This window comes from Rhinoderma darwinii, chromosome 12 (genome assembly GCF_050947455.1).
Source record: "Rhinoderma darwinii isolate aRhiDar2 chromosome 12, aRhiDar2.hap1, whole genome shotgun sequence".
Taxonomy (NCBI): Eukaryota; Metazoa; Chordata; class Amphibia; order Anura; family Rhinodermatidae; genus Rhinoderma; species Rhinoderma darwinii.
Window position 1 is genome coordinate 70,571,954 of NC_134698.1, and position 288,358 is coordinate 70,860,311.

At 42.3% G+C, this 288,358-nt stretch overlaps 3 protein-coding genes and 2 long non-coding RNA genes across 10 annotated transcripts in view; 1 reads left to right on the forward strand and 4 right to left on the reverse strand.

Moving 5' to 3' along the window:
- Window positions 1–23,784: 23,784 nt before the first annotated feature.
- Window positions 23,785–145,915, reverse strand: KIF26A (kinesin family member 26A). Of its 3 annotated transcripts, none has more exons than XM_075843862.1 (16): window positions 145,153–145,915; window positions 133,320–133,553; window positions 99,597–99,881; window positions 77,864–78,009; window positions 56,376–56,559; window positions 40,505–40,714; window positions 38,336–38,429; window positions 37,636–37,898; window positions 37,211–37,394; window positions 35,891–36,053; window positions 34,074–34,236; window positions 29,964–33,192; window positions 29,587–29,777; window positions 27,777–27,797; window positions 26,847–26,997; window positions 23,785–25,331 (listed from the first exon to the last, which is right to left on the reverse strand). In XM_075843862.1, exons 1-16 carry the CDS (start codon window positions 145,285–145,287, stop codon window positions 25,153–25,155), a joined length of 5,832 nt encoding a protein of 1,943 aa, XP_075699977.1. In that variant the 5' UTR covers window positions 145,288–145,915; the 3' UTR covers window positions 23,785–25,152. The 3 variants fall into 3 exon arrangements, with proteins under 3 accessions (XP_075699977.1, XP_075699975.1, XP_075699976.1); XM_075843860.1 differs by having other exon boundaries at window positions 99,366–99,881; XM_075843861.1 differs by lacking the exon at window positions 145,153–145,915 and adding an exon at window positions 134,790–135,051 and having other exon boundaries at window positions 99,366–99,881.
- An 8,142-nt stretch (window positions 145,916–154,057) lies between these two features.
- On the forward strand, window positions 154,058–256,508 carry LOC142664658 (uncharacterized). 2 transcript variants are annotated; one of them, XR_012851350.1, is made up of 3 exons: window positions 154,058–154,271; window positions 220,903–221,008; window positions 255,686–256,508. It is a non-coding gene; the product is annotated as an uncharacterized LOC142664658 (long non-coding RNA). The 2 variants fall into 2 exon arrangements; XR_012851351.1 differs by lacking the exon at window positions 255,686–256,508 and adding an exon at window positions 227,358–227,399.
- Window positions 210,664–257,251, reverse strand: ASPG (asparaginase). Of its 2 annotated transcripts, none has more exons than XM_075843864.1 (16): window positions 256,876–257,251; window positions 247,512–247,641; window positions 242,335–242,446; window positions 239,890–240,015; window positions 239,224–239,307; window positions 234,116–234,242; window positions 229,103–229,215; window positions 228,756–228,941; window positions 228,010–228,123; window positions 223,969–224,136; window positions 223,269–223,364; window positions 221,722–221,885; window positions 217,306–217,392; window positions 213,677–213,776; window positions 213,412–213,468; window positions 210,664–211,814 (listed from the first exon to the last, which is right to left on the reverse strand). In XM_075843864.1, exons 1-16 carry the CDS (start codon window positions 257,174–257,176, stop codon window positions 211,764–211,766), a joined length of 2,016 nt encoding a protein of 671 aa, XP_075699979.1. In that variant the 5' UTR covers window positions 257,177–257,251; the 3' UTR covers window positions 210,664–211,763. The 2 variants fall into 2 exon arrangements, with proteins under 2 accessions (XP_075699979.1, XP_075699980.1); XM_075843865.1 differs by having other exon boundaries at window positions 224,017–224,136; window positions 256,876–257,249.
- Window positions 257,252–259,825: 2,574 nt separating this feature from the next.
- Window positions 259,826–261,244, reverse strand: LOC142664640 (uncharacterized). The gene is made up of 3 exons (XR_012851349.1): window positions 260,883–261,244; window positions 260,688–260,793; window positions 259,826–260,605 (listed from the first exon to the last, which is right to left on the reverse strand). It is a non-coding gene; the product is annotated as an uncharacterized LOC142664640 (long non-coding RNA).
- Window positions 261,245–273,933: 12,689 nt separating this feature from the next.
- TDRD9 (tudor domain containing 9) overlaps window positions 273,934–288,358 on the reverse strand; it is a 113,709-nt gene continuing 99,284 nt past the window's right edge. Inside the window, exons 29-36 of one of the 2 annotated variants that reach the window (XM_075843871.1) lie at window positions 287,223–287,375; window positions 286,828–286,898; window positions 286,307–286,416; window positions 281,935–282,031; window positions 281,011–281,146; window positions 280,447–280,562; window positions 279,055–279,127; window positions 273,934–274,297 (exon numbers count right to left, since the gene is read on the reverse strand). In XM_075843871.1, the coding sequence (XP_075699986.1) occupies window positions 274,196–274,297; window positions 279,055–279,127; window positions 280,447–280,562; window positions 281,011–281,146; window positions 281,935–282,031; window positions 286,307–286,416; window positions 286,828–286,898; window positions 287,223–287,375 (858 nt within the window). In that variant the 3' untranslated portion in view covers window positions 273,934–274,195. The remainder of the gene's footprint in view (window positions 274,298–279,054; window positions 279,128–280,446; window positions 280,563–281,010; window positions 281,147–281,934; window positions 282,032–286,306; window positions 286,417–286,827; window positions 286,899–287,222; window positions 287,376–288,358) is intronic. The other variant, XM_075843872.1, reaches the window with a different exon arrangement.

The following is a 288,358-nucleotide window of genomic DNA, read 5'->3' on the forward strand; positions in this document are numbered from 1 at the left end:
TCACTATGTGGTTATGGTGTGGCTGTATTTTTCAGTAACAGTCTGGGGGTATTATTCAGTCACTATGTGGTTATGGTGTGGTGGTATTATTCAGTAACAGTATGGGGGTATTAGTCAGTCACTATGTGGTTATGGTGTAGCGGTATTATTCAGTAACAGTGTGGGGGTATTATTCATTCACTATGTGGTTATGGTGTGGCGGTATTATTCAGTAACACTATGGGGGTATTATTCAGTAACAGTATGGGGGTATTATTCAGTAACAGTATGGGGGTATTATTCAGTCACTATGTGGTTATGGTATGGTGGTATTATTCAGTGACTGTATGGGGGTATTATTCAGTCACCATGTGGTTATGGTGCAGAGGCATTATTCAGTAACAATATGGGAGTATTATTCAGTCACTATGTGGTTATGGTGTGGTGGTATTATTCAGTAACAGTATGGGAGTATTATTCAGTCACTATGTGGTGATGGTGTGAAGGTTTTATTTAGTAACAGTATGGAATATTATTCAGTCACTATGTGGTTATGGTGTGGAGGTATTATTCAGTAACAGTACGGGGTATTATTTAGTCACTATGTGGTTATGGTGTGGTGGTATTATTCAGTAACAGTATGGGGGTATTATTCAGTCACTATGTGGTTATGGTGTGGCGGTATTATTCAGTAACAGTATGGGGGTATTATTCAGTCACTATGTGGTTATGGTGTGGAGGTATTATTCAGTAACAGTATGAGGGTATTATTCAGTCACTATGTGGTTATGGTGTGGCGCTATAATTCAGTAACAGTATGGGGGTATTATTCAGTCACTATGTGGTTATGGTGTGGCGCTATAATTCAGTAACTGTATGGGGGTATTATTCAGTCACTATGTGGTTATGGTGTGGAGGTATTATTCAGTAACAGTATGGGGGTATTATTCAGTCATTATGTGGTTATGGTGTGAAGGTATTATTCAGTGACAGTATGGGGGTATTATTCAGTCATTATGTTGTTATGGTGTGGTGGTATTATTCAGTAACTGTATGGGGGTATTATTCAGTCATTATGTAGTTATGGTGTGGAGGTATTATTCAGTGACAGTATGGGCGTATTATTCAGTCATTGTGTAGTTATGGTGTGGTGGTATTATTCAGTGACTGTATGGGGGTATTATTCAGTCACCATGTGGTTATGGTGCAGAGGCATTATTCAGTAACAATATGGGAGTATTATTCAGTCACTATGTGGTTATGGTGTGGCGGTATTATTCAGTAACAGTATGGGAGTATTATTCAGTCACTATGTGGTGATGGTGTGAAGGTTTTATTTAGTAACAGTATGGAATATTATTCAGTCACTATGTGGTTATGGTGTGGAGGTATTATTCAGTAACAGTACGGGGGTATTATTTAGTCACTATGTGGTTATGGTGTGGTGGTATTATTCAGTAACAGTATAGGGGTATTATTCAGTCACTATTTGGTTATAGTGTGGCGATATTTTTCAGTAACAGTATGGGGGTATTATTCAGTCCCTATGGGGTTATGCTGTGGCGGTATTATTCAGTAACAGTATGGGGGTATTATTCAGTCACTATGTGGTTATGGTGTGGCTGTATTTTTCAGTAACAGTCTGGGGGTATTATTCAGTCACTATGTGGTTATGGTGTGGTGGTATTATTCAGTAACAGTATGGGGGTATTAGTCAGTCACTATGTGGTTATGGTGTAGCGGTATTATTCAGTAACAGTGTGGGGGTATTATTCATTCACTATGTGGTTATGGTGTGGCGGTATTATTCAGTAACACTATGGGGGTATTATTCAGTAACAGTATGGGGGTATTATTCAGTAACAGTATGGGGGTATTATTCAGTCACTATGTGGTTATGGTATGGTGGTATTATTCAGTGACTGTATGGGGGTATTATTCAGTCACCATGTGGTTATGGTGCAGAGGCATTATTCAGTAACAATATGGGAGTATTATTCAGTCACTATGTGGTTATGGTGTGGTGGTATTATTCAGTAACAGTATGGGAGTATTATTCAGTCACTATGTGGTGATGGTGTGAAGGTTTTATTTAGTAACAGTATGGAATATTATTCAGTCACTATGTGGTTATGGTGTGGAGGTATTATTCAGTAACAGTACGGGGTATTATTTAGTCACTATGTGGTTATGGTGTGGTGGTATTATTCAGTAACAGTATGGGGGTATTATTCAGTCACTATTTGGTTATAGTGTGGCGATATTTTTCAGTAACAGTATGGGGGTATTATTCAGTCCCTATGGGGTTATGGTGTGGCGGTATTATTCAGTAACAGTATGGGGGTATTATTCAGTCACTATGTGGTTATGGTGTGGCTGTATTTTTCAGTAACAGTCTGGGGGTATTATTCAGTCACTATGTGGTTATTGTGTGGTGGTATTATTCTGTAACTGTATGGGGGTATTAGTCAGTCACTATGTGGTTATGGTGTAGCGGTATTATTCAGTAACAGTGTGGGGGTACTATTCAGTCACTATGTGGTTATGGTGTGGCAGTATTATTCAGTAACACTATGGGGGTATTATTCAGTAACAGTATGGGGGTATTATTCAGTAACAATATGGGGGTATTATTCAGTCACTATGTGGTTATGGTGTGGCTGTATTATTCAGTAACAGTATGGGGGTATTATTCAGTCACTATTTGGTTATAGTGTGGCGATATTTTTCAGTAACAGTATGGGGGTATTATTCAGTCCCTATGGGGTTATGGTGTGGCGGTATTATTCAGTAACAGTATGGGGGTATTATTCAGTCACTATGTGGTTATGGTGTGGCTGTATTTTTCAGTAACAGTCTGGGGGTATTATTCAGTCACTATGTGGTTATTGTGTGGTGGTATTATTCTGTAACTGTATGGGGGTATTAGTCAGTCACTATGTGGTTATGGTGTAGCGGTATTATTCAGTAACAGTGTGGGGGTACTATTCAGTCACTATGTGGTTATGGTGTGGCGGTATTATTCAGTAACACTATGGGGGTATTATTCAGTAACAGTATGGGGGTATTATTCAGTAACAATATGGGGGTATTATTCAGTCACTATGTGGTTATGGTGTGGCTGTATTATTCAGTAACAGTATGGGGGTATTATTCAGTCACTATTTGGTTATAGTGTGGTGATATTTTTCAGCAACAGTATGGGGGTATTATTCAGTCTTTATGGGGTTATGGTGTGGCGGTATTATTCAGTAACAGTGTGGTGGTATTATTCAGTCACTATGTGGTTATGGTATGGAGATATTATTCAGTGACAGTACAAGGGTATTCAGTCACTATGTGGTTATGGTGTGGAGGTATTTTTACCTTATATTGTGTTATTATTGGTAATATTGGTCTTATAATAGTGAGTTGTGTTCAGTAACAGCATGAGGTAATATTTCATCTTGTATAGTGGTATGATATAATAACTGTATATGTTTTTTAGATAATTTTTGGGTGTGAGAGGGGGGACATATGCTTTGGGTCTTGCAACTTTCCTCGACGTATTTGAAATCAGCGATGCAGTTCTCTACACATCGCCTTCTGAATTGACTGCATTATTGATACAGTAATTCAGCATTTGGGGCCCCACTTTTAACTTTGCCCAGTGCCACACTTTGTATTAAACAAGCCCTGACTGTCGGACGTGGTGGCCGGGTTTTCCAGAAACAACTGAGCACGTTTTGCTACCCTGTTTCCGCAACTCCCATAGAAGTAAATGGGAGTTCGGGAAACAGCTCAATTTTGGTTGACTTGATGGGGTTATCAACCTTTGGCATTCCAGCTGTTGTGAAACTACAATTCCCAGCGTGAAACTACAATTCCCAGCATGCCCTGCCAGTCAAAGGCTTTATTATTCCAGCCAAAGGCTGTCAGGACTTGCTGGGTATTACAGTTTCACAACAGCTGGAGTGCCGAAGGTTGCTGACCCCTGATCTACATGGTCACCCATTTTTTTATGCCATTTTTCAGTTTTTCTCTTTTTGTTTTTTCCTCCCGCCTTCCAGAAGTTATAACTTTTTTTCTACAGTCTTGTGTTATTGCATTTAGTCCTTTTGTTTCAAACTTTCTTTCCAATTTAGACTTCAATACATGGAATAATCTGTTATAATTCAAGATTTATTACCGTAACATTTTACCCATGGCTCCGTGCTTTAGAAAGGATGGAAAAAAAGCAAACAGTAAAAAAAATTAACATGCAGCTCATTACAACACAGTGAAAAGAATTAATGAGCCGGTGTTACAAAACACTTGTATATTACCTAGTAACTTCTGTTTGTTGACTCAAGAAAACAATGGCGCGGCCGCTAAGCAGCCGTATATAGACAGCTGCTGTATATTGATTTCCTGCGGAAAAACAATTCCTTTTTCTCTTTGCAAATATACTGAAATATATGAAAGAAAATACAAACCATTACCGTCTCCAGCAGCTCCATTGTACAACAAGTTCCCGGTAATGAAAGAATTAACAGTGGTGGCCGATTGCCTCATGAAATCCCCATTAACTTGAATTCTCTGGATAATAACATGGGTTTGGTGAACTGTGCACCTTCACTCACACATTTGTATGGAAGAAAATAGCTCGCAGCCACTGTGAATTGCATGTCTAGCCGCATAAACACAATCTGATTTAAAGGAGAGCTCTTACCCAAATAGGTAGAATTCAATATCATTTCTTTGGTGTGGGCATTAATTTATGGAGCTACTGATTGTAATGCATTAGGGAGTCCCGAAAGGGGTTTTATGATGAGGACAACCCCTTTTCTAAAGACAACCACTTGTCGATCAACAGATCCAGCGATCAGAATTCCTTTTTTAGGCTATACATTTCCCCTACAGCGGCCACTGCAGGAAAAATGTAGTATTACATGACAGCAATTAAAACAAATTGCTGACCATGTAGTGCATGGATAGCTGTCCACCAGAGCGGAGACACTATAACTTAGCAGCTCTCCACTATGTGGACCCACCTCTATGACATTCATATGCCTGAATAGGTGTTATAGACAGGGGTTGTCTCATATAATGACACTCTACCAGGAGCCTCAGTTATGGAAGCAGTGAACTATGTGCCGTAGAAATTTTCATAGGGTATGTTCTACCCTAATACCTCAATGTACCAAACAGTAGTGCTAAAAGCAGACTGTTCCCACACTAGAGCGACATATCGTGTATACCCATGGAGAAGTGTAGGCCAAATTGTTATGCCAGTACAGTAATAACATTAATAAAGAATTGTCTATACCGTTGTGCCCACTACACAGAACAATCCATGTTGACTTTCCTTCCCTGCATTTAAAATGACCTTTGCAAATAGTCTTGATTAAAAATATCCTACCATTTTGGGTGCACAGCTCCTATCCAGACCTAGGTGTCTCCATGGTTACAGACTGCATACAAATCCTGTGAGTGGTCTGATTCTGCAGTCAAACTCCCATCCATCTGCCCTACTTCTTTCTAACCCTCTAACCTACAGACAGTAGAAAAGGGGGGCAGAGATGGAAAAGAGAGTAACACATGAATGTAGGATCAGACTACACAAGGTTTGTTTGTAGTCTGTAACCATGGACACACATAGGTCTGCATGGGATTTGTAGACACAGCTAAGGTGCTTAGTTTATCAAAGCTACATCTTGTAACGAGCCGTGTATTTATGTGTGTATTACATGTCCAGGGCAGATCTGTATCTGCTGAACGCAAACAATGAGATTGCCTCATAAATGACTGCAAACAGAGATCTTGAAAACTGATAATTTATACCGAAAGTATATCGAAAAATTTCAGAAACCATAATACCTCTTTAACTTGTAATAGGGACAATTGCTTGTTACCACTTCCCCGTTTTCAGAGGCCCACCACCCAGGGGCAAATGATAAGAAATTCTGTTAATCACTGAATATTCTGATATCTGTTAAAGGAAATTATTTTCTCTGCAGAAAGACAAGAGTCCCTTTAAATTTCCCAGCATTTTCACTGATAACCTTTATCGCCTCTCCCAAATAAATAGTTTTCCCAACATTCAATCTGAGACACACTGAGCCATCTGGAGATGCCCCCAGGCAGGTTCCATGGTATGATCACCAGCTGGGCAAGCAGTTGTTGGAATTCATGGGGTGATGGAGCTTGCAGGCTGCACTCTCACATACCATTACATTAAAATTCAAAAATGTTGTAATCTTTCCAAGATCAGGGAAAAAATATCTTAATCCTTGAATTGCAAATTACTTTATTTGTTTAATTCTATGCATATTGGGAATTTATAAACACTGGGATTTCCGGTAGAAAATAACAGTGTTCTGTTATTGACAATAGATTTAAAGGGATAATTTCATATTTTTTCACGATTTCAACCCAAAATATAAAATTGTCCATATATAAGTTAATCAGAAGTAGGAGCGGCAGCTAAAGTTTGGTTATTATGTTTTATAATTTTTCTGTTTTGTTGTGGTGGCCATTTTTACATAAGTGCAGCCATATTAGTACATTTTTAATTATTTCTTCAGAAACTGATGGTAAAAAATGTTACTTTACTATTAAACCTGATGGGAAAATTATATTTGATTGTTAGATTCAGAGAGGCTAATTCAAAGTAGACAACCGATATATCCTGTTATCAAAAATGTGTGTTGCAAAATAAAAACAAAAAAAACCCATAAATGACAAGGAAGGGACAGGTAGGTCGATAGACATAAGAGAGATAGATATATAAATAGATAGATAGTAATATGGACAAAAGTATTGGGACACCTGCACATTACACCTACAAGAGCTTTTATGACATCCCATTCCAAATCCATAGGCATTCATATGGAGTTAGTCCCCCATTTTGCAAATAAAACAGCTTCCACTCTTCTGGGAAGACTTTCTACAAAATGTTGAAAAGTCGGTGGGAATTTTTGTCTATTCAGCCAGAAGAGCATTTGTGAGGTTAGACACTGATGTTGGAGGAGGGGGCCGGGCTCACAATCTCTGTTCTAGTTCATTCCAAAAGTTTTGAATGGGCTGAAGTCAGGGCTCTGTCCGGCCAGTCAAGTTCTTCCACATCAAACTCACCCAACCAACCAAACCAACCAACCAAACCAACCAACCAACCATGTCTTTATGGACCTTGTGCACTGGGGCGCAGTCATGCTGGAACAGAAGAGAGCCAAACTGTAAAGGATCTGCCAGACACAGCTTCTGTGTCGACGCCCGTGGGTAATCAGTCCGCACCTGCTCCTAGGTCTGATAGAGTGACTCGATCTGCTACCAATCAGGCTGGTAGGCTCAGGAGTGGGAGAACCTATCACAGCCTGGCCAGACGGTTCTAGATCCCGCCCTCTGTCTATTTATACCCTCATCTCCTGCTTGTCTGTGCCTGTGATTCTTTCCTGTTTCCTGGCTCTGCTGCTCCTGCTATTATTTTTGACCTTGCTTCATTTTGACCCTGGCTTTACTGATTACGCTCCTGCTCTGCGTTTGTTACCTCGTACACTCCTGGTTTGACTCGGCTGGTTCACTACTCCTGTTGCTCACGTTGTTGCCGTGGGCAACTGCCCCATTTCCCTTAGCTTCTGTGAACCCTTGTTTGTTTGTCTGTCGTACACATATTGAGCCATCGCCCAGTTGTACGCCGTCGCCTAGGATGGGCCGTGCAAGTAGGCAGGAACTGAGTGGCGGGTAGATTAGGGCTCACCTGTCTGTCTCCCTACCCCGTCATTACACAAACCCTAAATTATTGACACAAAGTTGGAACCTACAATTGTCCAAAATGTCTTGGTATGTTGAAGAATTAAGATTTTCCTTCACTGGAACTAAGGGGATAGGCCGATCCTCAAAAACACCCCATAACATTATCACTCCGCCACCAAACTTTACAGCTGGCACAACGCAGTCAGGCAGGTAACGTTCTCCTGGCATTCACCAAACCCAGACTTGTCCCTCATCCATCAGACCGCCAGATAGAGAAGCGTCAATGCACAGAACACGTTTCCACTGCTTCATAGTCCAGTGGCGGTGTGATTTACATCACTCCACCCGACCATTGGCATTGAGTTTGGTGATGTAAGGCTGGCATGCAGCTGCTCGGTGATGGAAACCCATGCCTTTAAGCTCCCAGCGCACAGTTTTCATGCATATATTAATACCAGAGGAGGTTTGTACTCTGCAGTTATTGAGTCAGCAGAGCGTTGGTGACTTTTATGCACTATGCGGCTCAGCTCTTGGCGACCACGCTCCGTAGCCTTACGTGGTCTGCTACTTCGTGACTAAGTTGCTGTGGTTTCTAAATGCTTCCACTTTACAATAATATCACTCACAGTTGATCGGGAATATCTAGGAGGGAAGAAATTTCAGGAACTAACTTGCTACAACGGTGGCGTCCTATTACAGGACCACGCTGGAATTCAGTGATCTCTTTGCAATGACCCATTCTATCACAAAATGTTTGTAAAGGCGACTGCAGGAAACACCTGAATTCAATGATTTCGAAGTGTGTCCCAATACTTATATCCATACAGTGTAGATATGATCCATAGTTATATTTAGACCCATGCCTCTAGGTCTAGTTTATTCACTGTGGCTATAGAGGACATTTCTGCCACTTTGAATGCTGTAGACTGGCTGGAATCACACTGGAAATGCTACTTATATCCTTTAACCGCAATCCCTTATGTGAAAGAACAGAGGTAATTAAACTCCACTATGACCGCTCTACCAAATGTCAGACCAATAGATTTAATTAGTACAAGCGTATAAATGTAATACATTTCTTTGCAGGTACATGGTTTAGCTGCTCACATATTACCACCACATAATTGATCCAACATATAGTAGTGGATATATTGTAATTAAGATTGCTCAGATCTATTTAATGAAATGTCAGTTTTATAAAAAGCAGAAATGGGTAATTTCATCTTTAGATATAGAACAGAAATTTCTATGGATTTAGTATTGCAGGATGAATTCACAGAATATGTAAAGATAGATAGATAGATAGATAGATAGATAGATAGATAGATAGATAGATAGATAGATAGATAGATAGATAGATAGATAGATAGATAGATAGATAGATATGAGCCCCACAACATAAAATAATGTTACTATATACCACAAGTACATTGGAAAGTGCTTGAAAATCTCTTCATGAAATCTCGAATAGTTTAGTTTTACAGCCTCTTAAAAATCCCGCAATAACCGAGTACTGCCCTAATATTATTCACACATCCATTTATCCCTTATGCAGACTGAAATCAATTTTCATGTTTTTACTCTAGAATATTAGGGCCTGTTCACATCACCGTTCGCTTTCCGTTCCGGGGTTCCATCGGAGGTTTCCGTCGGGTGAACCCCGGAACGGAAAGCGAACGGTGATGTGAACAGGCCCTTACACAATGGAATAAAGAAGACTGTAAAAAAAATATCAATAACATGTAATTGTGATGGCAGGAAGGAGGTGAAGGGAAAGTGAGCCCTAATCTACCCACCGCCCTGTCCCTGCCTACTTGCAACGACCCGCCCTAGGCGACGAGGTACAACTGGGCGGCGGTCCCTACGCTGTCTAAGTGCACAGGAAAACAAACAGGGAACACGCAAGGGAAGGGGCAGTAGCCACGGAACGCCACGAGGAAACGGAGCGGCGAACGAACAGTCAGGACCAGGACGAAGTGAGTAACCCGAGCGGGCACGGAGACAGAAGCAAGCCAGGGGCAAAGCAAAGCAAAGCAAGTCAAGTCAAGGAGAACTGCAGCAAGGCAGAAGCACGGCAGAAGCAGGCTGGAGCAAGCAGCAGTGGGGCCAGGAATCCAAAAGAATAACAAGCAATGAGGAAGAGAAAACTGCAGGTATAAATGGACAGGGGGCGGAGCTAACTCTGACTGACCAGGCCGCGATAGGCTCTCCCACTCCTGAGCCTGCCACCCTGATTGGTGGGAGCCGGTGTCAGTCTAAGAGGTCTGGCCTCAGGTGTCGACTTATTAACCCTGGGAGTCTCCACAGACGTAGTGCCTGGCAGATCCTTTACAGTACTCCCCCTTTTATGAGGGGCCACCGGACCCTTACTAAGAGGACCCGGTTTAGTGGGGAAGAGAAGGTGGAACCTCCTGACCAATACCCCAGCGTGAACATCTCGAGCAGGTACCCAAGTCCTCTCCTCCGGCCCGTATCCTCTCCAATGGACCAGGTACTGGAGGGAGCCCTGGATCATCCTACTGTCCACAATCTTGGCCACCTCGAATTCCACCCCCTCAGGGGTGAGAACGGGAACAGGAGGTTTCCTAGAGGGGGACCAGGACGGGGAGCAGCGTTTAAGGAGGGAAGCATGAAAGACGTCGTGTATGCGGAAGGATGGGGGCAGCTCCAGACGGAAGGATACAGGGTTGAGGACTTCAATGACCTTATAAGGCCCAATAAATCGGGGAGCAAACTTCCTGGACGGGACCTTAAGGCGCAAGTTCCTGGACGACAACCAGACCAAATCCCCGACGACAAACCGGGGCTTAGCAGAACGTCTACTATCCGCCTGAATCTTTTGTGCGCTCTGGGACGCCTCTAGGTTCTTCTGAACCTGGGCCCAGACAGTGCACAGTTCCCGATGAACATCCTCTTCCTCAGGATTATTGGAACAACCAGGGGAGACGGAGGAGAACCTTGGGTTAAACCCGAAATTACAGAAAAACGGGGAGACCCCTGACGAGTTACTGACCCGGTTATTCAGGGAAAATTCAGCAAGGGGAAGGAATGAGACCCAATCGAATTGACAGTCAGAGATGAAACACCTTAAATATTGTTCCAGGGATTGGTTGGTCCTTTCCGTTTGGCCGTTAGTTTCGGGATGGAAGGCGGAGGAGAAGGACAGATCAATCTCCAACTTTTTACAAAAGGCTCTCCAAAATAAGGAAACAAATTGTACCCCTCTGTCCGAAACGATATTGACTGGGGCCCCATGGAGACGCAGGATGTGTTTCACAAACAAAGAAGCTAACGTCTTGGCGTTAGGTAGCTTCTTAAGGGGCACAAAGTGGCACATCTTGCTGAAGCGGTCGACTACCACCCACACCACCGACTTGCCCTGAGATGGAGGCAAATCGGTGATAAAATCCATGGAGATATGGGTCCAAGGTCTCTGGGGAATGGGCAAGGGACGTAGTAGGCCCGCAGGTCGGGACCTAGGGGTTTTGGACCTAGCGCAAACCTCACAAGCGGCGACGTAAGCCCTAACATCTTTAGGCAACCCAGGCCACCAATAGTTTCTCGTAATGAGGTGTTTGGTGCCCAAGATGCCAGGATGACCAGATAGAGCGGAGTCATGGTTTTCCCTGAGTACCCTCAGCCGGTATTGCAGGGGAACAAACAGTTTGTCCCCAGGGACGTTCCCGGGAGCTGCACCCTGATCAGCCGCGATATCAGAAGCTAAATCAGAATCCGTGGCAGAGACGATTATACCAGGGGGTAAAATACAAGCGGGATCCTTCTCGGAAGGAGGATTGGCCATGAAACTACGTGACAGAGCATCAGCCTTAATATTCTTGGACCCAGCCCTATAGGTAACCAAGAAATTAAATCTGGTAAAGAATAGTGCCCACCGAGCTTGTCTAGGATTAAGCCTCCGGGCCGATTCTAGGAAAACCAGATTCTTGTGATCCGTAAGGACCGTTACCTGGTGTCTGGCCCCCTCCAGGAAGTGCCGCCACTCCTCAAAAGCCCATTTAATGGCTAGAAGTTCGCGGTTGCCAATATCATAGTTACTCTCCGTGGGCGAAAACTTCCTAGAGAAGTAAGCACAGGGGCGGAGATGGGTGAGGGAGCTGGTACCCTGGGACAAGACGGCCCCCACTCCCACCTCGGAAGCGTCAACCTCCACAATAAATGACTCCTCTTGGTTGGGCTGAATCAGCACGGGGGCCGAGATAAAGCACTTCTTGAGAGTCTCAAAGGCCTGGACGGCCTCAGGGGGCCAATGGAGGACATCAGCACCCTTGCGGGTAAGGTCCGTAAGAGGCTTAGCGACGACCGAGAAGTTGGCAATAAATCTCCTGTAATAGTTGGCGAACCCTAAAAAACACTGTAACGCTTTAAGGGAGGCAGGTTGGACCCATTCCGCCACAGCTTGAACCTTGGCAGGGTCCATGCGGAATTCATGAGGAGTGAGGATTTGCCCTAAAAATGGTATCTCCTGTACCCCAAAGACACATTTTTCAGTCTTAGCAAACAGATTATTCTCCCGAAGGACCTGGAGCACCTTCCTGACATGCTCCACGTGAGAGGACCAGTCCTTGGAAAACACCAGTATGTCATCAAGGTACACAACAAGAAAATTACCCAGGTACTCTCTCAGGATTTCATTAATAAAATTCTGGAAGACAGCAGGGGCGTTACACAACCCAAAGGGCATGACCAGGTATTCGAAATGACCCTCGGGTGTGTTGAACGCAGTTTTCCACTCATCCCCCTCTTTGATGCGGATAAGGTTATATGCCCCCCGTAGATCGAACTTAGAAAACCATTGGGCTCCCTGAACCTGATTAAAAAGATCCGGAATCAAAGGAAGTGGGTACTGGTTCCTTACAGTGACCTTATTCAGGTTACGATAATCAATGCACGGCCTAAGACCACCATCCTTCTTCCCCACGAAGAAGCAGCCAGCACCTACAGGAGAAGTCGAGGGGCGAATGAAACCCTTGGCCAGGCATTCCTGGATATACACCCTCATGGCTTCACGTTCAGGACATGAAAGATTAAATATCCTACCTTTAGGAAGCTTGGCACCAGGCACCAAATCGATAGCGCAATCGTAATCTCTATGGGGGGGCAACACCTCGGAGGCCTCCTTAGAAAACACATCGGCGAAGTCCTGAACGAACTCAGGAAGCGTGTTTACCTCCTCCCGGGGAGAAATAGAGTTAACAGAAAGACATGACATAAGACATTCATTACCCCATTTGGTGAGATCCCCAGTATTCCAATCAAACGTGGGATTATGCAACTGCAACCAGGGAAGGCCTAAAACCAGATCAGACGATAATCCCTGCATTACCAGTACAGAGCACTGCTCCAAATGCATGGAGCCAACCAGGAGTTCAAAAACAGGAGTATGCTGAGTAAAATAACCATTAGCAAGGGGAGTAGAGTCGATTCCTACTACAGGGATAGGATAAGGTAAATCAATACAAGGCATCTTTAGAGACATAGCAAATTCCACAGACATGATATTAGCAGATGAGCCAGAATCCACGAAAGCACTGCCCGTGGCAGACCGGCCAGCAAACGAGACCTGAAAGGGAAGCAAAATTTTATTGCGTTTCACATTAACGGGAAATACCTGTGCGCCCAAGTGACCTCCCCGATGATCACTTAGGCGCGGAAGTTTTCCAGCTTCTTATTCTTGCGCCTGGGACAGGTGTTCAGTAGATGCTTGTCGTCCCCACAGTAGAAGCAGAGACCGTTCATTCTGCGAAACTCCCTACGTTGTCGAGGGGACATGGAGGCCCCGAGTTGCATAGGTACCTCCGAGTCCTCCGTGGAGGGGCGAGGAGGCGGGACCTCGGGGGGGATCGCAGAAAAGTCAGAGGGGAGCACACTGAAGCGTTCTAGCTGACGTTCCCTGAGACGTCGGTCAAGTCGTACTGCTAGGGCCATAACCTGGTCAAGAGAGTCAGACGAGGGGTAGCTAACCAGCAGATCCTTCAGGGCGTCAGATAATCCTAACCTAAACTGGCACCTTAGGGCCGGATCGTTCCACTGAGAAGCTACGCACCACTTCCTAAAATCAGAACAGTATTCCTCAACCGGTCTCCTACCCTGACGTAAGGTCACCAACTGACTCTCGGCTAAAGCAGTCCTGTCAGTCTCGTCGTAAATGAGTCCGAGGGCAGAGAAAAAACGATCAACAGAGGAAAGTTCAGGGGCGTCAGGAGCCAAGGAGAAGGCCCACTCTTGGGGCCCTTCCTGGAGTCGGGATATGATGATACCCACCCGCTGGTTCTCGGAACCTGAGGAGTGGGGCTTAAGGCGGAAATATAGTCTGCAACTCTCCCGGAAGGAGAGAAACGTCTTACGGTCCCCTGAAAACCGGTCAGGTAACTTGAGGTCGGGTTCTAGAGGTGAGATGGTGCGCCCAACCCTTTGGGCCAGGGCCTGGACCTGTAGGGAGAGGCCCTGCATCTGCTGGGTCAGGGTCTCAAGGGGGTCCATGATAGCGACAGCGTAGGAGAAATGGTAGACTAGGTAAGGGCTTGTTATTCTGTGATGGCAGGAAGGAGGTGAAGGGAAAGTGAGCCCTAATCTACCCACCGCCCTGTCCCTGCCTACTTGCAACGACCCGCCCTAGGCGACGAGGTACAACTGGGCGGCGGTCCCTACGCTGTCTAAGTGCACAGGAAAACAAACAGGGAACACGCAAGGGAAGGGGCAGTAGCCACGGAACGCCACGAGGAAACGGAGCGGCGAACGAACAGTCAGGACCAGGACGAAGTGAGTAACCCGAGCGGGCACGGAGATAGAAGCAAGCCAGGGGCAAAGCAAAGCAAAGCAAGTCAAGTCAAGGAGATCTGCAGCAAGGCAGAAGCACGGCAGAAGCAGGCTGGAGCAAGCAGCAGTGGGGCCAGGAATCCAAAAGAATAACAAGCAATGAGGAAGAGAAAACTGCAGGTATAAATGGACAGGGGGCGGAGCTAACTCTGACTGACCAGGCCGCGATAGGCTCTCCCACTCCTGAGCCTGCCACCCTGATTGGTGGGAGCCGGTGTCAGTCTAAGAGGTCTGGCCTCAGGTGTCGACTGATTAACCCTGGGAGTCTCCACAGACGTAGTGCCTGGCAGATCCTTTACAGTAATTTATTAAGATGCAGATATCTAAGTGTTCAATTTCCCTGCAGCGCCACCACAGGTGGAATTAAGAATTAAAATCAATGGGCTGTCTGTATAATTCATGGATGTGTTGGGTCCCCCAGAGCTTAAAGAGGCTCTGTCACCAGATTTTGCAACCCCTATCTGCTATTGCAGCAGATAGGCGCTGCAATGTAGATTACAGTAACGTTTTTATTTTTAAAAAACGAGCATTTTTGGCCAAGTTATGACCATTTTTGTAGTTATGCAAATGAGGCTTGCAAAAGTCCAAGTGGGCGTGTTTAAAGTAAAAGTCCAACTGGGCGTGTATTATGTGCGTACATCGGGGCGTTTTTACTACTTTTACTAGCTGGGCGCTCTGAAGAGAAGTATCATCCACTTCTCTTCAGAACGCCCAGCTTCTGCCAGATCACGCTGTGACGTCACTCACAGGTCCTGCATCGTGTCAGACGAGCGAGGACACATCGGCACCAGAGGCTTCAGTTGATTCTGCAGCAGCATCGGCGTTAGCAGGTAAGTCGATGTAGCTACTTACCTACAAATGCTGATGCTGCTGCAGAATCAACTGTAGCCTCTGGTGCCGATGTGTCCTCGCTCGTCTGACACGATGCAGGACCTGTGAGTGACGTCACAGCGTGATCTGCCAGAAGCTGGGCGTTCTGAAGAGAAGTGGATGATACTTCTCATCAGAACGCCCAGATAGTAAAAGTATTAAAAACGCCCCGATGTACGCACATAATACACGCCCACTTGGACTTTTACTTTAAACACGCCCACTTGGACTTTTGCAAGCCTTATTTGCATAACTACAAAAATGGTCATAACTTGGCCAAAAATGCTCGTTTTTTAAAAATAAAAACGTTACTGTAATCTACATAGCAGCGCCGATCTGCTGCAATAGCAGATAGGGGTTGCAAAATCTGGTGACAGAGCCTCTTTAATATGCTCTTTAAAGACACCCTCCACTCTGGCTAATAGATGAGGGTCCTGATTCAGAGACCCCTCCCTCTATTAATTCTCTAATAGGGTATTCTAGATCAATAACAATATTAGGGAATTGAATTCCAGTGAAGTATAATTCACCTTTGTGTAGCTGAACACCTGTCTGGTGCCCATAGTGCACTGGTAACAACTTGATGGTCTTCAAGGCCAAGATTCTGATGCAAACAATTTTTTTACAAGGTCCGCCATATTTCTTGAACACTTCATATTTGGTTTGGTTAGCATCCTTCTCTTAGGACTCATGCACACAGATCCGTAATACGGTGCCCATATTCAGAGACACACACCTTTTTGCCGGTGCACAGGATCCATCATGTACACGGCTTTACTATGTGCCTGAGCCCTAATGTCCCAGGCCCGATAGCTGTTGCTCTCACAATACATCTCTCTCGATGGAATAGTGATGGATATCCCTTGGAAATCAGAGTATAAAGGTTTAAGCTACGAAGTCCTAGGCACTTTGTGTGTGTTCATAAGGCGTAAGAGGGGCCTGGGTGTGATTGCTACCTCTGTTGAAAAATGGTGGGACCAGATGGCGTTTATTATGGAGATATTCTCTTCTAGATTCAATAAAGAATATATAATCTGACAGAAGAAATCTCCCAATTGAGTAGTGCCCCATAGACTTCTGAGGGTGCCATATTACGACTCCACACAACTCAGATATTGTACAGAGCCGTAATACGCCTATTTATTGGATACAAATGAACATAGACAAAAAATGATGTTGGCTGCACACCATGGCGGCATAAGGATTAAAAAAAAAAGATGGAACAGACCATCATATATCAGATGAATCGGTTCCTGCTGGAAGTGAGGGATTAATCCTATTTCATGAATCTTGTGGATTATACCTCACTCAGCAGGAAAATATGAGATTTAGATTAGATGAGATGTATATAAGACGAATACTTATAAAAATTCAATAGAAAAATTACTTGAAAATTTCATTTTAGCTGATTAAATACATTTTGACTTTCTGCTTTAATAAAATTAGTAGCCCTTTCTTTTTACAATATCAAATTATTTTTTTGCAACTAGGAGGTTTTAATAAATGATGCGGTGTGTAGATCCGTGTGCTTTTCATGCTTATTTTATTCTGCATGCATACAATTCTGATTCTCCTTTGGGTACAGGCAAGAACAGAGCCCTCCAATACTTCCACCATCTACTATGATTACTTATTTTATATGCAAAAATGACAATACATACTCTATATGGACAAAAGTATTGGGACACACCTCTTAGTCATTGAGTTCAGGTGTTTTATTCAGTCCCATTGCCACATGTGTATAAAATCCAGCACCTAGACATGCAATCTGCCTTTACATATATTTGTGATAAAATGGGTCGTTCTGAAGAGGCAAACCAAGTAAAGTTACAGAGTGGGGTCGCCGAGTGCTGAGGCGCATGGTCTACAAAACTTGCCCACGCCCTGCTGACTCGATAACTGCAGCGCTCCAAACCTCCTCTGGTATTAACATTTGCACAAAAACTGTGCGCCGGGAGCTTCATGACACGGCCGAGCAGCTGCATCTTGGTTCTCTATCTGATGGATGTGTCTGGGTTTGGTGAATGCCAGGAGAACATTACCAGCCTGACTGCGTTGTGCCAGCTGTAAAGTTTGGTGGAGGAGGGATAATGCTATGGGGTTGTTTTTCAGGGATTGGCCTAGGGTCTTAAAATCCTAAAGGGTAACTAAACGTTCAACAAACTTCTGACATGTCATAGTGACATACCAGAAGTTTTTATTAGTGGGGTCCAAGCACTGAGACCCCCACCAATCGCTAAAACGAAGCGGCTCGTGTGAGCGCTCAGCCGCTTAGTTTCTGTTCGGCTTTTTACGGAAAACCGATGTATCAGAGTGCGGGCTCATAGACTTTCTATTGAGCCACTACTTCGATACATTGATTTACGGAAAGAGCCGAGCAGAAACGAAGCAGCTGAGCGCTCTGCCGCTTCATTTTAGCGATTGGTGGGGTTCTCAGTGCTCGGACCCCCACCAATCAAAGCTTCTGACAAGTTTGTTAAACGTCTAGTTACACTATAATGCTTCAGCATACTAAGACATTTTGGACAATTGTAGCTTCGAACTTTGTAACAGAACTGGGCAAAAATAAAGTTTTTGTAATACCCCACCACTGGTATTACATACCTCTTCCTGCAGCGCTACTTTCTTCCAGCATTATATACTCCTCTTATTCAGCGGCAATAGAGATTGATAAAGGCTGTATGTATAGGCCAAAACGTTACAAACCTTATTTTTGCCCACTTCCGAATAAGCCTTAGGCTCTGTTCACATTTGCGTTGGGGTCCCATTCTGACGTTCCATCTGAGCTTTCTGTCAGAACGGGACCCTAAACAGACACAAACGGAAACCAGAGGTTTCCGTTTCCATCACCATTGATTTCAATGCTGACGGATCTGGTGCCCATGGTTTCCGTTTGTCTCTGTTGTGCAACGGATCCGTCATTTTGCCGGAAGCAATAGCGTAGTCGACTATCTGCATATCTAAACGGAGTGCTCCAATTTATCTTCACATATTTGTTTCTATGGGAGTCAAACTGATGACAAATTGATATCAGTTTGTATCAACGAGTTTAGATCAGTTGTAGTGCAAAATCATATTCTGCAAAAACCTTATTGTAGCCACATAGTCCCATGTGTGGTGCCATATGTAGGACAGACGTTTCCTTTCAAAGCACTGAAAACAATGATTCTAGGGAAAACTCAGTCCGATATACGGCATTCCAGTGAGCATGGAGCAAATTCTATTATGTGCAAACTCCAACAATATACTGTATTTTGTATACAGCGTTATGCTTGGCCGCATTGTAGTACAGAGCCAAGATATTGTGTGCATGAGGACTAAGAACCCTATTGCATCACATTTTTTATACACCTTTTAGAAAAAAAAAATATTCTCAGAACTACATACGTGCCTTAGGCCAGGATTACACACACAGTTTTGATGCAGTTTTTGGCTCAGTTTTTTTAGCCCTGAGCCAAAGCCAGAAGTGGATCCAAAAGGAAGGAAAGGTGTATATATATATATATATATATATATATATATATATATATATATATATAAGACTGATGTATCTCCTTTGTTTTGTGTCCACTTCTGTGTTTGGCTTAAAAAAAACAGCAAAAACTGCATCAAAACTGTGTGTGTAATCCTGGCCTGGAGGGTATATTCACACAGTGCAGTTTTGGTGGTTTTTGAAGCTACAACCAGGAGTGAATTAAAAAAAAGATAAGTCAAATCTTTCCTATATACTTCCCACACAATCCACTCCTGTTTGTGGCTTAAGAAAACTGCATAAAAATACTGCACCAAAACGGCACTGTGTGAATAAGTGCTTAGGCTACATATGCAATATTGCAATCCAATGCAAATGCATTTGTGCGATAATCACGCGTGATTTATCATTATGGTGCCCTGTCGTAAAAAAAGGAAAAACCGCCCCGAAATGAACCTAGCTTACATACCACCAGATTACATCTTGCATACATATGTTGGGTATAGATTTTATCCCACCATATAATTTACCCAAAAGTATGATGAATGTACAATCCAGGTGCAGGGTACATAGACAATCAATTTAGTCTTAGAGTTTGCTTACAATGATTAGTTTCAGGTATTTTCCATTCAGTAACAGATGCCGTAATTTATCGGACGGCAGGAGATTAAAGGAGCATTCATGAAAAAAAAAAAAAAAAGCTTATCCCCATTTAAAATGTAAAGATGGGATCCTTTAAAAAACAGATGGCTCGCGGCCTTAGAAGGTATTTGTGTGCTGTGGTGAGCATTGCTCTGACACAGTCATTGATAAAAGGAAGACCCAGGGCAGGGAACTTGTGTGGATATTAATGCAGGAGAAATTCATTCTGCTAGCTAAGCAGAAATGGTGAGATTTAAAGCCGGCTTTGGGATGCAGACTTTTAACTTCAGAGAGTAAATATAACATCCAACACACTATAAGAAAAACCAATTAAAGGGATTCATGTATGTACGGGGACATTTAAAGATCGCTCGCAGCCACCGTTAGAAATCCCGTCCTTTCTTTTATGATTCTCTGAAAATGCTTTGCTAAGGAAATGCATTTTTTCCAGCAGTAATCCGTCAATCATTAAAGGAACCTCAGAGGATATGTATTTAGTACAGACGTATGTTCCAAACTGCTGCCTATAATGGATATTCTGCACATGGGAACATTTATGTTTATTTCTCTTTTCAAGAAAAAATTCAAAGGAGAATTGTTATGTGAAATTTTTTCCTCTCCTCGTCATCTGTTTCAGGGTAGGATCACACATGAAGGAGCATGAAATGTTTTAATTTAACAAAACAGTTTTAGGAAATGTTCTTAGAATTATCTCTCTAAGGCCAGGATCACACACACAGTTTTGATGCAGTTTATATAACCAAACAAAGGAGTGGACACAAAACATAGGAGATGCCTCGGATTTTTCTTTGTACCTTTCCTTCCTTTCGGATCCACTTCTGGCTTTGGCTCGAAAAACAGCCAAAAAGGGTACCAAAAACGGCATCAAAACTATGTGTGTGTGACTGTGATCCTGGCCTTAGGGCATATTCACATCCAACAGATTTGTTGCAGAAATTTTCACCACTCCTCAATTCATCTGATGTATGGAACAGATTTTCAGTCGCAGAAACTTCTTCCACAAATCTGCTGCAAGTGAACAAACACTTAGGCCGAATTCAGACAAACAGAGTATGTCCGTGTGACGGCCGTTAAAACAATGACCGTCACGCGGACACATGTATTTCAATGGCGCCATTCACACGGCCGTTGTTTCAGGGTCAGCTGTGAAATAGAACATGTCTTATTTTGTTCTGTTTTCACAGATTCCTCCATAGACTTGAGTGTATGGGGATCTGTGAAAACAAAACCCGCATGGGGGCACGTTTTTCACGTCCGAGTTTCCCCACGTTCATGTGAATCTGGCCTTAGGGCTCATGCACATTGCCGTAGTATGGCTCCATTTTGTACAGAGCCACAATAGGGTTTCCATAAAACTGTGGCTTGTTCCATTGGACTCCGTATGTATGGAGGAATAAACAAGCATTTATTCTACGTGAGAATATCTCCATACGCTGAGTCTGAGCCTGTGCGGCAGTGTATGGAGGCTGTACAGCTCCGTATTAAGAAGCCATACAGGCTTTGTGCATTGCCATGCAGGTTCCGTACCAATGTGGATAGGTCATCAGTATGAAATACTGCTCCGTACCCGGACAACTCCATTAACACTTCAGAGCCACTATATTTAACGGTGATGTTGTTCAATAGGATGACTAACAGAAAGTCCAGAAAAATGTCTGCCCTCATAGTCACTACTATATCTCACATACCGTTCTGAAAAACCCCAAATACATTTGCATGTGTGAATGCAGTGGCATAGCCATAGTGGGTGCGAAGGTGCTAGTATCTGAGGGGCCTAAAGACACAGGAGAAGACACCAGTATTATAAATATCACATGGTCTGAGGGGAACCCTATGAAAGAATTTTCATTAGGGCCCCCAAGCTCTAAATGAATCCTGTTAGTCAATGTGCCCAGCTCTTTTTCATCATCGTTGCCTCCATAGCCGCCGTACCTTCGGTTTAGGCCTTCTTTAAGTAACAGAGATGTACCAGTAGACCATAATTAAAGCAGTTAGACCATAAATGTTTGCATTCTTCTCACATCTGTGCGGAGACGTTTATTTCAGCAGTAAAACCGTGTTCCACCGTTGGGTAATCAGCAATATTTTTTGTCCTGATGTGTCGGTCGTATATCATTGGTTATGACTTTGACAATTAAATGGCCAAAAGCAATGACCTGGAAAATGGTACATAACTTTCTTTATTGCTACATCCTGACCTCCTCGCTGCCGGTGTTATATATTGCTACCAGCCATCAGAAATCAAGGGATTTTTGCTTTGATATAGTGCCAGCTTCAGTCTTGCCAGTGCCATTTACTGAAAACACAACCAAGGTGGACTGTTTGTCATAGACACTGAACAAAGATTCACTATTTTTCCTATAGAGAGTAATAAAAAAGTACACACCCATAGATCAGACCGACACTGGGGATCTGAACCTTATCCTATCGTATTTCGGATATGTTAAAGGGATCGTGAAACCAATGTGCCCTTAAGACGAAAAAAACTGCAGGTTGCCCCTTCAAAACTGCTATAGTGGGCACAATTGTATTTACTTAATAAGAAAAAGTGGCATTTTAAGGCTCCTTAAAAGAGAAAAAAAGTCCCGAACTATAAGCTTATCACGTAAGGTCCCACTGCCACCCATCATCTGCTGTTATCACTGGGGAAAGCCGCTAGAGAGTCCTCATTTCCCCAGGGAAAATAAAGCCTTGCATGGCATCCATTGAAATCATTGCCTTCTCCAATTAAAGACTTGGGTCCACAATAGGAAGAGTTTCTCTTTGTAGTGACTTTCCACTTTGGTTTATAGAGGGTCCCCTATTAATGGTATATAGATATATGTTGCCTATACCAGACACATTGCTCACCAAGAACAAAAGGTGCCACCAGATAGTGTTAACATTTCTGAAAATATTTATTTTTCCCCTACTTGGCACTTCATGGGACCAATTATTAAGCCCGATTGTGTCCACTGGGTATTTCACAGGTTACACATATTAAATATGCTTAGACAATACATGGCCTACTAACCAGTATTGTCGTATTGGGTTACTTCCATACAGGGCATCATTGACATGGAGTCTTACAGTCTTTCCATGATTCTGGTTTTAGGTCTCAGTCCAAAAACATTGTGGTGTATTAAGGAACTTCCCATTTTGTGTGCTTTTATGTGATACTGTAGGGACTCTAGACACAGTTTTCCTGTAGTAGGGACTGTTATGTATGACTACATCAGGGATTTATACAAAAAGTATAACCCATTTTCAAATACTCTATTAGGGCATTCTGAGTTAATAGAAGGGTGCCCCCCTTTATATTCTCCATCAATTAGACCGGACGGGTGTACAGCTACTCTCTCTCTCTCTCTCTCTGGAGGACCCAGTATGTCTGTGCGTTACACAGACAGCCCTTTGTTTTCTATGGGTACCATGTAATGTTTAATTCGCCCTGTGGTGGTGCTGCAGGGAAACTAAACACTTTTTGCCAGGTTCTGCTGATCCCAGTAGGGGGACAAACTAACACAAATGCATTGTTCAAAGTGGGCAATCCCCTGAAGTATTGACTATGCTAAGTATTCTAAAAACAGTTCATCTAGTTATCCTTATGAATTACAATATATGTAAATCTTTACATTTGACCCCTTCCCATTCATTGTCTTGAATCCCCACTACTTGGAGTACTGTATGCCACATCAGTATTATGTTCCACATTGCCATGGCACCATCTCTATAATTCTCATCCTGCTAGCGTGAGTTGCTGCATTTAGAACGTTGATAACGGGTACGAAGCAGACAAGAAGTGGGCATCTCTTGAATAACGGGCATGAAGAACATAATACAAGCAGAGAGATTTCAACACCATCAGGAGCGTTTTTGGGGTATTCATAAAATTACTATTTAACTGACTGGTATCTATTGTGTTATCTCGATGCCAGATAACCAACATTTTACTATATATCCCCAAGTCCTTCAAAATATTTTGGTTCCTTTTTCCAGCACGATATTTGGATCTACCAATGGTTCGGCAAACATCCCCAAACAATTTCAGTCCCAGATCACCCAGCCTGGTCTCAAATTTTCAGGGTCCTAACAAGGAAATAAAATGGTGCTGTTTTCTCAATTTCTATTGAACAGGAATATCCGGTAGCCAGCCCTCAAATTAATCCAAGAGTAACAGAATTGTAATGTAATTATGTCCAGTAAAGAGATCAAATATATTAATAAATGCATCTTTTATTCACAGATAAAAGTTTAAGTAAGGTATTATACATTTATACAAAGGTTTTGAAAACCCCATATAAAAAAAACAAGATGATCAGAAAATATGACTCCATATGAAATGTAACATTACTTACACACATAAAACTTTGCAAAGTGTTTGGCAATCATACAATAGGTGCTTGAGACATCCATTACAAAACAGAAAAATGCACACATTACATGCAGCATGTATAGGTATAACCTGAGCTTTTGCCTTCCATAGAAAAACTGTAAAAAAAGGACTTTAAAAAAATGCATAAAAAGTGTAAATAGGTAAAAATGCCACGCTTCATCGTACTATGGCCAGTATAGTACTGTCCGAGCAATCACCACATGTACAATGAATGTCTTAGGTTTGTAAACTATACAAGACGTGGGCATAGAGAATTGTAAAAAACTGAAAGTTAAGGATAATCAAAACATTTTTGAATACAGCTTGTTAAATTGCTCAGAAAAATATTATTTCATTTTGAAAAAGGAAAAGTTTTGTTATGCTGCGTATTTTTTTAATTTTTTTGTGAAATCAGAAGGCAAATTCAGGTCCAGAAACATACCGTATTCTCTTTATTGCTCCTGCTACAAAACTTATTTTCATTTCTGTAATGATCCTTTTTGTATTTTTTTACAAGTAATTACACTGTACAGTATAAATGTTGATACATTTAATGGTCTGCTTAGGTTTGCTGGCTTTGAAAATTTAGCACCAAAAAAATGTAAAAAAATTTATAAGAAAACAAGGCACTTTAATTATGGTTTTGTTTAACGCATGATGTGATGTTTTTGTTTTTTTTCATTACCACATTCTTCCCTATCTCTTCTTAATCCCAATGCTCGAGAATCATTTTGCATTGTGTTGGCTCTTTTGGGTGTGTAATTGTCTTTAACACCATCTTGAGGCCTCATTCAGACGGGCATATTGTACCCACGTTGAACTTTGGACCCTTCACAGCCGAACTTGCAGCACCATAAATTTATAGAGTGCCATGAGTTCAGTAGAACTGTGGGGGTTGGTGTGCTAAATTTGGAATACAGATAGTTAAACAAAGGTACAATTTGCCCATCTGAATGAGGCCTGAATGTAAAAGGTCAACAGCAAGGGTATTTCTCCAAGTCACTCAGAACTCCAGCAAGTTCCAGCAGGTTGTAGCAGGTCATTGCAGATCCAAATAACCCAGAGAACCATGATTCGCCTACGTATGGTCTAGAGGCACCATATTCATTACAATTCATCATCGGTATCAATCCACTAACATTCTTTCCATTTTTCACATTCTGATGTACATTTTTATTTCATTGCACAATGCAGGGTCATTTCTAAATCGACTCCTTTATGTCCATTATTTTGTTCAATTCAGCTTGAGCTTTCTTCAGGTTCCTCACACTTCCACTTCTCTTCCACCATCTTGCTGATCCGCGATCATTCCGATGTCAAAACAGGTCACCATCATGACGTGAGATTTGCATATGTTAACACAGAGCTCCAGATCCTCTGTGACTTGTTCCAGTGCCTCTAGATACTCCTGAGACTCCCTGTCGAGATCTGGGTCCACTTCAACTGTTGGTCAAAAATGTGGAAAACTGATGAGATCGTCATGATGAAAGGCTACCCTTATAATAACATACAAAGAGACCAAAAGCAATATTGACAACAAAAACATTAGAGATTAGTTAAAAAGTTATTGATTTGTTTCAAAAAAAGTTTTCCTGAACATAAACTGAACGATAATGGGAAGATAAATCCTTGTACTCTCTCTACTGAGATAACCATCTAACTCTACCATAATACATTTGGTTAATGGGGGTTATATTAGAAAGCCAAGGTCAGCTTATACGAAGGGCAATTGCTTCCTCCCGCTAGGGGCCTCCACCTCCACCAGACAATCAACACAGACGAGTTGAACTTCTTTCTTTTTGTATGGCATTCAATAGCCCCTTTTGCCTCCACTGCTAATTAGTAGAAACCCAATGGAGTCTTTCTTGCCATAATATGAGGGGAATGGGCAGCTGTCAGACAGCTATATCTCCACTTAACTCCGGGGGAAAAAGCATCAGACATGTTAAAATACAACAACATGCATGATTTTTGTTTACCCCAAAAGCAATCAGTCAGGCATTCCCCATACATATTTAGATTGCAAGTGGATCTTGTCAGCATCGACGCAATCTGCAGACGATAATCTAATGTGTATGGCTGGCCAAACTGATCATCACATTATATGACACAATTACTAAGAAGGGAACAACATTAGGGACCTCCATCAACCTTGATAGGGCCCTGTAGACAGCAATGATATCTTAGGAATGAAGGCCAAGAATACCCCTACTTCTTAAATGGAAAGAAAATGACCTATTGTTTTAATACAATTGTTATGTTAAACATTTTTAAAGATTTTTTTTGCAATATTTATCTATCTATTTTTCATTACCTATATTAAAAAGTAATCCTAAAATCTTGCCGTTTTCACACTGGCCATGGAGCCTCACAATACACTGACACTTCCTGTTCTGTAGAGATCACATCTCAGCAGTCATCTCATTATCATCACAGGCAGAAAGGTAACTCCTCTATATATGTAGATAAAACAGAATCCACCATTGACAATAGGTGATGGACAGCTCCCCTCCTCCCCCTCCCTGCACATTGACCTCTGCACAGGTCACAGAGCATGCATAGAAAACCCTCCAATAGAAGTCAATGGGTCAGCTCCAGACTATTGTTTCCTGTGGTCCAAACAGCTGCTCAGGCAAGATAGCTGCCCACATGATCATGTACAAAAAGAGAATAAAAAAATTCTACAATCAAAAAATAAAAACAGTTTAGAAAAAAAGATGGTTTCGCTATTTGATTTTAATTATTAATATAGGTGATACATTCCCTTTTAGCTTAATTCATACATTTCCTTTAAGCTTTCTCATACATTTCCTATTCATATATGTAGCCAATTAGAAATATATATATTCCGAATTAACTGTGAAAAATGTTATCCATTGCCCTTAAAGCTTAAAAAATACAACATTTCACCACATTTCACTATCACCACATGTGGACACATTGACCGCTAATACTTACATTCTCCTCTCCACTTGTTGGGATCCATCATTAATCGAGCCTTTGTCTCCTCCAGCTCATCTTTCAGCGTCTCGTATTTTGTCTTTACATCTTTGATTCTCTGTTGACGTCTTTCCGCAACCTTCAGTTTGGTGTTGAAGTACATCAAACCCTTCAGAAAATAGATAAAGAATGTTATCAGTACTGAGATTTCAGATAACGTAGTGATCATGGGGCAGATATTTTATTTTACTTTCTGGTTGACCTTAGCAATGTGTTACGTGTTGCATATTTTAAAGACTCTACTAATGAATAGTATATATCAAATACAAGAACCTCCGAAATATATTAAATCACTGCTTATTAATTAACAAAAATTCTTGTGGTGGAAATTGTTGAATTATAAAGTTTCCAGCATCTGTATGCTATTGTAATTACATAATGCATTATTTTCCTTTGTTTCATATCTCATGAATTTTATCCTAATTAACTAATTAACTGCAAGACAAATAAAAACTTACAGGAACGAGGTAATTAGGCACAAACTATATTATATTGAAATTCAATTTGGAAAAATTAGTACTAATGAGTAGGAAATAGGAAAAAAAATTCTACCATCTAAATAAATTTACTTTTGGGGAGATGTCTGAGTAATAGCAAATTAAGTAAGAAAATATAGGTATGGAAAGCGATTAGGACTAATTCTACAAATAGTCTGAAGATAATCAAAGTTTGAGAATCAAAAATAGATAGATAGATAGATAGATAGATAGATAGATAGATAGATAGATAGATAGATAGATAGATAGTGAGGTAGATAGATAGTGAGATAGATAGATAGATAGTGAGATAGATAGATAGATAGTGAGATAGATAGATAGATAGTGAGATAGATAGATAGATAGTGAGATAGATAGATAGATAGATAGATAGATAATTTTTAATCCTTACCTTTTCCATATCCTGGAAAAGCTAAAAAAAAAAAAAAAATTGTCAAACATTATTCCTATGAATTTTAAGTCAAAATTAAAACAAAGAAAATCATTGGACTATTAATTAGTTACACCTAAGTCAAAGTAATGATCTCTAAATTAATGGAAATACTTAAAAGGGGTTGTCCACGCACAGACAACTGATGACCTATCCACAGGTTATAACTATATGATCGGTGGGGGTTCAACACCCAAACCCCGCACCGATCAGCTGCTCCAGCGCTTTGGGGCGCCAGATGTTATGCAGGGAACGCAGTATTTGGAGCCGGAAGCAGATGGCAGTACTGCAGTTTGGTTGCTATTCCATGATCAGAGCTATCTGCTTCCGGCATGGATATCCGGTGCTCGGAGGCAGCCGGAGCGACTGATTCGAGTGGGGTTTAGGTTTCGGACCCCCACCGATCATATACTGATGACCTATCGTGTGGACAGGTCATGAGTTGTCAGTGCGTGGACAACCCCTTTAAAGTGGTTGTACGCTTTGTACAATCTCTATTTGTTAGAAGATTCCACTACAAATATGGTGTTTACAAGTTGTCCCACTGTTGAAACCAATATTCATTGGTTATAATCTGTAGGAGAATTGTTTAATTCCCCTGTAGCTCCACCACAGGGGAAATGGGGCATTATACCGAGCATATTGAAATAAATAAGCTATCCATGTAAAGAATGGGAGTGCCGGATCCTCCAGAAGGAGACGCTCTTTGCAGAAGCTCTCTGCTCCGGGCAATTGATAGGGGTTTGCAATGAGGGGACTTCCCCTCAATTAATTTAGAACGCTCTAATAGGGTATTTGTATTAAAGGGGTTATCTAGTTTAAAAAACTCATTCTCAAACGTCTTGGAATTGGAATCCAAGAAGCTGGCTGGGCGTGGGCCTCTAAATCTTCTGATATTAACACATCTATGTAAATACTGTACCACTTAAAATAGCATAACTAGCACACTTAGACAAACCACAAACTTAGCAGCCACTTTCACTATGGGATCACATTTACATGCAATAAATACTAGCTTCCATTTTTTTTCTCTGTTATCTACATAACTTTAAAATAGTTGACATATTCGCAGAATTTAAAAAGTAATTGAGTAGGTTTAAAGGGGTACAATTATTTAAAGTGTAGCTAAACGTTTGACAAACTGACATGTCATAGTGACGTCAGAAGTTTGGATTGGTGGGGGTCCGAGCAGTGAGACCCCCACCAAACGCTAGAACGAAGCAGCTGAAGCGCTCGTGTGAGCGCTTAGCCGCTTCGTGTCTGTTCGACTTTTTCCGGAAAGCCAATGTATCGGAGTACGAGCTCATAGACTTTCTATTGAGTCCATACACCGATACATTGATTTCCAGAAAAAGCCGAACAGACACGAAGCGGCTGAGCGCTCACACGAACGCTTCGTTCTAGCGATTGGTGGCGGTCTCAGTGCTCGGACCACCACCAATCCAAACTTCTGACATGTCACTATGACATGTCAGAAGTTTGTGAAAAGTTTAGATACCCTTTAATCTAAATTTATTTTAATTTATCAATATTGTGATGTGATTAAAGTGTTATCTTATGAAATGTAATGCATGGATGTGCCACCCCAAGTCCTCCATAACAAGAGACACTCTTTGTAGCTGCTCTCCATACTGGATGATGAGGGTTATGAATGATAGACACACCCCCCCCCCCCCCCCTCTAACAATTCAGAGCTGCTGAATAGGAAATTTCTTCAGTCTCCACATTTCTTATATATAATTATGACAATTACAATATAATTTATCCTGACCTCTGGCTCTTCACGTTTGTGCCTCTGCAACCGTTCCACATCATCAATCTCATAAACCTTGATTTCAAATGGTTCTTTTAACGTGCCAGGCAAAGGTGGAAGGTCGACCCATTGGCCAGTGACATTGTTCTTTCTGCCAACTGTTGCAGTCTCCGGGAGAGGCGTGGGTATAAGCCTCCTGCGCTGAAGACCTATAAGGAAAATTTAACTTTTTAAGGCCGGACTAATCAATAGCAATAAACTTAATCAATCAAAGCAAATTGGATGGCAATAGAGCATTTAGGATAAACACAAAACGATAGAATACTTAAAAAAATTATAGTACCTCATACAGAAGAAGTATGAAGGTATGTATATAAATTCAAAATTCACATTACCTCTTTTCTTTGGAGACTTTAAACTCCTCAGACGTCCAGATGATGACATTCCACTTTCACTCATTGAGTCATGGGCCGAGGATGCACTTCCGGTGGCTTCACTATCCCGAATCATGCTCTCGTAACCACTGCTACCACTGTGATAGAAGAGGGCTGTCCTTCCCATTGCAGGGGGCAGCTCTCCACTTAAAACACTGCTGTTATCACTGCCATGCCCACTGCTGTATCTCTGAGGACGTCTTGGGGCTGTTATTTTACTATAAGGTGAAGGTAGAACAGGAGCCTGAGATTTTTCATCACTAAGATTAATACCACTGTCATTTCCACTATCGGAGTCGGTTGACCCCCGGAACTGGCCAATTTTGCCAGTACCACCAGAAGCCAACTCATTGACACGGTTGTTGGCAGCCCTTAATGCTTGCTTGGTCCCCATAATTGTTCCTCTCGCAGGTTTGCCATTAACACTCTGCACTGATCTCGAACCTGCTTTTCCACTAGGGGGTATTCCAGAACATTTAACATTTGATTGATTAAGAGACTTCACAGAAGAACTGAGAGGTTTTGATCCACTAGATGAAAGGCTGCGGTTTTTGCTTAAAGTTGTTGTAGCTTTTTGAGAGAGAGAACTTTTAGCCTGGTTGCTTTTGGTGGAAGAGCTGCAAGAAGGTGGTGAGGTAATTGCATTAGATGCTGGTGGATTGCCAAGTCTAGGAACTGTACGGCCCGTCTTATTGATATTACTAACAGTGCTGTTATCTCGATTCACGTTTGTTCTTGAACCAACAGATGTAAGACTATCACATCTCTCCAGAGACACGTGGCTTCCATAGCGCTGGACATACTCAGACTTGTTGGATTTATTCTTTAAGCTGGATCCTGCTTTGGGCAGTGAATGGTCACTTTTAGTAACTCTGCTACTAAGTTGTGTTTCAGAATCTTCTTCTAAATTGAGGGTAGACCTGCTATAATCTGATCCTTCTAGCCTTCCGAGACTATTGGAATGAAGAGGATTATTTTTATGATCTAAGCTTGACTTTCTTACAGGAGGTGCAGGAGGTCCACTCCCACCAGGTCTTGGCAACATACTTGCCTTCTGCGGTATGGTCTTCTTAGCTCCTGATAACTTTAAACTACCATCAGAAAACACAGCATCTGATGTTCCTTTGATCCCATACTCCGTTTGGGAACTGTAGTTTGTTACTACACCTAATGTTGTGGCACCTCTCCTTAGTTGTGGCACTTTTGTGAGTGGCTCATTCTTTTTCGTAGGAGGTTTAGGATCAACTTCACAGCCATCTACCACCCGTTGTGAACATCCCAATGTTGTTTGGGATTTTACAGCCTTAGGCATACTGGTTTGTGCAACTTTTGAGCTCTGTTTAAACTGATTGTCTGTAACCAAAGTGGATGATTTTACAGAAAGTGTCTGATTTTCGGTCCTTCCTTCTACGGAATTTTCCTGTCGCACTGCCCATGGGTCTTCAAACATGCTTCCTTTGCAGGTCAATGCATTAGCATGTGTTGTGCTTGAGGTAGACTTATTTTTCCGAGGAAGACTAGAATGGATCGTTTCTACTGAAATTGTGCCCCAGGTGCCACAAGCTCTAGGTTGACTAGTTGCTTGATGAGCAGTTGGCAAAGCTTTGGTTAGCTCAGAGGTCTTAAGGCTCTTCTCATTGCTAGTATACATGAGACCGGAACTGATACTGTCATTGTCCATTTCAGAAAAACAAAAACCACTATCGTTAAGAGAATTTTTCAGATTCTTGCCAACATGAACATTTGTGTTGTCTAAATCCAAATCCAAACAATCCACAATGTCATCGCCTTTATGAGATGAGTGTGGAATTAAAGTGTCATACGTCTCGGCTCCATCACTTTTAATTGTACAGATACTCACTTCACTCAGCCACGAGCTAACAGAAGAGCCCCTGCTTCTGATTGTGCATTGATCCTCGGATAAGGGAACCACAATATCAATATTGACACCAGCAGTGGTTATCTGTGAGGTGTAGGCATCAAACTCATCATTAATACTGCTTATAATACTAACTGGTCGAGATCCAGAAGCAAGGGCCTGCAGAGAACAGTCGCTGTTAAAACTAATGATGCTGGATGGTCGACCATTATCAAGAATGCCACCTATGGACAGTTCTTCAACAACAGTGAACACAAGTTCATCTTCTCCATTAAGCTCAACAGGCTTCTGCAATGTTACTGTCGTAGTTACAATATCACGATCAAATCCCTTTCCTTTCACTGCTGCGCAAAACCTGCGTACCTCAACAGGGCCGGGCTGTTTAGGAGTGCTGTTCATAACCGGGAATGTGCTGCCTAGTAAATTGTGCTTGTCCTGGTTCCTGATTTTGCTCATTCCGACAGGTGGTGTCCTGACACCACAACATGGTTCTAAGTCCACTTGAGAGTTCGTTTGAGGAGGTGGTGGTGCAGGAATTGGGAGAGATCTTTTTGTAAGGGGGCTTTTTTCTCTGACTGATGGATCCATACATAAGTTTGGTTGTTCCTTGAATTTGCCATCACTTGACAATGGACTTTCTTGCCTTTCTGTGATTGTCAACTGATCTCCATCTGAGACATAGTCCGAACGTGCAGTTTCAGCTTTGGCATGTTGTTGAGGGTGCTCATGTGTAAGTTGAGGTGAAGTTGTTTCCAATCCAGAATTATTAAATGGAAAAGCATATGGAATATTACTACTCTGTCCTTTCCTGGGTGAGTGTGGCAGCTTATCTTGCTGTGGCATAGAAGGTATGTTTTCCAGGTAATTCATGGCTTTTGTAGTAAGAGCGCTTGAGGCAAGTTCTTCATAGAGGAACCTGGAAGGATTTTCACTGCCATCAATGCACTCGAGTCTCTCTTGTAGCTCAGCAAAGGTGTTGCATTTTAAGTGATTATCAGAACTCCGGAGATTAGATAAATTATCTTTGCTCCTTCTCTTGAGAAGTGAAGGAATAATAGGGACAAATTCTGGAGGACCTTCATTATCGGTCAGATCTTGGTCAGACAAAACTGCCCCATTTGGACCAACGTAGATGACGGTGTCACATGACTGCTCACTGCTGGAAGAATAATCCGGATCACTGTGAATTCCGACTGCAGGAAAATCGGGGTCAAGTACAACCGTCCTTGGGTGGAAGGGTCTTATGTGGTGGGGTCTTCTTGCTTTGCCTTCTTCACAAGAGCTTTCTCCTCCTGATGAACTGGATGCATACTAGAAAATATAGAAAAGGGAGGTATGCTTAGAATGTGACAGCTGCAGGTTTTAGCATCATCCACTCCTTCTTACAAGAGGCTCAGAATCGTATCTAAGGTCTAATGACTTGCTCTGGCTAACCATTGCTGAACCCCGTCCAAGCAAGTATCAACAATCACTGAAAATAGCTCATCCATCTCTTATTATAACTCTCTCATGTACTTTGTTGCTACAGTCAATCATGCATTATAAATTGATAAAGTAAAAGCTATATTAAGAAATGTATCAGTGCATTTTAGATCTAATATATATATATATATATATATATATATATATACACATATACACACACACACACACACACACATACATTTATAAAAATGGTGTTCGAGGGTGAACATTGACTTGAACCTGTGCATTTTTGTGATGTGACTAAGGCACTTTGGGGCAAACTTAATATTCAAAAAATTGAGCCCGAATTTTGGCGCACATAAATATATTAGGGAATTGTTAGGTATGTGATTAATTAATCTATTCTTGTAATTGTACTTTGAAGAGTTTCGTACACATTGCTGAGTTACTTAAAGGGGAAAGAATATCAACATGTGATTGGTGGGGGTCCGACCCCGGGGACCCACACCTGATCAGCTGAATGAGGCCCCTTTAATGTTTATTCAGGCACGGCAGCTCATAACACCGCAAACCCTTTAGTCTGCTGATTGGTGGTTGTCCCAGTGTCTCCCTCCGATCACAGGCTAACGGCCTATCCTAAGGATAGTAGAATAGGCCATCAATGTGTTTATCCGGAAAACCTCTTTAATGTTACAAAATCCAGATTTATACAGAAGACGATTTACACTTTAAATTATAGAGAAGTATAATAGAGAGAACAGACTAACCTTGGATTTTTTCTTTTTCATTCGATGAATCCTTGAAGCGAGCTGCACAGTGGCGAGGGATTCTGGGTAATTTGATGGAGTCTCGGAGATGTGGGCAATCATCGTTGTTCTGCAGTTAATATTCCCCAGAGATTCCCTCAGGAGCATAGTTAATTTGCTGTCCCTATTTAACAAGGGAGAAGGCGAATTAAAATTCTGCACTGGGCATTTGGAGACATTTCTTTTGTTATTTTAGTATTGTAAGGGCATGCCAACAAGCAAGTAAAAGGATTACATTAAAAATACCAGCTGTTTGCCATGCTATAAATGACAGCGAGTTGTAATTTAACCTGTCCGATCTGCAATAAACTTCAAGCTAACCCGTGATGGCAACTCAGGGATTAATTATTTCCATTTTCAACACCAGTATTTTCAAACAATTCAAGGAATGAAGGAGTTAGTCACTGCTAATCATAATATAGATGGAGAGTGACTCTGTGCATTCGAGGAACCAGCGTACTGATATAGCAAATTGGTTCAAAATAAGAGAAGACTATAATGTTTGATTTAATGTCTCTTTTACTCTAAGCTTGAGCTAAATATCCAAATGCATCTTGTTGGATTTCTTAAGTAAGCTGGGGAGGGGCAAGCGGGATATGTGCTCCTGGGGGCTGTGTCAGGAGGCGCCAACAAGCCAGGGTATTTAGATAAAGCACTAGGGCAACAAACAATCTTTGTCCTGGGTGAAGAAAAAGCTAGCTACAACTCTGCTTAAGTTCTAATGGCACTAAAGTACCTATATACATTTTAAAGGGACACTCTAGGCAAAACATATTCACTGTGTTGTGTCTAGTGCAGAAGGCGGAGCATGACACAGGGATTCAAAGAATACTGTAGAAGAGAGAATCCCTGTGTCATACTCCTACTACTCATGCCTTTAGTTAAGTTGTCTCTATAAAACAACTACTTTCCATATGTCCTATTAGGGTATATGGACATCATAGAGGGGGGTTCTCTCACTCAGAACCCCCTTAAAGGGGTTTTGCAACAATTGAAAATTATCCTCTATTCACAGGATAAATAATAAATGTATGTTTGCTGGGGGCCCCACCACAGGGTCCCGACTACCGTTCCTCTTTACTGCATGATCGTAGTGATGAGAATTTTTAATAGAGCAGCGTTCGGCTGTTTTTGTCATTCTCATAGATTTTGAATAGAGCGGCAGCGCACATCCGCCACCGCCTCTCCATTCAAAACACTTCTCACTGTGATAGTGCAGTGAGGGGGAACGAGGGTGTGACCCCCTTTCTAGAGATTGGTTGGGGTCCCAGTGGTGGCATTCAAGAGAAGGAGTAGAGAGGAAGAAGGAAGAAAATTGAATGCAGGTCTTTCAGAGGGCAAGAAAATTAGGAAAGATGAAGAAAGGGACAAAAAAATCACAAGCTTTTCATATCCTAAACCTCACTGTATTTGGGGATTATGGTGGTGTAGTGGCCCCAATTCATGTTTTGCTATAGGGCCCCATGGGTACTACTTATGCCCTTCTGAGAATGTTAGTTAAGAGATTACTTCTCCTAGGAAATGACCCAGGATGGGTGGTAGAGGTTCGGTCACCATTTGTGACGACACTCCCGGTTTAAAACACAAGTAAATGGCGAGTTGAGAATTCTCAACCTGGTGGGAGATCAACCCATGCTGGAAGGTATCAAACTGTATCATATTTCCCAATAAAATATCATGATCCATTCATACAGGTTGATTGCGTTTCTGTATAATACATTAAATACAGCTATAGGGTGTCCAGAGTCTATAGTAGACATCGGGTACACTGGACTAACCTGTATGGGACATGCTTGGCACCGTTGACAAGGGCTAATATGACGTTACCCAGAGCATTAAGTGATAGACAGAGGCCTCCTCCTCCCCCATCACGACTTTTACTCAACACTTTTTCACAACTTCCAAGGTCAATAAGGTGCAATCGGCTGCGTCCACCCGACACTATTAAAAGAGATGAAACCATATTAATAATGTAAAAAGAGTATTTTTACTAATGTACGTAAAATATATGAACCCATGGTAACTAATGGAGATGTTTGTTCTCACAAAACTATGTCTTTTTGGAGTCCATGCATTTAGAGTGATGATGATGTAAAGATCCTACAGCCATCAATGTTTGCTACTTGATATCTCTGGAGGGAAGTGGAGCACTTGACCTTTCCATACTTTACAACCTTACAAAGTTCAGCTATTATTTAAACCTACAGCCACTTCCTTCCATTTCTGTATTCCCTCAGTACACATAAACCTTACGGAAACTGCATTTTTACTGTTCAAAGTAGGAAGCGACATTGTTCTACATGAACCGGTTAATAATATAAAATTTTTTGTGCACCTGTAAGACAAACCAAATATATTGCTTCTGAATGCAAGGTCCACGTTTGTTCTAAATTTGCAGATGGTCTTAATTATACTCAAGAGGAAATCGGAGCAAAATTAAAATGGTCCCCTCCTGGTGTTGGTCCATAACATCGGGCCCCACCTTTCCAAGACCCATTGTGATGCAAAGCCTATGAAGTTTTACAGAATGCCTGATACAATGCGGAGGGAAAATCAGGTCATGGTTGAAATGTGACCCTTGCTCGAAGCATACTATAGGGAATGGTGAAGTACTGGGCCACCTTCCTCTATGAGCCCCTAGTAGTGGAACAGCCTGATAACTCTCCTAGATTCTCACAGGGATAGTGACAAAATCTGGGACATTTCATGTTTATAAGTGAGAAAAGTATCAATAGCCTGCAGGAATTCAGAAAATCCCAGAGGGACCCTGGTTAAAAATGCAGAATTCTGCTGCCTGGTGTCTAATGGCCCAAGCCTATGGGCACTGCTCCATCTAAGCTGGGCACTCTAGAACTATATGAAACTCTGGAAAAAGACAGGTACAGCTGCTATTTGGTTCATTGACTTGCTTGTAGAAAATAATTTTTCTTCACTTTTTCCTTTCGAGTACACTCAGCTTATACAGAACACTGTTTAAGCCCTATTAGATCACCCCTTCCACTCCATAGATACAGGACTATTGGACTATTACTATAATATTAGTATAACTTTTGTGACTTAAAATCTCAGGAAATTATGCAGGATCCCAATATACGTACTTCCTCCTTTTCCACTTTTTTCCATACGATACTGGTAGATATGAAGAGTAAAAAGCATATGGGAATTCCTCCTGTCTTCTTCATCACAATCCACCTTATTGGTACTTCTTGCAGCAATGGCAGCATCAAGGAAGTGAGCAGCTTTTTCTGCCGTCGGGGCTCTCAGCTCGCTCTGGTTTTGAAGCTGGAAACACACCGAAAAAAAGAGCTTAATTAGGATAAGGGTGCGCTTTCTTCCTCAACTGCTGATCTCTCTGGGGCAATCAGAAAAACAAATATGGATAGCTGGGGACAAGGGATTCTGGCTTTTAGGCAAGAGAGCGTTTCATTGGGTCTATAATGGCTTAAAAGAAAGAGATTCGAAACAAAGTCGCAGATTTGAAAATAAAATGTATAAATAAATAATCCATGGAATAATATTATACCTGACTTCCACATATTGGATCTTCTCTAAGATACACCCCAGGAGACTGTCCGTCTTGAAGGCTACCAGTGGCTACTTCAGCTAATAAATCCTTAAGGTTTTCATCTTTTCCATGGATTTCAACAGCAGATACTCGAATTGAGAAGCGTGTTCCAGTCTTTTCTCTCCTCTCGTTGATTAGTTTGAAAAGCCAGGAGATTGCGCAGGGAATAATGCCAAGGCTTTGTGTAGAAGCATCTTTGCCAATCATCGTATACGTCTTACCTAAAATGAAAGCGTCATTAGATGACAATGGAGTCATCTGGATATAAAAGCAAGCATTCATTGTCATACAAATCTCCAACTGCAAGCTAAAAATATCATGGCCTTCTACCAGAAAATTTGGAATAATTTTATTTTCCAAGAATCAATTGAGACTCTTTGAGAAGCAACATGACTGCTACGAGATTTTTGTCTCCATATGCTATACATATAATGGAAAAGCAAACAGCCATAATGTAATATATACAATGGTTAGGCTATACATTTTTAAAAATTCCAATGGATTTTGCAACATTGCGAAAGAAATTAATTGAATCAAGTTTTGTAACTAATTAAAAGCTATAATCTATTTGCATTCACTATGTTTGCCGAAGCAGATACCGACAGCATGTAATTAACAGACTGACATATAATTAACTGTAACAAATCTGGGAGCTTACCAAGCTTGACATGACCGAAGCAAAATATGCACCCATCTGCACCATTCACGACAGACTGGATCACCTCTGCAACAGTACCAGAGCAAACTTCAGCCTACAGTAAGATCAAAGAATGGTTCAGAAAGATACAAAGTGCACCTAATATCTATGGTGCCATTCGTGATGATGGGGTTAAAGAAAAAAGGGACATCTTGTGAACCGTGCCAGAAAAATGCAACAGATATTCATCAATTAATATAACAGTATTACAACCCAAGTCATCAAGCCTATACTGAAATCCTGGAGCTGCTGTAGAGCGCATGGTTGGTGGACCATAGTTTAGGTAGACTATTTTTTTTCACCCCTGTGAATATGAAGTGTATTACTCTCTCCACAATGTAAGTGAACAAGACTTGGGGATGCCAGCTGGGGTGTCATAATGTCTTCTCTCCTACAAAGTGGGGAAGCAAATTGGTCTTCGTGGACCTGGATGGGTAGAGGAACCACGAGGTGGTATAACCCAGCACCATAAATAAAGGTCCCAAATCTGATGGTTCTTGGTAGACAACTTGATAATCAGATTTACAGAGAAGCAACCAATACAAAGAATACTCAAAAAGGCTAGGGGGTAGATCTGGAAATTTTGCTCGGTAACATACAGTTAGGTCCAGAATTATTTGGACAGTGACACATGCTTTGGCATTTTAGCTGTTTACCAAAACATATTGAATATACAGTTATATAATCAATGTGGGCATAAAGTGTAGACTCCCAACTTTAATGTGAGGGTATTCACATCCTAATTTGAGGAAGGGTTTAGGAATTACAGCTCTTTAAGATGGAGCTACCTCTTTTTCAAGGGACCAACGGTAATTGGACAAATATCTCAAAAGCTATTTAATAGGCTGCATGGGCTATTCCCTCGTTAATCTATCAATTAATCAGGTAAAAGGTCTGGAGGTTATTCCAGATGCAGCATTTGCATTTAGAAGCTGTTGCTGTGAACCCACAACATGAGGTCAAAGAAGCTCTCAATGCAAGTGAAACAGACCATCGTTAGGCTGAAAAAAAATGAGAGATCCATCAGGGAGCACAAATGTTAGGAGTGGCCAAACCAACAGTTTGGTACATTCTTGAAAAAAACAAAAAAGAGCGCACTGGTGACCTCGTGAACTCCAAGGAGAAAATCCTCAAGCCACAAGGCGCAAACCATTAATCAGCCTCAAAAATAGAAAGGCCAGATTAGACTTTGCCAAATGACATCTAAAGAAGCCAGCCCAGTTCTGGAACAGCATTCTTTGGACAGATGAAAGAAAGATCAACCTGTACCAGAATGATGGGAGAAAGAAAGTATGGAGAAGGCTTGGAACGGCTCGTGATCCAAAGCACACCAGATCCTCTATAAAACATGGTGGAGGCAGTGTGATGACATGGTGGGGGCAGTGTGATGGCAGTGTGATGGCATGGGCATGCATGCCTGCTAAAGGCACTGGGTCACTAGTGTTTATTGATGGATGTGACCGAAGACAAAAGCAGCCGGATGAATTCTGAAGTGTTCAGGGATTTACTTCTTGCTCAGAACTCAACCAAATGCAGCAAGATTGATTGGACGTCGCTTCTCAGTACAGATGGACAATGACCCAAAACATACCGCGAAAGCAACCCAGGAGTTTAAGGCAAAGAAGTAGAATATTCTGTAATGGCCGAGTCAATCACCAGATTGAAACCCGATCGAGCATCTCACTTGCTTAAGACAAAACTTAAGGCAGAAAGACCCACAAACAAGCAACAACTGAAGACCGCTGCAGTAAAGGCCGGGCAAAGCATCACAAAGGAGAAAACCCAGCGTTTGGTGATGTCCATGGGTTCCAGACTTCAGGCAGTCATTGCCTGCAAAGGATTCTCCACAAAGTATTAAAAATAAACATTTTATTTATGGTAATGTTAATTTGTCCAATTACTTTTGAGCCCCTGAAATGAGGCGGCTGTGCAGAAAAATGGTTGCAATACCTAAACGTTTCATAGGATATTTTTGTTCAACCCCTTAAATTAAACCTGAACTTCTACACTTCAATTGCATCTCAGTTGTTTCATTTCAAAACCAATATTGGTGGAAGCAGAGCCTAAATCATGAAGATTCTGTCACTGTCCAAATAATTCTGGACCTAACTAAGTACACGGACGGCTTACCTGCGAAGCCTCTTGAGGAAACACTGAATCGAAGGCAAACATCTTTGGAGCAGCAACAACAGCTCTTCTGTGGCCCGACACGGATGGACCACAAGTAGACGGATCATGAAGGGTAATCTGTTTTTTTCGCGGGTCAACTTTCAAAAAGGACATGGACTCTGATGTATCATGGCTTCCTTGAGAAGGACAGATCCTAACCATTACTTTCACCTGAAATAAACATCAATGTTTTAGAAAGGAGTTGTAGTAGATAATAAGCTTCAATATCATTAACAATTTAGCATAAGGCTTAACGGGAAAAATATGCTAATTAAGAAAAATAATACGGGGAGGGGTTCTACAGAAAGAAACATGAAATATTCTCCAGATCAAAGCTACTAGATGTTGATCAAGTCAGGACCTTCAAATGATTTTTGGGACTGAGTAACATACTCAAATATGAAGCCTATTAATTTACATAGGCATATTAGTAAAATGGCATAATAGGTGGTGACATTCAAGCAAAGGGCTGTCTGCTTTGAAAAGTATATATTTTTTTTGTTAGAAGGATTCAACAATAAACTGATAAGGGATTCCAGCCATTGTGATCAGCTATAATCTGTGAGGATCAAGCCGCAATTATTCTGCAGCGCCTCCGCAGGGTTAATGAAGTATTACACAGTTTCTGTTGAAATCAATCAATGGACACGGCAGATCCTTCAATGCAATAGACACTTTTTATAGCTGCTCTACTTTCTAAAAGATGAGGTTCTGGACAGGCCCCTACTCTATAAATTAAGGATTCTCTTATAGGGTATTTGAAACCCCTTAAAGGGCAACATGACCACTTTGCAGAACAAATTGGATTCTGGGCCACAATAATCTCATGAGTGGGTGGAAAATGGACAGTTCCTCTTATAAGGTCTTAAATGTATTAATAGACATATTTGAATTACCACATTATAGTATGCATGCCTATACTTAGTGTTTAACACACCATTTTACAGAATTAATCATCAAAGAAATTGTAATTTGTAAGGTCAAACATAGCCTGCAATCTCATCTTCACAAGTCGCCTGGAGCCTAACTACTGAATTCTATATGTTGGAAAAAGACTTTATAAGCCGGAATGAAGAAAAGGATGTTGAATCTGCATTGCCGCATGTGGTCAGGAAAATGAATGAACAGAAACTCTCAAGTGTATATTAAAGAATGAGGCTTATGCCGCAGCAGTCAAAGGAGGTATTCCACCTCCATCTGATTTACATCTACTTGGGAATAATTCTCTATAGTACTCACATCTAAGGAGCCAATTATTTTCTCACTTGCTGTAGTCACTAAAAAGTATTATGTGAACTGAATCTGAAGTGCGGAAAAATAGGTTTGAAAGACATAGATAGATATTAAATAGATATTAGATAGAGAGAGGGAGAGAGAGAGAGAGCGCGAGAGAAAGATTAGAGATAGATATTAGATAGAGAGGTATGAGAGAGAGATGTGAGAGAGAAAGAATACAGATAGATATTAGATAGAGAGAAGGGGAGATATGAGGGAGAGAGAGAGAGATATGAGAGAGAAAGATTAGAGATCTCAGATATATTAGATAGAGAGAGATGTGTGAGAGAGAGAGAGATGTGTGTGAGAGAGAGATATGTGAGAGAGAGATGTGTGAGAGATGTGTGAGAGAGATGGGGGAGATATGAGAGATAAAGATTAGAGATAGATATTAGATAGAGAGAGAGATATGAGAGAGATGTGAGAGAGAAAGAATAGAGATAGATATTAGATAGAGAGAGGGGGAGATATGAGAGAGAGAGAGAGAGAGAGAGGTGTGTGAGAGAGAGATGTGAGAGAGAGAGGGGGAGATATGAGAGAGAAATATTAGAGATAGATATTAGATAGAGAGAGGGGGAGATATGAGAGAGAAAGATTAGGGATCTCAGATATATATTAAAGAGAGAAAGGTTAGAGATAGATATTAGATAGAGAGAGATATATGAAAGATATGAGAAAAAGATAGAGAGAGATGTGAGAGATAAATATGAGAGAGGTAGATATGAGAGAGAGAGAGAGAGAGAGAGAAAGAAATATAAGAGAGATATGAGAGATAAATATGAGAGAGGTAGATATGAGAGAGAGAGAGAGAGAGAGAGAGAGAGAGAAATATAAGAGAGATATGAGATTGGTATGACAGAGAGATAGCTATGAGAGCAAGAGAGATAGAGATACAGTCGATATGAGGGAGATAGATGAGAGAGAGGTATATGAGAGAGATATGAGAAAGACAGATATGACAGATATGAGATAGATAGATAGATAGATAGATAGATAGATAGATAGATAGATAGATAGATAGATAGATAGATATGAGATAGATAGATAGATAGATAGATAGATAGATAGATAGATAGATAGATAGATAGATAGATAGATAGATAGATAGATAGATAGATAGATAGATAGATAGATAGATAGATAGATAGATAGATAACCGATTATCTATCTTCTACTGGAACCATGAACGAAAGCATCAAGATACAAGAAAAATGATTGATAAATGGTGTATTGTAATAGTCCAACAGTCTAATGAACTTTGTGTTTCCATGTAAGCCTTTATTTTCATGGCTGATTTGTAGTCATGTTATTGATGAGGTAGATTATATGGAGAGATTTTGACTATTAGAAAGAAGGAAAAAAATTGATGTGAAGAGGAAAGGCACAGAATATCCCTCTATCCTGTTGTATTTGACTCGCTTCATTCATTTGGCTGGATGCATAATAAGTACAAGACGCTCAGTATACTCCTTGCCTGGGGGCTTAACCTCTGGCAACACAGCAAATGAGAAAAAGTGGTGAAGGGGGATACAGGACAAAGCAAACAAAGAATAAGTAGACCGTGATTATCTATAATGATTATTACCAGGGTGTGAATACTTTATTATGTCCAGTTTAATTGCACTTTTGTGTAACCCCTGCAGTGCCAACATGTTGACTCAATACAATGTACGTGATTTTTTTTATATGTATTTTTTTTTTTTTCATTTTTATATTAGACTTTATTTAGTATTGCAATAATTAAAAAAAAAAATATTCACATTTAAAATTTCTTAGAAATTGCAACATAATTTGTACATCAATCAATCACAGCAGGGAGGGGGCTTTAATTAATAACATACATATACACATTTTTATATATGCTAATTCTTCTTGACTAGTTTACACTAGAGACTGTATTCTCATATCTCTTGCATTTTATGACTTTGTTGTGCAGGCACCAAATCCATCTCAAGTATCTTCTATATACATTTAATTACTTGCTCTATACTTGGAGAAACCCAGATCCCCCCAGCAGCCCATCTGCCGCCTTTTAATATATGCAGAATAAAGCTCCAAGGTTGCGTGAGCTGGTTTTACATAAGAGTGCTTATTGTGAAAGGTCACAGGTCTAAAGGTGTACTTCAAGCCTGAGCTTCCACTTTGTTCAGAAACCATTTAACATGTTGATAAAAACACAAGACCCAATGGGTTCACGTTTTGTGAATATTGAATGACCACAATAAGTAAGAAATTCTTGGTTTCATTTCATAATAAATCTTTGTAACCTTCAACGCTCATTTTTCCTGATACAGAGCTCCCCATCGCCCTGCATAGCCATAGAGTAAAATAATACTATTCTGACTGCCTGCAGCCACCACTAGTGGGAGCTTACTGCATACTGATTGTACATTAAGCATAATAACAACACTGTATGCAGTAAGCTCTTTAGCTCCCTCTAGTCGTGGCTGCAGACAGACAGGATTTTATATATGAACTCTGACTATGCAGGGGATTTGGAGCTCTGTATCAGAAAAAAGAGGCTTCTACTGCTATAAAGATATATGAAGAAATAAATCAGCGCAGAATGTTGGACCTCTAAATGACATTGTGTTAAAAGGTAGACATCACTTTTAAAGTTCTTTTCCAGTTCTATATCAATATATCATTATTTAATGAAGAGTTCTGCAACTTTGTAATGTATTTTGCAATAATTGTCTGTTAGATGTGGGTCACAGATCTGGGACCAACACCTATATCGGGAACAGGGGCCAACCAACCCGGTTTCACCTGGTGCTGAGGCTGAAAGCTGCTGATTCCATGCGGGAACTAGTGGAGAGGGGGCCACGCGTGCGCTTGGCTTTTCTTATCCTGGTATATAGTCGTTTCTGTAACTTCCATTGAACAGAGTGGAGGGAGTCACTCAACATGCGCGACCCTCTCTGCAATGGTACCCGCCTGGAATCTGCGGTCAGCAGTTACTGCACCAGGCAAAACAGGGGTCGAGTGAGCTCTGTTCTCGATATAGGAGCAGGTCCCAGAGCATTTATCAGATATTTCTGGCGTATCCTGTGAATATACCATAAACGTCTAAGTTGGGAATACCCCTTTAATGATCTGCCGCAGTTACCTGTGCTGAATGAATTAACGGATGTTTAGAAACAATGTTTTCCTTCGTTAATTAATTCAACTCAAGATAATTGCGACAGTAAATTAAGTGGGAGATTCCGGAGCGTAAGGATTATCTTGAAGCATCTTCAGGGCAGTGCAATTTCTAAGTGTTATTGAAAAAATATTGGGGAAAAATAGGTCTAGTATGTATGATATCCACATAGTGGTCTGTATGGCTGTCTACTTGTGGTCAAACCCACCCCCAGGCTAAATTTTCCCCCCAACAATTAAACTCACCTGTTGAATGCATGGATAGCAACGTGGGGACAGGCATTAACCAGGCACGAATCCATTGCTTACAAGTTACTATAAATGATGTAGCAACTGCAGGGCCTGCCATAGGCTGGTTGGCACCCTGTGCAGTACCTTTTATTGACCATATGGTATACCATATAGTGGCCAAATAATACAATCATATATTGGCCATATTATATTGCTGTAAGGCGTCTTTGTATAACTACACAATCCATAAGCCATGTATGGGATTGGGAGTGCAAACACCAGGGGCCCAGACCATCAAGGCATGTGGCGCCCCCTTCTGTAGTGACAGGTGATGTGCTCTGTCTGGTCACATACTGAGCATTAGTACGTGATTGTTAATCCCTCAACAATAAAACAAACACTGCCCTCCTCCACCATCCAGCAACTTCAGAGCATAGGGGGAAAAAAAGGCTGTATTTATTTGTTAAACTTCTAAAAACTTAAACCTCTAAGACTGACACATATCAGGACTCATTTCTGTCCTTCGTTATTGAAAAAAATTATGGGTTGTCTGCATTTGAACATAGAAAAAGTCCTAAAAATAGCAGCCTCCTTTTGGAGGACCCTTTAAAACAATAACAAGGACACTTCTAGGAATTTCCAAGGAAGCGACGCTGCTACTTGTAGGAACATGCCCCTCGATTACAGTGGAACAGTCATGTATTGCACTATGTCTGACCCACTGCTCTGACGTTTCGGGCTAAGTGTGGACCCCCTGTAATTACAAGCATTCCCTGGAGGGGAAGGAGGTGAATTCATTTCCCGGGAGGTGTGGGATATTCTATATTGTTCCTGCTTTGTTTGCATTAAACACAACGTTCTGTGCTGAAAGATTCCCGAATCCAAGAGGATTTTTATAATGTCATCATCCATAGCAATATAAACCCACTACCACGTAGGATCTCAAATCATAAAGTAGAATTTTTTTACAATGTCGTAGTTCAGGGGGTGCGGAGGTAGCAGTTGCACCCAGGACCTGGTGTCTGGTAGAGCCAAAAATCCCTCAGCCACATAGGAAGACATCAGTATTATTAGTGGCAGTTGATAGGTGGGGCCCCTATTACAGATTTTGCATTGGGGCCCAGGAGTGAGTTAAGCTTCTGAATTTTTTTATAACTTGACAGAAGAGGACGACTCGGGGACTAGTGGTGATTTTTATATTGCCGGGAAATAAACAAAGCAAGCCATATAGCAATGCAAATAAAAAAAATTCCACTCTTGATCATTCATGGAATATTTGTCAGCTCTGTGCTGACAAGCGATTATTGTTACAAAGACTCATCATAGGTTGGATCGTGTGAAAAATCATTGCAGCTATGGTAGCTTTAGTGCAGCAGACTGTTGTTGAGTAGCACTGAGTAAGCTGCCAAACGGAGGGACAATCTGGCATGACTTAGGGTTTATTGTATTTTTTGCATATAATGCGGCTCTACTTTTATATCCCTTTAGATCAGTGCCACGCCCAATATATATATAAATTAAAAAAAGGGAGCTCACAATCAAGGGTGCGGACATTAGATCAGGGTCATTGGTCATATTAACGAACCATAATAGAGGAGCTTGTTCCTTTATATAAGCACTGACATGACTATGTTATTACAGACCTCGTTTCAGGCAGAATAACAGAATCTGTCACTCTGATCTGACACTAAACATCTGGGAACGCATGTCGAAATCATAGTCCCAGAAGGATTCCCTTTCCATGTTGGTGTGTCTAAAGCAAAAATCCATGCTATATTTTTTAAACAGGGTTTCTTCACGGGCCTCTAAACCTAAAGTCCTAAGTTCATAAAAGTAAACCTTATAAAATGACTCGTATGTGTTTGTCAGTGCTCAGAATTTGACATGTGAGATACAGTCGTAAATATGGGGACAAGAATTTTTCTTGATTTCGGGTCAGTAATCCCATTAATTTATAGCACAGTAAAGCTAGCTAGATAGAATGAGGGCCCATGCTCACTGCTGCATTATAGATCAATTCTAAGGCCCCATACTGTACTTACGTAGGCCCCATACTGTACTTACGTAGGCCTCCACTTTTATACAGAGGCATATAGAGGGTTTTTTCTAATTTTTTATGGAATCCATGTACCATTCCATGCATATTAAGTATTGGCACCTTAGAGTCAGTTCACGGTCCGTTTTTCACACGTTTTTTGACGCGGAAACCGCGTCGGAAAACGCGCCAAAAAACGTCCGAAAATGTCTCCCATTGATTTTAATGGGATGCGTTTTTTCCCGCGAGCGGAAAAAACGGCTTGCGGGAAAAAGAAGTGACATGCCCTATCTTCGGGTGATTTAGTCTCGGACCTCCCATTGACATCAATGGGAGGCAGAGAAAGCGTATTTCGCTGCGTTTTTTTGCCCGTGACGCTCAATGGCCGCGGGTGAAAAACGCCATGAAAATTCGCATGCAGGCCGAGCTTTAAAATCTGCCTCAAAATTACAAACGGAATTTTGAGGCAGATTTTCTGCCTGCAAAAAACTCAGTGTGAACCCAGCCTTACAGTGCCACACAGATTGCCTACAGGATCGCAATAAGGAATATGGCAAACCTTAAGGGTTTTATCAGCATATAGATACATTAAATATAACAATATCAGAGAAGAGTTGGGGGGCTTGGTACCTGCAAGGTGTATTTTCTTTAAGCCTTATGCACAAGGCAGAGCTGTGTGCAGGAGGCTTTACGGCAGCACATGTACTATAGAGCCACATGGACAACGACTGTCCCATACCATATACCATCGGGTGCCATATATATGGAGCTATTCTTCACTAGAGCGAAGAATAAATTTGTACACGATCAGCATCCATATGTCAGAATCGGGTTCCAAACAGATTCAGGAAACTTACGCAGCACCGCGATCGGTCTGATATGGGAACTGCTGTGCTCTAAGCTCATGGACACACCATTGGCATGTATTCAAGTTAATTTTCATTTTAATGTATAATTTAAAAAAAATATCCTTCAAAAGAAAATCCATTTTTAAAGACATTTTCTTCTTAGACAAGAAGAAAAAAAAAAATCTTTCGTAATGCTGCTTAGTCATTTTTGAAAAAAATAAAAGTAAAAAAAAAAATTCTGAAAATGATCACTGCTTATTTGTCCAGAAGAATAACAATTTGGACGGCGCATCTAATAAGGTTTTCTTTTTGTAGGACACATGTTTTTTCTCCGTCCATCTGAAGAACATTATAAAAGCTTTCATAAAAAGTCACATTACTTCTTCCTTATGCCGAATATACTCCCTAATAGAGTACAGTGCTCTCTTTCCGCTGTGGTAGTGATATGAATTGGAAAAGGCAGTCCGAGAAACTAAGTGTGCCTTAAAATAAATGAAATTGCTGCTTCAAAAGTGTATGTGCATTGTTGGTGACAGATTCAAGGCTGAACGTCTATAAAAGCTTCGTGAATTTCGTCTGGCTCTCCTCTTTCTCTACCAAGACGGATTTTTTTTTTTTGTGTTTTTTTTTAACCTTGAAATATTTCAGAGGTGTACGGTTAAAAATCTATCAGACCGTGTGGTGAACAAGACTAATTAAAATTTATTTTCACTTGGCTCGGATTGTCATTGAGGACCGCACAGCTTTATTCGTGACTGTTTGAATGACACTTGTGAATATAGGATTCTGAAAGAATAGGAGATAGTCACCAGATATGAATGAGATGCTACTTTTTGCATTAAAAATCTTTATATAAATACAGTGCTAGAGAAAGGTAAAATAATTCGCAATATATTTGGTTTCATGGTCCTAGATTTGATCCTCACCGAAAAATTGTACATGCTAATATAGGAAAAAACAAAAAAACAGGCCATACCTGCTAAATGGGCAGGTATGGGTGTTTACCTGCCCATTTAGTAAGTATGGCCTGTTTTAGAGTTTTTTTTGTATATTATTATGTCCCATTTTCGGTGAATTGCTTCAATATAGGGAATGAAAAGTAGTGATGGGACTCGAAAGAAGGGGAGGGACCCTTGACGTGGGTTGCAAGCTTGCGTATTTTGGCCAAAATATCAACTAATACCTTGTGTTTATCATGTATACTTTTTTTCAGGAGGCAGCCAGGTCTCGTAATGCTGGGTGACAATAGTGTGCCATTGTCTGGTGTGGCGTGCAGGGCAGCCCGCCTGATCTAATAGCATGGGCGTGACTAATAGGCTATGATCCGGAAAGATATGCTATGCCATGACACCGACACATTTTTCTGCAGCTTTGGTTGTGTACAGTGATAACACGAAGCAGCCACTCCTCTCAAGATTAGTGGGAGTGGATATCACTAGTATATTGTACCTAAGCACTCGCCCTCCTATGTAGCATTTGTGGTTTGTCTGCCTCCTGTTCGGAACTGGTGTTTAGTAAGTATGGCCTGTTTTTGTGTTTTTTTTGTAGATTTGATCCTCATCACCTCAATCATCACCCCAATCAGCAAATCGAAGTCCTTTAGCCAACTAGAAACTCATGCCTCATTCATTCCAATAAGAAAATGTCCTGGTTGAACCCATGAAATTAAAACTATGGCCCATGCAAAACAATAACCTACTTATACGCTCTAAATAGTCAACCATTAGGTCAGGAGAAACAGAATGCTCTACTAGAATTCAACAGAGAGCACATCATAAATAATCAAGGCATGTCCCAGGGGATAACCACACTTGTGACAATCTCCTGACCTTGCGGTGAAACCATTCCTAACATTTCAATGCTGGTCTTCAGCTACAGAAAGCATTGCTCCCATCTTACTCAACCTATTATCGAATGGGAGCATTACCAAAAACTCTGACAAAGTTCCATCTCAATAGATGGTTTCACCAAGGCCGAATTATAGGGAAGGCACCAGGGGCACATGCCCCGGCAGGATCCATCAACCAACCTCCCTGCCCAAGCCGGTTTTCTCCACCTTCACAACTTCATCTGTATAGCCGTTACTCCAGCAGGTGCAAGGGAGCCTTTGGCTTCCTGCCCCATCATTCCACAACCACCTCTCCTATATGTGGTTGCAATAGAGGTCAGATGAGGTCTGGGTACCAGAAGTGGGATGGGGACCCCCCACCAAATCTTTTGCCTATAGACCTCAAGAATTCTGGCCTTTGGTTTCACCAAATGTCAGAATACTAATGGGGTCACATGGAAAGTAAAAAACAAAAGATGTTCTTGAAATAGACCCAAGTCATACAGTGAGTGATACACTCTACATGTTCACACCATAGCAACATAAGTTCATTGTTATCCTGATGTATCCCTTTAAAAGCAATATAAGTTCTAATGGAATGAATCGCACATCTTTAAATTATGGTAAACCCCACGGAAATGTATAGACCACCAATGTAGGTTTACCAAGGTTCTTTGCTGGGATTAGTTGATGGATTTGAAATGTTGTAGACAATCTATTTATTCCGTACATTCAGTGTAATTGCAGTTTCTAAGATAAATAATGCTAACCGAGTCGAGATAAATGGGACCATCAACTCCCCTTTCATTGCTCTCACGCTTATTATTAGATTACGGTGGCTGGGCAAGGAAGAAGAAAATTCTATATTGATCTTGACCTTTACTCATCATTTCCATCAGCCCGGCTCCCCAAGCATACAGAGTGTAGACATTCTGAATACACATCTGTAATGTCAGCTTTTTAGATGTTCCTATGAATGTAGTAAATGCTGAGATCCCACCATATAATGCAACTCTGAAAAAGCAAAGTCAATGCAACAAGGTCATCGGCATTATTCTAACGAGAGCTTTCAAAGGAGAAGGGAAAAAAACTGTCTCTGTCAGACGTCCTTAACTGTTTCACAGCCAGGGGGACTGTCAGTCCTGTGTCTATCAATTATGAAGTGTTTTTATATGAATATGTGCAGCAACAAATCCTGCCCTCCAGTAGATACCAGTCATGATTGGTTGCAATGTCATGAATATTTCTCTGTGGTTTATCACTTAGAGCAAAAGCATTTCCGCGCAAGTAGTAGTCAATTTAATAAAGCAAATCACAAATTTTAGACACCTCCTATAATGGATGGTCTTCTGTTTGGCCATTCATTCCTTTAAGGGGGAAAGTGACAACCATATGGGACCCATAAAGAGAGGCTGACACGGTCATCCTCAATTGCTCCCTGCATTGGGGTTAAAGTCAGAGGCATAACTTGAAGCTCCTGGGACCTAGTGCAAAATTTGGAACAGGGCCCCCCAACCTCCATTAATAATACTGGTGTCTTCCTATGCGATAAGGGGGCCTTTGGGCACCCTCAGGCACCAGGGCCCAGAGCGACTGATACTTCTGCACCTACTATAGCTAAACCCATGTTTTAGAGTTTAAAGTAACTGGTCTAGTATCCTGCTGGTTAAGGACCTGGAGATCTAAGAACACCTGCTAACATCGATGTCCAAAATAGAGACTTAAAAGGCAAATCCATCCAAAAAAGATTTTTAGATTTTCCCTTTAAATAAGGAAATGGCCAGTATATACATGCATATGGGATGCCCTCCAGCAATTATTCATACATTAGTCCCAAAATAGCAGAATAGTCATAATGACAAATATCTCAGAATACTGTCACATCATATACTATACAGTCCGGATGCTAATATAAGGCTAGGAACCAGAGATATGGTAACTTTGTGCAGTTAATCCTACAAATCTAGTGACCAGACAGTGGAAAAAAAGTCTGCAGTCCGAGAAAACACTTTGAGACACCACAATGAGTTTTGCCAAGCGACAATCTCAGCTCTTAAACACCTGTCACACTTAGCTCTGCTACATCTGTAGGAAACTTCTCCATGATTTAATCATATTATAAACAAAAAATAAAGAATCAGACGTCGTTTCGGCCAATTCTAGAATACAATTAAACTCATTATTTCACTTTTCTACTTTGAATTGTTCTACTACTTGCTCATGTCCTTTAAGATTCCCAGCTTTACTTTAAGATGTTGTCTTCTGCTCACACATCCCAATCCCCAATGAGGCTTCTTCATTACTTTGCTGCAGCATCAATCTAATTAGGGATGTCTATGCTCGGTGCCAATATGTTCCATTCCTTATAATCTGAACTGACAGATATGCATAACCCTTACAAAATTGGTTTATGGAAGATATTTCATACAAGCTGTTTATTTGCCGGCATGACCCGCAGCTGGCACTTTTATTCGCTAAGCTAAGACATGATCTTATTGTGCGCTCTCATTATGAGGACTGGGCACCGTCAGGATAAGGGAATGTGTAACTTAATAAGATTTCAATATCTATGGGTATATGAGTCTAGTAAATGCCAGAGCGGCAGCTTTGTATTTACTCCACTGAATAACAATTGGCCAACGGGATGCAGTTAGTGAACAGAATCTACTCTCCCCAAAGATGCCAATGCCAATCTGTTGTCACAATAGAGAAATACATTATACAACGCACGTCCTGTATTAGAACCGAGCTTAATGCACCAGTGATCAGCGGCGCACTGTTACAATGCTGATTTCCTGTTATAGTTATATATTTATTTTGCACAATGCTGATAATGCTGAATTGCAGGAGAACAAATGACATCCAATTAGTGAAGGACTAATGTAAATTGCTTCGGAATACAAAAAGAAGTTCATCTTCCGACGGCAGTAAAATGACACTAATAATCAGATAATAAATTACAGCAAGGAGCTTCACTTAAAGGGGATGTCCCATCGAGGCAACCTGCTTGTCTAGCGCAGGTTCCCTGCTGATAACTGGGGTCCAGCTGTATTATCTCATTGAAGTCCTGTAATAGATGGTTGCACCAAGTCCTCCATGTTTTGCAATAGCTCCAATGAAAAATCTCCCCTCCGCCCCCCCCCCTTCATGACGTTAATTTACCCTAATAGAAAATATGGACAGGGGTTATGCTGATGGGACAACTTCTTTACCCGGCGATCAACTGTAATCTGTGGAGGAATCTATTAGGAAGGGTTACATTTTTCTGCAGTGCCACCACAGGGAACATTAAGTATTACATGCTGCTCAATGAGCTGTTTATGTAATGCATTGGCATGCCGGGTTCGAGAGTGAGGGAGGAGTGAGGGAGGAGTGAGGGAAGAGTGAGGGAAGAGTGAGGGAAGAGTGAGGGAAGAGTGAGGGAAGAGTGAGGGAAGAGTGAGGGAAGAGTGAGGGAAGAGTGAGGGAAGAGTGAGGGAAGAGTGAGGGAAGAGTGAGGGAAGAGTGAGGGAAGAGTGAGGGAAGAGTGAGGGAAGAGTGAGGGAAGAGTGAGGGAAGAGTGAGGGAAGAGTGAGGGAAGAGTGAGGGAAGAGTGAGGGAAGAGTGAGGGAAGAGTGAGGGAAGAGTGAGGGAAGAGTGAGGGAAGAGTGAGGGAAGAGTGAGGGAAGAGTGAGGGAAGAGTGAGGGAAGAGTGAGGGAAGAGTGAGGGAAGAGTGAGGGAAGAGTGAGGGAAGAGTGAGGGAAGAGTGAGGGAAGAGTGAGGGAAGAGTGAGGGAAGAGTGAGGGAAGAGGAGAATGGTGCATTTATTTGTTTAAACGTCCCTCAGTAAACGCAGACGTTTCTTCTAAAAAAAAAAATATCGCTAGAAAATTACAAGCTCTTTGCAACACTTTGAGGATCAAGATTTCTTAGATAAAACTGAATAGAGATCCTCTTAGGTGAAAAAATATACACGCATAAATTTGACATACAAATACCTCCCCAGCTTGGAAAATAGTAAGGAAATTAAGATTCTTGACAGCGTTTTCAGTAAAAAGATGTCTTTTTAATGCCACCGGATGATAAATTACCTTAAGTAGCACATTAATGTCACAGATTGAGTCTAATCCAACTTCTTTCTAGTGTCACCATAAAATGGCTTTCAGACATCATTTGTACTATTCCAACATTAAATTTAATAACTTCCTCAGAGACGGCGGGAAAAAAAATTTAGTTAAAAGAGGCTCGCAGCATTGGCTCATTGCTTTTAAAGGGTGAGTTTATCTAAGTGGAGAGAAGTGTTTGATGTTTCCAACACATTAATACACAGAGTGGATAATTTCCTCCATTATGTTTATCAATGGCGGTAGGATTCTGCAAAAATCGTGAAGACGGCAGGAGCAAGTAACAGCACTGGGAGGGAATGGATCTGGATTTCAAAAAATGTATGGGTGTTATCAATAATTACAATGGCAAACAGCCGGCTGGATTATTAGCTAATGTTGTCTATATTATATGTGCTTCAGGGTATAGGCCAGGGGTGGACTGACCATTCATTTATCAGGGCGGTGCACTGGGGGCCCACGGCCCCTTAGCCGGTTAGAGCACTTGCAAAAATAAAACGGATAAGCGCTCCTCAAATGCAATTTGATAACCCAACCAATGTGTATCATGGCACTAGTGGTTGGTAGGGCCCATGACCTTCAAAGGCCTGGGGCCAAGATCAATCTTAAGGCCCTTTTACAGTGGCCAATTTTCAGGCAAACGAGTGTTCATAAGCAGGGCCACGATCAGCCGATGAACGTTCATCGGCTGATCATATAGTTTATGCAGAAAGATATATTACCGTTGTCGGCAGCACATCTGTCTGTGTAAACAGGGAGACGCTCTGCTGACATGATGGAAATGTATGGGGATGCGCAATCGTAGTATTGATCTCTGGTCCCCCTACATTAAAGATCATTGATCCTTGTGAAAGGAGCAAACGAGCGCCGATCAACAAGCTTTGCTCTTCCTCTCGATCTCTCGAACTCGGAATGCCAATGCATCACAAACAGCCCATTGAGCAGCCTGCCTCAATGATCAGTGCTCGGTTTCACGGCCCATATCGGACCGTGTAATATGACCTTTAGTCCGCTACTCATGCCAATCAAATCAAGTTTAACCTTTCTTGATCAAATATACATTATTCATTGCTAGATTAATTATAACCCTCAACCCAAGTCAGATAGTTTTATTTGACTCCTTTCTAAATTATATACGTGATCAAAATATAGACACGGTTACAAGGGTTGTAAAAGACTAAAAGAAAAAAAGGTATGCTTTTTTTTCAAGAAACAGCGCCACTATAGTCACAGGTTGTTCCTGGTATTGCAGATCAACCCAATTTAATTAAATGGGGTTGAATTGCTACACCGTACACAGTCCATGTCTCTGGAAAATATAGACTTTTTTTTTATTTTTATCACAGACCACCGTTTTAAAGTAAATTTGGCTCCGGGACATATTCCCTCTTAGATACTGGCATCTATATGATCAAGTAGATGTAATTAGAACTAGTGATGACATGTGATAATCACACAGGTGCAGGGCTTGTTACAATATGTCAGAGATTTGTCTGGTAACGAGCCCTGCACCTGTGTCCATCACATAATGACAGATTTTAATCAACTGGAAATAAACAATGAAAGTTCACGTTCACTGACAAAAAGCAGAGATTTTGAAGATCACAAGAAAATAATAAGGTATTAAAAAAAGGGTGCAAAACTTTTCAATTACCAAAAAATAAGAATTACATGCTGAAAAAGGAAAACCATTTGACCTAAAGAAACTAGGTCATATGGATGTCATAAAGGGGGTCCGCAGCTTGGGACTACCGATTATCAGCTAGAGGGGAGAGCCTCTAAGTGTCAGTGGCTCCCACTCTGTCCGATCTGGCCTGTATGTATTCCATGGATGACCATTCAGATGAATCAGTAGAAATCACTGGACCGGTTTATTTCCAAAAATGGGTTGTAATGATGATACCCCCTATTAAAGAAGACCTTGCCACCCCTTCTGACTTGTCTATTTTAGTAAATGTATTCTCCATGAAATAACAAGTCTGGGACATATTTTCTTAAAACTATGTGTTGTTCCATTCCTCTGTTAATCCTACTAGAAATGCATGAATAAATTGACAACTGGGTGATACCATTCCCCTTGTGAAAGGGGTGTGTCCCTACAGTCTCTGTCAGCATTGATTGGACATTGTCAGTCTGTGCGGGGACACGCCCCCAACTGGTAACAAAGAGTTGTAAATTTACTCATAAATTTCTAGGAGGAATAACAGAGGAACGAAACATAGAGTTCTAAGAAAAGATGCTCCAGAATAGTCATTTAGTCACTAAAATAGACATGTCAGTAGAGGTGACAGATCCTCTTTCATGATCTCTGGCGTTGTAATAATGACCATTAAATAGACGGTTTAGAAAAAGACTTGTTGATTTTCCTACCTTTCCCATGCCTGGATTGTCCTTAATTTTGGACACGGCTCTCATTAAACATGGGGGACCTGGAGGTGGACATAATTGGAGAATGCCACTGAAGTTGGTTGAGTAAGTGGAGTACTCCCGGGAGTGAGGAAGCGGCGGGTGATACTTCTGGCGCTTTGAAGACAGGTTAAGCTTCTGAGCCGCTCTAAAAACAAAGTAACAGGGAAAAGAAGACTTATTACTGCGAACATCCCGCGTCATTCAGGCCATCAAAACAGATGTTCATTGTCATTTCTGCCTGTTTAACAAATCAAGTCATTTCATCCTAATCACATTTCATAAGAACATATCACCAGGAGACTCGTAGACAAAACGGAGCTGAGAAAGCACCGGCAAGTTACTGATTTAATCTGTCCCCCAGCAGAATTTCAATTATTGCACAACTTTTTATCCAACAGCTTGACAGCGAAGTCCAGGACTTTCGGAAATCTCATTGACATCGTAAAAAATGTCTGAATGGTCCCCTCGCCGCACTTTGGACCAGATGGGCTTCCTACAGCCAGCAGTTAAGAAGATATTGCAAGTTATTCTAACATCTTATCAATAGGATGAAACTACATTCTCATACATATTACGAGAGTTCCAATGCAAATGAAAATTCTTAACAAGACAGATTTTTAATTTTCTTAAAGCAATTTGTGTCAAGTTTACAGATTATTACCATATCACAAAGTTGAAGGAGTTCCTCATTGGCATAGGGAATAGAGGACAATTCTGCATCATCACTCTGTTCCCAATTCATGTATACAGGGCTGGATTATAGAGAGGTCAAAAGGGGCAATTGCTCATGGGCCCCCACTACTTAGCAGCTTCCATCAACTAGTTCCCTCCAGGCCTTCCCACACTCCCAGTGCACCTTCAAAAATATAAAAGGTTTAATATATGGCATTAGTGGTGATCATACAGCTTTCGCTAACAGTGTCGCTCCGGGGTTCCTGGGGCCCACCATAGGAAGCGATTCCGAGAGCCCACTCTCCATCTATACAGAATATGTGCACATCTACTTTTAACTGCATCATAATAAGAGGTGAGCAAATTGATTGTACACAAATCGAATTCAGTCCAAATTTCCCAAAAAGCTCAGATTCGTACTCTTAGGGTTACCGGCACACAAATCGTGAGTGGAAAAAGAATCACATGACCTCCATAATGCCTTGCAGGGAGCCTTCCCAAAATGCACTGTGGTTATCTCTCCCTCTAGCATAGCCAATCATGAGGGGTATAGGTGGATGACATTACGAATACTGACTTGTCGTTAAAGAACTTGAAAGGGGTTCTATACAGTCCCAGAAGACATCAGAGAGTCAAAAACGAGTTTTCAGAGCAACAGAAAACAATCGGGCGCAGTCGGACAATTTTATTCGGACCAAATCAATTTAGACAGAGGAAACTAATTTCGGGAAATCCCCTCATCTCTAATCGTAATCTTGGTTATTATCATTGCACATACAGGACATATCATCAATAAGGTCTAATAGGTTATTTGTGAACCAAGCCAAAAGATATAGTCCCTAGTGGCAAGGTCTCCAAATCCACTCCAAATGGGGTTGACTAATGCTGCACCTTTGGAGCCCATTATTGGGTCAGAGTCTTGGCCAATTGGAGAGTCTTCTGGTTCTATGTTACTCGGGAGGGGGATTCCACCAAATTTTTGTCCAGAGACCTCAACCTTGAGCCATCCCTACAGGTTTGGACATACCTACATAAAACTTATCCCAGGTAGAGTCGCTTGTCTACTGGGAGAACTCAGCCATGGCCGTGATTATGAAGAACCCCTTTGACATGACCAGTTGAGATCTACTTTTTACAAATCGAAGCCCAAGCTTAACAAATCGATTTTCCCAATGTACATAATGGTTAGTGAACCGGATAAATCGGCCATATCAGGTGGACCCAATTTGCTAATCTCGGATATAGATAAATATCTATATTACTCAAGAGCGAAAGAATATATTTTTGGAAATATGATTATCTGGAAGGAAAACAGTAAAACGCTGTATTATTGATGGACTCAATTGCGCTGTTAAATATTTCATATTTAATGATCCAATTAGCAGTTCCTCGCTACATTGTTACCTAATCAATGACAAGTTGTGTAATGCAAGTCTTGTAATACATGCATAGGTGTTTAGGCCCAGATACTATGCAAACAGCCGACAAGAGTCAATTACTGTGGTTTCTACCTTATTTTGCACACAATATGAGCAGTTTTCTATGCCCTTAGAAGCGCATGGAGACTAGAAGACACACATCTTAAATATACAATCAGTAAAATGTAGCAGAGAAGCTGATGAGATAATTTCATCTCCAAAAGATTCAGCCGGGAAAATCCCCAGAGGAAAGAGAAAGACGCAGCAATTCAATACTCAGGCTGTTCCAGTAGACAAATTTTGCCATTAATAGGAATATTGCATTGGCCAATGCGTGGCGTTTTTTATTTGTATACATATATAAGGAATAAGACCGGCAGTGAATGTTAGCACTTTCTTTTTGGCTCATCTGCTCTCAACGAAATATGAAATTAGAGAAGATATTAAGCAAACATCAAGCATTTCCTAAAGTGTCACCGTGGTAATCGGTTATCATAAGAAGCAGCATTAAATTGATATTATATAGTACTATGAACATCCCGGAGGAAGGGAAAATATAAAAAAATCAATCCAAAACAAACATTTTTTTATACTTAAACGATCAGAAATTTGTAAGCAAATTAGGGGAAAAGATTAAATTTTTTTAGAGATGAGGAAAAAAAAAGCATCAAAAAAGAAATAGGCAATAACAAGGGCAACCTTGGCCCAAATTAGTGTTATTTATTCATATAGCGCATCAAGTTCTGTAGTGCTTTACATGCAAAATGTTGGAGTAACACATTGTAAGGGTATGTTCACACGCACTATTTACGGACGTAATTCAGGCGTTTTACGCCTGGAATGACGCCCGAAAATACGGCTTGAAAGGATCGGCAAACATCTGGCAATTCATTTGAATGGGTTTTACGATGTACTGTACAGACAGTCATTTTTTTTTTACGCGCCGCTGTCAAAGTAGTGCATGTCACTTCTTGGGACGTAATTGGAGCAGTTTTCCATTGACTCCATAGAAAAACAGCTCCAATTACGTCCGTAATGGACGCTGCAAAAAACGCCTGCACATGCCATTACGTCTGAAATTCAGGACTGAAAACAGCTCCGTAATTTCAGGCGTATCGGACGTGTATGAGTGATCATACCCTAACAGATACAGAAAAAAACTGTAGTCCAAACAAGCGAACAGTGTGCGCACAATGTATTAGGTAGGATTGTAACCTATAAGAGGGATAGGGAATGGATATAAGAGGATAGGGAAAGGAGTGGGCAGCTCTAGACAAGTCAAATAGAGGTGGTGATGGAATATTGTTTTGGCAACTCTTAAAGGGTTTGTCCACTTTGGGGGCTGTTTTTTATACTGATGACCCCCATGATCAGTGGGGGTTCGACACCGATCAGCTGTTCCGGCTGCCTCCGGACGCGGAAGATATGCAGGGTCAGTACCGTAAGCAGAAGGCTCCAACCACTGCATGGAGGCCGTGCTGGGTTACTGCAGCTCTGCTCCTTTTCATTGAATAGGAGCTGCAGTACTGCTACACAGCCACTATACACCTTCCGCTTCCAGCACCGACCCCTGCATATCTTCCGCGCCTGAAGGTCCTGTATGTCCTTACTTATACAAATCCATACATGAAATAATGGCCAAATAAAGCCAAAAAATCTATCTTTTTTTGTGAAATTTCCGCACTGATATCATATCGGTTTTACTTAAAGCATTTTTAATGAAAGAATCAACCAAAGAGCAAGTAACCTCTTCCAAATATTGTCGTTTTTTTGCGTATATTTTTTATTTTAAGGTTTATCTTCTTCATATTAAGGATTTTCCCTTTCCCTAACATAGAAAGGAATATTGTATCTGGCACTTTAGAAGGGATTATGTGAACGAATTTCCTGCTTCTCCAAATGATCTTCTGCCTGGACGGAGAAGGAGATAATTCCAGTGCTCTCCTCTTCCATATTAGATCAGTCTTTGTTATGCTTCCTTTGTTGGTATTCAACAGACAGATTAACTTTAATCCAGTCTAATTTGCGCTCCTCTGAACCACAAATGCCCAAACACAGTCCCCTCTGTGCTCCCTTTGTCCTCCTCTCTTCCTAAATATGGTCTCCAAAATAGGACTCACTACTGTGAAGACAATTGAGAATTGTCCAGTTTGTTGAACCAAAGACACGATTTGAAGGATGATGAAGTTTTCAGCCACGTCCAGCACTTCTGTCTTGTTTTCTTCCTAAAGTCAACTGATAATTAGGTTTATGACAACCAGTTGTCTTACTACTAATCTCCTCCATAACACACAGCTCCTGGGCAGAGCTCCAAGGAAATCCAGATTCATTTGAAAATTCAGACCAGTTGCCATTGAGACAATAGTATTAGCACATTTGTTTACCTTTGGTGCTTTAGTAGGATTTAAAGGGGTTGCCTAGAAAAAAAAAAGGTCTGTTTTCTGTCCGGAAACAGCGCCACTCTTGTATATGGGCAATGTCTGGTATTGCATCTCAGCCCTATTCAAGCCTTAATACATAATAAAGTTTCCAACAGAGGATCTCACCATGTTTTCCTAGGGTCAGAAATCCTATAGAAAATATTAAAATGGGTCGCTCTTCTTGGACCCCACCGATATCACCATATCCCTGACTACCTGAGCCAGGAAGATTGATACATGCTTGCCCCATCTCCTGTCTATAACCCTTGAGTTAGTTCCTCACAGCCTTGTCTGATAACTTTGTAGGGCCTACAGAGAGGGTATCTCTGCACAGGCTCCTACCAACCATTAAAATAAGGGATGATGCCACCCTAGGCTAGGGCCCTAATCTCCAGAGGCCACATACATAGCGTCCTGAATGGTTCATCTACCAAGTAATGCAGTGATACATCTTCAGTTAATATATTACCATGTAGGAGTTGGGAAAAGCTAGATGACAACCCTTATAAGAGATGTTATGGCAGCCATATTGATTGTCACCCAGCTTTACCAGAAACCACAAAACAGCGGATTCGAATTTATAAGAACTTGAGAGAAGGGGACGACTGAATGACTTCTACTTGCTGGGAATTCTTTAAGTATGAGGGACAATTCTTGTATCTGTACTAATCATAGCAACAAATCAGCCATAACTCACGCACTTAGGTAACACAGGTTGCGTAGCGGAGGATAGTTTTCCCAAGGTACAGTAGGGTGTATGGAGAATGATCTTTATCTTGATTACATGGGAAGTTTGTCCATATGGGAAGACAAAACACAAACAAAGAATGACGTAAGTCAAGCATTGAGTAAGATGTTTACATTCGTTCTCTCTGTGAGGGGCGCCGTATGTAATATAAACATTCTCAGGGTGGAATGGACAAGAATGTCCCATGCAGTTAAGAGACGGTGAAGAATGAGCCTTCCCCGGGCAGAACAGCAGTGTGAGAAGTGTTCAATCTTGGTGTAGTCTCATGATACAAAAGAAGAGAGCTGCTAATGAGTGTATGATGACAACAATGTTCTCCTTACATACACTCAACTTGTCTGCCCCCAACAATCCTAAACTACTATTTGTCCAGTGTAGAGGTAATGGGCAACCAAAATTTGTATAGCCAATGCCTGGTAGTTTCGAGTTCAATGATCTAGCACCACCATGGTTATGTGGTTTCCACCATAATGCTGGATAGATTAGATTAGATTAGATTAGATAGATAGATAGATAGATAGATAGATAGATAGATAGATAGATAGATAGATAGATAGATAGATAGATAGATAGATAGATAGATAGATAGATAGATAGATAGATAGATAGATAGATAGATAGATTAGATAGATAGATTAGATAGATAGATTAGATAGATAGATAGATTAGATAGATAGATTAGATAGATAGATTAGATAGATAGATTAGATAGATAGGTTAGATAGATTAGATAGATTTGATAGATAGATTTGATAGATAGATTAGATAGATAGATTAGATAGATAGATTAGATAGATAGATTAGATAGATAGATTAGATAGATAGATTAGATAGATAGCTAGATAGATTGATACTCCATCAAAACGGTGCCCTATCTATTCAAATCACTCCATCATTGTCCCAGCACACCCCATTTTCAGAAGAACCACTGGCTATTACTTGAGAACCGGTTTTTAATTATACTTGCACTTATTATGCTTATTACCTTATAACCTTATATATAATATAACTGATGGTAAATGAGGCCAATGAAAAACTTTGAAGGGTTATACAACGATTTATAATTAAAAATAAAAAATAAATAAAAAGATGAACTGTCCCTTTAAAAGAGTGGGGTTTAAAGGAATAAAACAATCTTAAAAAAAACAGTCAGTAATAGAAATAGTTAATTATGAAGAAAACATTACAAAAGACTTGTTTTGTAGCCAGTCCAATGGAATAGTATAGGTAGCAGCACTAATGGCATATTAGCGGTCTATAAACCCTGCAGCGTCATGTCCTTGGAGGATATCATTAAAAATTGTATCTAGAAAAGAAGTTGTAAAATAAAAGAGCATTAGTGTATTATATATGAAAACCAGGGAAACATAACCTATGTCTCCTAGGTGCTAAGTAGAGTCACTTCATAATGATCAGCTGTAATTAACCTTTTAGTAGCTGTCACCTACTCAGGATTGTTCCAGCCTATTGTTACAGTGTGAGGCTGGATTCACACGACCATGTTACGTCCGTAATGGACGGAACGTATTTCGGCCGCTAATCCCGGACAGAACACACTGCAGGGAGCCGGGCTCCTAGCATCATAGTTATGTACGATGCTAGGAGTCCCTGCCTCGCTGCAGGACAACTGTCCCGTACTGAAAACATGTTTTCAGTACGGGATAGTAGTTCCACGGAGAGGCAGGGACTCCTAGCGTCGTACATAACTATGATGCTAGGAGCCCGGCTCCCTGCACTATGTTCGGTCCGGGACTTGCGGCCGAAATACGTCTGTCCATTACGGACGTAACATGGTCGTGTGAATCCCGCCTGATTGTGCAGTGAAAGAAGCTGGGCTGGAACAATGAGAAGTGTATGATGCTGATTGGTCACCAATTGGTCAGCGTCAAACTCCTCTGTACCACGAACAGTTGGTAAAAAGTAAAAATACGCCCAGTTGTCTATTAAGAAACTAATTAGCATAAATCTGAAATTGTTCATAACTTTGTCAAAAATGATCGTTTTTAAAAATAAAAACGTCTGTTAGCTACATTACAGCGCCGATCAGATTATGTAGGCGATAAGGCACTTATAATCTGGTGACAGAGCCTCTTTAAATATTCACTGATAGCAGTGCTCTTGAAAATGGGGAAGAATTGATACACAAAGTATATTAGAAAGTATTAGAACTCATACTAATAATAAACTCTATTCACATAAATCTAACAGATGCCCTCATTGTATTGAATTAACGGGTACAATTGTCCCCACTAAAAAAGCTTTGTAAGTGCCAATCAGGACTGAAAATTAGACTGGCCCCTTTGTCCCTCCTATACGATTGGCCCCTATGCCCCTCCCAGAGTGTCACTACCATTTATCAGGAAAAAGCTCTAGGACTCATGGGTGAAGATTTCATCTAGGACTCATGGGTGCAGATTTCATCTAGGACTCATGGGTGCAGATTTCATCTAGGACTCATGGGTGAAGATTTCATCTAGGACTCATGGGTGCAGATTTCATCTAGGACTCATGGGTGCAGATTTCATCTAGGACTCATGGGTGCAGATTTCATCTAGGACTCATGGGTGCAGATTTCATCTAGGACTCATGGGTGAAGATTTCATCTAGGACTCATGGGTGAAGATTTCATCTAGGACTCATGGGTGAAGATTTCATCTAGGACTCATGGGTGAAGATTTCATCTAGGACTCATGGGTGAAGATTTCATCTAGGACTCATGGGTGAAGATTTCATCTAGGACTCATGGGTGAAGATTTCATCTAGGACTCATGGGTGAAGATTTCATCTTGGACTCATGGGTGAAGATTTCATCTTGGACTCATGGGTGAAGATTTCATCTTGGACTCATGGGTGAAGATTTCATCTTGGACTCATGGGTGAAGATTTCATCTTGGACTCATGGGTGAAGATTTCATCTAGGACTCATGGGTGAAGATTTCATCTAGGACTTGAGAACTCAAGTCTTAACTAGGTCCCAAATTTACATGGGTAATATGAAATAAAATCGTATATGAAATGGCAGGAAAAGGAGTTGAGTCCCTTTACGCGATGATGACATTTGATTCCCTCAGCTAACCAGGCTCCTAGAAATGATTATGATGCTGCTGTATTCACATATAAAGTTGGCCTTAGCTTTGCCTTCAGACTAATGCCTGTTCTGATATGTTTCTGGATGTTAATTCGCTCAGACAAGCCTGTGTCATCTATATTACATAGTGAGCTATTTAGTGGACAGGCCACCATGTAATACTACATTTCCCCAGCAGTGGCCGCTGCAGGGGCAATGCATAGCCAGCCATAGTTTCCAGCTGTGATAATGGCTGATCGGCTATGATTCTTACTATAGACATAACAATTATTGTTATCAATCATAATGAACAATTAGATCGTTAATGATAATGGCTATGATTATGGCCGGCTTTAGGCATAAGGAATACAAATCTAATACATGACACAGTAACAGTCAGCGATGTTCACACTGAAATGTATAGATGCTCATTGTAAAATTCAGAGTAACGTAATTAAGGGCAGTAGTCATTATGACAAAGTGCGGTCATCTGTCTCTGCACATATATATATTCATCAAGAGTAGGCCCTGCTTCAATGTTATCTTTTTTAATAGACTGAAAATGTATCGTAAGTAGAAGCCGCATTTTAATAGTCTCCAGTAATTGAATTACACCAATAATCATCTGCATAAAATTAAAAATATTATCTGGAAAACAGAAAAAATATATATTCTTGCTTCGCACAGAAAGAAGGTCAAAGCTGTCATTCCCAGGAATAATATTGAGGCAAATTAATGTAAAAGCTGTATGTTCAGAGGAGACCAGCTCATGTGCTCCACTTCTTAGGTTGTGTTAACATCATCGCCTGTGTTCCGCTGAGGGGCTCCGTCGGGTTAGCCCCTCAGCGGAAAGGCAAACGGAAACCTCAGCTTCCGTTTCCCTCACCATTGAACTCAATGGTGACGGAAACCTAGGTAATGGTTTCCGTCTGTCACCGTTGTGACAGTATTCCGTCGTTTTGACGGAATCAATAGCGCAGTCGACTGTGCTATTGGTTCCATCAAGAACAGCGGAACCCTGTCACAACGGTGACAGACGGAAACCATTACCTAGGTTTCCGTCACTATTGGATATCATTGCCCATATATGGACAGTGACAGTGACGTTGGCAGCAGTGCTGGAGTCCCCGGGCGGAGCATCAGCTGATGCTTTGCTCGGGAACTCCAGGTATAGGAAACTCCTGAAGTCACTGACCAAATGTCAGGAGCAGTGCTGGAGTCCCGCGCAAAGCGCTAGCTGATGCTCTGCTCGGGGGACTCCAGCAATAGGCAATGTGACAGCCCCTTGCGGTCATGCCATCGATAACACGCCGACACGAAAAGCACAGGAAGCAAGCCCTCAGTCATGTGGGGCCGTGCCGGCGCGTCATCAATATTAGAAAAGCTACAGGACTTCCAGAAACAATTCACCAGGTTTGAACGGCATCATTTAGTACCGAATTTTAAATGAAAGTACATTAGTAAGGGACTTCTTTTTACATAAAAATATTATTGAAATGCAATTTTTGGTCCCCGGAATACCCCTTTAAATGTCTGATACAAGTCAGTGTTTTCTTAAAGGGGGTCTCCGCTTTGGACAATCCCTACTTATTGTAATGGTCCCTCGACAACAAGCAGATCAAAGTGTTCCCTGTCGTCTCCCCCCCCCCCCCAAAGATTAGCCGTTATCAATAAGGAAACCTGGCAGTGTTACATTTTCCTGCAGCGCCACCACAGGGGAAATGAAGCATTATTACACAGTGTCCATTCATATCAATGTTATGTATTTGTAATACAGGAGGACAGGTCCTCCAGAGCGAGAGACCCTCTTTGTAACCACTCCCCACCGTGACCAAGTGATGAGGGTCCTGAATATATTCAGGACCCCTCTCCAATAACATCGAATTTCCTAAATGTAAAAATATTTTCTTAGACATGACACCCCCTTTGAGTGAGCAAATCTAGAGAGGACACATATGAGAGGTCCATTATTTTTAACCAACGCCATGAAATAAAATAGCATTTCATAGTCTTCTTGACCATAGACAGTTTTCTTATTATTATAATGCCACATAATTTAAAAAATACAGGGTCCTAAATGTAAAATTTTAAATTCTAATATTTACAGATAGTATCAGATAGTGCAGAGCGCAGCTTGAAGAAACACTGATGCAAGAGGATAATAAATAATATTCACTGCACTGCTATAATAACATAAAGATGTGGGCTGGCTGACTGATATCAAAGGAGCGCTAAAACACCTCTCTACTTTTCAAATAGCAAAGCTATAAAACTAAAGTACATATTTGAGAGCATTTCGACTGGCTGCGAAGAGGCACAATGCTTTTATAATGCGGTTAACAATGTCCATTCGCTTTTACGACTCTTGTGAGTACGTATGTGCATTGCAACGCTCTGAAAAAGCAATTAATTTGTCCTAAATACCTGTCCGCTCTGCTTGTGGCATTTTATCATCTCTACAGCATAGAGGGAATGCACTGAAAGCACCTCTAGAACAATGCAATACATTAAGGGGCTTTTCTTACAGGAATAATAAGTGTTTGCCCTATTTGTATTTACCAGGACAATTAAAGGGAATCTTCACTCTTAAACAGCACTTAGTTTTTTGTTTTTTTTTCATCTAAATATGTCCAAAATGATTTTCTAATTAGATTTCTTAATATATCTTTATAATAGTCAAAGCTCCATTTTCTGAAACAGAGCTGCAAATTTCCTGCATAGATATAGATTTAAATAATACGATTGTAGCTGTCTACAGCCATCACTAGGGGGAGCGTAGGAGCTAACTGAATACTGGTTATACATTAAGTTTACTAATAAAACAGTATGCAGTAAGCTCCCTCTAGTGGTGGCTGCAGGCACGTGGCTGATGCTGTGACCTTTTCCAGTGGATAGCATTGTTACCCTGCAATACTGGGGTCTTAGGTTCAAGTCCCACCTGTAGGAACACCTGCATGACTTTATATGTTCTCCCCATGGTTGCTCCAGACATTACAATTTCCTCCCACACTCATACCGATAGATTGATTGGCTTCCTATTGATCCAGGTGTTTGTTTCTTAGGAAATGAAATTGGGAATACAGACTTATATGAGTAAGGGTATGTTCACACGCAGGGGTTTCAGACGTAATTCGGGCGTCAAATTACGCCTGAAAAAACGCCCCTAATATGTCTACAAACATCTGCGTATTGCTTTCAATGGGAATTACAATGTTCTGTTCCCACGAGGTGTAATTTTACGCATCGCTGTCAAAATACGGCGCGCAAAATGACGGCTCGTCAAAAGAAGTGCAGGACACTTCTTGGGACATTTTTGGAGGCGTTTTTTCATGGACTCCATTGAAAAACAGCTCCAAAAATGGCCGTAAAAAACGCTGCGAAAAACACAAGTTGTTAAAAAAAGTCTGAAAATCAGGAGCAGTTTTCGCCTGAAAACTGCTCCGTATTTTCAGACGTTTTTGCTCACTGCGTGTGAACATGCCCTGATGGCAATTTTTGTACACACCTGCAGAATATGTTGGCATTTTATAAGCAAAAGAAATAGATAGGAAACAGAGCAAATATTCTAGCCAAATAAGTAATACTACAAACCAAGGACAATGACGTTTCCACAATCTAAAATTCCAAATTCCCCCAAAAAAATTAAAAAAATTGGTGATTTTTGTAAAATATTCAAGAAAGTGTGGTCCATTGGGGTTAAAGGGGCCAATATTCATCTTCTCTATATCAGTATCTAGTTCTATTTCTGCCTGAACTATAAGCTACCAGATGATTATTGAGGATATATGTTCGTCTTAAGACGCATCATAAAACCTTGAGACTCCTTCATTCCAATTAATGGCTCTACAGAACGGGTCATCTCTACCTTGCACAGAAGATGTTCGGAGTTATTTTATTTCAGTCTTCTCCCCTTTAATAGAAGTCGTCTTTTAAGACACCTGTGAGATTTCTCTCTTTACAGCTTAGTGTCAGGAAAAGGAACAAAACCAACTTATGGCTTATCCCCGGGCGCTGAAATATCTAGTGAAAGAGGACTGTGTCTCGATGGAACCTGATTAACTCTTTGCCAGATTAATGACAATAATGGTATTGATATATCAAGGACCAACTTTTATTATGTTTGGCCGGTAGAAGCAGTAACATATTCCACATAAATGTGCAATCAATAGAGCAAAAACTTGACCTTGGTTGGAAAAAAAAATCACCACAAAGGCACAAATTATCAGTCAAATTTCGTTTGATTTACGGCCATCTAAAACGACTATCATAGAGGCTTTCAAGGTAAACATAGCGGATGTAGGCTAGTTTTACATGACTGTATGCCTCCGTACGCAAAATATGGACCCGCTATCCGTCCAGAATTACCGATCATATAGCATCTGTATCATGGGTTCATATTATTGGTGGACTGTCTTCTAGGGAGGAATAAGAAACATATAAGACAAATACAAATGCTGTTGACATACGGATGCATCGATATTGTGAACACTCTCCGTATACTTCAATGGGGGTTTTGAATTTGGAAAATGGATAAAAACAGTGCACTTGTGATAGCACCATAGATTAACATTGGTTACAAATTCTGGACCATATAAACACATAAGTAATATGAATAAAAAAAATGTATCCTAAGGCTGTAATATTCGCAAGATCACGGCTCCCTGTTGTGCTACTCAACTGGACTTAGATCACCACAGAAAAGGTAGAACTGCGGGGGATCTGGGTGTAAAGTATGTAATGTGGACAATAAAAAACGCTAGTATTACAGCCATCTGAAATTGGCCTAATATCTCGGCCAACTGTAAAATGTGGCAACAACAACCAGACCAGACCACATCTACTGAACCAAACTTTGATTGCCATAGAACAATATGGTAGTCTAAGTTTGGTTCACTAGAGCTGCGGATTGGGGGGCTCCAGGTCTTCAAATCGGCCTAACCCATATTTCCTACCTCGAGTCTAACTCGCTCTATATAATAAAATATAACTATTGCCGTTTCCAACTCATCCAAATTATTTACATAATGATTATTTTTCCTAAAACCAAGTTTCCTTCCATGATCTGACACCTCAAAAAATTAACCAGAATACATAAAAAGGAAAAAGATACAAGTAAATGTGAGGACTCATACAGCTCTTTCAGATCTTCAGATGGATTTCCTTCACACGTTTTCTCTGATTTAGAAATGCTCGCATGGCAGGGGAGCTGGGATACAGGAAAGAAACTGAAGGCCGACAGTACAAGCCAAACTTTGTAAACTGGATGTTTTTGAAAAATGTTCTTCGGAAAACAAAGCAATTTCATATATTATGCACTGGGCCCTCTGCCAGTTGCCTCAGTGGGTTAATATAGAAAGATACATAGGATTATATATGTATCGGCTTATCATGCATGACGGAATTCTAGAATTCAAAAAATTCAAAGCTCGTGACAAAATAATCATAAAAAAAAGCAACTTTGCTGTATTTTTCAGCCACCTTTTGTTAGAAGAGAAACCTATGGATGGAAAGCGGGCTAATTAATCACTGGGAACAAGCAAACCCCATCCCTCACATTAATCATCCTGTGTTGGGTGATGGCACCCACTGATTGTTTGTTTATGTAGCTAGTCATGCATTCCCCGGGAACGTGGAAGCCTCATAGCAAAGCGTTTCAACAGCTCACTTTGTTCAAAGCCTTGATTTGTTCTCCCTGTCATAGCAAAATAAAAATGTAGACTTGACATCTTTATCATGGCTGCATAATTAAGCGTCTCATATTCCTGCGAAGGGTGAATTGGGCTTCATGGTAAAGAAGTGGGTGAAGAAATGTTTTATAATAAGACACACAGATGTTTTGGGAAAATAATAAAGTGGCTTCATATCTTCAAGATGTTGTGCATGCTTCAGATCATTCACTGATCTATCACGTTATGGACCATTGGGTACCGCTTGGATAGCTGTTGCATTATTGCTGACTATTCAGTTTTGCAGTTTACATAAAGTTGCCAGGCCATGCCCTCCCTAGCTCTCCTGTGTGTCAGACCATTCCTCCAGACCATTCCTTAACCAGGTATTTTGTGTGCCAGATCAGTCATTCAAATGTTTATGAAATATAAGCAAACTCCCTTTAGAGTTGGTGGGGGGCTATGGGTAAGGGGTCATGGTTTTGTTTTTTTAATAAAAGCTAAGACATTGTGGCAATTATTAATATTAACTCCCCATAACTTTTAGAGCAACATCATTTTGCGCTTGAAAAAGGATGGAATTAAGAGAAACGCTGTATCTGTATTTTAGAGGTGCTTGCCAACCTACTCCCCACCTCTGGGCTCTTGATGTACATAAACCAAAAGTTTGTTTATTCGTGTTATGACAACATAGAACTATCATGCCCTTTTCAGCTGTTCTATGTGTCAGGCTGCTCCTCTACGCCATTCTTCTCTCATTTCTGCTATGTGCCAGGCCACACCCTCCCAAGCTCTACTGTGTGCCAGACCACACCCTCCTCCGCTATCCTGTGTGTATAGCCACCCCTACAGACCATTCTGATCTTATGTCTGTTATGTGCCAGACCACACCCTCCTCCACTGTCCTGTGTGTCAGTCCGCCTCTTTAGACCAATCTTATATAACTTCTGCTAGGTGGCAGACTACGCCCTTCCAAGCTTTACTGTGTGCCAGACCACGCCCTCCTTCGCGATCCTGTGTGTCAAGCCGCCCCTCCAGACCAGTCTTATCTCATGACTGTTATGTGCCAGACCACACCATCCTTAGCTGTCCTATGTGCCAGTCCACCTCTTTATACCAGTTTTATAGAATTTCTACTAAGTGCCAGACCACACCTTCTCAACCTCTGCTGTCTGAGAGAACGGTTGTGAATCAAAACCACTACAGTGGGAGTGAAGAGTTTGAACAATTGAAGTCTAACACAATTTCTCTAAAAAATAAACGAAAATTATAGGTTTTTTAACTTTTTAGCCACAAATATGTAAAAAAACAAAAACTCACAACCATTGAGTCAAGGTCACCACATTATACAGATAATTTTTCAAATGTCTAGGTATGAGGATTAGCCGCAATACCCAACACAGTGAATGAACAAAAGTGGTACGGTTTCTGGAAATCGGTCACTCACTTTAATTCTGGCAGTCTATGCCATAACCCAACCAAATACTGAAAGGTTTTAAGATAATTTGTTATATTTTTGCTACTAAACTTTTTGCAAACCCAGCTGTCTACATTTACAAAACTTTTTCTTCTAACACAATTTCCTTACTTACTTAGACAATACATTTCTCTGATAATATAAAATGATAAAACATAACCTAAATGTTTTATTTTCTCACAAACCTTTCTATACTTTCCTATTTCCCCTCGAAACATAAGTATTCAAGACCACAATGCACCTTTATATTCATGACTGCCATGTTTAGAGAGCGCATCGGAGTTTAATTCTCATCTGACACCAGGCTAGGATGGCTGAAGAATAACCAAATAATGAAATGCAACTGCATCTCTCCGTAAAGGAGTTCAAGAAAACACCCATCTCAAAGAACATGACAAAAATAAACACTTCTACACTATCAGATTAAATGCCATCTGCTTGGCACAGTTCGAACCTCCGACAGGCGTCTAGCAAGTGAAGATAGCGAGCTTCTCAATCACATATGGTTTGTATGTTTTAGGCTTCTTACCAATTACACTAGCAATAAATTTGAGAACTTGGAAAGAGCTTCTTTTTAATCTGGCCCTTTTCCTTATCACCTCCTAGAACAGAAAGAATGTTAAAAACAAAATTGAAAAAAGAAAATGTCACATCACCTCTGGCATATTATGGCTTGGACTTGGTTTCCGTTCAGCTTAACAAACAGTCTTATTTGACTTCTGGACACTGTCGAAAACCATTGCCAAAATATCAAGCAACTTAAATTTTTAAAAAATGAAATAAATACTATATTATGCTTAGATTTTATTCTATTGTTTCCCTGTACAATTACTGTTAATTTAGGGACCGTACAAAATGTATCAAAAAAATCTTCCAAAAATATTTTTAATAATCCAAATTTTTTTATTTTATTATCTGGGCAAATTATGTGTATTATTGTACTTTTTTTGTTTTATATATAATTTTGCTTTATCTATAAGCAATAATAATAACAGCAACCACTGTTCGGTGTGGTGAGTTGGGAAAAAGCTGGCCGGACCCGCCGAATTATCTTATATGGATGGGGGCAGAAAAGAAGGATGGAGCATGATGAATCACAATGTTTTGTTCTAGTAGGAGAACCTCTTCCCATTCCAATAAACTTGGACAGTGGACTGAGTGTGCATGTTAATTGTGGATTCGGGTGAAATAGCTCATATACTAATTTATATAGGTCCTAGCCCCAGTAGAACTCCCAATCCGAATAGGGTTGTCTTATCAATATTGCCGGAACCACGAAAAAAGTGCTGATTTTGGTGGGGAAAACAGCCACCCAGACAGACATTTTAGTAGAATATCTGTCCGCGTAATACATTGACGGCTCAAGTCTGCCAGAGCGGTAACTTTCTCTAGGATATCCATATACCCGAATACCGCCTATGGACAGAAGTTGTCAGGTGACAACCCCTTTCCGTCCCTGCATCCACCCCGCACACATGCACACCAACATATTACGACCAAGTTAATTATATTAATAGAGAGCATAACACGTCACTTGAGTCATTCATTTCAAAACTTTGTCATGAAGTAATTTTCCTGCAGTTTCCACCTCCATAAAGGAGCGTTACCACCTCAACTTCTTACACGCAGTGATTTCATTGAATAACAAATCTCCAAGCATCTGGTTTTTATGCCGAAATGTCAAGATATAGCTCCCACCTGCAAAGTGTAGATATTCAAGATTTTTTTTTCCAGTACCTCCAGTGATCCATGTTTTTTTTTTCTGTGCTGAACATCTGGACTTTCTTGAGGTTTTTACAAGACGGCTGTCAGGTTACTGGAATTTTATTCCACAGGAAGAGTTACATTCCCACCTCTCGTCGCCAGGTGCATCGACTTGAAAGGAATAGCTAACTGTTGCTATTAATTTGTATAACCTCTTACTTTGTCAGATGGACTTCAGTCTAATTATTGTAAGTGCTTTACAACTGCAATAAACTACTTCCTCTCTAATTACGGCCATAGAGATCTGCCTGGATCTACGGACTCATCAAACACAATATAGAGGCTGTTTCATTTGTTGCCTTCAACTTTTTGTTTTCTTATACTGCAGCCAGGAGCATAGCTATAAGGGGTGCGATGGTAGCATTTGCCCTTGGGTCCTGGTGCCACAGGATGCCCAAAGGTCCCTCTGCATAAGAGAACATTAGTATTATAAATGGCACATGGTAGATGGGGGGCCCAGTTACAGAGCTTCAAGATACACTACTGTCTGCAGCAGTTTATGGGGGAAAAAAACGTAACGTTATTGGGAGTTGTAGTTTTGCAATAGCAGGAAAACCACAGGTTGGGAAACACTGATCCAGGGTAATGCTTAGTGGGCTTACTTAGTTTCCACTAAATGCACATTAATTCAAAAACATTTTGATTTCCCCATAAGACATCATTATAATGGGCCAGGCATTCTTATGTATTCAGAAATCTACAAAATAAAATTGTCTGCAGGTTGGTTTTAATGATAAAGCTATAAATATTTCCGTAGTAGTGCCCCAAGGTCATAAGACAAAAATATAGAAAACCTCAAAACAACAAGTAACAAGAACCAGCCATAATTCAAATAAACGGATAAATGATTCACGGAAATTGTGTATTAGATATTTTATGTAATGACTGAGAATCCGTAAAATGAATCACATTACATGTTTAGGTTGCAAGGCTATGAGAATTGCGACACAATGTTGTGCAGTTGGAAACACTACTCGCCAGTGGACCAAGAGTGACCATACAGAGAGCTGTCTCTATGGCAAAATATCAAAATGAAGCCCCCCATACCGGTTTTTGGTTCATGCCAAAACACTGCCCCCTTCTTCTAATTCCTCTAGCCTACACCCACCCTCTTTTTTTGCTATCACGCTGGCCAACGCATGGGTCCCGTCTCGGCGTCCCGAGGCTGTGGAGCAGCTCTGTCCGTGGCACTGTCCACAGCGGGGAGCTGCGTGGCACTGTCCACAGCGGGGAGCTGCGTGGCACTGTCCACAGCGGGGAGCTGCGTGGCACTGTCCACAGCGGGGAGCTGCGTGGCACTGTCCACAGCGGGGTGCGGTGTAGGCACTATATACAGTGGGGGGCTGTGTAGCACTATGTACAAGAGGGGGCTGTGTGGCACTGTCTACATTGGGGGCTGTGTGTGTGTGGCACTATGTACCAGAGGAGGCTGTGTGTGCCACTATCTACCAGAGGGGGCTGTGTGTAGCACTATCTACAAGAGGGGGCTGTGTGTGGCACTATTACTGTGTGGGGCCTAAAAGGGGGTACTATTATATTGTGTGGCACCGAGGGGGCATCATTTCCATCTGAGGCTCTATAAATGGTGAGGTTTTTGTAGAGGGTGGGGAGGTTCTAGAAAAGCGACAAGCCAAAGATGATTGTGTTTCAAATTATGCAGAGGCAATTTGGAGTTGGGAGAAGGTATCAGGGTAATCTGTGCCGGATGAAGAAAAAAAGGAAAAGTGAGCGACACCAATCTGAGAAAACATCACTGGTGAGTCACTGGATTTCACTGGATTGTATTAAAGGAGATTTCCCATCTTAGACATTTATGGCATATCCACAGTAAATGCCAAAACCATGAGATAGATAAGGGTCCCAGCTCTGGGAGCTGTACCTATATCAAGAACTGGCCGCAGAATCCAGGCAGAGACCAGTGGAGAGAGGGTCGCATGTTTTACTACACGAGTGATTGCATTATTTCTATATAGATGACGGATGGGCCCCAAGAATGATTTCCTCCGGTGGGCCCAAGGTACTCCAGTTCGACGCTGGGCAGTAGTAAGTCATTTGGCATCCTGCCACCACAGTTATCATGTAGCTCTAACATTATTTGCAAGATATTTACTATCTATAGGAAAGGAATAATGGCCTTTTTTTAGGAAATTCACAAAAAGAGAATCGACACCTGCTGGGTAGAATTAACCAAACGTGGCCTCTATGATTTTCGAATCTATGGACACAATTTATAGGAGCTAATTGAAGGCTGAGGTGCCGTGAACAAAACATATTAGTCACTTAGAGGTTTTCCATATTATGAGTGCATATATCTGTGTGTTTCATTAAGAGCATATTGGCTCAATACCTTAATCATATGCTCAGTCACAACACAATCAGCACAAGGAATATTTCCAAGCTGCTTCTCCATGCCTGGAGCTGATAAGGTGTCTGTTCTATGACTAACCTCAATTATTGACTCTATTTTATGACCAATATAATGACCAAGAAATGCCTACCAGTGAGCCATCAGGAGACAGTGATAGGACGGCAACCCATAGATTATGTATAACATTATTGTTCATTAGTAAATAATGAGATGCTTTAATCCACAGCCAGTTAGGGAGAAAATGTGATTCTGTCATATTAATCTATCTGAGCTTCAGATGTATGTCTCAATTCTGCAAGCCAAGCAGGCGCCCGCAGCATACCAAACATGCGGAGTCTGAAGTTTAAGGCAATCTATCTTAAACAAAACAAACAGCCGATAGATGCTTAAAGCAAGAATAATCTTAAGTAGCCATTTTATAAGACTTGACATTATATTTAAAAAAAAAAAAAAAAAAAAAAAAAGCTTCTGCTCTTGGAGACATCGTCTTGATTTTTATTTTATAGAACAGATCTTTCCCTTCCAAAAAGATCATCGTACAACAAGCCCGGAAGTCTGTACTAATGTATGCATTAGTTCTTCAGCAGCCTAGTTGGAGCTCAAAGTACCAATCATTCTAGTTAAAGATGTTGTCTCATCAAGACAACCCCTGTCTATACGCCCTAGTAGAGCATATGGCCGCCATAGAGTAGTCTTCGATTTGGGACCCTCCTCTATAAACCAGACCGGTGAGCTGCTAAGTAAGAGCGGATCCGGCTGTGGTGGACCCAGGCTGTTTATGTACACTTGATGTATGACGAAACTGGAGCCGGACCTACTCTTTTAGAGGAGGGAGAAGGTGCTATAGCTATATGACAAGGAATATCTAGTAGTGAACAGTCTGCTTGTATTCGTTCAGCCCTCGTCTATGAATAGGATTATCAACTTTGAAAATCTTAAATGATCCTTTTTGACATAGGAAGAAGATGCAGTCATAAAATTACTGGAAAAATCCATAGGTCTGAGGTCAAGTAGGCTGTTTTAGTGTCTGTTTTAGTGTCTTCTGTAAGAGATAGTCAACTAGAGGGTCTATATGGCTGGGCCCACAGAAATATTCATTAGGTGAGCGCCTTTAACATTAATAATCAAAGATACATTATATTCTGAAAATTTAGGCTAATTTACTATATATATATATATATATATATATATATATATATATATATATAAAACAATTTGAGTAGCATTGTAAATTACTTTACGCTGGTCCTGAGTTGCAGCATGTGTACTCACTGTTCTGCTGGTTGCCATTGGAAACAGACGTAAACCTTGTCGGCAAACACACCCCTAACATGCTGTGGGACAGTCCGTTTTTTCTACGTCCGATTACTATATAGTGCCTGGTGTAAAAAAAAAACCTTCCCAGAATGCAAATCACCAGAGATGACACTGAGCTGACCAGGAATGTTGGGAAATGTTTTCTCTTCAGTTTGCAGAATTGTGAATTCAGCTCTAGACCAGCCGCAACTCAGGATCTAAGTAACTAGATAACCGATACAGAAGTAGTTTGACTTTTTTTTAGGTAGATTGATTATATTATATGTGTCAACTGTAAATGGTGTTTAAAGATAGACCAGCTGCAATACCAGACACAGCCCATGTACAATAGTGGCGCTGTTTTTAAAACGAAAAAAAAAAAGCCCCTTTTTTCGAATGGGGTGTACAAATCGTTAAGCTTCAATGAGACAGATATGTGATACGCTTAATTACATAGGGTTTTATCGTATGTTTGCACACACTTTCTGATTTGAGATGAATGTTTTGTTCTACCTGTGAGGATCCAGTATTTACACATGAAATTTTGATGTACCTGATGAAGAAGGAAGCGGCAGCAGATTGTCCAGGAGACACTACAGCGGATGATCCTCCTTCTAAACTCTGCTCACTGATGTTTGGCCCTGAAGAAGGCTCTGCACTCAGGTTCTCCCTTCCCCCGTCTATGGATGTAGAGTCCGGCTAAAACAAAAACACAGAAAATACAGGAATGAAAAGTGTGCAAGCCATCTGTCTGTCTGGATTTTCTTGCAGAGGCTTCTACAGCCACATTATGGGAAAGATACATAATGAGGGAGGACAACCATGCTTTGTTGTGCCGTATCATAAGGACGGCTGTAAACTGCAGACGACAGGCATAGAAGTGCGGGCACCTTTTGTTATGGGCACCACACGGTGACACACTTTGACAGGCATGAAAGAAATGGGACATGATAAGCAGTGATATTTTGTGCCTCGTGAAACCCTTTATCTGGTTCAGTTAGGACTGTCAGCAATGATCCTTCATATAGAAGTCACATACAAGGATAAGTCAACAGGTGGTTAAAACGCGATTTCTCCAAGTAATGCTGCGGAATATGTCAGCGTCACATAAGCAATGGAGAATTACATTGGGCCTAATTTATCAGAACTGCCACTTAAGATGCCCATAGCAACCAAACAGAGCTCAGATTTTTCCATGGCAGTTTAAGACATGAAAGCAGAGCTCTGATTGGTTGCTATGGGCATCTTAAGTGGCAGGAAGGCCTTTGGGTCCCCTCATGCACAAGTGTCCCCGATACCCCTGCAACCCCTATCGCTAAGTCCCTGTACGTTCCTCTGTTATTCCACCTGGAAATGCATGAATAAATTGGCAAGTAGGCGTTACTTTTACCCTTGTCAATAGGGTGCGTCCCCAATGACTCTGATACCGTTCAATCAATAGGGACGCACACTATTGACAATCGGAATGGTAATCGTATAAAGTATTCTAAGGAACATAGAGATGAAGGTGAGGAATAAATGACATTTGTTGATTTATTTTTATGCGAGGCGGCAATTAACTTTAAAGAAACATTGGGCTTTCGGAACATACTGGGAGTTGTAGTTTTGCAACAGCTGGAGTCCGCTGCTCTATGCGGTAGTCTTATTATATTTTGCTCTGGAATACAGCAGCAGGGCCGCCATCAGGGGGGTATTAGGGGTAGTGGTGTGAGGGGCCCGGCCAAACCTAATTGAAAGGGGGGCCGGCAACTGCCTCGACATTCTTTTGGTAGGAAAAAACGGGCCCCTGCAATGGGGCCCGTTTTTTTCACCAAAAGAATGTCGTGAGCTGCTGCTGCTGCTGCTGCTGCTGCGGGCCCCCTCCCCTCGTCATGGGGGGCCGTCAAACCGTCCGCCCGCGCGCGCGCACCCGATCGCGCGCACAATGAAACTCCCGCGCGTGCGCACTCGCGAGCGCGCATCCACGAACGCCCGCACTGGAGACGGCCCGCGCGCGCACCCGCGATCGACCGCGCGCGCACCCGCGACCGGCCGCCCGCGCACCCGCGAACGAAGCGCGCGCAGCCGCGGACCCACATGGACAAAACTTACCTGGAACCTGGCTGGAGGTGAAGGACTGGACGTCTGGACCGAAGACCTCCCCTGGAAGACATCGCCGGAAGAGGACTGGAGTGGGAGCAGCTCTTCTGACAGTGAGTAAATTATCTCAAAGTGCTGTTTATGTATGGCCCTGTTCACACAGTATTTTGCAGGCAAAAAAAAATCTGCCTCAAAATTCCTTAAAGAATTTTGAGGCAGATTTTGCCCTGCCCACACTATCTTGCCGCGTTTTTTTGCTGCGTTTTTTGCCCGCGGCGATTGAGGACAGCAGACAAAAAACGCAGCGAAAAATGCATTTTCTGCCTCCCATTGATTTAGATGGGAGGTCAGAGGCGGAACCGCGGCAAGAAAGGACGTGCTGCTTTTTCTTTTTTCCGCGACTGGCTCCCATTGATTTCAGATTAAATCAATGGGAGGCGGTTTTGGAAGTTCTTTGGTGCTGATTCTGACGCAGTGTCCGAGTCAATATCAAGGCCCAAAAACTCTGTGAACTGGGCCTTATTGTTAGGGCTTATTCAGACGAACGTGTAATACATCCGTGCAACGTGTGTGATTTTCACGCGCCTCGCACGGACCTATGTTACTCTATGGGGCCGTGCAGACTGTCAGTGATTTTCACGCGCCTCGCACGGACCTATGTTACTCTATGGGGCCGTGCAGACTGTCAGTGATTTTCACGCAGCGTGTGTCCGCTGCGTAAAACTCACGACATGTCCAATATTTGTGCATTGTTCGCGCATCACGCACCCATTGAAGTCAATGGGTGCGTGAAAATCCCGCCCAGCACTTCCGCAGCCGTATAAACTATGAATGAAATTAGAAAAGCACCGCGAGCTACAAACATACAAACAGAGTGTCATAATGATGGCGGCTGCGCGAAAATCACGCAGCCGCGCATCATACGCTGCTGACACACGGAGCTGTTATGGACCTTTTGCATGCGCAAAACGCCACGTTTTTTGCGCGTGCAAAAAGCACACGCTTGTGTAAATCCGGCCTTAGGGTAGGAACACACTAGGCATGAACACTGCGGATTTTATGCAACACATTTTATTGTGGAAAATCCGCAGCGTATCACAGTCGCAGCAGAGAGGATGAGATATGGAACAAATCTCATCCACACGCTGCAAAAATAATGGACCTGCAGTGTGGCTTTGGCTTTTTAAGTCGCATGTCAATTTATTCTGTGGAATCGCTGCTCCTCTGTTGCGGAAATGCTGCGGTTCTGCCGCAAAAATCACACAAGAGAAGAAAAAAAAGGTACTTTTTTAAATTGATAAAGTTTAGACTTGCCCCGGCCGTAGTCCTGGTGACGCGATCCTCTATTCTTAGCGCTGCCCCGCCTCCTGTCATGACATTTCATCCCATGTGACTGATGCAGCGGTCACATGGTCTACAGCGTCATCCCAGGAGGCGGGGCTACGTTCAGAAGAGAGAGATGCGTCACCAGGACTACGGCCAGGGCAAGTCTAAACTTTTTTTTCCCTGCAGGATTCCCGCAGCGGACACGCCTCACCAAACCTGCGCCACTATTTGGTGCGGTTTTGCTGGCAGAATTCCCTGCGGCTCCCGGGATAAGCTGTGTCGTTTTACTCAGCATATCCGCCTAGTGTGTCCCTTATGATCTCGCTCCTGGAGCTGCTGCCGCTCTCTAAATAGGCAGTTGGTCCAGTAGAATTTGGAATTATTTTTTTTTGTGAACCAGCTTAAAAAAATACAAAACTTTTGTGTTAGGGCCTGTTCACATCACCGTTAGCTTCCGCTCCGGGGTTCCGTCTGAGGTTTCTGTCGGGTGAACCCCGCAATGGAAAGTGAAAGTGATAGCACAGCTTCCGTTTCCATCACCATTAGCGCAGTCGACTGCGCTATTAATTCCGTCCGAAAACCAGCCGGAATGGTGACGAACCACCGCTCCGGGGTTCCGTTTGAGGTTTCTGTCGGGTGAACCCCGCAACGGAAAGTGAAAGTGACAGCACAGCTTCCGTTTCAGTCACCATTGATCTCAATGGTGACGGAAACATCGCTAATGGTTTCCGTTCGTCACCATTCCGGCTGGTTTTCGGACGGAATTAATAGCGCAGTCGACTGCGCTAATGGTGATGGAAACGGAAGCTGTGCTATCACTTTCACTTTCCGTTGCGGGGTTCACCCGACAGAAACCTCAGACGGAACCCCGGAGCGGTGGTTCGTCACCATTCCGGCTGGTTTTCGGACGGAATTAATAGCGCAGTCGACTGCGCTAATGGTGATGGAAACGGAAGCTGTGCTATCACTTTCCGTTGCGGGGTTCACCCGACAGAAACCTCAGACGGAACCCCGGAGCGGAAGCGAACGGTGATGTGAACAGGCCCTAACACAAAAGTTTTGTATTTTTTTAAGCTGGTTCACAAAAAAAAATAATTCCAAATTCTACTGGACCAACTGCCTATTTAGAGAGCGGCAGCAGCTCCAGGAGCGACATCATAAGGGACACACTAGGCGGATATGCTGAGTAAAACTACACAGCTTATCCCGGGAGCCGCAGGGAATTCCGCCAGCAAAACCGCACCAAATAGTGGCGCAGGTTTCGTGAGGCGTGTCCGCTGCGGGAATCCTGCAGGGAAAAAAAAGTTTAGACTTACCCCGGCCGTAGTTTAAGTGACGCATCTCTCTCTTCTGAACGTAGCCCCGCCTCCTGGGATGACGCTGTAGACCATGTGACCGCTGCAGCAGTCACATGGGATGAAACGTCATGACAGGAGGCCGAGCTGCGCTAAGAATAGAGGATCGCGTCACCAGGACTACGGCCGGGGCAAGTCTAAACTTTTTTATAAATTTAAAAAAGTGCCTTTTTTTTTTTTTCTCATTTGTGATTTTTGCGGCAGAACCGCAGCATTTCCACAACAGAGGAGCGGCGATTCCACAGAATACATTGACATGCTGCGGCTTAAAAAGCCAAAAAGCCACACTGCAGGTCCATTATTTTTGCAGCGTGTGGATGAGATTTGTTCATATCTGACCCACTCGGCTGCGACTGTGATACGCTGCGGATTTTACACAATAAAATGTGTTGCATAAAATCCGCAGCGTTCATGCCTAGTGTGTTCCTACCCTAAGGCCGGATTTACACAAGCGTGTGCTTTTTGCGCGCGCAAAAACGTGGCGTTTTGCGCTTGCAAAAGGTCCATAACCACTCCGTGTGTCAGCAGCGTATGATGCGCGGTTGCGTGATTTTCGCGCAGCCGCCATCATTATGACACTCTGTTTGTATGTTTGTAGCACGTGGTGCTTTTCTGTTTTCATTCATAGTTTATACGGCTGCGGAAGCGCTGGGCGTGATTTTCACGCACCCATTGACTTCAATGGGTGCGTGATGCGCGAACAATGCACAAATATCGGACATGTCGTGAGTTTTACGCAGCGGACTCGAGCTGCGTGAAAATCACTGACAGTCTGCACGGCCCCATAGAGTAACATAGGTCCGTGCGAGGCGCGTGAAAATCACTGACAGTCTGCACGGCCCCATAGAGTAACATAGGTCCGTGCGAGGCGCGTTGCACGGATGTATTACACGTTCGTCTGAATAAGCCCTAACAATAAGGCCCAGTTCAGAGTTTTTGGGCCTTGATATTGACTCGGACACTGCGTCAGAATCAGCACCAAACAACTTCCAAAACCGCCTCCCATTGATTTAATCTGAAATCAATGGGAGCCAGTCGCGGAAAAAAGAAAAAGCAGCACGTCCTTTCTTGCCGCGGTTCTGCCTCTGACCTCCCATCGAAATCAATGGGAGGCAGAAAATGCATTTTTCGCTGCGTTTTCTGTCTGCTGTCCTCAATCGCCGCAGGCAAAAAACGCGGCAAGATAGTGTGGGCAGGTCAAAATCTGCCTCAAAATTCGGTGCGCGGTTCCAGGCGGTCGCCGGTGCGCATGCTTGGGAGTTTGCGGGTGCGCGTGATCGGTCGCACGGGCGGCGGTGTTTGACGGCCCCCATGCTACCCAGGGCCGCCATCAGGGGGGTATTAGGGGTACTGATGTGAGAGGCCCGGCCAAACCTAATTGAAAGGGGGGCCCGCAGCTCATGACATTCTTTTGGTGAAAAAAACGGGCCCCATTGCAGGGGCCTGTTTTTTTTCTACCAAAGGCAAGTCGCGGCAGTTTGCCGGGCCCCCCTTTCAATTAGGTTTGGCCGGGCCTCTCACATCAGTACCCATAATACCCCCCCTGATGGCGGCCCTGGGTACCATGATATAGTACTGGACGGAGTACCGTTAACAGGCGGTTCCACGGTAGGGGGGCCCAGAAAATGTAGCTGTAGGGGGCCCTGAAATTCCTGATGGCGGCCCTGTACAGCAGAATGGTATAGGTAAAGTCGAAGGTTTGTGAATGATCAGAGCAAAATATTTGGCCGATATTTAAAAAGAGTACTGCAAGCTCACTGAGGGGGTGTCTCCCAATTAAGAACAAACTCTAGCATTCAGGGAGCCCTCAATGCTAGAGGTTTACCGTGCAGGTGACTAGTGCCGACCTTAAAGGGGAGGAGCATGACACAGGGATTTAAAGAACGCTACAGAAAGAAGCCCTGTGTCATAATCCGCCTCCTCAGGCATTGCATTAGACATAACACAGTATATCCGTTTTTCCTTGAGTGTTCCTTTAATGCCTATATATTTCATTCAAATATATATATATTTTAAATTATGAATATATGTAAGCCAAACATTTAAAAAATTTCAATGACAAAAACTGTCGCAAGAGTAAGTAGGGAACATTACTGAGAAAAATCTGTACCAAAAAATGATTTCTACCCACAGCGACCAATCAAATATTTATTTAATCCCTGCATTGGGAAGTTGAAATCGGATTGGTTCATCTTCCCTTATTCAATTACATTTGCACCAAGTGTGTTTTTGTCTTTAAGAAATCTATGAGTTATGGCGGCCGTACTGCAGGACCACCAAAAAACTTCACCAATCACCATCTAAATGGCAGAGAAGCCGATGCTATAAATCAAAAGACAGGCTGCTCTGATAGATCCCCTTTCACTAGTGGCTATGTACCTTCCCCATTATCCACTTTGAAAAATGGCCTTGAGACCAACGCGTCCTAATGAATGCTATGTTTACAGATTTGTCCTCATCCAGTTATATAGAGCCCATACCCTTCCCTTGTCCTCATTCGCACACACACACCTACTATTCCGAGACAAACGAGCATCCGGTGAAAAATTAACACGACCAAGATGGGCTCCTGTAATTTGTGGGCAGTCGATAAGCAGAAAAGATTGATGCTGGCCCGGACAGACAGCCAAGTTAAAAACAAAGCAAGTGAATAATGCACTTAAAGAAAATCTATGTGTTGTATTGTGTTATAAAATGACTTCATTAGTAATGGATGGAGAGACCAGGGAGAACAGGCCTTGGGTTGACAGCTAGGAAGCATTTCTGGGTACATGGAAAACCTGTTCAATCATGTGATTCAAAAGCCAATAACACATAAATTTCTTACTAACGTGTAATGAAATGTTGGTATAGTAATCTTTAATCACAGGTAAGAAGGGATAATGGCGCACATTTGTAAGAACAAAGCAGCTGAGCATAGATTTATCATACCTTCTCTATGGAATAGAAAAGTATTAATATTGTAGTAATCCAAATTCCTTCTAGTTTTACACTTAGAAGCAAGGGTATAGGGGTAGACAAGGCACCGCTGTGGGGCTCATGGAGCAGAGGGGGCTCATCTCAAGTTGGCCAACCTCCTTGTTCCTATTTTGTATTGAGAACCTAAAGAGAACCTGCCTCCTCTCCTGACATTCCTGTTTTAATAAATAATTGTATTCCCAATGAAACAACAATTCTGGAACATATTTTCTGCGCTGCGCCATTCCTCTGTTATTCCTCCTAGAAATTTAAGAACAAAATAACAACTGGGTGTTACCATTCCGCCTGTCAAAGGGGCGTGTCACTACAATGTCTCACTCTGTCAGCACTGATTGGACAGTGTCCGACTGTGTATGGACACACCCCCAACTAGTAACCCCCAGTTGTCAAATTATTTATACATTTCTAAAAGAAATAACAGAGGAATGACACAATGAGAAGTCTAAGAAAAAATGCTCCCGAATAGTTATTCCATGGGGAATACAATAATTGACTAAAACAGACATGTCAGGAGAAGAGAGAGGTCCTCTTTAAAGAGGTTTTCCGACCATAGACATATGCACAAGATTTGCCATGGATGTCTTATAGGTGGGCGACCCATCTCTGTGACCCCCAGCTATCGAGGGAATGGGGGCCCATCAGCTGCAACATCCAGATGGAGAATGAATGGAGAATTGACCAGACATATGCGCAGCTCTCTACATTCTCTTTTATAGGAGATATGGAAAAAGTCAAGAAAGTTTGCTCAACTTTCTATAGCATATATAGACCGAAACTATCAGACCCGCATCTATCAGACATTTATAGCATATCATGTGGATATGTCATTAATGTTTAGGATGGGAAAACCCCTGGAATGGATTGGAGCAAATGAGCCCCAGATGGGTTATGTGTGCATGTTATTGGTGCAAATAAGCTGCAAATTGCGGTACCATTGAAATCAGTGCTATGGGGCACTATCTATTCTATGTACGACTCTGCTTAGAAGATATTTTATTCAAGTCTTACATAAATTTCCATGGGAGTATGTATTGTATTGTATTGTATTCCTGGCAATGCCCCTTTTTCCACTACTGCACAGCAAACCTATATTGCTTTGCTGGGTTGATCCAGAAGGAGACAAATATAGAACATGTGATATGGTGGCTAATCGGTCGTCATGAAAAACATTCGCCATATCGAAGGAGGTGTCTGCCGCAGACAACCCCTTGCTACATGCCCTGTTAAGGTATGTTTACCTGGTTAAAAAAAAAACGAACAAAAAAAAACTTATTACCGTGTTCTATTATATACAACTTCTTGGCATCAAAAACAATGGGTGCAATAAAGGGCCTTTTATTTTGGTGGACAAATACATTAAATATAAGCATTTACACCCACGAATAAGAGCTCCCCCAAGGGGCTCCCAGGAGTAAGAACTCCCCCATACATACAAAATTCAAAGGAGTTCAAATGGGGAAAAGTAACCCCCAAATTTCTAACAAGAATACGCTATGTTGTATAATATTTGTTATAACGAATGATTCGTTCACATCTGCGCTAGGGCTCCGTCCCGACGTTCTGTTGGAGCTTTCCGTCAGAACGGAGCCTTGACAGACACAAACGGAAACCATAGGTTTCCATTTCCATCACCATTGATTTCAATGGTGACGGATCCGGTGCCAATGTTTCCGTTTTAACAGAATCAATAGCGTAGTCGACTACGGTTTTGGTTTCCGTTTGTGTCAGTCAGGGTCCCGTTCCAACGGAAAGCTCCGACAGAACATCAGAACGGGACCATGGCGCAGATGTGAACGAAGCCTTACTAAATACCTCTTTACTTTCATCCCTTTCATATCCCACTGAGTCAGGTTAAAGAAGACATTAGTTATGCATCGAACACCTATTCCCGTATGTACTATTCTCTGCTGTGTTGTGTTGATAATTATATGCTGATTTATATAGAAGACAGATAAAACATATGGTTAACATATTATGCACTGAACGTGCAAGAAGCAAAGAATTTCCTTTCCATCAAACACTTGTGTTCTTTGTGGTGGTCCATGTTTCTGCGGTCATTAGTATGGAGGATTGCACAACGCTACAGAAATGCAGCTTGATAACATAGATGTAACCCATAAATCTTCCCAGTAATATTGTTCACGTGTGAGGGTTGGAAGGGTTGGAAGGTTTGGAAGTAATTATATACACACTGCCTTTATCAAGGCTCTATCTATACTAAATTATCGGCAACTGTGTTACTTTAAAGAACTAGTCATCACTAAATGTGGGCATTAGCAGATTAAAAGGGTTGTCCAGGATTAAAAAATGTGTGGCTCCGGGCCCTTTTACATGGGCCAATGATCGAGCAAACGAGCATTCATATGACCACTCGTTCCCGATCATTGCCCTGTGTAAACAGGGCAACGACCAGCCGATGAACGAGCAAATGGTCGTTCATCGGCTGATCGTATCGTTTATGTAGCAAGAAATATTATCGGTCGGCAGGACAACTACCTGCGTAAAACGAGGATAAAACGAGCGCCGATCAACAAGCTACGTCTCCCATGCCGTGTAATAGGACCTTAAGCTGTAATACTAGACACAGAAGATGAACAGAAGTGGTGATGTTTCTGGGGAAAAAATAAGCTTAAACTGGCCATACACTTTAGAAAGCTGTCGGCCAAACGATCGCCTAACAACTATTTCTCCCATACATATGCACGCTCAGCTGTATGTCATGTGTTTTCAATAGGGAGAAAGAATAAAGCCACTGCCAGACTCCTCTGTCACCGACTTATCTACCGACAGACAAAAGGATTGGGTATGTTAAAATTCAACATGCCAAGCCCTGTTTTCGCCCTACATCTTCCATTGCAGGAGAGTCGGGACACCGCCATACACATTAGATGGTCAGCCGGTCCCGCTGAAATCGGTGGGTTCGGCTGAAATACAGCTAATGTGTAATGGCAGCTTTAGACAACCCCGATAAAATGTATTTCCAGTCTGGAAGTACTTATGAAAATTTATGCCTGCAGTAAATTGCATGGTATAGCTTGATGACAGTTAGTCAAGGCAACCATGAGGAATTTGTTCTATTTGCTCTATTTCTGGATCACTTCTAAAATATAAAAATATAATAGTAATAGGAAAGTGGTTGTCTGGTTTAGAATACCCTATTAGGGAATTCTCAGTAAATTGAGGGGTCCCTTGTTCAGGTTTCTCATCTATTATCCAGAGTGGAGAGAGGCCACAAAGAACGTCTCTCTTTCTGGAGAACTATGCGCATCAGTGCAGTACATGGACAGCCCATGGATTTCAATGGCAACTGTGTAATACTTCATTTATCCTATGGTGGCTGGAGAACCTTCCAATAAAATGGGATTGTCGAAAGTGGACGACCCCTTTCGGTATCCCTCTGTGGGGATCTCAAATACAAAAATACATGGAACATGGTTTGGGCTATCAAAAAGTAATCATGGCTTTGTGGGCATAGTTGGTCCATTAATAGTAGGGTTTGGAGGAGTAGCGATACTGTTTGGAGAACAGAACGGTAGCAACCAATTTTGACAAGTTTTGCTCCTAGAAGTCTTAGAACATGGACCCCGTAACGTGGCCAGACACCTTAGATATCTGTCGGCCAAACGCTCATACAGCGATTCCTCTCACCCTACACATGTACGCTCAGCATGTGTTCTCGATGGTAAGAGGGGAATAGGCTGCTTGGTGGCAGCTTATCTTCCGTAAAAACAATAATAAAATCCAACATGCCTTTCCTTTTTTGCCTTAGAATCGGGAAGTGTCAGGACACCCCCATACACATCAGCTCCGGCTGACGTACGTCGAACGAATGTAAATGTAATGTATGAAAAGCCCTCACGAATCTCCAGGATAGCAGATAACCTGGTAGCTACACATCTCCAAATCGTCTGACAAATATTAGGTCATAAACGCTGAGAGATGCGGTTTGTCTCCTGATGGAAGCTTGCACTGCTGCTGATGAGGGAAGTAGCGGAATGTAAAATGAAGAGGCAATCTGGATAATTGATTTTTATCTTTTCCTATTTTAGTTCTTTTTTTTTTTTTCTCCATAAAAGTGATTTCTGTTATCTGACTGAATTGCTTAAAATAACAGTTTGCATAGCGACCATCCTGCACTCCCGATTTAAATTTTAAAGTCTCGTCATAAATTATTTATGTACTATTATGTTCAACTGCAGTTGGCTCTCAAGGAAAAGGAAAAAGGAAAAAAAAATAAGAGAGATACTGCAGCTTTTAATCTTCGCTAATGGATGGAAGTTAATTACTTCAGGTTCCTGCGAGCAGTCTCTCAGACATCTCTGACTTTCTAGCCACAAAGAAAGTAAAATTGCACAAAATCATTCTGCTAAATTGGTCCATTAGATATAAAAAGAAAATAGTACAATGTTTCAGTAGACGATTATAGAGTATATATGTGTGTACCAAACAGCGAAACCTGATAAAACCTAGGATTAGACCTAGATTATCTAAGAAAGAAGGTGGGCAGGTGCCTGAGGGCAAGTAGCAATTAGAGGCCATTGGAAATTTGCAAAATGTTCAATTTCAATCTGGTCAGGTTTCAAGACTCGTCATCAACTCTCATATCAGTGAAACCTGAGGTCACACTCTTAACGGAAACTCTGCACACCTCTGAGGTCGACCAAAGGTTTGGGCCTAAGGAGAGCTTTAAGTTAAGTCAAGCACTGCCCCGAGGGGCTATATAATGGCCTATGGCCTAGGCGAAGATTGGACAAAGGGGATTAAGGCTCAGTGTTTCTCCGTTAACACTAGTGTGATATATGAAGTGCTAAACCTCGAGACTTAAAAAGCTGTTTTCAGAACAAATGTCAATAAATGCTATCACCATATCCTTGGTAACAAAGGTAAAGCGGACTTCACAGTATGGTCTAGTGCTAGATCAAAGAAAAGGGATCTACTCGGCTAATTCAAAGGGATTTTTTTTAGATAAAAAAAAGATTTTAAAAAAAATCCCAAAAACAGCGCCACTCTTGGCTGTGTATCCCTTAGGCCGTGTCTGGTACTGCAGCTCAGCCACACATGCGAATGAGCTACAATACCAGGAACAGGCCATCAATATCATGACCGACTATCCGTTCATTCTGTTCTACAACCTTTAACTAGGTCTAATAGTTAAAGGGGTTTTACTATCAGGGACATTCATGACATATTCACAGGATATGTCATAAATGTCAGATAGATGCGGGTCCCACCTCTGGGACCTGCAACTATCTCTAGAACGGGGTCCTCTAAACCCCATTCTACCTCTCTGTGCTCTGGCTGACTCGTGTGATTTCCGACCATGAAGATGGAATCAGCGTAGCTCGCTGAGCTACGTTGTCCCTGTAACTCCCATATAACTGAATAGTAGTTACGGAAACCACGTAGCTCGGATGCTACGCTGCTTCCGTAACGGACATTCACTACTATGGGAGTTACGGAAACAGCATAGCTCAGCGACCACCTAATCAGGAAGTGGCCGGGAGGCAGCGGGAACAAGTAAAAAAGGTAGAACGGAGTTTAGGGGGGCAGCATGTTCTAGCGATAAGCGCGGGTCCCAGTGGTGGGACTGGTATCTATCTGACATTTATGACATATCCTGTGGATACGTCATGAAAGTCTTTGATTGGAAAACCTCTTTAATAGATTTCAGTCTCATCCACATGCTATGGTACATTATCTGCACGGAAATCAAACATGCTGCCCATTTTTAAATCTGTAGAATGCTCATTTATGATACAAATGTTCATAACGAATTTCACCCTTTTCAATCTAGAAGGGATGAAATCTGCTGTGAATGTGGGGAAAAATCTGCGCAAAATCCGCAGGTAACACGTGCAGATTTTGTTGCGGGTAAAGTCACAACAAATCGGCTACATGTGTGGTTAACCTTAGGTAATATTCACACAACATTTTCATGAAGTACATTTGCCAAATTTTACACGCCAAATCTGCATTTAAAAAACTCATGTTTAAAGCTTCGAACTGACTTCAATGGGAATGCACCATTAGTGAATATGGCACATTTTTTACACAGGAATAATTAAATTACGTAGCGCGTAAGAAAAACTTCATATCAATTTCTAGCATGTTTTCTATGATGAATATTCCTGTTGACGTCAATAGGAGGCTTTAAAAACGTGGCCAAAAAAACGCATGTTTACTATTTTGAGTGCTTTTGCTTATGTAAATGCGTGTGACATGCGCAGATATTTTTTTAGGCTAGTACAATTTTAAACTTGTCTGTTAAATTGGCCATACATTACAGATCGCTGTAACGTGCTTTCCTGTTAGTTCTTAGGTATTGAGAATTCACAAAAACAAAAAATCCCCTATTAGAGAAAATTCATACATACCTTTTAATAATGTGTAAACTAAAATAATAGCCTCTAGGCCTAACAAACAACCCTAATACACCCTGGTGTGACCCTGCCTAAATAGAACACATGACCAAGGGGGCAACCCCAATCCTCGTCCTGCGCCTAGTAAGGCCCGATTGTGCCATAAAGACCAGGGTATGCCCTTTGGTCACTCTTCTTAATGAGAGCATCATCCCCAGAGGGTGGAAAACCCCAAACTACCACCTGTCTTTACTGTAGGGCCCTTTCATGTATCATAGCCTAAAATGGACAGGTGTCAAAAAAGGGCACTTTTACATCAGCCAATGATCGGAAAAACGAGCACTCATATGAACACTCATTTCCCGATCATTGCCCTGTGTAAACACGGCAACGATCAGCTGATGAACAAGCGATCGCTCGTTCATCAGCTAATTTTATCGTCTATACAGCAGAAAATTTTAGCGTTGTCGGCCGGACATCTCCCTGTGTAAACAGGTAGATGCGCTGCCGAAATGATAGAAATGTATGGGGACGAGCGATCGTAGTAACAGTCGTTCGTCCCCATAGATTGCTCTTTCAGAAGGCGAAATGATCAGTAAACGAGTGCCGATCAACGAGCTATCTCATTGATCGGTGCTCGTTTCCACGGCCCATATTGAGCCGCGTAAACGGACCTTAAGTTTAAGTGTAAATACACTTAGGTATAAAACTCTTCGTAACAAACAACCAATCAAAGGAAAAAATATTTAACATATCCCAACGCATTTTCTTCTTAGGTAATAAAGCAGAAATATAATTTTGACTTTATTTTCTACATTACAAATCTTGAGCTAGACTCAATTATAACCAACTCATACTTTGAGAACACGACTATATAAATTCTATCATATATCCAGAGTAAATCTGTAATTCCACAATCAATGATGCCTTTATATTGGTGTTAAGAATCTAAATGGGTTACCTCCACCGGCAGCTATAATCCGGTCTGATTTCACACATTGATTCTCAATAACCCGGCTATATTCCTCATCCTAAATCCTCCAGCTTTATTTACATGGTTAATAATCTCACTATTGATTATTGTGACTCGGTTCTAATTATAAATCCATTATAGTACTAAGCATTAAATTAAATCAATGTTCTACATAAATGGAAAAAGAAGCCTATAATACTCAAACCTATTCACATTATAATGCATTCTTCAGTCCTAAGGTAAATTATTTTCCATAAATGGTGACATTTAGAACCATTACAATTATTCTTTATGTCCAGTGCTTGGTTACAGCAAGTTAGGCGTTATTAAGACTGGCGTTTCAGATGCCAGTCTTAATCTAGAGAGTATTGGAGCAAGAATCGCCTAATAAAAGGCTCTTAATAAATTAGGTGCATCTCTGGCCGTCCGTACGCCAGAAAGTCAAATCTTCTCCAGCTAATAGGTGGTGTAGATTTGTGCTATAATTTACACCAGTTTCTGGCGTAAATTATAGTAAATGTTTCAGGTCGTCGAAGGCCATGCCCCCTGTTGCTAAGCCTCGGCCACTTTTAATAATGTGGCATGAACGTTGCATATGGTCCCAAAGTTGCCATTGACTTCTGGATAATTCGCAATTTTTCTACGCTAGAAAACTGGCATAGAAAGAGTAATCGGTTCCCCTAGATTTCCTGCTTACACACAAATAAACCCCTTCCCGCCGCAGCCCTTTTTCAGATTTTCATTTTCGTTTTTTCCTCCCCACCTTCCAAAAGCCATAACTTCTTTATTTTTCCATCTATATAGTCCTATGAGGGCTTGATTTTTGCGGGACGAGTAGTTTTTCGTAACACCATTTATTGTGCCATATAATGTACTAGGAAACGGGAAAAAAATTATTTGTGGGGTAGAAAATGAAAAAAAAAAAAGCGATTCCTCCATTGTTTTTTGCGCGTCGTTTTTACAGAATTCACTGTGAAATTAAAACAACATGTTAACTTTATTCTACGGGTCAATACGATTAAGGCGATACCAAATATGTATAGTTTTTTCTATATTTTACTACTTTTACAAGTAAAAAAGAAAATTTATTTTGTGTCGCCAAATTCCGAGAGCCATAACTTTTTTGTTTTTCTGTCGATTAAGTGGTATGAGGGCTTATTTTTTGCGGGATAAGCTGTCGTTTTTAATGATACCATTTTGGGGTACATGCGACATTTTGATCACTTTTTATTTCATTTTTTGCGGGAGATGAGGTGACTAAAAAAATAGAGATTCTGGCATTTACATTTTTTATTTTTACGGTGTTCACCGTGCGGGTTAAGTAATGACATATTGTAATAGCTCAGACTTTTACAGACGCGGCGATAACAATGTTTATTTATTTTTTTACTATGCTATACTATTAATTTTTTTAATTTTTTTTACATAAAAAACAAACTTTAACTCATTTTTACTTTTTTTTTTATTAGTCCCCCTAGGGGACTTCAACCAGCGATCGCTAGATGACTTGTACGATATACTTCAATACTAATGCAGTATATCGTGATTCTGACAGGCTTCTATTAATAGGTTTACAAAGATGGCGGACCTGGGGGCCTTCATTAGACCCCCAGGCAGCAATAGCAACCATCGCGCCCCGCATTACATACACACTTTTAGAGAATTTTGAGTTAATAGAGGGGGGGGGTCCCTGTTCAGGATCCTCAACTCTTGGCCAGAGTTTAGAGAGGTTACAAAGTTTGTCCCTTGCTCTGGAGGACCTGTCCTGTTCTTCATTACACAGACTACTCATTGATTTGAATAGACACTGTGTAATGCTCAATATCCCCTGTGGTGGCGCTGTAGGAAAACTGAACACTTATTGCCAGGTTAACCCACAGATAACGGCTGATTGCTGGGTGTCCCAGCAGGAGGACACTTTGTGATCTGCTTGTCATGAAGGGGCCCTTCGAACAAGTAGGGATTGTCAAAAGCAGAGAACCCTATTAAGTGGCTACTATTATAATGCAGTGTGAATTGTATCTGTGCCATCTTCTCTTAATTCTGCCTCACCCACTGTTACCAACTGTAATACATCTTTCTATGGCCGTTTCCAAAAATGATATACTGCACACGTCGGTGACACAGACCCTGTACGGCAGCATACCCCGTTGTAGGCACGTTGTTTGCCCATGTATGGTTCCTCCGAGGCACCGTATTCTCCCCTAGAGGCAATGAGACACAGAATGGGCCCACAGCATTCTATGGGCGCTATGTTATGGATCTGTACCACACAGATCTGTAATACAGCCATGTGCATGAGCCCTAGTACTAAATATCATTGTTCATCTATAGCCAATGTGTTCACATTTTGCATCCACATTTATAGATTTAGCACAATACATCCTATAATATATTTGCCGTTGCTTTGTGTCATTTCTACACTAAAAATAAAATTCATCACACACCAACTTAAATTATGGAAATGCTTTCAATGGCTTATGTAGAAATACAGCCCGGGGCAATATTATTGCACGAAAGTAAAAACCAGGCTCTAGAGCTATAGCTGGTTTGCGGAGTAGGTCTGGACTTAATCCAAGCTGTTTTATCATTGAGGTTAGTTTCTCGATTTTCTGTATCTTAAAATATCACCTATATGATGCAAAGGATTCCAATTCATCTCTGACAAAAAACGGCTCATGTTCAAGCGTTTCCACCGTGAAATGCTCACTTGAGCCTCGGACAGCCGGCCATACGCAATGAATAAATGTCGAATGCTCATTCGGCCGACAGGTATTTCTCCCGACTCCACAAACATGCAGGGTTGGCTCAGTCGACAGTGTATCTCAACGGGGACACGTCTGGCCGCGGCTTATCTGCCATGGGAACAAAGGATTTGGCATGTTGAAAACCAATATGCTCAATCCTTCTTTTCCCCAACATCTGTCATTGGTGGAGCCGGGTGGTCTCCATATGCCTTAGATGGTGAGCCGATCCTGCCGAAATCAACAGGTTCATCTGAGTTTTGTCTAATGTGTATCGGCACCTTTATGTGGATCATTCATTTTTATATATAGTAAGTGGCCGAAATCCTGAGTCCCCATCCTGATTTGTGCCCGGAGGCCTCCTTTGCCTAAAATCAGCACTACTATAAAGAGGTCTGTGTATGTTAAATGACAAGTATTCCAACTCCTAGAACGAAAAGTTAATGTAGTAACCTAGTAAGGTTGAAAATAAGGCAATCAAGTCCAATTTAACGAGGAAGACAAATTAACCCAAACAAAGCAGATGCCAATTGTTCATGTCTTGGTGAGGAAAAAATAAAATCTGACTTCTGAATCAATAATCTTTTTCCAGCAATCTAGCACCTATAACTTATAATATTCCATCTTTCAAGAAGAGCTTGTGGCGGGATGGTTTGGTTGCAGTTCCACCCGTAGCAAAAAAACGAAATAAAGCACATTAATCTGCTTTCTGCTTGGTTGAACTTATAGTGAATATCCACCTTTTTAACAAAATTCTGTGGCAATTAATTTTTTAACATTTATTTATAGTGATTGGAGCTCTGTTTTTTTAGATACAGAGCTCCAAATTCCCTGCACAGTCACTAATAAATTATAAAATTCTGTCTGTCTGCAGCCACCACTAGGGGCTTAGGATTTTTATTATTTAGTTCAATGTATAAACAGTATACAGTAAGCTCCTTAGCTCCCCCTAGTGGAGGCTGCAGAATTGTATTGTGCGTCTATTCAGGGGATTTGGAGCTTTGTATCGGAAAAACAGATGTTTGGAGTCAGAATTTTCCAGATTATCTTGTAGTTCAGAGTTTTTGGACTTTCAGATGCAAAATTTAATTTTGTTTTTAAATGTATACGCAATTCACATGCTTGTTTGCTACATTTCTTAAAGAAGACCTCCAGTGAAAACACAACTTCCCATGTCTGCACGCCCCATCTAACTGTATACCACAATCTACACTTCATATATATATATATATATATATATATATATACTGTACTTACTTTTTGAACTGCTGCCTTGCCTGTGATTTAAAAAAGCCTCCATCTTGATTCTTAGATTTCCCCAGCTTTCTCTTCCTCTCTGCTTTGCTATTAATCCCATGATGCTTCAGCCCAGCATCACATGACCAGCTAAAGACCATACCAGATCTGCATGCTGGGGGCACTGTGATCATCATTCTCTCTATATTCTCCTAAATAAGCTGATAAACCATAAGTATACAGACAGGGAGGCTGCACTATATTCTTCTACATTATACCTGGGTGACAGGAACCTGTCTAAGTATCAGAGGTAGCTGAGAATAGAAATTTCTGTCCCCCGTCCCACCCTGTGTAATTCTAGTGTGGTACAGGAACTGCTGAAGCCTGTGATGGGTGACCCATAGACTCAAGTAGAGCAAGCGTGTCACCGAGCCGGATTCACACTGCTGCTAAGCAACTATCCCAGTCTGATATATAGAGATAGAAGCAGCAAGAAAAATAACAGGTGGGAGACTGACACATGGAATACCATAACGTTACACATGGGAAAGTTTAGTTTTTGCCGGAGTGTTCCTTTAATTTGAGGATGATGTGTTTAATCTAGCGATCGCACACCAATATTATTTTTATTATTACTTTGTTAAAAGTCAACCTCAAAATAAGAGCCGAGGCTAAATTGTTCTCTATTTCACATTGATGTCTTTTTTATATCCCACAGCGGTTGAATTAAGTCATTCCATGGATATACAAGCCAAACACTGAGGAATAGGAAGTCATTCGTTTTCATAATATTCCATTTATTTTCAGGCTTTCCTTGGCTTAGGAATACATTTATTGCATACTCTGTCTGCATAATCCAAGGGCCGTACAACATTTTTGAAATCTTCTTTTTCAAATTATAAAAGCAATTTATTTTACTTTCTTGTGAAAAAAAACCAAACAAAAATCATTTTATATTAATAAATATTTAATTCCGTGCCTTAGCCTTCCTGTATTACATTTTTTTCGTTTATAATTTTTATTTCTCCTCCAGTCATCTAATTAAGATATGGAACCTTTGACATTACTTATTTCAGCTCTGCTTAGATGTTCGTGCCTACTTGAAGTGTTTCTCGATATACATTTTGAAACAAAGTGGCTCTGTAAACACTGTATTGCAGCAGTGTCAGATATGTGTGCCTTGGGTCCACCAAAGGAAATTAATTCTTAGAGCCCACCTTCCGTCTATACAGAATATGTGCATATCCACTTTTAATTGTGTCGTAAACTTTGCTGTTATGATTTGACATCAACATGATCTAATTTTGTGGTTCAACCCATTAAATATGGACCCTAAGGGCAAGTGATTGGCTCCAAAGTCAACTCCAAATGGGGTTGTCTTCTACTGGACCTTTGGGGTCCATGGTTGTGACAGACCCTAGGCTCATTGGAGGATCCTTTAGTGCTCTGGTGGGCCAGTCCTACCCGGTTATCAAATGACCATTGCGCTACCAGCCCTTAAAGGCTGATTCAACGTTCAGCAAATTCCAGCGCTCCCAAAGAGAAAGAATGGAGCGGCACTGCGCATGACGACCTGCTGCTCCATTCAAACGGGGGTACGGGACACTCGTTCTTGTGATTGGTGGGGGTCTCAGCTGTCAGACACCCACCGATCAGCAAGTTACCCCTATCATATGGATAGGGGGTAAATTGTTCTAACCAGAATACCCCTTTAACCCCAGCTCCTCATAAACTTGGGGCCCATTATTGTGTCAGAACCAGGGTCCACGGGATGATGTTCTGTAATCCAGTGTGACCATATATTACAGAATATATTGTTTAAAAGGGTTTGTCCATTTTTATTAAAATATATTTATTTTTATGTGGAAGTGATGCTGCTTATGACCACATTCCCATCGCAGGAATTCTGGAAGCAACTCTCTTATTGTCTGGCTGGTGGACTAAAATCGATCACAAATCCATATGTATGTCCACAATGAGCACAGGTGTTTAAGCAAGGCCAGTTTTGAAGCTAAACAGAGGGAAGCATGCTATTTGAAAGGGTATTCTTTAAAAGTTGACAATCCCTTTAAATCATGGTCCCCGACTACAAATATTTTCCATGCTCAGAAGAACATTCTTGTTTGTTAAGCATCACTTATATAGCAAACATTATGCATAAAGTTACAGCAATAAAGTAGCAGAAATATTTCTCTTTCTTTATTCATATAAGTAGAAAACTTATTCCAAGTCACTAAAATTCCATTGGCGATTTTATGGACCTTATTTTGAACCTGGTCTGGTCTGCTTCCCTTAAAGAGACATTGCCACTAGGATGGACCGCTCTAACTTAGGACAAATCTAAGATGCCCTAACAGAGCTGTTTGAGTGGGTGAAATTGCATCCACTAGATTCATACTAACCAGCATTTGAAAGCCCCAGGAATGCCCAAAAACATGTCTTTTAATACATTTGGATAAGTTACGATCCTTACGTCGTCCAATTTACAGTGTAATTTGACAGTCAAATTAAAACCAGGACTGTGGGCAGGTATGGCTAGATTGCCGCTTAAATCGCCAAAAAAGGGGCTAAAAAAAGAACACAACACATTCTACTGAGCAATTATGGGGGCTTCTCCCCTCTTACTTATTGTACTTGGTGCTGCTTATACTGTAGGATTTGTTCTGAAACCCCAAAGAAGGAATCATCTCTGGAGTCTTGGCATAAGTCATATGATAACTGTCACCAAGTGATTATCAAGTGGGATAAGAATTTTTGGCCCACCTTGGCAGGGATCAGTGGGTATGATTGCACTCACTTATGTAGCTCTAATATGACATTTTATGAATACATTTTATATAGTCTCTTTAAATTTCCATTATATTCTGCCACTTAACTCTTAATCTTTAGCTACAAATTGTAAACTCAGTAACTATGTTCCTATGATGCTGAAATTCAAGGGTTAATTGACGAACAAGGACACAGATGACATCACTACACATAGAGTTGTATTGTGGATACTCACTTGGCTGGAAGGGGGAAGGAAACTATTCACTCTTGATATGCTCCACATTCCCTCTAGATATTGTTGAGCTTGTATGGTCACTGAGCTCAATGCCCCACCAATGCTGCTGGAACCCACTGTCACTTGTACACTTGAACCTGGAAAATTTCCCTGCCCGTGAGGCCATCCAAGTCCTTTCCTTCGCTCTGTCCCAGAAAAAATATTTGTAGATTTTCCAGACTGTCTACCCACCTGCCCTGCAATCATCAGCAATTCCTTCGGCGTGGAGACTGTGACCACATTCTGGGGCGAGAGCCTTGGAATGACAGTAGCCACAGGCACCGAAGATTGGGGGCGATCAAGAAAATCCGGACACCCGGCTTGATTGATGGATTGAATCATCTGAACGGCTTCTTGTTTTAGCTGATTCAGGTGAGTTGCACAGACGTCACACCGACTCTCTCCTTCATTCCTGCTTTTCTGAAGATAGTCAGGCACATGGAGCTTGTCGAACATTAAAGCTGAAAATTGGGCATTCTGAAAGAAGTAGATAAAATTAATGAGCTTGGAAAGAAAGCAAAAAAGAATGCATTGTAAAAAAAAAGTTCATACATAAAGACTTAGCTACCTAATAGCCCTCAAACATATGAAAACAGTGTATATGGAGAACATGAGATACAAAAACAACATTATCTCAGGGACTAGCTTCCTAAGTTCCATACATGCCTTTGTCTATTCCACCTGTTCTTCCATCTGGTATAATGAGTTTCCAGCTTGACCCACTGCTAACAATCCCACTCATTGGAATAAAGAAACCTTTGACACTCAACGTCATAGCAGAGCCACAATTGACATAACCTTCAGCCAGTCAAGAGTCTTACTGCCAAATGAATAGTCTTTGGATACCAAAAAGTTGCATTCACAATTACAGCTTTTACATGTTTCGGTTATCAGCCATATGAAGTTGATATGGGACTGGTTTAAAATGTCAATCAACGTCACCGAAAGTCTGACCCAGATAGGCCATCAATAAAAAAATGTCTGAACAACCTTTTTAAGGCAACACTATAAACAGCCAGAAGACCAAGTGAAATGCTGTGCAAAGTTCAGAGGTCGTCATCAACCTATGGCTTTGCAGCTGTTGCAAAACTAGCAGCCACTGGCTGCGAGGAGATGCTGGGAGTTGTAGTCTCGCAACAGCAGAGAGCCACAAGTTGGAGGCAACTCCTGTAAAGTGTGAAGTCCCCATATGTGGAGTTATGTAGTATCCAGATACTAAAGAAAATGATCTAATCTGTATGGAATACAGGGAATATAAATGTACATTAAACCTATACACTGAGGGATTAAGTCCTGCCTATGTTGGAAAAATGATCGGTCTACGCACGGGCTTCACGCTTCGCCATTCCATACATTAATAGCAAGGAGCTACACTGATGGATTTATATGCTTTTGTATCCACATGTAAATATTTCGGTTGGGTCCCTTTGAACTCCACACTGGGCGTACAAAGGATTTTACAGGTCAGCTTAAAATATTCAGAAGGAAAAATTCTCTCTCCTGTGCTGGAATTTTGATTGGCTATTTGCAGGAGAGCATTTAAACCACTGAACCATTTTTACAAAGTCTGGTTATATTGTTGTAACTATATTCGTCCTGCTGCTTGTCGATGGACCAGCTGTGCTTCAGTGATTACTTTGTGACCCGCTCAACCCGATGTGACAAAACACCTGGCCAGCAGAAGGGTGTGAAGGTTAAACTAAAGCATGCTCCACTGTGTCTCCCAGCGATAACTCAACAGACTTGAAAGCGAAAACCCAAACTATTAAACCATTTTATTGGCGGATGGGAAACTTGTGTTTCTCAAAGACCTCTCCTGAGAGGAACATGGATTATGAGGGAGGAAATATTTTTATCCTGCATGGAAGGAAGTAATCGGATGAGCTCACCAAGTCCCACCTAGAATGTGACAATAACATTGGTCGAAACCTAATGAATGACTTCTTATTGTATGTAGATTACTATGAATATCTCAAGGAAAAATGTTACATTGGGGATGTCCACCGTGGACCAGAATTTTTTGTTAGAGTGGTGTCCAAATGATAAGCTGATCACAGGGTATCCCCTGTGATCAGCTGTAATTTATGAGAAACTTAGCAGCACCACCACAGGGGAAATGAAGAATTACACAATATCCATTAATATCAATGGACTGACCATGAAATATACAGATGTGTCGGGACCTTTAGAGTGAGAGATGCACTTTGTAACCGTTCTCCATTCTGGAAATAAGATGAGGGGCCTGAATGGGGGACCCCATCTATTAAATCTGAGGATATTTGAATTGGGTTTACTACAATCCCTGTAATATAAATTATATAAAACTTAATTTCACCACATTAAATATAGCAAGGCAGATAGTGCAAAGTTTATTGATGGTCTTGTTGTACCAAAAACTAGATGACAACATTCCTGTATCTACAATTAATTTTGACTACTGGGTAAAGTTACGTTTTAAACCCATACTAGTGCAAGAGGGTTGACCTTCTGAAACTTTTAATCTTAGGGAAACTTTAAAGCAACTTCAGGTGCTGCGAAACAACCATAAAGTGAAGTTTCACCTTTACATATTTTCTGACATGGCATTGAGATATGTCTGCAGATGTCATCCGTGGTCAGTCCATGAACCAGGTCTACCCCGAATCGCTAGATTGAAGGGGCCATGGATTGAGAGAGGAATTCAAAGTTTATATACACGACATATACTGGTGGTTATTGAGATAATTTCTGAACCTCATCCAACAATATGTTCAAGAGATAAAATGATCTTCCCCATTTAATCCTGAATTCGGATTTCTTGTATTGATGTGACCCTAGGATTTACATTTTATTAATGCTCTGTATGGGCAGTTGGAGCAGGTGGTAGCCATGCCCTTGCCCAAAATAATGAGCGTTTTTTTCAGTCCATTTCTGTTTTGAGAGACTTTACAGGACTAAAGGGTTTGTTCAGAATTAGAAAAAAGGGTCTGTATCTAGTTTGCAACTCATTCCTATTGAATGCTGCACTACCAGACACAGCCTATGGACAAGAGTGGAGCCGTTTCTGGGGGGAAAAAAAGCAGATCTTTTTTGTAATCCTGGACAGTATGCCAAATGTGTATATTAATGGTGGAGTTGGCCATATCTATTGTTAATTTAACGATTGTTTCAAAAAAATATATATAATAATGGACTGTCTATAACTAGCCAAGCCCAGTGGATGGAATTCTTTAATAAAATATAGGATATATCTATAGAAACAATTAGCGTATACAAGTCAACCTACAATACTTCTACGATTGATATCTGACTGGTTGCTTGTCACCCTATTCCCACGAGCTTTATGCCTCATGCAAACAACAGTGTACGCCGGCCGGGTCCCGTCAGTGATCCGTGGAAAGATAGGACATATTCTATCTTTCCACGGATCTGAGAATTGGGTCAGTTTTCACGGACCCGATTCACCTGCTAAAGTGAAAGGATCCGTGAAAACTATCGGGTGCCGCTCGGATGCCGTTAAAAACACCCCGAATGGCACATCGGTCGTGTGCAACTGGAATTAGCTATTTGCTTAAATTAAACCTTTAAATTGCGGAAACGCTTCAAATATATATATATATATATATATATATATATACACACACACACACACACACACACACACATATTACACACACACACACACACACTTACATAAAGCAGAATTACAGATACCACTTCCAATGTTTACGACCTTCCAAAGGCTCCAACAACAGACGACACAACCCATAAGTTGGTGAGCTCATTGGAGGAGAATGAATGGAGCCGGATGATGACAGATCGAAACAAGGTGTCCAAGTGTTTGGTTACGGCGATGGCCTTTGTTTACAAGAGTTACAAGTGCCCATTACATTTATAGGAAGAGTCTATCATTGGCATGCTGGAAATGACAAGTAGCTAATAAATAAGTCACAGCTGTATGTCCTCAATCTTTTTTTTCTTTTTAGTAAATGTTTTCTTCAAAGGGTTTGGCTAAAAATAATCTTGTTTGTGTTGCCATCGTAAAGCGAAGAAGAGCACAGGGCAAATGTTGTTAGCACAAGTTAATGTGCCGCGTGCTGTTAAAGAAGCATCAAAGCTCAGATCAGAACTTTGATTTCTGTAAAAAATATTTTTTATTTTTTTTTAGAGAGGGCATCAAATGGGAAGCTTTAGGGTTCACGTGAGAATCAACACAAATCTTAAAAAGTCAAAGAACAGTCACTCTGGTAATAAAACTATAGGGGCTTACATGTAGAGGCATGACACGAAGCTCAATGCCAGGGCCCCAATACAAAAACTGTAACAGAACCCCCCCCCCCCAACCTACCATGCGCCATTTATAATACTGGTATCTTCTTATGTGGGTGCACGGTTTCTTTAAATGCCCATATCCTCATAGGCTACTACAAGAGCACAATACATACGTTCATAACCATTCACAAATTGTGCCCATATAGAAACCAATATAGACAAATGCCCGAGAAGAAGTCACCCTTCTCACACAACTGTAGTCCCCACGATAAGCTCCTGGGAGACAGATTTTAAAGGGGAAGCTATATCTAGCCATATATTTCCCCTGCAGTGGCGGCCCTTGTAATTAGAAGGGTCTGCCAGAGCGACTCTTTGTTTTGGGCTCTCCAAACCTCTATGAGGTTTATATGCCCAAATATGACATATGGAAATGGGTTGTCTTCATGAAACAATCCTTTTAATAAGATATTGAAAAATGGAAGCACAGCATATGTTCACTTTATTGAGCACTATATACTTGGAATATAAGTGGAATACCCTAAGAGTACTTGCCACCTATACATAGTTGATCTATTCAGCTTTCAGAACCACTATTGATAAGAATGCATATAGGGACAAAACGGTTGGCATCGTAAGTCTTGTCGGATTGGTGCTTTGGTTTACAATACCAATCAGGACACAAAGAGTTCATATATAAATCTTCATATTATCCAGTCCAGATTTCTTCATACAGCTTAAATACAAGTAAACTGACCCGCCAACCTTAAATTTACTATAAAGTTTATATTAAAGGACTGCATAAATAGCAATTCCCATAATATTGGTTAGCACTGTTGCTTTGTAGCGCTGGGGTCCAGGATCCAAATCTGACCAAACCATTTTTATGGAGTTTATATGTTCTCTCTGCGTTTGCGTTGGTTTCTGCCGGGTTCTCCGGTTTCCTACCACACTTTCAAAACCATACTGATAGGTTAAAGGGGTTTCTATAAAATTGGTCTACAGTGTCTCCTAGATAGGGAAATTATATTGTGAGCCCCATTGGGGACCGTGACTGATGTGAGAGATGACAAACGCTATACAGCACTGAGGAGTATGGTGGCGCTGTATATACAATAGGAAAAAAGTTAACAATTTTAGCGGCAACGAGAATAGCATGAGGAGCTGCAAGAAATTTCCAGTTCCAACAAGGAATAGAAACATGTATGTGCTAAGAAATGTTTGTTTTAGGCCCTTTAAGTGGTAAAATCTTAGACACCTCTACTGGTCCTGGACTTCATCTCATGTCATACTTTCGAAGAGATGAAGCAGAATAGATTATGTGCACTCAAATGCAAACTGTGTCCATTAATAATGGAGATGTCATACAGACCTAGCTTATCAGTCATCAGAATGTATAGAAACATTTAACATAACAATGATATTGTATCTCATTCCTGTCTACTAAGTAACTCAACCCTCCTCCATGTTTAGAATGTTTTATGAACCTCGGTAAGCCTTTTCGTCTCCCATGGAGAAAAGTTAGACAAAACAAGAACATACCCCGCAGAGACAGAATTACAGGAAATTATACCAAAAGCCATTTAACAGTGCCACACACGGCAGATACATCATCTCCACCACTGATAGGACTACCAGTAAACCCAATGGAAAAAAAAAAACACATCTGTTCAAAAAACTCAAGAAAATTGTAACATTGGAGTATATACATTACATAGCCACTAAACGTTTCAACACATTTGGCTTTAGATCGAAAAATATACAACTGGACAGGACTATACGCACTAGCGTTAGGGACCCAGTTTATAGAAGTGTCGTGGCGGGTGGGCTCACACAATTTGATCAAAACGTGTGCTAAGAACCCACTATTGTAAGTAGATTCAGCAGCAATGCATATTTATTTATAGTGTATACTGGTGTTCGCAGAGTGCTCTCGTCCATTTTCTTGTGAGATATATATATATATATATACATACCTACTGGGTCAGGTTGCCCCAGCCATGCTGCACCCTAAGCATTATACATGTTATTAAATGCATCGTCTATGAAGCGTAACATCACTATGAGAGGTCATTTACCACAGTAATTAACAGAATGCTAACAAGATCCAGCACTGTGGTTTCCAACCATTAGTCCCTCAGCTGCTGCAAGACTGCAACTCCATACCCGGCGTCTGTCAGTGCATGCTAGGAGTTAGTTTCACAAAACTGCTGGAGAGCCAAAAAAGATTAGATACTACTGATCTAGCACATTTAACACACTACCTACACATCTGTTTTAAATATAAAAACTAATACAAAATAATAGTATAAAATAAAAACAGTAAAAAAAAATAGAAAAAAAACAATTAAAACGAGAAAATACAAAAACACCAAATTAAAGGTCATCCCGTAAATTTTCCAAAACATCATGATAGATAAAGTGAATCTAAATTTAAACCCATTTAATGTACTTCAGAAACTGCAACAAAGTTTCCAAAAAGGATTATCTCAATGCTGATAAGAATCCACTATGGTCTCTTACCTAGGCTTCTGAATGAGGTGTGGGAGAGTAGGAACTCATCACAGAGATAAGAACTTCCAAGACCATCTGCTATCTAGCTCAGAAGGATGGACAGTTCCACTGAAATAATACATACCCTTGTAACACTATCCCCAAGGAAAAGACTGTGTCCACTGGGTGTGAAGATAAAATGAAAGCTAAACGTCTAGCAATCACACTCTCTAATTATCTGCTCCAACCTCTCCTATCCTGTAATTCAGGACTTCCGAATGACTCGTTAATTAAAATTAAACAAAAAAAAAGAGAAGCTGCTCGCATAGGTAATTAAAGGGTTAAAACAGGGGGCATCTGCTCTGTTATTATTTCCCATGTGCAATTCAACAAAGTACAAAAACAGTAGCCCAAAAACATTATGGACTCTGCTAAACATAATCATATACCAAACAGTGATCCCATTTAGCTGAATGGAGACTCTATATTCACGGTGTATAAAAAGCTTGTGAATCTAACACCATCGGTTCCCATCAAGTTGGACCACCTATGAATGGAAGTGCTGAGAAGTGAAAAAAGCAGCACCGAGCCAAATGTGCATGTTTATGGGGTAGCTGGGGTTAAGGGCTGGTAGCTGAATGGTCATTTGGTTGACAGGGTGGGACTGGTCCACAAGAGTACTAGAGTATCCTCCAGTGAGTCTAGGGTCTGACACAACAATGGACTCCAAAAGGTCAAACAGAAGATAACCCCATTTGGAGATAACTTTGGTGCCAATCAGTTGCCACAAGGGTCTATGTCTTATGGGATGAATCACAAATAATCTATTATGTGATGATATGTCCTGCGCGTACGATAGCAGCAAGGTTCCCAATGTGGGACGTTCACATATTCTGTATAGATGGACAGTGCGCCCTCAGAATCACTTACTTTGATGGACCCAAATAACCTTAGTCTGACCCTGACCATCTTATTTCTAAAGCAAGAGTTAATATGGAGAAGCTCTCACAGTATAGACAGTGGGAGTAGATATGTGCGCTCATTAACACAGATAGGCGCTCTGTATTGTATCATGAGGAGCTGCCAAATTCTCAAAAGTCTGTGCTATTTCTGGTCTCCTGTAAGTGGTGCTTCATACAAAGAGAAGTTGCTTTTATCTCTCTATGCTACAGATAAAGTATATAGTCTAAAGGGGGTTTTACACAGGACGATTATCATGCAGATGAGCGTTAATATAACGCTCGTTGCCGAGAATTGCCCTGTGTAAACAGGGGAATGATCAGCAGATGAATGAGGAAACGCTCGATCATCTGCTGGTCGTATTGTTTTAAAAAAGTAAAAAATGATCGTTGTTGGCAGCACAACTCTCTGTGTAAACAGGGAGACGCACTGCTAACATGGTAATAATGTATGGGGACGAGCGATCGGAGTAACGACCGCTGATCTCCATCCATAGCTCCGTGTGACGGGAGCAAACGAGCGCCGATCACCGATGTCTCGTTGATCGGCGCTCGCTGAACCGGCCGCTTATCGGCCGGTGTAAAAGGGCCTTAACCCTAACTCCACACAAAAGATAAAGTCAAACCCTAAGGGTATGTTCACACGGCGGGGGTCCGTAACGGCTGAAATTACGGGGATGTTTCAGCCTGAAAACATCCCCGTAATTTCAGCCGTACCGGCATGTGCAGGCGCTTGAACGCCGCGTCCATTACGGCCGTAATTAGCGCTGCTATTCATTGGAGTCAATGAATAACGGCTCCAATTACGGCCAAAGAAGTGACAGGTCACTTCTTCTACGCGGGCGTCTATTTACGCGCCGTCATTTGACAGCGGCGCGTAAATATACGCCTCGTGTGAACAGACAAACGTCTGCCCATTGCTTTCAATGGGCAGATGTTTGTCAGCGCTATTGAGGCGCTATTTTCGGGCGTAATTCGGGGCAAAAACGCCCGATTTACGTCCGTAAATAGGCCGTGTGAACATACCCTAATACTAATCAATGCTATCCGTGTGAACCTATGTTTGAAACCTGCCGATTCTGGAGGATGAAACAATTTTGGTTTTAGGCTGTGTTCACATCAGCGTCGCTTTCCGTTGATGGGTCCCGTCGGAGGTTTCCGTCGAGGGAACTGCTCAACGGAAAGGTAAACTGAAACCTTAGCTTCCGTTTGCATCACCATTGATCTCAGTTGACTGCACTATTGATTCCGTCAAAAACAACGGAACACTGTCACATGACACTCGGAGACCATTAGCAAAGTTTCTGTCACCATTGACATCAATGGTGATGCAAACGGAAGTGAAGGTTCTCTTGCCTTTCCGTTGAGGGGTTCCCCCGACGGAATCCTCCGACGGGACCCCTCAACAGAAAGCGATGCTGATGTGAACAGGCCCTTAAAGGGGTTGTCCAGTTTTATGTAAATTTTGTTATACGTCTGTATTTTAATTTCTCAACATGTCCAAGATCTCTGCTTGCTGTCAGTGAATGGAAACAGACCTCGTTTACATTCAGATGCTGAAAAAAACAGGACTAACCTAATCCTATTGTCATACAGTTTGTTACAAAGTCTATCATGTGCAATAGTATCTTGTAGAACCACAACTCATCGCATTACCTCTCATGAACTCATTCCATTACCTTTCATGGAGTTTGTGTGTTCCGAAAAAACATCTCAGTGGGTAAACAATGGCTAAACATTTCTGGGGTCAAATATTCAAGATTGTCTCTGGAGATTGAGGCAGTATGACAACTATGTACTAATGAGCCGTTACAAGTCTCACAGAGCTCAGGCTGGACCCATCCCCCTTCCCATGAACAGTTGGCACCCCCTCAGGACTTCAGGACTACACCCTTATCTCCTAAAAGAAGATCTTCTGGTGGCTCATGGTTCTGGTGCCGGATGATGGAGTTTACCATTTTTTTGGGGCTATGTTATCATTCCTTATTGATCCCTTCAGAACTATTTCCTCTGGAGGGCTCTAGGTACCCCAGAATGTAGTTATTAAAGTGGCCAACCCAACTGGACATATGGGCACCATAGAAGGTTTCCCCTGCTCAGGACCTCCTCTTAAACTAGAAGAAGAATCTGTGGCAATGGATGCTACATTTGAATGGGTGCCATGTAATACTACATTTCCCCTGTAGTGGCCGCTGCTGGGTAATGTACAGCTGCAGTTTCTCCCAGCAATAAGAGCCGATCCGCAGGAGATTCAGTGGAGGGCAAGACCAGTGGCGATAATTTGTTTTTTACAGAAGCGGTTGTCCATGTTAAACAATCCCTTCAAGGCTAGATCCACACGAGCGTATGAAATCTCGGACGTGAAAAACTGCAGTTTTTCACGTCCAAGGTGCATCCGTGCTGCATCCCCCATAGACTAGAGTCTATAGAGGGATGCGTGAAAAACAAAAAAATAGGACATGTCCTATTTTTAACGGACCCTTCACACGGTCTGTTGAAACAATGGCCGTGTAAATGGCCCCATTGAATTACATAGGTTCGTGTGACGGCTGTTTTAACGGCCGTCACATGGAGCGTTTCTTTGAAGAAGGCCTAAATATGAGAGCATGTGAAGTCATTGATGGTTGGGTGGAGGGCCCAGGTATAAATTTAAGAGATCCAATTTATGGCATTCTACAAACTCACTTAGACGCATAAAATACATTAAATTATATGAACAGAAAGGAGACTCTCATAAGGAAACATAAGGAAAGTTCACTCTAATTCTGTGACTGAGAAAAGCCTTGAGGGCAGGACGGCCATGACTTTGGTTGTACAAATAGGCTGTTGACCTCAGACCTGAGAAGATAATAACAGTTTATTTTACGACCCCGGAATGCCAGTAGCCCTTGAGAGGCTCTTTATAGGGGCTGTTGATTTTTACACGCTTCCAACAATAAAACTTAGTAACAAGTTACCAACTGTGATCCATAAAGATTCTTGTCATCTTCACTTTTTATTCCACGTCCTCATGGCCACCTACATTTTTGTGCAGTGGAGACATGTCCAACCATAAAGATGTCTCGCCGCAGGAATGCACCATGTAGACGACACAGGAAACGGCACTTATCTGTTTTATTTACAAATCACACTCTGTCAGCACCCACAGCTTCATCCATTCCCTTACAACTTCCTTCCCTCTTATCTCCTCCTCAGGACCCCCGCAGTGAGCTGGACACATACAGAATATATCTTCTTTGTCCAAGCAGAGACCAGAAGAACGAAAACTATTTCTTTGTACTCTTTACCCTCGCACAATGTACTAAATCCTATAATGCTACATAGGGAATCACCTTAAATTACATTCACAAATGTATTAGTGAAAATCTTAAATAGCAGATCCCCACATAGTAAAATAGCAAATCCTTAAAGGGGTTATGTGGGGACCAAAACTTATTAGCAGTTTAGTCACTGCCGTATGCGAGTACAGTCGCTAATATACATTCCAATTCTGAGATTTTCTTCGATTTTTATAGTGCTGCCCGGGGATCGGAAGTCTAGTTGTACAGTCGTCTTTGATGACGATACGACTCTTTGTCACGTGACCGGCCCCGCTGTACTCTATGTAATCGCTGTACTCCTGCTTGTACATGGAGCTCAGGACAGGTCAGATGAAAAAGAGTCGTATCATCCTCAAAGAAGATATGCAACTAGACCTCTGGTCCCCATGAAAATCTCAGAATCAGCGCGACGGGGGACCGGAATGTATATTAGCGACTGTACTCACATACTGCAGGGAGTCCACTGCTAATAAGTTTACACTCACTTTTCTATTGTTATATACACCCAGGCAATTATAGACATATGTATGGGCAGTATCCTGCAAAAGCAGATACAGGGTCAGTCTTATGTTCGATAGTGCCCGATGTGGTATTTTCTGTTGGCACATCGGTAGCGCTCCCTTAAGAAGGTACAGGTGATGTGTGACCACACAGGTTACATACCCCTAAGGCCAGCCCTAACCACATAAGTAACTTTTACTTGCTTGATTGGAAGTGAGTGAATAAATCACTCAATACATTATTGATTATATTGGAACTTATTATATACATGACAACAATAATACAATTTATAACGTAATAACACAAGTCCTAGACTTATAACAGCCCCATTGCAAAATCTATATCAAGGCCCCCTCCTACCAGAGGACATTTATAATACTGGTGTCTTCTTATGTGGCAGAGGGGTCTTTGGGCCACCTCGTGGCACCAGGACCGGGGTGGAGCTACTACCTCTGCACCCTGTATAACTATGTCCCTGGATTTGCAGTTACAGACTACTGAATAATGATTACAATGTTATTGTCTTCTACATTTACATAAAATGGGCTTCGATACTGAAGATAGGAGGATTTGACATTCTATAGATCATTACCACGATTGTGCAGATGTGTGCTGATGATGATGGGAATGCAAGTGGGACAAAATAAGTGAATTTTTTAGGAAAACTTTTTGAATCCTTTGTACGGCAAAGTACCATATTCTACTCAGAAGCGACGATGATGATTATGATGATGATGGAGTAGATTTGATCATTAGGGGTTATATACTAATTATCTCTTATCTGTCGCTTGGTTTATGACGCCGCAAAGCACTAAACATTCTGCCTGATCAGAACCAGTGTCATAATCTGCTTTTATAACCTTTTTAAGATGCTAAAGGGATCTGCATTTTCTAAACAAACGGTCGTTTGAGGGACGTAAAACAGCGCTTAATCCATTGGCGGGTGCAATGCAATTCATTGCGCTCTTATCTAAAGCATTAAACTCCCACATAAGAGGTTGTTAGCTCTCCAGGTAGTCTGTCTCCCCAAACAATCTTCTCCATCCCAATTAGGATGACACAGCTTCTGTTTAATTGCGATTGCTCAAATCCATGGGCTGGCAAAGGCATTCAAGGCTTGTCTCTCACTTCCAGAGGAGTCATGACGGGAACATCTGTTTCACAGTATTGCCATGAAAATGCTTTCTTTTTGGAAGGTGTCATTTTAGATCCTAAGGCCTAATTACCGGGAAGGGAATGTATTGCCCCCCAGCCTCCAGCCCCCAGGTTCAAGGTATTTACAGTCTATCTAATACTTATTCTACTTTTCACACCGTCTGTATTCCCTGAGGGTGTCTGGTTTCTAAAAGAGAATATATTTGTCTTGAAACTACAGAGGGTTTGGTTAACCGCTTTAAAGGCTCAAGTGCAGACAGCTGTCCATAAATGTATATGGCGGAAAATTATATAGACGCAACACACAACGAGATATCGAGTGTATTCATCGTGTTACTGTCTTTTTTTTTTTTGAAAGAAAGAAAGAAAGAAAGAAAGAAAGGAGAGAAAGAAAGGAGAGAGAGAGAGAGAGAGAGAGAGAGAGAGAGAGAGAAAGAGAAAGAAAGAAAGGAGAGAGAGGAGAGAAAGAAAGGAGAGAGAGGAGAGGAGAGGAGAGGAGAGGAGAGGAGAGGAGAGGAGAGAAAGAAAGAAAGAAAGAAAGGAGAGAAAGAAAGGAGAGAGAGAGAAAGAGAAAGAAAGGAGAGAGAGGAGAGAAAGAAAGGAGAGAGAGGAGAGAAAGAAAGGAGAGAGAGGAGAGAAAGAAAGGAGAGAGAGGAGAGGAGAGGAGAGGAGAGGAAAGAAAGAAAGAAAGAAAGAAAGAGAGAGAAAGAAAGGAGAGAAAGAAAGGGGAGAGAGAGAGAGAGAGAGAGAGAGAGAGAGAGAGAAAGAAAGGAGAGAGAGGAGAGAAAGAAAGGAGAGAGAGGAGAGAAAGAAAGGAGAGAGAGGAGAGGAGAGGAGAGGAAAGAAAGAAAGAAAGAGAGAGAAAGAAAGGAGAGAAAGAAAGGAGAGAGAGAGAGAGAGAGAGAGAAAGAGAAAGAAAGAAAGGAGAGAGAGAGGAGAGAAAGAAAGGAGAGAGAGAGGAGAGAAAGAAAGGAGAGAGAGGAGAGGAGAGGAGAGGAGAGGAGAGGAGAGGAGAGGAGAGGAGAGGAGAGGAGAGGAGAGGAGAGGAGAGGAGAGGAGAGGAGAGGAGAGGAGAGGAGAGAGAGAGAGAGAGAGAGAGAGAGAGAGAGAGAAAGAAAGAAGAGAAAGGAGAGAAAGGAGAGAAAGAAAGAAAGGAGAGAATGAAAGTAAGAAATTAAATGACAGATTAGATGACATCGGTATTGTAAATGGCACTTGGGAGGTAGGCACCTCTGTTAAAGATTTTGCATTGGGGCCCAGAAGATAGATAGATAAGATAGATAGACATGAAATCATTAGAGCCACCAATCATGTAAGATTATTGTCAAGTGATGCAACAGCTCTTGGCCAAGGACAGACACCACAATGACGCTATATGTGAGAGTTCTGCACAGCCTCACTATTGTAAAATGGCTAGCTTCACCTAATGTCTATGAAAGATGCCTGACCCGAACATCGGAGAATGATATAGACGTGTTGGGGTCTACCCTTGGATTTCTGGAGTAATAAACACATTCTATTCTTTGGGGTAGGTAACACTGGAGTGGTGTGCCAGTCACACGTCATACCCGTCTTCAGTAAAGAACATTCATGTGAATGGGGGAAACTGCTAATCGTTGTCAATTCGGTGACGATTACCACATAACCATCTTTTCACCTGAGAATCAGATGTGCAAAGTTCCCAGTTTTCCGCTGACATTTTATATATGGTAATAATTTTACGATCTGAAAACTTTTCAAAAAAATGTGGTTTTGGGTCTTCTTTACCTCCCCTCTATAATTTGATATAACCAAAACCCATATATTGTCCGCAGTGTTTCTTTATGAACACAATCTACAATTTCCACCCAAACTGATAATAACCTCCCGCATTTCGAGTCTTTATTTATACACGTGCTGGTCACTAACAAGACCGCAGCCAAACACTCTGCTTGGCTATTAATGTGTTATTCTTTGGGTTATTCTATTTCAAACGCACATCAGTCTGGGCGTAACCGCTGACCTATTGTTTTTCCTGAATTAACAACAGATCCAGGAAAGAGAAGTGTTGCCTAAACAGTTGGATACGAGGCCTGCCAAAACACAAATTACATGGAGGCTGGATAGGAAACTCTTCCCTCACATAGAAATCAGAGGTTAAACCCTGATGGGTTTAATGAACTTCAACCTGTCCTGCACGGACATGCGGCAGTGGGGGAGGGATTTTCCTATACATTACTGGTGGAAAAAATAACATGTGTTGAGTTTTGTGGCATTAAATATGTGGTCAGGTCGCTTAAAATTTCCTTTATCACTTTGGTGTTCCTAAGGCCTCGTTCACACAGAGATTTTTGCAGGAGGAAAATTCTGCCTCAAAATTCCATTTGGGATTTTGAGGCAGATTTTGTCCTTCCTGCAATTAGTTTGCCGAGATTTTTGCGGCGTTTTTTGCTCGCGCCCATTCAGTGCTACGGGCAAAAAACTCTGCGAAATACGCTTTCTTTGCCACCCATTGATGTTAATGGGAGGTCAGAGGCGTAAACGCGCGAAGATAGGGCATGTCCTTTCTTTCTCCCGCGAGGCGATTTTACCGCTCGCGGGAGTAAACCGCCCCCGGCTCCCATTGAAATCAATGGCAGGCATTTTCGGCGGGTTTTTGCAGAGCGGTTTCCGCACCAAAAAGCTCGTCAAAATACTCAGTGTGAACAGGGCCTAAAGGGTTGTCCAGGATTAGAAAAAACATGGCTGCTTGCTCTCAAAAATAGTGCCACAACTTCTATGAGTTGTGTCTGGTATTGCAGCTCAGCTCCAATGAAGTGAATAGGGCTGAGCTGCAATACCAGACACAATCTGTGGACAGGTGAGGTGCTGTTTTTGGAAGAAGCAGCCATGTTTTTCTAATCCTGAACAACCAGTATTATTCTGCTCTCTCGAGCCTTCACTAGGCATAGCATATTGTATAGGCTTTTACTGGATTGCTCCTTTAATTATTATAGGGTATAAAGATCACATATAGAGTGATGTCATCATATTCAGTGTGATGTCACTGAGGGGAGAAAGCGAGAGAGAGAGACGGTGAGACAGTGAGAGAGAGAGACGGTGAGACAGTGAGAGAGAGAGACGGTGAGACAGTGAGAGAGAGAGACGGTGAGACAGTGAGAGAGAGACGGTGAGACAGTGAGAGAGACAGTGAGAGAGACAGAGACAGAGACAGAGACAGAGACAGAGACAGAGACAGAGACAGAGAGAGAGAGAGAGAGATCAAAGTCCCCACACATATGATTGGGGGGTCCAACACCCGGACCCTTAATTATTATAGTGTATAAAGATCACATACATGATGTCATCATATTCAGTGTGATGTCACTGAGGAGAGAGAGAGAGACAGAGAGAGATCAAAGCCCCCAGACATGTGATTGGGGGGGTCCGTCACCCAGACCCTGCACCGATCAGTCGTTCCGGCTGCCTCTTTGTGCCGGTAGCTATGCAGGGCGGTCCTGGAAGCAGATGGATCCATACACTGTTTAGTGGCTGTGCTGGGTTACTGCAGCTCTGCTCCTATACACTTTAACAGGAGCAGAGCTGCAGTACTGCACATAGAGGCAGCCGAAACAGCTGATCGGTGCAAGGTCCAGGGATAGGTCATCAGTATAAAAAAAACAGCACATCTTAAGGCCGGCATTTGTATCAAGGTTTATCATACCCAGGGTCCTGAATTGCAAATCTGCTTATGTAGAAGGAACCCAAGAAAGCAGAGAGACCTAAATAACAGATGTAACCAGTGCTCCAGGGGTTGTCACCCATCCTTTTCCAAGAATAGAGTAGTTTGTTTTTTTTAGAACATTTTAGTATATTTAATTGTTGAATGTTATTTTTTTATGATATTTTCATGCTCTGTGAAGTCAGAGAAGTTCTAGTGATGTATGAAGAACAAACGTTTCACAGTTAATGAATTGGGCCGGTTTGGTTTTGCAACAATCAACACATAGGAAACGTAATGTTATCCCAAGTGCGCTCTTTTCCTGAGTAACAGGGAGGAAAACCCCCTATTGTCACAGACTTTGATGATTACAATGTCAGGCTCTGCTATGCTTCCCAACACCAGTATGATAGGGAAATCAAAGTACAGCTTCACCATTCTGCAGCCATATAGGAGGTTGTTCAGGAACTGAGAAAAGGGGACTTTTTTTTCCAGAAAAAGCGCCACTCTTGTCCATTGGCTGTGTCTGGTATTGCAAGTGAATGTTGCTGAGCTGCAATACTAGACATGGCAGATGGACAAAAGTGGCGCTATTTCTAGAAAAGAAAATCCAAAGCCCCTTTAATGCTTGTAAAGGGAAAATAGCTATGGAAAGTCGAAGTCTTCATGATTTAGTTTGCCGTAACTTTAGAAACATATTGGGGCTGTGGAATAACTAGATACGAATGAGCCCTACAATAATCATATCAAAGGGCCCGCGGTACCATAAGCGTTGCTGAAACAATACTTGCTGAAATTATAATCAATATTACACAGGTGGTCACCCAGCTTTCCAAGATTCCTGAAGGAGAAAGGATGTATCTCTGCTCGATAATTCTGTGAATGATGAGTGTGAATTGTGGATTCTGTTATGGCTTCCATTTTTGCTTTCACACAGCTTTACCTGGAACAGATAGAACTAAGACACTTCTGAATAACTATTTTAACTAAGAATTCAAGGATCTATATTGAATGATGATTTCGTTTAAGAGGATTATCTGGTTTAGAAAATTCATTTTCATGTATAATATTTAGGTAATTCTGAGTTATTAGAGGGGGTCCTTAGTTCAGGAGTCTCATCTATTTAGCATAGCAGAGAACAGCAACAAAGTCTCTCTCTCTCTGGAGGACTCAGCAGGTCCATGCTCTACGCAGAAAGCCCATTGATTTCAGTGGAAACCGTGTAATGCTGAATATCCCCTGTGGTGGCGCTGCAGGAGAATTGAACACTTTCTGTCAAGTTGATTGCTAGGGGTCCAAGTAGGGGGAACATCCTGTGATCACCTTATCATTAAATATTTAACAAAACGTAATTCTCCAAAGTGGACAACCCCTTTAAACCTTTCCTGACATTTGACGTATCCAAACACCAAAGTGAGGGTAGGGCAGTATGGAACGGGCTCACGGACTGAATCCGCTCCATATGATGCCGGTGTCGGCTGTATGTTAGAGCCGACACTTCAGAATAACAAGCGGGATGACGCTCGAGCGCGATCCCGCTCGTTTAACTCGTTAAATGCCGCAGTCAATAGCGGTCAATAGCGACCGTAGCATTTAAATCGTTAGAAAGAGAAGAGGGGGCGACCCCTCTAACAGCTCATCGCGCCCCCGCAATGCAATTGCGGGGTGGTGATGGTTGCTATGGCTGCCTGGGGGCCTAATCAAGGACCCCCCGTCCGCCATCTTTGTGCCTCCGTCAGGGCTTATTAGAAGCCTGTCAGAATCACGATATATACTGCAATACATTAGTATTGCAGTATATAGTGCAAGCGATCTAACGATCGCTTGTTGAAGTCCCCTAGGGGGGCTAATAAAAAAAAAAAAGTACAAATAAGTAAAATAAAAGGTGTTTTTTTATGTAAAAATAATAATTTAAAAACTTTAAAAAAAACAACCTTTTCCCATTTTCCCCCTAGAGCATAGTAAAAAAATTCAATAAACATAATTGTTATTGCCGCATCCGTAAAAGTCTGAACTATCACAATATATCATTATTTAACCCGCACGGTGAACGACGTAAAAGAAAAAAAAAAATGTAAAACGGCAGAATCTCTATATCTTGGTCACCTCATCTCCCACAAAAAATGAAATATAAAGTGATCAAAACATCGCATGTACCTCAAAATGGTATAATTAAAAACGACAGCTTATCTCGCAAAGAATAAGCCCTCATACCACTTAAATCGAGGGAAAAATAAAAAAGTTGTGGCTCTCGGGAATTTGGCGACACAAAATAAATTTTATTTTTTACACTTAGGTTTTTACTTGTAAAAGTAGTAAAATATAGAAAAAACTATATATATTTGGTATCGCCGTAATTGTATTGACCCGCAGAATGAAGTGAACATGTTGTTTTAATAGCACAGTGAATTCCGTTAAAACAAATTGAGGAATCGCTGTTTTTTACATTTTCTACCCCACAAATATTTTTTTCCCCGTTTCCTAGTACATTATATGGCACAATAAATGGTGCTACGAAAAACTCGTACCTGCAAACATCAAGCCATCATAGGACTATATCGACGGAAAAATAAAAAAAAAGTTATGGCTTTTGGAAGGTGGGGAGGAAAAAACGAAAACGAAAATCTGAAAAAGGGCTGCAGCGGGAAGGGGTTAAAAATGCATAAAGTGTCACTGAAGAGACTCTAAAAGTGACCATAGATGCATCAATAATTCAACCAATCCAACTGAGAATGAACAAGACCAATAATTAAAATGTCTATAGTGACAAAATTATAATTTTTGGCCAAATGAAACAATTTTAACAGATATTCTTAGAATAATTTAATGGACTAGGACTATGGACTATATAGGAAATAAAAACAATCAACCAAAAAATATTTCTTTGCTCATAGAACAAACTGTAATCTAATGGATATAAACAAGGGTGTACATAACATAGAGGCAGACCATGCTGCTCCTAAGGGGCCCATGGAGAGAGGGGGGCCAGCACTGGTAGCTCAAATCCCCTTTGTTTTTGTGTGGTGACAACTCAAATAAGATGGTGGAGAGTTGGCCCAAGAGCCATGGAAACGGTGTGAAGGAAGATACTAAAACCTGGATGCCCAAACCGGCACCATAATGGGGAGCCCATTTTTGCTATTATATGTACACGACTGGTATATATCAGTTAATTAATACAAAATACCATTGATTATTTACAGGGGTCTTGTAAAAGAGTCTATGTGTCTCGGTAATAAGAGTTGAGCAAGGAGTCTCCTGCAAGAGTAATAATAATAATAATAACTCATTTATTATAACTCACACATAAACTATGTCTAGAGTTTACAATATAAATGGACAACAAATTTTACACAGTGGAAGCAAAACTTTGTATCTGACAGGCCAGACAGAGGGCTTAGCTCAGGCTTTATAGCGTTGTATATTTTGAGACTCATGTGGGAGAATCCAGTGGTTGAGATAAAAGGGGATTGGAAGGAGGCCAGCGCAAACACGCGGCAACAATGCAGACGTAAGAAAGTCATTAACGGTTTCTGAGATGTCTTGAGGGAGTAAAGGTTGTCTAGGTGGTGATTCCAAGTCTGTCTGTATGTATATATATATATATATACGAGAAAGAGAGAGAAAGAGAGAGAAAGAGAGAGAAAGAGAGAGAAAGAGAGAGAAAGAGAGAGAAAGAGAGAGAAAGAGAGAGAAAGAGAGAGAAAGAGAGAGAAAGAGAGAGAAAGAGAGAGAAAGAGAGAGAAAGAGAGAGAAAAAGAGAGAGAAAGAGAGAGAAAGAGAGAGAAAGAGAGAGAAAGAGAGAGAAAGAGAGAGAAAGAGAAAGAGATGGTAAGAGAGAGAGAGATGGTAAGAGAGAGAGAGAGAGAGAGAGAGATGGTAAGAGAGAGAGAGGGATAGATGGATGGATGGATAGATAGACTCAGATTCATATGGAAAATTGTGCCATGTTCCAAAGGATGCCATATTACAGAGATATTGCTTCAAAGAGATTATGTCCGGAAAAAAAAAAATGGTGCCACTTGGAGGAGTACCTACCACTCCATAGTACGGAACCATAGGGACTCCTTGTGCAGCCATCTGTCATGTGCATGAGGCCTTAAAATGTGAGAAATAAATTTATTACAGAATTAATGGGTGGAAATATTATTGGTGAAATTACAATCCCTGAAACTGCAGCCTCTCTCCCTGCCAGTGTCCCTATGATAACACTTCTTGTTCTATGCTCCGACATTACAGCATTGTCATAGAGACAACATATGTAATAACTAAATCACCATCCACATACTACCCATCTTGTATAGCACTAGCTAGAATGAAGATATTGATATGGTGATGTCATGACACTGGAAAAGAGGAGCTGCAGCCATCCGGTTTGTCATTTCAGTCAATGATATCTTCACACATAAATAAGAATTTTTTTTCCCAAATTTGTTGCAAATTATATAATGTTTTTGGGTGTCTTCCTAACTGGGTTCTCAGGGCCCATTGCAATTTTTTTGTCGTTTTTCTATACACAAGTGAGACAATCAAAAAGGATAACAATCGGCACACTCCAAACTTGCCAAACTCCAGACAGACTGCAAGAAAATCCATTGTGAGAAATAGGACAGGATGTGTCGGGAAAACGAAATGACTGATACAGCCAGTTGCATATGAACATCAATTCATATCAGTTATAGTAGACTGGGTTTAATGCTGCCGTATCCATAAGCCGAGCTGGCTCTCATAAAGAGCTCTGCACAATGCTTAGCTGTGGGAAAGTAAGAATGACACGGGCAGGAAGGAACTTTCTGAAAAGCAAGACCTACAATAGTAAACACAATATGGCATGGGAACGTCAGACTGAGCTATGGACAATGGACCTGGAGTATTACAGCAAGAAAACTTGGCCTGTCGACAATAAGAAATTCAGTCTGCACGGCTAGACAAGATATATCAATCCACTATTCTAAGTTTATGGATCGAGTTAAATTAGGGCTATGGAGCTACTTGGTTATTCGCACAAGCCAAAATCCTAGTCGAGAATGATTAAGTAAAGCAATGAAAGGGTTCTGGGGAAATTATTCAGTGCTAATGTCGTTCTGTAATGGATCAATTTACTAGTGTGCGGCCAGTATGAAAAAAAAAGTTGATTTTACTGGAATGATGACTGCTACGTATGGAGTCATTTACTATGTTCTCACCGGGTCACGTTAAGATTGCAGGGGCAGGCTCGATTTATACTTACTCATCAGCTAAATGGCTCCCTGTCTGCTATAATCTACTAGAAACTTCCCATGAAATAGTGTAGTTATAGGCCAAAAAGAACATTATAACTCCACAAAAAGCTTTGTTTTCTTTGTAATATAAGTAGGAATGACAGGAGGTATTTCGGGGACACCGCAAGCCCTTACTCAGCTCCTTCTAATCAAGAAGAACTCATATGACTACCTGTAATTCAGGCTTTAAAAGTAGAGCATTATAATTACTTAGAACAGAACACAGGAGGTCACATACCAAAGATAAAAATATAGGCCCCTTTTCAGCTGCTGCCTGACATCACTTCCACACTTCTAACAACCTGGCGCAGGAGGTCCTGATTTCCCCATCCTATTATCATGCTAGTAGATTTTCCACTTCTATGTTTGCTAACATTACAATACCTATGGAGACCACAAATGGCAGGTTCACATACTATTGGCAGTCAAAGTGACACCCTTTTACATGGGTGACAGAAGACTTTGTATCCTTTGGGCCCCCAAGCTTTCTTGCAAATTATAGAAAAGAAGAGTGACATAACTCTTACCACTATATTCATTCCATTAAAACTACAGAACCCTTGCACAACTGAGACAAACGGAAACCATTTGAACCGTCACCATTGAAATCAACGGTGATGCAAACGGAAGCCTATGGTTTCCGTTTGTTTCAGTCAGGGTTCCGTGCTGACGGAGAGCTCCGACGGAACGTCAGAACGGAACCCCGATGCAAATGTGAACGAAGCCTTAAACGGTTTCCACATCATTTGTTTGGTAATCTTGGGGTCCTTGTGGATCCACACTGTCAATGGGGTGGGTGATGGGGTCAGGTTAAGATGAAAAGTCTATCACAACCATTATGTCTCTAGTTTTTAGGGTTATCTGCTTTTTCTAGTTCAAAAAAACATTGTGGAGACCAATCACAAATGGTACCAAGGAAAAGTAAAGCATGTGCCCATAGCAATCAGATCCCATCACTCTTTGTTCAGGCCCCTGATTGGTTATTATGGGGAACTCGTTGTGCTACATGATTTTAACAGATATATAGACAATGGGAAACCAATATTTCTCAGTAATACAATTGGGGGATACAGCACCAGAGCAATGAAGGGGCATTTTTATTGAGGTTCCCTTCCCCAATAAAAATGCCCCCTTCATTACTATGGTTCTGTGTCCCCCATTGAATTCAACAAGAAAAGGATTTTACGGTGAGTACAAATATCCAATTCTTAGGCTGATCGTGATAAATGGACTATTCTATAAAGAACTAAGGATTTTAGAATACTAAAATTGACATTCTGCCATATGTTAGTTAAACTGATAGTTGCTACTTTAATTTGGGCATCAAGTAAATAATACACGTACTGCCCGATCACTGCTCCATGCGCTTTCTATGTGGCTGCCGGCGACAGATGAGCACCATCTCTCGTGGCCCCATAAAAGTGAATGAAGCACTTAACGAGCATGCTCAGTGCCGTTCCATTTCCACAGGGCACTCCGGTACCCCTGTTCCTGGGATCGGTGGGGGGCCCAGTGGTCGGACTCTAACTGATCAGACATTTATCACCCATTTGCTGCATTGGTGATAAATGATCATTATGAGAAAACCCCATTAACTAAAGTGGTCAAAACAGTGCTCCTAAAATAGTGCACTCAATCTAAAGAAAGGAGTTAGATGAAGAAAAAAAACGATACAATGCCTTCCAAGAGAATGATGAATATGTCTATGAAACACATAAACCAATGGCTGATAAATGATCTCTTCTCTGAAATACCTCTATGACCCAACAGGACGACTAGTCCTCTGAGAGCACTTTAAATGAATCACCTCGTTCTGCGATCAGTCATATAGGAGCAGAAACATGTGGTTAAACATTTGTTAACAATGATTAAATCAGTATTTTCAAGAAGACAGCATGTCGTACTCCTCTGTCCGGAATATTTTAAGAAAAACAGACAAGAAAATGAATTCCACAAAATTCCTACCAGACTTTCAATATGGATACTGAATATATAAAGATATGCTACTTGGAATTTTTGGCAAAAATACAAGCTCAGAAATTGAGTCAACTACTCAAACTTTTGTAAAAATGTCCCATCAGCTTTCCTGACAGGTCTAGTAAAAAAAATACTTGTATTGCCCATGATATAAAAATTCTAAAAAATTTTGCCGTTCCTCTTGGATTCCTCCTGGAAATGTATGGAGAAAAAAAAAGTTACAATTGGGTGTTAGCATTTAATTCTCATAGTATACCGATGAGCTCCACACGTGTCGGCCACAATAGTATAAATACTCAACATTATCGGTCTATAGATACCCTGTACATTAAACAGAGCAGCATGTTCACTATATATTTCAATATTTGATCTTGCATACTTGCTCCTCTGTAGCTTGAGCTTGGTGTCTGAATGAAGACAACAGGAAGTCTCCCCTTTTTTTCCATTTCTGTCCATACATATTCTGTCATCGTCAGCACTGATTGGACAGTATGTAGGGACACGGCCCTTTGATAAGTGGAATGGTATTGTCCAGAACAACCTAATCATTGGGATGCTTAGCAATAAGACCCCCATAATCAGCTTGACTTCGGGGGAGCCACAAATTAAAAAGTTGTCAAAACTGGAACACCCCTTTAAGCCTATATATGCAAGAAAACCTTGCGGCCTTCAGCACACAGCAAAACCTAGTCGGCCGTGCTTTGAAAACCCCAAAATACCTTAGAGGATTCGGAAATAATAGAGTGAGAGTCCCTATTTAGGACCCTCATCTATTAACCAGAGAAGAGAATGGCAAAGCAGAGCACGGAGGACCCAGCATTTCCATGGATTTATATGCATTACACAGACAGCCCATTGCTTTCAATGAGAACCGTGTAATGCCTCATTTCTCCTGTGGTGGCGCTGCAGGAAAATTAAATACTTGCTGCCAGGTCTTCCCACAGAATAGAGCTGATCACTGAGGGTACCAGCAGAGGGAAATCCTGTGATCAGCTTTTCATCAAGTGACCCCTTTAAGCATAAAAGGATTGTCCGATACCTTAAAACACACCCAGAGACATTAGCAAATAAGATAAAATTATGATTTGTAATATCTTATTTTATGATTTGAAAACATTGGTATCATAATATTTATTTAAGCTTTAGTCTAAGAAATGTTAAATATCAGTAGATAAGTTAAAGAATAATTAATAAAGGATATAGATGTCAGAAGAGGAGTCTAAAATCCCATAGCTATAAAGAACATTTTGGGTAAAATTACAGAGTAATTAAAAAATATAAATCACTCGAGCTAAAATAAATAGAAAGCATCTCATCAGTCCCGCCACTGCGCCATGTATTATTCTACTGCTGAAATATTAACAACATCAAGATTAATAAAATATGGAATTTTCATAATTTTACAACTAATTGCTAAGAGACTAATATTTTCATTAGTCGCCTTCGGCAAATGAATATAATTGTGGAAATCGTGAACATTTGAACTCTATAGTGGTTTATTAAAACGAAGTAACTTAATAAAAAGAAATATCATTAAAGGGGAAATCACCTAAATCCTATTTTCTGAAGTGGAGGAACCAATTAGAAATCTCTTAGAACATAATTTATACGTAACCGACCCAGTGGTATATGTAATGTGAGTACCATGTCAGAGTTTGCCAATGACCTACTGTAAATCTAAATCAAGCAAACCATTAGTTTAGAATCAGTGATGGTTCAATCTCACACAAATACAATTTTTTTTTATATTTAAGATTAAGATTTTAGGTGGATTTGCCCTTTAAATGTAGGTAATCGGTCTATTAATATGGTGAAAGTTTGTTAATCTAGAACATAATTTAAAAAAATAAAAAGAGTCCCAAACTCCATTTTAATCACAAACCACTGGATGGTCCAGAGTTGTTAAGGATTTTAGCATCAGGACACAAAAATAATAACATGTCAGATCAATGCCAGGAAGTTGTGGCCCAGCCATGGGAATTGTCAGGAATGATTCAGTCATGTGGTTGAAATAAACTATGGATGACAATTCTTGCGAGTTCTTCATTACTATGGACAATCCTCTAATCTGACATCATGCTGGTCCCAAATCAACTAAAATAACTATTATAAGAACTATGTTAACTTCCATGCAGTATACACACACACATATATGTTGCACAAATGCCATAATGACCCTGAGATTCTATGCAACCAACTGATTAAAACGTATCTGCCAAAATAATATATTTTCACATGTTCATGAATATTTCTCTAATGTTAGATTATTCATATATCCCATGATCAGCCATTTTGGAGTCTACGAAGAGCCTTTTTTGGTCACGTGGTCATCCATTTCCATACAAGTTTTTGTAAACTTCCCTGCTCTTTCCTCCCTCGTCACCACTGATTTCTCCATGTCTGTCAATCTTGTGTATGTTACTCCTATAGTCATGCCCAGGTAGTTTCTATACCTGCAGAACTTTATACACAAAGAGAAGACACTGGTGCACTGAGAATGTTCACATGATGATAGCCCACATACACATTACAGTATTATTTTTGGAAATTAATCTGTATTTTAAATTTGTATACCTTAATACCACAAAATAACATTTTAAAATATCGAGACCATGGTCAAATTTTTCCGAAAAGAAAAAAAAGGGAGAGATTTACTGGTGAATAGTTCTGAACAGAGGGTATCTGTTTAACCTTTCTCCCGGTGGTCAATGTGCTTTACAACCTTGAGACACAATGTAAGGTTTGTATCTGAAATCCTACCCTTAAACAAGATTTAACACAATGACAGGACATTGCATTAATAGTGCCCTTTACAAAGATGGAAATGTATTAAGGAGGAGATTCTCTTACCAATCATCGAGTTCTTTTTTTCCCTCTCTATTATCAAAGACGTTTCCCTCTGAAAGACACATAATTGCGACCACACAGAGTGACCTTCTAGGACAGGTGCACAGACCTGCTAGAACCAGGTCTGGCAGAAAGCAGGTGTATTTTCTCAAAACCTATACCACCCAGCAGGATACAGGTCAACGTCAATAAGCTGCAGATAAAGCCATGAGAAGAATCTATGCATTGCATGCATAAATCTACTTCCCAAGAGCAGCAATCCACCAGCTATGACCAAGTCAAGTTTTCAATGACTGAAAACTTTTTGTTTTGCTTCCTATTTTGAGATGTCAGACCATAACCCACATCCCAATGCAAACATACAATGCAACATTAAAGAAAAAGAAACTAAGTTTAGTTCTAGCAAAGGAATATTATAATTATTATGCAGGAAACTTTTCAATTGAAATGAAGGTCAATAAGAGCAGATTTCCCCTACAGTCCCTGACTTCTTCCAGACTTCTCCTGCAGGAAAAATGACATTGTTTCATTAAACAATGTTTGTTATAATACATAAAGTAACAATGTAATCACCGACAAATGGACAAATCCTTAATAATAACAGGGATGTCCAAAACTAAATTATGACAGGAAACACGAAGGTGTCATTAAGTGGATTCTACGGGACGGTTTGGTTTTTGGAGCTGAATAACAAGACAGGGCATTGGATAATGCAGAAAAAAAGAACTAAAGGAATCTGATATTTATGTAAAACATTTATTTTCGCAAATTTTAACCCTGTATTGGTATGGTGCATATTATAGCTCAATTTAGAAAGAATAGGAATAATTTACGAATGTGTTTGCGCCTAGAATATGTCCTGGCACATAGTGTCACATCATGGTTTTAGACCTATTTATTAAGTAAATGCACAAAAAAGAACAGATATTTGTGCCTCACTAGAATAAAAAATAAAAAAGGGTGTGGCTAGGGGAAAGAGGCGTGGCTTAAAATGTGGTAGTGCGCCAAAATTTTGGAAAATTCTTTTGCAAACTGAGCAAACTCAAAGGTTTGATAAGGAGAACAGGTCAAGCAAGAGGTGCCAAATTTAGCATATAGTGTGAGAAGTTTGGCGCAACTTCTGACTGCCTGGTCTTAGCTTACAAGAATCTGCCCCAAAGTTTTGTATAAAAAAAGATCACCTAAAATAAGCAAAAAATAATAATTCCCAATAAGCATCCTCGTCTATTGAAGTGGTTGTCTCACAAAAACAACCCCTTTTTAAAATGAAGATCCGTGTCCAATCTGGTCGGTGCTTTAATTTTCAAAGAGCCTCTGAAAATTGAGATGTAGAATCTGATTGATTGCCATGGGCAACTACTGATTACTCTCACCCAATATGCGGCGACTGCAGGTAGATCAATCGCCATAAGATTGAATTTAAAATTCACGAGGAATTCACCCCAAACAAAATGTCTGCCTACGAAAGATGGACCCACTTTTAAACTTGACTTCAATGCAATAAAAAAAAAGGACGACAAGTACACGAGTTCCAGGACACTTCTGTATCATCTTCATAAATGATATCACTTCCAGGGAACTAAGTGGTTTTGAAAGCTTTCAATATCTGTTCAATTAGACAATTACCATTAGTTCTATTTTATGTCCCTAGTTATAACAGAAAAATCTATTTCATATAAGTGTACACAACCCGAACCCAACATTATATCTTTCCAGCTTGAAAATGTTGCCACAAAGTGAAAACAAAGTGCAAGAATTAGCTCTATTTATGAAGAACCGGTCTTCAGCACTATGGCCAATTGCATTGAAACAGAAAAATAAGTTTTGAATTTAAAGTGTAACTAAACTTTTAAAAAACTTTTGACATATCATAGTGACATGTGAGTAGTATTGATCGGTGAGGGTCCGAGCACTGAGCTATTTGTTTCTGATCGGCTTTCCTTGGAGCGGTGTACAGGTTTAATAGAAAGTCTATGAGTCTGTACACCGCTCGCTCATCTTTCTGAGAAAAGCCGATCAGAAACTAAGTGGCACATTGCTTATCCGAGCGCTTCTGCTGCTTTGTTTAAGCAATCGGTGCGGGTCTCAGTGCTCCGACTCTCACCGATCAAAACTTCTGACATGTCACTATAACATGTCAAAGGTTTTTTAAAAGTGTAGTTACCCTTTAAAGGGATTGTCCAGTATTATATAAAAAAAAATACATGCCTGCATTCTTCAAGAAACCGTACCACTCCTGTACACCGGTTGTGTCTGTTATTGCTGCTCAGATCCATTGAAGAGAATGGGGCTGAGCTACAATAAGACAGACAATCTGTGGACCGGTTTGGCACTGTTTTTGAAGAAAGCAGACATGTTTTTCTAATCCTGGACTACCCCTTTAACTCAACTGAAAACTAAAAAATTCCGTTATGACAGCCGATCACCTCAATTTCCCATTTCACACTCATAGGAAGTGGAGATATGGGGGAGCTGTATGCTGGAGCCCTCACACTGGACAGATGATGTAGCTGTCCATATGTTTGCCTGTGACAAGGAGAGAATAGAGTGGAAAGAAAATCAATGGTAACCGCAGTGTTTGCTCCATGTCACAAGAAACTGTAGAGTGTGAAGAACCCATCAAACAACTCCTCATATCTCAGCTTACTCGAGCCCCAATGTGAACATGGCCTAATAGAGACAAAGCATAGCCAAACCAAGAATCTTGCCGTGTAGAAATCTGGAAAAAAAATAATGCATTGCAATGAGGGATGATGTGGCCACCTCAGGCCCTCATATGGTAGAGGCCCCAGGGAAATAGATTCATTTGCCCTCTCTATAATCCGCCATGCCATGATATGGGGACTGAGATACGAGGGTTCAATGCCGCCATACTTGAAGATTTAGGATTTGAGAACATATAGAAAGTTGCATTATTTTCCTGAAAAATATTTGATACTTGAGTCTGACCCAGGAACATGAATACAATATATGCGTCTCCATTACCACTCAGCATATAGAACACATGTATAAGGGGTGATATAAACACTGTTATTAGTTACTCTAAACATTTCTTTATATGGCACCAGCAAAGCCAAGAGACGTCTACAATGTAGAGTAGATGTATATGGCCCGGTAAGATGAATGGGAAGAGGATTGTTTATATAAGGCGGCCTGCTCCCATAATTCCACATTGAGTTTGTTTCATGACATCCTCTAAGACTGCACTTTACTAAATCCTAGATATATATTAAGATTCCAATGTAGTTAAGGCATTCCCGTGCTTGTGTCCCCACCTGTTGAGCAGCAAGACAGAACATGCCGTCTACCATGGCACTAATGCTGGTTGTAGGAATTTCGTGATCCATTGCATTAGATGACAGAGATGACCACCTGTTCAAGCCAAGGTTTACGATCATCACTTTTGGACATTTCCCGAAAAGAGCTCCATAATTAAAGTTTTTTTGAAGGGAGGGACCCCAGTTCCTGAAACATTTGATGGGATATTATGTGGCGCCTCCAGGAGGACAAGAGTAGCAAATCAACATCAAGGATGGACTAATTGGTATCATGAGTTTTTTAAATTTGCAAAATAAGTTTTTGTTAAGTTTCTAACTATATTATCTACGATGCCCAAAAATTCACATGAAAAACAGTCCAACATAGGATAGTAATTAGAATAACCAGTAATTTTATACACAGTTCAACCATGAAGATACAAGAGGGACATAATATACTAATAAACTGGGGCCAAACGGAGCCCAATAGCAATGATAACCAAAATTAGGTGCCTTTCAGCAGCTGCTTGACACCACCACACTCCTAACCACTTGCGCCAGAAGGTCCTGGTGCCCCATTCTCATAACAGATTTTTCATCTCCTTGCTTGCTGTGGCACCCATTGAAATGGTGACGAGCCCAATCTGAAATGGGCCCCATCTCTTAAAGGCTACTGCCTCTATGGTACATACGCCTTAGCTGGAAATGAACTATTTTATTGACATGCTGTAAGTTTCCTATAATCTGTTGATGGATTCAATGAGCCACAGCAGGAATCTGGAAGTTCCCCATAGCCCTACATGTTATTACTGATACTAAATGAAGCAACTCTTCACAGTAATAGGGAATTGCAATGTAGGTAATTCCCAAAAAATCTGTGCATTCTTATTCTCACTCTGGACTGTTGCCATTAACACTATTTAATAATCCTTATATCATATGAAAATGTAAAAAGGTTAAAAAAAGAATGCTCAACATGCGGACCGACATTACTCATCATCAGCATTATGTTTATATCATTGGGCTATTAGCCGGTTAAGGCTCCTTGCACACGGCCGTAGCCGTAATCACGGTCTGTGATTACGGCCGCGGACAGTCACGCGCATTTGCGGGCCGTGCTCCCATTATAAAAGTATAGGAGCACGGTCCGTAAATTCAAAAAATAGGACATGTATATTTTACGGATCCTTTTTACAGCCCGGAGACCTTTCCGTAAATATACGGGTAGGTGTCCTTGGGCCATAGAATTGAATGGATCCGTATTTTGAGCCGCAATTATGGATCCGTAATTACGGATCAAAATTACGGTCATGTGTATGGGGCCGAATGAGGACTGTCCTCAGATGCACGGAGAACTCCTATGGTATATATACACACACACACACACACACACACACACACACACACACACACACACGGAAAATGTGTTCTATACATTTGAATGGGGTTGTTTTTGCAGCATGTTCATGGATTTCTTTAAAAGACTTCATTGCAGACCATAAATATAAAAATCGCGAAAAATATATTTGGGTTACTATCCCTTTAAGACTTGGAAACATGTTCTAATGTTATTTTATTGTCATAGATACCTCCCATGTCACAGGGACGGGCTGGTTTCCTTCCTGAGCCAAGATCACACAGCCCGGCATTGGGTCACCCTGTCATTAATTGTCACAGCGGTTTTCTCTCTCACAAACATTCCAAAAAGAAAAAAAACAACAGATACAGTGAGAAATTATGCAACTTGTAATTATTGCACATTCTAAAGCCTGGGTGGGTGACTGCCGTCTATCTGAACACCAGATGTTGGCTCAAATAGTGAAACAATTACATCTCTCGTAGGCTGCACTGAATATAGAAGGAGAGGAGATGTGTGCTTTCAATCACCGATCAATCGGGGGACACATGCAATGAACTGATATGAGCAATGCTGTAAAATGTTCCTATCATTTAAAAAGACATTAAAAAAATCGTGAAAAACTTTTTTGCTAGACTGCAAACTGACCCACATTAAACTTAATACATACCATATTGAAAATGTATGCAATACACAAATGGTACTATAATAATAGAGACTCATACAAACGACTGTATTAGGGCTTCGAGTTTTATGAAACCGTAATATGCAACCCATAAAAGTCTATGCGGTCCTATTGTGCGTCTGTAGACCTACGGATTTAAAAAAATCGTGCCATTTTCCTTCAAGGGCCATATTACAGAGGAATTTTACCTTAGAAGCACCATATGAAGGCAAGCGAAGCACTTTACCAATGTATTAATGTTATTTATCATTATCTGTTATTTATATAGCACCAACATATCCCCAAGAACTGCAAAGAGATAGGACATCAATAAGGACCACAATCTCATTTCCCAGTTTGGGGCCAATGTTATAGGAATCTCACAGTTTAGGGCCAATGTTATAGCCATTTAAGCTAGGTATGTTTTATGGCAACTCAAAGTACCTGAAGAAAACCTGAACGATACAGAGAGAGCAGGGTTGGATTTGAACCAATGGCCTCAGTGCAATAAAGCAGAAGTAGTAAACAATGAGCCATCACTGTACAACCTATAAACCACTCTCAACCTATAGCAATGTGCAAATGGTCAGAGCCAAGCTTCCACTGGTATATAGATTGATTAAATATTAGGGGAAATAATCCACCAACGCAATACCTAAAAAAAAACACGTCCAAAAAGTTAGTTTCAAACAAACCAGCATTTGTTTAGAATCAGTGCTATAATAAAAACTTTCTACTAGGTGGCAGTAAAGAGCAGCACATGTAATATCAACTAACCCAAATATTTCCAGACAGGAACAAAGCAAAAATAAACACAAGGATTCTTTATTGTCTACAAGTGGAAACATTCTTAAAGCCGGTCATAGATAAGATCCTATATTGTTAATCCGTGCACAATTGTTTCAAATTAACCCATTGTTACAAAAATAAAAAGCAATACCATCAATTTCGTATACAGACGATCATGCTCCGAGAATCCACTTACAGATTGGTCAATGAGTCTAATAATGCGTTATCTATCATTTATAAGTTGTCGCCATTGTGTAATTTCAATCAAGGATCAATGAAAAGGCTCAACATCTTAAAGAGGCTCTGTCACCAGATTTTGCAACCCCTATCTGCTATTGCAGCAGATAGGCGCTGCAATGTAGATTACAGTAACGTTTTTATTTTTAAAAAACGAGCATTTTTGGCCAAGTTATGACCATTTTTGTAATTATGCAAATGAGGCTTGCAAAAGTCCAAGTGGGTGTGTTTAAAAGTAAAAGTCCAAGTGGGCGTGTATTAGGTGCGTACATTGGGGCGTTTTTAATACTTTTACTAGCTGGGCGCTGTGAAGAGAAGTAACATCCTCTTCTCTTCAGAACGCCCAGCTTGTGACAGTGCAGATCTGTGACGTCACTCACAGGTCCTGCATCGTGACGGCCACATCGGCAGCAGAGGCTACAGTTGATTCTGCAGCAGCATCGGCGTTTGCAGGTAAATCGATGTAGCTACTTACCTGCAAACGCTGATGCTGCTGCAGAATCAACTGTAGCCTCTGGTGCCGATGTGGCCGTCACGATGCAGGACCTGTGAGTGACGTCACAGATCTGCACTGTCACAAGCTGGGCGTTTTGAAGAGAAGAGGATGTTACTTCTCATCAGAGCGCCCAGCTAGTGAAAGTATTAAAAACGCCCCGATGTACGCACATAATACACACCCACTTGGACTTTTACTTTTAAACACACCCACTTGGACTTTTGCAAGCCTCATTTGCATAACTACAAAAATGGTCATAACTTGGCCAAAAATGCTCGTTTTTTTAAAATAAAAACGTTACTGTAATCTACATTGCAGCGCCTATCTGCTGCAATAGCAGATAGGGGTTGCAAAATCTGGTGACAGAGCCTCTTTAAGAAAAATTATTAAATCTATGGTCACCTTGGTGTCTAGGATTAGAAAATAGGGTCTGCTAGCTTTCAGAAACAGCACCTCTGTTTCTCGTATTGCCACTCAGTCCTATTTACTTTAACAAGGATGAGCTGCAATACCAGACACAGCCTATAAACAAGAGTGGCGCTGTTTCAGGGGAAAAAAATAAGATCTTATTTTTTTTTTAAACCCTTTTAAGGTTCAATCTGTTGAAAACATACAAGACAAATCTCCATTATTAATAGGGTAAACTAGTAGATGGCAAATCTGGGGAATTCTTACCATTATGGAGCCAGGGACAGCCAATTTGAGGGCTTGTTTCTTCAGTTCAGCCAGTTTTGCTTGACAATAAGGGCACCATTCCCCTGCCCCAGGTCTCTCTGACAGTCCCAGTTCCGACATAGAGGCTGCCCCAGCTCCCTCAGGAGGAGGACGGCAGCCTTGAACAGCTTCATCTGCTGACTGCAACCTTTTCCTTGGTGGCGGTATTTCTCTGCCAGGGAACCTGTCTGCAACCTATGGAAGCAAACCAGAAATTACTATAAGCTTTTATAAAATCCATATATAATGATGATATTGCTAGATGTAATTATATTATCTATTATTTATATAAACCTCATTACAACTAAACAGAATTGAATTTCAATAGTATTGCATTTAAATACTATAGTAGAAATGTTTATTCTCCTAATGCTACATGCATACTCAGAGTAGTGTTGGTACTTTTCTACATACATAGCTATACATCCATAAATATAGTAGTGGCGCTATGTCTCCTCACGCTTAACAAATACATATAGTAGCAGTAGTACTTTTTAGTATGTTGCAGTTCTTTTTGTAGTAATAGAGGTAGTAATAGTATTTCTAAAACTTCTCCGAATGCTACATAAACATATATATTAGCAGTAGAGCCACTTTTACATAAATCTACTATGGGAGTAGTGGTGCCTCTTCAAGGGTTGGTAATATTTCAACCAGTAATATATGCAACAGTAGTACTAGTAGATCTCAATGTACACTAGATAGATATAGTAGTGGTAGTAGATCTCAATGTACACTAGATAGATATAGTAGTGGTAGTAGATCTCAATGTACACTAGATAGATATAGTAGTACTAGTAGATCTCAAAGTGCATTATGCATGTACAGTGTATAGATATAGTAGTAGTAGTAGTGGTGGTGGTAAGGGTACTACTCCAGTTTATTTTATCAGAAGTACTTCTCCCAGCGCTACATTGTAGTAGTAGTAATATTTCTGAAGCTTCTGCCAATGCCACATATACATATAAAAGGTAATAGTAGTAGTAGTAGTAGTTGTACTACAAATATTGTAGGAGTAGTGGTGCTTTATCCAGTGTTACATGCATGTACTGTACCATATAGTAGTAATATTCCACCCCCCCCCCCCCAGTATTACATTCCTGTACATACATACAATAGTATTATAGGTCATTCTCACAATGCCTAATGCACTTAAACAGTACATATATAAAGTAGCATTTAGTAGTAGTAGTGATGGTAATTCTCCAAGACCTATATATTTTGATACATGTGCAATATTTTCATTATTACAATGCATAAACACCAAATAAATAATATGCAAATATTATTAAATGTTTACTACATCAAACACACCAAGCTGCACTAAGAAATGGTCCACACAACTTCAGTGTAGCATTGTGTACTAGTTCTGCATCCCTAAAGAAACGCATTTGCAAAGTTTGCCTCAACAGCTAAAGTTGTGCAACTTACCAGCCCTGTATGATTGGCATAGCCTGCACTACCCAGCACAGGGACCATGGTTGGGTTTTCCTTGTGTGCCCTACAACGTGTAGCTCAGTCATGGATGAGAGTGCAAATCGCCCAAGACTCTCTCCAATGAACAAAACTCCTTGTGCCAGGGCTAAGTAATCTTCCCATCCATGCTGTCTTCCCAGGAAACAAATAAGCTTCCAATGTGAAGGTATGAGCTATGCAGGCGGTGGGAGAGCAGCCTCCTCTCAGCAGCTTTGGACTGGCCAGACTAATGATTCAGGAAGACTGCTGCAGCAGGGAGAGAGTGCAGGGAGGGGCAGGACTGATCATTACCAGGAAGATTTCACTTTCCCACAGACATGAGGGTCCAGCACAGGAGCAGGATCCCCCAGCCCAATGCAAGCAGAAGTTTACTTAAGGAAAAAGTCAATGTAAACAGTGGATGAAGACACCAGGACCAGACTGTGTTGACTTTTCATCTCAGTTATTTGTTACAGTGAAGCAGGTCTGGTAACTTTATATCAGTTGGCTGCAGATTGTATCCATTATTTAAGTGCCATGTATTCTTTTTTTGGGAATATAAGAAGCGTCCTAAATTCCTCATCGTCCTGATTCCTTATCTTTGGCTTACGTGATTTCTTACCTGATTCTTCAAGTGTTGGCCAATTGCAAAAAAACTTTTTATTTGTATACATTAAATAAAATTGCATATGTTATAACAGCCCCTTGTTACATGATGTTTCAGAATCTTAGTTAGGGGCAAGGGTGTAGCTGAGGGAAGCTGAAGGGGCATGTGCTGGGTGCCACAGGGTGCACCAACAAGGCACTCTGCCTTGGATAGGGTATTTAGATACGATGCTAGGCCAGGAAACTGAATGTTGACACGGGTGAGGGAAAGACTAGTTACGACTTTGGTCAGGGGCGTATGAAATAACAATTAGGCCCCATAGCAAAATATGAAATGGGGCCCCATCAGAAGCATAGCTGCTATAGAGGGTGTCAAATCATTTAGTGATTAATTGAAGTGCATGCAATATATTTTTGGTTGTCTGGATAGTTTATCTACACCATCCCAATACTTTAGATACACCATCTTGATAGCTAAGATACACCATCCCAATCGCTTAGTTATACTATACCAATAGCTTAAATATACCATTCTAATGGCTTAGATACACCATCCCAATGGCTTAGATACACCATCCCAATAGCTTAGATACATCATCCCAATCGCGCTTAGTTATACTATACCAATAGCTTAGATATACCATTCTAATGGCTTAGATACACCATCCCAATGGCTTAGATACACCAACCCAATAGCTTAGATATACCATCCTAATAACAACGTGTCCCTAAAAGTTGTTTTAAATAGTTAGCAGCTGTGTATTCTCTCATTGGTAAGACTTCCATACAATCCCATGACCTAGAGATTTGTAAATGGATGGCGGCCTCTATTTTTACCATACTTTATTATGGACAAAAAATGTGCAAACTTTTCTAACGTATATGTCTTTCTGTAATGCTAAGGGTTAACTACATATAACATGTCCCAAGTTCTGCACTAAATTTTCTTATAGTGGTTTGGAAAGGTTTATGGATTTGACAGCTCAGAAGTTGAATAAATTTACATGTACAATATAGATTGTGATTTTATTTCCAGAAACACAGCAGTAATAATAACACAGAGGTGTAAATTGGTACTGTCAGTAGATATATATGTATGTGTGTGGAAAGTATAGCTATACAGTAAAAATTATTTCATTAATTATCCGGTAATCCAGAATGTCTTAAAATCCGGCACTTAAAGAGGACCTTTAACCTCTTCTGACATGTTTGTTTCAGTAAATAATTGCATCCCCGATAAAATAACAACTCTGGAGAAATTTTTCTTAGATCTTAGTGCCATTCCTCTGTTACTCCTCCCTGAAACATGAATAAATTAACAACTGGGTTTTATTAGTAGGGGTATGTCCAATCAGTGCTGATATAGTGAGCCTGTGCAGGGACACACCCCTTGGACAAGAGGAATGGTAACACCCAGTTGTCAATTTATTCATTGCTTTCTAGGTGGAATAACGGAGGAATAGCACAAAGCAGAGTCCTAAGAAAATATGTTCCAGAATTGTTATTTCATGGGGAATATAATTATTTACTAAAATCGACAGGAGAGGTGACAATTTATCTTTAATTCCAGCACAGAACTACAATATAATATGGAATTTTACAAAACTAGAAGCAGAATAGAAAAAAACAATTAGAAAACAAGAAAAGATATCAGAATAATTTGTGTTAGGATTGAATTTAGGGCTTTGCACCCTGTAGGCTCTCTACCATCACAAGGTACTGTTCTATTATCGTCCAACATTCCAGAATATTAGAAACATCACACGGCTTAAAATGGCTGATAACAGGGAACAAAAGATTATAATTAACTGCACAGTAAATATACACATTGTAGACTTTACTTAGTTAATGTCCCTTCAAATCCATTTTCAGACATACCCTCTTCTATAATGTTACCCTTACCATTAGGTAATATGAGATGTGACAACCCCCCCCCCCCCAACCCCCCCTCCAGCTCCTCTCAAAACACATTATTTCTTCACTCTTGACTCTTGAATTTCATTATTAGCCATATGAGCGCAAGATGTTTTAGCAGCTACTGTCTACTTAATGGGGTGGGTGGATTTCTATGTATGGCATCTGGGATTCTTATGATAAGGCAACTGTAGTAGAGAACAGCTGAGGCCACCATCAAGCAATGGACATCCCAGGGCCTGAGTAGCAATGGATATTTCATATCACATGAGAGACAACATAGAAGTGTGTGCTGTCTTTATTTGACCTCTGCCTGTCTCCAGTCCCTCACCCTCAACAACTCTTGTGGTATTCTTCAGAAATGGACCAGTAAGTGCAAGCAAGGTTGGCTGTCAAACACTGGGAGCGACTACTTAGCTAATCCCCTGGAAGACGGGATGTGTGCATGTTTGAAAGACTCAAATATTTACAGGACAGCAGCTAAACCTAATAAGTAAAGAGTCCGTTATGGTGTCTGACCTCTCGGTAAAGGCCCTTTTACACTGGGTAATTAGCGTTCATATAACGCTCGTTCTCGATAATTGCCCTGTGTAAACGGGAATGATCGGCAGATGAACGAGCAAACGCTGGATCATCTGCTGATCGTATCGTTTTAAAAAAGTGATATATTATTGTTGTCGGCAGCACATCTCCCTGGGTAAACAGGGAGACGCGCTGCCGACATGATAATAGCGTATGGGGGCGAGCAATCGGAGTATCGACCGCTCGTCCCCATACATAGCTCCGTGTGATAGGAGCAAACAAGTGCCAATCAACGATGTCTCGTTGATCGGCGCTCGCTGCACCGGCCGAATATCGGCAGGTGTAAAAGGCCCTTAATGCATCCTCTAAGAGCAGGGCACTGATTGGCATGGGATGGGTAATCTTATAGAATGAGATGCAGAAGGGAAATGAAGACCTAGCCCATTGAGTTTATTGCAGAATTTAAGATTTCCATCTTGACTCCTTCTATGTGTGTACACAGTAGACTATAGTCTACCACTTATCTCCTAATTGACGGATGTAGGTAGCAAACAATGTTGTGTACAAGGGTGTACTCATCAGGAGAACAGCTTGGTGGGTTGGCGGGGCATGTGGTGCTGTGTGCCGAGGGCGTGCCAACAAACCAGTCTGCTTTGTCTTGGATGTTTAGATACAAATTGAATCTTATCCACAGGTGAAGAGAAGCCTAGCTATGACTCCGGTATGTACCATAGAGGCAGTCTATACAGCTAATTTGGGGCCCCTTTAGACAGAGGGCCCATTCCAGTGAGATCCTGTTTAGGGATGTGGTCTCCGCAAGTTCTGCAATGGTATCAAAACAGGAAAATCCTCTACAGTTATGAAAATGGGATGGAGGCACCAGAACCTCCTATCACAGATGGTTAGGAGTGTGGTGGTATCAAGAAGCTCCTGAAAAAGGCCCCTATTTTTATCATTGCTTCGTATCCTCTGTTTACACCACTGGCTGAACAAAAGATTTGCATCATAAAAAATAAAATCATATTTAATAAGTATAAAAACACATTTTTATCCAAAGAATGAGGTGGAGATTAGCTGTCCATATATCTTGAGAGACGGTTTCCATTTTTATTTTCCATCTCGCTCCTTTCCAGATATTAGGTGTCAGTTTCCATAAGGCCTGACTATTTTTGGTGTTTAGGGTATTCTGGTGGTCTGTTCAAAGTTTTGCCTATATCTGTAAGGAATGAACTAATATATAAGCTGTAATTAAAAACTGTTAATCCATTGTCTCACAAATCTATATCGCCAAGTGAAGAGATCACCGTAGGTCTCATCTGGAAACAGCATCTGATGGGGGTTGAACTGGTAATCAGGCCCCATATATAACCTAAACCTAAAAACTTACTTTTCAGAGTTTCTGGAGGAATTATGTTGACTACGACTACACATGGGACAGTCTCCGGCAACGAGTATGAGAAAATGAGTTATGAGATCATGTCTAGCTGTCCATAAACATTACATATCCAACCACCTTTCAGTAAGTGTATACTTTCAGATCCCCATTATTTATTTCCACCAGTGGTTGGCGTAGTGGCTCTCATGTTGGCTTATCTTCAAAGCTTCAATTCAGTTAATCACTATTTCCCTTAGGTCAGTTGTGTGTGATGTCACTCGTAGACATAGACCGAATCCCACCAAAATCATCCAGACTGAGTAACAGATGTATATAGTACCCATGGGTATATCAAAGCACCTATAAGCCAACAGCAACCATAGTAGTAACGATGACCCAATATAGTAAATACCCTAAATGACTCCAGCAAACAAGCAGGCAGCAAATGCATCACGAAGCCTTATAGACTAAATGTAATGAAGCTGTTTAGATGGCATTGTAAGCTTTTGCTTATTCCTAGAGAGCGTATGTCATTATTTAGGCCCTTACAGCCATAGCGGGCACCTTGTGAGTTGAGCTCTCTGTTCTTTTTTCTCCACCTAAGCTTGATATGCTTATATAAATGAAGTCTTCTGCAGCCAGGAGCATGTAATATATAACATATATGTTCTGTGATATACATCGGAGATATATAAGTGCCAAGTGTGCAATGACTGGATCGGTCTTCACATTATATATGTATATATCACCAGTAATTATAAGCATTTGACGTACTCCCTGCCGTATGTGAGTAAAGTCGCTAATATACATTCCGGTCCCCCATCGTGCTGATTCTGAAATTTTCATCGATTTTAATAGCGCCGTCAGGGGACCGGAAGTCTAGTTGTACAGCCTCCTTTGATGACGATATGACTCTTCGTCATGTGACCGGCCCCGCTGTACTCTATGTACTCGCTGTATTACTGCTCCTGCTTGTACATAGAGTACAGCGGGGTCGGTCACATGACGAAGAGTCATATCGTCATCAAAGAAGGCTGTGCGACTAGACTTCCAGTCCTCCGGAATGTATATAAGCGAGTGTACTCCCATACTGCAGTGACTACACTGCTAATAATTTCTGGTCCCCACATAATCCCTTTAATTGGCATTACAACTCTAATAGCCGTTATCATCTATTTCTCCCAGAATCCTGAAAGGCAAATTTATTAAAACATGGCGCACTTCCATGCATGGCCGCCATATTGACTCAGAGAATAACTTTAGAAGCCGGTAAATTAGGAAGAAATGATTCTGTATGAAACCCACAGAACAAACTGAGGCATACCATATGGCCCCATAGACTGCTGCGGGTGCCATATAATGGTTCCATACAACTCAGAGCTTGTACAGAGCCATAATTGGCCTTGTGTTCTGCCCCATCCACACGACCATAAAAAATCTCTGTAATTGCAGACCGTAATACGGTCTGCAATTACGGAGCCATTCAGTTCTATTGGCCGCGGACACCTTTCCGTATCGCTACGGATAGGTGTCCGTGCTGTAGAACTGTGCCGGGAAGTATGGAGCATGTCCTACTTTTACATGCCGTGTTCCCATACGTGAGGCTTAAATGAGTCCTTAGTCATTACAAATATTATGGCTGGCTGGTGTATATCGTCTATGGTGAACTGAACATCCGATATGAAGACTGGTTGTATTAGAAGCAATAGTGGGTAAGGTGGGACATGTAACTGTATATTATTTGCAGAATATATATAATTAAAAGATAATTCCACCTAAAGCAAGAATTCTTGGTTTTTCAGGTCCTCCACAAAGGATCTAGGGGATCAGGGGTAAAAGACGTTAATAATAAAGATTCTATTACTCTCATCCAGACATGAAAATCCAATGCATGCGGATGAAACTAGGAATTTATGACGCAGCTGAAGTAAGATTCCAGCTGTAGTTGTGGTTTTATAGAATATGGCGAGGATCTCACTACCTGCCGCTGCCTGCAGCACTGCCTGCCTTTCCTGTATGACTCATTTCCACATGGGTTTTGCTTACAGCAAGATCCGCCTGTTTCATTAAGACAAGCCAAACCCACATCCCTTGCAGCACTGTCCGAGGAAACGCTGCTCATTCAGAGGCTGGCGATGTATCACCTGCGATAATATGTACGGCAGCCTCCGACAGCAACCTACGGCCCTCCGGCCATTATCAAACTCTAACTCTATTATCAGCACTAAACCTAAACTCTGCAACATATAAAAGTTCAACTAATATCATTCTCAGAAATGGAGATAAAGTAGTGATCATGAGAGTAGGGATCTTTTTGGACTCCATTATCCCACTGGAAACCTCTACTTCCTAGTCAGAAATGGCTGATAACAGAAGGCAATATAATGCATTCAACCACACAGCTAATGGAGAGAAGATATATTTTAGGTTCAATGTCCCTTTAATTGTTTAACTTCTAAAAAGCCATACAATCCTTTTAGTGACTAGAGTATGTGGAGAGCTATGGAAAGCTGACCACTTAAAGGAGCAATTCTACTCAAATATAGAAACAGCGCTACTCTTGTCCATGGGTTGTGTCTGGTATTGCAGCTCAGCTCCATTCACGTGGCGATTGGCTATGTATTATTAGAACATCAGATCTTAGAAAAGTAATACGTTTTCGTTAGAATTTTATTTTAGAGTGCCACCTAGTACTGCATTTATATTTTCTAGTGGTGGTGTTCTTTATATGAGGACAAAACAAAGAATTATCCATTGTAACAAACTAAAATCAGTAGTTATCAAAGCAGGTGGATGAGATAAAAATACAGCTTATAACTTGCAACAGTAAAACAATGATCAAAGTGCAAGAAAATATAAGAAGATAGATAGATAGATAGATAGATAGATAGATAGATAGATAGATAGATAGATAGATAGGTTAATTTAGTCCCTCAGAACAGGTGAAATTCTATTGTTTTTAGGTCATAGTAACAATACTATTGTAACCCCACATTATTTGCAGGCAGGAACAGTTAATAGGATAATATACATAAGGTGTCTTTGTCCAGCATTATGTTTAGGGTTAAGTAGATAGAGTTCCAGGTAACAGAATGTGTGACTTGTAACCACTTACAGAGTATTTTTTTTTTTTTTGTTCAAATGTTTTCTTTATAAATTGTGCTCCACTGATGTCAATAGCTCCTTCCCTGATATAACAGTATCTGAAGCAGCAGCGCCACCTACTGGTCACATGTAGAACTTTACCCAGTAATCCCCTGGTACCCCCTATGTTCTTATGCTCACTGATTTTGTCTTAAACTAACACAAGATGACAGTCTCTAGTTTAACCCCAGGGAAAGCCATCTTTTCATGCCGCACTTTCTATCGTTACTGCACTCTCCCTACATCCGAGATGATTTTAAAAGCGTTACTTAAGAATCATTCCTCCATTAATATATAAAAAATGTGCCTTTTAAAAAACTTTGCAGCCAAGTACATAACCTAAAGGAGCACAAAACCTAAAGTACAAACCTGCAACTACCATCACTTACACATATGTATGTAAATGTCTCTGTCAAACCTGGAGATAAAGCCTTGATTATGGGAGCAGACAGTTTTCTGGACCTCCTCTTTGTAATTCCCCAGCCTAAATTGGCTGATTACAGAGAACAATAGATTATATTCAACTGCATAACAACTGTAGACAAGAGGCGCAGCCAAGCTTTCCTTCACCTAGGGCAAAGATTGCGTTTGCTGCCCTAAGCCGGTATCTAAATACCCATGCATGTTGGGGCACCTCTGGCATCTAGCACCTGGGGTACATGCCCCTCTAGGTCCCCTTGAAGGGGCATGTTCCCCAATGAAATACTAATAGCTACATAATAACAGAATGTTACAATAATTATAATATTTTGTGTTTACTGCCTGATTAATAAATGTATTAGAATACATAATAGAGGATATTGTAAGGCAGTGCCCTGGTCGTGCCTCAATTACCCGGCCCAGCATGGGCACACTGTATGGTGTAAGTCGCTCTAAGGCCTGAAGACCATACAGATTGTGTCTTGTGATTTGTCCTACAGACTTAATCCATCTCAGTGGGACAGTGATGGCTCCACACATTACACGGTCTGTTGGAGTCATTACATTTACGTCCCCTTGATACTCTCACTCTAAATAATACACCTGTGCTATTTTAAAGTCGCATTGTCTCTCCCTTTGTGCCCAAGTTTTGATTAGCATGTATTATTCAGGCACACAGCTTCCTCCTGAGGGTATGTGTCATTTTTGTTGGGTGAGGGGAATGATTACGCATACAGTGCAAGAAAAAAAAAAAAAGCAGTTTATAGGAAGCAATCGGCAGTAAGCGGTCGCCAAGTTAGGGGAATCGCCATGATTGTGCGATTTTGGTTTATGTTACTTATGGTAATGATTTCAACGGTCTTATATAACTGGCACGCATGGTCAATTTAGCAATTTATACATTGAAACGTGCCAATATTCCGTACGACCGCTCCCCATTTTTCGCAATGATCGTTCACTGAAGATAGACTTTAATGCATAAATTCATGCAAATTTAGTGAATATTGCACATTTAATGGTCAACCTTGGGGCAGATGCTGCTGTCACTCTCTATGGGACCTGAGCATATCTCTAGTTTAAAGATTTTAAAAAGGATAATGAGACACTCCAGCCCCGCTCTTGCAATGCCCTAAAGGCTAGTGCGGAACTGAAGGAGTTAGCCAGAGCTATTAAATTTTAATCTGTGCTACATCTAATACCTCTCTCTTCTGCTTCACTTATCTCATGCTGAGTGCATACAAGAGACGCCAGCACAGCACCCCAAGTGGACAGTTGTAGAATAGCAATTTCAGGTTAATACCATGGAAAGAATTAAATACAACACAGTCTATGACAAAGGTTGAAAGGTGAGTATAATTCCTTAGAAGACATGCAAATTGGTAAAAGTCCATATCTAGAATATATAAGCATCCTCTGTATACCATCCTTTAAATCAACCTGATGTCTTTATATTTATTAGGACCCTTAAGACATTGCATTTCTATAGACAGGTTAGTAGACATAATGCATGTATGTGTCAAATACAATACATGGGAATGTGCAGACACAATGCTACACTGCTGACTACAGTCATAAGAATAGGCTAGATGTTATTATACATATCCCCCCAGGAGACCCTGGAGAATATAGCAAGGAAAAAAGTTATGCATGCTGCTGATTGATGGTAGGGGAACAGCCCTGGTCAGATCCCCCTAGGCAGATGCTGTCAAAGTTGCAAACTCCAAATTATTAACTCTTGGCAGGGATGGGTTTATCTGCAGGGGTGGCATCAAAAGTAACCCCCTGGTGAAGCCTGGTCTATCCGCTCTAGTTGTCTTCTCAGCCTGTGTAAATATTTTATATGGTTGTTTTATCTCTGTTCAGAGATCTCTTGTCATCTATCAGCATCAGGTAGGATTTTCATGCCTTAAAACATATTAAACCAACACATATAAGCTGAATCTCTCTAATCACTGTGCAAGCAAATGCCCATGCCTGTCTTAATTGACCTGCTGGTTCTTGTAGTTCCACACCTTTGAACATTAAATGACACAAATGCACAATTTTACTATTATTGCCATTATCAACCACAAAACAAAGATTCTATAAATACGGATATGGTCCATTTGAGATGACTCTTTGCATCAGCACAATATAAATCATCTACCTGTTGTCAACTATGCAGATCAAGAAGGTTATATATTATTAATGTATCGGTTTGCATGATACAAGATAGCAGTCTGGGTCTCTGTTATATAGGAAGAGTTCTGCGCTGTCCCTGGTGCTGAACCACTTGCAACAATTTGCCATCCCCACCCAGCTCTCCCAAGTTACAGAACAAGGGACTAGTGATGAATTAGGTTGTATTTGGCTTCTCACCTTGCCTCTCCTCCGCAAGAGATGACTGGTAAATCCAAAAATGATCTCAGAGTCCAAGCACAGTGCCCCTAGCTCCAACAGGCTGGGGTTCTTCCTATCTGGAGTATTAGAACCAGATGAATTTTCACAAGCCATAGTTGGTGTGAGATCTCCAGCTCCCTGAGCAATAGAAAAACGTGGTTATCCCTTCATCCTGATGGGCTGTGCTGTAGGATGCGATTTATTCTGTCCAGGAGCAATGCGGTAAATCATTAAAAAAAAGCCTTGAGTAGTAGTGGGCTCAGTGTCTGGGTACCACTCCCCTCAATGTCCCACCAGGGCTGCAGTCTGTACCAGGAAGGATACCCAACCGGACAGGCGTCCACCTAGATCCATCAGCAGCAACGATAAGGACGTGTAAATGCAATATCTCCATGTGATCTTCCCATCATCAAGTCATCACCAGCACTACCTCTACTCATATCCTTGCATAGAAGACGCATGCCATGCTCTGGGGAAGCCCAGCTTTGCCAGAGGGGCATGGAACCAGCTTGACAAGGGTATGCATTGATGATACACCTGAGCAACAGAAGAGAAGCACTTTAAGTGGTTGTAGTCCAATGCAAGAAGTTAGCAGATAGAGAGAAGCATAATGCATTTATCACAGGGAGTAATGAGGATAATGCATAGTAGTCCTAGATGAGATGTGCTGCACAGGAGCTGCCTGCAATCATGTGCTGCTGATGTGTTGCCTGCATAGTCCGTGCCTGCTCACTTCACACCCTGCCCCTCTGATGTGATGGGACTCCCAAGCTTAGGACAGCTCACTACAGGACTGGTAATTGCTGCCTGTCAGTTGGGGCAGTCCTGTGGGCGTGACGTCATTGTCACACCAGCAGAGCTCCCCCAGCAGCCACTTATTGGCTTGTCTCCCACCTCTATGGGGAATAACTGCATTGGCAGACAAGCTAGCCCTGTCTTGTAATCTGCTTTTTTTTGCAAATGGGTAACACATTTCCTGGGAGGCACAAAATAAGGTAGAACAGTAAGTACAACACCTATTATCCCCTATCTGTCACCTTCACTCTGATGATTTCACTCTCTTCTACCTCTATGGCATTGTTAAGAGCTCCCACGTGGTGATGTATCAGTAACCTGTGCACTGGTAGTGTGTATGTGTGGCTGTGAAATGCACATACTACTACAACTCCCATTATCCATAGACAAATGGTAGGAGTTGCAGCCCAACAGCTGCTAGGGAAGCGTGCATACATGATCTTGAGATACACTAACTGCATTAGATACTGTATTTAGCCTTTGTTCTCTGCCACCTCCCTAATGCCAGCTGCAGCCTATTTAAAGAGGACTGGAAAATAAATTGCCAAGTGGAAATTCCAGCCCTTTTGCTTTTTTTGCATAGAATATATGTAAAAAATAAAATCTATACAATCATGAGAATAAATCATTAACACAAAGAGTATTTTCATTCAAAATAACTAAAATCTCTCAATATTGTTGTGAGTTTTCCCCTTAGTCCTGTGTTTTTGGGAAAGCTGGGTGAAAGCAAATAGGTAATCCATTACATCTTGCATAAGGCTTGTCATCCAGCTTTCCCAGGTTACAGAATGTCAGATCTGTCTATTTATTCCACAGTATGTAAATAAGGATGTATTACTGCATAACTAGGCATATTTGCCATTCAAGGACCTAGGAAAGCTGGGTGACAACCACTGTGGGAGATGTATGGATTTCATATTTGTCTAGCTTATGTGCACGTTTTGTGGGGGGAGGGTAACTGTAATTTTATTGAATGGGATCAAGGGTTTACGTACCATAGAGGTAGCCCATGCAGCTGCTGTGGAGCCCCTGAGCAGAGGGGCCAGCCCACGTTGATCTAAAATCGTATTTTAATGGATGGTGACAGATTCTCTCTCCAGAGGCAAACAAGGGTGTGAAGGATCAACCGACAGATCATGGAAAGTAGATTGGGCCAAACAAGTATCTATGCTAGATTTAGGGCTTGTCCACACGTAAAACAGAATTGCTGCAGAAAATGGTGCGGATTTTGCGGCCTTTTTCTCAACGCTGGGAGATGGTGACTTCTCCTCTGAAAAACAGAACAATTCAGTCCACTTTCCGCAGCAGGAATTGACATGCCGCGGTACGAAAAATACGCACTGTGGGTCAATTTCTGGTTGAAAATTTTACGCAGCGTATGGATGAGATTTGTTAAATACACTATGCTGCTACTGTATTGTGCTAAGTATTTTCCGTCCGCAATTCCAGACGGAAAATATGCAGGAATTCCATTACGTGTGGACAAGCCCTACGGACGGGTTCCCACATAGCATAAACTCTGCGGAATTTCTCCAACGGAATTGTGTGCGGAAATTCCGTAGCGTTTACAGTAGAGGCAAAGTGGGTGAGATTTAGTAAATCTCACGCCCACGCTGCGTAAAAAAATGCAGCGTAAACGTTAATAAATTGACCTGCGGTGCGGAATTTAATTTCGCAGCATGTCAATTTATGCAGTGTTTTTGTTGATTTTCCATTGCAGGTTTTCCCCATTGAATTTAATGGGGTTGCAAAACCTGCAACACAAAGCCAAGCATTGCGACTTTTGCGGCGTAATCACAGCGTTTGCGCTGCAAAAATCGCAACGCTGGAAGAAAAATAAATCATACATACCCAGAACGCCCTCCTCCTTCCTGCAGTCCCACGTGACCACTGCAGCCAATCACAGGCTGAAGCGTAACATGGCCTGCAACGTCATCCAGGGAGCAGACGTCAGAGGAGGGAGGGGGTAAGTATGAACGTTTTTTTTCGCACCTGAATTTCCGTCTGAAAAATCACACCACAATGTGGTGCGATTTTTCGGACGGAATTTCCCGCGGGTTCCAGGTCGGACACACTGCGTGATTTTTAGGCAGCGTATCCGTCCTGTGGGAACCCGGCCTGAGGGGGACCCTAGAAAAAAAGATCCGCCCCCTTATGGCTACTATTGCATTTTAGGTTTATTAGCGATACATTCAGGATGGGGGGAATGGGATTCTATTTCTATGCAACAGTTTTTTTTACTTGTTGCTTGATGACGGTCTTTTGGTTTTGGTCAACTGAGCATTCAATGCATAGATGAGCAGAATACGTGATCTTATTTACCTTTCTGGCGCTTTTAACTCTGTAGAACACAATGATATGATGCAATTAAAACACAAACGCAACGCAATCTGCCATATATTCCCTTTCCTATTTACTAACCATTTGTTACTGTTAGGGGGGATTCACACGAACGTGTATTCGGTCCGTGCGGGCCGCGTGGTTTTCACGCGCCACGCAAAGACCAATACAAGTCTATGGGGCAGTACAGACAGTCCGTGCTTTTTGCGCAGCGTTTGCCAGCTGCGCAAAAAACGCGACATGTTCAATATCTCCGCGTATTTCGCGCATCACGCACCCATTGAAGTCAATGGGTGCGTGAAAACCACGCAGGTCGCACGGAAGCACTTCCGTGCGAACCGACTGAAACAGCGCACCAGCTGTCAAAAGGATGAATGTAAACAGAAAAGCACCACGTGCTTTTCTGTTTCCAAACATCCAAACGGAGTGTCTTTTTAGATGAGCGAACCCGGACAACCGAACCGAACTTCACCGGGTTCGGCCGAACTCGTTTTGGCCGAACGCGGCAAAAAAAATTCCGGTACGCGACGTCAGGAGATAGTCACTGTCCAGGGTGCTGAAAGAGTTAAACTGTTTCAGCACCATGGACAGTGACTTCCGATCCCAATATACATGAACCTGTAAAAAAAAAACGAAGTTCTGACTTACCGATAACTCCCGGCTTCTTCCTCCAGTCTGACCTCCCGGGATGACAATTCAGTCCAAGTGACAGCTCCAGCCAATCACAGGCCAAGCACAGGCTGCAGCGGTCACATGGACTGCCGCGTCATCCAGGGAGGTGGGGCCAGATGTCGAGAGGCGCGTCACCAAGGACGCGTCACCAAGGCAACGGCCGGGAGAGAAGTTCTCGGTAAGTACGAACTTTTTCTTTTTTTTTAACAGGTTGGTGTATATTGTGATCGCCATTCACTGTCGAGGGTGCTGAAAGAGTTACTGCCGACCAGTTAGCTCTTTCAGCACCTTGGACAGTGACGGGCGTCGACTAGCCTCATCTCTATGATGGCGGGTGCGCGAAAATCACGCAGCCGCGCATCATACACGGATGACACACGCAGCTGTCAAATGGTTTTTGCGCGCGCAAAACGCAGCGTTGTTTGCGCGCGCAAAAACGCAACGTTCGTCTGAATCTGCCCTTAGGCTGTGTTCAGTCCGGGACTTGCAGCCGAAATACGTTCCGTCCTTTACGGACCGAGCATGCTCATGTGAATCCAGCCTAAGGCTACATCCACACGAGTGTGAGGGTATGTTCACACGGCCTATTTACGGACGTAATTCGGGCGTTTTTGTCCCAAATTACGTCCGAAAATAGCGCCTCAATAGCGCTGACAAACATCTGCCCATTGAAAGCAATGGGCAGACGTTTGTCTGTTCACACGAGGCGTAATTTACGTGCCGCTGTCAAATGACGGCGCGTAAATAGACGCCCGCGTCAAAGAAGTGACCTGTCACTTCTTTGAGCGTAATTGGAGCCGTTATTCATTGACTCCAATGAATAGCAGCGCTAATTACGCCCGTAATGGACGCGGCGTTCAAGCGCCTGCACATGCCGTTACGGCTGAAATTACGGGGATGTTTTCAGGCTGAAACATCCCCGTAATTTCAGCCGTTACGGACGCCCTCGTGTGAACATACCCTGACAGATTTACGCAAGTAAAAAAAAAAGCACATAAATCTGTCCGTGTGCGTTGTTTTTTTGCATCAGTGTGCTATGCGTGTGGCATGTGTTTTTCACGCACTTGCAAGCACTGCAGGGGGGTGACTAGGGGGGGGCAGGGCATGTGTCCGTGTGCTAAGAGGGACACAAACAAGCCACTCTGCCTTGGCTAGGGTTGTTAGACACATGGCTAAGGTAGCAAACTAAATCTTTACCCAAGGTGAAGAAAAGTCTTGATATGACTCTGGTTGCTGTCCACCTTAAATTTAGATTTTTTTGCCAATCTGACTGGTGTGGTAGAAGGCAGAAGGACAAGGTGCCATCTTTATCAACACACAGAGAGCCTCAGCACCACTATACAGCTCCAAACTTGGGGTTTTATTGCTATTAAACATTCCCGTCAGAAGTTTAGAGAGTCTTCTGCTGTTATCTTGCTATCACTAAATCAGGTAGCCAGGCAGATCTACAGGGCTGATGCCACTTTTTCAAAAGTGGTGCTCTATCATCCATGTAACCTGTGGTGGCCAACTTCTTAAAGAGGACTTGTCACCTTTCCTGACGTATCTGTTTTAGTAAATAATTGTGTACCCCATGAAATAACAATTCTGGAGCATCTTTCCTTAGAACTCTGCGTTGTGTTGTTCTTCTGTTACTCCTCCTGGAAATGTATGAATAGATTGATAACTGGGTGTTACCAGTTGGGGGGGGGGGTGATCTGTTCTGTGTGTACAATCATAAGAACAAAGATTACAATGCAATTAAAAGAGGACATGCTCTGTATAGATGGAAGGTGGGCCCTCAAAATCATCTTTTCTAGTTGATCCCATGTACAATGCTGACTCATGTACAGCCCATTGAGAAGTGTGTAATGCTTCATTTCCTCAGTGGTGGCACTGCAGAGAAACTGATCACTTGCTACCAGGTTCACCCATAAATTACAGTTGATTGCTAGAGACCCAGCAGGAGACACCATAAAGTGGACAACCCCTTTAAAATGTAAAAACACATATATTATTGTAATATCTACAGCCAATGAAGCAGTGAGCCAGATTTAAGAAAAGAGTAATAAACAGGGTATTTTGTGTGAAACTGGCACTCATGCCCCGGATTTAGAAACTCATAGCCATGCCAACTTAGCTTGTATAGAAATAAATAGAATTGTTTCCAGTTATGGCACCGTCCATCCCCATAGGAAACTGTACAGAACAACTCATATAATACAAACTGTTCTTTTCCCAGCAGTATTATGGCCACAAAGCAGAGGATACAAGTTTCACTGGTGTTTAGTGTATTAGTGGACGAGTGCCACTATCTCCTAAATAAACAGTTGAAGCTCAGCTCAGCCAATGCACATCCATCTGTTCCTTCTCTGTGTTGTTAACTGGATTGTTAATTTGTGCTTAATGATTAGAGAATCTCTTTAACTCACTACATCTCTATAAAAGTAGCGGGAAACATCTTGTTAACTCTAAATAAATCTGCCGCACTTTAATCGTCATATAGAAGGTCAAGTCTCAATGCATTGGGTTAGATATTGTACAATAACATTGCCACAGTCTGGCATCTGATGGTCCAGAAATCCTGATCATCCAGTATCTATGAAAAGTATTCCCATTGGTTGAAATTCTATCATGAACATTTGCTTGATGTCCCAATCCCTGGCATCCAGTCCCTGCTGTCTAGTGGTTTAGTAGCCCTGTCCCTGCTGTCCAGCGGTTTAGTGGTCCAGTTCCTGCTGTCCAGTGGTTTAGTGGCCCAGTCCCTGCTGTCCAGTGGTTTAGTGGTCCAGTCCCTGCTGTCCAGTGGTTTAGAGGTCCAGTCCCTGCTGTCCAGTGGTTTAGAGGTTCAGTCCCTGCTGTTCAGTGGTTTAGCAGCCCAGTCCCTTCTGTTCAGTGGTTTAGTGGCCCAGTCCCTGCTGTACAGTGGTTTAGTGGCCCAGTCCCTTCTGTCCAGTGGTTTAGTGGCCGGGTGGCCCTGTCCTTGCTGTACAGTGGTTTAGTGGCCGAATCTGCTGTCTATTGTTTTCGAGATGCAGTCCCTGCTGTTCAGTGGTTTATAGGCAGAGTCCCTACTATCCAGTGGTTTTGAGGTGCAATCCCTGTTGTCCAGTGGTTTAGTGGCCCAGTCCCTGCTATCCAGTGGTTTAGTGGCCCAGTTCCAGCTGTCCAGTGGTTTCGAGGTGCAGTCCCTGCGGTCCAGTGGTTTATAGGCAGAGTCCCTACTATCCAGTGGTTTTGAGGTGCAATCCCTGTTATCCAGTTACTTAGTGGCCCAGTCCCTGATGTCCAGTGGTTTAGTAGCCCAGCACCTGATATCCAGTGGGTTATAGTCTGAGTCCCTACTCTCCAAGGTGCAGTCCCTGCCATCCAGTGGTTAATAAGCCGAGTACCTGCTGCCAGTGGGTAAGATGCCCAGTATATGCTGTCCAATAATTTAGATGCCCACTTTTTCCTGTCCAGTGGTTTAGGGTCCCCTTACCTGTTTGTTTGTTCTTTTTGTTTATGTACCAAGTCCTTGGTCCACAGTAGTTTGGTGTCCCAATCCCTGGCATCCAGTGTCTTAGAAGCCCAGAAACTGCTGTCCGGTGGCTTGGTACCCCACTATAACCCAGGGGTCTTATTCTAATTAATAGGACCCAAGCACAACACTCTCTGGGTGTTGTACAATTGCCTCGTCAACTGTACCGCTCAACGTACACCAGTCTCTCTCCATGGGGCAGATTAAAATTAAATGGACCGAGGAATTTCTGAAAATTCATCCCATACATGTGAATGGGGCTGCTTCTTCAGCATGTGCATGGATTTCTTTAAGCCACATTCATATTAATGAGACAATCGCAAAATTTCTGCAATAAATCTGCTGCGTGAAAATATACCCTAAGGCCTTCTTCACATAGTACAGATTTGCTGCCGATTTTGCATGTATTTTTTATTTTTTGCCAAAACCAGAATTGTATCCTGGAGAGCAGACCTATTATGCCTTCCTTTTATAGATTTCTTCTGTTTAGGTTCTATTCCTGGTTTTGGCTTAAAAAATACATTCAAAATCTGCACTGTGTGAACAAGGTCTGAAGATGGAGTAAAATACCAGTACCGTATTGTGTTTCTAAGGACAGTACTCCAAATTGACATTTCGATTCATATTCGCAAAAGGACATTCATGTTAGAACCCAGTGAATATTGCATCTAATGTAAGTCTATGGAAGGGAACGACATGATGTGTACATGCGATGTCACGCGTCCACGATTTCGCTATTGTAAAAATTCCAACAGTGTTTTCCCTCCTCTTGGGCTGTAAAATCGCTATATAAATGTTGCATGCAATTTTGCAACTGATGTAGCCTCAGGCCCTGTTCACATCACGTTTCGTCTTTCCGTTCATCTGTTCCGTCAGAGGAACAGATGAACAGAAAGACAAACGGAAACTAGCGTTTCCATTTGCAATACCATTGATTGCAATGGTATTTTTTTCGTTCAGTTGGTCTCAGTTGGCATCCGTTTCGCTAGGCTTCCGCTTTTCCGACAGAAACAATAGTGTAGTGTACAATAGCGTAAAAACAAAAACCTAGACGGACGCCAACTGAGACCAACTGAACGAAAAAAATACCATTGCAATCAATGGTATTGCAAACGGAAACGCTAGTTTCCGTTTGTCTTTCTGTTCATCTGTTCCTGTGATGGCACATATAAACGGAAAGACGAAACGTGATATGAACAGGGCCTTACATAGGAAAATTAGATTGCAAGCGCTACTAGGAACAGGGACTACTTTTCCATGCGAATAAGTCTATATTTAGCGCTCTAGCATATGTTAGCGCTATACAACAAATAAAAATAAATGTAAAAAAAAAAAAATTACAAAATTAATCTGCTATTTGGAAAACAGATTAAAAAATAAAGCTGTGTGAAAAGGGGGAGATTGATGAAAACTGCTGCAGAGGAAAAGTGGAGTAGTTGCCCATACCAACCAATCAGCTTCAAGCTCTCATTTCTCAGAGGCCGTTTTAAAAATGAAAGAAGCAATCTGATTGGTTGCTATGGGCAACTGCTCCACTTTTCCTTTATGACAGTCAGGGCCTTCCAAATACAGAGCTATAGTTGTGGGATTTGGGAGTGAGTGTAGATGGAGGATCACATCCGGACTCCATTCTGGGTTTTACCTTGGTCAGTCAGTACTAGTCCAGGTGAAGCTCTGAAGATCATTATAGTGAGTTACCAGGGAGCAGAGTATGGCTGGAACAGGAGGAACTGAGAGGAGAAGCTGGAGCTATGGACGCTGTGTAAACAGATGAAGACGTCCTGCAATCCTGGTAAGAGATTCGTCCACTCATGTTCACGTTTGACCCTAAAGTTAAGACTACGATGTTGTTATTATTTAGCTTGAGTGGTGTTCAGTATTTCCTAAAAAATATATAAATCCTTGAATCGTACTTTCCTGTCAAGTCGCGGAAATGTATGCAGCAAATCTGCCGCGTGTGAACATAGCCTAGAACTACATGCACATTTTGGAACTTGATGCGTAAAATCTGCACCTAAGGCCTTATTCACACGGACGTGTCCGTTTTGCGTGCGCAAAAAACACTGCAATTCGCGCGCGCAAAACGTCTGTGTGTCATCAGCATATGGTGCGCGGCTGCGTGATTTTCGCGCAGCCGGCATCATTATGACATTATGACACTCTGTTTTTATGTTTACAAACAGAAAAGCATGAGGTTCTTTTCTGTTTTCATTCATTGTTTTTACTACTGTTGCGCAAATCAAGCGCGGCACCCGGAAGTGCTTCCGTGTGCCGAGTGCGATTTGCACGCACCATTGACTTCAATGGGTGCGTGCTGCGCAAAACACGCGCATACGCTGCGTGAAATTCACTGACAGTCTGAACGGCCCCATTCACTAACATAGGTCAGTGTGACGCGTGTGAAAATCACGCATGTAGCACGGACGTATAACACGTTCGTGTGAATAAGGGTAAGGCCGCACAGAGCGGGTCTGACATAGCCAACAACATGGTGCTGTTGCGGCTGTCAAACACCCTGTTAATGGCCACGCGTTAATGTGGGTGAAACGTCCCTTTATCTGCAAAATCGTGCCGCCATTAATTAATACACCCTTTTATTACGGCAAGATTTTGTAGGTAAATGGACATTTTACCGGCAATAATGCACGGCCATTAACAGAGTATTTTACAGCCGCGCCAAACATAGTGCTGGCGCGTATGTCGGCCGTGTCAGGGCCGCTCCATGTGGCCTTATTCTTATTTTGCTTTTTGATGTGTCTTTAGATGCGCATTTTACATTGTGACGCAGATACCAGTGCAGATTTTGGTGTGTTTTGTTTTTAAACTTGTCGGACACAATTCTGAGATAGAAAATCAAGATATGGAGGCTCACAGGCATATAGCCGCTGAGCCAGGGACTGTTGCGGCAAAGGGGTAAGAAGGGGTTAATAGTGTCCCTCCCATCTCCTCGATATGTGGGGGGAGTCAGAGTTAGGTAGGGGGCGTTAGGGGAGGAGAAGGGGTGGGCTTAGGGGAAAGTAGGAAGAGATATAGGGGCTGCTTACCTGGTGTGCGGCCTCTTTCCAGGATTTTATGTATGTATGTATGTATGTATGTATGTATGTACAAACTTTACTGTTAATTGGAAGGTGTTGGTTCATAAAAACAATTAAAAAAAATTGAATTATAAATAAATAAAATAAAAATAAAAAACACACAGCGCCCCTTTCAGCCCGCCGGCCCGCCTCTTCTCCTTCCGGTGGGAGCGGGGTTGGCGGGGGTGCCCTCTGATGCAAAAAGCAGTGGCATGTTCCCTGCAGGAGAAGCAGCCGCCGCTGCTGAAATTGAGGCCGAGGCTAAGGCCTATCCCACGGAGCCCTGACCGTCCAGTGGGCGGGGCCTAAGTCCCACTACACCCATGGATCCCCTGGTCCCCTGCGTCGGGGGAAAGATTGTAAAATCTGCACTGTGATCAGTTTACGTGTGGGAAAACTTCACAACACGAAGATGAGATTACTTGAACTCTTGTTTACTTTGCCGATACTATATCACACTGCGGATTTTCTGTAGCAAAATCTGTGCGGCGTATCTGCACGTAATACGCATCATGTGTATGTGGCTGGATGGCAATTCTGGGGACCTGGATGAATGAGACCATTTCCTGGACACGTCACATGGACCAACTGTACCCATGAGGCATAGGTACTATTGGGGTCCAGTAGGTAAGGGGGGTCCACAGCCTCCTTATAAGCAGCTAGTGTCTATAGCTCACAATTACTGATGGATTGTTAGAGAAAAATAAGGGGGGTGCCCTATAATGAGCTATTAGATGGCAGGGGGGGCCCCCCCCCACATACTATTCTTGCACAGGGGCCCTCTGCTTTGAGTGTCCACAACTTGTCGTAGTGTATGGCAATAGCATTGTCTGTATGACACATTACTTTTTATTGTTTATATGTAGGACGGATTGAACAAATCCTATATGGAGATTCATGAATATGTCACAACCTGACCTGGATAGAAGCTTCTTGTACATGTATTCAATACAATACTTTTGGGCATGTAAATTTTTATACACGTGTCGCTATAAAAATGGTGATTTTTATTTTTTGGGGGGATTTTTTTTATTTTTTTTCTTGATTACGTTTTACATTCTTTTTAAGTCCATTGAACGTGTTGTAAATTGTTTATGTGAGTGAAACCAATGGCTAAGGCGTGTTGGGGCAGTGTGCCACGTGGCAAAACGACCTGTGCTTTACCGGGGTTTTTATTAGCCACATGGTTTTTATAGGTAATACATTTTAAGAACAGGTGATTCATCTGTAAAAAAAACAAAAAAAAAACGTATACAATAAATGCATTGCAAAACCGCTTTAAAACACGTGCAGTTTTGCCACAACGTGTGAACAACGCCTAGAGGTTACATTGGTGGTAAACCACAACTGGGGTCCTTTTGCTAACCAATGATGAATATTAAAGGAACACTGTATACACTGTCTGGGGAGATGGGACATGACAAAGGGGTTTGGAGATAAACATCAAAGAGAATCCCTGAGTCATGCACGTCAGGCCCTGCAATAGGCAGCGACATGTAAGCTTTGGCTGGAGTGTTCCTTTAAAATCACGCATGCCACACGGAGGCACCTCCGTGGGACGTGCGTGATTCGGGCAACAGCAGTTGCTTTTCTGTTTACAAACATACAAACGGAGTGTCATAATAATGGCGGCTGCGAGAAAATCACGCAGCCGCGCACCATATGATCATGACATACGGAGCTTTCAAGTATCCTTTGCGCGCGCAAAACGCAGCGTTTTGGCTCGCAACCATCGCAAAAAACATGGTTCCTACAATTTTACCACGACTTGTGGATGTTTCTATGTTGCTGCGGATATCAGAGTTGGATATGTTATGGCTACTAACCCCCTGCAGAACAATGATTCCCAGCATGTAGTTATGCCACTTTTTATTTGCTAGTATTCTCTTTATACATTCCATATATCCAATTGAATATCATCGTGCAAATAGACCTGTGCATGGAGAATTCACAATGGTTGTCTAGTCCGTAACAGTCTTTTCCGAATGTAACGTTCCGCCTACAAAGACTTCTTCATCCGTCTCCCCCCCCCCCCCCCCGGCCCGCTATTAGTTGATGGGACGCAGCATTCAGTGACTATAAACTAGGCGTCCAACACCAAACCGCTCCGTTAGAAGACCAGGATGTGGCCTTCAATGTGATTCTACACATCAAACTTAGACAATTCCTTTAAAGTAAGTTTATGTTCCTCTGGTGTTGCTTCTAAAACACAGGTTAAATGTTTTTTTTGAGATCCAAAAAGATATTTCCTTTTTTTTTTTTTTCAGCTAAAAACCGTGGCACTTTTGTCCATGGGCTGTGCCTAGTGAAAAAATAAATAATACCTTTAGAATGGGGTCAAAGCTGCAATACCAGACACAGCCCATGTACAAGAGTGGTGCTGTTTCTGGGGAGAGGGGCAGACCCGTTTTTACAATCTCCAATAAACGAAGATCACTGAAGCTAAACCATGTTAAAATAATGTGTCCAATAGTGGCACACGGTAGTTGGTTGGTTATTCTTTTCCTCTATCCGATGTAAGAACAAATTTCATTTTTTTTTAGCTAAGGAGGCCATCGTCCAGCAAAACTTTATTATGAACATTCCCAATTTTAACGTTTCCTACAGAAATTCTTCTAAATATTAATTTCATGCTGTTCAATCTGTACCATGCACATTTTTAAAGATGTATCACCTGTGCGTCTGCGGTAGTTAAAGAGTAACTAAACTTTTTTTTTTTTTTTTTTTTTTTTTAATTGACATGTCAGAAGTCCATGCACTGAGCCCACACTCCTCGCTAAAACAAAGCGACAGAAGTGTTACAGTGAGCGCTGTGCCGCTTAGTTTCTAATCCGCTTTCCTCGGAGCGGTGAACGGGCTCAATAGTAAGTCTATGAGCCCGTACACCGCTCGCTCGGCTTTCCCAGGAAAGCCGATCAGAAACAAAGCGGCACAGCACTGACCTGAGCGCTTCTGTCACTTAATTTTAGCAAATGGTGGGGGTCTGAGTGCTCGGACCCCCACAAATCAAAACCTCTGACATGTCACTATGAAATGTCATAAGTTTTGTGAAAGTTTATTTGCTCTTTAAGAGAGGAGCATGATGAATATCCAGTGCAATCATTCCCCACCGCACGGGTTCATGGTTCCGGCTACCTCTTTGTGTATTTTTACTCAAAAGAGGTTACGTGCTGTTAAAAAAAACATGGCTCTCCTCTTCCAGGAACGACACCAGTTTTATCCATGGGCTTTGTGTGGTAATGCCTTTCAGTCCCATTTAAGTGAATGACGCCGAACTGCAATTCCAGACACGGCCTATGGACAAAAGTGGCGCTCTTTCTGGTAGAAATTAGCCAGGTTTTTCTAATCCCACGCAACCCCTTATAAGGGGATTGCTCTGTAAAATGCTACAATCGTAGTCCTCCTAATGGTCAATATGTCATGCGTTAAATCCATCGCCCACGCGGCTTAACTTCTTCATTGTGAATCAAATGGTGTAACATGCCAAGTCTGTGTGCTGAGCACTTCGTACCGGGTCTCTCAGTCTTATACGACTGCTTCAGGGTACAATCTTGACCTCTATAGACTTATAAGAGTAGTATTTATGGATTAGTCATTGAAATATTTCCTTCCATTGTTCGATTCAATTATTTTTACCAATTCCTTCTTTCTACATGATTTTTCCCTGAAGCATTAATTGGGATTTAATTGCAGCTATTCTCTTTAATTTTTCGGGATGCTAGAACAGTATAATTATGTACGGAGGGTTGGCATTGTGTTGTGTTTTTCACGCTTCTGCCATGGATGGTTGCCAGTAAACATGACTTAACACGGGCTTGTTTCCAATCACCAGGCACCGAGCTACAATCCGCATTACTGAGCACACAGCCATAATTGTGCTTTCTATCAATCGCTGCCATGCAGAGCAATGGTCACTGAAATCCTACTATACAATGACTATTCATGGAGCAAATCGCACAATATTGTGCAGGAGAATACGAAGCATTATCTGTCCAATATTTTCAGTTATCTTTAATACTTTGCTACTTTTGTCCTCGTCTCAGAACAATACACTATTGCACATATTGTTAGGATGTTCAATCTGTGGATGAGTCATTATGTCAAATCTGCCTCTATCAGGACAGAACAAGAACTTTGTCTTCTAGTGTATGGCTAGTAATCCTGCCCGGAGCGTGCACAGGATAGCGATGTACATAAGAATCCCACTGCAGTAACTTTCCACCTATGCCTGACTGCAGCTGGTCACAATATCAACATTTGCGGGCAAATCCCCTATTTATTGCATATGGCCGGTGGTGAACATAGACTAGAGGGGGACGCGTAGCAAAGGCCAAAACAGGTGCCAATTAACAGGTCCCATTATGGTGCCAAGTTTTGCCACCCCGGACAGAAGGACCTGGTCATTGTTTCTATGATCGTTTGACCAGTGCCCTCTGCCTTGCTAGCCAAGAATGCTGGAATGTGATCAACCAGTGCTGTGCCCCCTCTCTTTAAGGGCCCCATAGCAGCCGCATGGTCTACCTCTCTGGCATGTATAACTTTGCATATGAATTGAACATGCCCCTATTCCTGATTATATGCCAGTCAATATGATTGTCCGATTTGCTTGTAGTTGTATAATTATACTGGAAGGTTCTACAAGGTCCTCTTCATATATATATTTTTTTTATTTCTTAAATTAGGGTATGTGCCTGCTACTTTAAGGGTAGGACTGAGGTCAGGGGACCCTGTTCTATAGATAGGTGCTAGTCGCAGAGGTGGGACCTGCATCTGTCGGACATTTATGGTCAACTGGGCGTTACCATTCCTCTTGTCAAAGGGGTGTGTCCCTACACCGTCTCAATCTGTCAGCACTGATTGGACGTTGTCAGTCTGTGCAGGGACACACCCCCAACTGGTAACGCCCAGTTGTCCATTTATTCATAAATTTCCATGAGGAACAACAGAGGAATGGTACAAGTAGAGTGGTCTAAAAAGATGCTCCAGAATTGTTATGTTTCTAAGAAATAATTATCCAGAATTATTTCATGAGGAATACAATTATTTACTAAAACAGACATGTCAAGTGAGTCAACAGGTCCTCCTAAAATAAAAGTAGTGATGGCTATACGGAATCCAGTAGCATGATACCATTTGGTGTTTACAGCTACCATGCAGAGCTGGGTCTTCATGGTTACAAACTATAAACAGTCGCAGTCACACTACCTTCCATCTATGTTTTAGACAACATGATTGTAGTATCTGACTCCACAGGGTTTGTTTGTAGTCTGTACAATGAAGACTGCTTAGGAGCTGTATACCCAAAACGATAGAAATTGTCCTTAGTTGGACATGATTGTCCCTTTTTTGTCATTTTCATGTTTGTATACCACAACAGAGAATATCCTCTATCAGAGCCCCTGTGCTATGACATCGCTCTGTTGTAATCTGCTACATCTACTTCATGTTTTAATCCCAAACTGTGAAAATGAAGAACATCAAAGGTAAACTTGCACTGTACATGATTCTTCACTTCCTAGAGCTTCACCAATTGATCTCAGATCTTGAATTCATACGTTCCTGTATATCTGATAGTGTTGCGTTACATGTGGGATCATATATCATTGATGTCCTAATCGAATTCCTCTTACATGTACTGTGGGACGTTATGGTGCCATTAACCTGCACTATATTTACTGAGTATTTTCATCACCTCTTCAGATTCATTCATTTTTACATTAGACAGTCTTTTATAGGAAAAAAAATCATTTTTTTTTATTTAAGAGGTCTCCACGAGTTAAAATAATGCAATTTCTCTGCTAACCTAATTCGTGAGTAAGGTCTGAGAGCTTTTAATGCAGCCTCATCAATACTGCTGTACGCTCAGCGATACCACATGCATTTATCAAGAAGAATTACATCACTGTTTGGATATCGTTCCAGATTGGTATGAATCCAAATGTGCGATGCATTTGTCAGGTAACTCCCCCAAAGGACTGGTGAAAAGAGCAGTAGCTTCCCAGAAATGGCGCGGCTAGCATAGAGCGAAATGATGGCGAAAACTAGTGAAAGTCATGTATGTTTAATATAGTATAAAATACCGTATTATAATATTATATAACGCATCTAAACAGAAATTTTTCATAGAGGTGCCTGTAAATAATATTAGTCTAATTATCACATTCTGATGTCATATCCTGACGATTATACAGAGATAAGCGGTGCACATAGACACTGCTTATCTCTTCCTGAAGCAGCCGTCTGCCGCAGATCATTTTGTTAGAAGTTCCTGTGCCAACCACTCTTAGGGTATGTGCACACGGTGAGAGGCTTTTACGGCTGAAATGACAGACTGTTTTCAAGAGAAAACAGCTGCCTCGTTTCAGCCGTAAAAGCTCCTCCTCGTATTATGCGAGGCGTCTGAGACGCTCGTAAATCTTGAGCTGCTCTTCATTGAGTTCAATGAAGAACGGCTCAAATTACGTTGCAAAGAAGTGCCCTGCACTTCTTTGCCGAGGCAGTCAATTTACGCGTCGTCGTTTGACAGCTGTCAAACGACGACGCGTAAATTACAGGTCGTCTGCACAGTACGTCGGCAAACCCATTCTAATGAATGGGCAGATGTTTGCCGACGTATTGTAGCCCTATTTTCAGACATAAAACGAGGCATAATACGCCTCATTTACGCCTGAAAATAGGTCATGTGAACCCAGCCTTAGGGAGAACTGCAGGTCAGTCTATCAATTTTTATTTTTTAAGAGGTTCTTCAGCAGCTGCATTGTTTATAATACAGTTCTGTGTCCCAGCTGCTGCAGAACAATATAACATACACCTTAGATGATCAGACCTTCTTTTTTTTTTTTTTTTTTTTTTTTCCGTTTTCATATCGGTCAATCAATCTTGAACAGGCATCTCCCCCTTAGGCCGGGTTTTCACGTACTGTAAATGCTGCAGAATTTTCACAACAGAATTCTGTGCGGAAATTCCACAGCATTTACAGTAGATTTTGAAAATCTCATGTCCATGCTGCGGAAGAAAATTGAGCGAAAACGTTCACGAATTGACCTGTGGTGCGGAATTTAAATCCGCAGCGTGTAATTTTATGCTGCGTTTTCGTTGCTTTTCTGTTGCAGGTTTCCCCCATTGAATTCAACAAGGATTTAAAACCCTCAACAAATAGCCAAGTGTTGCGACTTTTGCAGGGAAATCGCAAAGTCAGAAAATAAAAAGTTTATACTTCCAACCCGGGCGTTGTCATAATGACACTTTCTTCTGTTGTTCTTCCAGGTCGGCGTCCTGGGATGACGTTTCATCCCTTGTTGACTGCTGCAGCCAATCACTGGCTGAAACAGTTACATGGGCTGCAGTGTCCTCCTGGGAGGCCGGACCACACGTCATGACTAAGGCCGGGGTATGTATGAACAGTTGTTTTTTTGGGGGTGGTTTCTAGCGCTGCTTTCCGCAGCGGAAATTCCGCTTGAAAAACCCAACCACAATGTTGCAGTTTTACGGATAGAATGTGCTGGAGGTGCTAGGTCAAATACGCCACATGGTTTTACGCAGCATATCCGACCCATGGGAACCCAGCCTTACTCTTCATAAAGAGATTCTGCAGCAGATGAGGTGTGTACTATAAGGAATAACATCCCAGAGTGGGTTCCTTTTGTGTAACCTGCATTCCTACATAAATACTACAGTGCCCCCCTACTAAAAATTATAGGAAATATTAGAAGACATCTGAGTTCTGTGACCTGTATAAATGCACTCGGCCTGCAGTGTTCCATTCTTGCAAATTTACTGTATATTCTGCAGGATACTGATGCAAAAAAGCGCTGTTTTATGGCTGTGTGATAACCCTGGTCACCCCTACTGAATGGGGTAATAAAAGTACATTAGGGAATTGCTCATCAAGTGATTCGAAAATGGAGTCTCTTTAAAGAGGACCTGTCACTAGGTAATGTGAGTTAAACCCGTCATCTGACCTGTATAGCACGGTCTCCATGACTCCAGCACTGTTTGCTTTCTTTCTGGACCCCCCCCCCCCCCGTTCCAGAGAGATGACCCACTGTTGTGTTGGCTCCCTATATGCTAATTTGCTGTAGCTAACTGGGTGGTGCTAGCTTCTCTGTGTCTGATGCTGACCAATCAGTGCAAGGCAGTTTGAAGGTAGTTCACGTTCTGTTGGCTAACTGCAGTAAATTATCAAATAGGGAGCCAACACAACAGTGGGCCATTTCTCTGGAACAGGGGGGTCCAGGGGAAAAATAATAATAAAACAGTGCTGGAATCAGGAAGACAGGTCCATTCAGGTCAGTTAACCAGTTCACCTTATATGACCTAGTGACAGGTCCTCTTTAAGGGTATGTTCACACAGCCTACTTTCAGCTGTTTTTTGGGTCATAAACGCCCAAAAAAGGGCTGAAAATAAGGAGGCTGAATGCCTCCAAACATCTGCCCATTGATTTCAATCGGAAATACGGCGTTCCGTTCCCATGGGGCGTTTTTTATGTGGCCATTTTTAAAAACGGCGCGTGAAAAAGAAGTACATGTCTCTTCTTGAGCCATTTTTCATTGGGTCAAAAAACGCTCGATCCATAAAAAACGGCTGAAAATCAGAGGCCGTTTTCCCTTGAAATCGGCTCCGTATTTTACAGCCGTTTTTTGTTTCGTGTGTGCACATACCCTTAAGGGGTTGAACAGGACTAGGAGAACATGGCTACTATCCAGGGGCGGATTATAATGAGGGCAATATGGGCAAGTGCCCGGGGCCCAGTTCGCCCCGATTCTCCCTTTACCGGCTGTTAAAATTACAGCCGTTTCAGAGAACCGGAGTGAAGCGGGACCTCTCACCAAACCAGTGGCATAGCTACAGGGGCTGCACTACACAGTAAAATGTTACTATAGTAACGGGAGCCGCGGGCACGTTACTATAGTAACTACAGTACTTACGTTCCTGTTTCCGGTGCACAGCGCAGGACGTCACCACCATCCTGTAGTTCAGAGACAGGACATCCGCCGCAGCTGAAGAGCAGGGTAAGTTTCACATCCCTGTCTGTTTAAAGTTGATTGGCGGGGTCCGACTCCCAGGACCCCCGCCAATCGCCTGTTTTGAAGGGGACGCAGCGCTCGTACGAGAGCTGGTACTTCCCCCTTCATTCCGGTCACTTGCTCACATTGTGAATCCATGTCGGCGATTCACCGTGTGAGCGAGTAAGTGAAATGAAGGGGAAGCTGCTGTCGTAACAGCGCTGCGGCCCCTTCAAAACAGGTGAGTGGCGGGGGTCCTGGGAGACGGACCCCAAGCCATCAGCTATTGATGGCCTATCCTGAGGATAGGCCATCAATGTTTAGGGACTGGACAATCCTTTTTAAGCCTACGATGTTGCAGGCTTAGGGGGCCCATGAGACAGGATCACAGATTGTGTGATGCTGTCTGCTGGGCCCTGTATCTAAGCCAATCACATGGTAGGCTTAGATACAAGGCCCATATGTGACCCTGTCTGATGGGCCCTGTATATAAGCCTACCACATGTACTGTATAAGATTACTGTCTGCTGGACCCTGTATCTTGACAGACAGTATCACACATGGGCCCTGTATCTAAGCCTACCACATGTGTTACTAATCATTTTTGTTGTGTCTGTGTTTTTTTACAGGTTCGGTCGTTGGACTACGTCGGATTCGAGGACTACTTTGATGACGGCGTTTTTATTATCAATAAAATGGTTAATGAGGGTTGTCTGGGTGGTTTTTATTTCAATAAAATATTTTTTTCTATTTCTTTGTTTTGTTTTTTAAACTTTATTATTACCGCCTTAGTAATGGATGCCGGCTGATTGACAGCGTCCATTACTAAGGCGAGGCTTAGTGTTGGCCGATACAGAGGCTAACACTAAACCCCATTATTACAGCGGTACCCACCGCCACCAGGGGTGTCGGAAAAAGCCTGGTATGATCCAGTACCTGACCATCTGTAGTGATGGTTGGGCAATGGGGCGGCCGCATGCTGGTATTATTAGGCTGGGAAAGACCAAAACTGTGCCCCCCCCCCCTGGTAATGTTAATCTTCTGCTGCTTTCTTGTATCTGGCTGGTTATGAAAAATGGGGGGGACCCCGCCAGATACAACAGCAGGAGTCTAGCATTACCGGGGGGGAGTCACTGGTTTTGGCCTTTCCCAGGCTGATATTACCAGCCTGTGGCTGCCCCGGTACCCGACCATCATTACAGATGGTCGGGTACTGGTTCGTGCCCGGCTCTTCCCAGTACCACTGGTGGCGGTGGGTACCGGGGTAATGGGGGTTAGTGTTAGCCTCTCTGCCTGCTAACATTAAGCCTCGCCTTAGTAATGGATGTTGTCAATCAGCCAGCAGCTATTAATAAGGCGGTAATAATAAAGTTTCAAAAAATACAAGGACATAGAAAAAATATTTTATCGAAATAAAAAAACAAACGCAACCCTCATTAACCATTTTATTGAGAATAAAAAAACCGCTACCATTGAAGTAGTCCAACAACCGAACCTGTAAAATAACACAAACACACAAAAATAATTAGTAACACATAAAAAAGCAAAACAATTCTTATACTTACCTTTTCTGGGTCCAGCGCTGGAACCGCAATGTCAGCGAGCTGGTCCCTATATCTAATCCTATAATGTGTGATAGTGTCTGTTGAGCTACTGTATCTAATCCTATAATGTGTGATACTGGGCTGAGCCACTGTATCTAATCCTATCCATAGTTTGTAGGGTCGTAGTACAATAGATATGCTGCCTCCTATACACACACACACACACACACACACACACACACATTCAGGGGCACAGTGTATAGTACTATTATATTCAGGAGCACAGTGTATAGTACTATTATATTCAGGAGTACAGTGTATAGTACTATTATATTCAGGAGTACAGTGTATAGTACTATTATATTCAGGGGCGCAGTGTATAGTACTATTATATTCAAGAGCGCAGTGTATACAGTGTAATACATCCCCAGAACCAATGTACTGAGCTTGGTTCTGGTGCTGTATATATTTACTGAGCTTGGTTCTGGTGCTGTATATATTTACTGAGCTTGGTTCTAGTGCTGTATATATGTACTGAGCTTGGTTCTGGTGTATATATGTACTGTGCTTTGTTCTGGTGTTGTGTATATATGTACTGAGCTTGGTTCTGGGGCTGTATTTATGTATTGAGCTTGGTTCTTAAATCTACTTTTACCTTGAGAAGGTAAATATATACAGTAAAAACGAAATCCAAAAAAACATGAAGGAATTTTATTTTTTTCCAATTCACCCATTATATGGTACTTTACATTGTGCCAATAAAAACTATAACTCCTCCCGCAAAAAAAAATCCTTCACACACCACTCCATTGACGTAAAAATAAAAAAGTTATCAAGCTCCTGACCACTTCAGTGTCTCAATGTATTTTGCTTTCTTCTATATAACTCATTCTGCTTTTACAGCTAAATTAAAACCGTGCCAGGTCTGTGGCCACCTAAACAGAAATCTGCAAATATATACGGTACAGGGTCTTCGGAGTTCGCGGGGGGCCCAGACCTGAAAAAGTGCCCGGGGCCCATGGTACCCTTAATCCGCCCCTGCTACTATCTGCCAAACACAGCACCACGCCTGTCCGCATGTTGTGAGTGGTATTGCAGTTAAGCCCCATTCACTTCATTAAAGCTGAACTACAATGCCGGATACATCCCATAGACCGGTGTGGCGCTGTTTCTGGAAGAAATCGGCCATGTTTTTCTAATCCTGTACATCCCCTGCTCCTTTCACGAGGCTTCAGTCTGCTTGAGCTTGTTACTTTCCTGTAACTATTCCCACATCTTCATCACTGTCTCGAGACGTTGACATGTCAGCAATGTTATCACTAGAGGTGGATGCAGAGTAAACTGTTTGTTGCCTGTCTCCCGTGTTATCATCCATGTTCAGCTTGCTTCGCACATCTCCAAATGCAGATTAATTTCTTCTACAAATACAATTAACAAAATATGTGATCCCTTTATCTTGTCTATTTAAACAAGAATTGACATTAGAATCCGACCCAGGAGAGAATTAACATCTTGGTTAATTCCCCGATGAGAACAAGCTCCTATCCTGCGGAGACGTTGGGGCATCTTGAGCCGCGTTATCTCCTCTAAGTGTCTTAAATAAAGTGTAACATTAACTTCCAGCACAGCTATTAGACCAGATAAAGCTGTTTTTATTTCTAGTTTCGCCTGAAAGTGATCCTTGCGCATTAATGCAAGTCTCTCAATAAATATGTTATCTCTGAGCCTCAGGAGTCTCCATCACTGATAACCAGACAGTCATTACTTCAAAGAATCAGTGTCCCAGCAGATGCGCCATAAAGGCTCAGGAGGACCTGAAAAGACTCCAGTGGTGAACTCTTTCTCCTCGCTTTATATAAACTTGCTGCGGACACAATGCAGAGTAGCGGGGATCCGTCGTGTCAGATGCGCTGTATTCAGAATAATGGAGTTCACTCGAGTCAATACGCTCAGACTATGAGCCAACATGAGGATATCCGGGGAAAGCGTTTTTAGGCTGGTCCTAAGAACCGATCGATTATTGAACCATAGACCATGATTATGGTTAATGATCGTAAAATCGTTAGCAATAATCATGTTCTGAGACATTCACATATATACGGGCAGTGTATGTAAGCGGAATAGGCAGTGTAGCTAATCGCCTATGGTGCCATTGAGTTAGGGGGGAATTTCATGAATTTAAAAAAAAAAAAAAAATCTCTGCCTATAAATTTAATTGTACAACTAATAATTCTGTAGGTGCTGAGGTCTAATCAGCGCTACCCTTTAGTGTGCCAGGGTGCAATTTAAGGAATGATTGTCAATCCGACAGCTATCAAGCTGAAATTTGCAGACCAAGGTGGGAGAGGTTACATTCTGAAAACACCATGGCACCAATAGGGCTTGTCCCGTTTCTGAGTGTATGATCTGTTTGTCATATGGTGTTAAATTTTAGGTACTACATTAGCATATCTCCCAACTTTTGAATTCGGAAAAGAGGGACATTTTAAGCCACGCCCAATATCCCGCATCAACACATCAAATCACGGCCAGATCCTTCTGCAAATAACGCGCGCACATTCTCACTGCGGAACTCTAGACTGTCTGGATATCACAGATATTACGGATGTGGTTATGTCATCTTTGTGTTACTTTTTCTATCTTTGGTATAACATTTGCTCATCACGGCAACAGCTGCAGGACAAACCAAAAGGCTGAGAACAATGAAAGTCAAGAGGGAGACCATGTGGTTGATGACTTTTTCAATTGACAGGTAGCAGAGTTACATGATGGGGATTTTACCGGTCAATGGAAAAATCATTTACCACAGCCCCCCTGTAGATAGCTCCACACACAGTCCCCCTGTAGGTGCCACATTGCCGCCAGAGCGGTAGAGTTAGCAGGCCCTACTGCTTCCACTCTCCGCTCTGCTTTTGACGTCACTCACCGTCAGGAATCTTGCAGCGGCGTTCTCACTGGTGTTGGTGCCGGCCCGGGAGTGAACCAGTCCAGTCACCTGACCGGTGAGGTCAGATGACAAGTCAGGTGACTATACTGGTCCACTCCCGTGCCGGCATCGATCGCAGTGAGAACACCGCCGCAAGACTCCTGCCTTCTTCTGATCGCTGCTGCAGTCGGCAGCGATCAGCTGTTTGGATGCAGCGACCAGCGGGACATTTTGCAGACGGGCAGAACAGCGGTGAGAAACCGGGACTGTCCCGCCTGATCCGGGACGGTTGGGGGGTATGCATTAGGCCTCATTCAGACAGTCCTGTTTGGTCCGTGAGATACTGAATGTATGTCGGACGCATTTCCCGGACCAAACAAAGTTCAGGGAACTGGGCTCCTAGCATACTGTCCCATACTGTAATCATGTTTTCAGTATAGGACCGTATTCCCGCGGGGAGGCAGTGACTCCTAGCGTCAAAGATCACTATGATGCTGGGATCCTGGCTCCCTGAACTGTGGTCTGTCCGGAATATCAGTATCTCGCAGACTGAACGTAGCCGTTTTATATAACGCTGTTATTTGGGCACTGTATGCGGTTCTTTTTAGGCTTGGTAACATTTGTAAAATTGTAATATTAATGTACCTAGTACTTGAATTATATTACCATAGAACACTGTTGTTCATACACTGTATGGTGTTATTACCTGGGTACTATACAGCATTGTTACTTGTTATATGGTGATATCATTTAGCATTATACAACACGGGTATTTGGGCACTGGATGCTTTTTTTTTTTTTTTTTTTTTTTTTTTTTAAATCTTTTGGAAAATTTGTCGTCATTAGAAACGGTCAACATGCTTGTTCTCAGACCAGGGCCGGTTTTAGACGAAGTGTTGCCCTGGGCAAGGTTAAAAGTGGGGCCCCAAAAGCTGAATTAGGGCCTGTTCACATCTGTGTCGGGGTTCCATTGACGGTTTCTGTCAGACCTTTCCATCAAGGGAACCCATGAACGCAAAACAAACGGAAACGACTGCGCTATTGATTCCGTCCAAAAAAACTAAACCTCACGGAACGGAGACAAACGGAAACCATTTGCAAAGGAAACATTACCATTGAAATCCATGGTAATGCAAACTGAAGCTATGGTTTCCATTTGGTTTGCGTTCATGGGTACCCCTGATGGAAAGGTCTGACAGAAGCCATTAGTGGAACGCCGACGCAGATGTGAGCGAACCCTTACTGTATCAATAATGCAGACGATTCAGAAGGCAATGTGTAGAGAACTGCATCACTGATTTCTAGCACGTCCAGAAGTATTGCAAGAACCAAAACATATGTCTGCCCTCTCACAAAATAACATGATCTATGTAGATCTACAGTTATTAAATCATACCACTATACCAGATAAAATAATACCCCCATACTGTTACTGAATAATACTGTCACTCCATAACCCCATACTGTTACTGAATAATTTCCCCATACTGTTACTGAATAATACTGCTGCCACACCATAACCGCATAGTGACTGAATAATACAGCCACATAGCCCCCCTCTCTTGTATATGGTGCCACACAGCCCCCCTCTCTTTTGTATATGGTGCCACACAGACTTCCCCTCCCCCCGAATATAGTGCTAAAGAGCCAGCCCAAAAAAATTTTTACTTACTTTGCACTGTTCCCGCGACGGACGAGGCGCTGAACATCCTCCAGGCAGGAAGCATGCGCTGGCCAGCGTGATGCAGTGACTTCAAGCCGGCCTGCGCAGGGATTCTTCCCAGCACTTTAAAGGCTGCATGCCTAAAGTGACCTGCAGCCTATAATATTCATTTGTATTTGCGTCCTGAGGACACAGATACAAGTGAATGTGGCTGCCGTTAGCACCGGGCCCCCCCCCCTCCCGGTGCTAGCGACGCCTCCGGGCATAAGGGGGCCTGTGACGCCTGGCCCATAAATGTTATGGGCTGGGCAGCACTGCACTGTAGCAGCTGCGGGCAGGTCCGGGGCCCTAGGAAGATGGGGGCCCTGTGCAATTGCCCAGTTTGCCCCCCCTAACGTTGGCCCTGTGTCAGACACATTCCTAACCGTTCCAGAGCTCCTATAATACAGTGGGACGGTTAGTTTATTCTACAGAGTACTGCACAATGCCTGATGTAAAGACTATATCACCACTACTCTGCAGGTTCAGCGCACAGGTGCGGCTCAAGGCAGCCTATATTCTGTGAATGCGTTCTTATAGAACCTGCCACATCATAAGTCTCTGAGTGATCTATTAAACATTTCAGGATACTATATATGTATCACTCTGACACCCCATGCAGGACATAAGGGAAATTGAATGTCCCCATCCCCATCTGCCATATAATAGGAATTGCTCCAGTCAATAAAAATTATGGAAATAATATTATATTAGGGAACTGCACTATAAGGAATTCCCTAACAACGTAGTTAAAACTGTTACGTATACATCATAGGTGTTTTTTTTTTTTTTTTTTTCAGTATACTAAATTAGGCATCAGTGTCCCCATCATTTACTATGAAGCACGGATCCTTCATACCCCCAGATACTTACCGTACTATTTACCAGCAGGCAGATCTGTATGAACTTGTAGAGAGTTCTTAGGTCAATGGTAGCTATATCCACGTGTATATGGTTATGACCCCTTAATGTTTGTAGGGTTGGTAAGCATCAAGCACATGCCATGAGTAATGGGAATGTTTGAGATTACAACATCGAGTTCATGATTTTTTTTAATGTTTTTTTTTTTTGTTACTTGAATAATAGCGCCACTCCTGTACATGAGCTGATTTTAGTATTGCAGCTCAGCCCTATTCATTTCAATTGGGCTGAACTGCAATACCACACACAGCCTTTGGACCAAAGTGGCGCTGTTTCTGTAAAAAATTTAATTTTATTTCATTCAACCCTTTTATAGCGGTGGTCCAGTTTAGAAAACCCATTTTGATACACCTTATTAGGTAATTCTGAGATAAGAGGGGGAAGGTCCTTTGTTCAGGACACCCCATCTCTTGGCCAGAGTGGAGAGCAGTCACAAAGAGTGTCTCTTGCTCTGGAGGACTTGCACAGACAACCCATTGATTAGAATGTGCACTGTGTAGTACTTAATTTACCCTGTGGTGGCGCTGTAGGAAAATTGAACACTTACTGCCAGGTTTCCCAAAAAAATACAGCTCATCACTGGGAGCACTTTTTGATCAGCTTATTAGCAAGGAACCCTTCCAACAAGTAGAGATTTTCCAAAGCAGGCAACCCTTTTGTCTATTGTGTAAAAAAACAAACTAAAAACTTGGTACACTTTGCTCTATTAGTACAGACCAGTGACCAAAGACCCCAATAGATTTATATGATGATCATCGTTCGATAGTCCTTTTTATGTCATGATTTTCATAACTGCATCAAAAACAATTGGTGCAAATAATCCCTTGGCGTTCAATCATCAAAGAAGACCTGACAATCAAAAGCAACAGCTTGTCATCAAGTAAATGGGCTCACGTATTCAATGACACATCTCTTAACCCACCCTCGTAATTCTGTCATATTCAATTTGAAATGTCAAAAGTCGTATTTTCTTTGCAGATCAATTTTAGTGCTGGGTTTGTGGCCCTTTAAATCATGTAAACAAACCATCTGCTTAGTGAAGGGCTCAATCGGGTGCTAAGACAATGAAGTCCGAATACAAGATATTATTACATGTGATCTCATTAGCTGCTTAGATCACTATTTATTATATTTTTTATTTTTTTCCCATCTCAAAATGTTGGAAATTTAAAGGACCATCAATGGCATTAATGCATTAAACAACAATATTAATGCCCCCTTGGGAAATCTGGGCCATAATCCATGAAATTCGTTACCCTACCAATCATTAAGGTATTATAGTATTAATTGATACAATTGCAGCAAGTCTATGCGGCTTAATTTTGACCTAATCAAATTTTATCTTGGGCTGAATAGACCTGGAATTAAATTTAAGGCGGCATAGACTCCGGAATAACTTAATAGAACGCTTTAGCTTGGTGAATTCACACCTCCTTTAAGTGTAAAATCCACGTGGAGGAGCCCTCGGGACCTGAAGGAGGACAAACCACTGATGACTCCTCAGCTAGACTTCTAAAAACCAATAAAGGAAAGTGTAAGGACTGTGTTTTTTAAGAGGCACCAGGCCACACAAACGATAATTAGAGTCTGTTGTAAAGATGATTTATCATGTCCATCAGGGCGCATGAATAGACGAGGTCACCCATGTAGGCTGATGAAATTCCAAGTACTAACTCCCAATGGACTCTTCACATCTGCCGCCCTCCAAGATGAGGACATAGCCTCCAGCAATCTTCTCAAGGCCATAGCAATATATAGGCATTTTTGGCAGATTTAACATTTTATTTGTAAAGTTATAATGGAGGCCATTTTTGAAGTGATATATATTTATTTATTTTTATATTTTTTTTGCATAAGGTCCATCTTGACATGAATTATACATTAAATCCCAGCTTAGTGTTGGATGAGGAAAGTGTGAAAATTGTCTTTTTGAGCTGAACTGTTGGCCTTTCAATGAGGCCTGGAGGTATGAATGAAAAGAGAACGGGAGGTCTCGAGAGGTGTGGGCGACATGTACAAGTAAAATAAAAATAATATTTCATGCCTGATTACCTTTTGCAGCAACTCTAAAAGCAATGGAAATTGGGAACCCGTGAAAGGGCTCTGATTGGGAAGATGAATGGCCGTACAGCAGCGGGTATCTGATATACATCCATCATCTGTACAGTGTTTGCTTTACATGATAAATGAAAAACAAGGTTCTGAAAATCAATTATTACATAAAAGCTCTGACAGCGAGCATCCTCATAAATAATGGACCCGTCCTAACATGTAAGGAAACATATATGGATATTATAGATGATATAGACTGCAAAGGTCCCTTATGCTGAAACATTATGTGGGCCCCTTGATTAGTGTCCAGCAAATCCTACTGACCCTGTGGGGCAATGTCTGGCCTCTAGTGACCTGGAGGTGAAGTGCAGAGTTCCTGATGACCTAGAGTGCAATACCCTTTCTTCAAGGTCCTATTTTGAGGATCATGTTATGGCTGGTGTGAGACGAGGACAATATGGCCGCATTTAACGTCCATATTATGCTTGCAAATGTGAATAGATTTCAGTTGGCATCTTTGAAAACGATCTGTGTCCCAAGAAAGTAAAGTGTGGTACAGATGGGAATGGAAACGAAGAAGGTTATGAACATTGAGAGAAATTTTATTTTCCGAAGGCCCCATTCACATTGCGTTTGTGCTATCCACCGAGCGTATACGGTTTTAAACACTGAAAAAGTATTGAAACGTATAGCTCGGCGTATACATAGACTACGATGGTCAAACGTAGACCAAAATAGTATCCGATTGGTCTATGTTTGTCATGGTTTACGTTGGGATGCTGTTTTTTTAAAGTACTGAAAAGTGTAGTCTGCTACGCTATTCTGTACTTCAAAAAAAGGTATGCTCGACGTAAGGTTTTTTTTTAGCGTTGATCTCAATGGACGACGTATGCAAACGTAATGCTATACGTTTGTGTCCATTTACATACAGTAAAATCTGTGGGGTTTTTTTAAGGTAAAAAACGGACAAACGTATACCGATGTTTGAGTATATGCTAAACGTACACATTATAAAAAACACATACGTAAACAGAAAACGTTACACGTTTGTCTACGTTTTCAATGGTCCATGTTTTTATAAGAAAATATATACGCTCGGCAGATAGCAAAAACACGATGTAAATGGGGCCTAATTTAGAGTCCGTTTCCATTGCATAAATATATACTAAAAAAAATGATACCCTCTCCCAACAAAAAACTTCTTACTAAGAGTGGTATCCAACTTTTTGCTTGAGTTTCTGGGGTTTTTTTGGGCCAAAAATGCTGCAGCCAGATGTTATCTGAAAGTCTACAGTGAAATATTAAACCTACTTCAAACAATACCTTTTTGTTTGTGCCGATTTTCTGGACTTTTGTTGCATTTTTTTTTGGGGGGGGGGGGGGTCTGTGGTGTGTGTATTTATTTTTTTCAAAACGCATCATGCTCTAGGTATGGTATTTTTTCTTTTTAGGACTTAGAAAAACGGCAGAAGAAAATGCATATTATAAAAGGTAATGAATTGAGAAACTAAAACCAGAAAACACACATAAAAGAACACATGTACCATTAAAAAAAAAAAAAACTTTTTTTTTTTTTAATCTAAAAAAAACTATGGGGGAATTTCTTAAAACTGGCGTTTTTCATACGCCAGATTTAATCTAAATGCTGCTTGAGTGAGATGCACCCAATTTATTAAGTAGCGCACGTTTCTTAATAAATTGGGTACATCTCTGGCTGCCAGAAAGTTATATCTCTTAACTTGACTGCCATGACACATCGTTTTTGTTTTTGGCCTGCTTCATGCCCACCCTTCTTATATATGCTCTGTTACAGCAGGGAATATTTAGAAGTACAAAGGACGGATCCGGTAATTGGCAGTATATATCTTCCTAAAAGGAACTCTGGGCAACCATGCAAGAATTTGAACATTTCCGCTAGCAGCTTTCATGACTGGAGACATTCTGCTAATAACCATATAGTGTAAAATTTCTTTAAAGGGGTTGTCCAGCTTCTGACAACTGATGACCTATCCACCGGATAGATCATCGATGCGGGTCCGACACCCGGACCTCACACCGATAAGCTGCTCCGGTGGCCTGCGGGCACCGGATGTTGTGGTGTATAATGCTATGGACGGAGCCCGGAAGCAGTTGGCTCCGACCATTGCATAGCGGCCATGCTGCAGAACTGCAGGTCTGCTGCTATTCACTTGAACAGGAGCAGAACTGCAGTACTGCAGCTCAACCGCTATTCCGTCGCCGGAGATAACTGCTTCCAGCTTGTACGTCCGGTGCAGCTGATCTGTGCGGGACCCAGGTGTCGGACCCCCACAGATCATGTACTGATTACCTATCCGGTGGATGGGTCCTCATTTGTCAGAACCTGGTAAACCCCTTTTAATATTCAGAAGACTGAAAGAGAGACTCCAGGAAAAAGAGGCGGTGCATGACTTATATCGCTGTTGTTCTTTGAGCTGTGTCGTGCTCCACCCCCTTAGGCCCTGTGCTAGGTATAACAGTGTATCAGTTTTTCCTGGAGTGATCCTTTTTAATAGGTGCTTGAATATGGAATATTCTGGGTTATCAAAAGGCTATGGAAAGGTATAGCGTATAACATACCAGATAGGCAGCCCAAAATAACCAAAAATGTGCTCCTACAATTTTCTGCAGTCTTCTAGTCTCGATCTAGATTCACTGACTGGCAGTGAACAAGTGCTGGGCCATCAGAATGTCTAGATTATCAGATGCCACATTAAGTTTAATTTAGACCATCGTATTTTTGGTCCATGTATTACCGCCAAAAATCAGGAGCCATTTGATAGGATGATTTTTGGCCAGGAAATATCAAGACCCACACGAATGATATGGGAATCTTACTATTTTCCTGATAACCCTCTCAAGACGGAGTTATTCCTTATTTGAGGTCACGTGACATTGTAAAAGTAATGAGCCATTCTTTGCATTGATTTGCCCCGTAAGTAAATACAGAATTGCTTTTGGTTCTTAAATTTTAGGTGTAATTCCAGTAAGTTGTCTTGCCTGGGCTATAAAGTATTTATAACTCCCGGAGATGGTCCTTGGCATTGAGGGAGTCTGGTCTTCCAATGCAGATCATGCATCACCCGGCATACATAAGCATGGCCCATTGTGAAGGTCAGCAGAAGAATGAGTGACCTCTATTGATAGGAGACGGCTTCTACCAATACTCTGCTCAGTTGCCTGTGTCTGGAAGGCGTGGGGGGGGGGCAGGGGGCACGTTCTTCAAGCCTTTTAATTCCCACACTAATTTGCAAGTCATAAAATGAGACCGACCGTAATCTATGATTTTCCATTTAATTTCATGTCAACCTAATCAGTCCAGTTTAACCCGCTCATCCTTGACCAAGGGCAGCATAGCACGTCATTGACACCAAACTGCGAATAAATCACACAGGCCGAACCCACGCCTTCTATTTTGTCTTCCATCTTCCTAGACATTCAACTACATCGTGAAACTTGTTTATACTTTTACACTTGGAATATAAAGACAATCTGACAAATTGAAGCCTAACTTTTCTGCAGTAGTGACATTCACTTAAAGGGGGTTTACATTCCCCTAAAAAATAGAGATCTATTCCAAAAGAATTGTAATACACGTTCCATTAAAAATTTTCACTCTTTTTGGACCACCGGTACTATAATCCCCTGCTGTATCATGTCATCACTCGGCAACAGCGCTTCATCCACCTGCCACATATCTGGTGGCCAACCCCTGCCCGCAGTATGCTGTAACTATAACCAGCATATCACCACTGCAGCCAAGGATTGGCAGTGTACAAAACTATATGAAGCAGAAGAAACCTGATCACAGCAGTTGCCGTAACGGGCCAATTTAGGGTCCAGTTTAGCCTTGTTTTGCAAAACCTACTGTATGTTTCTAGCTCTTCCGGTAGACCCGCTTTTCCTTTATTTACTCTGCAGGGTCTGTGAGTTTGTATGGTGAGGCTCGAATGGTGTAAGGCCAAAGTTCAGGGTAGTCGCTAAAAGATAAAGTGATGGCAAAATAAAGTATTTTATTCAGGCCAGTGTTGCATTCACACACGACCACAGACGACAAATCACGACACTTCTCAGCAGAGTGGCTACGTATTTTTAGCAACGTTACTGTTGCGATCCTGTGCAAAATATATTCGAATGAAGGTTTAGATGGGTGTGTCAACGGACACCTGTCAGTCACTTGCCCAGATCCAAATCCATTACTTATATCAATATATCGGAGAGAGCAGTAAGACACACAGAGGCATGCTTTGTATACCCAAAAATCCTTCTCTAGTTCATTGGCAGTACACCGTTACAATTGTATCCCACAAGTGGTGAGTTGGCTCGAGCTGAGCCAATCACAAATAAGACCGATTTTCTCCTGAGTAATCACGAGTAGGACAAAGTTTCCCATGAGAATCTTACAGCTGCAAAGTCAACACATCTACATTCTAATGGGAAAATTAGGTAAGGAAAGATAAACACGTGATTTCCCAGGAAGCCCCAACATGAGCTCGATTATACAGGGAACAGATATTTAAAACTATAAAATGGTTTATTCATACAAAATGGAGTCAAATGAACACCCCTTATTCACTTTCACAGTTACAAACTTGCAGTTCAGGCAGACGATTATGGCTGGCGCAACACTCAGTAGGACAGAGTCACGGGCACTCTTTCTTGATGCAGGGGTAATGTCTTTTTTTTAAATCACAGGTCCTTGCTGACCTTCCCGGCTTGCTTGCTTGCTTATTGCAGGGGGGCTCCTGCCACTGCCACCTGCCAATCTCTCTGTCTTCCCACAGGGAGGGTCCTGCCTAACGCCCACTTGTCAGTAGAACACATGTGGGGAGGCTCCTGCCCGTCACCCACTGATGCTCTAGACCCAGTCATCTCTGGTCCCTTCGTCGTTTCACCCAAATAGCAGCTAAAAGCGCGGCAGGCGGGATCAGCTGCCCTTTATAAACTGAGCAACGACTCAAGTGTAAGGACGCAGCATCCTATTGGCTGTTATGGCACGACAAACACACTTACTTAGATGGTGTCTGGGCCGTTTCTTCCAGCTCCTAATAATTTAAAACAAAAGTAGCCAATCATCGTTGCCTAAACTTGTCTAAATAACACAAGATATACGCGTTTGCGCACCATCATGTCTCCCACCGTGACGTCCGCTGCTGGGGAGAAAAGCAAGATGAACAGCAACACGTTGCACTTATCATATGTTATGGCTTATCTTAAAGAGACAGTATAAGGCCCCATGCACACGACCGTGCCCGTAATTACGACTCGTAATTATGGGCATGGCCGGGCACGGCCGGCCACGGGCAGCCGGCCGTTTTTCCGGGCCGTGCTCCCATTATAAAGTATAGTAGCACAGCCCTTAAAATAAAAAAATAGAACATGTTCTATCTTTTTCAACAGCACGGGCACCAATAGAAGTCTTTGGGCCCGTTATTTCGGGTCGTAATTACGACCCGTAATAACGGGAGTTTTTACGGTCGTGTGCATGAGGCCTAAGACAAAGTATGCTACAGTCTGCCACAATAAGCAACTTCTAAACACTTGTGACCCTTTAATAATAGTCTTACAAGTGGACAAGCAATGAGTTTACTTTATTTTTGAGCGACCGCTGACAATCAGTTGAGTACATATAGTCACAGGAAGTTCCATGTGCTGTACAATAGACTGCCTCTCCATGTTACACAGCCCTGTTTTAGATCTCTCCTACCAATGCAAGGGAAAGCATGAGAAGGCTGCACAAAAACCAGGTCAAGGATGAGCACATGCATATTTCTCCCTTTTGTTTTACATGAACAAGTTTCCATATGTCCTGTATGATATTATGCACAGCCAAACATCCCCGTAATTTCAGCCGTAACGGCATGTGCAGGTGCTTGAACGCCGCGTACATTACGGACGTAATTGGCACTGCTTTTCATTGGAGTCAATGAATAACGGCTCCAAATACGCCCCAAGAAGTGACAGGTCACTTCTTTGACGCGGGCGTCTATTTACGCGCCGTCTTTTGACAGCGGCGCGTAAATATACGCCTCGTGTGAACAGACAAACGTCAGCCCATTGCTTTCAACTGGCAGATGTTTTGTCAACGCTTTCAAGCCGCATTTTTCGGACGTAATTCGGGGCAAAAACGCCCAAATTACGTCCGTAATTAGTGTGTGTGAACATACCCTAACCCATACGAACATGACTAATTTTTGCATATGGTTCACTTGTCAGGAATAAAACGAAATACCTCCCTTCCCTTACTACAAGCAGCAATAATATCGAAGTGCTGAACTCCGTCCATGGGGGGGGGGGCTGCTTGTTTAGATGACTAATCTATACACATGATTGGAAGGACAGGGGCGAGCATTGATTTTTCTGCACAACCCCGGGGGGTAGATGGATGTGATCAAAGGCGTAACTTCAAGCTCCCGAGTCCCAATTCAAAATCTGTAACAGGGCTCCCCACCTACCATGTGCCGTTTATAATACTGATGTCTTATGGGGCAGAGGTAGTAGTCACACGTTGACTGTGGTGCGAGAGGTGGCCAAAAGCCCCCCGTATTGGGCCCCTCTGGCACCGCAGTCAAAGTGCGACTACTGTCTCTGCACCCCTATAGCTATACCATTACAAGTGACGTGTAAACAATGCCTCCTCTTCCTCTCTATCGACTGAATTTTAACAGGTTATGTATACAAAATTAAATTAAAGAATTAAAGGTACATTGTTCTCTCACGTCTATTTTTTTTTAAAGAGGCTCTGTCACCAGATTCTCAAACCCCTATCTCCTATTGCATGTGATCGGCGCTGCAATGTAGATAACAGTAAAGTTTTTTTTGTTTTTTTTAAAAGCGTTCATTTTTGGCCAAGTTATGAGCTATTTTATATATATATATATATGCAAATGAGCTTTGAAATGGACAACTGGGCGTTTTTTTTTCTCGTTATGTCCAACTGGGCGTGTATTGTGTTTTTAACTGGGCGCGTTTACGTGTATGACGCTGACCAATCAGTGACCAGTCAGCGTCATACACTCATCTCCATTCATTTACACAGCACATAGTGTTCTTACTAGAACGATGTGCGGCCACATACACAAGAGTCCTGATAATGAATACACATGACCTCCAGCCTGGACATCATGTGTATTGAGAATCCTGACACATCTGAATCTTTTCTCTGAGATTTCCAGCAAGAGAAACGAAATCTCGTTTACCTCCGTAATCTCGCGAGATTACACGTGGCTTGCTGGAATCTCACAGAAAAGATTCAGAAGTGTCAGGATTCTGAGTACACATGACGTCCAGGCTGGATTTCATGTGTATTCATTATCAGGACACTTGTGTATGTGGCTGCACATCGTTCTAGTAAGAACGCTGTGCTGCTTGTAAATGAATTGAGAGGAGTGCATGACGCTGACTGGTCACTGATTGGTCAGCGTCATACACATAAACACGCCCAGTTAAAAACGCAATACACGCTCAGTTGGACATAACGAAAAAAAAACGCACAGTTGTCCATTTCAAAGCTCATTTGCATATATATAAAATAGCTCATAACTTGGCCAAAAATGAACGTTTTAAAAAAAACAAAAAAACGTTACTGTAATCTACATTGCAGCGCCGATCACATGCAGTAGGAGATAGGGATTTGAGAATCTGGGGACAGAGCCTCTGTTTTAATTCTGCATTTGAACATGACCATGGAAAAAACGCTGGGAACAAAATGGCATATATTTTATTATAGCCTTTCAGCTGTGCATGAGCCCTAAAGGTCCACTTACACGGCCTGACATGGTTCGTATAAGCGAGCGCTGATCAATGAGACAGTTCGTCATTCAGCGCTTGTTTGCTCCTTTCACAAGGAGCAATGATCGGTTATGTATGGAGACGAGCGGTCGTTAGGGTATGTTTACACGGCCTATTTACGGACGTAATTCGGGCGTTTTTGCCCCGAATTACGCCCGAAAATAGCGCCTCAATAGCGCTGACAAACATCTGCCCATTGAAAGCAATGGGCAGACGTTTGTCTGTTCACACGAGGCGTAAATTTACGCGCCGCTGTCAAAAGACGGCGCGTAAATAGACGCCCGCGTCAAAGAAGTGACCTGTCACTTCTTTGGCCGTAATTAGAGCCGTTATTCATTGACTCCGATGAATAGCAGCGCTAATTACGGCCGTAATTGACGCGGCGTTCAAGCGCCTGCACATGCCGGTACGGCTGAAATTACGGGGATGTTTTCAGGCTGAAACATCCCCGTAATTTCAGCCGTAACGGACGCCCTCGTGTGAACATACCCTTAGGGTATGCCGGTACCTTAGGGTATGTTCACACGAGGGCGTCCGTTACGGCTGAAATTACGGGGATGTTTCAGCCTGAAAACATCCCCGTAATTTCAGCCATACCGGCATGTGCAGGCGCTTGAACGCCGCGTCAATTACGGCCGTAATTAGCGCTGCTATTCATTGGAGTCAATGAATAACGGCTCTAATTACGGCCAAAGAAGTGACAGGTCACTTCTTTGACGCGGGCGTCTATTTACGCGCCGTCATTTGACAGCGGCGCGTAAATATACGCCTCGTGTGAACAGACAAACGTCTGCCCATTGCTTTCAATGGGCAGATGTTTGTCAGCGCTATTGAGGCGCTATTTTCAGACGTAATTCGGGGCAAAAACGCCCGAATTACGTCCGTAAATAGGCCGTGTGAACATACCCTTACTGTGATCGCTCGTCTCCATACATTTCTATCATATCGGCAGCACGTCTCTCTGTTTACACAGGCGGATTTGCTGCTGACAACAATAATACTCCTTGCTGCCTAAACTATACAGCGTTTGCTCGTTCATCGGCTGATCATTGCCCAGTTTGCACGAGGCAATGATCTGGAACAAGCGTTCTGTGAACGTTTTGTTTCCCCGATAACTGGCCCGCATAAAAGGGCCTTAAATAACAACATTTATTTTCCCTTATGTGAGATATTCCAGAATGTTTGATAATCCGGCACCTGTTGAGTCTTGTGGATACCACGAAATAGGGGTTATCTCAACCCTGACGACCCCTGTCTTATGGGAGCCGCCTGATCGCTGTCTCCAAGCACTTTTTTGGGGAAAGCAGTTGATTTTGTTGGGGGACGCCATGGCCACGGCCTAATAGGATATATAGACCGGGGTATATGAGACCTCCCCTTTAAAGGAACTTTACTGTATTACTACTTACATAATTATTCTTATTACATTGGAAGTAGCAGAGTCCTATGGGTTTTGCTTTATTCTAGACCCCTTCCCAATGTTTCTCCTTTTTGTTCCTCTCAAATTTCTCTGAGTGAAAGCCAAAGATTCCTGATCGGAGCCTCTTGTTTCTATAAACCATCACAGAGTATTCAGTGTATGACGTTGTGGCCTGAACGCCATGATGATTGAGGAGAAGTAGAAGATGAAATATTACACTACCCGGGGGAGAAGGAGAAACTATATAGAAAGAAGAAAGTTCTGTGAATGCAGGTCCTGATATTCCCATCCGTTCTGCCCCTGGTGGCAGCGAGATTGCGATGCCCGGGAATGGATTTCACTACACGGTGACCCAGGGTCAGACAGTTGCGTTTAACATGATAGATTTGTGGGGAGCCGTGTCCGATCCCTCATAGGGGACTGCCCCTCATGTTTCCTGAACACAATTACATTTTAGAGCAGATGGTTCATATATCGAGGCCCAAGTACAGTCCAGGTTCCCTTACATATCACATCATATATCAGACTCTAGATACAATGTAATGCATTTTTTACTTTAGTGTTTGAGGCATTTATTCTTTTGTATGTTGTACGGAATCAATTTTATATAGTGGATTCGTTTTATTATACTTGATTTCACTTTCTTTTAAATTAACACTCCAGGCATAACGGATACGCTATGCTATACCTAGCGCAGGACCTGGGGGCGGAGCATGACACATGAATTCGCTTTGGTATTTTTCGATTCCCTGTGTCATGCCCCGCCCCCTGCACTGACTATAACTGTGTATAAGTGGAGTATTGCTTTAATATTAATCAAAAGCTTCACATGGATAAAAAGACATGTTTATAGCGCTGTTCTTTCATATACAGATCTACATGCTGGCTTCTGATATAATTTCTTATAGATTATAGTGAAGTATACATTGCCTCTTATTTAAAGGGTTTGTCCTATCTAAACAACCCCTTTCCATTTGCCCTATTGGGGTTTATGAATGTCATATAGGGGGGACGCCTCAATCTGGATCCCCCATCACTATCAAAATTAGAGAGCCGCTGCGATCCGGTGATCATAGATCCGATTCACTATATGTAGAAACGCATTGGCCACCTCTCCATTGATTCACTACCGGGATGCAGCGGCCACCTCACCACCGGGATGGAGCTCGTGTGACCCCTGTTCTGGAGGTAGATGCCAAGCTCAGGGACCCGCACCTATCGGACATTTATGGCATATACTGTGGCTATTCTATAAATGTCTTAGATGGGAATAATCCTTTAATGGGCACAAGATATTGCGGCTATTAGCTGCAATACCGCGCCATTAACATTTCAACTACTTTTAGCTGCACTAACTTGCATGTAGTTTAGGCCATACTTCAGCCACAACATGTGAACACAGACTTAATGTGTCTGTAATTTAAAGTGCTCGGGCTGATGGCTGTCAGCTGAACCGCTATCTCAGGGGTCAGCAACCTTCTGCACTCCAGCTGTTGAGAAACGACAAATCCCAGAATGCCCTCACTGTCAAAGGCTTTATTATTCCAGTCAAGGGCTGTCCGGGCATGCTGGAAATTGTAGTTTCACAACAGCTGGAGTGCCGTAGGTTGTGTGTGTGGTTGATTTGAAGTGGTCCAGGATTTTTAAAAAACATGGCTGCTTTCGTCCAGAAACAGCGCCACACCTGTCCATGTTGTGTATAGTACTGCAGCTCAGTTCTAATGAAGGCAATACCACACACAACTATTAGGCTGGGTTCACACGACCATGTTACGTCCATAATGGACGGAACGTATTTCGGCCGCAAGTCCCGGACAGAACACACTGCAGGGAGCCGGGCTCCTAGCATCATAGTTATGTACGACACTAAGAGTCCCTGCCTCGCAGCAGGACAACTGTCCCGTACTGTAATCATGTTTTCAGTACGGGACAGTAGTTCCACGCAGAGGCAGGGACTCCTAGCGTCGTACATAACTATGATGCTAGGAGCCCGGCTCCCTGCACTGTGTTCTGTCCGGGACTTGCGGCCGAAATACGTTCCGTCCATTACGGACGTAACATGCTCGTGTGAACCCAGCCTTTTAGAAAAAAGCAGCCATGTTTTTCCTGGACAACTCCTTTAATGTACTCTGTTTTAGTGTGTGTGTGTGTGTGTCTCAGTAGCACATCCTCACTTGTGCCATTCGAAGGCCCCATTCACATCGCGCTTGTAAAAAGTATTGAAACATATAACTCGGCGTATACATAGACTATAATGGGTCAAACGTAGACCAAAATAGCATCTGTTTGGTCTATGTTTGTCATGGTTTACGTTGGGATACTGTTTTTTGAAAGTACTGAAAAGTGTAGTCTGATACGCTATTCTGTACTTAAAAAAAACTTATGAGCGACGTAACGTTTTTTTAGCGTTGATCTCAATGGATGACTTATGCAAACAGAATGCTATACGTTTTGTATCCGTTTTTATATGCAGTAAATCTATCAGTGTTCACTTTAAAAAAAACAAAAACATGCGTTTCTTAGGTAAGAAACGGACAAATGTATACCGACGTATGAGTACATGCTAAACGTACACGCTAAAAAAAGACGTAAACCGAAAATGGTACACGTTTATATACGTTTTCAATGGTCCACGTTTTTATTTTAAAAAAACGTATACACCCGGCGGATAGCACAAATGCGATGTGAATGGGGCCTAACCATTATCTTCATGACAAGTAACAAAATGAACTCTCCTACATCTGCGCTGATCATTTAGCGGCAGTGGCACAGACAGTGACATTGATTGTTTATATCGTTCCGTGATTTTAATGTTGACTTCTACCAAGTTTTTATTTTATTGGTCACTATTATTAAGCTTCACAAAGTTTGCTAGCGCATAGGTCAATGCTGTAAATGTACCACAATGGAGCAGTGCTATAATAAAGCTGGTTACCATTTATATTCACTATATCCATTGCAACACCCCATGTGTGATCCTACAACCACTGTGCCTGCGATGTGACATGTAAGGCGTTACAAGGTGTGTGTATGTCATTTCGCATAGTAGTCTATGGGCTGTTGAATATACTCAGCATGCAGCCTCATGCCTCACAGCACATCTATTACAGCCATAAGCTAGAATAAAACACATATTCTCACCAGCCTGCTCTCTCTTACAAATATATGCAATAGGACTCAGCAGGAAGCATTGATGAAGATGGCAATACTGAATGTATATGTCCTTAAACATGGAGCAATATTGCTAAATACAATCATTTTTCCCTATAATTACACATGCCTGAAAAGTTCTATTGCCCCCAAAGCATGCTTAGAATATAGTGACCAACATCTAAGATTATAATTGCAAAGCCTTGATAGTGGCTATTACTTAGGATTTGCTATGTGAATGATTAAGAGCTCAATAGAGCCATCTAGTGGTTTTTGAAGAAATTACGCAATGATTTACTCAGACCTCTGGTAGGAACATTACTTTGCGATTCATCATTTAGCTATTAAAGGGGTCCTTCCTATAAGTTTATTTTTACAAATATATAGTCAATGCAGTAGTAAGGAATAGAGAAAGGTGTGGTTCAAGTTTTTACCAAGTTTCTTTGCCTATTATGTTGTGTAATTGTGGCAGATTTTCGTATCGGAATTTACCATAAGGCTTCATGCACACTGCCAGAGTCGTAATAGGGCTTCCATAGGGGTGCATGAGGCTTCCACTGTACTTTTTTATGCCTCCGATATCATACAGAGGCCTTCAGAAGATTTTTAAATTGGAGTACATACAAATCCAACAGAAAAAAAATCAATGATTTTGATTCCCCATTGGTGATAATAAGGAAAATAAAATGTTTACATTTCCATTCACTACATTGCACATTAGGCTGCTGCAGCAGAATTGCCATAAAAATGGCGTAAAACCTCCTGGGACACTTGTCGTCTTTTTTTATTACCCTGATTGACGGAAATTTGTGATATGAAATGTTTAGTCTGTTCTATGACGGAGCTTTTCTTTATAACTCCTCCGAGTCGCATCCATTGGATCAGATTTACTGAGAATCCCAAATGACCATGATCTTTCGATGGCTCAAGACTCGGCCGCGACCTTATGAGGCCAATCCTCTGCTTAAAGTAAAGGGCCAAGTGATATATAGGACTGTGGCGCTGGATGTGACAGGCGATGACATATCTGCTGACTGGACATGTGAAAAATGACCGGACATATTTGTCCACGCGGGATGTCACAAATTATCCGTCATTCAGCTGAAATGTCATTTAACCCCTTCACTGATGGCTGTAGAGGCAACAAATTTTGATTTATTATTTTCTTGCCTAATTTATATTTGCGCCAGTAAATAACGTATGTAGTTCTGGTTGCTCTGGCGACTTTACTATGACTCCTCCACAAAGCTCAGAGAAATGATAACATTTTCTATATACTTGCTTTGTCGCTAATTTTTAAGCAAACCTGTGTGGATTTGATGGTAGTGAATTGCATACTTACCAACTCTCCCGATTTTAGGGAATATCAAACTGGTCCATAAAAGAGCGAAGGTGCATGATCCTTTGCATTAAAAGGGCCATTTCTGCTCATTTTGGGGGCATTCTCAGGTAGAGTTAGAAGTTTTGGTATGTAAATCTTCACAAAGATACTTGCTCAATACCAATTTTAGACTAATCTGTTTTTTTTTATGGGAAACTGATCAGTTTATTGGATATATAAAGCTATTCACACTATCATTTCAGGTCCATTGACAGAATCTATTATGAGTCATGGGGGTCCGTCAGGCACCATTTGTATTCATCGTACAATAGATATGGCACAGCCATGATGGCTGCCGTTGTCTCGAATGTGAACAGAACCAAAGGATTCCCTAAATTCTACATCTATACATGATACTTTCCTTGTTTCTCTATTACTTCATTAAAGGTACGGATTCTCCATAGGGAGATCCAGCTAGTAGAGAGTCTTTAGGGCAATGCACCCTGGGGAAAAGTATGCAAAATAGCTCTCCTCCAGAGGGAAGAAAAACTAACCCTCCCTAGCGCCACCTATAGGTGACTACCCTGTAAGTCAATGTCCGACCATTTAAAGAGTTAACTATTCTCCATTACTGCTATGCTACTGCTAGTTTCTGATGTCTTCACATAAAGGGTCTGGATTCAAAGGGGAGAACAAAGATGAGCTAAAAATTACCCATACACACCAGAGTCTGGTCTGTTGATGAATCCTTTGATTGTTGACCCCTGACACATAAGATCTCCTTTCACATATATTTAACGTTTTTACTGGAGTCTTCAAGTTCTCAGCAGAAATCCTAGCTATCCCGACAAAGTTATGGAATCTTGTAATAAAATGAGGTTGAATACATAAAATCTAGGACCATTCTCCCCCTGTGTACAAAGCTTTGTGGTATGACATATTCCACCGCTTTGTACAGTCCCTGTGTCCACAATCAAATTCTAGCCAGAGCTGCTGAAAAGAGCGCCCCCACGGGATGGAGGAATCGGTGCTATGAACTATTACATGAGTCCTAGCCAGGGATTTCACCAACTGGACCCACCTGTATTTTTAGAAAGGGTTGTCCAGATCCTATTATGGGTCATTGGGGTCCATCGGACATAGTTTTAGTCTGCATGGAGATAATTGTGTGATTATCGCACTAATAGGGTCAGTTCACTCGTTGCGTAAATACTGCGTATTTTCCGCAATTGAATTTGTTGCAGAAAATCCGCAGCAAATGCAGTGGCAGCAAAGTGGATGAGATAAAACAAATCTCCTCCACACACTACGTAAATACTGAGCGGAAAAAAACGCTCAAATTCACCTGCTGTGCGGAAATTTAATCTGCAGCATGTCAATTGTACGCTGCTTATTTGTTGCAGGTTTACCCCATTGAATTCAATGGGGCGGTAAAACCCACAAAAAAAAAAGCAGTTGCCTTTTTTTGTGGTGGGATTGCAGCGTCTCCGCCACAAAAAAAGGCAACTCTGCAAAAAAAAAATATATATATTCTACTTACCCAGAAGTCTGTTTCTTCATCCTGGGATGACGTTTCATCCCATGTGACCGCTGCAGCCAATCATAGGTGATGTAGCGGAAACATCATCCCAGGAGGCCAGTCTGGATCACATTCGAAGCCCGGCCTCCTGGGATGACTCTTCATCCCATGTGACCACCGCTGCAGCCAATCACATGCTGCAGCGGTCTCCTAGGATGAAACGTCATCCCAGGGGGCCGGCCTGCTTGCCGGCCGGTAAAGTGCTGCAGTTTTCCGCAGCGGACATTCTGGATGAAAAATTGCACCACAGTTTGGTGCGTTTTTTCTGCCAGGAATTCCCTGTGTGCCGCTATTACACATATCTGCCCCTGTGAACTCGTACAATGTATTTCTGAGGTCACATGAAATAACATGTACATACCGCTGAGATATCGCTATTACAAAAAGTCCAAAAATCTCTTCTGATTTTATTTATTTTTCCCTCCCTAAAGGGATACACTAAAATCTTATGCAATTTCACTTTTTTTTTTTTAGGGTTTGTTTTTTCTCAAAGAAGGTACCTTGGCAAAATTGCAGAAAATCACATTTAATAGGGGTCTTCAGATCCTTTTGGGGGAACTCCAGTCAAAATGATGTCCTAAGTCATAGATACAAGTGAGAAGATCACAATGGTGAGGTCTGATCTCCGACAGCCAATTATTTGTTGTAAGCAAAGGTCCATTCCTGTCACTGGTACTTTACCAAGAATATTAGGTGCCATTTCCAGTGAAAAATCAAAGGGGTTTGACCTCCCATAGAGCCCTTTTTCATTCAGACTTCACCAAAATGATCTTCTTATGTGTATCGGACATCAAAAGATCATTTTGACTTGATTTCCCCTTAAAAATTATATCTTTTTGGACAGTGACGTCAGTGGTTACTCCGCAAAGAAGAGGAAAGATAAATGGTACTAGAATCACACATCCAAAACATTTTAAAAACAATTAAAATCAAAAAAAAAAAAAAAAAAAAGAGTACATGTCCCTGGCCTGAATAAATGCCAAATGGACCCCCACTATTGCCCTATAACTTTTTGCACAAGGCAAATGTCACTTAAAAGAAAGGACACCCGGAAAAATCTGCATTTGAATGACCGAAAATGCAATATCAAATATGGAATGCAAAGACCATGCAAATAAATAACGACTGTGTTCAAGATAGGAAAATATGCGATTACTACACCATGCTGGTGGAATTAAAGGCCCGGTCCTGTGAGGGCAAGAATGGGGCTGAGAACCCACGCCTATCGCCATTTTTATTTTTTTATTTTTTTTAAATATCATTTTTATTCAAAGTCAGAACACATACAGGTAAAGTGTGCAACACATTCAGTACAATATATATCATATAACAGTGTGTTCCAACTCCAAAGTAATTTTACTTTTTACTTGTAATCAGCAAAACATGAGGAAATGAACAATTCAAAACAAATCCCCAAATCCCTCCATCTCGGTGGTCAGTCTCCTAACTGCTCTGTAACATGCCCAGAGTGCCCTGAACACTCTGCGAATTATGCCATGATGTATATTGAAATATATGCATTAAAACACCAATCTCAGCTGTAGAATAATGCTTTTCAATAAACGTACGCCAAGTTTTGAAGAACTGCTCTGTGGACTTTTCTTTGTGTCGTTCTAATTCCAATTTATCATACCCCAATAATGTTTTGCGAGTAGTCAATACCTCCGCAATCTCTGGAACAGAGGCCTGTAACCAGTGGCGCAAGATGCACTTCTTAATAACCAACAAAACAATATGAATCACCTTCCTAGCCAATAAAGGCAGCCCCCCCCCACATCAAGATCTAAAGGTATATAGTGAAACAACACCGCCTGCGGAATTGCGGGACAACTCCTCATCCCAAGTATCCTTAATAAATTGTAAAGAAATGTTCCATATCTATCGCCATTTGTATGGCTTCATCAGGGGTCCAGGGTCTGGCTGGGGATTCCGCCCCAGGAGGAGCCCCTGACGTCTATGTCCATATATGGACAGTGACTTCAGGGGTTTCCTCTAAGAGCGGAATCCCCGGCCAGATAATCGGCAACGGGGAATCTGCTCAATCAGTAGCCACTGACGTCATGGGCTTCCCTGAGCACAGCGCTTAAAGTAGCGCTGTGCCCGGGGAGTCTTCAACGAGCAGAGAAGCTCCCTCTGCTCCTCCGCTCTTAACTCCTTCTGAAGCAGGGAGCTGATGGTTCCCTGCTTCAGCAGTGGGTTCAACTGTATCTGCGTCCTGAGGAAGCAGATACAATTGACGGCGGGACATACACCCGGCAGCGCGGGACACCACCCGGGACTGTTCATATATAGCATTTTTACCCCTTTTTGTAAAAGTATAACATTTCTATTAGTTCACAGTAAAATTGTAATATTCATTTATGCCTAAGAGATGAAAAATAATTTAACTATATTATTACAGGGGAAAAAATTAAGTTACACTAAATTCCGCTTATGAATGTTTATTCTATTTCAAATGGCTATAGGTTCTTTTAAACAGCCCACAGTCCATTACAGTCCATTGCTTTACTTCTTATTACAGTAATCATCTCTGAGCCTACAACCCCACATCAGAGTCAAATACGACAAGAAATTCCTATTGCCACAGTCACTGAATAGATGATGGGCAAAGACTCAGTCTAATTTGAAAATGTGTTTGCTTCGCTGATCTAAAAAAAATTTACAAAAAATTTAAAAATCACCCAATTTAAAATTTTTCATATAAAAATACAAATTTACTCGGATTTATTTTACATTTTATTTCATAAAATGACGAAGGAAGAAGAAATAAAACATTGCGGCTACATATAATTCTTTGTGATACGCTGTAAATACACATATGGCTATTGGCATAAAATAACACGGCCAAGGTTTCTTGCAAATGTGGGCACTGGGGGAAACATTTTTATGTAAAGAATTTACCTTCACCTCTTTTTAAACCTAATGAATTTATTTTAATGCATTCTTATCATACCTGTGTGTAGAGAACAACATGTTTTGCAATAGTAATAGGTGGGAACTGTGAAAAAAGGAAAATGTGTATGTATGGAAATGTTGTACCAGATGCTGCTGAGTTGAGTTTGTCATTTGAAAAGTCATTTCAAGTAAAGCTGTTGCGTTGTCTGAATCTTCACGTAATGCAGTACCAAAGAGGTGATTGACATAACATACACTATATGGACAAAAGTATTGGGACACCTACACTATTACCCCTACAGGAGCTTTTATGACCTCTTATTCTAAATCCATTGACATTAATATGGAGTTCCCTCTCCCCCCCCCCCCCCCCCTCCCTTGCAGTCATAATAGCTGCCACTCTTCTGGGGGTTTTCTACAAGATTTTGGGGTGTCTGGGGGTATTTTTTTCCATTAATGCAGAAGAACATTTGTGAGTTCAGACACTGATGTTGGAGGGTGGGGCCGGGCTCACAGTATACATTGTGGTTAGGGCTCTGTGCAGGCCAGGCAAATTATATAGTACGGTTGAAAAAATACATATATCCATCAAGTTCAACCAAGGAATGGGAGAAAGCGAAGGGAAGTTCTTCCACACGAAATTCACCCAACCATGTCTTTATGGACCTTGTGCACTGTGGTGCAGTCATCCTGGAACAGAAAATGGCCGATCCCTGAAACTGGTCACACAAAGTTGGCAGCTACAATTGTCCAAAATGTCTTGGTATGCTGAAGAATTAAGATCACCCTTTACTAGAAGTAAGAGGCCTAGGCCGAACCCTGAAAAATAATCCCATAGCATTATCCCTCCTCCACCAAACCTTACAGCTGGCACAATGCAGTCAGGCGGGTAACGTTCTCTGGGCATTCACGAAACCCAGACTCGTCCATCAGACTGCCAGATAGAGAAGCGTCACTCCACAGAACATGTTCCCCCTGCTCCATAGTCCGGTGGCGGCTGCTTTACACCCCTCCATCCGACGCTTGGCATTGTGCTTGGTGATGTAAGGCTGGCATGCAGCTGCTCGGCCCCCATGCCATGAAGCTCCCCCGGCACAGTTTGTGTGCTGATGCTAATACCAGTGGAGGTTTGTACACTGCAGTTATTGAGTCAACAGAGCGTTGGTGACTTTTCTGCACTATGCGCCTCGGCGACCCCCGCTCTGTAACTTTACGTGGTCTACACTTCGAGTTTCTGTGGTTCCTGAATGCTCACCGTTCATGGTAGAATATCTAGGAGGGAAGAAAGTTTACAAACTCACTTGTTTACACCGGTGGCATCCTACACTCATCAACATTGAAATTGCAGCACCAAGAAGGAAAAGTTTTTTTGGAAATGTGGAAATCACAGGATCGATAGATGTGTTAACCCCTTAAGGACGCAGCCTATTTTTGGCCTTAACCCCTTCACGACTTCCATACAATTATATACGTTCCAACTGCCGATGCCCCGTGCAGTTAGCACGTGTATAGACGTTGACAGCCTGAAACGAGTTTAATGAGTGCAGTGCTGCTTCAGTGTGAGCTTTGAGAGCCCCGGAATACACTCCCCACTGTAGATAGTGCCACCCACAACCCCTGTAGGTAGCGCAAAACACTCTGTAGATAGCGCCACCTAAGCTCCCTCCAGCATCTGCATCCCCGGCCAGCGCTCTGGCTCCTAGCTCAATGTCGTTTAAACGCTTCTGATGGTTTGTGTCGTTGCCGCCCTAGGCTTGGGATGTGACGTTCAATTTCACTTGCAGTACAGAATGGATCACTACGCGCCATTCATCCAATCAGACGATCTGTCCGTGCAGAGGTTCGCCTCCGCGCACCTCTTGCTGTCATTTCCGTTCGTTGTTCCCACCCCCCCCCCCCCCCCCAACCACCGGGGGACACAACATTGAACAGTGCTGACATCTCGGCCTAGGTGCGTATCGATCTATCGGAGTGATAAACCAAGGTCGCTCACTTCAAGGATTCTGTCCCTCTCCGTTTGGGACAAGTGGCGATAACTGGCACATCGATTAACAGGAGGCCTCACATAATCCTCCCACGCCACTTGATCTGATTTTTGAGGTTTCATGTGGGAAGAGGCAACAAAGAACACCCCAAATGTCCTCCCATTGATTTCAATAGGAGTCAAAGGCATTTTTTTTCCTGAACCGTTTTTGTCCTCTTGTGGTAAAAAACAAAAACGACATGACCTTTTCTTGAGGCGTTTTCTGCTTCAAAAACCCCATTGAAATCAATGGGAGATGGGGGGGGGGACCGCTGTGAACAACCGCAGCTGTTTTTTGACGCGTTTTTTTTCCTTTGCATGTTAAAGAAAGAGGTAAAATAAACACTTAAAAAAACTGATTTTTCCATTCAGAATTTTCTGCCTGCAAAAAACTGTGTGAGCTGACCCTTCGGATATGTGCGCACACAAACTCAAAAACGTCTGAAAATATGGAGCTGTTTTCAAGGGAAAACAGCGCCTGATATTCAGACTTTTTTTAAGCAAACTCGCATTTTTCGCTGCGTTTTTGTAGATGCTTTTCTGCTTCCGCTTTTTCTGTAGTTTTTCGGGACGTTTATGGCCCGAAAAACGTCTGAAAACACTACGTGCGTTAGAGTATGTTCGCACGCAGTGACTAAAAACGTCTGAAAATACGGAGCTGTTTTCAGGTGAAAACGTCTCCTGATTTTCAGATGTTTTTGTAGCAAGTCGCGTTTTTCTCGGTGTATTTTACAGCCGTTTTTGGAGCTGTTTTTCAAAGGAGTCAATGAAAAACGCCTCCAAAAACGTCCCAAGAAGTGTCCTGCACTTCTTTTGACGAGCCGTCATTTTATGCGCCGTATTTTGACAGCGACGAGTGAAATTAAGGCTCGTGGGAACAGAACACCGTAAAACCCATTGAAAGCAATGGCAGATGTTTGTAGGCGTATTAGGGGCGTCTTTTTAGGTGTAATTCGAGGCATAAAACGCCTGAATTACTGCGTGTGAACATACCCTTAATGTAGAACTTGGAGTAGAGCGGTATAAAGCTCCCCAGTCTGCTGGCAAAAAGTGGTACTGCACTAGCTGTGCATATTTGTGATAAAGTATATGCTGACTAACCAACCACTAGTTTGTCTGTTGTGGCAATAACATTTGGAGTTATACATTTTCGGCGAAGTTCACACTTAGCCGAATTTCTGGGTAAAAGTTTTTTTTACATTTTTTAAATTAATCTGGATTTGCGGATTTTGTTGCGGATTACTTCTACCTTCCTGAATTCAATGAGGAAAATGCAACACATCCGTGAATTTTCCGCAGCAGAAATTTACATGCTATGGATTTAAAAATCATCACCGCAGGTAAATTTCTGCATGGAAAATTGCAGCAACATGTTGATTACATTTGTTCAAATTTTATCCACTTGGCTGCTGCTATATTGCGCTGCGGATTTTCCATCTGCCAGTCCGGATTGAAAATCTTCAGCAAGTCCACTACATGTGAACGTAGCCTAAAATTATATTGTTGTAATGTGTGATTTAATATAGAAAAGTCATTTAATTTCTAGGCTAAAGGGGTTGTATGAGATTACAAAACCATGGCTGTTTACCTGAAGAAACAGCGCCACTCTTGTTCATGGGCTGTGTCGGGTATTGCAACGTTCTCTTGAATGAGGCTGAGCTGCAATACCAAACACAACCTATGGTGGTGCTGTTTTTGGAAGAAAGCTGCAATGCTTTTCTAATCTCATTGAACCCTTGGAAGGGAAAATAAAAATATCTAAATTTCCAGCATGAAAAAAAGAGGGATTTTACTGGGAGCCCGTCATGGCCGCTAATACAAATCTATGACTATGATGGTGGGTGTGATGTCTTCATAATTCAGACCTTTTCATATTCTATTCATTGGGAGCCCACACTACTACACATTGATTATACTCGTGCGTTACAGAAAATAAAGGAATGATTAGAATTACGCATTAAGATTTCTAATTGATTTTAATTGTAGGATAATGCAATTAACAATTAGCAACATCATTTTCTAAACTGGTTTCCAGTAATGTGCGATAGTAAAGCAGATTTTCTTATGTTAATATCCTTTTCATTCATATACAGATGTAAGGAAGAAGAGTTTGTCATTTGGCGCAGCTCATCATCCTATTACATTGTGTCATCTGTGGTTCTGAACCTACTACATCATCTTAAAGTGCATTAGAACCGATCACAAAGTTTTATCACAAATTCAGCTCTGCTACATCTGTACTTTTATAGATCACAATATCCGATTTTTAAGGTGCTCAGGCCATGCTGTGACTTTTAGTTACACAATTGGCGCCTCTGCCACATAAGAAGACACCAGTATTATGAATAGCACATGGTAGGCTATTAAAGATTATGCATTGGGGACACAGAGGGTTTTTTTGGGGGGGGGGGGTTTCTTTCTTTTTTTTTTTTTTTTTAAGAAAGCTTGCAAATATATTGAGACTTACTCTATAGTGTGATCAATGTAGGAAAACAAATAAACCTACAGAGTCCATATCCAAAATCCTAATCCTTCCCTTAAACATCGTAAACTATACATATCATATATTAAAATAATTCATATATTTTGCATTGAAATTGCTATCTGCAAATAAAAGGTTATGCCCAACATACCTCCAGTATTAAAAGGATAAGGCCGCGTTCACATGGCATATTTCGGAGCGGAAAGCGCTCGTATTACGCTCCAAAATACACTTGAATGGGGCTGAGCTGCAATACTAGACAGAACCTAAAGAGTGGCGCTGTTTCCAGAAAAAAAAAAAGCAGACACTTCTCTCTAAGGGTATGTTCACACGTAGTCAACAAAAACGTCTGAAAATCCAGAGCTGTTTTCAAGGGAAAACAGACCCTGCTTTTCAGACGTTTTTTTACCAACTCGCATTTTTCGCGGCGTTTTCACGCCGTTTGCGCGGCGTTTTTTACGTCCGTTTTTGGAGCTGTTTTCATTGGAGTCTATGAGAAAACAGCTCCAAAAACGTCCAAAGAAGTGTCCTGCACTTCTTTGGACGAGGCTGTATTTTTACGCGTCGTTGTTTGACAGCTGTCAAACGACGATGCGTAAATAACAGGTCGTCTGCACAGTACGTCGGCAAACCCATTCAAATGAATGGGCAGAAGTTTGCCGACGTATTGTAGCCGTATTTTCAGACGTAAAACGAGGCAAAATACGCCTCGTATACGTCTGAAATTTGGCCGTGTGAACATACCCTAAGCTGATAAAACGCAGATGGAAGGTTCATTATCATGAGGAGCTCCGTTTCAATAGGTCCAGTACAGCAGTCCAGCTCAGACCCCAAGCAGAGTAGCCATGCTTTCACCGATTTTTAAACCGCCGTAATAGGGCCATATTTTAGTGTTGGTACAGCCACAACCCCCGGACCCATTTAAGGTCCTATTGAGCAAAAATTAGCTGATCATTGGGTTTTATGGTGATCTAAGTTCTGTTCAGTTGACCCTTAGGGGTCCAGATATTGTGGCCATAATACTATGCAACAGAGGTACAGATATAGTGTGATTCTTTTTACTATTTAATAGTCAGAATGCATTGAAACTGGCAAGGAAAAGGTTAACATGTACTCCCACTAGGGACGATTTTCTGGTCCTTCCCAGGGGGAAGCTGGTCATCCTGATGCTGGGGCCCTTCTTCTTCTCCATTGCGTCCACCGTGTGTAGAGAACGTCCACCTGGTCAAGTGGTCCTAAACATTTCACAATTTCGATAGAGAACTGTTGAACTGTTAAGAACCACTGAGCCAGGTAGACTGTCAGGCAGTAGCGCACGTTCCAGAGGGAGGGGGCGGCAATGTGGACGAGCAACATTCACACGCCAGACACACCTAAGACAGAAATGATCATGTTAGCAATAAACACTGAATTAATTACACAAGAGACAAGTCCCATCTGAACACCTTTAAACCCTCTCACCAGTCTCCGTAGACTTAATCCCTTTGTGAACAAGGCTAGATTCCAAGACTTGTAATAAACTGAGGTAGCAGAGCTGAATTTGTCGTCTAATACATTGGGTCATCACCATTTGCACATCATAAAACCACATTGCGATATATCGATGACCTGTGCCAAATTACAAACATCTATTTTGAGATCTGTGAAAGGTAGACTTTAGATGAACTGTAACTTCACACCTTGTTCTAGAGAAGACAAGGAAGTCACCAGAGTTTTGCAGTATCGAGGAAGTATCTATTAGGAAAATCCCCTGTAGTTGCTGCAATAAAGTCACCATATACTGCTGTAAACAGATGTAGTATATTCTGTCTAGTGCTGGGACAGGTGCAGCCATGTACACTATGGCCTATAATACATCATAACATAAAGGAAGGGATAGTAAAAGTTAAAAGCCGGTATACAAAACACAGGCATAAAACCTTTTATATACAGATCCACACACTTACATAGATGTAGCAGAGCGGAGTTTGCGATCTGTGATTGCAGATGGACCTACTTATCTGAACTCAGGGAGTTATCGCAATGCACAAACAATACAGCCCCAAATAGTTAAATAACACATTCAGCTCTACTTCATCTCTGTATTTGCAGATCATGTATACTGTGCATTAGACATTTTTCCAGAATCTATATTATCAGATAAATTGCAGGCCCAAGACATTGTGACAGAATGCACCCTAGATTTCTGTGTATCCCACATTGCGTACTAATCTATCCAGCACCTCTGCCTCTCATTAACAGAAAAAATAGTAGACGACGTACAGATGTAGCAGAGCTGATTTGGGGGGGTTGCATTTTTTGTGCATGGTAATAACCGAATTTAGAGTATGTACTAGGTTTACCTGCAGTTTAGTCTTCTGTAAAACAGAGAACACTACCTGATATCCCAATAATCTGTGCCAGTTGACAAACTCAGTTCTGCTACATTTCTTTGCGCATGTGTATGCAGCAATAAAAAATATGAAAAAATAGTATGCAAATTAATATTAATAAGGAGCAATTCTCCAGAACTTCCAGTTGGCGTTTCGTTCCTGTCCATCTAGCAGGTTCCTTCCTATTCTCTACCCTGGTGGTCAGATACTGTAATGTAGCAGAGCTGAGGGATTGCTCCAGCCTAAGCTTGTCAAGGTCATAAAGAGACAATCTCTGGCTGTTGAGCTTCCTCCTGACTCACCTGAGTGCCAAGCTTCTCCAGTGCACAATGAGATCTTCTGAGCTTCCCAACAACAAGGGCACTCCTTATATACGCAAGCATCAGCTACCAAGCCATACCTATACAATCACAGAGGAATGCCACCCTCGCCTGACATTACCAGTTTTTCCAGGCTATTTTTTTTTCAGGGTGTTTAACAACCATCTGAAGACTGAGCCAAACGTCAGCAGACATGGTCAAACCTGTTCCTAGCAGCTCATGTACTTTCTTCCCTTAGAAATAGAAATTGCTCAACAGGTTTTTTAGAAGAAGCTGGAGGAGGCAAGAAATGGGAGTGAGAAACTCCACCCAGGTGTAACCCTCTCCGCAGCTATTAACGCCACAGTAAAGGAGCTGTGATTTTTTTTTTTATTATTATTTAAGTCCATTAGATGATGGGTCCATGTGTTGCAGGCAGGGCTGGTTTATCAATGAATCACCTCATAATAGCATTAGGTGACACGGCTGTCCTGAGGAGACTTGCGGTGAACACCTAGAAAAGTTACACTGGAAATTATTCTGTAAATTCGCCTAGGGATGTTCAGATTATCTGCTGCTAGGGTTTTAAGCAGGTGCTAAAATCTGGAGCAGGTGCAGGGGTCCTGGACAGCCGCTGTGATCTGGAGCAGGTGGAGGGGTTTTGAGTAGGTGCTGAAATCTAAAATAGTTGGAGGGTCTTAAGCAGGTGCTGGATCTGGAGCAGAAATAGGTGGAGGGTCCTAAGCATGTGCTGAAATCTTGAGCAGGTGGGGGCTCTTGAGCAGGTGCGAAGGTCTGGAATAGATGGAGGGTTTTGAGCAGGAGTTGAGATCTGGAGCAGGTGGAGGGTATTGAGCAGGTGTGAAGGTCTGGAATAGGTGGAGGATCTTGAGCAGTTGCTGAGATCTTGAGCAGGGCCTAAAATCTCGAGCAGGTGGAGGGGTCCTGGACAGCCGCTGTGATCTGGAACAGGTGGAGGAGTTTTGAGTAGGTGCTGAAATCTAAAATAGGTGGAGGGTCTTAAGCAGGCGCTGGATCTGGAGCAGAAATAGGTGGAGGGTCCTAAGCATGTGCTGAAATCTTGAGCAGGGTGCGAAGGTCTGGAATAGATGGAGGGTTTTGAGCTGGAGTTGAGATCAGGAGCAGGTGGAGGATATTGAGCAGGTGTGAAGGTCTCGAATAGGTGGAGGATCTTGAGCAGTTGCTGAGTTCTTGAGCAGGGCCTAAAATCTGGAGCAGGTCTGGGGGTCTTGAGCAGGGCCTAGGATCTTGAGCAGGTGCTGAGATCTGGCAAATCATGTGCTTGTTTCTTTGATGGAAGTAACAAAGTATATGTTTTTGGGAGGGGGATTTCTAGGAATATTTGTCAATTTAAAGAAGAATTTTTTATTTTTTTTCATAAGACTCTAATATGTGACAGGCAAGTAGCTCCAATTGGACTCGACTAGCAGGTTTAATTGTCCAACAGGTGTCTTCTAGGGTGAAAGGTTATGATTCTAGGACTGTATACAGTATATACTTGTTGCTATTAATAATACTAACCGGTTGAATGTCTGTAGGGTGAAATCTGATGTGACATTGTCTGGTCAGTGTCTCAACTATAACTGAACAAGAGTGGGCAGCGTATGAGTGCAATGGGGTCTACACACAATGTCATGGACAATAACTCCTTAACGCCATGGGTCCTCTTCATAGAATACCTTCGATGATGTGGCTCTGCTTTACTAGTACTCTGTAATATATTATTACACTCGAGAGGCATCCAGGCCCCTTTTGAATCCTCTTTTAGTTCCAGGGTAACTGCTCTTACAGTAAAGAATCCCCCTTCTATGTTGTTCGTGTATAAACCTTCTCTCCTTTTAGACGTATGAGATGTCCCTTGTTAGGGTATGTGCACACACACTAATTACGTCCGTAATTGACGGACGTATTTCGGGCGCAAGTTCTGGACCGAACACAGTGCAGGGAGCTGGGCTCCTAGCATCATACTTATGTACGATGCTAGGAGTCCCTGCCTTGCTGCAGGACAACTGTCCAGTACTGTAATCATGTTTTCAGTACGAGACAGTTGTCTTGCAGCGAGGCAGGGACTCCTAGCATCGTACATAAGTATGATGCTAGGAGCCCGGCTCCCTGCACTGTGTTCGGTCCGGGACTTGCGCCCGAAATACGTCCGTCTATTACGGACGTAATTAGTGTGTGTGCACATACCCTTATAGTTACAGTCCTGGGTATAAGTAGATCATGAGAGATCTTTGCAAGGACCTTTTGAGATCGATAAGGTGCGTGCGTGCGTGTCGGTAATCAACCAGTTTTTTCTAAACTATATAATCCTAATTTTTATAATCGTTCTGGGTACTGTAGCGCATCTATTTCATTTATTACTTTAGTTGCCGCCTTTTTACCCACTCAACTTCTATTATGTCTTTCTTGTGCACTGGTGCCCAAAACTGTAAACAATATGCCATGTGCGGTCTGACTAGTGATTTATAAATTGGTAGAACTATGTTCTTGTCCTGTACATCTATGCCCTTTTTGATGCACCCAATGATCTGATTTGCTTTAGCAGCAGCTGCCTGACACTGGTTGTAACCGTTAAACTTACTGTTAAATAAAAATGCTAAGTCCTTTTCCCTATAGTTTTTATCCAGCATTTCTTATTTAGTTTGCAATGGTGAAATGTATTTTCCCTTCCCAAGTGCATAACCTTACATTTATCAATGTCATTTCCACTTCTCTTCCAAGCCTCAAACTTCTCCAGATCTACTTGTGATACAATATTTTCCTTGTGTTACATACTTTACACAGTTTATCAGCTGCAAAAAGTAAAATTTTACTGCGCAATCCTTCTACAATGTCATTATTAAATATATTAAACCGCATTGGGCCCAATTCTGATCCCTGTGGTACCCCACTAGTAACGGTCACCCAATCTGAGTATGTACCGTTAACCACAACCCTCTGTTTTCTATCACTGAGCCAGTTACCCACTTACATACATTTTTCCCCCGTCCCAGCATTCACGTTTCATGCACCAATCTTATATGCGGCACAGTATCACATGCTTTGGAAAAATCCAGATTTGACATCTGATGACTCCCCCGGGTCCAGTCTAGCGCTTACCTCCTCATAGCTGATCATATTAGTTTCATAGGATCGATCGTTCATAAACCCATGCTGATATGGAGTTATATTTTAGTATATTTATAGTTATTCTTTTTGAGGACAGCATCTCTTAGAAAACCTTCATAATTTTAACCACAATAGAGGTTGACCTATTTTCCAGCCTCCCTTTTTGACCCCTTTTTTGAATATTGACACAACATTTGCTATACGCCAGTCCTGTCCATATAGCATCATTACATATCAGAAATAATTCTCTGTACTTAATTCCCTCAGAACTCAAGGGTGTATGCAACCAGGACCCAGTGACTTGTCTTTTTTATTCTTTTTAAGGCGGCTCTGCACTTTTTCCTGGGTTAGACAGGTGACATCTAATAGAGAATTTACTTTTATTTCTCTGTATTTCACCTGACACAGTGGAGAAAAAAAAGTTTAATAAATTACCTTTTTCCTCATCAAGCTCCACAATTTCTCCCTCATTACTTTTTGCCAACATTTTGTATTCACTTTCGTCATTATTGATGTAAATGAAGAACATTTTAGGGCTAGTTTTATTTTTTTTGGCAATGTGTCTGCCTGTTTCCAGCTTTGCTGTTTCTATCTGTTATTCATTATCCAGTAATGGGACCAGAGTGAGTGTTTATATGGCAATACTTCATATAACTAAGAGTTAAGCAGCTGTCAGATGACAGCCACTCTGTTCTCAACTTCCAGCTTTCATCTCTGTATTAAGCCTGTAATACATATTCTGCCTGTAACTTTCAGACTTCCGTGGATTTGCTGAACTGGACTCCGCTTATCATACGGATTGTATGATGAAGTTTAGTTCAGGCGAACCCTGGGGGTTCGAGCGTTGTGGCCATAATACAAATCCAAAAATGTGCTCATATTAGGGCTGTGTGAAAGCTGCCGAAGAGGAAGGCGGAGAACCTTGAAGCTTCATATGATCAGCCTGTTGTATACCTCTGAATAATCTGTGATTTAGAAGACAGAAACGCTATGAAGGGGTTATCCATAATTAGAAAAACATGGCTGCTTTCTTCCAAAAACCAGTGCTACACCTGTCCATAGGTTGTGGGTGGTATTACAATGCTGGCCCACATAGACCCTGTATCTTGTCAGAACCTGGTCCCACCAATGGTTTATCTGAGGGCCCAGTCTGAGCTGGTTAACCACTGGATAATGGGTTTCGAATAAAGTATTGGCATTTTTTGGCGTTTGTGCTCCTGTTGTTCACATGAAACTTTTAAAGGGACTTCAGCTTGATCTCATACTCCCAAATAAATAGTGGGGGGAATATATTCGAGGTTATCCGGATTTTTTTATTTATTGATGGCCTATTCTTAGTTTGTCATCAATAGACCTATCAGCTGACTGAACACTTGACTGGGACCGGAACTACAATCACAGGCGCTCTGATTTGTACAGCGCTGAGCCTGTAAACAAGTTGCGGCGACTAATGCTGCGGCCCCATCAATCCGCTGATCGGCAGGAGTGCCGGGAGTCCGACACCCACCGATCTGATATTGATGACCTATCCTACAAAAAAATGTTCGGACAACCCCTTTAAAACTGGTGTTTTGAAACGCCAGTCTTAAACGAATAAACTTTGGCACACCCCTTTATAAATGTAGGTCATCTTAGGCTGCCCATGCGATAGAAATGCAAATGTAAACAGGTGCATCTATCTATTTATTTCATATGGACAAGTTCTTGGTCCCACTCCTTTACATTTACAGTGCAGTCCTCTTTAGCAATTGTTCTACGTGTCATATAAATCAATACGTTTTGAAGGGAAGTCTTTGCGATATAATTGGGATCAGACCAGGTCAGAGATGCATTAGAAGAATATTTGCGTGGTGCATAAAAGGTATTGAATAATTAGGATCCATTCTCGTTATTCTATTATATTTTGGAGCGTTGTTGTTGTAGCGGTCTAGATAAAATCTATATAAGAGTGACCTAGTGAAGATGGTCGCATATATAGTACCAAGGAACGAAAGTTACATCTAGGGATGAGCCAATTTCCAGAAATTTGTTCCGGGTCCAACTCTGTTGAACCGTCCGATGCAATTCCGTCCCAATAAATTGAAAGTCTGGAATCGAAAAAAACTTTTCTCTTTTGTGTTTTGCTTCCCCAGAAATAGTGCCACTCTAGTCCTCGGTTTGTGTCGGGCATTGCAGTCTTCTCTAGGAATAAGCTTCAATACAAGACACAGCCCATGAGCAGGAGTTAAGGCCCTTTTACCCGAGCCAATTATCGGGCAAATGAGCGTTTGCAGAATGCTCCTTCCCGATCATTGCCCTGCAGACTAAAATATTATCGTTGACAGCAGGGAGACAAGCTGCCGACATCATAGACATGCATAGGGACGAGCAATCTTAGTAACGATCGCTCATCCCCAAACATAGCTCCTTGTGGAAGGTGCAAACGAGCGCCGATCAACGAGCTGTCTCGTTGATTGGTGCTCGTTTACACGGCACACATCGGGCCGTGTAAGAGGACCCTTTAGACTGTTTCTGGGAGAAAAGCTGACCCTTCTTCCTAATCCCAGGCAACCCCTTTAATTCATACAACATATTAATAAAACATTTTTGGGAAAATATAAGGAAAGCATAGGTTGAGTGCCCTTGCTCCTTCCCCTGCACTCAGCGGAGTACTGATTAAGCCTTGAAGTCAGGGATGGACTGGCTGCTTTACAAATCTATTTAAAATATGTGGTTGTTAGGCAGTGTATACATAGCAACCAGTCTGAACTGAATCATTTGAGACCAAGCTTGGTTGGTACTATGCTGAAAAGGGGGAAAAGCAGATGGGCATCAGTTATCAGTCCACGGGCAGTATGGTGGATCAGTGGTTAGCGCAGATGTTTTGCAGTACCGGGATCCTCTGTTCAAAGCCAAACAAGAGTATCGACTTCATGGAGTTTGTACGTTCTCCCAGTGTTTGTGTGAGTTTCCTCTGGGTACTCCGGTTTCCATATACACCCCAGAAACTTATATAAGCAACAGAAACGTCATGCACTTTCGAAATGTAAATTTGGGTGGAGATTTCTCGAATTCTGCTATTTTACTTATGCGCTCCGAGTAATTGTGCTCTTAAGCTGCTCTTTATAGGAGGGGAGTATTTTTCTATTGACTGTATAACGTCCTGTTCACAGAGTTTTTCTACAGGCAAAAAAAATATCTGTTTGAGGCACATTTTGACCTGGCTGCACTTTGTTGCCGTGGTTTTTCACCCGTGGCTATTGAGAGCCACAGGCAAAAAATGCTGTGAAAAAACGCTTCCTCTACGTCACCATTAATTTCAATGGGAAGTCAGAGGCGGAACCGTGGCTAGCTCTAAAAGCCACCGTGGGACAAAAAAAAAAAACCGCCTCCACCTCCCATTGAAATCACTGGGAGGCGATTGCAGACATTTTATGGCGCTGATTCAAACGCAGTTTCCGCATTTAATTCAGTATAAAAAAACAAAACTGTGTGAACTTGGCCTAAAGCTACGACAGGCTCTATAGTCCTGCTGAATCACAACTTGTTGGACGTCCAATAATATGCAATTTTATTAGACGGAAAATGGTGGTAATAAGTTGTGTAGCTCATAGCAGGAACGTTCTTCAGGAGTCCTCCATAGCATCCCGATTTTTTTGGGAATTGACCTTGCTCAGGCCACATATCATTTTGGGAGATGTCGCCTATGAATGTAAAAATGTTTATGCATATGAAACACAGGATGCCTTAGTGGGTGTATCGCAAACACGCCCTGGGTTAATGCTCACACGCCTAGGTTACATGATGAAACAGTCGAAGCATTCAAAACCCTTAACCACCGAGGACATGTGGTTATCTCCATGTCTCCCCACCCAGAGAGGCCTCGTGTCATGTCAAAGGGAACTAAAACTCAAATGACTTGCTGTAAGTTTATCGTCAAGGATGTCTTGACTAAATCAAAAGCGCAGTCGACTACGCTATTGATTCAGTCAAAACAACGGAACCCGTTTACAATGGGAACCTTTCGCAAAGTTTCCGTCACCATTGAGATCAATGGTGATGCAAACGGAAGCTTGGGTATGTAGCGTGCGCCATCTTAAAAAAAAATGTAGTACGACTTTATTATCATTAGTCTTACAATGTCCCAATATGCAATTAAAGGGGTACTCAGGCTATTTGAAAAGGAACTTTGTAAACCAATAACATATTTTTGAATTAGAGACGGATGCTGAATGGGGGGACCCCTCTCTATTATCCAGAGAGCAGATCAGCTACCTCTCTCTCTGGAGGACCCAGCGCATCCTTACATTACATGGACGGCTCATTGGTTTCAACGGGAACAGTGTAATGCTTCATTTCCCCTGTGGTGGCACTGCAGGAGATGTGAACACTTGCTGCTGGGTTCCACCACATATTACAGCTGATCAGTGGGGGGTCCCAGCAGCGAGACCCTGTGATCAGTTTGTTATGGGACCATTCAAAAAAAAAAAAATACATTGTACAAAGCGGACAACCCCTTTAAAATTCTGGATCTCCCCTACACTAAAGTTGTAAGGATTTGTCTCCTAGGATTATGTAGTTCCATAATTGCATAAACACAACGTTTAATAATGGTTTACGTTTGTAGAAATTAAATCCCGCTTTGATTTCCTGCGCTTGTAGCGGCTCCTGTTCACACTCTCTCTTCCTAATCTCTTACATTGGAAACCCACAAACCCCAGATACATTTATAATAGTAATGAAGTAAATTTGCCGGCCGAATCCTATAGCTCCGTTATTTAAATGGCCATATGGAATCGTAATTATCCAGTGTTCATTAATTCAGCTGTAAAACCATTAAAATTTTGTTGCTAAATCACGTATTTAACATGGCTGTGTGCAGGAATTATTTACAGGTTTAAAGCCCGTCTGTAGGAAGACGCTGACAGAATCGCAGAATTGGATAAATTGCTACTTAATTCTACAAATAGCGCCACTCTTGTCCATGGGTTGTGCCTGGTATTGCAGCTCAGCCTTATTCACTTGAATGGGGCTGAGCTGCAATACTGCCCACATCGCATGGACAAGAGTGGCGCTATTTGTGGGAAGTCATTTTTTTTATCTTGCACAAAACCCTGTTAATTTGTGTTTGCCATAGGCAATGGGGACATTGAGAAGTCATTTGCCCCAAATTTCCTTATGTTGATTTTAAGAGGGTACAGGATTTATAGCCTTCATCTACGTTACATAGGTGATTTTTTTTTATAAAGGGGTCACAATATAACTATTCTGAGAATCCCGCCACCTTCTTTTGAACCTTTAAAGCAACTTTCCACCCTTGAATCTAATTTTTAGCATTGGGTTAAAAATTCTGCGCTGGTTAACTTCTTAATACATCTTAAGGGTAAGTCCGCACGTAGAGTATACTTACCCAGATCTCTCTGCTTCTGCGTCCAACCCGGCCTCCAGGAATGACGTTTCATCCCATGTGCCTGCTGCAGCCAATCACAGGCTGCAGCGGTCACATGGGATGAAACGTCATCCCAGGATGCCAGGCTTTAAAGGGACGCGTCACCATGGCTATCGATAATTAGACTTTTTTTTCTTACGGGCAGTTTTCCGCAGCGGACATTTTGGACAAAAAACTGCACCACATTTTGGTTTTGTTTTTTTTGTATGGAATTCCCTGCAGGCTCCAGGACGGATACGCGGTGTACCTTTTCTGCAGCGTATCCACCCTGTGTGAACATACCCTAATAGTGGCAGGAGCTCAATTAACCGCCCCCCCCCCCCCACCCTGCGCTCCAAATCCCATGCATAGACAGTTTAAACCTAATACGTAGTTTTCCTGCAGCTACCACTAGAGGGAGTGTACAAGCTTACTGCATACAGTTTATACATTGAACTCCATAATAACACAGTATGCAGTAAGCTCCATCTAGTGGCAGCTGTTGGAAGCAACAATATTCAGGGGCAGATTTACTAGGACTGGGATTTCAAATGCCAGTCTTACTCCAGTGGTGCATAGAGCTAAGATGTGGAATATTGATTAGGAGGTGCATGCCTAAGTTTGTTGTATCTAAAAAAAAAAAAAAACACACCAAAAGGTGTATAGGATTGGCACGAAGGAAGAGAGCCTGGTACTGTCAGGGATTGCTGGAAGTTGTAGTTTCACAGTAGGTGGATGGCTTATGCTTTTTTTTTTTTTTTTTGAGTCCTATTTTATAAAGAAAGCAAAAAAAAAAAATTACAACCTTTAATTAATGTCTTGCAAATGAAGATCAATTCATGATGAAACTGCCATTTAGGAGATGCTGAGGCTTTTAATTTACTATCCTGTAGTGAAATAAATCAGACTTCCATGACGGCAGCCATGACTGCTGTACAATTAATCAAATATATTGCCGTGCATTGTTCAGAAGCGACAGACGCAAATTCAGAAGTAAAAAAAAAAAAGTTGCGGCGCCCACTCGCTGCGGCCGTATTATCTGGTATCCGTTATGTAAATGTATATATTGTTACACCTTGCTTTATTTATTGGACCATAAATAGAGTGACAAGCAATATCCTGGACTCGGAGTCACACCAAGGCTGAGGGGAACCAGAATCACAGATAAGGGGAAGGATGAACAGGAAAAACTAATTGAACCCTGAGCTGCAGAAAACTAAAAGCGTTTGTCAGATGTGGATTCTTTCCGGGCCGCTGCGGTTGTTGGGGAAGGCTGCGCTTTGATCCCCCCCCCATTGAGACTCTTATCATGCGGAGCCGTAGTCTTATACATTATAATAAGGTACTTACTGCTTTTAATATATTTTGTATTGCGCTTCAATAAATCAAGTGTTCAGAAAGAGACCTTTACCGCATCCAGGCAGAGAATCAATGGGATGGGGAGGGCAAGAAGGCTCGTCAGTGTCTGCGACATCCAAGGAATCCATTGAGACAGGAGCACACACGTGCAGCCAAATCTCCATTCATCCTCTACCTGTTTGCGGCAGCCGCCTCACCAAGCGTGCCTTGGATATGCCATAAATGTCTTGGATGGAAATAAGACTTTTAAGAAGTTCTTTGAAATTAGAAAATGTCAGTATTGGTTTTTTTTCTAGATAGGGCGCTACTTCGGTCTACAGACTGTATGCAAGTGAATGAGCTGCAATACCAGACAAGGCCATGGACAGGAGTGGCGCAGTTTAAAGAAAAACGGGTCTTTCCTGTTTTTTCTAGAGTCGTTATCCTAGTAGGGCATATGGAGGACCTCCGGTTAGATCATTCAGTTACCCCTTTGTATAAAGTGAAAACTCCCTTTTTTGTGGAGTTTTTCTTTCTACTTTCATAAAAATGAAGCGGATTGGCTGCTGCAGCTAACACTATCTGCACACGGTTTTTATAACCCCCTCCCCCCCCCAAAGAAAAGAAAGACGACAGATATTTGGATCATGTTCAGGTGTTTTAGGGTAGACTGTGAAGTAATGTATTTTGTCCTATTTTTTAATTTGCAAGGGACGGACCGATGCCCGATTTAGTAGCCTGCATTTATAGAAAGTGATATTTTTTTTTTTTTAAATCAAACCAGTTTTTATTGATAGTACAACATACATTATAAATCCCATGTATATCTAGTCAATTCCAACAATCAATACATTTTCAGTTTTGTACAGAATATTCAGTTACATTTAACATAACTCCCCCTTCCCTGCAAAGAAAGTGATATTTTTATTTTATTTTTTCTATTCATACCGGCTGTACTGCTGACTGGCATGGCTTGTCAGCAGTGTGCCAAGCTATGAGCTAATTCATCTAAAGCAGACTGGTTGTTAGGGATGTTTCCTTGCAGGGTGTCAGACAGAACTTAAGGCCCTTTTACACGGGCCCTTTATCGGGCAAACGCTCGTTCATCGGCTGATTTGTATCATTGTGCAGCCAACGATATTTTTGCAGCATAATCTTGTGTAAACGGAGATGTGATGCTGCCATGATGGAAATGTATGTGGACGATTACTACGATCGCTCATCCCCATACATTACTGAGCATGAGGTCCGTGTGAAAGGAGCAAATTAGCGCCTTTCATTGATCAGCGCTAGTTTACACAGCCCATGTAAGAGGACCCTTACCCAGCAATAAGAAATTAGAGACCTTGACCTGAGAGCACATGAGACTTGGCTGTACTTAAGCCAAGTCTCAGAGCAATATTTATCAGATTTTTGCAAAAATAAATTCTGCTGCAAATCAATTGAGTAGCTAGAATTGAAGTGACCACTTAAAAGCTTTGTCCGATGTTACAAAAAAAAAATGTATATCCTTTCCCCCCAGAAACAGCGGCACTCTTGCTTATTGGCTGTGTTTGCTATTACAGCTCATTCCTATTTAAGTAAATGCTGCAATACCAGGTGCAGCCAACGCACAAGTGGGGCGCTGTTTCTTGGGGGGGGACGGACCTTGTTTTCTTATCTAGGACAACCCCTTTAGACCGTAATGATTCCACCTGCTCACAAGAGGAAACATTTTTAATGAAGACACACATTATTTGTTTTGATAAAACTTTATTGCTAATACTGATTGACAAGAATTTTAGCCAGTTTTTCCACTGACGTTCAAGAAACATTTGTGTATCCTAACAGAACAATACAGTTATTGTTGCATTTACAATGTGCTTAGTTAGGGACAGGTCTGTTGCTAGATTTCTGCTATTTTCAGAAGTCCATCTTGCGCTCCTCCCTGCCCTGAGACGAAAAAGCTCAAGTTTGTGAACATACCAACCATCGCAGCATAATTTACCTCAATTGTGCATAGCAATCCGACACACCCATCGTGTTCAGTTGCCACAGATTAAAACATACGTCATATCAAATGTAATACAAAAATAAAACAGACGATTTCACATTATCAAGTATATTGGTTTCCATTATGAGACCGCTTACAATACCGCACATGTACACACATTCAAAGAATTAACACAATACACAGCAACATAAATATAACACTAAAAACACACACGCACAACACTAGGAGAGGAAGACCATGGCTGGGCTATCGCCAAGCTGCTTTACCCCCTTCAGCACGGTGCCAATCCAGCACTAAGCTCAGCAGCTACTTGAGACAGACTAGTTGCTAGGGATGCATTGCCTAACTACGACGGGGTTGTCATGCATCTCCCTAGGAGCTATTCTGTGTCAAGAATACTTAGGTCTTCAGCTCAAGGCAGAATAGTCTCTGAGCTGGGAACAGTTGGCAGGAATTAAAGTCTCTGTCCGGGACTAGAAAACATGGTCGTCTTTGTTTCCAGTAACAGCACCACTACTATCCACGGGTTGTGTTTGGTATTGCAGATCAGTCTCATTCATTACAGTAAGAACTGCAATACCAGACACAGCCCATGGACAAGAGGGGTGCTGTATCAGAGAAACAGACACTGTTTTCTAAGCAGTCTCCATCTGATTTGAAATCGGAGAACAGATCCCAGTGGGGGGGGGGATTTGGAAAAATAACGGGGTCAGGATGCAAAATTGTGTTTAAAGCATGGGAGATATGTTGTGACCCCCACAGAATCAAAACGCTATAGGGTTTGTGCTTTGGAACAAATATACAATCTGTCATTAAAGTGTCTCAAATGTGGGATTTCTTCAGCTACTCAAGTAGTTTTCTTTATCGCTCGAGGTGCCATTGAGGAAAACCTGAAACAGTAAAAATTAATACTTTTAAAATTTGGAAAAGCTTGTTTGTCCACTTTCTTAAGAAGGTAAAGCATTGCACATTAATAACACCTGTAACAAAACTTATGTCCGTTGTTGAATTCCAGAACAGCCGGTGAACTGAATGTGTTGGTTTATTTGCGGTTTTCTCATTTTTTTTGTAAATTGGCACAGTTTAGTGGTGGCCATTGTGCTAGCCGTGGCAATTTGCGCTAAAACGGCAGGCTGTTCATGGACGAGCTGCAGCAATGGCCTAATATACCATTAAAGGGTAACTAAACTTTCAACAAACTTCTGACATGTCAGAAGTTTTGATCGGTGGGGGTGTGAAACCCCCACCTATAGCTTGCACGAAGCAGCAGAAGCGCTCGGTGAGTGCTGAGCTGTAGCGGTCTCAATAGAAAGTCTATGGGCCTGTACACTGCTACATCGGCTTTCCGAAAAAAAGCCGATCGAAGTAGCTCAGCGCTCACCCGATCGCTTCATTCTAGAGATCGGTGGGGGCCTGAGTGCTCAGACCCCTACCAATCAAAATTTCTGACATTTCACTAGGACATGTCAGAAGTTTGTTGAAGGTTTCGTTACACTTTCATAGGTTCCCACGTGGCATATTGTGAAATAGTTGCGGAATCTGAACCATTGATACAGCAAATACAAGTAAATCCGGGTTTGTAATTGGATGTCAGGACCCCCAAAAGCTGAGTTGATAAAATAAGAGTCCTTTGAATGGAGACATGCTCTTAGCATGGGCTTTCTGCTCTGGGTTGCCATGCAAGGTTACCCCCAGCCCCATCTATCGCTTCCATTTGCCCTACTATGAAGATATATCGGTGCAACTCTGCTTTGCTGGCGTTTGTGACTAGTTTTAGAAGTCTGCCGCCCCCTTCATTGTAGATTAAAGAAACCATAAGGCATTAGATGTATCAACACTGTGAGAAGAAAAATAAAACAACAAAGACACAGGGGTGGAGGCCGTAGATAAGCCCTCTGGATAGAGACTTGATTGTGATGAAGAATTAACATCTATGGGAGTAAAGATTAAGCTTTGGTGAGGACATGTCTGGACAGAGCAGGGGGTGAGGGAGTATAATGTGCAATAAATGATGCAGAAAACAGTTTCACCTTGTAAAATAATAAGAATAGAGCGATAACTTATCACAGGGCAGGGAGACTCCTATCAGAGGCCAATATCTACCATAGGAGGAGGTGTAAACCGACTTTCTCCAGCCCAGGACTCTGCCCACCATGGTAATCATACACGTCTATGAAAATGTTTCATGGACAGGACTGTAATATTTATATAAACTTCATAATCTTATGTCAGGACCTGATTATACAGCGATCCTCATTGGAGGTACTCGTGGCATGAAGCGGTTGCCACCATCCCTCAACTAGGAAACAAAATGCCATGAATAGAGCAGGTACAGGGTGTCGGACTACACAGCGTAACTCAGACTATAGTAGCCGAATACCGCAGCGGCCAAAATGCAGAAAATCCATTGACAGGTTTTCTAGATTGCAGCGACCTATGGAGCAAACGGGACACACAACACCACACAATCCACCACAGACGCCTCACCTGTCCCCTTCTTTGCTTAAAAAATTCCAAGACCTCTTCATTCCCCACAGCTTCTGCCTGTAAGTAAGAGCAGACATATCACACAGCCTGAACAGAACGTTGTCAAAATAGCAACCACTTCTACTCCACCAGTAGAATCTCTGCAGGCTATAATAACATTAGACCCTTACGAAGGCCGAAGTACTGGACTGCAGTCTAGTGGTGATGTAGATGAAGGCCTTCAGCAGATAACACCTAGCAGTAGAGATACTTTTGAGTGACTTACAACTTGATCTGGAGTCTGCCCATCATAACCAGTTTGGTCCATGTCGACTCCGGCCAGCATCCAGGCAGTTAATCCTTCAACATCTCCGATAGCAGCCAAGCTGTAAAATCAATAACGACCATTTATTCAAAATAAAAAAACTGTTACAAAATAACTTATGTCGATCTAAATGTGAACTGCCCGGTAAGCCCATCCACGTTTATGCCCCACAAAATAGTGCATGTGTGTCACTTACATCTTGTTTGCGGGAATGCCGCAGCTAAGGACACCTCGGAGGCATCATAAGGTTCAATGTTGGCACGCTGGGATTGTAAGATGCTTTGTAAATACTTGTCATATTTGCTAGAATATTCATTTTGTTCATTTCTAAAATTCCAATTAAGAACGGCAATAATCTCAGACCTGTGACTCTCCACCGGTTGCGAAACTACAACTCCCAACATGCCCTGGCAGACGTAATTTTGCCACAGGTTGGAAACGACTGCTTTATGTCCTATACCTCAAAGAATAGTTTTTTGTGGGGTGCACACCAATATTGGTACGACTGCATGCCATTTCTCTGAATAAGGTACGAGTACAATATCCAGATAACAGTGGGTAAAAGACTCCTCAGGCGTCATGCACATTACCGTAGTTTTGTGGCCGTATACTAACTGCAATTGCGGATAGTATAGAACACATGCTTCCCTATGGGCCAATGCACACGACCGTGGTTTCCACTGTCCAAGCATTGCCTGAACCACTAAAAAAAAAAATAGGACAATTGCGGTCCGGGCTCATTGAAATTAATGCACATCTTGTGTGTGCGCGGTCAGCGATTACGGACAACCTGCGGATGATACTCCACGGTGCGTCCGTGCCGTAATCACGGCAGAGTGCAGGAAGCCTCAGAGAAGAGAATAAATAAGAAAATAGCAGCAGACATTTCATTGGTTGCCATCAGGCCTGGAGTTCCAATGAGAACACTGAGCAGGAAGTGTCATGTGGCACTAAGGCCTCATGCCCACTTCAGCTATTTTCTTCAGGGTGCTACCCAGACATTAATTTCTATGGGGCTACGCACACTTCAGTTGTTTTCACGGTTCCGTTCGTCCGTTCCATCAAAATTAGTGCATGTCCTACTTTTGTCCGTCGTTCATAGAACGCTCGTTGCCGATAATTGCCCTGTGTAAACAGGGGAACGATCAGCAGACGAACGAGCAAACACTCGATCATCTGCTGGCAGTATAGTTTAAAAAAAGTAAAATATCATTGTCGGCAGCACATCTTGGTGTGTAAACTGGGAGACGTGCTGCCGACATGATGATAATGGTTGTGGACGAGCAATTGGAGTAACGACCACTCGTCTCCATCCATAGCTCCGCGTGACAGGAGCAAACGAGCGGCGATCAACGATGTCTCGTTGATCGGCTCTCGTTGATCGGCGCTCGCTGCACCGGCCGAATATCATCAGGTGTAAGAGGCCCTTTATTTTATACCTAAAAAAAAATCCTTATTAATTAGCATTCCCCTCCTTATTTAATGTTCTAGTCCAGGGGTCAGCAACCTTCGGCACTCCAGCTGTTGTGAAACTACAACTCCCAGCATGCACTAACAGCCAAAGGCTTTATTACTTCAGACATAGGCTGTCGGGGTATGCTGGGAATTGTAGTTTTACAACAGCTGGAGTGCTGAAGGTTGCTGACCCCGGTGCTAGTCAGTCATTTATTATTAGATTTACTTCTGAAATTTGGATTATTGTTGGTCACCCAGCTTTCCCAGAAGTGCATAACTCCCTAGTTATGCAGGAGTGTTGAAGCGGAGATGAAGTGCTGCATAAAGAGAGAGACCTGCCAACCCCTGTGGGAACTGTAATGGAGTCCATATTGGTGGTCACCCAGCTTTCCTAGTAATGAAGAAACAGCTATCTCGATCTCGAAAGCATTGATTCTAGGGGAGAATATAGTGTCTTATGGAGGAACCATATGTCCATACACAGTGGAGACTAGGTAGGGCCGCTATACAGGCCTTGTGCACACTGCTTTGTCATATGCCCGAGACGCCGATCTATAGTAACAGAAGTTATGCAGATTTGGGTCATTAAATTGCTTTTGGTTGCGCATGGAGCCCGAGGTACAGTCCTACATGGCGGCGGCTGAAACCATTTCTACATGCAGTGGTGGAATGGCCACATAATTTTGCTGGTAATCACTGTCATTGGTCTCCGCAAGTGAGGGTGGTTTTGGCCGCCTTACAGATGCCGCTACGTGGGACCATACCCCGATAGTGAACTATAGTCTACACTTTGTCTATGCAGAGGGTGTAACAGGCCTACAATTCTCCTAGTTAAGGTCTATTCGGTCATTACAAATATCACATCGAAGCTTTAATTTAATGTAACATAGGAATGATAAAGGGCCTGCACGCTGTGGACAATATTTAACATGTAGATGACACGCAGGCCTCGATACCTGGCTGTACTGAGTACTACACATACCACTCTCTCACTACGGTGAATAAATTCTTTGCCAGGACATCAGACTGAGTAAACCAGTTACACCGGATGAGCAGAACATGAAGGCGGGATAAGAGTGTGTAAAGGAATGCCATTTGTGAGCCTCTCCCCACATACAGTGCAGGGAATGCAGCAGAAAGAAAGACGACCACATTACAGGGTCCGAGCAGACGACTATTCTGATCAGCCCTTCCTGAAGTGACCCGGCCTGGAATACACCATAAACAATCCAGGGCACAGATTGCAATTAAAAGATCTATTTATTGTTCGGTGCCTGAAAAGCGGCCGTCTGTCAACCTCCGAAATATCTAAGGCGTCTTTATGGAAGTATAGAAATGAATTGGGACAGTGCAGGGGTCTGGCTGTGAAGTGTGACCTTCCTTTTAAACAATCTTTCTTCTTATTTTTTTTATGGTTTCAATACATTAATTATATTCCAGGTTACAAAAATGTTGAACTGTTTTTTGCGTCTATGGCTCTTATGTAGACCTAGGATTCTCCATGGTAACAGACTACATACAACCAGTGTAGTCTGATCCTGCAGTCATATTGCCATCCATCTTTCCTCTACTTCTTGTTAACCTACCAAACATATGTTAGTGGAGCCTTTCTGGCAATAATACGGGAGAGGCGCATTCATTTACATATAGGATGGCTGCTCAAATCAAATTTTGGAAAGCTGATTTCTTTTTTAGGTAACTAATAACCAGAGGGTGTCGATGAATTAGTAACAGATTCAGACTGGTACAACAGAGGATCCTCCGGTGAACCCATTTTTGGGGTTATTCGGCAAATAACCTATTAGCCCTTATTTATATGTAATGCCCTTAAGGCCAGGATCACACACAGTTTTGATGCAGTTTTTAGCTTAGTTTTTTTTTCCCCCAAGCAGTTACAACACAGGGACCTAAATTAAAGCGGTATTGAAGGGAAAGGGGTTGTGTTCCCGTTCCATGCACCACAAATGGCCAGGCGCGCCGCTGTGTAGGGTAAAAAAAAAAAAAAAACTGTAAAGAAGCCCCATCATTCTGAGCATTGGTGGGGATCAGCGAGCCAGTCAGGAACTGATCGATATACCATCATTTCTTATAATGTGAAATCCAATTTTAAAATTTTTTTTTTTATTTTTTTTTACCTGCAAAGTTCAGTGCCGCTGTGCTCCAGCTCTTCCCAGGAAAGGTGAGCGCCTGTCTGACGTAACAGATTGATAACTTCTATTTGTCTAAAATAAAGAAAAAATAAATCCCCATTACTCTGCGGCTCATAATCTTTACAACGTGAAGCTCTTATTAACAGAAGGCTCATTGTGTCATTGCAGGGAATATCATCCTTCAGGTGTTTAGCAATAAGATTTACAACTGAAGCGCAAACTTAGATATTTATTAATTTAGGACACGGCGAGACGTCTAGAAATCCATTGTCCATCTAAATAAAATAATCCAGCAAATTAAGTATTGTGTTCATTTCCTCTTTAGAATTCTATGGGGTGTTGGTGGTGTCTTTGTTTTGCCCCTTATCTTATGCAGTTATCTAAAGTATCTGCACTTTCAATATGTCATAGAGACATATCAGAAGTATTGATGGGTGGGAGTTCGGGTGCTGAGACCCCCACCATTGCTGAAGCAAAGATGCAGAGGTGCTTAGCTGAACGCTTTGCACTTTCGTCTGTGATCCGCGCTCTCTGTCAGAATGAAAACGGCTTACGTAGAACCTCTGAGAGCCGTCTTCAAGCTTTCGGGGAGCGCTGTTCACAGCCAAAAGGAGCAAAGCGTTCAGCTGAGCACGTCTGCATCTTCGTTTCAGCAATGGTGGGGGTCTTCACACCCAGACCGCCAATGATCCAAACTTTTGATATGTCTCTGACATATCAAAAGTTTGATGAAAGCGCAGATACTCCTTAAATAGGAATTCCCAAATGAAATTTCCCATTTAGCAGTAGTAACAACAATCAGTGGTGTCAAAGCCCCGAATGGTCCGAGATCACAATGGGGTCTTCTGCCATGCATGTGTGACATATCAGAAGATCATTTCTGCCTATATTTTCTCTTTAATTGACATACATTGTCCCTTTTTTGGCCAATGCGATCTTGGCAGGAATCTAGATATCTATGGGAAGATGCCGACTGGCTGTGACTACTAGAAGCGTTTGGTAACATTTACTTGTAATTAAGCAATTCCTTTTTTTTTTTTCAGACAAAGGAAAGACCCCAGTGGTCATTTACGGTTTGGTCCGCAGACACCTAGGCTGGATTCACACATTTAGATGCAATTTCTTGGGCCACAGTCAGGACCGGATTCAAAAGGGAGGAAATACTGGAATATTTGACCGAATCCTAAAAATACTTTAACAAAGCCTTAAATGGTTAGAACCCCTTCACATACCTGACGTTATTATAATAATAAAAAAACCTAACTATGAAATAGCTGAATAATATAGTATTTATCGGTTTCTTAGAAAACTGGATGACAATCCACAGGGCCCGTTATGCATCCAGCTTCCCGGAAGAGTAAAACCTGCTTAGATCTACAACAATATTGGGGCAGAGGATGTATCGCTGTATAACCAAGTCGCTTTGTCATTAAAGGGATTGTCCAAAATGACAAAAAAAAAAGTTTACTTGTCTGGTATTAAAATTAATTCTTCATTTCCATTCAAGTAAATGAGGACACCACAAGATGCAGCCCGTGTATAAGACGGACGCTGCTTTTGCGTAATTTTCGGTCTGCTCTCCTGACATGTCTATTTTAGTAAATACTTGTATTCCCCATTAAACAACAATGCTGGGGCATCTTCTCTGAAAACTTTGCATTGTGCTGTTCCTCTATTATGCCTCCTGTCAATTTATTCATACATGTCCAACTTTCCTTAGTCAATAATGTGTCCCTACGCAGTCTGAAACTGTACAACCAGTGTTGCCAGATTCAGACTATGCAAAGACACACTCTAAATTGACAGCCGGTGGTTACCATTATCCTTGTGATTGTTCATACATTTCCAGGAGGAATAACAAAACTCTGCATTGTACTTTTCCTCTAAGAAAATGTATTGGGCGAATTGATTTTTCCAGCTTTGAGGTTTGTTTTTTGATTCTGTCAATCTATTGAATGCCGAATATACAAATTGGTGAATCAGGCAAAATATATCCCTCAAGGCATCTTAACCGGAAGGAAAAAAAACTTGTATTTACTCATTTGATTTTTATGGTGGAGATGTTCCTGAATATCCAATACATGATGGTGTTCATAGGTCTCCACATACAAACTCGTCATTTTAGAAACACCTGTACTTTAAAGAAATTGAGGGTACTCTGTGGGAAGAAAATCCTGGGAGGATGAAAAACAACTAGTGCCGGTATTAAATAATTCCAAACCAACAAGCCCATGCAGGCGTTCCCGAGGCTGCGATCTTGTCTTAACACCTCATCTTGGAATACGTAATGACAGCAGCGTTGTATGGTAGCCTGCCTCAGAACAGGAGTGGTACTGATAACCTTCATGTAGAAATCTTCCAGAAGTCCCCGAGGCGCTGGCTGGGTGGGGCACCAGAGGCCTACTTTCTCACACAAGTAAAATTTCAACTCTTGTACAGAAGATCACGCTTTTTTTTTTTTTAAGGCCTCATGCACACGACCGTAGCCGTGTGCACGGCCGTGATTTTCGGGTCGGCCGGCTGCGGACTGTCAGCGGACTGTCAGCCGCAGGCCGCCCGCACATGCACATGGCCGCGGCCATTGTTTTCAATGAGCCCGGACCGCAGAACCGGGCCGTAATAAGACATGCCCGTTCTTTCTGCGGTCCGGGCTCCCGGGCCGTGCACGGACCGCAAAAACTACGGTCGGGTGCACAGCCCCATAGAAAAGAATGGGGCCGCAATTCTCCCGTGGATTTTCGGGGGAATTGCAGCCGCAAAAACACGGTCGTGTGCATGAGGCCTAAGGGTTCCCTAAAAATAAGCTGATCAGAAAGAGTCCTTCTGCAGTGACCCCAGAAATTGTTCAGTTTCAATGCAGCGTCGCCACAGGTGAAATGAAGCATTACATGTTTCCCATTGATATCAAAAGGATGTCCATGTAAATATATAATGTATTATAGGTTGTCTGACTAAGAAAACCCATTTTGAAATACCTTCGAGAATTCTCGGTTAACAATGGGGGAGAGTTTCCCTGTTCAGGACCCTCGTCTAGTAGCCAGAAAAGAACTACAAAGAGGGTCTCTCACTCTGGAGGACTCAGCCCATCCAAGCATTATCCGGACAGAACTGTGTTATGTTGAAAGGGTTATTCCCATCACACAAAGTGATAACACATGAACAGGAAATCGCTTTGTGATCAGTAGGGGTCCAACTGCTGGAACCAACACCGATCCCGAGTATGAAGACGCAGCATCGCTGATTTAGCGCTGCAGTTCTTTCACCGACTTTTCCCTGCACACATCGGTGTTACCGGCCAGAGGGAAAAAACAGTGAGGGGGCTGCAGTGCTAAATCAGCGATGTAGCCTCTTCATACTTCGTATTTGCGGGTGTCCCGGATATTTAACCCCAACTGATCGCCGATCTACCGCTTCTAGCGATATACCATCATATCGCTAGAAGCGGTAGAGGGGGGTTTAAGCAGCAAGACACCCCATTATCTGTTTATCTATTGGGGACTCTTAAATAGGGATTACCCATAATGGAAACCCCCCTTTAATGCATTATGCATTTACAGTTTCGTATACTAATTTTCTGTGCAGTCATGAAAGCAAGAAAAAAAGGAGCGTCTTCTATAGGAGAAACCGCCGCAGCAATTACGTGGAGTAAATACGCCGTTGATTACTGCAGAAGGCATCAAGCGTTATGGTAAGTCCACATATAGTTTTTTTAGACATTATTTGATGCGGAAACCGTGCCAAAAAACTTCCGAATATGCCTCCTGCGAGCGGTAAAGACAGTTTTGTGGGGAAAAAGAAGCGACATGCCCTATGATCAGGCGTTTACGTCTCTGACCTCCCATTGACATCAATGGGAGGCAGAAAAAGCGTATTTCGCTGTTTTTTATGTCGCGGCGCTCAATGGCCGCTGGCGAAAAACGCCGCGAAAATCGGCGTGCACGCAGAGCAAAATCTGTCTGTACAATCTCTCATCTCCAATTTGATGGAGGCAGTCAAAAGGCTAGATGAATCGCTGGTCTCCAACATGTGGATCTCCAACTGTTACAAAACTAACCCCCAGCATGCAGCCGTCAGAGCATGCTGCGAGCTCTAATTTTGCAATAACTGGAAAGCCATGGAGACCTCTGGCCTAGGACTTTACTTTTAACATATATTGACGATATGGAAATAACTAGCAAATCCAGCTCAACACAGAATGAAAAACACATACACACATGTCTAACCCCCCCCCCCCTGCCAATCATTACTAATACCACAGGGGAAATACAGCAGTTAAGGAGGCTCTCTACACATTGGCCACGTTAGCCCTCTTAGTAGAACGTTCTCAGCTTATTTCAAATATGTAAAACTGATAAACTACAGTAGTAAGACATATCGTGTAAATCCCTACCACGCAATCACCTGAACTTCACTGCATTCATCAACGGCGTGTCCCCGTAACGATCCTTGGCGTAAACCGTAGCGCCATTATTCAGCAGATACTGCACCACCTGATAATGTCCCTCACAGCAGGCAACATGTAATGGTGTTCTACCATCATAGTCCTCACTGCTCAGATTAGCACCCTGAGGGGGAAAAAAAATTACAAAAAAGAAGTTAGGAACGTCCATTGTTCTGGGATAGCGGGTGAAGACATGCGAATAGTTCCCCTTGTGCCCTTAGTGACCAATTATGCATCAAGAACTGCCGGTGTACGGAACAGATACCGCCTAATAAGTACACCGCCATTTTCTAAGTGTTCACACTGCTGTCTCAGGCTTATTAGCCTTCATCAGTGCAATATATGCCATCATGGCTCTACGGAGGTAGGCATATGGATTAGGAACTCCCAAGCCAGATCTCCATAGAGCCCCGATTTCCTTGAATGATACAATGATATACACAGGGATATACCGACTGCAATATAGCAGTGCACCCAAAGCTAAATGGCATTATTGGCACCAATGCAGTACAGACTGAGTTTTGGAAATCCCCTTGGATGGTTTACCAGATCCCAGACAACCTCTTTAATATGGAGACCCCTTGCAAACAGCTGATTTGCAGTGGCTGCTGCAGGGGAAATGTAGTATTAAATGGCAGTCATTCAGAAGAACGGACTGCCCAATTCTGCCAGAGCGAGAACTGCTGGTGGTTATCGGCACTCCGGCTCAAAGAGCAGGGAACCTTCTCTCTATATGACCTTTTATATACGTTCCGCCATAAGATTAAAACCAACTGCCTAATATTGTGTATGACCCCCCTCATACCACCAAAACCACTCTGGCCCGTCAAGGTATGGACTCCAAGTCTTCTGTAGATGTCCTGTGGTGCCATCTGTTCCCCAGGTAAGTGAAGCACACGCACCCGCTGCCCACATGATGTGAAAGAAAACGTGATTCATGAGACCAGGCCGCCTTCTTCCATTGCTCCATGGTCCGGTTCTGATGCTTATGTGCCCAGAGGTCAGCATGGGCACTTTTACCGCTCTGCAAAACCATGCGCGTTCTACCATGAATTGGGTGCAGGGTTTCTACAGGTGAAACAAGGTTCTCTAAACTTATTTCACATGTAGAATCCATGCAGCCAAAAGTCACTGAAAAACGTGTGCGGTTTTGCCGAGTAATTGTTGGCTGCTCGGAAAAAAGGACTGTAGCATTCGGCACGTGTGAAAACACCCCAACAGGCTGAACTGTGTATGTCCTGATAGACAATGAATGGACAACCGGTTATAACTAATCTAGCAATGAATGATGGGTTATTTATTGAGAAAGGTTGGACATGACGGACCGGTGTCTTTTTTTTTTAAACCTATGGAACTGTCTTAAACCAGGACACTGCCTAAAGAAATATTGGCACCACAAGGGGTTCAGAGGGTGGCATCAGGCACAGACCAGATGTAATGCTGCATTCAATCATTTATCAGCTTATACTTTTTAAACCAAACCTTTCTATATATAGAGAATTATTACCATGTCCCTTATTGCTTCCAGTGCATTAATGTCTCCAGTTTTAGCGGCAGCGCATGCCAGGGCGGGAGTGAGCGCATCTCTGACCGCCTCTAATTCCTGCAACAGAGTAAACATAGCTGAGGACACTCGGGAACAATGACTTCGCATGTGACAATGTACACACAAGGATCTGAGCTAAATACACACAACCGATGGTCACCAGCCAGCAGCTGCTCAGTCCAGAATAAAGAGCATTATACATTTCTCCCATCTCTGTAAATGTGAAATTAGTTAAGAGTTACACAGGACGGCTTTCTTAAAAAAAGTGCCACATCTGTCCGTAGCTTGTATAAGGTATTACAGCTCAATCCCACTCACGTCTAAGGGGATGAGGGAGGAGGAAACAACTTAGGGCAGCCCCGTTACACTAGAAGCGTGGTCTCCTACCTGTGGATCTCCATTTATTGAGAAACTACAACAACCGCCTCTGTCAGGGCATGCTGGGAGTTGTAGTTTCTCCATGGCTGGAGACCACTACCGTGGTAGAAACATAGGTGGTAAGTGTTTCAGTATTATAGTGCAAACTAATACATAGCAAAAAGTATCCAACCCCGTGGCTCGGTCTCTTCTGCAGGTTTTGCACACAATTATTTATAGGTTATTCCAGACTCCGATTCCCAGCGGGGGCTACGGATAATACGAAGAAAGGAAACTTACTTACATAGGTGGAATTATAAAACTGTAACGCGAGTTTCCGATGAGACACTACCTCCTTGCAGCTCACGCCGACAGACTTGGCGACTACTTGAATGAACTTGCTGTCTCTCAGGGAGATCTTTGCTCCGGTTGCACTGACCGTCATCTCGCCCCTGAGATTCTCAAACAGCATCTGGAATAAACGTTGTGTTATATTACAATACCATGATACGCGGGGCGGCCGTACAATCCTATATACCGAATTACTGACGATACCTCCGCTCTCCTCTGTATTGTGGACTATTTTTATGATGATCCACAATTCAGTTCACCGGAGAAAAGTTTTATTAAAAGGGGGCTGTCCAGTTTATTTAAGGTGGGGGCTAAATGGCGACTAAAAGTCACGCACAAATTGTGACAGCATGGCGACAAGAAACGTGAATTTTTTTTTCACTCAATAAGTAATATTGCAATTTTGACAGCAATTCTCATAATTTTCGCATTTTAGTCGTCGTATAGCCCCAGCCCAAAGGGGATTTTTATTACAGGATAAAAAGTTCTGCAACTTCCAGATTTTTTTTTTTTTTTTAGTTTTTTTTTCAATGACTCACTTCTTTCAAGAATCCTGCTTGCTGTCAGGAAATATACACATTCTTGTTTACAATGAGAGACTGAAAACCAGTCCTGCTCACTCTCCCTCAAGCTGTACACCGGTTTTTGCCTTAGGCCAGATTCACACGAGCGTGTGCGGTTTGCGTGCGTTGCAGTTGTGTGTCATCAGTGAATGGTGCGCGGCTGCGTGATTTTCACGCATATGCCATCCTTAGGACACACGGTTTTGATATTTAGAAAAAAAATGAAGTGCTTTTATTTTTTCCTTCATATCTACAGTTGCCCGAATCACACGGAAGTGCTTCCGTGTGCCGTGCGCGATTTTCACGCACCCATTGACTTCAATGGGTGCGTGATGCGCGAAAAACGGCCAAGTATAGGACATGTCATGAGTTTTACACAGCGGACATACGCTGCGTGAAAATCACGGACTGTCTGACGGCCCCATTCACTAACATAGGTCCGTGCGACAAGTGCAAAAGGGGTTCAGGTGCACTAATGGCTAATGTGGCGTCTTCATTTTGACAATCAGTGGGGGTCCTAATTAAGAGACCCCCTCTGACTAATATGGAAGTGATAAAGAAAAGCCTTGGTTTAAGTAGTGCCAAACCTTCTTGCCTCTTCTCTTACCTAAACTTGATACTAACTTTTAGATGAGCACCTGAATACTTTGGGACAAGCTGGTTGCTATGGAAGTGCTGCCTGACAACCCCATTTAAAAGGCCTAGTCTGATAAGAAGTGTATCTCTGCAGTCTTCTCTGCTCAAAGCTAGATTGCGCCTTTACTGACCGCATAAGGATTGGAGAAGCAATGACCAGTATCCTAATCTGGCATTATTAATCAGATTTTTTTCTAAAAGTACATTTTTGCGTAGAACCTGCATGGATTCATGTCGGCTTAAGGAAACACTTAAAATAAGAATTCTGGAGCATCTTTACTTGGAACGCTCTTATGCTGTGCCTCGATTACTACTGGAATTGTTTAAATTCCCAACTGGGCATTACCATTCCCCCCCCTGTTAATAGGGTCTCTCCCTACACAGTCAGAAAGGAGAGGCGCCCGCAGTGTAGTCCTAGTCCAGTGCATTGGAGAATTTTGCTAATAATATAAAGTGGTCAGAACAGAAAAGTTTCAAAACGAATCAAATTGCAATAATTAGAAATGTGGAGAAGCAGAATAACGTTTCAAACGCCAATTCATTTGCCGTGTATCAGATCCGATGGTTTGTCCTTTAATAAACACTAGTGTGTGTGTTGACCTAAGTGAATTGTTGGCAGGGAGAGTGCTGCCAGTTACCATGCGAGGCTGGGCACCACACCTAACTCCCAATCATTGTAATTGCTGTATAAATTTATAGGGAAATCACGGGTCACCTCATCCTGATTAAATACCAGGTAGCACTTAAAAAAACCGCATAACTGTCTCTCATTCCAGTTGGACAGGTGTAAATGATATTAATAGCTTCTTTATATGTAGGTCGAGTGGATATTTTATAGACCGTTCATAGACAATGAGAAAACCCTGTGATGAGTAACAAATTATAATGATTTCTTATCGACAGTTGAGGACTCTGGTGTAGAGCGATCAGGACAAATCCCAATACCCCAAGAAATTTGCACTTGGCGGCAAAGTTTTTGGGAGTTTTTGTTTAGAGCTGAAGGAAGGAAAAGGTTCAGATCGCTGCCTAGCCATGTATCTGTATAACCTGGCCCAGGCAAAGTAGCTTTTTGGTGCCGCCCTTAAGAACAAGCATCCAGGGGACATCCCCGTAGTCAGCCCCATCTCCCCCTTGGCCCTGTCTTAGTAATTTTCTCCCACTGGAACCAGTTTGACTTTTTTACTGGACAAACAGGCAGAATGCACCAGAATAATGCTACAAAGAACAATGGAGGACCCAGCATGTCTGTGCTTTACACAGACAACCTATTGATTTCAATAAGACCAGTGTAATGCTTAATTTCCCCTGAGGTGCTGGGTAATTGAACACTTACTGCCGAATTCCCCTAAAGGTTATATCTGAACACTGGGGGTCCCAGTGGTGGATAATTCTGAAGTCCTTTTATTGACAGAAGGCACCTAACAAAAAAAGGTATAGTCCAAAACAGGCAGCCCTTTTGAAAGGGGTTTTCCACTTTGGACAATTCCTACTGGTTAGAAGAATCCCTTGACAAAAAGCTGATCTCAAAGTTTCCCGCTTCTGGGACCCACAGCGATCAGCTGTAATCTGTGGGGAGACCTGGCAGTAGTATTCCGTTTCCTGCAGCGCCACTACAGGAGAAATGTAGCATTACACAGTGCCCATTCATATCAATGGGTTGTCTATGTAATGCAGGACAGGGCAGGTTCTCCAGAGCGAGAAATGATCTTTGTAATCGCTCTCCACCCTGACAAAGAGATGTGGATCCTGAACAGAGGACCCCTCTATTAACTCAGAATTTCCAAATCGGGTGTATGGAAATGGATTTTCTAAACTGGACAACCCCTTTAAGGGAAAATCTGGTCCTCTCCTAGTGCTCTTGATGGACTCTTACTATGTATTGTACATTAGATTCTCTGCAAGCATAAGAAAAATTAATTTAATTTCAAAAACAAAATAGCAAAGTCCGGGAAGCAAGGTCTGGCCATTTTTTAAGAAAAATTGCACGAAATGAAAAACTAAAATATATCAATAAAATATGCATAGGCTTATATTAAGAAGGCTAAGTTTTTGAGTAGAAAATGTTATTAAAAACAAAATGGGAAAAAAAATTCTATCAGTCATGTAACTTCAAGCAGGATTATTTTTATATTAAAAACTCAAGCAGGAATGTTAGAAGGCGAGAGTTTACAGACAGGTGCAGGAGGCCAAGGCCCCATTCAAATCGCTTTTTGGCCTTCCGTCAGAGGTTTATATCCACAGCCAGAGCTGGCAACGCTCTAGCCGGGGATTCCGACCCTGGAGAATCCACCGACGTCACCGGAGCCACGACGATAGGAATGGCCGCTTGTAAATAAAGACCAGGAGGATCGCCTGAGCGTCCGCACCAAGAAAAAGAGGGGAGCCCTTATTCTTTTTGGGGTTTTATAACCTTTCCAGCGGTTTGCAAAAAAATGTTTTACAAGTTAGATAACCCCTTCAACCTCAAAGTCTCGGGAACCCCCGGGCTTAGCGACATCCATATGAGTGTGGCTGTGCCTGGTACTGATGCTGAATTAGAACTGCTGGTGTATAATAAAACGATCACATCATTTGCCATCATTCTGCCCAGAAACTCCCAAATCTCACATACAAACCTATCAATGTGCTATCACTATCTATACAAACTTCCAGTGACTGCTGCTGGAATATACACGTAACGGGTCAAGAATTCCAGTTCTTCCCCCCACATAATGGACATATTGCTTGACTTGAGTTTGTTACGTTGTGGTCCGTTAGACGCTCTGTAGATGAAGTAACGTGTGAGTTACATTTACCTGCTTCTTCAGCTCCAGCGTGAGATTCGTTTTGCCTAGAACATAAGACAATTTCGCCAGAGCAGCTTCTGGAGTCAAATCACATCCAGGAATCACTCCGACCACAGTAAGAGCCTGCAAAGGAGAAAAACCAAAAAGCTTTATTTACCGTCTGATCAGGATTAGTTAAGAAATATACGGTCATTTAATTATCCTGGTTCCTAGTACTAAACAAGACTTTATAAGTAACTGTAAAAATTTTTGGTATAACCTGTTCAGAATGACAGCCATATGTAGCCGTGCATCATGTTTCCAGCCATTTCGCTATATATTCTGTTAAAGGCTTTGAAAACTATTTGTTCTTAATAAAACGGTGTATCATTATGTTTGGTGCAACTTTGTAATTACGGTTTGAAAAATTATTTTAACCAAAGGGGTTCGACCACTGGGACCGAATGTCCCCCAAAGTGCTCCATGGGCGTGAACTGATCTGCCAGTGCTCCATTCATTCCTATGGGATTTCCAGGGACCGCCATCTTCGGCAGCGCCATAGAGCACTTCGTGAGACTTTCAGTCCGCCGTTATCATTGGGGGTACCAGGGGTCGGACTCCCAGCGATCACACATGTATTCCCCATCTTGTGGATAGGGTATACATGTATTTGTGGGAAAACCCCTCTAAAAATGTTTTGCATCTATAGATAGACATACACATATAGAATTTTTTTTTGAAACTTCAATCAACCATGACTTGCTATGAATACAGACCTTTCCCGTTGCATAAGACTCGGAGACAGAGCCCCGTAAACACTGTGTGCAGTTAATAATGGCCACGCCGCGGTCTGTAGCCGCCTTCAGTTCTTGTAGTAGGTCGGTACGACAATCGGGGGCATTTCCAGTGCCGTAGGTCTCCAGCACAATGCCCTCCATGGGTGGCTGTAGAAAAGCTTTTACCTGTTCAAATGAGAGAAGATTTACATAAAAGATCATCTAAATTGTTCTCTAACCAAGTGAAAAGTGACAGCAATGACATCACGGAGAGGGAACAGGATACTTTGTACAACTACTATTCATTTGAATTCACCCTTCCGGTTTTTAAATACAGTGATACGTACGGTGGCGGCGGTGATTCCAGGAAATATTCGGAGCAGACCCACATTTCTGTTCATGTCTGTGTGCACGTGGAACTTCTTTGTGGTGTTTGCTCTCCAAACCGTCTCCCAATTTACTAAAAAAAAAAAAAATAACACTGATTAGTATTCTGACAAAGAAAGACAGATTTCACGACAGATTGTAAAGAAGTCTTTTTTTTTTTTTTCTTCAATTTGAAGCCTGATTAATAGAAGAGCAGGAGAAAAAAAAGCTCTGTACTATGCATGAAAATTTGAAAACTGTTTTTTTAATATCTTACTTCTACGCTAAGATATGATTAGTAAAAGTTACAGGCCCAAAGCCTGAGGCTGCACTACTGTTGTCCTGAGACCTCGTGTGGATACAAATAAATTATACATTGATACACACACACACACACGGAGGAGGTTTATAATGTAGTATATGGGGTCCCTGACAAATCAAAAGCGGAAAGTTCACCAGAATGGGGCAGCCTCAGGCTTTGGGCCTGTAACTCAAATTTCAGCATAGAAACTATAGGAAAAAAAAAAAACCCCGGTGCCATAAGCTGCATGTGGAACTTACTGCCTGAAACCAATAGTCATGTCAGCATATTTCTCTGCTCGCTTATTGTCCTCAAATAACCAGAAATTTGATCGCTTGAGTAGAGGTGAATACCATGAAAGGTTGAACATGACGCACGTTACACACAACTGCTAATTTACCTACACTGAGTGTATATATAGGAGACTATGCATAGCACAAAGAACTACCACATATGAAAGCTTTAGGGTATGTTCACACAGGGCGGATAAGATGTGGATTTCATTGTGGAAAACTCGCAGCCTATTACAGGTGCAGCAGAGTGCATGAGATTTAACAATCGGCATCCACACGCTATGGAGCAAAGCCGCCGAGAAACTGTTTATAAATTGACCTGCGGTGCCTTTTTTTTTTAATCCGCAGAATGTCAATTTATGCTGCGGAATCAATGCTCTTTTGTTGCAGGTTTTCTCCAATGAGGGGTAAATCCTGCAACACACAAATGTTGAGATTTTTTGCGGCAGAAATGCTGCGATTCCACCACAAAAATCGCAAATCGCAAATCAGAAAAAAAAACAAAACTTTTTCTTATTTAAAAAATTAATTAAAAAGTCAATACTTACCCCCGGGCATCGTCATAGCAACGCTTCCCTTTGTTCTTTGTGCAGTTCGGCCTCTGGGATGACATTTCATCTCATGTGACTGCTGCAGCCAATCACAGGCTGAAGAGGTCACGTGGGCTGCAGCCTCCTCACAGAAGGCCGGACTGCATGGAGAACAGAGGGACACAACACCCAGGGTATTGTTATTTTCACAGCGGAGATTCTGCCCGAAAATCTGCGCTACAACTTGGTGCGGTTTTTCGGACGGAATTCCCTGCGGGTTCTAGTACAGACACACTGAATAATTTTATGCTGTGTATCCGCCTTGTGAGAACATACCCCTTAGGCTGGATTCACACGGGACGAAAATGCTTCGGATTTTCCGTGCACAAAATCTGCAGCTTAATTACAGTCCCAGCCATGTGGACGACATTTGAACAAATCGCATGATCATGCTGCTGCTGAACATTGTCCGGATGAAGATCAGAGCGTGCTCATCCTGGATGTTCACAGCGCGTTTCACCCATTTTAATGTGGAGTTGCGGATTTTGCTACAGAAAATCGTCAGCATTTCTGTCCTGTGTGAATCCAGCCTAACTGGGCAGCAACCATTCCACTACTGGAGTCTGGTTATCGCCGTAAGAGGTGGAGAACTGGGAGACCAAGGTTTTACTTTAACTTTATACAATGATTAGAATAATATTACATTTATATTTACTGATGAGAAGTTGTATTAGTTTTAGGTCTTAAGCACATAGAGTTGTGTGCTCGGGGCCTTTACTGTGTATAAGGGGTTTGTATCAGTGTCATCACGTTGCCTAAGTCCAGCCCTTGCCGACTACTTAACGTGTATGGGGGTCTCCCAATTCTTCCCTGACGGCAGATGTCGGGAGAAAGGAGGATCAGGAATGCTGGATTTCCAACCCTGCTCGATCCTTTGCTCCTACAAGAGATAAGCGGCTGCCAGAGGGGTTATACGGCACCTTATTTCCCTCACCCCATTGAAAAAACATGGTGGGGTCAGGGGGAATAGCGGTCTATCATAGCTATCTTAAGTATAAGGTCAAATTTAGGCCTCATAAACACGGCTGTATTACGGGTCTATACAAGTCTCAAGTGGAATGGCAACCATAAAAATCTATGGGCCTGTAACTCTACCTCACATTATGACAAACTCAGCTCTGCTACATCTATGTGTTATATTTTTCTAAGAATGTTTTTAATATTTTTTTTTACCTTTTAGTGTTTTAGTACAAAACATAAAAATAAACTTTTTTTCTTTTCTTTAGGTACAACCTAGTGTAATGTGATATTAGTGTGGATGTTTCCGTTCCATTCTCCATAGCCTGTCACAGCTTCCATACTCATACCCATAAACTAGAACGCATTATATTACCACCACCCACATATTATATGATCAAAACATCAAACCATCCTACGCTTATAACTCAAACTTCTGACAGTATCCATTACCGGTGTTGAAGCTGATGGATAAAATGCCTCTATTATAAAGCCGTGTTCTGCATCCCTGTACACAATTTTATAGGGAGTCCCCATATAGTTTAAGGGGTCACTGCCCTGGTTACTTTTTTTTAATCCCGTATACATGGACGCCCTTCTCGGCCAATATTATTTCCATAGGAAATACTTTTAACAACAGCAACGGAGGAATTCTTAAAATAACAACTCCCTAAGGAGTGGCGCATCCACTTAAGACTTATGAAATTAAACTAGGCCGGTGTATTTTAATGACACATCGACACAGAAAATCAGGTTTAATAATAACGTCAGGAATGAAAAAAATTCTAATTCTAGATGCAAGCAGAAAGATTTTTAAAAAATATATTTTTTTAGGTCCAATAATCTAGAATTTGCAGGATTGAAGGAGTGCAGGGTTATCAGACCTTAGAGTCTTAAGTACATGAGTGAGGTATAAGATATTTGGTGTTTAATTTCCTTCTTCAGGACTAAAAAGCTTTATTTAAAGGGGTTGTAAAAGATCAGTGACACATGGCTGCTTTCTTCCAGACACAGCGCCACCCTTGACTATGGGTTGTGTCTGGTATTGAAGTATTCACTTGTATAAGGCTGAGCTGCAATACCAGACAACCTATGGACACGAGGGGCACGGTTTCTGGAAGAAAGCAGCTGTTTTTTTGGGCCTCCTACAAGACCATTAATAACCAAAGATGTTCCAGTTCAATCTATCCTGCCTGCTTAGCTATCCAAAGGCTTCTGCTTTTTGCCAGCCATCTTTTTAGACCAATATATATTATTCAAAGCTCTGGTTCTCATCTACAATTTGCTCCTTCCATCCCAGTGTACCACTTAACCTGCTCAACAAATTACAGTCCTTTAACCCTGGCCCCTCCCACGCCCGATCCATCTCCAAAACTTCTCTTGTGCTGCACCTATACCCTCTAAAGCGCTGCCACAGAGCTCATCAAAAGTTCCTAAATGTGTGACGTTGGCTCTACAAGTCTTCACATCACAGCTTTTAAACCTTATGTGAATTATACATTCTAACCCCAGTGTCCGAATTCAGTACGGTCAAGAAATATAAAGTTAACAGCCAGTAGTCCAGATCCATTGGTCAATTTGAGCCCATTATGGAGGCACTTAGGCTGTTATGTGGGCCCAGTAATGCTGTTATGGAGGAACTTTGGCTCCTGTGGCTCATCAATGCATAGTAAGGAGTCTACACATGTTTCTAAATGTAAGAGTAAGGTCTAATGCACACAACCGTAGTGATTTTGCGTTCCACAAAAACACGGATTCGTCATCTGTATTTTCTGTGTTTGCAAAAAAACTTCCATAGTGCATCTGTGTGTCATCCGTATTCACAGATCCGCAAAAAAAAGTACGTCACAATCCACAAATACGGTTAGTGACATGACCGGAGTTTCTGCGGCCCCCACACAGATCCGTGGACATCACGGTCGTGTGCATGGGGCAATATAAGTGAATAGGTCTTTGTGCGATCCGTAAAACTGTGGGTGGCACACGGACAACAAAACACGTCGTGTGCATTAGGCCTAAGGGTTATTTTTTTTTTTTTTTTTTAAATCCTACTAATACCATAGCCTGACATGGCTGAATGGCAGATCTTCTTTGCTGCCAAGCTGATTTGCACCCTTTTCGGTTATCAGCATTGTGCCAATCTAGCTTAGAACTGAAAATCAAAGTCATTTCAGAAAGATTGTAGTCCTTAGGGACGGTTTACACATCGACAAGTCTGTTATATGGAGCTGTCGGGTAATAAATCTCTTGCAGCTAGTCTGTCTTAGGTTAAATATATGAATTAGTACCATGGTAATGGGCCAAGCAGCGGCAAGGAGGCCTGATGAGAGCAGTCACACGCACCAAATTTTGGTGCATAAATATCTGCAACTAAAAAGTCTGTTCCATTCATCTGATCCCTGCCCCTGCTGCAGAAACCACCACATCCAAATGAATGGAACTGGTAGATCATGTGACTGCACCCTTAGACCAGTTTAACACCGTGTAATATGGGCGCAACTTCCGGGCCCGATTGCGGGTTTGATGACCCGAACTAAGAGAATCATAGGTGCCAAGGATGCTGTAAAGTCGGGTCATCGGACCCACAGTCGGGCCGGGATCTGCGGGCGCAGAAGCGCGGCTGGATTACACTTGTGTGAAACTGGCCTCTCGCTCAATATTCCTGGTGTAGGTTCTGGTGCACAAAAAGGTGAGAGAGGTGAAACTCCACTATAAAAAAAAAAAAGAAAAAAAACATTAAAAACACAGCTCTTGTTTGTTCTAGCCCAGATTCATGACTTTACTCAACTTCCGCTCTGAAAGGGACTCCCACATAGGGGTAAATTACAGGGATTAAATGGCTGGGCGGCTTACTTGTAATATCAACTTCAGCGTTGGCAAGTGGAGGCAAGTTGGGAGATGTGAACGCATTGAAGCTTCCAGCATCCACCTTAGTCACCCGGTTTCCCCTGTAGAGCTTGTGATGAAAATACAGACACACCTGAGAAAACGAGCAAAGAGACAAGTCAGAAGAACAGCGCAAGTGTTCCAACATGACAGACCTGCCCTATAATGTACGATTACTACACCGGATCATGAAGAGGCGCTCACGGGTTACACAGCTATCCCAGGAGGCCCCATAGACCGCAGCATTACTTACCGACTGTAATCCCAGGGTTGTTTTAAAATCTTAAAATTCACTTTTTTCGGTTTCCAAATTTCATGTAAAAGAGCCCTCATCTATAGGAGCTGAACCTAAAGCCCTGTTCAACCTGAGCCTCCTGGTTCATGAATACAATGTGCCAGGATGACAACCCCTCTTTAATTAAAACCCACCTAGTGATCTGCTGATCGTCAAGAAACCCACGGAGATCAGCGGTCATCGTCAGGGGTAGATACAGCCAGCCATACGTTACATGTTGACCCTTCAAATGAACCTACCTAATAACCACAGACTCAAGTGACTCAGCTGTCTGCCTTAAAGCTGGACTGCGCGATCACATTGTATAAAAACTTTTAGGATTAGAATTAAATGCTTGGAGTCCACAGTGACCCAAAGTTGCACACGATTACTGGTTAAACTGCAGCTTTACTGCGACTCTGGCGAAACTTCAGTCTCCCTATATGGCCTTGTTCACACAGTGCAGATTTTGCATGTATTTTTTTACACCAAAACTAGGAACGGAGCCTAAATAGTAGAAATATATAAAGGAAGTCCTTATAGGTCTGTTCTCATAGATCCAATACTGGTTTTGGCTTAAAGCGCCTGAAAAATCTGCAGCAAATCTGCACTGTGTGATCAAGGCCTACAGGTGGAATCCCTTTCAGAATAAATTTGTTGATAAATTTCTGCAACTAAATATCAGTTCCATTCATCTAAATGGAACGTGCAGAAATCCATGCGCCTGCAGCAGAAATAACCCCATTCAGACGTATTAAACGGATTTTCAGCGGCAGAAAATTACTGCAACAAAGTCTTCCGGATTAAATCCACCCTTAAGCCTCTTGCACACAACCGAGTGCCACTTGGGCCGTTTTTAACGGCATCCGTGTGGCACCCGATGGTATTCACTGACCCATTTACTTCAGTGGGGGAATTGGGTCTGTGAAAACGGACCAGACTTTCCGATCCATGGTAAGATTGGACATGTTCTATCTTTTCACGGATCACGGACGGGACTCTGGTGGCGCACACACGGTCGCGTGCAAGAGCCCTTAGGGGTGCGATATTTTTTTTTTGCAATTTTTTGGCAAAGTCGCTTGCAACTTTCTCTGCTATAGGGAAGTGGAGTTGTGGCAATGTAGGAATTTTACAGAAAATCATGCGCGACCGCCCTGGTCACTGTGGAGCCCTGGCATAAGGGTTGCAAGGCTTCTCTGGTTCCAGGGAGAATATACATTTAAAACCCCTCCCCTGCACTCCTGATGGACGTCCCCTGGAAAGGACATCAGGTGACGCAGGAGACATCAATCCGGAGCGGAGGGGAGGGGAGGGGTTCTTCAACGGTTTAATGACTACAATTCCATAATGCTGACTGCAGTAATCGTTTTGAATTAACTTTTAATAATCTTTTTACATTTGTAACAGATGCTGTCATAGTAAAATAAACAGAACACAACAACACGAGATTCATCTCCCAACAGAACAGGGTAAAGTGTCTCTGCCTGGCCTGTTTATAAAGAGAACAATTAGTTCAGGCCGTTTGTCGTGGAGCGGGGTTGACATTTACATACGGAGCGCAGCAGCGAGGGACGGGTTTTCTCTGTATCCGTCTGTGCCGCTTATGACTCTAATCCATCTAAATACTGTACACACATTAACAGGGAACATCAACACAAAGTACGTGCAACATTTAACTACAAGAAGAGAAAACATTCGTTACATCTGCTCCCGCGGCAAATCTACAATACAGATCCTTCACATTGGAATCCTAATCCTTTGTATTTAATCAGAAAATGTTATTCCAAAATTTTTGTTTTAGTTCTTTCCGAACGGACCTGTCATTTTGAATGGCAATGTGGAAGATGACAGGTAACATAGAATAGGACACAAAGTGGCACTGCCAACATGCAACATTCAAAGCGGCATTCTGTGCAAAGCAAAAAAGTTTGCCACACATTTAATTCATGCTTTCATCAATTCCTTCCTAAGTATTTCTTTGTTCGGTAACTTTGCGGTAAAATTAGAGCAGAACACCCACAACAGAGGTGTTATAATGAGATCATGAACTATGAAGTTAGCGCCCCCTATAGCCTATTATCCGAAAATGTTTCTGCTGTGCAGCTTTATTCATTTATTCTTCATAGCACCAAGCAAATCGCTCTACAAATGCAATAGTCTCTGGTTGTAGAATGAATGGTCATTTCTGAGAAACTTCTGTCTCTTCTTAGAATGGGGTTAGTTACAAATAGAAGCTGTACACTGCCCTCTAGTGTTCAGATGCAGCAATGCACACTTCATCGTGGAAACCGCAATCTGCTAAATGAATATGAATGTTCCCAGAGGCAGACAGAGGGCCCCTGTGACATTGTAGAGCTGCTTGCTCTCCAATAGCTAATTTAATAAGTAAGGGAGGACCTTTTTTTAAAGCTCTGTTTAATATCCCTAGCTGGTAAGGCCATTAGCGGAGGTTTTTACATTCCGTCTAGTAGAAAGCATTGGTAATTTCCTTTAGGCCTTATTCACACGGCTGTGTTCGTCCCGTGAGACACTGACTGTATGTCGGCCACATTTCCCAGATCGAACACAGTTCAGGGAGCCGGACTCCTAGCGTCATAGTTATGTATGATGATAGTAGTCCCTGCAGGACTATTGTCCCGTACTGTAATCATGTTTTCAGTAAGAGATGTTCGTCCCGTGGGGAGGCAGTGACGATGATGCTAGGAGTCCGGCTCCCTGAACTGTGTCCAGTCCAGGAAATTCTGCCGACATGCGGTTTGTATCTCACTCACCGAACATGGCCGTAAGGTGGTATTTGGCCTATATAACCCCTATGCTGCTGCACAGGCTGTACATAGAACATCATCTTCAATACTCACACAGTCCCTTAGACCCAGTTCACACACAGTTTTTTGGCGCTTATTTTGACGTGGAAACTGAGTTGGAATCAGAGCCACCAACAAATGGACGAAATTGTCCACCCCATTGATCTCAATGGGAGACAGAATATTTTTCCCACTGCTCACGGGAAAAAAAGCGGCATGACCTTTCTGGTTTCCGACCTCTCGTTTCCAAGCGTTTTTTGGCCGTGGCAAAAAAGTGCAGGCAGGTCAAAATCTGCCTCAAAATTGCTGAAGGAATTTAGAGGCAGATTTTTTTTTCTGCCTGCAAAGAACTGTGTGAACTAGGCTTTATATCTCAAAAGAGAAACAGGGCTTTTCATACAACCCCATTAAACTCGGATACCTGTTTAAAGGGGTTGTCCAGGATTAGAAAAAAAACACACGCCTGATTTCTTTCAAAAACAGCGCCACACCAGTCCACAGGTTGTTTGTGGTATTGCAGTTAAGCTCTATTAGACATGGACCGTTGTCACGGTTTCTAAAAAAAACAAAAAACAAGCAGCCATGTTTTGTTTTTTTTAAATACTGTACATCCCCTAAAAGCTACAGGTAAGTGACTACTACGTGACATTAGTGCAACTTGATTTAGATTTTATTTTTATACTTAACATTGGTTTCAATTGGGAGTGACTTCTCTCTAACACTGTAGACAGGGTTTAGAAAAACATGGCTGCTTTCTTCTAAAAACGACGCATTACCTGTCCATGGTTTGGGCCTAGTATTGCAGCTCAGCGCCATTTAAGTGAATGGACCTGAGCTGCAATACCACACACAACCTGTGGACAGGTGTGGCAGTTTTTTTGACTTAAAGAGGCTCTGTCACCAGATTTTGCAACTCCTATCTCGTATTGCAGAAGATCGGCGCTGCAATGTAGATAAGAGTAACGTTTTTATTTTAAAAAAAACGAGCATTTTTGGCCAAGTTATGACCATTTTTATATTTATGCAAATGAGGCTTGCAAAAGTCCAAGTGGGCGTGTTTAAAGTAAAAGTCCAAGTGGGCGTGTATTATGTGTGTTACATCGGGGCGTTTTTACTACTTTTACTAGCTGGGCGTTGTGTATAGAAGTATCATCCACTTCTCTTCAGAACGCCCAGCTTCTGGCAGTGCAGACACACAGCGTGTTCTCGAGAGATCACGCTGTGACGTCACTCACAGGTCCTGCATCGTGTCGGACGAGCGAGGACACATCGGCACCAGAGGCTACAGTTGATTCTGCAGCAGCATCGGCGTTTGCAGGTAAGTCGATGTAGCTACTTACCTGCAAACGCCGATGCTGCTGCAGAATCAACTGTAGCCTCTGGTGCCGATGTGGCCGACACGATGCAGGACCTGGGGCAGGAAGTGAGTGACGTCACAGCGTGATCTCTCGAGAACACGCTGTGTGTCTGCACTGCCAGAAGCTGGGCGTTAACGAACAGAAGTGGATGATGCCGATTCGTACAGCATCATACACTCCCATTCCTAACGCCCAGCTAGTAAAAACGCCCCGATGTACACACATAATACACGCCCAGTTGGACTTTTACTTTTCAACACGCCCAGTTGTACTTTTGCAAGCCTCATTTGCATAAATACAAAAATGGTCATAACTTGGCCAAAAATGCTCGTTTTTAAAAAATAAAAACGTTACTGTAATCTACATTGCAGCGCCGATCACATGCAATAGCAGATAGGGGTTGTAAAAATCTGGTGACAGAGCCTCTTTAAGCAGCCATCTACCACAAACCTTTACAGTATCCTAGCCGTTTTCCGAATAACTATTACTTGATATGTACAGGTCAGGTGATAGATTAATATAAACTATATTTAGTATTATTTCTCCCAGACCTAAGCTATTAAAACGAAATATCTGTGGCTGCCATGGTAAGAAATGTAAAGCTTCAAAAGGGTGATGAGAAAAAAACAAAAACCTGACCTCTGGAATGACAAACTGGCCAGCAATCATCAGCGCCCCCAGCAGGTTATCACGTCCATCATTCCGCATCTCATAGATAGGAACCTGCAAGAAAGTCAGAGTACATATTTTTTCCCTTCAGACAATTTTCTGTTTAGTCAGGATTTTATTACATTTGTCTTTCAAGAACTTCAGTCATAAACATCATATTCTTCTTGTAAATATTTATAAAAAATAAAATACAGAACGCTTAAAAGGGGTTGTCCAGTCACGGGGTGTTTTTTCCTAGCCACAAGAGAGGTCATAAGTATATGATCGGTGGGGGTCCGACACCCAGACCCTGCACTGATCAGCTGCCAGAAGTTACACAGTGGCCGGTGTTGGAAGCAGACGGCTCCAGTCACCGTATAGCAGTCATGCTGCAGTTACAGGAGCAGAGCTGCAGTACGGCCACTATACAGTGTACGGAGCCATCTGCTTCCGGCACTGAACACTGCATAACATCCGTTGCTCGGAGGCAGCTGAACGATGCGGGGTCTGTGTGCCGGACCTCCACCGATCATATACTGATCACCTATCCTGCAGATAGGTCATCAGTATGGAAAACCACTCCATGCCTGGACAACCCCTTTAATAGAAATTTCAGGATCAATACACAAAAATGCGATGTCCAATACATTGTCTTACCTGGGATCCGGTCAGCACGATGGTTTTGCCCAAGTTCTCACACATAAAGGACAAAGCAGACGCAGTGTAAGCCATCGTGTCTGTCCCATGAAGAATGACAAAGCCATCGTAATGCTCGTAGTTTTTCTATAGGGAACACAATTCGGTCACAGCAAACAAAGGAAGAAGAGAAGATTACATTACTACAATACTATCAAACGAATACCTCCACCACAATCCCCCAGACCCTGTTGTAAGGCTAAACTGTAATATAATAAAAATACATGAAAGTCAATACAGAATCCCCAGCCTTTCAGCCTTGGATAACTGGTGATTACTTTATTCATTCCGGACATAAAAAGTGACTTAAGGATCCTCCAGACACAAAAGAAAGAAGAGAACAATAAATCAGGAACAGAAGTAAAGGGTAGAAAAATGAACAGAAAGTGTTTCTATAGATCAATGGGGGTCCCAGTGGTCAGACCTCCTCAGATAATGAAGTTATAGTGACATTCCATAACTTAAAGTTTTTTAAACTTTTGACATGTCATAGTAACATGTCAGAAGTTTTGATCGGTGGGGGTCCGAGCACTGAGACCCCCACCGATCGCTAAAATGAAGTGGCAGAGGCACTCAAGTGAATGCTGTGCAGCTTCGTTTCTGATCGGCTTTCCTCAGAGATGCGCAGACCCATTGGTTTTCTATTGAGCCCGTACACCCGATCAGAAACGAAGCAGCACAGAATTCACTCGAGCGCTTCTGTCACTTTGTTTCAGCGATCGGATCACCGCCGATCAAAACTTCTGACACGTCACTAGGACATGTCAAAAGTTTAGTTACACTTTAATGAAACTTAATATATGCCCTTTAATCTGATATCTGCTTAAAAAAAAGTTAGAAGGCTATACTCATGGGCACTCATCATAGCATATCCAATGAGGTAATACTTTAACCCCTTAAGGACATGGCCATTTTTTCATTTTCGTTTTTCACTTTCCGCATTCGAAGAGCAATGAAGTTTGGATTTTTCAGTCAATAGAGCGGTGTGAGGGCTTATATTTTGCGGGAGGAGTTGTAGTTTCTATTGATCGCATTTAAGGTCTGAAATTGGGAAAAACTGCGATTTCTCCATTGGTTTTTTTAGTTTCGTTTTTGCGGCTTTCACCGTGCGATAAAGACAACTTAACTTTATTCTGCGGATCAATACGATTACGGTAACATCAAATTTATATAGTTTTTTTTATATATTTTACTACTTAAAAAAAAACACTTGTTAAAAAAAATAGTTTTGTTTCACCACATTCTGAGATCCATAACTTTTTTATTTTTCCGTGCATGGAGCGGTGTGAGGGCTTATTTTTTGAGGGACCAGCTGTACATTTTATTGGTACCATTTTTTGGTGTGTAGAACTTTTTGATCACTTTTTATTACATTTTTTGGAAGCTAAGTTGACCAAAAAAAAAAAAAAAGTGATTTTGGCGGTTAAGATTTTTTGTTACGGCATTCACCATGCACGTTAAATAACGCTATATTGTAATAGTTCAGACTTTGACGGACGCAGTAATACCGATTTTGTTTACTTTTTTTATTTTTTACATTACTTTAGAGGGAAAACACATTTTTTTAGTCCCCTAGGGCACTTGAACCAGCGATAGTTAGGGCTTAACAGATGCAGAGTGAAGGCAGTCCTGGGGGGGCCTTCATTAGGCCCCTGGGCTGCCATGACAACCATAGTCACCCCCCCCCATTTCGTTGCGGTGAAGGGGGGTGATGAGCTGTTGGGGGGGGGGGGGTACTACCCTCTTTCTAACGCCTCAGATGCGTCGGTCGCAGTTGACCGCAGTATTTGAGAAGTTAAACGGCAAGGAACAGCGCGATCACTGTTCCTGGCCATTAGTCCCGGGTGTCAGCTGTAAAACACAGCCGACACCCGCAGCGTATGCACCAGGACGTACTGATGTGTCCTGGTGCGTGAAGGGGTTAAAAAAAAAATGGGTAAGGAACAGTCTGTTGGATCACCTTTTATACACAAGACAACACGAGTATCAGGATTTACAACTAACCATTGAGCTGCTGCTGTATAGTTGTGTAATTAGGCTATACTACTAATAATGGGACATACACAATTGTTGTGATACCACAGCTCCCTCTGGTGTTTAAACACTGAAGCAACAAGACACTTAGAGGAAAAAGGATAAATAGAAGGGTCAGTTTTACATAGTTATCTGGGCACGGTATACCAGGTAGTGCCAATTCTTAAGGGTCAATTAAATAAAGACCAACACTACCAGCAACTGTGATGGACGGACGGACTGATGGGGCTCCTGTTACACTGCAGTGTCCATAGACCGATTTGGAAGGTTAAACTACATGCTTAGAGGTTCTTCCATATAATCACAGGTTCGTGTACAACAGAAGATAACTAGATGTAGGAATATCCAGCAGAAAATGTCCACGCTTTATACCTTGATGTCCGTGGCAATCTTGGCCCAGTCGTCCGTGGTCATATTGCAGGAGTCGAGGAGAGGGGAATACTCCAGTATAGTGTACACAATCCGTTTATTCTGCTTGGAAACGCTATCAAAAGAAGGAAAGAAAAGAAAAATCACCAAGACTCCGTCACACAGGGAACGGCTTAAAGGGGAACATCACGTTTGAACATCAATTTACAACATTGCAAAAAAATTAACTCCACATAAATGGTCGAGTAAGTTTATAAATACTGTGTTTTACTTCTCTTGTACTGATCCCGAGTAGAATGAAATTCTCTTCTCCATTCATGCCTGAAGCTGAACTCAATTTTGTGCGTTTTCCGGTCACCAGGGGGCAGTGCATTGTGGTAGCTCAGATGGCAGTTACTCAATAAGCGCTAAGCAATAAGCCAATTTTTCGTGGATTTATCGAGTGTGTAAACTGTTTGGGGGGTACCGGAGCAGACCCACCAACAGCGGTTTTTATTGGACATGCGAGACAAGGTGGTGATCAGTTTTTCTGGAATACTTGTCCGTTATCACATGTAAAGACGCTGCAGCCAGCAGCATCTCCGCCTAAAATGGCTGATAACAGAGTACAATACACTTGTGTTTTAATGGAGAGCAAATGGAACGGTCATAAACGTCAAGGATTCTTTAATGTAACAGATGGAGCAAAAAGTAACAAAATCTTCACTATGGGATAAGAAGTGCATCCAACCAGGCTATTCCCTTCTTACCCCAACACAACAGAATACGTAAGAAGACCCCACTAACTGGCATATGATAATGACCTACCCCTCCAAGAAAAATCATTACCGCCGCAGAATGAGGAACATCAATTGGTAACGGACTGAACCTCGCACGTTCATCCCGCAAGATGTGCTGGTAATTTATGGAGCTCCACATCGGAATACATTCCCTGAATGTCAAGGTTGAGAGGCCCGGTGTAACCCTCAGAGGTCAGCAACGTCTGGCGCAGCTGCTTTATTAACCCCTTCACGACTGCCATACGGCTATATACGTTCTAACTGCCGATGCGCCGTGCGGTTAGCACGTATAGAGACGTTTGCAGCGTGCGTCAGGGTGCCGACACCTCTTGGACTTTGTTTTATGAAACTAAGAGTATGTTCACACGCTTAACAAAAAAACGTCTGAAAAATACGGAGCGGATTTCAGAGAAAAGAGCCTCGGATTTTCAGGAGTATGAAATTTGGAGCTTCTTTTGAGGCTTCTTTTCAGACGTTTTTTGAGGCGTTTTTCATAGTGTTCAATGGAAAATCAGCTCAAAAAAACGCCTCAAGAAGTGACATGCTGCTACTTTTTACGGAGCGTCTTTTTATGCTCCGTTTTTTGACAGCGAAGCGTAAAATAAAGGCTCGTGGGAACAGAACATCATCATTCCCATTGAAAGTAATGGGCAGATGTTTGTAGGCGTATTAGAGGCGTTTTTTCAGGCGTAATTCGAGGCGTAAAACACCTCCATTACGTCTGAAAAGAGGTCGTGTGCACATACCCTAACATTACAAGTGCAGCGGCTGCTCACAATGAAGCAGTCAGCACTTTTCTCTCTCCCCCTGTGTGTCTCCGCACCTCCCCCTCCTGTGCTCATTATCTGTGCAAATAAGCTACTAAAAGTTTTGTTTTAACTCTTTATTCTTCTTCTCTCTCCTGAAGAGTGAAGATTGGCTAAAACTGTTAAAGAGCTGCAACAATGTATGTATACATTATATTATATACACACACATATAAATTGCATAAATATATAAAAAAAAATCCAAGTGTTTTCTTTTCTTCACATTTTTAGTGATTTCTCTGCTCATAATAAAAATTTAAAACATGGAATTAATTAAACTAATCTAGAAAATTAAAGCCTCATAAGTCTTGTAAAAAAAACGAAAGTAAAAATAGGATATTCAAAAGCGGTTGCAAAGTTATTATCGTTTAAAGAAGTGCATATCAGAAATGGAAAATTTGACCTGGACACAGGGGCATCAATGACTCTTGGTAATGAAAGGGTTAATTAACAAGCCCCTAAAGTCGGAGCAGCCCGAGCCGCTTCCCTCATAAATTCTATATACACATACACACACATATATATATATATATATATATACATATATATCTCTATACATATACACACAATCTATACATATACACACACACACACACATCTATATATACACACACACACACACACACACAATCTATACATATACACACACACACACACACATCTATATATATACACACACACACACACACATCTATATATATATATACACACACACACACACACACACAATCTATACATATACACACACACACACACACATACACACACACACACACATCTATATATATATATATATACACACACACATCTATATATATATATACACACACACACTATCTTATTGATTGTGTGAAGACAAAATTAGCGTTGGTATGAAATACATTTACTTAGTTCCTGCATCTAAATGTACATTTTATTTATTATATTTTAATAGCATATTTCCAAAACGTAAAAATTATTTCCCACTAAAACAATAAAATAACCGGGTCCCTGAGTTGCCCCTTACTATATTATTGTTCCATTCCACCATTTGTTAGTTACCTTGGGCAGGGGTCGGCAACCTTTGTGACTCCAGCTGTTGTGAAACTATAACTCCCAGCATGCCCTAGCAGGCACATGCTTTAATGTTCTAGTCAAAAGCGGTCAGGGAATGCTGGGAATTGTATTTTCACAACTGTTGGAGTGCTGAAGGTTGCTGACCCCTGCTATACCGTTTAGGGCATGACCACACATGGCGGAATTCCTCCGCAACTGTCCGCATCAATGCCGCACAGAATCTGCGTTGCAGATTCTGCAGCGGATCTGCACAAAATGTGCAGAAAATTGATGCGGACTGGCCGCTGCGGACTGCAGGAAAAGTGCTTCTCTTCTCCCTATTCAGTGCAGGATAGAGAGAAGGGACAGCACTTTCCCTAGTGAAAGTCAAAGAATTTCATACTTACCGCCCGTTGTCTTGGTGACGCGTCCCTCTTTCGGCATCCGGCCCGACCTCCCTGGATGACGCTCCAGTCCATGTGACCGCTGCAGCCTGTGCTTGGCCTGTGATTGGCTGCAGCCGTCACTTACACTGAAACGTCATCCTGGGAGGCTGGACTGGAGACAGACGCAGGGAGTTCTCGGTAAGTATGAACTTATATTTTTTTTTACAGATACATGTATATTGAGATCGGTAGTCACTGTCCCGGGTGCAGAAACAGTTACTGCTGATCGCGTAACTCTTTCAGCACCCTGGACAGTGACTATTTACAGACGTCTCCTAGCAACGCTCCCGTCATTACGGGAGCCCCATTGACTTCCTCAGTCTGGCTGTAGACCTAGAAATACATAGGTCCAGCCAGAATGAAGAAATGTCATGGTAGTAAAAACAATACGCTCCGCAGCACACATAAGATCTGCGGACTTCATTGCGGAATTTTGACTCTCCATTGAAGTCAATGGAGAAATTCCGCCATGAGTCCGCAACCAGTCCGCCACTGCTCCGCAACAGACAGAGCATGCTGCGGACACCAAATTCCGCTCCGCAGCCTATGCTCCGCAGCGGAATTGTACGCATCGTGTAAACGAACACTGCTAAATTAAAGTGAAAGTCAATGGAGAAACGGCTCCGCTGCGGATTAACGCTGCGGAGTGTCCGCAGCGGAATTTAAGTGAAATTCCGCTATGTGTGAACCCGCCCTTAGGGTCTGTTGACACTGCAGTACAGGCACTAATGCTCCCAGAGTATATGCGAAGTATGTCACATGGACCCATATCGGCCCGACAGATGCCATTTGACATTCCCCCTGACCTGGTATACAACGCTATACCTTTTTTCAGCTGTGCAGGAGTATACCACATGTATACTACACAGTGGCACACATCGGAGGCACACGTCAAGCCTCATTCCAGAAGTATATGTCAAACCTTTAGGGTATGTTCACACGTAGTCAACAAAAACGTCTGAAAATCCATAGCTGTTTTCAAGGGAAAACAGACCCTGCTTTTCAGACGTTTTTTTTACCAACTCGCATTTTTCGCGGCGTTTTTTACGTCCGTTTTTGGAGCTGTTTTCATTGGAGTCTATGAGAAAACAGCTCCAAAAACGTCCAAAGAAGTGTCCCGCACATAATGTATATAAGTGTCCCGCATATAATGTATATAAGTGTCCCGCATATAATGTATATAAGTGTCCTGCATATAATGTATATAAGTGTCCTGCATATAATGTATATAAGTGTCCTGCATATAATGTATATAAGTGTCCCGCATATAATGTATATAAGTGTCCAGCATATAATGTATATAAGTGTCCTGCATATAATGTATATAAGTGTCCTGCATATAATGTATATAAGTGTCCCGCATATAATGTATATAAGTGTCCTGCATATAATGTATATAAGTGTCCCGCATATAATGTATATAAGTGTCCTGCATATAATGTATATAAGTGTCCCGCATATAATGTATATAAGTGTCCTGCACTTCTTTTGACGAGGCTGTATTTTTACGCATCGTCGTTTGACAGCTGTCAAACGACGACTCGTAAATAACAGGTCGTCTGCACAGTACGTCTGCAAACCCATTCAAATGAATGGGCAGATGTTTGCCGACGTATTGTAGCCCTATTTTCAGACGTAAAACGAGGCATAATACGCCTCGTATACGTCTGAAATTTGGCCGTGTGAACATACCCTTAATGCAACGTGAACAGAGCCTAAAAGATTCTGTCCGACAAAGACCAATAGCTGTGGTTACAAAAGTGCCCAAAGTCACCATCTAGCTGTCAAAAGAATGACCTATCTAAATGCAGTGGTAATGAATGTTAAACTCCTCCATTTACATGCAGGTGTCAGTTTTTACTGTAAATCTGGCATTATATTCGTATACCAGATTAGTCTATCCTAACTATTGAGTGTTGCAGTGCATGTGATTGTGGGAGAACGCTTTTTAATTTAAATAGAAATTATATTTACATTCATCGTGTAAAATTCATTAGGATATAAAATGTAGATCAGGCCATTGCATCAAGGATAGTGATATGGATGCGATTTGTGGGGAGTGTTAGTGAGAGCGGAGTTTTTGGCTTTTTCTACTAAAACACATCAATACTTACGGGAGAACCAAGGTGTTTTCAGGAAAATCATGGAAGTCGTAGAGCTTGGTTTGCTGGGCGTACTGCTCATCGTGTACGATAGGGAGCTTTTTTAGTGCCTTAGCAAATGCATTTGCCTGAGGAGCCAGAACTAAAGGGGACAGAAATACAAAAGGAAAACAGACGTCAACATTTGAACAAGCCAAGTATTACTATTACATTCATTCATTGTAGGGCTGGGCGATGAATCAAATTAATTTGATTAATTCGCCATTTCAAGTTGGCACGATTGTGGATATGCCCAGAATCATGAAATTGTTACAGGCCCTTCCCCCATAGCGGAAGAGGAAAAAAGAGCTTTATTAACCAGCAGACGCGCCGCACAGCGCATCTACTTGAATGAATGGCGACAAGGACCAGGAGTGAGGACTGGGGTTTACTAAGGCTTCGTTCACATCTGCGTTGGGGTCCCATTCTGACGTTCCGTCTGAGGTTTCCATCAGAACGGGACCCTGAACAGACAGACGGAAACCAGAGGTTTCTGTCACCGTTGATTTCAATGGTGACTGATCCGGTGTCCGTGGTTTCCGGTGTCCGTCGTTTTGCCAGAAGCAATAGTGTAGTTGAACGGAAACCATGGGCACCGGATCAGTCACCATTGAAATCAATAATTTAATAACATTACTGTACATGTTGTAGAATTACAACACCCACCCTAATGGTATGCTCTATAGCAGAGTCAACGCAGTGTGGGGCTGGAGGTGGGCAGCCCTCCTTAGATCACCATGCCCCATCATTCTGCTGCGTATCAGCTATCTACAGTCTACTACCTACGTGCAGTGTGAAAGCTGCTTATCATGGCTCAGGCAGTACAATAAAACTGTAATTAGCACTAGTAATCGGTGGCTTATTTGACTAAATTTAGTGGTAACATTCAGCTTCACTGTATGCTGTAAAGTGAGATGTTATAAGAGTCTGGATGTAGCCTGATGACATCTATTGGCCAATGCGTGAACTGCAATATTTAATAATACATTTTTTTACATGGATAGAACTGAAAAAATGCTACCAATTAACCAAACATTAATAGGTTATAGACAACTACATAAAATGCAATATACCCTTACAGATTGTAAATAAGCAGCTGCCGCAAAAAAAGACAAAACCATTCAACAACTACAATGGACTGAATTTAGTAAGTAGGTAGACCTTTATCAAGAAAACAAAAAAAAAAAACTATTCAAAGTCCCCAGCGCATGACATGGACAGTCCACCGATTTCAGTGGAAAGCGTGCAATACTTAAAGGTGGCACTGCAGGAAAATTGAACACTTGCTGAAGGGTTCCCGCAGATTACAGCTGATCGCTGGGGGTCCCAGAAGCAGGACTTCTTGTTATCAGCTTAATGCCGGAGGACCCTATTATCAAAAAGTGGACAACCCATTTAAGACCGGACTACACCAGAACATGAGCTAAATGATGGGATGCAATGTCATCATAGAGCCAAGGCGCGGCATAACAGGCATGACACAATGGCGCTGCAACTCTAGACCTATAGAATAAATCACGCTTATAATGACCATTAAAGATCAAAAAAAAATACAAAATTATACAAAATACAGTAAATTACAATCTGGAGAATAATTGAGAAAAGTAAGTGGTCTCAAAAGGGTTAATTTCATTCCTAGCATATTTCCCTCACTGCTGTAATGTATGATGCCTCCCAGTCTACTTATTCAGGGAAATAAGTCATAAGTCCCATTGATAAATCTTGCAGCCACATTGCATCAGGTCTGCCCCATGGTCACCGCATACAGCTAGGACTATGAATTAACTCTTAAAGCGCCACTAAACCTTTAGTACAACGTTAATGAAATTTTAGGTAAGGGCCTGTTCACACCAAAGTCACGGGGTTCCGTTGGAGGACTCCGTCGGGTTAATCCCTCAACGGAAAGGCAAACGGGACACCTAAGCTTCCGTTTACATCCCCATTGACATCAATGGTGACGAAAACGTTGCTAAAGCTAACATTCCCACACACGTATGTATTACAGAACTGAAGACATGAGAGAAATTCGTGATTGTGGGGTCAGAGATTTTTCTGCACTTCCTTTCTGTAACATCACTGAAAAAAACAGCATGACAGTAAAGCCTCTCCCAAATGGCTGGTAACAGAGAACAATACATTGAATTAAACTGCTAAGCAATTGGAGATAAAAAGGAGGACTTTAGGCTCATTAAAAGAAATCTAAGGCCCAATATACACAGCAGAGTCGTGTGCCCGGAGCCCATCCTGCCTCCGTGTGTTGCCGTATGGTAATCTGCAGAAAATGTATTTTCTGTATCCCTCCATGAGATCGGGAGTTACCGTGTATACACGGATATGCAACATTAGTCAAGGTGCTCAGTCTTGGAGATCGGCAAAATACATTAGTGATCATGGGAGCCGCGACTTTTCTGAATGATGGATCAGTGACGTTCCCAATAAATATTACCGTCAACCACTCCCAAGCCTGAAATGGCTGATAACAGCGAACAATAAAACTGCAATCAACTCCACAGTCAGTGGAGACTTTTGCTATGAACCACCTTGTACAGGGGGATTATTATTGATCTCAGGGGGTCATCTATTCTCTACATTCCTCGTTGTCGCTTTTTCTTGCCACACTACATTGCTTTTGCGTTACGGCCGGGCGGTGTTACTTAATACTTGATTACAGCAGGAATGTATACAGTTACGTTGTACTGTGACCGCGCGCACTCACAAATAACCTTCACCACCCGTCATGTAAACACTCCACAGTGTAATCCAGTCATAAACCTAATAGCATGCAATGTGAATGAAGGCGGCAGAGGACAGACCGCTAGTAAAAGAGAAGCCCTTGAATCTTTGTCTTCATTCAAGCGGTTAATAATTCAGCTTTTACACAGGCCAATCATCAGGCAAACGAGCGTTTATATGATTGCTCGCGATCGTTGCCATCTGTAATCCGGGCGACGATCAGCCGATGAACAAGCAAACGCTCGATCATCGGCTGATTGTATCGTTTACGCAGCACAAAATATTATGGTTGTCGGCAGGACATCCCCGTTTACACACGTACTGCCGATATGGTGGAAATGTACAGGGACGAGCGATCGTATTGAAAGCACACAAGTGCCGATCAGCAAGCTGTCTCATTGATCGGCACACGTTTATACGGCCCATGTAAGAGGACCCTTAAGGTGATATTACACGGCCACGTAAACGAGCGCCGATCGGCGCTAGTTTGTTCCTTTCACAAGGAGATATGTATGGAGACGAGCGCTCGTAACGCTGATCGCTCGTCCCCATACATTTCTATCATGTTGGCAGCGCGGCTCCCTGTTTACACAGAGATGCGCTGCCGGCAACGATATTTTTACCATTTAAAACTATACAAATCCGCTGATGAACAAGTATTTGCTCATTCATCTGCTGATAGTTACCCTGTGTACATAAGGCAATGATCGGGAACAACGGTTCTGTAAACGCTCGTTTGCCCGATAATTGGCCCACATAAAGGGGCGCTTAGTTATATCGATCTTCAGCAAAGCGGAGGTGAAAGTTAGGTCACGATGGCTACCACTGACGTTCAAGAAAAGGTTTTTAGCCAGCTTTCCAAGACTTCTGTATGGCAAAAGTGCTAGCGCCAACGTAGACCACAGAGATTATAATCAGTCCCAGTCCCCTATAGGACATATGGACATTATAGAAAGTCTTTTATAGTGTGTTGAATACAGGAGCGGGCCTCTCCACCTTTAGCCAAACACTTGAACGTGTAACCTTTAAAGTAGTAGTTCACCAAAGTGTATTTAGAAAAATCTGATTAATAATGCAGAATGGGGAAAGGACTGACACAATGTACTAATCCAGCTTTACTATTAGGCTCCATGCACACGACCCTAGATATCGTCCGTAATTATGGACTCGTTAATTTCTATGGCCGACGGACACCTTATCATATATTTACAGAAAGATGTCCGTGCCGTAGAAAGGCTCCGAAAAAGATAGGACATGTCCTTTTTTTTTTATATGCTTTTTACGGACTGTGCTCCCATACTTTATATGGGAGCACGGCCAGCAAATGCAGGGGGCTGTCCGCGACCGGCCGTGCCTGTAAATCACTCACCGTCATTACAGGAACAGTCATGTGCAGGGGGCCCAAGTCGTTTGAGACAGTCTGGTTGCTATGGATACCATTCCTAACAACTAGTGTCTTTTATATGGTGTTGTCAGGCAGAGCATCCCTAGCAACCAACGGTCTCCCATTAATCAGGTCTTCAGCTCAAAGTGACAAGCAGCAAGCATTCACACCAAGATTTTTCCATATTAATCTTTTTTTTTTTTTTCAAAAGACATTAAATCAACAAGTCTAATATGTCTGTATTTTGGACAGAAACTTCTATAAATCCATCCACTCAAAATGATGCTGCCAAAAAAAACATCATCAGGCGCCAACATGTCGTCATACAAGAACTACCGTATATAAATATTGTGCAAAATCTTATCACTGAATTGATAAAATCGTGGCGAGCCCGGCACTTCTACAATAACAGTTTTTACTTATTAACAGTTTGGCTGTGATTCCTGTATACATAACGTTACCCGGGACTATCTCAGACTGAACACAGGGGTCTCCGTGTCCATGCCCAATATCTATAGATTAGCGGATCGAGGCCAGCAGTGTATTATTGTATTCAGGTAGACGTATATGTTCCTGGAGATATTTAAGAACAAGGGTATTTCGGGCACCTCTCGGCGATGACCCCCAGCAGTTTCGGTAAACCGTTATGATTAATATATGGGGTATGATTTCTCATTATCCCCTGACTTTTAACCACCTGCTCCCAGTTACATTAGATCACTAACTGGAAGTTCTTCTAAACCATGGAGTTCCGCTGCCTTCCCCAGGACAAGAGCGCTCCTGTACTATCTACTCATTCATAAAGAACAGATAATCTGTCATTGAATGCCTCTGTTATGGGGGCACTGTATTCCACTAGATATATTCAGCCCCGATATCCCTCCCTAGGATCGCACTAGCAGCTGTTAGCTGCCCTCGCTATCCCAGAGTTAGGCCTCATTTACACGAGCGTGTGCGTTTTGCACACGCAAAAAAACGCGGCGTTTTGCGTGCGCAAAAGGCACTTACCAGCTCCGTGTGTCAGCCCTGTATGATGCGCGGCTGCGTGATTTTCGCGCAGCCGCCATCATAATGACACTCCGTTTGGATGTTTGTCAACAGAAAAGCACGTGGTGCTTTTCTGTTTACATTCAGAGTTTGACAGCTGTTGCGCGAACCACGCAGTTCACACGGAAGTGCTTCCGTGCGGCATGCATGGTTTTCACGCACCCATTGACTTCAATGGGTGCGTGATGCGCGAACAGCGCACAAAGATAGGACATGTCGTGAGGTTTTTTTTCAGCGGACTCACGCTGAGCAAAACTCACGGACTGTCTGCATGCCCCCAGAGTAATATAGGTGCGTACGACAAGCCTTAAAGAGGCTCTGTCACCAGATTGTGCAACCCCTATCTGCTATTGCAGCAGATCGGCGCTGCAATGTAGATTACAGTAACGTTTTTATTTTTAAAAAACGAGCATTTTTGGCCAAGTTATGACCATTTTCGTATTTATGCAAATGAGGCTTGCAAAAGTACAACTGGGCGTGTTGAAAAGTAAAAGTACAACTGGGCGTGTATAATGTGCGTACATCGGGGCGTGTTTACTACTTTTACTAGCTGGGCGTTGTGTATAGAAGTGTCATCCATTTCTCTTCACAACGCCCAGCTTCTGGCAGTGCAGCACTGTGACGTCACTCACAGGTCCTGCATCGTGTCGGCACCAGAGGCTACAGATGATTCTGCAGCAGCATCAGCGTTTGCAGGTAAGTCGATGTAGCTACTTACCTGCAAATGCTGATGCTGCTGCAGAATCAAGTGTAGCCTCTGGTGCCGACACGATGCAGGACCTGTGAGTGACGTCACAGATCTGCACTGCCAGAAGCTGGGCGTTGTGAAGAGAAGTGGATGACACTTCTATACACAACGCCCAGCTAGTAAAAGTAGTAAACACGCCCCGATGTACGCACATAATACACGCCCAGTTGTACTTTTACTTTAAACACGCCCAGTTGTACTTTTGCAAGCTTCATTTGCATAAATACGAAAATGGTCATAACTTGGCCAAAAATGCTCGTTTTAAAAAAATAAAAACGTTACTGTAATCTACATTGCAGCGCCGATCTGCTGCAATAGCAGATAGGGGTTGCAAAATCTGGTGACAGAGCCTCTTTAAGCTGGCCATACATTTCATATAGATGTCAGAAGGACGAACGACCATTCAGCTGATATCTATTCCTCCTGACCCCCATCCGCATGGATCACCGGAACGTGAATGTGTTTTAATAGGAATCAGGTGTAAAGCCGCTGCCAGACTCCATTGGCAGAAGCTTATCTCCTTGCAAACAAACTGAGGGGGGAGAGTTGGGATGCCGCCATACACATTAGATAGCCGGCTGGTCCCGCGGAGATTGGGACGAAATGGATATAATGTGTATGACCACTTTAAATCATGGCGATGGATGTCGCTACAACCGTCACCCTGCTTCACTGCAGCCCCTGCAGATTTTCTGGGCAGATTTGAGCATGGAAAATCTGCAGCAGATTACAGTACTAACCATGTGAATGAGATCTGAACAAATCTCATCCACATGCTGCAGAACATTTTACAGACGGAACCAGAGCATGCTGCGGATTTTCAAGTGTGCAGCATATGCTCATTCTGTTCCGGCTGTTCGCTGCGGATTTCACCCGTTTCAATGTAGAAGAGGTTAAATCCACAACATGTCTGCGTCCATCCAGAAGAGCTGTGCGGGGGTTGGAGGTTGTGAATATTTTTCTTAAACCCCCAATTCTGCATACAGGGGACCACAATGACTGGTTTGAAAAGCTTAGCAACGGTGTAATTTTGTGTTTCAACACCTCCCCATTTTTAGGATCTCTGCTTGCCATCAGTGAATGGTATGTACCTTTCTTATTTACCTCTAGAGGGTGAAAATCACTACACAGACCTGAATCTCACAGCTGAGAGGTAGATACAATTCTATCCCGTCTAGGTAATCCTCTGTGTACATCAGTTTAGGAGAAATGAATCTGTATCGAATGCCCACAGAAGATTGCGTTGACCGGATACAGCCCAGATTTACAGCATTCCTAAACCCCAGATCAGAGAGTGGTTTTTTTTTGCACAGGTTTTGTCATGGAAACTGCGTTGTAATCAGCGCCAAAAAATGCCCTCCATTGATTTCAATAGTTGAAGCATTTTTTTTTCCAGACTGTTTTTATTTGCCTGCAGAAAAAAAAAAGGGGTCTTGCCCCAATGGATACCGTTTCTAAACATTTTTTGCAGTTTTCGGGCAGAACTGCGCAAAAAAAAAAAAAAAAGTCATACTTATCCAGGCCATAGTCAAGGCGATGTGGTCGTGCAGTCCGGCCTCCTGGGATGATGCTGCACCAGTCACATGGGAAGAAATGTCACCCCCTAGAGGCTGGGGCTAGACGCAGGGAGTTCTGGGTATGACGAGTTCTTTGCAGCAGAATTGCTGATTTTTCACCGCAAAAATCGCAACCTCTGCTATTTGTTGCGATTTTTACCTCCCCATTGAATTCAATGGAGAAAACCTGCAACAGAAAAGAAGCGATTCCGCAGCATACATCAACATGCCGCGGATCATTAAAAATAAATTTAAAAGAAAACACCCACAGGTCAATTTATGAATGTTTTTTCGTCAAACCTCACCCACTTTGCCGCTACTGTATTATACTGCAGATTTTCCGCAATGACATCCGTTGCGGAAAATCCTCAGTATTTACGCTACGTGTGAACCCGGCCTTATAGTGGACTTTCAGCTGTGACTATTATAGGGTCTTTATAGGATTTCAGCCCTTTTAGACGTAAATAAGAATCTTCCAAGTCAATGAAAATATCTTGGTGAGTAATAAAAAACAAAAAGTATATGAGGACTCCTCACTATACAATCTAGACTCCGTTAAAAATGGAAGTTTGGTGCTAATGTGAACAGATTGAAATAAAAAGCAGCATAATGGATGATAGGGGAGAGAACTGAAAATAATAACGGAACCCCTAATTTTTTTATTTTTTTTTGTACACAGCAGGCCACACTCCTGTGCAGAGGTTAGACGTCGCCATCAGGAAAATCCCATTGAGATCAACCGAGCCACGATCAGTAAATATAAAGCCGGCCACCGACGTAACGATTATTGCGGACTATCCAAACAATGTTCCGACTTAACGATAATCAGAAGGTCTATTATACTAAAAAACTATTGGTTCTGACCGGTAGAAATTCCCTATGCATTGTACGACACACGATGCGTTGCCAGATCTCTCGTGTGACGGCGCATGATGGGCCCTATTAACTTATACATGCAGCGCAATTCTCACTGTGATATCCGACAGAATTGCTAATGGAGCTTCCCAAGGCGTATCTATAAACAGACCCAACGGGTAGGCTCACACGTGGCGCATGTGCATTGTAGTCCCACAGCTGTGGAAATATAATGCAAACACGCAACGGGTACAATACACAACTTTACAATGAGCACCTATGGGAAAAACATTCCGCAACACAAGAACTAGAGAAATCTGTCTGAGTGACAGAACATTTTTCCCATAGGTTTACATTGTAGTTTTCCGCAACACATTTTTACGCTGCGGAAATACAATGTAAATACGCATGAGCGCACCCTTAATATTCACCGTCATTTTCTCAGTCAGCGGTCAAACCTACAACGTAGCCTTCACGATCGTTAGTACAAGAAAGATACGTGTGGCGCAATGCAAAGCACGACAGCAAACGTAAGAACGCAGGAAATATAATGTGTATGTCTTCTTCATGATAAACGGTTTCCCAATTATACCCTTTAATTCCTAGGACAGCGGGTCCATATGGCCACCACAGCGTCTTGCACCCAACTTCGTAATACATTTTAATGGCAAACTGGCGAGGATATGCACGATACATCCTGGCTTCCATACTGGCACGGAACTAGTTAAATGATCCATTCACAAGTCCAGAGGAGACAACATGGCCACATTACCTGCCAAGTATTATAGTCACAAGGACAATAATTCCCGAGAGGCTCATTACCTGGAGACACCACTACAAGACATACATAATACAAAACTACAACTCCCATCATGCACTGCTAATCTAAGACTATCTCTCAGCATAAGTTGCACAGCAGCCGTGCATATAGGTAGTTGTAGTTCCATATCAGCTGGAGAGCCACAGGTTGGTGTCCAACATTCTCCCCTCCCCCTACATATAATGCCCGGTTACCTTCATTCTGGTACATCATGCCTATGGTGCCCCCGGTGTTCACCACCAGCACCCTGGCCTCGCTGACTATGCCGCTCAGACTCTCCTGAGACCCGGATAGGCTCATGCTCTTGGACAGCTTTCTCTTGCGGGCGCTCGGTAGACCGGGTAGTCGCGGGGGCAGCACCAGGGGCAGTATGGGTGATGGCACCATCGCTTCTTGCTCCAGCAGATCCAGGTGGGTGTGTGACAGGGCCTTAGAGAGCAGCGACACCGAGCTGCTGCTGCGGGGGGTGATGCCAGCTCTGTTCTCCTCCGCCATGCTGCTGCCGCTACAGAGGAGGAGGCGACACTCCCCCCACGTGTACACCCTCCCCCCACAACAAGACACGGCCCAGACCAGGAGCCACTGACAAACCCGAGGAGGAGGGGAGGGCGCCGGCTGCTTATCTTGTGTTGTGGGAGAAGATGTAAAGTGCTGATAGGAGAGGTCGCGCTGATAAGTACAGGAGTCACTGATGACCAAAGCTGGGACTGGTGAGAATACTGCTGGGTACCGGTCTAGGTATGGCTGAAGGGTGGGTAGTACTGCTGGGTACCGGTCTAGGTATGGCTGGAGGGTGGGCAGTACTGCTGGGTACCGGTCTAGGTATGGCTGGAGGGTGGGCAGTACTGCTGGGTACCGGTCTAGGTATGGCTGGAGGGTGGGCAGTACTGCTGGGTACCGGTCTAGGTATGGCCGGAGGGTGGGCAGTACTGCTGGGTACCGGTCTAGGTATGGCCGGAGGGTGGGCAGTACTGCTGGGTACCGGTCTAGGTATGGCCGGAGGGTGGGTAGTACTGCTGGGTACCGGTCTAGGTATGGCCGGAGGGTGGGTAGTACTGCTGGGTACCGGTCTAGGTATGGCCGGAGGGTGGGCAGTACTGCTGGGTACCGGTCTAGGTATGGCCGGAGGGTGGGCAGTACTGCTGGGTACCGGTCTAGGTATGGCCGGAGGGTGGGCAGTACTGCTGGGTACCGGTCTAGGTATGGCCGGAGGGTGGGTAGTACTGCTGGGTACCGGTCTAGGTATGGCCGGAGGGTGGGTAGTACTGCTGGGTACCGGTCTAGGTATGGCCGGAGGGTGGGTAGTACTGCTGGGTACCGGTCTAGGTATGGCCGAAGGGTGGGTAGTACTGCTGGGTACCGGTCTAGGTATGGCTGGAGGGTGGGCAGTACTGCTGGGTACCGGTCTAGGTATGGCTGGAGGGTGGGCAGTACTGCTGGGTACCGGTCTAGGTATGGCTGGAGGGTGGGCAGTACTGCTGGGTATCGGTCTAGGTATGGCTGGAGGGTGGGCAGTACTGCTGGGTACCGGTCTAGGTATGGCCGGAGGGTGGGCAGTACTGCTGGGTACCGGTCTAGGCATGGCCGGAGGGTGGGCAGTACTGCTGGGTACCGGTCTAGGTATGGCCGGAGGGTGGGTAGTACTGCTGGGTACCGGTCTAGGTATGGCCGGAGGGTGGGCAGTACTGCTGGGTACCGGTCTAGGTATGGCCGGAGGGTGGGCAGTACTGCTGGGTACCGGTCTAGGTATGGCCGGAGGGTGGGCAGTACTGCTGGGTACCGGTCTAGGTATGGCCGGAGGGTGGGCAGTACTGCTGGGTACCGGTCTAGGTATGGCCGGAGGGTGGGTAGTACTGCTGGGTACCGGTCTAGGTATGGCCGGAGGGTGGGTAGTACTGCTGGGTACCGGTCTAGGTATGGCCGGAGGGTGGGTAGTACTGCTGGGTACCGGTCTAGGTATGGCCGGAGGGTGGGTAGTACTGCTGGGTCGGTCTAGGTATGGCTGGAGGGTGGGTAGTACTGCTGGGTACCGGTCTAGGTATGGCTGGAGGGTGGGTAGTACTGCTGGGTACCGGTCTAGGTATGGCTGGAGGGTGGGCAGTACTGCTGGGTACCGGTCTAGCCAGAGGGTGGGTAGTACTGCTGGGTACCGGTCTAGGCATGGCCGGAGGGTGGGTAGTACCGCTGGGTACCGGTCTAGGTATGGCTGGAGGGTGGGTAGTACTGCTGGGTACCGGTCTAGGTATGGCTGGAGGTGGATAGTACTGCTGGGTACCGGTCTAGGTATGGCTGGAGGGTGGGTAGTACTGCTGGGTACTGGTCTAGGTATGGCTGGAGGGTGGGTAGTACTGCTGGGTACCGGTCTAGGTATGGCTGGAGGTGGATAGTACTGCTGGGTACCCGTCTAGGTATGGCTGGAGGGTGGGTAGTACTGCTGGGTACCGGTCTAGGTATGGCTGGAGGTGGGTAGTACTGCTGGAGGGTAGGTAGTACTGCTGGGTACGGGTCTAGGTATGGCTAGAGGGTGGGTAGTACTGCTGGGTACCGGTCTAGGTATGGCTGGAGTGTGGGTAGTACTGCTTGGCACCAATCTAGGTATGATTGGGGATAAGTAATGCTGCTGGGCACCAGTTTAGTTATATCTGGATAAGTAGGCAGTACTGCAGGGCACCAGACCAGGTATGATTGGAAAGTAGGTAATGTTGCAGGGCACCGATTATTGAAGTGTGAACAGAGCCTTAGCGGATATGTCCACCTATACTTTTTTTTTTTTTATTGCATCTATATAGAATAAAAACAGAGTAGTCTAATATTGCAGACATACTCCCGTCTCTCACTACCACTTGCTAACCTACTGTGGAGGCTCTATAGCACAAGCAATATTACTCTATGGGATCGCAGGATGACAACACATGTAAACATGCAATGTCCGGCAGCTGTAATTTCGTGATTGCAAAAATTCCAACACAGAACTGCATTTCTCTAATACCCTCCCCCAACTTTCTACAATGGTGGCTAGTATATAGCATGCATTGGAGAGCGCAGCACTGCACACGCATGATATTCTCTACGTGCAGTCCTGGCCCGACCACGTGGTAGATTTTATTAAAGTCAAGACTATTTGCAATGTTGCGTCATTCTTTATTTTACATACATATTTGGAACAATTATCAAAAACCGGTAACATAAGTGGAGATCACATCAGGACAAGTATTCTCCATATGCCCCCTTAATGCAGAAAAGGGGGGCTCTTGCTCTAGTAGACGCGGCAAGTCCTTACGTTACATGGACGGCTATTAGTTTGAATGGCCAGCATGTAATTCTACATTTACCCTGCAGCGTCCGCAGATTCTCCTGGCAATAGTAATATATTCTGCAGATTATTACACCACTGACCTCTAGAGATCTGCAGAGCGATGTCTTTTCATTCTCCCGACACTCCGGTAAAGTTACTGTAGGAATGACAGCACAGCGCGATCTCGCGAGATCACCCTGCGCTGTGAGTACAGCTGAACATGAATGAAACGAAGTGCATGATGCTGATTGGTCAGCGTCATACACTTTTTACTACACCCACTTGGTAAAAAGTAAAAAAACGCCCACTTAGTCATTAAGAACAAATTTGCATAACACTTAAAATGCTCTTAACTTAGTCAAAAATTGTGGTTTTTTTTTTGTTTTTTTTTTAAAAAAAACACCACATTACTTATCTACATGAAAGCGTCTATTAGATTAGGTAGAAGATAGGGCGGTTATACACTGGTGACAGCCTCTTTAACATTCGATGGATGATCTGTGACATTAAGAGGGGGAGGGTCCTTCTTCACACGTGGATATGACCACCAGTCCACCCTTACACAGCTCCGTCCCGGATCAGAAGAGACCGGAACATTTTTCATGTTTTTCACATTTTTCAGTCGTATCCTTGAAAAGAAGAAAATATGAATTAGCCCAAAAAAGTCACAAAACCTTCACCACAAGGATAAGATGAAGACGTCAGGCTTACCGGATCTCACTTCTGTTCTGCTCGTCACTGGTTCTCAGCACTAGAGGAGTCTTCAGGGGAATTTCAGTTGGTTTGGATGGTAAAGACCACAATGTTGGGGGGACAACTGCAAAAAAAATATAAATCAGAAATCCAGTGTCCAGGCGGCTGTAGAAGAGTTGTGAGGTAAAAAGATCATCAGTGGACGGCACTTACCTCATCTGAAGATGTGAACGGGCCCCAAGCAGCAGATGGAAATAAGATGGCCGCTTTCTCTCCCAGGGGTTCAGGGCCCTGATGGTAAATTGGCCCCGAGCAGCAGATGGTACTAAAATGGCCACTTTCTCTTCTAGGGGTTTGAGGACCTGGTGGTAACGGTAACCCCTGAAAGGTTCTCAATCTCCACATAGTCTGGAAAGTGCCGTCCGCCAACTTCCATTTTCTCGGCCTCCTCCTCTATGTCCTCCATCTCTACCTCATCAGGAAACTGGCGTCCGCCAACCTTCATCTTCACTACAATCCTCATCTTGGGAAATGTCTTTACCATCCTCCTCCATCTTCCGAGACACCTCCACGATGAGAGCCAGCAAGAGAAACTCACACCGCGGTCAATGTTTGACCCCAATTTATAGACTTGATGATGTCATAAGATGTTAACACATCCAGATTAAAAAGTGTAGAGAAATAGAATCTGCCCACATTCTAGATGACATCACACAAAGCGTATCTCAGTGAACCGTTACCAACAGGGCGGCCATATAAAACGTAATATAGTACAAGAATACTGACAGTAGGGTCACACTACACCCTCTGGGGAAGTTTCTATCACCTCAAAGAATTCCCAAATCAATGTGTTCAATTCCACTGGCTTTCTAAAATGTAGAATCCCACATATAAAAACATACAACACGGGCAGTTACATAAGTGCTCATGGACTCAATGTTTTTCACTCATTGGCAGCCCACGAATGTGATCGCTGGCCATCAGTGGGCGGTCATGGCAGCCAGAGGTCTAACACAGGCCTACCATTACTATTTGCCTATTAGGCCTAATATATTGCCTGACTGTTTTACACTATACAGACTGCAACAAAGAATTATATCAGTGATCAGAAGATCTCACTGTCAAGACCCCTAGTGGGACTAAAAAAAATAAATATATATATATATATATATATATATATATTAAACAGTTAAAGTTTATTAAAAAAAATAAAAAAAGTTCAGTGAAAATTAAACAAAACCGTGGCGGAAAAAAACCACACATATATATATGGATGACCTAAGCAATAAAGTTAACACAAATAAAAAGGAACATAGCAAAAGGTTTTTTTTCCACCCACACAGAAAAAAATATATAAAACGTTAATCAATATATTAAATTTACCCAAAAATGTTGCCATTAAAAAACATAACTCGTCCAAAAAAAAACAAGCCCACATACAGCGACAACTGAAAAATACAAAAGTTATGGCTCTTGGAAAGCAGGGAGGAAAAAACTAATTTTTTTTTTGTTTAAAAATATTTTTATTGTGCAAAAGCTGTAAAGTATAAAAAAAACTATGTGGTAATAAAACATGAAAAAATAAATATGCGGTAAGTAATAAAACATAAACTCTACATATGAGGTAAGTAAAATTTTTTAAAAACAAACAAACACTACATTTGTGGTAATAAACTATAAAAAACCTCTACATATGTGGTATTGCCGGAATCTTACCGACCTGCAGAATAAAGGAAACCGGTTAATATCGCTCATTGAGGTAGGAATAAATGTTTCATATGGGATTAAATACTGATCTGGTTGTAAGATGTGTATAGAACACACCAGCCAATACTGGGCAGACCGGATGTCACATTAGGTTATGGAAATGGTCTATATTCATTGTCTGCGCTTCCAATACCCAGGAAAAAACAGGTGTCAATCATGTGAAGAGGGCCTATATGTATAAGGGGTTCAGGCGGTGTTCACACTTGCCTTTCTGGTTCTGTTATTCTGCTCCATCATAGGAGCAGAGCAATGAAAACATTGGAAGAGCCGAATCCATCACATGATGCAAACCAATGGTGCCAAAAGAAACCTATTGACTAATAGTTTCCGTAATTTTGCTGGATAAAGTAGCGCTGTGTGTTGCGCTATTATATCCAGCAAAAATGATGGAATCTGTGAAAAAACCTTCTACGCAGGTGTGAACAGGACAATTGACATTTTCAATCGGTCTAAGATCTGATCAGGAGTCAGGGGCGTAGCTAAAGGCGCATGGGGCCCAGTGCAAAAGTTCCTTATGGGCTCCCCAACGCCGAAGAGGCCGCATATCTATAGCACTACGAACCCTATAGCTGGAAAAGAGTAAACACAGCGTCTTAGAAGACTGTATCACACATGATGGGCTTAGCTACAGGGCCCAGCGGACAGTATTACACATTATCTAATTAGATACAGGGCCCAGCAGACGGTATCACACAACATGTTTAGATACAGGGCTCAGCGGACAGTATCACACAAGGTAGGCTTAGATACAGGGCCAAGTGGACAGTATGACACATGGCAGGCTTAGATACAGGTCTTAAGTCTGATATGGTCAGATGGGCCCTGTATCTAAGCCTAGCACATCGTAGGCTTAGCTACAGGGCTCAACAGACAGTATTACACATAGGCCATAGTATAATCTTTACCGCGTTGAAAATGGAGGATCTAGGGGGCGTGGCCTGGATGCTGACTGGCGGACACTTAGCTCGGAGCTCCGTCCTCAGACCTCGAAGCGACGGTGATTAAACGACCGAAAGCCGACTTACCTGTCATTTCCCGGTTCCCCTGATTGCAGGCGAGATGATGACCAGGAAGAGGGGCAACAAATCCGGCCCGAAGCGCCTGATGGACTTCTTCTCTACCCGCAGCATGAGGCGGGATGGCATCCAAGATGGCGCCGGCTCCAACTCCCCAGGAGATTCCAGCGCTTGTGGCAGGGACTCTGGACCAGCTTCCCCTGCGGCCTCTCTGGGTGAGTCTTCACGCACTCCGGTGTGCCCCAGACATAGATCTAAGGAGAGTGAGGGAGACACGCTATCCGCGCCTAGCCTCTTGCAAACACTCCAAGCTGACAGTGCAGAGGAACAGAGGTTAGAGAGGGGGGAAGACGGGATTATAGATAACCCTGATAGACAGAGCTCACGGTTCTCAGAAGAAGATGCTGCACAGGGAGGAGACCCAATATCTAATCTACCCACCACAGACCAGGTGGCGTCAGAAACGTTTATTAAAGGCATTGTAATGGCGCTCAGAGGATCTTTGCAACAGGATATGGCCAAAATTACTGCCAAACTTAATACTTCCATAGAAGATCTGGGTGCTAGAGTGGATCATGTGAACAAGATGGGAGATTTCACACAGGCCCATAATGATCTGGTTGACGCGCATTATGTGTTAGAGGAGGAGATGGAGGCTATGAAAAGCAAAATGGCGGATATGGAGGATCGGAACAATGTTAAGTTTCGGGGCATTCCTGAATCGGTGGCACAAGCGGATCTTCAGGGTTATCTCCAGAAGCTGATTAAAACACTCTTGCCTGAATCCCACCCTCCGGATTGGATTATTGATCGAGCCCATCGTCTGCCTAAACCCAAGGCTCTACCGGCTTACATCCCACGTGACGTGATTTCCCGCATTCATTTTTTCCATGTGAAAGAGGCCCTGATGTTTGCTGCCAGATCCATATGGCAGCGTCCATCTCTATGCGGATCTCTTGCAGGCTACGTTACAAGCAAGGAGTGCCTTCTCTCCGGTAACCATGATGCTACGTAATCACAAGATACCCTATAAATGGGGCTTCCCTAAGCTGTTGATACGGAAAGATGATCGTACCCATGTCCTGATCAAGCCTGCTGACGGGGATAAATTGATGTCGGACTGGGGTTTCCCGCTCTCTGACCCACAACGGAAATCTTCTCCTAGGGGACCGGCGAGGATCTCCCCAGAATGGTCGAGGAATGCTGAAGCTCGCTGAGGGACTGGCTTTTCTTGGCTACATATGAGGTCGAGTCTCATCTGGTCGAACTTTCACCCCCGAAACCTTTACGGGATCGCCAAGGTTGATGGGATCCTGCTGGAACTGTCCCTGGCCCCAGGGAATGTTGTTTTTCCAATATGAATACAGGTTTTTGTGTTTCTGTTTTTCCCAGTTGTCTTCCCGGTTGTCTCACCCAAACAGCTTTTCCAAGAATATTCTTTTCTGTGTTGTCCAAGTACTCAATGTAGAGTTGATACAGTGCCTTAACTATGTTATATTGCAGCTCTGTAATAGAGATTATGGCGGTTAAAGGGGCTCTGTCACCAGATTTTGCAACCCCTATCTGCTATTGCAGCAGAAAGGCACTGCAATGTAGATTACAGTAACATTTTTATTTTAAAAAAACGAGCGTTTTTGGCCAAGTTATGACCATTTTTGTATTTATGCAAATGAGGCTTGCAAAAGTCCAAGTAGGCGTGTTTAAAGTAAAAGTCCAACTGGGCGTGTATTATGTGCGTACATCGGGGCGTTTTTAATACTTTTACTAGCTGGGCGCTCTGATGAGAAGTATCATCCACTTCTCTTCAGAACGCCCAGCTTCTGGCAGTGCAGACACAGCGTGTTCTCGAGAGATCACGCTGTGTCGTCACTCACAGGTCCTGCATCGTGTCGGGCGAGCGAGGACACATCGGCACCAGAGGCTACAGTTGATTCTGCAGCAGCATCAGCGTTTGCAGGTAAGTCGGTGTAGCTACTTACCTGCAAACGCTGATGCTGCTGCAGAATCAACTGTAGCCTCTGGTGCCAATGTGGCCGACACGATGCAGGACCTGTGAGTGACGACACAGCGTGATCTCTCGAGAACACGCTGTGTCTGCACTGCCAGAAGCTGGGCGTTCTGAAGAGAAGTGGATGATACTTCTCATCAGAGCGCCCAGCTAGTAAAAGTATTAAAAACGCCCCGATGTACGCACATAATACACGCCCACTTGGACTTTTACTTTTCAACACGCCCAGTTGTACTTTTGCAAGCCTCATTTACATAAATATAAAAATGGTCATAACTTGGCCAAAAATGCTCGTTTTTTAAAAATAAAAACGTTACTGTAATCTACATTGCAGCGCCGATCTGCTGCAAAAGCAGATAGGGGTTGCAAAATCTGGTGACAGAGCCTCTTTAAGATAGTATCCCTTAATGTTAAGGGTCTGAATAGCCCTTTTAAAAGGTCGTCTGCCTGTAAGGAGGCTCTGAAGTCCGGTGCGGATATTATGTGCCTGCAGGAAACACATTTTCAGCAATCGAAATGTCCGACCTTTGCAAATGCTAGATTTCCCCATGTCTTTATGTCTAATGCTGAACGGAAAAAGGCGGGGGTTTTGATCGCCATCAGGGATACGATAGATTTTAAATTAGTTGACTCCCGGATGGATGTTGGGGGGAGATTTCTGGCTCTAATATGCTCCATTAATGATACTTTAATCACATTGGTCAATATATATGCCCCTAATGCTTCTCAGATCAGATTTCTAAACAAAACCATGCGGAAAGTCCGCAAAATTCAACAGGGTCAGCTTATCTTATGCAGAGATTTTAATGTCATTCCAGACAGACTTCTAGTAAGAGCAGGAGATCTCTCCCTACTTTATCGCCGTGGGCTCAGCAGCAGGAGGTTTACGACGTATTTAGATGTCATAATGCTTCGGCTAGAGAATTCACTTTTTACTCGTCTTGTCACCACACCTTTTCTAGGATAGACCTATTTCTAGTAGATAAGTGGCTGCTGAATTCAGTGTTAAAAGCTGACGTGGGAGAAATTACTTGGTCAGATCATGCCCCTATCTCCATGCAGGTAGCGCTGTCACCCTGGTCTCGTCCTCGCAGGTCTTGGAGGAACAATACCTTTTTGATGGCTTTGACCCAATATAGAGGACGTATTTCCTCTCAGATACAGGATTACTTTGACCTGAATGATTCCCCGGACATAGATCCATTTGTGTTGTGGAATGCCCATAAGGCGGTGATGCGTGGTCTCTTGATCCAACAGAGTTCCCATTACAAAAAACAAAAACAGATGAACACAGATCGCATCCTAGCACAGATTAGGGTCCTAGAGTTACAACAGCAATCCTCCCCGTCACTCACTGTACATGACGCTTTGGCTAAACTAAGACAGGCATTGAGAGAACTCCTGATAGCAGACTTTGACAAAAGTTTGACCTCCCTTCGCATGACCTACTACACCTCCCATAACAAGGCGAATAAATATATGGCGAATAGAGTTAAACAAAAACGGCAGAAGTCTAAGATACCGTTTTTGATAGCGGAGGGAAGTGAGCCAAAGATCTCGAATCCTCAAGGTATTGCAGACAGGTTTAGCCAGTTTTACTCCAAATTGTATAATTTACAAGACGACCCCACTATAGTACCGCCTATGGCAGAGGCCATAGATACATTCCTAGATCAGATTCAGCTGCCTAAAATAACTTCTCTTCAACTTGACCAACTAAACGCTCCTATCCTATCGGACGAGGTGTCCAAAGTTATAAGACTAGCTAAATCATGCAAAGCCCCGGGACCGGATGGGTTCTCATCTGAATATTATAAACTTAATGAATCTATTTTGGCCCCTTATCTAGCCCGTATTTTTAACGCGGCCATAGCTAGGGGAAGCCTCCCGGCTGAGATGTTGCAGGCTACCATTGTAATTATTCCAAAACAAGGGAAGCCTCCGACTATTCCGGCTAATTTCCGGCCCATGTCATTGCTAAATTGTGATACGAAGCTTTATGCGAAATTATTGGCCCAACGTCTCTTGACGATACTTCCCACAGTAATTCATAATGATCAGGTGGGTTTCACTCAGGGGAGACAGGCGCCAGATGGCACAAGGCGCATTATAAATTTGATTTCTAAGGTGGACACTGGTCGGACGCCTTCTGTTCTCCTTACTCTGGATGCGGAGAAGGCGTTCGACAGGATACATTGGGGATTTGCCTTTGAAACGATTTGGGTTTTCTGGCTCTATACTGGGGGCGATTGGGGCTCTGTACTCTACACCTTCTGCCCGGGTGTTAGCTAACGGGATGCTGTCTAAACCATTCAATATCACTAATGGAACGAGACAGGGCTGCCCATTATCTCCCTTACTTTTTACCATGGTAATGGAGCCAATGGCAGAATTGATACGGATGGATATGGGAGTGCGGGGGATATCTGTAGGACATCGACAGCATAAAATTGGATTGTTTGCGGACGATGTCATATTGACCCTCACAGACCCGCTGACCTCTCTCCGCAGAGTAGCAGAGATTTTGACACAATTTGGCAAGGTGTCCTATTATAAAGTGAATGCTTCTAAGTCTCAGATATTGGGAGTAGCCATGCCATTGACATTGCGGCAAGATATTCAGAAGGAGTTTCCGTTTGGTTGGGAGGAGATGTCGATTCCATATTTAGGCATAAAATTGTGTTCTCCAACCTCTAAATTAGCTCATATTAATATTCTCCCTCTCCATGATAAATTGCAAGACGAATTGAAACGCCTGTCGGACACAGAACCATCCTGGATGGGTCGAGTAATTCTATATAAAATGCTTATCCTCCCCAAGATACTCTATGTTTTTAGGGCAGTTATGGTTCCTCTGCCGGCCTTCATCCTTCGAAAGTTACAGGATCAGCTGATGCGGTTTATATGAAAAGATAGGAAACCTCGGATAGCTAGACACCGCCTTTACATACATCGGCAGAGAGGAGGTATGGGAGTGCCGAGCTTAGAGGCTTACCATAAGGCTATAGTGGTGCGACAATTGAGATATTGGTGCACTTCATTCTCTGGCTCTAGTTGGCCTACGATTGAACGACACCTGATGGGGGATGTCCCTCTTCCCTCGCTACTTTTAATCCATGCAAAATTTCCTAAGAAGGTACTTCCTAAATTCCCCACGATACGAGTTTCGCTCCAAGCATGGAGACACATTTTGCCATTGATACCCTCCTCTGCTTCGGTGTGCAAGCTTTTCTTACCACTGGATGCTCTTGAGCTTTTAATACCTAATCTGAACCTGCGTAATTGGGCTACGTTGGGCGTGGCGACGTTGGAAGACCTTTATTGGGAGGACCGTATTAAATCCTTCTCAGAATTAAGGGCGGAGTATGCCATTTCTCACTCTGAGTTTTTTAAGTACTTGCAGATTCGACATCTCCTCCCGTCACGGGCCCATGCACAGGTTTGCATTCCCTCCAGGTTATACCATCTGCTCTTCGAATCTTCCGCGATAGAGTCTAAATTAACGAGGTCCTTCTATGAAGTGCTCTTAGAGGATACGATGATGTCTAAAAGTCCACAAATGTTACCGTGGGAGGGGGAATTGGGATCTATTTATCCCATAGAGGAATGGTCCAAGGCCATTAAGTGGACGTTAGGTCTACCATGAACTCAAACCTTTTGGAAGTTTATCACAAGCTTTTGTTGCGATGGTATTATACTCCCCTTAAAATATCCAAGATATTTCCCGGGGCTAGCCCAGGATGCTGGAGGGGGTGCGGAGGGGTGGGGACCCTACATAACATTTTTTGGGAATGCTCCGTTATTGCTCCAGTGTGGGTCTCAGTCTTCAATCTTTGTTCTAGATTGTTAGGGGTTCAGATGACACCAAACGCAGATATAGCCCTTCTGTCCTTAAATATGGGTGCAATTCCACCGGCAAATAGAGCCCTGGTTTGCCATATATGTCTCTCAGTTAAACTATTGGTGGCTAAAAACTGGAAGTCGGCCACGGTCCCTTCCTTGAGAGAGATCATTGAAAATGTTTCATCCCATTGTGTATATGAGAGATTATTTGCACTTCGACAGAACAGAATGAGTAGGTTTAAGGCCCAGTGGCAAAGGTGGACTGATATGTTCCCATGTTGAGGCATATGCATGGAATTCTGTGCTTCACCACTATGACTATGGTTGGTGCTGTTGTAAATTTTGATGTAACACAATAATGGATGTACGGATGATTTACTGAAATTTTTCCTTGTTTCCCTGTCCCTTCCCTTCCCACCTTCCCCTCCAAGATTGTATTTTCTTTCTGGCTACCTCAGATGTACTTGATTGTACTATTTTGTCCTTTGATTATCTTGTTATAGGTACATTTTATATAATTTTGTACAACAGTGATTTCTGTGTTTAAAACCAATAAAAATTAATGTTAAAAAAAAAAAGAAACTGGAGGATCTATAGTGTATAATGTATACATGGAACGTAAGAGGGGGCCAACTGGATATGGGCCAAATAGGAGCCACGTCCATGCCAGTAAACAAATTAAGGGCTCGGGGGCGAGTCAGATTCTGTATTGGGGGAGCAGAACATAGCAGAAGACTTCAGCCATCTATCCCACATTTTGGTGAACTTGAGATGACCGTTTCTATGTTAGAAAAAACATCTCTTGTGGGGTAACATACGACCTGCAGAGAGAGCCATTCTGTAAATGTAGGGGCAGAACAGGACAACCAAGTTTTGGCCAACAACTTTTTGGCATAATGTAATGTCTTCACAATAAATGTATGTATATCACGCGAGTCATATTCTGCAGGGTCAGGAGTGAATAGACAGATCTTATGGTACAGGGGGACAGGAGACCCCATCTCATCGTTCAGAAATTTGATAACTTGACTCCTGAACCCGGCTACTTTGGGGCAGGACCACACCAAATGATACACAGTATCTGAGTTAAGTCCACATTTAGGGCATTCGTCAGGACAAAAACTATGTAATCTAGAGATGGTATAATACGCACGATGCAGTATATAAAATTGCGTGACCGCTCATAGTTGGATGATACAGATTTAGGGAAAAAGAGGGCTCTGTCCCACTCATCCTCAATCAGCAGACCTACATCACCTTCCCATTTTACCTTCAGCGGGATGAGCAAAGATTCTTTAAACTTGCCGGCCATTGGGCTATAAAGATGGGAAATCAAGTGTTTAACAAAGGGAGAAAGCAGAAAGTTAGGAAGTGGGAAGCTTTGGTACGTTATTTCTCCGGGGCCCAACTGAGTCTTAAAGAGGCTCTGTCATCCCATTATAATTGGCCTATATTGTACATGATGTGATAGGCGCTGTAATGAAGATTACAGCAGTGTATTTTATTCGTAGAGCGAAATCCAGCGCCATTTTCATGTGGACTGGAAGCCGCTGCCGGACAGTAAGAGGACGACTTCCGGCCAGATGTTCAACGAAGCGAAGGCGCAAGGAAGAGGAGCGTAGACCAGAGAAGGTAATTTATGTTCATGTGATACTGTCTGCTGAGCCCTGTATCTAATCCTCCTACACTGTGCAGTCGCTCAGAAAATGGCGGCACACAGTGTAGGAGGTTTGAAGACATTCAAACCCTTCCTTCTCCTGGCACTAGCCAGGATAAGGGAGGGGGGATTGTGTGAGGACACTAGAGAGAGAGTGTGTCCACCCTAAATTTGCAGCATACATCAATGAGGTTGCTTTACCACAGGTACCATGCTGCATTTTTGGGAACTGCTCCCTCTAGTGACCAGCACATGGAAATGTTATAAATTAGAATCTAATTTATAATATTTCCTGGCTTGTGAAAAAATTAAAACAATGTGTCATCACTTAAATACTAATTGCTTAACTGAAAAAAAATAAAAATTATAATTTCTAGCGACACATTCCCTTTAAGTTTCCACACTTCTTCTAGGGTCACCTCTACAATTTCTCCAGCATGACTGAATAATATCTGTTTCTTTCAGTTGACACTGCCTAAGGTTATCATGACCCTCCACTCAACCCTATTTAAAGACCGACACATTTTATTTGTCCATACTTCCCGCTTGAATTGTTTTCATTTTGAGATCGGCATGCATAATTACCAGCACATACGCATTGGTGAGAGAACTAATCTGCCCGAGAGGCAGGGGAGAGCGGCAAGATGTTCATTGCAAAAATGAATTCTTATATTTCTTAAAACATTTCTCTAATGTATTGATCCATCCTAACTTTTGCAGGGTTCTCAACTGGGGGGCCACCCCTTGTCAAAGGGACTTTTTGGTTCTTACAATATATGTTAAAAGATTGCACCCGTTGGGGTCCTAAAAAGATTTGAACCCCCAACCCATCACTAGAACAAAGGGGCCTCCCAGGCATTCTCTGTGGTCTGAACACGCATTGCCCCGGAAATATCTGAAACTGCTAGTGTCTGCGCATTTCGCTGCAGAGGTAACGTAGTATTAAATCATTACATATAGACTTACAGATCCGGCGAGAGCCTGCACAGTGAATTAGGGTGTGAAGGTCTCAGCTTCATTTTCACACTGCGCATGCCACCAGAGCCCGCTTGTAATGACGTGTCCCGGCCTGTGGGACGTCAATCAAGCCAGGACTGCATGACCCAATCAGGAGACCAGGACTGTCACGTGAGTCTTCTCTTGTACTTTACATACAGCGTACAATGTTCTTTTCATATAAAAAGCTAAAACGGATGATGATTAGACAGCTTTTCCTCAGCAGTATAACATGGTAGTGGTATAAAATCTAGTGACAGGTTCCCTTTAAACAACTCCCCTATCAGGTATCTGATAAATAAAAATTTGGCGAGACTGGGCTTTTGTGGGCAATTTTTCGATTATCAGCTCTTTATAGGTTGGAAAGACAGTTACTTGCCAAAATTATGCTCTAGGTTGAAGTAACAAAACAAGTTTCTGTCTGCTGCAACGGTTGCTGCAGCCACATTTTGCTAAATTATGCAACTCAATTTAATCCTAAAGCTGTTTCTGTGGCACGACTATTAAGCCGCCATGTAGTCCGAGCCATCCTACCCCTTCACAATTAATAGGTAAAGTGTTGGCTCATCTAGAACTATTTTAAGCAGCCCAATTCACGTATAGAATGTGTTAGTTTTTCAACTGCCATCAGATGGCAGCAAAGTCCAACTTACTGATAAATTTAGTATATGCTCCGGACATATCCCATGCTATATAGAAACTCAGTTTTTGCTGCCAATGTGCATTATTTGGAGCTGGATTAATAACCTGGATAGCAGCAGAGGGGTATAGGAATATGGGAAGATTGGTTCAAAATAAATAGTACACTTGATATTCAATATAACGGAGCTCACCTAGTAATGCTGCCCTCTGGGCACAATGCGGATATCGGAGGAGCAGCAGCCCAACTCTGTCGCTATGTCTGGGATCGCAAGTACTGACCGTTGTAGCCTTTCAGTCTGAAGCTCAAAATGTGTGAAAATTGCAATATTGTAAAATAGCAACAGACAATAATAGTAAAACTCACCATTACGTAACAAGCTGCGCTCCTTATGTTGCTCGGAGTGCCCTTGCGCAAGAAGGAAAAAAAGTACCTAGAATAAAACTGCAACCATTCCAGTCTTGGTCACACCACACGTATAGACGTTATTCATGTCCAGCATATTATGTATGAAAATTATTAGCACCAATTCAGTTCAACAGTGTCAATATTCCTGGCAGGAGAATAGAGGTAAGAAAAACATTGCTTTAAATAAAAATTTTTCTTTAATTTGTCTCTCATCATTAAAGATTTGGCGAGACACAAACGGGCCATTGACTACTCATGGACAGCTCTCTTAATATTAGAGATAAAAAAGAAAATGGCTGCAGACTAGAGGACTAAACCGGCTCTCCCCTCCACTGTGCAGAAAGTACGTTTTGAGGTTACGGCTACTTTAACCCTTTCACTGCCAAGGACGTGTGTAATACGCCAAAGTTGCCGGGACTAGACTTTGAGCCACAAACTTGCATGATGGTGCCCATGAGTGTCAAATGCTGGGTGGCATTTTTACAATGTGCCTGGGGTCTGGTTTAAAATTAATGTTTTATTTGTGTATCTCAAGTGTTTACATATTTTGCGGCCTTGAAAGGGTTAAAGATGATCACAAACATAAGATTTTTATCTGAGAAATGTAACATCTGGGGACCGCCCGGTTGCACCCTGAAGTACGCAAACCGGGAATTTCAAGCTCTCATAAGTTGCTATGCAGCGGAAACAACTCGGTAAGCTCTTTCCCTGGGAAAAACTACAAGGCACCCATTGAAATCATTGAATGTCCATTTAAAGAGACCCGGTCAGCTCTCCTGATATATATATTTTATTATTGCATTCCACATAAAAGAACAATTTTGGCGCATGTCAGGAGAGATGGCAGGTGACCTTTAGACCACAGATCCCTCGCTATACCATACTAATACAAACAACCCATAGTAGGATGAACATAAATGCACTGACAGTTATCTGTAGTTATCATTATGACCTTTAATTGTAATTAAAATAACAAAATACTCAACATTTTCATAAGAAAAGGAAATACAAAAATAACCGTGCACCCAACAAGTATAGTAGCGTTACTTTATATTAAAGTAACTATTCACAACATCAGGAAACAAAGAACAAAAAACCACCACCATACACTGCGGTATCACACGGTGACATTATTCTCATGTCTGTATTAACTCAAGTACCTCCCATTTTGGGGAACCATATGATAAATATTCAGGGGTTCAACATTACAATTTTATGTAACTGGTAGATATAGGCATTCACTTCTTCTTCATCTGTTCTTGTGGTTTGGTTTATGAGGAATCTCTGGTCCACCTTGACAAAAATAAAAAATTAATTCTAGTTTATAAGATCTATTAAAATTGGGACCCTTTGTGAGAACTTAAAAAGCAAGAACATTTTCAGTAAATAGGATGATCAGTTATTGTTAAAAATGTGAATGAGCCGTTTCATATCGTCTTATAACAATACACTGTTCAGCCATAACATTAAAACCACCTGTCTAATATTCTGTAGGTCCCCCTCGTGCTGCCAAAACTGCTCTGACCCTCGAGGCATCACAAGACCTCTGAAGGTGTCCTGGGATCTTTGGAACAAGATGTTCGCAGCAGATCCTTTAAAAGGGTTATCCCACCACAACAACTTATCACTCATCCTGTGGATAGGTGATAAGTGTTTGATCGCTGGGACCACCACGGATCAAGAGAATAAGGGCCCAAGTTTCCTGAATGAATGGAGCAGTGGTCACGCATGCTCGCGGCCGTTCCACTCATTCTTTATGGGACTGATGAAAATAGCCGAGGGCTGCACTCGCTTTCTCTGGCAGTCATATAGAGTATAAATGGAGCGGCAGTGAATATGCTAAACCTTTGCTCTATTCATTCAGGGGACTCAGGAGTCCTGTCCTATTGATTGTTAAAGGTGTCAGTGGTGGGAGCCCCAGCGATCAAACACTTATCACCTATATATATATGTAATAAGTTGTGGCGGTGGGATAAGCCCTTTAAGTCCTGTAAGTTGTTGTAATGTCCATGGCTGCAGGCTGTCAGCTCCAACCTCCCTCTGACAGCCGCAGCCACGAGTCGGCAAGCGCTGGCCCCAGCCTCCTCCTCAGGAGACGCCAGCGCTCACATCCACTCACCTCCGCCAGATCCCATAGGGTGCGCACGCACGTTCGTCCCCGCTCTTAAAGGGGCAGCGCGTGCATCAGATCTCATGGACGACCTTTAACCCGTGAGTACCCTGGACTATAAGAGGGGTCCAGTCCCCTAGTTCGATGCCTGAGCGTTTTTGTGTTTCCTTAGTCTGTCTATGCAAATTGGTCCCCTAGTGTTTCCTTCTCCCAGTGTTTCCTGTATCCCGATCTAGTGCCGTGCTTGCTATTGTCGTGCCGTGCTTGATACCACGCTTGACTGCCTACCCACGCCTGTCGTCCACCTGCTGCCTAGTTCCTGCCAAGCTACTGTCCATGCTGCCACAGGTATCCTATATACCATAGACTGTGACCTGCGCCCTGTTGGCTAGCTGCCCTACCGCCAAGGCGGTACGGCCCAGTGGGTCCACAGACCCTTCGTGACAGTTGTAAGGTGCGGCCTCCATGGAACGGACTTGTTTGTTCCGCACATCCCACAGATACTCGATCGGATTGAGATCTGGGGAATTTCGAGGCCAAGTCTTGGTCATGTTCCTCAAACCATTCCTGAATTTTTTTTCCAGTGTGGCGGGGCGCATTACCCCTCTGAAGGAGGCCACTGCCATTAGGGAATACCTGCCATGAAGGGTTTGCTTGTTCTGCAACATTGTTTTGATAAGTGACAAAAGTAAGGCCCTGTTCACATCCTGTTTTTTTGCCTAAATCTGGGTAATCAATGTGGCTGTAACACTCAAGGGTTAATACCCAGCTTTCCTATAATCCCTGAAATCTAAATCTGCCTAGTTGCGCAATGATAAAGAAGCAGGGAATAACCAAGGTCTATATGGCTTACATTCTCAGACCTCTACTCGTCCATGTTCACACATGCAGGTTTTGGTGCAGCTCCTTGCTCCATCACTACCGATATATCCAGTACTTATATTGGCTCCTTATATAGTATTTTTATTTTATGTTTATATTTTATAAACACAAAACAAATACAAGCCAGTTACATAAACTGTGACATATCTGGTGTTGCTGTAGCAGAAGCAATGCTTTGGATCATAGCCCCAAACTGCTCCAGTGAGAGGTGATCGTGCCAAGAAGAGCCCATGGCCACCGCTTGGCACAGTCCAGCACAGACAAATCATCACACTTTATTAAACCAGTCTCCAGTGTGATGCCCATTGTATTCTCTGTATTCAGCACTACTGCTACTATATATCAAAGTATAACATTTCAAAGTTTAAGTGAAGTCAAAAAGCTACGGAGAACATTACAGAGGAGGTCATACACATATAGAACCAACGATCTATTTAGACATATACGTATAGAAATTTGAAAGTGTTTCCTAGGAATAGATAATTAGGAAATGCATATTCAGACCCGTCAGTCCTCATCCGATAGCTGGGAGCCGTGTATATGAAAGTGCAGGTTTTTTCCTGTGAGTTAATCCTGCCTTAATAGGGAATTGGAAGGACAAGCTAACCCAGCAAAGCAAGAGGATTACTTTATGAAATTGAATGAATTCTGATAACAGCATCTCCTGGCAATACTGAAGATTAAAATAAAAAATGCCAAAACCAAGTGTCACACATATAATCCAGTCTGATGACCTGGTTTAGCCTTGCAAATGCTCTCCATTTCAAAAGTAAAGTACTTCATGACACAGATGTTTCAAAATAAAATTAAAAAAATGCTCCATCTACAAAAGTATACAAGTGAGGAATATTGCAAAAAGGAATTACTGAAAACTAGTCAGTGTTTTAGTAAAGTGAAGCTCTGCACAACTATCAGCTCCTTCCAGGGTTATTGTAGGATTGCTAGTAAAGACTGCTAACCCTATAAGATTATATGGGAAAATTGCTATTTATGAAGTTCCACAATGTAATAATTAAATGGGCTTCAATGGCTTAGAGAGGTTTTCCCCCCATAGACATTCTACTCTATGGGAGTTATGGAAAGAACCAAGCCAGCTTGCTCGGTGGGGGACCCAGAGGTGGGACCCCACCTTTAGGACATCCTGTGGATGTGCCATATATTTCTTGGGTAAAAAAAAAACAAAAACCCTTTAACCTAGTCAAAGATGTAACTATAAATTGCTAATAAACCAACCCGGAAAAGATCAATGCTACTTAAACTACTAGCTCTGACCAGTGGCAAATCTGTTCCTTCATTTCTAAGGCTACATTCACACATTGAGAATTTGTTGCAGAATTTCAATTGCATAATCCACACCAAATTCTGCAACATAGTTCAGAACAATGTGGGTAAAATCAGAACCTGATACATGCCCTGTCTTTTGCAATACAAGGAGTGAAATCCACAGCTATATCCGGACTAAAATTCGCAACGAAATCCACATGTAACTGGGGACGCACGATGCATGGAAATGTCGATGCCATTTCGATGCTGTGCGGAGGCAAACTGTTCAATAGCGTCAATGTCTGTATTTCGGGCACGCACACACTGTACAGCGCCCACGACGTTCTCTTCCTTCAGTGGCCACCCTGCTAGTCATTAGGCCGCGTCACATTAGGAGGGAAGAAAGCTCCTCCCCCTTTCTCTACTACCACCAATCATAATCTGAGTATGTGAGAAGGGGGAGTGAGGGGAATGTTGCGAGTCGCACAGGTAGTGGGTTTCTAATGACGAGCCGGTGTTGCTCGCGCCACTAGTGTGGACTCAGGACCACGCTGCGGTGACAGACCAGCCACAGGCAGGTATTTGTTAGAGCAGAGCAAAAGCTTAAAAAAAAAAAAAGGCTCTAGAGCAGGCAGCAGTATTTTTTTTGAAGTCAGCATTGAGAAACAATGTAACCCAGATTAACCCCAATGTTGCCACTATGTGAGGGAAATGATGAAGTAATTTATTATTAATGTGAGGCACAGGGTGTTATGAATTTAGTACCTGTATATGCCTCACATTAATAGTAATTAACCCCATCATGTACTTCAGACATTAACCCAATATTGCCCATTGGGAACGAGGTACTTACTAGAATGGGCAACATTGGGTTAATCTGTGAGGGAAATGATGGGGTTAATTACTATTAGGCCTTATTCACATGGCGGTGTTTGGTCTGTGATACATGCATTTCCCGGACTGAACACCGTTCAGGAAGCCGGGCGCCTAGCGTCCGTTATCTAGGATGCCAGGAATCGCTGCCTCCCTGTGGGAATACTGTCCTGTACTGAAAATATGATGACATTACAGGACAGTATTCCCGCGGGGAGGCAGTGACTCCTGGCATCCTAGATAACGGACGCTAGGCGCCCGGCTTTCTGAACTGAGGAAATACGGGCCACATACGGTAAGTATATTACAGACCAAACACAGCCCTGTGAATAAGGTCTAATATTAACCCTATCATTTCCCTCACAGATTAACCCAATGTTGCCCATTATAATACGTGATCTCATCAAGTACCTCGATCAGTCATAATGGGCATCATCGGGTTAATGTGTGAGGCACATGATGGGGTTAATTGCAATTAATGTGAGGAACATGGAGGTTCAAAATTGATAACACCACGTGCTTCACATCAGAAAACGGAAGGCCATTTTGTGGGATTTTTATTGTTGGCAAAGTATCGTTTCAGTATCTAGTACCGCAATACTACTCTAAGTATCGCTATCAAAGTCCAAATTCTTGTATCGTGACAACCCTACATGTAACACATGCAAATTTCACAGGGGATTGAGGGATTACTGATAAAGGCTATGAGTGTAGCTAACCAGCGATCAGATGAGAAAATACATGGGCAGCAATGAAAATTAGCAAAGGAACGATTCTTTCTGAAGCTCCTTTACCAGCCAGTGTCCTTGTAGAGAAATACCAGAATGCTGGTCATATGGTGGCCATACTGTCCAGTCTATGACTATCTTATAGAATGAAGATCTCAGCGAGTGCCCTGCATTGCACCAGAATAACATTTTACCTGATTCCACTGGTAGAGTTTATCATACCACTTTGCCGGTATCACATCTCGGGGTTTCTCCTGTTGGAACAAACTGAAGATGAGAGAAACGTTACAAAAGGGCAAAATGTACAAGCAAGATAAAGAATGGCAAAAGGCTTAGAAACGATTAGTGATCATGGCTTGATTAAAGTGAATCTATCATCAGACTATGCGGTCCTGAGTAAGGGCAGAGTAGTGTGAGGACAGGTCCGCTCTCTCCTATTAGCCCAAATAGCCCAAATTTTTTTTTTTAAATAAAGAATTGTGCAGTTTAGCTAATAGTTATGAGCCCGGAGTATTCATGAGGAGAGCGATTCCCCGCCTTCCTCCGCAGTAATTGACGAGCCTCTGTGTATCTGCATATACAGCAGTCAGCCATCAATTACTGCTGGTGGGCTGGCTAGTCGGATGACAGATCTGCTTTAATAACAAGGGGTGAAAAATCTCTATCCACAGGAGTATGTCCTCCTAGACTTCCAATCCATAACTAAATACAGAGGAAATGTGACCGCACAAAAAGGGATTAGACACTCACCCATAATAGTGAATAGGATAAAAACAAACTAGAGAGCAAAGTCTTCTGGACTCCAATGAAACATAAAACGCTGAGCCCCTTTAAGGCTTCGTTCACATCTGCGTGGGGACTCCGTTCATGGGTTCCGTCTGAGCTTTCAGTCAGGGGAACCCATGAACGGAATCCAAACTGAAACCAACGTAAACCATAGCTTTCCGTTTGCATCACCATTGATTTTGATGGGGACTGATTTGGTGCAAATGGTTTGCATTTGTCACCGTTGTGCAAGGGTTCAGTCGTTTTGACGGAATCAATACCGTAGTCGACTGCGCTATTCATTCCGTCAAAACCCTTACACAATGGGGAAAAACTGAAGCCATTTGCACCGGATCCGTCACCATTGAATGGTGACGCAAACGGACACCTCCTATGGTTTCCGTTTGTATTCCGTTCATGGGTTCCCCTGACTGAAAGCTCCAACTGGAACGGAGCCCCGACGCAGATGTGAACGAAGCCTAACTAGTACTAGATGAACCCTCTACATAAAAAACTTTGTCAGGCGACTCAATACTCCATCAGTGGAAAGAAACAATCCATTAATTAGAATAATTAGTGAACCGTCCCAAATCTGGAGCATGCGGCTGTAGACCAATTTAATTAGGTCCTGACAAGATGCGCATTCATTCATTAGATATGGATGAAAGGATCAAGCCCAATCAACAATAGCAACTGATCTTCAAAACAAGGTAAGAATGGCGTTTTCTGACGTCTATTGTTCTGTCAATACGCTTAATTAACATGATAATGTGCAATCCGCATCAGTTATCTCCATTCAACAATGAAACCCAAAGTCTTACTTGATCAGTTGTTCTCTGACACCTTCCTGGAGGCACGCAATCCTGTCGCTCCCACCAATAGTACCATTGAAACTTTGACACACAATCTTGTTAATAGCCGATCTTATCTGATTTATCTGTGAAATAACAAAAAGTATTAACATACATCAAGGTGCATTTCCAGAAGTTAAAGCGACACTCCAAACTGAAGTAGAAAATCCAGCATTTGCCCAGGGTAGCGGCGCCCATCTCACCATCAATGTGTCCCCCCACATTGTTCTTGCTGATCAGCAGTGTCGTATTGGAGGGGCCCCCACGTACAGGTTCCCGGCAGTCAAGACCTTCCCGGAAACCTGTATAAGAAATAACTCACTCTACTGCACGTGCAGCAAGTTAATTCCTATATAGGTTATTAGGGAGTCATGACAAAACATGCCAGACCTAAACATGGAGTCATGCTGCAGGAGTGACCTCTGTTCAGAGACTTTGGGGGTGGGGGGCTCCATGCTGAGAAAAAAAGCTGAAAATCCAACTTTTGCCTGGAGTGTCACTATAAGAGCACAAGTTCCATTTTCAACAGTTTACCTTCACTAGGTCATCCCCTTTAACGCAGACGTCGAAAGCCAATTCAATGTCATGTTCAGGCCAAACTGCAAGGTTACTGTACTGCCATCCCAGACCGCAAAGGACACCTGTATATTCTCTCCCTTTGTCATCAACTCTGATAATATTAAAAATGAAATAAATAACTCTGCTCTTTTTGATTTAAATAAAGAACAACTCTCATGTGCACGGGAAGATCATGTGAGGTGGCCCACTCGGCTCTTTATCGGCAGCATAATTCCACACCGAAGTGACAACTACTATGGGCATTTTTTTGTGGCTGTACAGAGGTGCCACTTACATCCTAGAAACACAAGTGTGAGTGGGACGGGAGAAATTTGTCAATCTAAACATGAAAATAGTGTGCAAGGGGTAATAACGTTAAAATCGCTTTATCAATACATCTCATTTCAACATACTGAGCTGCATGCAGGTTACAACCCTGGCTGTTTAGGAGCTCATAAGGCTCAGATCGCGTTGTTTTATATATCTGTACACAAGCCATAACAGAAAGCTGTAAATATCTCATGAAGATCTTATAAGAAAGCTAAAAAATCTTCAACATTAAGAGCTACAAAAGGCGCTGAACTGTCTGAGGTTCCGTTCAGATCTGCATCGTGGCTGCGGTTTATATTGCGTAGCCACATCGGAATCCCGGATCGTTCATACAATGGATACCCCTAGTGCCTCGACCTATATATAGTGTCTGTAGGGTTCTGTCGTGTTGTACGTCGTTTTGATGGGAAGAGTAGTACGCAGCGCTATTCTTCTCATCAAGTCTGACGTAATATGTAACGAATACTCAGACGGAGCCTTTCACGCAAAATGTGAACAGAGCTTTAAGAGTACAAGATCCTGTCGACACAAATCGAAAAAGAAATACCGAACTGTAAAGTCAGCATTTACCTGAGCTCTACTACAGGAGCAAACAACATGCTGATAAGTGCGGGCAAACCAGGGATAGATGGAAGCAGGGATGTCTCTCTTAACATGAGCAAAGACCCTAGGAACAATAATAGGAAATAACATAATAAGCAAGTGGACAATTCTGTAAACAGTGCCATGCTGCAGTACATAATATCTGATGAAAATCTGTGAAGATTATTTAAAGTAAGACTCCCTTTCTTGTACAGATGATCGGGTTGTTAATATCACTATATGCAGGTTCATGATGCCGGGGTCATGAATTAACCAATGCAAGTAGGTAGAATCCCAGGGTGCTCTACATTGCAGACCCTTATAACCCCTTCACGCAAAATCACGTAACTGTACGTGATGAGGGTTAAGGGGGGGGGGTATGGAGCTCGCTCACGGGCTGAGCTTGCTCCATACACAGCGGGTGACGGCTGTTACACGCAGACGACACGGAATCAAAGTTCACTTTGATTCCGCCCGTTTAACACCTTAAATGCCACGATCAATCGCAACCGCGGAATTTAAAGTGTTAGAATCAGGGGGCGCCCCCTCAAACATGCGATCAAAACATATACATTTGGTATCGCCGTAATCGTATCCTGTAGAATAAGGTGAATATGTAGTTTTTACCACCTGATGGACGCCGTAAAAGCAAAACCCCCCAAAATATGACGTAATCGCTGTTTTTTGTCCATTTCACCCCACAAATATTTTTTTTTCAGCTTCCCAGGACATTATGCAGTACAATAAATGGTACCATGAAAAACTACAACTTGTCCTGAAAAAAACAAGCCCTCACATGTCGATATAGACTGAAAAATAAAAAAAAATAATAGCTTTTGAAAGGTGGGGAGAAAAAAACAAAAGTGAAAATGTGAAAAAGCGCTGCGTCCTGAAGGGGTTAAGCAACCTACCTAAAAAAAAGAAACTAGGGAAAAAATATTTTCCTGTATTCGTACTAGAGATTAACCTTCATATTTTGGATGAAAATTAAATTACACGTGGGTCCGAATCCGACCAAGAACAACATCTGTATGGAGTTTGTATGTTCTCCCTGTGTCGGCGTGGGTTTCCTCCAAGACTTCAGTTTCCTCCCACACTCCAAAATCATACGGCCATGCTCACACGTCGCAATTTGGATTTTTCTGCTGCAATTTTTGCAAAATACCAGCAAAAATTGCACATTTTTGTCGCGATATTCAAGGCATCATTGCAAAACAAGCAAGTTGACTGCAACATGTGAACACAGCCCACTAGTAGGTTAATTGGACTTTGTGTGTTTGAGATGAGGAATTTAGATTGTGCCCCCTACTGAGAACAGGGACTGATGTGAGTTATGGCAGTCTCTGTACAGTGCTGCACAATATGTTGGCGCTACATGTGGCTTCATTCACATCTGCGCTAGGGCTCCGTTCCGACGGAACGGAGCCCTGACAGACACAAATGGAAACCATAGGTTTCCGTTTCCATCACAATGGATTTCAACGGTGACTGTTCCGGTGTAAATGGTTTCCGTTTGTCTCCGTTGTGCAAGGGTTCCGTAGATTTGACGGAATCAATACCGTAGTCAACTACGCTTATTGATTCAGTCAAAACGACGGATGGTTTCCGTTTGCGTCTGTCAGGGCTCCGTTGCGATGGAAAGCTCCGTCGGAACGAAGCCCTAGCGCAGATGTGAACGAAGCCTGAGCAATGGAAAAAAGGCACAGGGAAGGCAAGCAACAATCCGCAAAGCTGTGTACTGGTGAGCCGAGCATCTCACAAATAGAGGATTTGGACAAGTAAATAAGACATTAAATAGGAGCTTTGCAGTGAATGCCTTTCACTCTCTATCACAGGGTGATCCAAACAGTAGCTCGCCGTTCAGATTAAACACTTAGCAGGACATTTTACTTGGTCTTTGACCTCCCACTAAGCCTCTAGCCATCCATGAAGGACAAGCTTTGAATGTAACCCTGGGAACAGAAACAAAAATCACAGATTTGGAAAAAGCTGTAATTATTCACAAATATATATTGAGTAATAAATAGGAAATTGGGAAATAACGGCTTAACTATTGATGGGGTGTGAAACAGGTTCATTATTCACACCAATAAAAACTGGCCCAAGAAATCTGACAGTTCTCAGCTGAACCATTTCTTGCTCTGTCCCTACCAAATGTACCTGCGTAATGTTACTTAGCAGGGTGATCACCACATTACACTAAAACCTAAGGGGAACATTGTACCCTCTGTAAAATGATTACTCCAAATTTCTGTGCCGATTCATTTTATATTATAACTTTATAGGAGTCGGAGCTCCGTATTTCTGTTACAGAGCACTAAATCCCTGCTTTCCTTTACTCGGCTATAGAGTTAAAATACATAATTCTCGGTGCCTGTAGCCACCACTAGGGGGAGCTTACTAAAATCAGGTTTATTATTCAGCTAAATAGGACCAGTCACATTCCCAGTCCTGATGCCACATCATTTTTTGTCTCTTGGAATTGCTTTGGCTCCCAGTATGCAAATGAATGAATAAATTGACATCATGGCGGCTCCATAAGATCAAACTACCTTCTGATAGCAGCTTCTGTACCTTTTTAAGAGCTGTGACACCTCTGATACCCCTCTTTGTGCTCCTTCTATCTTCTAATAGCAGCGCAAAGAGGATTCTAGGACCTGGGAGAGACGTCTCAAGATGCAAATGCGGATACGGGAGCCAGGAAACACTGCAGCTACTCCTGGTGTCTGTCCTGGCTCATGAATCCGGTCTATACTGCTATAAGAAGGTAGCACAAACTGGTTGCAGATCTCAGAAAAAGTACAAAATCTCAGTAGGAATTCTGGTCTTGGGAGATCCTGCTGCTGGAGCCAGTGACAGAGCGACTGACACCAGGGGGGGGGCGAGGTAGAAACTGCCCAGTTGTAAGCTTATTCATTCATTTAAAGGGAATGTGTTGCCAGAAAAACATGTTTTTTTTTTTTAAATTAAACATTTAGTGTGTGGGTGATTAAACATTGTTCAAATTTTATATTAATTAATTCTAATTTATAATACTACCCATTTTTGGTCACTAGATGGAGCTCTTCCCAAAATTGCAGCTTTGCAAAATTGGGTAAAAAGCCCTCGCTCTAGTGAGCTCTCAGCATCCCCCCCTCCTTTATCCTGGCTAGTGCCGGGATAAACGAGGGGTTTGAACGGTGTAACCTCCTACACTGTGTGTCGCCATTTTTTGAGCTAACACACAGTGTAGTAGGTTTACATACAGTAGTAAACACACACAAACACGAACATACATTGAAATCTCTTACCTGCTCCTGCCGCCGCGGCTCCCTCCGGCCCGTCCGCTCCGTTTGCTGCCGCTGGTCCAAGTGCACAAATCCGGAAGCCGCGACCGGAAGTAGTAATATTACTGTCCGGCCGCGACTTCCGGTCCACAGGAAAATGGCGCCGGACGGCGCCAATTTCGAATTGGACTGTGTGGGAGCGGCGCATGCGCAGTTCCCACACAGACGCCGTACACTGAAGTCAATGGGACGGGAGCCGTTCGCAGTCCCTACGGGACTGTGGCTGCCGTATTCCATGTCTGTATGTGTCGTTAATCGACACAGACAGAAATGGAACAAAAAATGGCAGCCCCCATAGGGAAGAAAAAGTGTAAAAATAAGAAAAAGTAAAACACAAACACACAAATGAATATAAACGTTTTTAATAAAGCACTAACATCTTTAACATATAAAAAATAATTTGTGATGACACTGTTCCTTTAAATACTAGTCAGGGATCTCAGTAATCGTTGCCGATAATTGCCCTGTGTAAACAGGGGAACGATCAGCAGATGAACGACAAGATGCTGGATCATCTGCTGGTCGTATCGTTTTAAAAAAGTAAAATATTATCGTTCTCGGCAGCGCATCTCCCTGTGTAAACAGGGAGACGCGCTGCCAACATGATGATAATGTATGGGGACGAGCGATTGGAATAACGACCGCTCATCCCCATCCATAGCTCCGTGTGACAGAAGCAAACAATCGCCGATCAACGATGTCTCGTTGATCAGCGCTCGCTGCATCGGCCGCTTATCACCCTGTGTAAAGGGGCCTTAAAGAAATGGGGACAATTTAAATAAATGTAAAAAAAATAAAAGAAGGGTTGTGGAATCAGGGGTCAAGAATGAATGAATTGGTCCAAAATTAAACGGAACGCTATGTCTGAGGAAATGAAGAATCAGACAAGTTAGAAAACCCTCCTTTCACAAAAAAGGAAATTAACTGGCACTATTAAAATTTTACTATTGAAATTAACTGGAACCATTAAAATGTTACTATATATGGTCAGCTTTATAAATTCACCGAAGAACAAAGAAAAATCAAACACATACCGGTTGCATTTACAGACAACGATGCAGCAACAAACATTCTCTGGTGGGTTGCCTCTGGAGTATCATTGACAACTACAGCGTTAATACTTTCTTTTTCAATCCAAACCGATCTAAAAAAAATATTAAAATGGATTAATCCAAATTAAAGTTTATTCAATCTGTAAATATCTAATAAATAAAAAAATACACATTCCAATGCTTTCATAGATGTGATCTTCTTATAAAACCTTTAGGGCCTGTTCACAACCGTATCTGTGCTTTCGTTGTTCTGGTCCGTCAGATGGACAAAGAAAATTCTGGAAACGCCAGTTGCATTGCATGACAGACATCATTTGCGCCCGACGGAACCCATTGACTTTAATGTGTTCTTTCGGGTCTGTCATGGTTTAACTGGAAACCGTAGCACAGCATGCTGCACTTTTGTTTGCGGGATTTTGGCCCGGATTGGTGACGGAGGCCCCTAACAAAGCATCCAACAGATGTGAACAGGCCTTTAGAGATATTAGGCAGTCATTTCTTACCTAAATTTGGAAACTCTCATCAAACTATGAAACTGGACTTCATAGGGGTGGAAAGGACCATGTATAATAACCTGAAACAGAAATAAGGAGTAGAAAGTAAACACTGGAAATTACCTACAGCCTTTCCTGTATGAATGTGCATAGATGGCGGACTATCAATCATTTAGTGAGACTGCCCTCTAAACCCAAAAATCTGTCCAAGCCAATCCCTGCTGCCGGCAGAAAGGTCAACGTTCAACACGGTGGATCCGCTTTCTAGTACATGTGGGCTGGTTATTGGTAAAGAAATAACAAAAAAACATCTCATTTTATGCCACGTGGTGAACAAATAACCAAATGGTAAATCCACTACGTTGCGATAAAGCGTGTACACACAATATATGTAGTCTTCATACCTTACTGTTTGGATTTCCAAATTGACTATTCTGATAGCTTTCCAGCAGGCGGTCAATCAGGTCTTTCTCGTCCTTTCTGCTGAAGCCGTGTGTGTGGATCGTCTCAGTTTTGTTACAGTCAGAGAACAGTTCTGTCAGCACTCCATTGCTTTGCTGGAGGAAAATATTTTTGGGGTGAAATCTTAAGAAAACAATGTTCTACTGAAACTCAAAAACTTTAAATGACTACTTCTTACAAAATCAGATATATACAATTTCGCCCCTCCCTACTAAAGTGTATAGTATAAATTCACATTGAGGTTCTGGAGACGGGTATTGGTACCACAAACTAATAGCAAAAATCATGACCAAAAAGGGGAATGTTATTTTTTTTTTTTTTTTTGGATCAAGTAATTTTAATTCTTGCAAGCCTTTTTCCTAAAGGAGCTCTATGCCATAAAAAACACCAGTGACTAGCATTTAGTGGTGTATATATTTTTAAATCAAAAGGTGGATCCAAAAGTCTTTCCCTTATACTTTTCCTTCCACTCTTGACTTTGGCTTAAAAAAACTGCATGTATGAATCTGCCCCATGAGAATGTACCCCAAGGGCTCATTCAGACAAGCGAGATTCTCATCAGTGTGCTGTGCGTTGAAACATGGGGCTATTCACACATGCGTGAGTTTCCACGCAGCGAGTGTCCATTGCATTAAACTCACTATATTGGTGCGTTTCCATGCACCTAGTTGCCCATTGAATTCATTGCAAAAACGTAATGAACACGGACAGATTTAGGTGCGTTTTTTTTTAGGCGCATTGTTTACGCACATAAATCTGTCACGCTTTTGTGAATGTAGCCTTAAAGTGACCATACACATTAAATAGCCATCGGCAGCATACTAGTTCAACCAACAGCTATTCCACCTGACCTCCCCATATTCCTGCACGCTCAGTTTGGGTCTAGCTGCAGCTTATCTCAAGAAAAAAAAAAAAGGATCAGAAGTGTTGAATTCAAGATGCCCGATCCTTTTTTTCCCCCGAACCTGACAAAAACAAAGACATAGGTCTACTATGTATGGCCACCTTTAGGCTGGAATCACACATGTAGTTTGATTGATGGATTGAACAGGGAAGAAAAGTAAAAAGTCCCTCTTTT

Coding starts and splice junctions, on each gene's coding strand:
- KIF26A (XM_075843860.1), bottom strand. CDS start 145,287: ATGGCTTGTGAAAATTCATCTGGTTCTAATACTCCAGATAGGAAGAAC. Junction 78,010..99,365: donor TCCTTCCCCCTTCCAGCCAA/GTGAGTATCCAC, acceptor TTTTTGTTTTAG/CCGGACTCTACATCCATAGA. Junction 26,998..27,776: donor TTTTCCAGGATATGGAAAAG/GTAAGGATTAAA, acceptor TATTTTCTGAAG/GGTTTGATGTACTTCAACAC.
- ASPG (XM_075843864.1), bottom strand. CDS start 257,176: ATGGCGGAGGAGAACAGAGCTGGCATCACCCCCCGCAGCAGCAGCTCG. Junction 224,137..228,009: donor CGCTGGAGCTGAAGAAGCAG/GTAAATGTAACT, acceptor CGTTTATTCCAG/ATGCTGTTTGAGAATCTCAG. Junction 221,886..223,268: donor TGGAAGCAATAAGGGACATG/GTAATAATTCTC, acceptor TTTCCCCCTCAG/GGTGCTAATCTGAGCAGTGA.